At 35.7% G+C, this 288,358-nt stretch overlaps 1 protein-coding gene across 1 annotated transcript; it reads left to right on the forward strand.

Moving 5' to 3' along the window:
• Positions 1-54,897: 54,897 nt before the first annotated feature.
• On the forward strand, positions 54,898-241,927 carry Kctd8 (potassium channel tetramerization domain containing 8). The gene is made up of 2 exons (XM_090343654.1): positions 54,898-55,939; positions 240,545-241,927. Exons 1-2 carry the CDS (start codon positions 54,934-54,936, stop codon positions 241,003-241,005), a joined length of 1,467 nt encoding a protein of 488 aa, XP_090199780.1. The 5' UTR covers positions 54,898-54,933; the 3' UTR covers positions 241,006-241,927.
• The last annotated feature ends 46,431 nt before the right edge of the window (positions 241,928-288,358 follow it).

Consider the following 288,358-nt stretch of genomic DNA (forward strand, 5'->3'; position numbering starts at 1 on the left):
TGAAATGATGGAGTTGCAATTAAATAAGAAAGCTATCAGTAGAGAATGATTAGATTTTTACAACCTAAATAATCCCTAGTTTTGCCTTTCTCCAGCCTGCGAATTGGACAAAATTCTAAGTCAAATAAAATGTGTCTTTGCATCCATTCTTTCAGAAGGAAAACTGAAACTTTGCAAGATCTGATTTCATTCAGCCTATGTATATATCTTCATTTACTTTTGTCCTGTGTGCATCATCCCTATCATCACACAGACTATTAGCAAGACATACTGTCTATCTTTAAAATGTGTTCTTTCCATTTTTCACTCACTGTAGAGCATCAGTCTAGATGTTTGTTTGGGGGAAAGTATTATTGTTGAACACTATAATCTAGCCCTCTAAATATGACTGTAAATGACTATAGTTCTTTTATAGGAATACAGATTACATTATATCTGGCAACCTGACTTTAGTTATCATTTACCATAAACTTGAGAAGAAGATCAATTTGATTAACTTTTCAGCATTCTGATTAGGTAGGGTAAACATTCCAGCTAGCTAGTAACAAGCCATCTTCAAACAGAATCTTAATATACAACAATTATCTATTTTGGTCATGAATTTGCAAGAGAAGCTGTCTTACTTCTTATGGAGTCAGTTGAGAAGACTAGATTGGGGCTAAACTTAAAGATCTATAGCTGAACTCTTGCACAAGGAGTGCTAGCTGTGCTCTGCCTCTCACAAAGGTCTCTCCCAGGGATTACTCAATTCCCCTAACAAGTTATCTAAGAAACTCACACAGAATTTAGATTTCCTTTTAAACTGGAGCTTCTTCACTTGGGCATCTGGCTCAAGAGCACTCACCTAGACATTGTCAGCCTTTGAGCTCAAATCCCAGTATCACCAAAATGAAACAACAATAACAAAAAACCCCAGCCTATCAAGGAGCCTCACAAGTTACATAGCTTCACTGTTATCTTAAGCATCGCCTCAATTTGACGAGAGCCACATATATTAACAGCATATAGGATGGGATTTGTGGTTATTACTACTTTGGGAATATCCATGGACTGAGGCTGAATAATGATCTTTGGAGTAACTAAAAGATCTTTCTAAATAACATCTTTTTCCATCCGCTCTGAAAAACTCCCCTTCATGATGAAGTAATATAGAGTTATCAACACTCAGTGTGTTTGTCTTTGCCTTAGCTCTGAGCAGTACTCTAGGCACAGGGTGTGGTTTATATAACCAACTCTGTTTCTCTGGATACAACCTTTATTTCCTCCATGGCATTTAATCTATAAAATGTTTCTTTTTAGAGGACAAGGATATTACCACATTTCTTTGAAAAAATGTTACATAAATTACTGTGCTAGGCAGTAGAATTTTTCATTCGAAAACCAATTGACTAGGTTTTATATTTGGTCTTCTAATAAAACTCCAGACTAGACATTAATGTTTAGTTATTTCAGTAACAGAATTAATATATGTAATGATTTGTAAAGCATTTTCCTTCTACAAAGTCCATTTTCCTTTAAAAGATAAATCCTGAAGTATTAACTCAGGAAACTTCTTCCTGACTTATTTCTAGAATGGTAACTATTATACATAATAAGAGGTTTTATCTTACTATAACTCACCTGAAAATATACTTTCAAACATGAAATTAATTTCCCCGGCATTATCCTCTACATATATAACTAGATCATGAATATATTACAATGGTATAAAAACTAACCTTACAATTTTTTGAATGATTTGTAAGATGAGCTTTTTACTGAACCCAATGGCATCTTACACTGTGTGATATACAGCCCAAATCTTTTAGTCCTAGGATAAAACTTTTACAATGTTGTATGGTGCTATATTTCATGCTTTTTCCACTATGAATAAGTACTTTTTCTCAAGCAATACTTAATATTCCATAATGATTCTTCACGTAGTTTTACTAATTTGAGGACAGTATGTCTTATGTACTCTACTCAAAGTTTTCAGTGCAGCTTTAGTGTCAAAACTTCAGTATTTACCAGGAAGATTTTTCTGTTTCCCTAGACAAAGATGGAACCTTTCCTTCCCAATATTTCCATAAATCCCTGGAACTTAATTTTCACTGTATGAACTAGTTTGTATGAAAAATCTTTAATGTTTAAGTGCTATGTCTGATAAATCAAGCCAAATAACCTAAAAAGAAACTTCATCTTCTCAGTATTTCTTTTCTTATATTGGGAGGATGATGTTTTAATACATCAGCTAAAGCAGCTGGTTTATCTTCTTACCATGCCTTCATACCTTCATTCTCTATAACATAGCTCAAATCACCACCTGTTGATGTTTCTCTGATCTTTTTAAGTGGAGGTCTGCATTTGAATTCTGAGCTCTTGGGTTATATTCTTGTTCTCTAAGAACTTTTTTCAGGAGGAATTTTGGATACATACATGTTTATCATTCCTCCACCACTTTCTTCACCTTTGCTTTTGCTATCTGTACCTATTTCTGTATGTGGGCCCAATCTTCAGATCTACCTGTTTTTTTCTGTCTCTCTCCCAGATTTTGTTTTAAATTAATTTAATTATAAAGGTGATGTGCAGAGGAGTTATAGTTACACATTGTTATTCTTTTCTCACTTTTCTCCCACTTTCCCTCCTCCCCAACCCTTTGTCCTGCTCCACAAGTTGAAAAGTTAATTTCCAACATAGTGCCTTGTGAATATCACTGTTGCATTGGTTCACTCTTTATCTTTTGTCTCTTCATCTTGTTATTCCCCTTTCCTTCTCCAAATCAAATAAATGTATATACAAGGAACAGAACAAAAAATTTAACAAAAAAGACACCAATTGGACTAGAACAGGATCATAAGTAATAGAAAGGAAACAAAAGCCAAAACTAACATGCCTTTAGATTTTCTTATATAAAACAATGTTCTCACCAAGTAGGGAAAGAGGAAGTAAAACTATCCCTCTTTGCAGATGACACGATTCTGGATTCTGTATTTAAAGAATCCTATAGACTCTACTCCTAAGCTCCTCGAGCTGACTCAAAACATTGGAAGGGTAGCAGGCTATAAAATTAACCCTCAAAAATCAACTGCCTTCCTCTACGCCAACAGTGAGAGTAACGAGGCAATAATCAGGAAGGCAACTCCTTTCGCTATAGCCTCAAAGAAAATAAAGTACCTAGGAATTAGCTTAACTAAGAATGTAAAGGACCTTTTTGATGAAAACTTTAAAACCCTGAAAAAGGAAATTAAAGCAGAACTAAGGAAATGGAAAAACCTCCCATGCTCCTGGATTGGAAGAATCAACCTCGTGAAAATGACAATCTTGCCAAGGGCTATCTACAAATTCAACGCAATACCCATCAATATCCCAATGTCATTCTTTAAAGAAATATAAGAGGCAATTCAAAATTTCATATGGAATAATAAAAGACCCCGTATAGCAAAAACACTTCTTAGCAGAAAGAACAGCGCAGGAGGAATTTCAATACCAAACTTTAGACTCTATTACAGAGCAATAATTATCAAAACAGCTTGGTACTGGCACAAGAACAGACCTGAAGACCAATGGAATAGAACTGAGGACCCAGATATTAAACCACAGACCTATGGCCACCTAATCTTTGACAAGGGAGCCAGAAAAATAGAATGGAAGAAAGATAGCCTCTTCAACAAGTTGTGCTGGCAGAACTGGTTAAGCACCTGCAGAAAACTAAAGTTGGATCCTTCTTTGTCACCCTGCACTAGAATTAACTGCAAATGGATCAAAGACCTCGAGGTAAGAGCTGACACACTGAAAACTTTACAAGAAGGAATAGGAGATACACTAGGCCACCTTGGCACAGGTGGAAACTTTCTTAATAAGGACCAAGAATCACAACAAATCAGAGAAAGTCTGGATAAGTGGGACTGCATTAAACTGCAGAGCTTTTATATGGCAAAGGACATAGCTAGTAAATTAGTTAGGAAGCCTACAGAGTGGGAGAAGATCTTCACCAACCATACAAAGGACAAAGGCCTCATATCTAAAATATATCAACAGCTCAAAAAATTAAATCACTCCAAAACTAATCTCCAAAGTAACAACCATCCCATTAAAAGATGGGCCAAAGACTTAAAGAGAGTCTTCTCTGAAGAAGAAACAAAAATGGCCTATAGACACATGAAGAAATGCTCAACATCTCTGGTCATAAAAGAAATGCAAATCAAAACAACTCTAAGATTCCACCTCACTCCAGTTAGAATGGTCAGGATCAGGAAAACTAATAATAGATGCTGGAGGGGATGTGGCCAGGAGGGATCACTACTGCACTGTTGGTGGGAGTGCAAACTCGTTCAACCACTATGGAAAGCAGTATGGCAGTGCCTCAAAAGGCTAAATATTGAGCTTCCCTATGACCCAGCAATTCCACTACTTGGCATTTACCCAACCATCCAGAAATTAGGGCATACTCAATCCACTAGCACATCAGTGTTCATTGCAGCATTATTCACTATAGCAAAGATATGGAACCAACCTAGATGTCCCTCAGTTGATGAATGGATCCACAAGATGTGGTATTTGTACACAATGGAATTCTATGCTGCTTCAGAAAAAACGACATCTCCCCATTTGTTAGGAAATGGAAAGACTTAGAAAAAATCATATTAAGTGAAGTAAGCCAGACTCAAAGGAACTTAGGCTCAATGGTTTCCCTCATTCTTCATAACCTGTAGAAACCTTGGGCTCTACTAGCAGAGATTTGCAATAGACCAAAAACTTGATACATAAGGCCATATAGTATGATGCTAATTGAATGGACCTCTAGGATATTGAAACAAAAGCCATATAATGAATGATTGTTGTCCTTAATGTGCTATGTTATCTCATCTCTTTTGCTGTTCCTTTGTTATCTCATATTGACACAATATCTCACTTTGTTATCTGATATATTGGATACATTTGTATTTGGTTACTTGAAATTGCAGGGGGAAGGGGGGGAAACCAAGAGGGGGGTTGGGGGGAGGGTAATGGGGCCAAGACATGTGGAAGGGTATCAATGTATGTGAATTAATGCACCTTCTATCTGGCAAATATCATGTTACCCTTTTATTAAATACAATAAAAAATAAATAAATAAATTTTAAAAAAAACAAAACAGTGTTTTCATAGAGTTGCACAAATAAATATTGAGCTTTCCAAGTTCATAAAACTCTATTAATAGTCACTTAAAAAATCTGAACACATTTAAAAATCTGGGAAAAACAAGGCAAATAATGTAGAGTTGCAGTTGCCATATCTATCTCTATATATAGATATAGATGTATATATATATTTATATTTAAACCCATACTCCTTCTTTTTAGGCAAGTGGTGTTTGTTGCCCTATCTCTGTCTCAGAGGAAATGATTGGCATCAAATGTGTGCTCAGAAAAAGCTGCACATTTGTGATGACTTGTACTACAGGCTCATTTGATGTCATGCACAGTGTTGGGGACCGACTGTGGGGTCAATGACCTTGGACCTGACCTTGGACCTATGCAACTGCATACACAAGGAAGTAACTCTTATCATGATGACTTTAAGCAATGTCAATCAGTTCTTATCATGATGACTTTAAGCAATGTCAATCAGTTCTTATCATGATGACTTTAAGCAATGTTAATCCTTTCTCATTTATCCTATATGTGATTTGTTTACTATTTTGTATGAATGTAGCCTCTGGCAACTCCCAAGTTTTAAGAAGAGTATTTAAGGTCGGAACTTAAAATAAACGAGAGAGTCTCTTAGGCGGCAGTCTGGAGCTCACAGTCTTCTTGGACTGCTGACTTGGGCTGTAGTCCTCCCGAACTCCATCTGTTTGTCTCTCTTCTATTTTTTCCTAGTCCTTGCCCCTATTTCAGGAATCCCAATCCGCGAACCCTGGTTTGCTGCCGGCTGGCCCCGGCAGCACAGATCTTTTATCTCTAGAGCAAATGTGTACAGCCATCCCAAAACACTGCTTACAGCACACACACACACACACACACACACACACACACACACACACACACACAAACACAGAGTTAGATAATGGGAGCAATGCTAAAAGATGCTTTGGTTGATGTTTGTTTTTGTTTGTTTTGTCATTCAGAATGATAATGGAGAGATAAAGGAAAGCTGGTAGCCTTTTCCACCAGAAAAGCATGTATCAAAGCCCAGGTCAGTTCCTTCATGAAAGACTAGAGAGACAAGAGGAACAGGTACAATGATAAAGAGTAGAGACTGTGGCATTCAGGCACCATTACAGTTACCAAGAATCTTTAATAAGAGGTAATTCTAAGATTCACTCAACACACTCAACTGCAGACAATGGTTCATTATTTACCTTTTCTAAAATCTCTACTCCAGAAGATTGTATCCATCTTTGTGACTTCTCCTTTCCCTCGGACACTCCGCTCTGGCCTCCTAGTAATTTACTGGACAAGCCAAATATGTTCATATGCTTTTGTTTTAAGTTTGCATTCTTGTCTGTCTTCTCTGACTTTATCAGCTCAAATATTACCAGAGAAGTTATCTTCGACTATTTAAATAACCTTCTATGCCTTCTAATGCTTTGTCTTTGTACATGCCATTTCATATGATTGTTTAGAACCTCTCTTTGTCCCCCAATAAAAAATACATTTTATTGCAGCAAAGATTTTAGAAATCTCTTTGATTTTATAGCCCAGACTATAAGGGGATTGGTAGTTATTGGTGTTTAAAACTTTTTTGCCTGCTACACAATCCAGTCCAACTCATAATTTCAAACTTCCCATGTGGAGTCTGCCAACCTGGCAGATACATCCTGTGCAGGTTATTGATAAAGAGTTCATCTTTATCAATAAAAGTTATCTTTATCAAGATAAAGAATTGAGCTCTCTTTTAAAACTGTCAAAGAGCAGAGATCTGAAAGGCTCAAAACCTGAATTGGTGTCAACTGCTACTGAAAATATCACAGACATATCTGAGAAGTGATTAGGGAGATCAAGGAACTCAATCTAAATTTATTTAAACTTCCAATGATAAAGTGATCTCAATTGATATTTCCATGAAAAGTAATGATGCTGGTTGTACTATATTATTTATTTATTATTTGTTTTATGTTATGGGGCTGGGATTAGCCTGTGGGTGAGGGGGTAATAGAATATTCCCACCATCTGCTTCTTTTGAAGAGCTTGTGAAATTCATTGTATTACCATACTTAGGAATATCAACTATGAAGGAACTATTGCCTGCCAATGCAGTGAGTATTCCTTCCTGAAAGACATTAGTCATTTCTGTGAATAGTGTGCTGTTTTTGCCTCTCCAGCTGTGAGGTGACCTTCTTACAGATGCAGAGCTCTGAGAAGAGCTAAACCTCCTGCTGAAGGCACTGGGAGCTCTAATTTTTTTGTTTGCTTTGTTGACATATGTAGTATTCCTGACCCCAGGATCTTTAGGGATAAGATCTCATGATTAAGATATTCTGCCAAATCAATTCAGTATTTTGTTTTAAATTTCTGGTGTTCCTTGTAAGCAATTACCTAATTATCTGAGGCATTAAAACCAAATCACTTGAGCTTCATGTAGCTCTCTTTCCCAAAAGGAGGAATTATCATTACAGTATTTTCTAGGTTAATGTTCTTTGGTCACTTAGATTTTCCTCATGTCAGTGAAAATATCACCTCAAATTGATGACTAAGATGAGTTTGAGAAATTACCTTTCTCTGTAGGTCTCCTGTTAAGTCTTAAATTCTTTCACAGTGATACTCAGAATAATTTTGAGAAACTATTTGAACTATTTAAATTATGCATTTTATAAGTCCAAGGAGTTAGTTTAAATGGCAGGAGCTATTATAATCAGTAGTAAAGTATATGAACTTGAACTATCACAAGAAATAAGTTATACACTAAAAAAAGTTAAGTCTAGTCCTTTTGACTTAATCAAGAAGAGTTTTGTTACAAACCTTTACTTAAAAGTACTTAAAGCACAATTGGAAGACATTGATTCTTTAAGACGTTCAAATGACAATATTATCAAAGCAAAAGTGAATTACAGGTCCAGTGGTTCATAGCAAAATAACTGCAACTATTTATAGTTTATACAATTGTTACCTATAGTATTTTTTTATTAGTTTAGAGTTTAAAGTTGTTTAAAATGAATGATAATTTCTACTTTCTCAGAACCAGAATCCTTACTTGGAGATAAATGCTTCCTGTCTTTTTATTCCACAAAGATATAGAACTTCGGGGAAAATTTAAGCCACCAGGGTATACTGAAAAATAGAATGTCTCACTGGCTGTTTTCATGATTAAGTACTGTAATCATTACCAGGAACTCACAGTCTGCCCACTGAGCATACGTCATGTAGAAAACATGATTTCTTGATTTATTTGGCTAGTGGCTGGCTAACATCTTTGGAAGTCACAGGCCAGAACTGTGCTTCTTTAAAAGAAGAACAAAGTGAATCTCACCTTCCAATAAACATGTCAGTGTGGTTTGGTAAGTTAGCACTGAAGCATTTGAGAAAGGAGAAGCAGGCAGGTGAGGTAAGCAGCAAGGTGTCATCTCTCATTTCTATGGCAACTGATTAAGGCAATGGGGAACAACAATTCTGGATTCTCATTATGCTACCAGATGGAGTAAGTTCAACAATTACTTGCTAGTTTCCATGCCTTTTTTCTCTCCCTTTTCCTCTTGCTTTCTCTGTATCTCCTCCTTATTCAAGACTCTTCCAATTACCTACAACTGACTCTCACTTACAAAACTTTGAGAGTTTTTCCTTGCTAGAATGGATTAAGAAAACAATATCCATTTAAAACAATTATTAATATTCAGAACTGGTTCCTGATATGGCCCATCTGCAATAGAAGAAGAGAAAAATAGTTTTAAAAAAGTTAAATTATTTCATTCTAAATATTTCAGGGAATTGTTTTTCTATGTAATGCTATTGCTTTAGGAGTACAAAGGTTTTCCCATTTTCATTGGTTCTGGAAGAAAACTAGACAGAGAAAAGGGGAAAAAATAGAGCAGGTCTGAGGCTTGGTGAAAAAAAGTAGAACCAGAAAGAACATTTATAATGTAGAACATTCATATGAAACTGCCAATTTGTCAACATGGACACTAATGTTGGGGGTCACTACAGACCATGTTCATTTTTTCTTATTATCATTTATATACTATTATTTAATAAATCTGTTCTATAATCACCCTCTCTCTTTATCTCATAAAAGTGTCAATCCATTGACAAGCAGCCATTGCCTCTAGATCCAGCAACTGGTAATCAGCATTGCTAAAGAGCCCCTGCTTAATTGCATATGTCATTTTATGTTATCTTATGTTTATTTTTTATTATAAAGATGATGTACAGACTGGTTACTGTTACATAGGTCAGGTAATGAGTATATTTCTCTTTGAACAGTGCCACCTCTTCCCTTGTTTTCTCCTGATGTTTTCTCTCTTGAGCCCATCTCTCACAAGTTGTATAATTCCTGCTGAATTTGTTCACTCTTTGTTCCATCATTTCTGTACTCACTTAGCACTTCCTGAACCACATAAACTTACATACAAGACAAAACATATGGAAATCAAAAGCAACAAAGGGGGTGGAAAAAGAAAGACACACGTTGGGGCCGGGAGTTTGGCCTAGTGGTTAAAGTGCTTGCCTAGCATGCATGAAGACCCGGGTTCAATTCCTCGGTACCACATACATAGAGAAAAAAAAGCTGGAAGTGGTGCTGAGGCTCAAGTGGTAGAGCTCCAGCCTTGAGAAAACCCAAGGACAGTGCTCAGGCCCTGAGCTCAAGCCCAGGACTGGCAAAAAAAAAAAAAAAAAAAGGTGGGAGACCCCAACATGTGCAGATGTGTCTATTAAAAAAAAAAAAAAGAAAGACACACACACATCTCTTGTTTTCATTTCTTGGAGTTCATTTTGCTAAACATCATTTTATATGATTATATGCACATTGCTATTGAGTCTTTGTGATCCTCTCTTAAGAATATCCTTTGGTTTCATGTGTGAATATTTAGAGTTTTGTTTCATTTATCGTATCCATATGTATTTTTTATCATTCATTGTGCTTACTTCTAGATTTATACGCACATTCTAATTACTACCCATGATAGCAATCATACAACGTATTTTTCCCTGGGTCTAGCTTACCTTACTTAATATAATTTTTGTAAGTCTTTCCACTTCTTTATGAATAGGGCAGTATGATTCTTTCTGTTGGAAGCATAGAATTTCTTTGTGTATATATACTACAGTTTGTTTTTCATTTGTCCCCTGAGGGTCACGTGGGTTGATTCCATATCTTAGCTATGGCAAACAATGCTGCAATGACATGATTGTGCTGGAGTTTTAATGTGGCCTGGTTTGTGGTGAATTGGATAAATGTTCAGGAATGGAATTGCTGGGGCACAGCATTGTTTAGTCTTTTGAGGAGTCTCCATACTGCTTCTCAGAGTGGTTGAACAACTTTATATTCCTACCAACAATATAGGAGTGTCCCATTTTTCACCACATTCTATCCAGAATCTGTTACTGTTAGTTTTTGAAATAGGTAGGGCAAATTCAAGGGGAGGGAAATATAAACACAATACAACAGAGCACTGTACATTGAAGTCCCTTGAGTTCTTCATGTCAGAAAAATTTGTTACAGCAAAGTACACACTACTTCTGAAAGGAACAGAGAGATGTTTGTGGCTCTCTCTAAAGGCCTTCTTTGTGCAGTCTCTAACTATCTGGGAATGAAGGTCCATTTAGCAGAAACTGACTTGGAAATGCTATGATGCTGATTTATCACTTTGAGATTTTTGTGAATTTATTTATTTATTTGCTAGTCCTGGGCTTGAACTCAGGGCCTGAGCACTGTCCTTGGACTTTCTCAAGGCTAGAGATCTACCACTTGAGCCACAGCACCATTTCTGGCTTTTTTCCATGTACGTGTTACCAAGGAATTGAACTGGGGTCTTTGTGAATGCTAGGCAAGCACTCTACCACTAGGCTAAATTCCCGGCCATACTTACTTTATTTTTATCTCTTAATCCCACATGAGTTTAATAGGTAGTCCTCATATCTCTTCCAAGATACACTTAATAGAAGACTTTTAAGGCAGGCCTATTACTTAAAACTTTAAAGGTGTTGCTGCCCCACTAAATAACACCATATAAAACTCACAAGACATTAAAAACACAATGAGCCCTGATTCTATCCTCTTCTTTTTGAGACAGTGTGAGTCTATGCTCTTCTGAGAAAGAAAATTGTTTTTCTCATTATGACCTTTATTTCAGAGTGTTTCTTTTTTTCCTCCAAGCAAAAGTTATGAAATTCTTAGAAATAAAATGGTTATTGTATATTCATTCCTAATTGCTTCTAAGATTTTACTATAACACAATACAAATATCCTCTCATTACAGCCTTCAAAAATGGGAAACTTTGAACATTTTCACTACTTTTTTTTATTCTGAGACTTTGTCCATTTTCATTCACTATGCAAGAAACAGCCTAATAAAACACTGGAAAAAGCCAGAGACAGGTGGTTCAGGCCTGTAATCCTAGCTATTCAAAAGGCTGAGATTTGAGGACCACGGTTCCAAGCCAGCAAAGGAATAAAAGTCCCGTGATACTCTTATCTCCAGTTAATTACCAGAAAACTGGAAGTGTTGCTGTGCTCAAAGGGTAGAGCAGTACCCTTGAGAAAGCCCAAAGATAGTGTTCAGGCCCTGAGTTCAAGCTCTGAGACTGGTAAAAAAAAAAAAAAGAAAGAAGAATCCAATCTTGTGAGAAATATATATATCAGTTTTCCACTAGAGATGAATAATCTAGAGAGCACACAAAACATAATGAAGAATTATTGAACTGAGATAGGACCTTGATAACAACTCAGAATCTTCTGTACTACAATAGATCTATTGAATTCATTGTAGATTCTATTGAATCTACATTTTTACAAGACTCTGTGATAAGGCACATGAATAGTAAATTTGCTTATCAGACATAAAATAATAAGATAGGTGTTTTGGTATGATGAAAAGAAAATTATGTGCATTAAATAAGTTGAATGTCTGAATGAAATGCATTCAATGAATATGAAATAAGGATTGAACCCAAGTGTAAATAATTATGACTTGACAGTAGCTGAAAGAAAATGTAGAACCAGAAAAAAATTTCTTAATATAAAAAGCACATATGTTTGTGCATAAAAGCAACATCTGTAGAAAAAGAAGAGTGAAGATAATAACAAAATATTTAAGGTCTAGTGTCAATGAGAATATAGGATAACATGCATGATAGAAGATATGACACTCATTGAAACCAGAGAGTGGGTAGCAAGACTGTGTGTCCTGTAGATTTATTGAGGAAAATATAGACAGCTTCTGGTACATTAATTGTCTCCTCTCAGTGGATCATAAGGCATGAAGTTCCATGTAAGGGAGAATCTAGGATAATGATTCTGAGAGGAGAAAAGTTATTAAACTTCAGAAGACATAAAAGTGAGCCAAGCTGAAATTTATTATGTAAACCTTCCCAATGATGTGATCCAGTTATTCTTTTTTTCTAGTTTGTTCAAGTTGGTGGGTATAGGTACAGAAGGCAGATAGCTTATTTAATTTAACACTTGAGTTAGTAATTAGTAATCACAAGGCATCTTTGAATATTGCATGTCTAAATGAAGTTATAAACTTGGTTACTATCTATAGATATTAGCAGTAAGGTAGAGATAGTTAGCTCAATTTATATTCACAGGGAGCCAACCATTACATCTTTGATGTTCAAGTTTTCCATGTATTTACCAAAAGTCAAAACAATGTGATGGTTTTGGCACTACCATTTCTTTTTACTTAGAAAAACAAAACATAAAACGGCACTGTGAATTGTGAGTAAACTATAATTCACAGTCAAAATGAAGAACTGCTTAACTCTCACCACCAGTGACATATAATGAAATACTTCTTTTTAAGGTACGGATGGCCTTTTTCCTATTGTTGGTTGTTTTCTTTCTCATATGCTGTTTCTTTCATTGGTTCATTAAAAATAAAAACCCTCTTTTTATTTTTAGGTAGTCCCATTTATCGAGTCTCTCCCCAATCTGTTGTGATCCTGGGATTCTGTTCAGGAATCTTTTGCCTGTGCCTCTCCTACTCTATCATGTAGCAGTTTCATGGTTTCCGGTCTGACATTGAGGTCTTTGATCCATTTTGAGTTAATGCTTGTGCTTGGTGAAAGGCTAGGATCAATTTTTAGTTTTCTGCATGTGGCTGCTCAGTGTTGCTAGCACCAATAATTGAATAGACTGTGTTTGTTCCACTGTATATCTTTGGCTCCTTTGTCAAATACAAGTTGACTATAGGTATGTGGTTCTATTTCTGGATCTTCTATTCTATTCCATTGATTTTCTGGTCTATTTCTGTGCCAATACCATGCTGTTTTTGTTATTATGGCTCTATAGGAGAGTTTGAGGTGGTATTGTGATACCACCAGCATTGCTCTTTTTGCCTAGAATTGTTTTGCTATTCTAGGTCTTTTCTTGTTCCATACGAACCTTTGGGATTTTGATGGGGATTGCATTGAATTTGTATATCAATTTTGGCAGTATAGCCATTTTCACTATGTTGGTTCTCCCTAACCATGAGATTGGGATGTCTTTCCATTTCCTAGTGTCCTCTTTCATTTCTTTTATTAGGCTTTTATAGCTTTAATTAAATAATCCCTTTACATCTTTGGTTAAGTTAATTCCTAAGTATTTTATTCTTCTGGGGGCTATTGCGAATGGGATCATTTTCTTGATTTGGCCTTCTGTTTGTGTATTGTTGGTGTACAAGAAGAAAATGGAAAGGAAAAAAAAAGAAAAAAAAGAAAATGGACTCTCCTTTTACAAGCCCATAGGCTTTTCTTTAGCAAGTCGGTTACTGTTGCATATGCAAAAATGCATTGATAAGAAACTGGAAAATGTCATTGTTCAGCACTGGTTCTCATTCTCATTTATGTACCAAACAATTCATATTTAATCAATGAATCTACCAGGGGTAATCAACAAACCCATTAGGAACACAGCAGGTATGTGTTCTAGCAGCAATGATATTAAGTTTTCATAAGAATAAATTTTAGTACATTTATATTTTAGGTTACACACCAAAGCCACATGGATAAAAATAGTTAAGATTCACATATGATATAATTAAATTTCCTCTCAGGAACAATTAAAATATGAATGAGGTTCTTATCTAGGTAAATTTCTTGTTAACCTGTATTTCTTTCCCCATATCTGGTCAAGATTCTATCTGCTTGCCAAGCCATGTCTCAGAACAACTTTCTCTTTACTAACCCTAATATGCAAATCCCAAAGTAGCTAAGTAGCTATATGCTGCAGTTCAGGGGTGCTCGTGTACCCTGGGACAGATGAGTCAATGGAACTATACATTTTGTTGTTGGAGAAGGGAAGGGAGTGACAGGGGAGAAAGAACAGACCAAGCACATTGCTTTGATGGCTATGCCATAGAGGTAATATTGTCAAGCAATTTAGAACAAGGACAATCCTTTAATCTTGCATTCTGTGTTGATTGCAACAGACAGGGCAAAGGAAGACCAGCCATCCTAAACAGCTCAGGGGAGCCTGCAAATGTTAATCAGTGCCTTGATTGGGCTCATCTGGTTATACATACCAAATTCCTGTATGTAAAAAATAAAAAGAATAAAGTAACTAGAGGAGGCTCTATTTATATAGATCTATCTATCTATCTATCTATCTATCTATCTATCTATCTATCTATCTATTTATCTGTCTATCCATCCATCCATCCATCTATCTATCTATGAATTGGGCATTAAGAAGAATAATGCATTTAGGTGAAGATTGTGTCCTTCAAGCCGAGTTGTTCATTTCTTAGATACTTTTATGTAGCTTTATTAAATCAGTTGCTTCTCTTAAATTTGTAGTAAATTAAGAACCCCGTGGTCAGCAGAATTGAGACCCTCTCATGGATTCCCAGAACATGTGGCCTTTCCTTTAAAAGAGATTTTGCGGATATGGTTGAATTTAAGAAGTGATAACCTTGAGTTATGTCCTTGACCCCAATGTAATCAGAAGAGCCCTTATATTAAGAAAGAAGAGGATTGAAGAGTCCAGATAGGAAATGTGATGATATATATGAAAGCAACATATGAGGCAAGAAGATTTCTGCAGCCTTCTAGAAACATATAAAAAGAAGCAGAACCTCTACCTAAAAGGATTATAGCCCTGCGGTTCCATTTCAGACTCCTGACCTTTCTAATTACAAGAAATTTGTATTTTTTGGAGTTAATAAGTACTGTACTCAGACCTGTATTATTATTAGTAGACATTTGCATTATTTTAAGCAATTATAATTATAATCATTTTGGGGCAATGTGTTACAGTGCTAAAGCTCCATGGTTTTGTGATATTTCACGCCTTACCATCTCACCCAACTTTTTTTTTAACAAGAACACAATTTCAAAGGAGGGCTATTGAATTTTATTTTGTTTATGTTAATCTCTATACATTGTAACATTCCTTATTGTTTTTGTTTGATTTTTTGAGAAATAAAAGCTGAGATTAAAATAAAAAATTATACCACGCACAGTGGCTCATACCTGTAATCCTAGCTACACAGGAGGGTGAGATGTGAGGATTAAGGCTCAAAGCCAACCGCGGCACAAAAGGACTGGAGACTCTTTATCTCCAACTAACCTCTAGAAAACGGGAAGTGGGGCTGTGGCTCAAGGGGTAGGGTAGAAGTCTTGAGCTGAAGAGCTCAGAGACAGTGCCTAGGCCTAGCTCAAGCCCCACCGAAAGCCATCCAAAAAAAATCATATGTTAGTAATGTCTTTGGGGATGATGGATGGGAAACACAGGAAATAGAGAGAGAACAGAAAGATGATGGGGAGACATTGTTAGTAGCTTAATGGCACAAGTAGCTATCTCTTATATGCAAGGCCCTGTGTTTGATCACCACCACCACCAAAGCCCTTTCAACTGTGTTTTGTTCCTTTTTATACCTCTTAACTTCCCATACCTTCCTCTGTTATAAAGATACATTGTAGTTGACAACACAAATTACTTTCTTACCTGAAAAGTGTATGAATCTATTTTATTATAAGATGTAGGATTTTAAGGTTTGGATTTATACTGTCTGGTAAGTAATCATAACTTTTGTTTGTGGAGTCTATTTATTTTTACTTTACAATTTCTTTTTGTTTGTTTTTAAATTTCTCTTACTGACCCACTTTTATTCCTTTTGATGAGAACTAATTAATACTGGCCACAATCACATCAGCTAAGAAGGCTGTACCCAAAGGGAAGCAAGTCAGAAAGTCATCCCAGTCAACATCAAGAATAAGGACACAACCCAGGCACTGATGACTCAAGCCTAAAAAGAAGAGGTTTTGCTCATTTAATTTCTCTTTATTGACATTTAATTTCTTTGACTTTCTGACATTCTTAGACCTCTAGAAACAAGATCTAAAAAAGATTGATGGCAGCTTATTATCCTGAGATCTTTCTGTAAATTGTATAAAAACTATGGATGAAATTTTGAGAAAAGTCTATCTTCCACATGGTTTTCTGGATTCACTAACTCATTTGTGTCTTTCAACATTAAATGTCCTCCTGGAAATGTGTACAGGGATCTTACATGCACCTAATCAACTATTGGTAAGTGACCAAACCCTGAAAGTTTTAGCTTGATGAAAAGATTCATTACTTGATGAATTCATAATATGATACACATTGAAAAATGTTGAAAAGTAGGAAGTGAGCCTACGTTGAAACAGGTCACAAGGTCATCTGCTTGAGAACTATGACACAGCCTCACTCCTCCATTCCTTTTCTCACTGTCTGTCAGCCAATACTCAGTAGCCCTGACTCATGTTTTAACCACCATGATACTCTGCTTGACCATGAACCCAGAGTCAGTGATGATAAGGACTGTGTACTAAACACTCTGCTCCGATGAGTCAAAAAATAGATCCTTTCTCTCTCATTATTTTCTCAGGTATTTTGTCATGGTGATAAAAAATCTGACACATGTCTTTCTTCACTATACAATTCTGAAGTTAACAGATCCTGCTTTAGAGAATTCTCATCCTGAATAAATACCAAATTCAGCTAGAACAGATATCAAATACTCCAAGGACAAATTATTCCAGAGAGATAAGCAAATTGTAGTTTTAGGGAGTTAATTTTAAAGAATGGTCAATTATATTGCCCACCAATTGCCTTTTGGAATTACTGTGCTTCCTAGGATTGTTGCAAAGATTGTAAAGGGAGAGGATGTAATATAGTTTAGAATAGTGCTAAACATTTAATAAGCCCTTCAGAAATTCCAATTATTAGTCATATATATTGTTCCTTATTGAAACTCCTTTGAAGAGTACCATATAAGATCTTTGGGAAATTCACTTTATTATTAGAAGTCATAATTTGTATATTAATCACCACTACAAACCAGAGAGAATTACATAACTAGAGATATAATCTAATTGGGAGATGCCATGTTTAAACACAAACACAGAAGAATAAAAAAGAAAAATTATGAATGACGTTATGACAATGTACTGTCATACTGGAGAAAAAAAGTTTTTCACACTTGATTATTGAATTTTTTTTTTATTTTTGGCTTTAATTCCACAGACATTTGTTAGGTAAAACCCAGAATCAACTTTGTTATAGAACATTCTATCTCCATTAAAAAAAACCCTGAGAGTTTAGTAATGCCATGATATCTTTTTCTCCATTGCAAAGAACTTAAAGAATTCGTTAAGTAGAAAGAAAAATAACAAATTAATTAAAACCTCAAATTCAGCTTATGCACTTACACACTGTAGTTTCTAAAATTTGGCCACCATGATGCTGCAAGAGCTTAATTAGGAGTTAGACACATCTGCATGGATTAAATGGAATATAATAAATCAGAAAGTGAAGTGATTCCACAGTCAGATCTAATTAGTGTCCATGAAGCGACTTTTCTACAGTGTGATAACACTGAGTTCGGAGAACAAAATTGAAACCTTTAAGGAAGTGAAAAAGTATTTTAAATGCACATGTCTTTTATGAATACCGGGTGTACTTCAGAATGTTAATAAGACTACATTTCAAAGATAGAGGGCCAAGGGAATTAAACTACTATACAGCTTCCTACTTTGACCTTTCTACAGTCTGAGGGACTTCGAATGTCTTGGATGCACAATGGATAAATCTTAGGCAGGAAAGGCATTTAATCAACTCATGTAGATCAAAGATTTCTTTCTTATACAAGGTAAAGTTTATTTCTTTAAGAAGGACAATATGCCATCCTGAAATATGAAATACATCATAACTTGTTAAACATTCCTCCTGTTGCTTATTAACAGAATTTTCTTCACTATAATATGTAAATTTGGGATTTTTTTCCCATATATTATACTTGTCAACGTGTAATTGTTTCTTATTTGCTAGGAAATATTAGGATAGAGTGTAAAAGAGCTAAAATTTACATTTTTTTAGTCTAGGTTATTCTATACTTGTTTTCATGTTTGCATCAGGAAATGAGGAAGCTATTAAAATTAATAGCAATAAAAGGCAAAAGTTTATACCATATGAATTCATTGGTGAGGATTCATTGTACTCATAAATGGAGACGTTTAATTGAAATTTTTGTTTACAAATACTTAATAAAGAAAAAAGTGTTATCTAATAAGACATATAGGTTTCAGTGTGTTAGGAAACACTTTTATCTCCTCTGATCTAGCTAATTTTACCTTTTTCTCCCTCTTTGTAAGATAAACTCACGTTGATGGTGGGATAGTTGACTTATCAATTTTGAAAGCTGGTCTGGGTAGTTTTATAATTAGACCTTCCCAGGTAGCAGGAAATTTTGCTTTCCCTTCCCATTTAACAGCTGTGTTCCCAGCTGGGTCTGTTTGTTATAAATGAAAATGGCTCTTTAAATTTACATTCTCTGCATGACCAAGCTTGGCATCAGATTTGCCTTGTAGATGATGCCAGAGATAAACAACAAAGGGCGTCAGATTGAAACTCTGGATCATGGTGTGTTCGATGGCATTATCAGCCATAATTGTGTATTTCTATTAAAGCCAAGTGATGGACCAATGAGTCTTTGAAAATAAATCACTTTCAGTCTCCAAATGTTTTTGTAATGTGATTGAGATGAATCCCCATGATATGTCCATGGTGCATAATGAACTGTGAAATATGCAAGGCAAGAGGATATAGCAATCTACATGACTTGACCCGAATAATGACATTCCTTTGCTTCAGGCCACAGGCTTATAGAAGGAGTGAATCATGTTTCCAAATAGTACCCATCAACCAGAGCTTTTTTCCTGCCTGTAGTGTTGATTTGCCTTGAAGTTTACCCTCTTCTCACCCTCCTTATTGAAATCAATGGGTTCTGCAGACCTTCTCCTGGCAGTCTCTGCAGTCATACCACTTTGTTAAAAATTCAGAATTCTATCATTATGTAAGGTTAAGTCATGTTTTTTGTTGGTGTTTATTTGTTCGTTTTAACAGGTGTTCATTTGCTTTTTCTCTGATTTGGTAACTTTCCATCATTCAGTAATCAATCTTGCATTATTTGGCAGAATTGTGAATAAATCTAATTGAAATAAAGTAAGGTATAATTAAAGTATTTCTCATTCAATTACACAGCCCTGTTATTGGGTAGGAATGCTGGGCTTAATAACTAACATGTGATTGTCCTTTTCCTCATAGTAACACATATGCCCTACATTTGAATGGTGAAGCCTGAATATGTCTTATTAGTTTACCAAAAAAAAAGAAAAAGAAAAAGGAAAAGAAAATCTAAGGTTTATTTAAAATAGAAACAATTTGAAGTACAATAAGAGAAATGAAAGGCCAGGTGCTGGTGGCTCACATCTGTAATCCTAGCTACTCAGGAGGCTGAGATCTGAGGATTATGGTTGAAAGCCAGCCCAGGCACAAAAGGCTATGTGACTCTATCTCCAATTTAACCACCAGAAAACTGGAAGCGGAACTGTGGCTCAAACTGGTAGAGTGCTTGCCTCAAGCAAGAGCAAAATTGCTCAGGGATAGTGGCCAAGCCCAGAGTTCAAGCCCAATAAACAACAACAATGAAGGAAAAGAAAGAAATGAAGTTTTAGATCATGTGAATAAGTTTCTGTGCATTAATTTCTGAGCATTGAAATCAGATTCTGGCTTGATCTAAGGCAAATAAAATTAGCATTGTAATGATAGTTCCACTTTCTACATTCTACTTAGTAGGAGGATCTAAATCACCAGATCCTATCTGAAAAACAAACAAAAAACCTGAAAAATAAAAAAAATTCTCAGTGCTTAGTTGAAGTGGAATAAATGTAAATATCAAAGCCACTAGACAGTGAAAGAACAATATAATTATGTAAGAGTTTTCTTGGCATTATTGCTAACCATTTGACTTGTATCCAGTACACACTTTTACATACAGTTGTCCCAATGCCGATCAAATTCCAAGAAGTTAGAACTACTGCTACTTTGATTCCACGAGTGAGGAAAATGAGATTGAGAAAGGGACAAGTGATTTGTCTAAAATGACCAGGCTGTGAATAGTGAAGCCAGTCTGTGAGATGACAGACTCCAGGCTCTTAACGAGGACACAGACACAGTTCATCCTCATGATTCAGAATTCCATGTTCACAAAGTTACTTGCTTACCAAACCTCTAAATCACAATTGTTTCATGACTGAGGCAGACAAGTGCAGAGTTGCAAACAAAATTGAATTACTTGATGCTTGGCCAACCTCAAATCAACTCCTGCTATAAGCCAGTATGGCCTATGCAGTGTCATGAATTCTGCATTATTTATGATTTTATCATTTAAAATAGTTCACAATAAAAGGGACCTAGTATCCTCTGTGATGTAAATTAGACCCACAATATATAGGTCAGAAAAACTTTTGCAAGGTTATGGTGTTCTTTGCAATTAATTTAATGTTAGTGTATTGACAATTTATCTTAATTTAGCTGTTTAAATGGAAACATACATAAAAGAAAGTTATCTATGGTTGAGTTGACAAAATGTGATAAGAGGTTCATACAAACTTAACCCTGTACTTCTTTTAGTAAGAATGGATGGCTCAGTATCCACAAATTCGAATTTCTTTTTATGCTATTATGTTGGTCATTACAAAATGAAGCAACTTCCATGAATAGTAAAAATCCAAGGGAAAATAACAGTAACCATGCTTTATCGAACATTTAGTAACTTTTATTCCTTGTTTGGTTTCATTTTTCTTCCATGTCAAAACCTTTCCTCCTCAATAGATGAAAATACACAATGGAATTCTACTCATCCATGAGAAAGAATGATGTTGTACCATTTGCAAAGAAATAGAAAAAATCTGGGAGAAAATTAAGTGAAATAAGTCAGGGCCAGAGAGACAAAAGATATATGTCTTCCCTCATATGTCCAAGCTAGATTTATCTTATAAATGTATAATAAATAAGCTTAATGGTATGTGTGTATACAAATATATTAACTGAAATATGGTAGATTCAAGGGAGAACTCAAATAGTCCAATTCCTTAGAATAGTAAGGTCAAAGTTAGCAAAATAAAAAACTATGAAGGTGGGAACTGAAAGGAGGTGAGATGGGATCAAGAGGAAAGAGGCACATGAATGAAGAGAAGTGGGTAGCGGATGCAGTCGTGAGTCTAAGGTATATTCCACAAAATTAAGAGGCAGGAAGTGATAGGCAGGAGAGATGAGTGAGGACGTTGAAAGAGGTGACATATTGACATTGAGGTGACATTTATTGTATTCATAAACTGCTTTGTTAAATGACAACTCCTTCATACAATTACTTAATGATAACTAAAATATTTATTTTTAAAGAGTGTCTCTGCAGTGTCCTGAAGTACAGAAAGATCTACTACATGGGATTCATTTTGACCTGTTTTTACCTAGGATGGTGCCTGATTAGTTAATGCTCATCCTTTTCTGTTCTGTATCTACAGCTGTTTCTGAAATTATAGTTCTGAACCTCCTGCACCTATAGCACATGAGATATGAAGAATTCAGATGTGTATACCCATACCTACTGTGGATGGGCCCTTGCAGTTGGAGGCAAGAAACATGTAAAGGGAAGAAGGAACAAAGCAGTGCATAGTTAGTGAGAGCAAACTCATTCAGGGGGAAGTGCAGAGCCTGCTCATTAAATCACCTGGACCCTGCCCCTGAATCCCCCACAGAACCTCAGTGGTGCCATCTCTGAAGTAGAGATAAGCAAAATACAACAAGAGCTTTAAAGGCAAATCTGGCTATTGGAAGATGCTTTCTAAGAATAAACTTATTGATGAATAAAAGTAAAATGTTATTATCTTTTGGATTGTAGAGTGATAAGTTAAATGAATTCCTGATAAATGATAAATTAGAAAGACGTTGAATTCCAAGTTTGAACTACATAAAGAAATAGATATTCCTGTCTTCAGTTTGGTGTAGAAGAGAGGTGGCATAGAATTCCTCTTTTTCCCCAAGTCATTTCCTCTCTTGTATACCTAAATTTTTACCTTTACGGGATATTTTTATTCTAACATTGATTAGAATGCAAATGTTACTTGAGAAGGGGGGGTGCTTTGAAACTAATTATTAATAACACTTTAGGTCAGGAGGTACCAATGTCAAGAAAGGAACTGCAGAGGGTGAAACAGCTCTTCAAGGTGTCATATAAAAAAACAATTTTGCAGGGGAAGATGGCGCCAAGACAATAGGGACGCTGCCTAGCTCTCTCTCACAAAAAGAGAGAACCAGGGAGTCCCACGAATCAATTACCTTAAGAAATCCACAACAACAAACTCAAGAAGCAACAGAGAAGGACTCAAACCGGAAAAGAAATCCAGATAAAGCTCACATCCAACTTTCTCAAAGAATTCGGAAGGCGAGGACCCCTCCCCCACCGCGCCGGCTCTGAGCCAAGAAAAGTGGCGGTGGAGGGGGCAGAGGAGGGAGCCGGGCCAGGCAGCGCCGGGCTGGGCTATCCCGACCCACAGAAACCAGCATAGAACCGGGTCAGCGAACCACAGAAGCAGCGGAACCCAGACGCGGAACCAGAACAGCAAGCAGAGGAACCCAGACGCAGACCACAAGCGGCGGCGGAGATCCGAGGGGAGTGAAGGATTCCCCAACACTGTGCGGCACCCACAGACGAACGCAGAGGCCTGAGTACCACAGTGGGTCCCCAAACACAGAGAGGGTGCCAAGCCATAGAACTTAACTCAGACCCCTCCACCCCTCCTGAGAGGAGCAGGAGCAGGGGGGCAAGGAATTTAGAATACTGTCCCTTCCCTCAACAGCCCCCTCCCCCAGGCCAATGACTGGGGATTGACAGGGGGCGGTGCTAAGACCCAGCACCCCACCAGGGGAGGCGGGGGTGTCCCAGCTCCCACCCGCCCACCTGGTTCCTCTCCCAGGCCTCTGGGTCTGGAGAGTGGGGAGCACTGCATCCCTGCCTTACAACAGTGGGTGGGGTGTACGGGGCAATAGGAGCCAGCATCTGTCCCCCTCAAACCTTGAGCCGGGCATTCTCCAGCTGGGAATCCTGAGCGAGACAGCACCGAGGCGCCCCCCCCACAGTCACAGACTCTCTGACAAAGCAGCAGGGAACTAAAGGGCCGACCAGCAGCCAAGCTCGCCTTCTGAGAATCAGAAAGGTGCAGCTCCGCCCTTTGAGCCCACGTCCTCAGCTGGGCCCCGCCCCTGGGAACAGAGCGGACAGCTGCAGGCCCTGCTGAGAGCCCCTAGAAACTCCCAAACTCCAGACCCTTGGCCGGGGGCCGCCCCTAGAAGCAGCACAGGAAAACCAACCATCTGCCTAGCACGCTGAGACTGAAGCTCTCAGATCCATCCCATGGCCCACTGTGAGGCCACTGGCTGGGCTGAGAGCTAGTCATGCAGCAGCACACAGCCTCTGGGAATCGACCGAACACCTACAAAAACTGAAAACTCTGACATAGTCAACAGAGGAATCAGTTTGGCTGAGAACCACAGGTATTCACATATTCCCAGAACCACGGTCCCAATCCAAGCAAAGACCGCTACCTACTGACCACAGAGCTAACTACAACAACAGTTCTTGATGCTCAGGAGAGCTCAAAGAAGAATCACGACATACATAAATAATCAAAGTCCCACGCAAAGCCCAAAAGGCAACAAGAGCGAAGGGATGAGAGAGATGTCACCATCCCAAGAAATGACACCTGAAGAGACACGAAACATGACCCTATTCAAGGAGATGATTGTGAACATGACTAAAGAGATTAAAATAGAACTCCAAAAACAATTCCAGGAACATAAGCAGGAAATCTTCAAAGAGCACCTCGAATTCAAAAGAGAAATAGAAGAAAAGATTAATACCCTCAGAGCAGACATGATCAGCTCAGTGTCCACACTTCAAGCAAAAATGGAGGCATTAAGCAGCAGATTGACAGAGATGGAGAATAGAACATCAGAAACAGAAGACAAAACCCAAGAGCTGGAACAGAGAATCGCCACCTTGGAAAAATCAGTCAGAATCTACCAGAGAGAACTCCAGGAACTGGAAGATGCAGCAAAGAAATCTCATCTTCGTATAATAGGAATTGAGGAGGGGGCCGATTTCCAGGACAAAGGTATGCAACCTTTATTCACCAAAATCATAGCAGAGAACTTCCCCAACTTCAAAAGGGAAAATACTCACATTATTGAAGGTTTAAGGACCCCAAGCAGGCAAGATCCTAGAAGGAACTCACCTAGACCCGAATACCAAGGAATTGATCTTAAATGCTGCAAAAACAAAGAAGGAGCTATATTATAATGGGAAGAACATTCGAATTACAGCAGATCTTTCCACGCAAACACTAAATGCAAGAAAAGCTTGGAAAAACATCATTGATGTCCTGAAGACCAACAACTGCCAACCCAGACAGATATATCCAGCAAAACTAGCATTTACATTTGAGGAAGAAACAAGAATATTTCACTCCAAAGAGAAGCTTTATGAATACGTGCACACTAAACCAGTGTTACAAAGAATATTAATTAATCGAGAACAAATTATAGAACATCAAGAACCCCCATCAAGAAGCAAACATCTATGATTCACTAAACACAAAAGGGGAAAAAAGAGAAAGAAACTTAGAAGTAAAAATAAATAACAACAATGGACACTGACCACTTCTCCATAATCTCCTTAAGTGTGAACGGGCTGAACAATCCAATCAAAAGACACAGAGAAGCAGACTGGATTAAGAAATACCACCCATCCATATGTTGCCTCCAAGAGACACACCTCACTGCCAAAGACAGAAACAAATTCCAAGTGAAAGGATGGAAACGAATTTTCCACTCCAATGCACCATGCAAAAAAGCAGGAGTAGCAATTTTAATCTCTGATAAAATTAACTTCTCAGTAAAATTAGTACATAAAGATAGAGACGGCCATTATATATTAGTAAAGGGTACAATCCATGCCCATAATATTACAGTTATAAACATTTACTCCCCTAACACGGGAGCACCCAAACTCGTCAAACAAACTCTTTTAGAACGACAGAACAAGATAGACTCAAACACAATCATTGTCGGTGACCTCAACACTCCACTCTCAAGAAATGACAGGTCAACTCAACAAAAGTTAAGCAAAGACACCATCGACTTAAATGACACCATAGCCCAGCTGGGCTTAACAGATATACACAGAGTCTTCCACCCAATGGCGAAACTTTTTACATTTTTCTCAGCAGCACATGGAACACACTCCAAAATAGATCATATAATAGTTCATACAGAAAACTTAAGCAAATACAAGAGGTCTGATATAATCCCATGCATCCTATCAGACCACAGTGGAGTCAGACTAATTCTGAACAATGCAGTCAAACTCAAAAAACATTAAATCACTTGGAAACTGAACAACACACTTCTGAATAACCCCTGGGTAACAGATCAGATCAGAAATGAAATTAAAAACTTCCTTGAATGTAATGACAATCAAGAAACATCACAAAGGGACTTATGGGACACAGCAAAGGCAGTTCTAAGAGGCAAATTTATCACACTACGAGCGCACATTAAAAAGACAGAAGAAAAGCACGTAAATAACCTTAAAAAAACTGAAACACTTAGAGGAGCAAGAAAAAGTTAATTCTAAAACAGCTAGAAGGACAGAAATAACAAAAATAAAATCAGAAATTTCAGAGATTGAAATAAGATCTATTATACAAAAAATAGATAAATCAAAAAGTTGGTTCTTTGAAAGAGTCAACAAAATTGACAGACCCTTGGCAAGATTAATCAAAAAAGGAAAGGGGAGACTCAAATAAACAAGATTAGAGACCCCACGGGAACAATCACAAGTGATTCCCAAGAAATCCAGTCCATAATGAATAGGTACTATCAGGGCCTATATTCAAAGAAACAAGAAAATCTAGTAGAAATGGATGATTTCTTAAATAAATATAGGCTACCCACACTGAACAACGATGAGGTAAACAAATTGAACAGACCAATTTCTTACAATGAAATTGTGTAAGCAATCAGGGAAATGCCAACCCAAAAAAGCCCAGGTCCAGATGGTTTCACTGCGGAATTCTACAAGACATTTAAAGATGAAATAACACCTATACTCTTGAAACTCTTCCAAGAAATAGAAACAGAAGGAGCAGTACCAAACTCATTTTATGAAGCTAATATTACTCTCATCCCCAAACCAGGGAAAGACCCAACAAAAAAAGAAAACTACAGACCTATCTCTCTAATGAACACAGATGCAAAACTCCTCAATAAAATATTAGCCAACAGAATCCAGAAACAAATTAAAAAAATCATACACTATGATCAAATGGGCTTCATCTCACAAATGCAAGGCTGGTTTAACATTCGCAAATCAATCAATGTAATACATCATATCAATAGAGCTAAGGATAAGAATCATATGATAATTTCTCTGGACGTGGAGAAGGCATTTGACAAAATACAACATCCATTCATGTTGAAAGCACTAGAAAAAATAGGAATAAGAGGTACATTCCTCAAAATAGTGAAAGCCATATATGAAAAACCTACAGCCAGTATTATACTAAATGGGGAAAGACTGGAACCATTCACCTTAAAATCAGGAACTAGACAGGGATGCCCACTCTCTCCACTTCTCTTCAATATAGTGCTGGAACCCTTAGCCAGAGTAATAAGACAAAAAAAGGACATCAAAGGGATCCACATAGGGAAAGAAGAAATTAAACTCCACTCCCAAACTACCAGAATGAATAAACCACTTTAGCAGAGCGGCAGGATACAAAATCAACCTTCAGAAGTCAGTAGCCTTCTTGTACACCAACAATACACAAACAGAAGGCCAAATCAAGAAAATCATCCCATTCGCAATAGCCCCCAAAAGAATAAAATACTTAGGAATATACTTAACCAAAGAAGTAAAGGAATTATTCAATGAAAATTATAAAAGCCTAATGAAAGAAATTAAAGAGGACACTGGGAAATGGAAAGACATCCCATGCTCATGGCTAGGGAGAATCAACATAGTGAAAATGGCTATACTGCCAAAACTGATATACAAATTCAATGCAATCCCCATCAAAATCCCAAAGACATTCTTTATGGAAATTGAAGATATAATCCAAAGATTCATATGGAACAAGAAAAGACATAGAATAGCCAAAACAATTGTAGGCAAAAAGAGCAATGCTGGTGGTATTACAATACCAGACTTCAAACTCTACTATAGAGCCATAGTAACAAAAACTGCTTGGTACTGGCACAGAAACATACCAGAAGATCAGTGGAACAGAATAGAAGACCCAGAAATAGAACCATACACCTACAGGCAACTTGTATTTGACAAAGGTGCCAAAGATATACAATGGAACAAACACAGTCTATTCAATTATTGGTGCTGGCAAAACTGGGCAGCCACATGCAGAAAACTAAAAATTGACCCTAGCCTTTTTCCATGTGCAAGCATTAACTCAAAGTGGATCAAAGACCTCAATGTCAGACCGGAAACCGTGAAATTGCTACATGATAATGTAGGAGAGACACTGGAACTCATAGGTACAGGCAACAGATTCCTGAACACAATCCCAGGGTCACAACAGATTGGTGAGAGACTCAATAAATGGGACTACCTAAAAATTAAAAGTTTCTGTACAGATAAAAACATAGTCGCAAAAGTAGAGAGACAGCCAACCAACTGGGAAAAGATATTCACCAACAATATATCTGACAAATGCTTGATATCCAGTATCTACAGGGAACTCAAGAAACTAATTCCCCGAAAACCCAATAAACCATTTACTAAATGGGCAAGGGAACTAAAGAGAGACCTATCAGAAGAAGAGATTAAAATGGCAGAAAAACATATGAGAAAATGTTCATCATCTATGGTCATAAAGGAAATGCAAATAAAAACAACCCTAAGATACCACCTACCCCAACAAGAATGGCCAAGATTTTGAACTCAGACAATGACAGATGCTGGCGGGGTTGTGGAGAAAAAGGAACCCTACTGCACTGCTGGTGGGATTGTGAACTAGTTCAGCTACTCTGGAAAGCAGTGTGGAGGTTCCTTAAAGAACTGAAAATAGACCTTCCCTATGATCCTGCCATACCACTTCTGGGCATCTATCCTGAACATCATGACCCAGGATATTATAAAGACACCTGCTCAGCTATGTTCATCTCTGCACTATTCACAATAGCCAGGTGATGGAAACAATCCAGATGCCCTACTGCAGATGAATGGATACAGAAAATGTGGTATATATACACAATGGAATTCTACATAGCCAACAGACAAGATAAAATAATGGCATTTGCAGGGAAGTGGATGAATCCAGAGCGAATCATGCTGAGTGAGACAAGTCAAGACCTAAGGAACAAAAGGCACATGGTATCCTTAATATGCGGTTATTAAACCCAAAGTGTACAAGAGCGAGGACTCAATAACTGCATACCCAAAGCTATGGACATGGTAATGGAAATACAAACATAACTATACAGACAAAAAAAACCTATGACTCTATAATCATAATGTCTTATTTCATAAATTGATATGTTTCTATGACATACAAACCATTAGCCTAATTTCGATTAAATTCTAAATACTAAGTCCCTGAGAATGTAATTAGAGATTCCCTCCTTGAACAATTGTTTGTTAAACTTGTCATTTAAAATATGATGTAAACATAAGCCATATAATTAATGATTGTTGTTCTTAAGGTACTATGTTATCTCTCATCACTTCTACTGTCCCTTGGTTATCTCATATTGTTACACTATCTCACTTTGTTACCTGATATATCGGATATATTTGTATTTGGTTATCTGAAATTGGATAGGGAAGGGGGGAAAACAAGATGAGGGGCGGGGGAGGAGAGAAGGGAAATGGGACCAAGACATGTGAAAGGGTATCAATGTATGGGAATTAATGCACCATTTATCTGGCAAATATCATGTAACCCTTCTATTAATTATAATAAAAATATATTAAAAAACAATTTTGCCTTTTTGTGAATTCACTGATTAGAAAATGATCAATCAACGCATACACACCCACACACACCCACACACCCACACTGTGGTGGAAAATAGAAAGAGGTAAACAATGACACCTTTGGGAAAATAGAAGAGTCAACTTTGTAACTAAATCAGAATGGAAAAGGAAAATGATGTATTATTGTTAATACCTTTCTATTCCACAGGTATTTTAATAACCTTGGATGCTATGATAAAGAGAAAATGGAATATAATTACAGAGGAATCTATTACGTTGCTCTTTGTCCTTTCTTTTCACTTTGATTGCAATTGTAAAACTTACAAGAGTAAAAATCCTACTTAAATATTTATTTCTCCCTAAAAAAGTTGTGTTTTCAATTGTTAATATCACCTTTTATCATTTGTGACCTCCCTATATTTCTTTACAGTTGGTAAAGTGCCTATAGATCCTCCTCATTTCTACTAACTATCCAGCCTTACTTTGTGACAGTTTTGTCAACTGTTGAAGAATGAAATTTCATCCCTGAAGTTGTATAAATGCTTTATTCATGGCCTTGCAAAAACACTCATCAATTTGTTTTCTTCTCATATTCATTTTTCTTTAACTCAAGAGCATCAATTCCGACACATCTACAGAAACCCTTTTTCACGTTTGTACTCCTAGCTCCTAACGGAAGTCAGAGCACAGTAGCTTCTAAACAAATGATGTGCAGTGTGCTTATGTTATAGCTAAGATACTTCTTAGTGTGACAATTTTTATACACACTGAATAGTTGAACTTACAAAACTATATATCCTCCCATTATGGAGCTTAGATTTTATTTATTTATTTACTTATTTATTTATCTGTCTATTTATTTGTGGATTATGAGGCTTGAATTCTGGGCCTGGGCACTGTCCCTGAGCTCTTCAGCTCAAGGCTAGCACCCTACCCTTTGAGCCACAGTCCCAATTCCCATTTTTAAGTGATTAATTGGAGATAAGAGTCTCAAGTTCTTTAGTGCCTAGACTGGCTTTGAACCTTGATCCTCAGATTTCAGCCTCTTGAGTAGGATTACAGGCCTGAGCCACCACGCCTGGCTTTAGATTATTTTAATGTCAATACATTCCAATTTAATTTGCTTTTATAAGGAACTCTAATAGATTTCTGAGATAACCTTTACATTACCTAAATCTTTATTCCTCTAAAAAATTTAACTTTTATTTGAAATAGGGAAGGGAAGGGGGGAAAGCAAGATGATTGGGAGGGAGTAAGGAGAGGGAAATGGGGACAAAAATAGAAGGGGTATCAATGTGCAAGAAGTAATGCACCCATTACCTGAGGAATGTAATTGTAACCCCTCTGTACATTACCCCGACAATAAAATAATTTTTTTTTTTGCCAGTCCTGGGCTTGAGCTCAGGGCCTGAGCACTGTCCTTGGACTTTTTCAAGGCTAGAGCTCTACCACTTGAGCCTCAGCACCACTTCCAGATTTTTTCTATGTATGTGGTACCGAGGAATCGAACCTGGGTCTTCGTACATGCTAGGCAAGCACTCTACCACTAGGCCAAACTCCCGGCCCTAAAATAAAATTTTTAAAAAAGTTAATTTTGAAAATGCAAAGTAAGTTCTTTATCTTTAAAAACAGTGTTTCACCTTGTTATCTGATATATTATATATATGCATATTTGGTTGTTGGAAATCGGATAGGGAAGGGGGGAAAACAAGATAAGGGGTGGGGCTGGGGGTAGGAAGTGGGGACCAAGACATGAGAAAGGGTATCAATGTATGTGAAGTAATGCACCTTCTATCTGGTGAATATAATGTAACTCTTCTATTAATTACAATAAAAAATATATGGAAAAAACAACTATTTCCCTAAACAAATAAATGCCATTTTATCCTCATGCATTATCTTGTTCATAGTTAGAGGACATACTTTTCATATTCAAAAAGCCAGTGCAACTCTTTGTCCTCAGAGAGAAATTAAAAAAGATAAAAGAATTCTGACCAAATCAAGAGTAGACGTAGGACTTTTTGGGGGAGTGATCCGCTGAACTCTGTAATGGAACATAAAGATAATTGAAGGAATAAATACTCACAACTTACTTATTGCCAGAAGGTAATTGGCTAAATTCTACCTGAAGCCACAGGCACTAATGCAATCCATTAAATCACTTACCATGACTCAGAGCATGGAGAAGAGAAAAAAAGCATCCAGTACAGTATCAAAACTTGATGAAGACATTATGATAAAAGCAATGTATATGCCAATTTCTTTTTGAGCATTGCTTAAACATTTCTAAATAATTACAGACAACCAGGTTTGGCAATGCATTCTTAATCTCAGAATGCAAGGATAGTCAATAACAGAACCTGTAATAACAATTTATCACATTAACGGACTGTAGAGCAAGTGTCACATAGTCATCTCAATATACACGGAAAAAACTTTTGATAATATTCATTATTCATTTGAGAAACTTTAAAAAGCTCTTTACAAACTGAAGAAACCTGCTAATGTCACACAGCATCTCTTTCCTCACTGTTACTGATACCCATTTCCAAGTGTAAAAATAACACAAATAAAAATAATCAACAAACCAAAACCAAGTTACAACTACTGAAAAAAATTTTGTACTTGCCTTTTGATATTAAGAACTGTACAATTGTACAATTGTACTTCTGGTAGGTTTTTACTGCTTGAAGTAATACTGGATGTTCTGTTTATGAAACACAAGGCAAGTTTGAATAGGCTGGAGAAATGGTTCAAGTGGTAGAGCACTTGTTAGCTAATACCAGGCCCTGAATTTAATCCTCAGTAGTACAAACAAATGTATGAATAAAAAGAAGAGGTAAAGGTTCAACGTATATAATTAGCTGGTTATATTTAAAGAAAACAAAATTGATATTCAAATGTTAGATCTGCTAAGACATTGAGGGCTGGGGTAAAGCTTTTGCCTAATATGCAGGAGGGCCTGGGTTCAACCTAGAAAGAGCAGTCTCCAAAACTGAATAGTATATACGCATACTTATTTGGTTATTTGAAGTAGGAAAGGGAAGGGGGAAATCAAGATGATTTGGAGGGGCTGGGAGAAAGGAAATGGGAACAAAAACGTTAGAAGGGGTATCAATGTGTGAGAAGTAATATACCTACTATCTGGCGAATGTAACTGTATCCCTCTATACATTTCATTTTTAAAAACCTGAATAGTAGTTTTTGCAACAGCAGTTGATGTACACAATGGAATTCTATGCTTCTATCAGAAAGAATTACACTGTCCCATGTGTAAGGAAATGAAAAGACTTGGAAAAACATATTAGGGACATAAACCAGACACAAGGAAACATGGGTTGCATGATTTTCCTTATTTGTAATATCTAGTATATGTCTATATAAATGCAAGTTGATCCAATAAATAGTAAAAGACATTGTTATACTTGGACATGGCTAATTAAAGAACTCTGTAGGCATTCTCATAGTGAGAACAAAGGAGTATATACTTAGGGGAGGATCACAAGGGCTTGATGGCTTAAGAGCATATGACCATATAAAATGTTGCTTAACAAAATGATCTCCAAGAAATGGAAACAAGAGGGCTTTTTAATTGTAAAAAGAGATTACAATAGAAAATAAGACGTAATTTACAATAATAATAAATACTGTGAAGGATCCAAAAAATAACATAATCTTGAAAGAAAGAAATTTAGAACCCATTTCCAAGGTCTTGTTCCTCTATTCTAACATGTAACTTACTTTGTCACATTGACCATAGAGGTCCACTTTAAAACTTTAGTAATGCTATTTTTGTTGAAGCAGCCATCATTAGTATAGAAAAAATCATCATAGACAAAATTAATAGAAATAAGTAGGCTAGGAAAATACTAGGCACACTATATAATTAAAGTTTTAATTTTAGAATAATTTTGTATTTACAAGAGACTTGCAAAAGTAATACTTAGAGTTTTTGTATGTTTCAGCTAATTTCATATGCTGTTTTGCAGCTTCTATAAGTATGATCTGTCATCAAAATTATTGAATGTTTCATAATAAATGATCATTGGCTAGCATCAATTCTATTCAAATTTTCTTAGTTTATTTATTTTTTAAAAAATTTTTATCATTAAATAGTTGTACGAAAGGAGGTGCCATTTAATGAGGCGGTATCTAATACAATGTTCCGTGATCTATATCAACCTGTCAACCTTCCCACCCATCTGTCACTCCTTCTCTTAGTCTTTTTAGTTTTGAAAGATACACACTGAATTCTTGAACTGCTTCTTGTTACTTTTTATCTATAGTTCTGTTACTGTTCTAGGAATCCATCTCTGACAGCTTCTTAGTTTTAATCATAATATGCCATCTGGATCTCAGAAACTGTGACAGTTTCTTGGGCTATTCTTTCTTTTGATGACCTGAACAGTTTTGTGAAGAAGTGGTCAGTTATTTTGTAGAACCCCACTCTGTGATTACCTGGCAAAAACGTGACTTAGAGAGGAAGACTTCAGTGACAAAGTGCCATTCCCATGAAACATCAGGGACACAATTTAGTAACAATACTTATCACGATTGTTGTGGTTAACCTTGATTATGTACTTATATAGTATTTCATCAGGTTTTTCTACTATAAAGTCTTTTTCTGTATCTTTAGAGGGAAGTCATCTATGAGAAGCCCAAAACTAAGGAAGAGTAGATGCAATTCTCCTATATAGGAAATATCTAAATAAGTACTTTGGAATTCTGTACAAAATTCTACCCATTCATATTTGTCATTTACTCAAATCCGTGCAGGTTTGTGGTTATTTTTTTTAATTCTCCTCTTCAAAAGGAAATATCTAAATAAGTTCTTTGGAATTTACACAAAATTCTCCCCATTCATGTTTGTCCCTTACTCAAATCTGTGCAGGTTTGTGGTTATTTTATTTTATAATCTGGGCAATTAAAAGTACTTAAGGTTGTCTCCTATGCCCCTCTCATTTTGATTTTTGAGCAGTTCTTTCATTTGTGATATTATTTGAGATATGTTTAACTGATAAAATTATATCTAATCATTTAGAATTAGAAGGACCCTTATTTTAAACGTAAATGAAGACTTTAAATGAGATATTTGAAGAAAACTGCATAGTTAATAAATATTGACTATATTCTTGTATTAATTCATAACAAAGGATGTATATAAGATTGGCAATGGTGACTCACATCTGAATTCCTAGCTACTAAGCAGGGTGAGATCTGAAAATGTGACTCAAAGAGAGCCCATTAAGAAAATCCATGAGAGCCTTATTTCCACCAAAAAGCTGCAAATGGATCTATGGCTCAGTTGTATTTTGTCAACAAAGGTCAAGGCCAGTGCCCAGGGCCTAAATTCTAGCCTCCAAATCAGCATACTCACACTTATACATACAAACACACACACAGACACACACACACACCAAACTTATAGTAAAATATTTACATGATATTCTGCCCTTATAATTGGCAAAAATGTGAACACTTGCTAAAGCAGTGCTGTTAAAGATAGCACAAATGGGAATCTTCTGTTCTCATTTCCACTGTAAAAATTAGTGAAGGCATTTGAGAAAATTGAAGGGATCTTTTTTACCAGTCCTGGGGCTTGAACTCAGGCTCTGGGCATTGTCCTTGGCTTTCTCAAGGCTACAGCTCTACCACTTGAGTCACACCACCACTTCTGTTTTTTTTTCTAAGTATGTGGTACTGAGGATTCAAATTCAGGTCTTTGTGCATGCTAGGAAATCACTCTACCATTAGACCAAACTCCAGGCCCCCTGAAGAGATTTTAGTAACTGTGAGATATATCGACCCACATATATGTGTATACTTTCAGGTGATACAAGGGTGCACAAGTATTTATAATGATGTTTTAGAAGTTCATGAATAAGAATATAGAGAGCAACCCATGTGTTCAGCATATATAAATAGGTAAATAATACATACTCATAAATATTTGAAAATGTCAGTCAGACGTAAAAAGCAGATATATAAGTACATATGTGTAACATAAAATAAACATCAAAAACAATGTTTAATGAAGGAAATAAAAGATGATAACATCCTCTAAGTATGACAGCCCAAATCTGTTATCCAAGCTACTTGGGAGGTAGAGACAGAATTGAAGTTCAAGTCTAATTGAAGCAAAACATTGACAAATCTAATCTAACAAATAAGCCAAGCCACCACCACTTGGTTCATAATCTCAAGTGATGTAGCTATAGGTAAGAGGATTATGGTCTAAAGCCAGCCCTAGGTAAAACCCATAAAATCTGATTTAAAAAATAACAAACCAAAAATGATCAGGGTGGGGGGGTACAGCTCAAGTTGAAGAGCCCTTGCTGAAAAAGTACACATTCAAACCCATAAGTTCAAAACCAGTCAGACAGACAGACAGACAGAAAGATAGACAGACAGACAGACACACACACACACACACACACACACACAGAGAAAGACACAGAGAGAATGAGAGAGGGAGAGAAATAGAACATAAATTTTATAACTTGGTACTAATTAATAACAAAATACATGGGGAAAATAATACTAATTTTCACATCGATATGCAAAAATATATAAATGTCCAGAAATTACTCTAATAGTAAACCACTCTAATAGTGAGAGCTAAAGGATGAGGTAAACTGGGATGGCAAGCAAAGAAAAATACATGCAAATAGTAATAAGCTTAAATATGTGGAATATGAACTATTTCTATTTCATGAAGTGAGGAGCTCTTCTAAACCTGAAGATCTCAAGACCCTTAGTCATATCTCCACCAAATCCAGAAGCAGCCAACTAATAAAACAGCATGATTATTATTAGCAAGGTTATAAGATAAAAAAATTTGCTGCATGTAGTCAAACATAAAATGCCAATTGTGATCATAATTATCATTTTTCATGTAGAAATTGAACAAATATGTCTGACCTTGGAAGGACAATAGTGAGTCAATTGAGAAATATAAAAGTGTGCATTTTAATGAAAGTTCAGAGTATTTAAGATATTTTTATCATATCATCATGCAAGTTAATATTACCTATGATAATATTTCTGAAACTCACATGATCAGAATATTATTTTCATGGTGGTTATTCTTGTTTTGGTGGCTTTTTTTGTCTTTGTTTTATAATGTCTTTCTTCAATACTAAATCATCAATTTAAAGTCTATGGAGAAATTCCACTATTGAGGATGGGAGTTTGGCCTAGTGGTAGGAGTGTTTGCCTAGCATGCATGAAGACCCGGGTTCAATTTCTCCATATCACATTCATAATAAAAAGCTGGAAGTGGTGCTGTGGCTCAAATGGTAGAGTTGGCCTTGAGAAAGCCCAAGGACAGTGTTCAAGCCCTGAGTTCCATCACCACAACTGGCAAAAAAAAAAAGAGAAATTCCACTAGTGAGTACCACATTCAATTCATGAGTGCTTTTTAAAATATAACCTGTCATTGCTCTGCAACTTAGTGCTTCTCATTCCACAAGCTCCTATTGAACTTCAGGGGTCTTCTTATAGAATGTTTTTTTTACTGCACTTCAACAGCATAAGGCCTGAAAATACTTGAAGAAAATGTAGGGAAACTTCTGGAAGTGATAGGCATTGGTAAACATTTGCAAAACAGAACTTGAATTGCTCCAAACTTTAGACTCTATTATGTAGCTATAGTGACCAAAACAGCTTGGTACTGTCATAAGAACAGGACTGAACACCAATGGAATAGATCTGAGGGCCAAAATATTAACCCACACATATGGCCACTTAATCTTTGATAAGGAAGCCAAAATAATAGAATGGAAGAAAGATAGCCTCTTCAACAAGTGATGCTGGCAGAACTGGTTAAGCACTGGCAGACAACTAAAGTGGGATCCTTCTTTGTTACCCTGCACTAGAATTAACTCCAAATGGATCAAAGACCTCAAGGTAAAAGCAGACACATTGAAAACTTTAAAAGAAAGAATAGGAGATACACCAAGTCTCCTTGGCACAGGTCGAAAATTTCTTAATAAGGACCCAGAAACACAACAAATCAGAAAAAGTCTGCATAAGTAGAACTGCATTAAACTACAGAGCTTCTGTATGGCAAAGGACATAGCTAGCAAATTAACTAGAAAGCCTACAGAGTGGGAGAAGATCTTCACTAACCATACAACAGACAAAGGCCTCATATCTAATATATATCAACAGCTCAAAACATTGAATCACTCCAAAACTAATCTCTAAAGAAACAACCATCCCATTAAAAGATGGGCCAAAGGCTTAAAGACAGTCTTCTCTGAGGAAGAAATAAGAATGGCCTATAGACACATGAAGAAATGCTCAACATCTCTGGCCATAAAAGAAATGCAAATCAAAACAACTCTAAGATTCTACCTCACTCCAGTTAAAATGGCCATGATCAATAAATCTAATAACAACAGATGCTGGAGGGGATGTGGCCAGGAGGGATCACTACTACACTGTTGGTGGGAGTGCAAACTCGTTCAACCACTATGGAAAGCAGTATGGCAGTTCCTCAAAAGACTGAACATACAACTCCCCTATGACCCAGCAATTCCACTGCTAGGCATTTACCCAATCATCCAGAAACAAGGACATACTAAATTCATTAGCACAACGATATTCACTGCAGCACTATTTACCATACCACAGACATGAAACCAACCCAGATGTCCCTCAGTTGCTGAGTGGATCAACAAGATGTGGCATTTATACACAATGGAATTCTATGCTGCTGTCAGAAAGAATGACATAGCCCCATTTGTAAGGAAATGGAAAGACTTAGAAAAAATCATATTAAGTGAAGTAAGCCAGACTCAAAGGAACATAAGCTCAATGGTTTCTCTCATTTGTCCTAATCAGCAGAAGCCTTGGGCTCTCCTAGCAGGGATTTACAATAGAACAAAATCTAGGTACATAAGGCCACGTGGTATGATGTTAAATGAAAGGACCTCCAGAATATAGAAACAAAAGCCATATAATGAGTGATTGTTGTCCTTAATATACTATGTTATCTCTCATCTCTTTTGATGTCCCTTGATTATCTCATATTGTTACAGTATTTCACCTGGTTTATCTGATATATTGTATATATGCATATTTGGCTATTTGAAGTCAGATAGGGAATGGAAGAAAACAAGATGAGGGGTGGGAGTGAGGGGAGAGAAATGGGGACCAAGACATGAGAAAGGGTATCAATATATGTGAAGTAATATACCTTCTATCTGGTGAATATAATGTAACTCTTCTATTAATTACAGTAAAAATATATGAAAAAAAGTTGAATTGCCTAGAAAATTAAAACAAGAACTGACAAATAGTCCAAACTGCCCCAAAAGCTTCAGCCCAGTAAAAGAGACAATTATCAGTATCAACACACAATCCACAAAATGGAAGAAAAAATTTTCCAGCTATTCAACATTTCAATAATTAATATCCAGAATATACAAAGAGCCCCCAAAATTCAACTTCTACAGAACAAGTAATTCAATAAGAAAATTGTACAATCAGCTGTCGTGCCCCATATATGTATACATATATGTGTATATGTGTTATATTATATTACATAGCCATAAATAAAAATGAAATTGTATCATTTTCAAGAAAATATGTGGAATTGTATACCATCATGTTGAATGAGTTATATCAAGCTCAAAAAGTCAAATGTTGTATGCTCATATATTCCTGTTAATGATTGCAACTACTGCATTCTTCAGAGCAGAGGGAAGATGTGGAGGGCAGAAGGAGAAAATGTAAAGATAGGGAGGGGGTTGAATAATTTTGAAAAACAGTGCAAGAATGTATGTATTCAGATGCAAGAAAGCATTTCCGAGAAATCAACTGATCACTATAGGGCTGAGAAATTGTGTTTGAAGCTAATAGGGCAAAAATTACTAGCAACAACCAGAATTGGAAGTAGTAAAACATAAGCCTTGAAATGTTGGAAGGATTGGGTTCAAATCCAAGAACCACCATGAAAGAAACAGGGAGTGGAGGAGAACGTCACAATGAAACCCCACTTTGTACAACTAGTATTTGGTAAGAAAAGTATCATAAAACCTATTGATATTATGTAAGTACTATTGTAGGAAGAATGATTCTGACTTTGAGAAGACAAGATCTTTAGATAAAAATGGAAAATTAAAAAATTATCTTGATATCGTTCTGGGAAAAAAAGCAGAATTCAAACTATACAAAGTAAAACTAATTGTTCATAATGGGCCCAGGAAATAATATTTTCTTTCCATGAAAGGAAAAATACTTAAGGGTTGTGAAGAAGAAATTTATGTACTTTTAAAAGATAGGTCAATGGTAAAGGACAGGAAACAATCTTTTCAAAGGTCATGATACATTCTTGGGACACTGGTTCAAACACACACACACACACACACACACACACACACACACACGTGAGAAATAAAAGTATATACTTTTCCAGGTAAAAAAGACTAAGATTCTAGACTAACAGTACTCAGTTACAAAGCCATAAATTTAGGACAAATGTAACCCAGTACCAGAAAATGTGCAGAGAGCACTTCATATCAAATTATATCTGTGAGGGAGAGAAACCTGTCATTCAAGGTGGAAGATATTATAATTTTAGGATCTTTGAATGGGGAGAGAAAGGGACAGATATGAGACTATAATGTTATAAAATTTTAATGAAGAATGAATGAATCTAAATAATGGTCTTTCCCAAATAACCACCAGCTCACAATGTGCTCTGCTACCCCAGGAAGTACCAACACAGATGAAGAAAGATGCCCAAGGAGGAAAGTGAAGGCATTTATGAACAGACTTTGACCTTTTAAGCTTGACATTTCAATACTCACCTTAGAAAATGCTTTTAAAGGTGCTTGCAAGCATGAAGAAAATAATCCATGCTAAGTCACACACACACTATGTGTCAACTGTTTATGAATTCTGAAATATTTAACTATACCTAGAATAGAATGCTAGAAAAATATTTCTTTCTCTAATTATTGTATTTGATACAATTTAGGTAGACACCAGGTATTTTCAAAAGCTTTTGATACCTTCTTGTAATTCTCCAGACTAAGATAAAAATGAATTATATAAAATACCTTATTTAGGAAGGAGGTGTGTGTGTGTGTGTGTGTGTGTGTGTGTGTTGTGTGTGTGTGTGTATGTTGTTGTTGTATTTAGTAATATCTAAAGTCATGATCTTATTTCATTGGATTGTCAAACATGCCATTAGAAAATAAAATGTAATCAATACTACACAAAATTAAAAACATTGAAACTAGGAGATTGAATTAGAAGTGACAAGAGATAATTAGCCACCCACATTGTAACTATAAGAGCAAATTAAACAATAATCTGCAAATAAAATACACATACACCAGAAGAGAACATAGACAGGAAATTGCAACTTTGATTTTGGAAAAAAATGGTAGTTATTTGATACCACTTTTACTAAAAATAAAAGCATATTTTAAACATTAGTTTTAAATTTCATAGCATATTTGATCATGAGTTAATTTATAATAGAATTATTAGAAAAAAAACTGATAATTAAATCCAGAGTACACATATATAAACTTTTTTAGATTCACTAAGGATAGGAGAGTATAGAGCCATACTGACCAGGAGAGGCCATAAATCACTGGAAATGTCATGGGTTCAAGTGGAGATTTTCTACAGTTGTAAGGTACACACAGATTTTAAAGACTTATCCTGAAATATTTATAATAGCTCATTAGTGATTTATGTTGATTATATAATATAATGATAATGTATGTGAATACTGATGATATATTGTTAAAATTAATTGTAATATAGCACTTGATTTTGCCTAATGAAAAGTTGGTTCTTCATCCTAAACTCTTGGGGAATTCTCCTCTAAACTCTTTTAACTGGTAAAAGTCTGTGTAAGTTTTGGCCCATGACAAACTGTCATATGATATGACTTATCACAAGAGATTTGACTCCAAGGTGTCAACTCACAATTAAGAGCTCACAATCAGACACATGGGAAGCCAACCAGGCCTGTATAATAACTGAGTTTCGATGAAAAATATAGGTGTCAATCCATTTTACAGTATTTGTCTGAGGGCTAAATAGATTAACATGAATTAATTGCTTACAACACTGTCTGGCATAGCGGTGTGTAGGACTAAGTTTCAGTTATTACTGATATTGGATACAATGTAGACTTTTGTAAGTCTTCCTTTTATAGGAACTGCATCTGTACTGATTCAGTTGTTTTTCCCCATCTTTTTCCATACCACAGCAATGATCACATCACTTGTTTAACATACTCTAGTAGGAGTCAGTATTAGGTATATACCTAATGAATGCAAAACTAGTTATCGTGATGTTGTCATTGAAATTCTTATTTTTATTTTCTCTATTTTCTAATTGAGTTCACTAAGATTCCCTTAACAACACCAAGTATTTCTCTTAATAAGCCCCCAGAAGGAATATTATTTATTGATCCAAAGTATCCACTTGTCTTCTACCCTGGTCTTCTCTGCCATCAGCATCTGCCATTTCTCCTTGGATTGCTGCTCTATGGAGTTTTTTTGGTACACTTCCATGTTGGATTACTGGGCTACTCTCAATATGACTTCTTCTCACTCTTCAAAGTCTACCCTCCATCTTTTCTATATTTGTGCCCTATTTATACGGAATTGTCTTGAATTTTAAACAATCCCTCATAGCTTATTCTGCCTGGTTTTAGGGAAGAACACGTGTGTGTTTTAAGTTTCTCCTTGCTTATTTTTTCCTATGTTTCTTAGGTTGATGCTTTTTTACTAAAGTCTCTTAGCTTTCTAGATAATTCCCCACATATAGCTTTCCCTCTGAGCTTCCAGGAACTGTGGCTCCCCTTACACCAACAGGCCCTTTGCCATTAGACAGATTTAACAGAGAATTTCTGCTCTTAACCCATCCCAGCATCTCCTTGGCTGTATTTCCTCACCACTCTCTATACCAGCTCTCTTCTTGCACAGCCAGTTTTCCATTGTTTCAGCGTAGGTTCTGATGCAAAGCCCATTCATTGTGCTATTTTGAGAAAAATCAAATAGCAAAAATTCTCAGAAAGATTATATAGGATTTATTTCATATCATACACTACACATTTTACTATATTTCCTCTTATTGGTGAAAGACACAATTTATATTTTTCCCCTGTTTATATTCTTCTCTTTTGACACAGTTACCATTGATCCTGGCGAGGCTGTACTAGGTACCCCAAAAAATTATTAGCCAGAGATAAGAAATAGTATCTAGGAAAAACATATGAGACAAGAAGCAGAAACTAACACTAAAATTGAAAGGTAACATGATCCATACTAAGATACAAGATCTTCAATCTCAACACAAGAAAAATGACAAACCATCTGGAAAAACAATAGAAGCAGAAATGGAACCAACCCAGATATCCCTCAGTTGATGAGTGGATCAACAAAATGTTGCATTTATACACAATGGAATTCTATGCTGCTGTCAGAAAGAATGACATTGCCCCATTTGTAAGGAAATGGAAAGACTTAGAAAAAATCATATTAAGTGAAGTAAGCCAGACTCAAAGGAACATAGGCTCAAGGGTTTCCCTCATGTGTAGGTAGAAACCTTGGGCTCTCCTAGCAGAGATTTGCAATAGAACAAAATCTAGAGACATTAGGCCAAATACTATGACACTAAATGTAAGGACCTCCAGGATAAGGAAACAAAAGCCATATAATGAGTGACTGTTGTCCTTAATGTACTGTGTTATTGCTCATCTCTTTTGCCATCCCTTGGTTATCTCATATTGTTACAATATTTCACCTTGTTATCTGATATATTTTATATGTGCTTAATTGGTTAGTTGAAATTGGGTGGGGAAGGGGGGAAATCAAGATAAGCGGGGGAGGGTGGGAGGGAAATGGGGACCATGTCATGAGAAAGGGTATCAATGTTTGTGAAGTTATGCACTTTCTATCTGGTGAATATAATGTAACCCTTCTATTAATCACAATAAAAATTATTTAATAAAAAAAGAAAGCAGACTCAAAGTTCAAAACAACGTAATCAGGAGAATGCTACATAAATCTTAATTCTGCATCTGTTTTTCTTTTGGGAGGGGGGCGGGGGGCAGTTGTGGGTTTGGACTCTGGGCCTGGTAGCTGTACCTGAGCTCTTCAGCTCAAGGGTAGCGCTCTACCACTTAAGCCACAGCACCACTTCTGGCTTTTTCTGTTTAGGTGGTACTGAGGAATTGATTCTAGGGCTGTATGCATGCTATGCAAGCACTCTACCACTAAGCCACATTCCCAGCTCCTTTCTGCATCTTTTTAAGGTTAACTAGATTTGTGCTATAAAAATGCATTGCATAAATATTTATTGAAAAAAACTGGAAGTGAATGATGGATAAATGCCAGACTCACAGACATTTATTGTTATTCTATTAAGAATTCTTATCTAGCTGTCAGATCTTGATGTGTGTGAAGAGAAAGAATAGATCTTGACTGCTTATTTTCTTGTGTTTTGTCTAGATACAGTTAATTCAGAACAAAATTTCAGTATGTAACCATTAAAATTTAACTTTATTGGTAATATAAAATATTAATTAGTCTAAATCTCATAAAATCCAGTCAGAAGCTTGTCTGTCTCTTCCAAACATTTCAAATCTTAGGTCACTGGTTCTTTCATAGCTATTGAGAAAACCTAACTGTCCTGTTTTCTAGTCAAGGATACACAGTTCTGAAAGCACATTTCTAATTAGGAGGAAGAGCCAAATAAGGAGATAGGAGGAAGCATCAAATTAGAAAATAGGGCAACTTGTTTTTATATTACACCTTTGATCTCAAATGATGGCTCCTGGAGAAGCCAAAGGGCAATGAAAGTATTTCATTTTGAAAAATCTAGTCTAAAAACTGAATTGATTCCAAATCTGATGAAAGATGGGTTGGTGGTGGAAGGTAGATTGGAACTCTGCTATATCTCAGAAAATAACTCCTGCATCCATGCCAAGGAGAATCCCTTGATCATCATTCTCTTGAATCTCCTCACCTTTGTTCCACCGAACAGAAGAGATTTAACACTCTCCTGGCTTGATGGGCTACTTTGTCACAGCTTACAGGCATCTTTATTTTGCACCCCACCTCCAATCTATTCTCAATTATTGTCACAGTCAATCTGAGGGAATGTCTTTACCAATTTTATTTCCTTTATGGAAGATCTTTTGCTCTCACACAAAATAAAGAATATCTGGATTCATATCTAAATCAAAATCCAATGCATTAGTCATTAGCTATATGAAGTTCAGTGGCTTAGTTAATATCCATGAATCTCTATTAAATCTGTGGTATAAACAAGGATTATGTTGCCAACAGCACCCTTTACTAAGCCATAAATTAATTTGTAGTCTTTAGCTCCTGAGATAAATATATTTATTCTTACTAATACATTCCAAGTTCATGCACTTGAGAGATTGATCATTACTTCATATTCAAACATTTAGGAAAACATTTAGCATGTCAATTTTTGAATGTGGATTAGGATCTTCTTTTGTTTCCTAGGGAGTTTGATTCGTGTGACTGAAAAATCTATTATTCAGCTCAAAAACTCAATTTGTGTTAAAATTAAATTTATTAGCCTAGATGATATAAAATATGTAGTTTCTGGTGCTGGGGTCTGAAATAAGGGTCTGGGATCTGTGTTTGAGCTGTTTTTCTCAAGGGTAATACTCTACCACTTGAGTTACAACTCCACTTCTGGCTTTTCTGGTAGCAAATTGGACATAAGACCTTCATGGCTTTCCTGCCCAGGCTGACTTTGAAATATGTTCTTGCATTTTAGTCCCAAACTTATATGCTATATTTCCCTTGTTGTTATTTTTTGCTTAGTTATATTATTTAAAGTCTCTTTAAAACAAGTATTTTACACTGGTAGAAAAACAGTTGAACAGGTGGATGGGTGAACTAGTGGGTAAATCCATAGACCATAGAGACAGTGTAGTTAATAATATTTCAATTTGAAATACTATTCTATGTTAAGCACAATTATTGAAATAATGTTTGTCTTTTAGTCTATGATATGACTTCCTACTTTTAAAAGCATGTATCTGTCAACCAGAAATGCTTTCTAAGTCTTTCTGCCAAGCCTCATATCACTTTGTGTAGCCTTTTTTTTTTAACAACAATTGCTTTACTCCTTTCTCTAATTCGGTTTTGGGCTATTTGTGAGCTTGTGTAATTCTTCTTACTCACTCTGAAAGTGTGAGTGGCTAGTTATATGTCTTATTCACTGTAATAACCCAAAGTGCCCTTAGCAGAATACATAATTGATAGTCAATAAACACTTGAAATGTATCAAATGAACCTAGCATGAACTTAGATTGTGCAGCTACCTCAAAATGTATTCAAACTGTATGTATGACACAAACATAAGTACCATATTATTGGGTATTTTAGTAGGAATACTTGACAATTCTTTGCATTTAATTGATAGTCCAAAGTTTGGGAAGATAGATCCAAAACTTCTGGTTGTATAGATGGCCAATTTCTGAGCCATATTATATTTATTATCTTTCTAGTCTTTGGGTATATATATATATATGCATGTATATATACATATATGGAGAGAGAGAGAGAGAGAGAGAGAGAGAGAGAGAGAGACAGACAGACAGACAGACAGACAGACAGACAGAGAGAGAAGTAACAAGTAGCTAGAGAAAAGAAGAAGTGAGCATTATGATATACCTAAGCAAAAGACAACATTTCGGCAGGGAGAGGAGTGAACTTCAGATTTATACAGTGGAATTGTATTTATCATATAATCATTAGAGTAGAAAAAATTGTAGAAAAGGGGGTAACAAGTAAATGTTTAAGCGTTCACAGATGTATTTGTTTTTACTAGGTCAGCATTTAAAAGATGAAAAGAAATGATACAGTGAGGGAGAATGAAAGCTTGCAGATGTTATAAAAGATGTCTAGAGGAAAGAGACAGAGGCGAGCTCTGAATTAACTAGAGCAAAGGCAAATTGGCTGAAGCAATTTATTAGAGCAGAATAAATGATCAGGTTGGAAAAAATGGAGATTTTTATTAAAAATGAAGGAAACACCTGGTTATCCTTTCATGTCTTTAAATATTGGTTTAAAATTTCAGACAACTATATTATTGTTATTGAGTTAGCTACTTGTGCTTGAGTATGCCTTCTAATATAGGTTCGTCCCATTTATCTCTGTTAGGTATGCAAAGCCTATAAGTATGTATGCTGTAGCAGACTGCTACAGCTCTATGTACAGAACTTTCTCTACATAAATACAGCATAAAAGTATAATGATTCTTGATTGTCACAGCTTTTGTGGTGAAATACTTCAGAAAGTCACAAGAAAATGATGTTACGTGAAGTAAATTAGGCCTAGAGAGACAAAGTGTGCATTTTTCTTTTATATTTGGAATTTAGAATTAATTTATAAATATATAAGTAAACAGTTTGGGATGCTATGCAATGGCCCTGGCTATTCAAGAGGCTGACATGTGGGGATCATGGTTCAAACCATTCCTGGCAGGAAAGTCTGTGAGATTTTTATCTCCAATTAGCCACCAGAAAACTGGAAGTGGTGCTATGGCTGAAAGTGGTAGAGCTCTAGCCTAGAGTGTAAAAGCTCAGAGACCGCACTCAGGCCCTGAATTCAAGTCTCATGATCAACCAAAAAGGAAAAAATAAAAGAAATAAAAAAAACCAAAAGCACAAAATGAATTAACCAAAATACAGGAGAATATGGAGAACTCAAATGTGTAAAAGAAAGGATAACCCGTAGTCCAATGAAATAACACCAAGAAATGGGTATACAAGAAGTGTAGGATCTAGGAGAAAGGGTGAGACAAATGAAGAAAGGAAGGAATGGAGGAAAATGCAATCATAAATTCAGCGCATGTTCTGTAAAATTAAGAAATCTGAGGCAAGGACTAGCACAACGATGTTCATTGCAGCACTATTTACCATAGCAAAGATATGGAACCAACCCAGATGCCCCTCAGTTGATGAGTGGATCAACAAGATGTGGAATTTTACGCAATGGAATTCTATGCTGCTGTCAGAAAGAACAACGTTGCTCCATTTGTGAGGAAATGGAAAGACTTAGGAAACAATCATATTAAGTGAAGTAAGCAAGACTCAAAGAGACATAGACTCAATGGTTTCCTCCATTTGTCATAATCAGTAGAAACCTTGGGCTCTCCTAGCAGAGATTTACAGTAGAGCAAAACCTGGATACATAAGGCCACTAAATGAAAGGACCTCCAGGATATAGAAACAAAAGCCATATAATGAGTGATTGTTGTCCTTAATGTACTATGTTATCTCTCATCTCTTTTTGATGTCCCTTGGTTATCTCATATTGTTACAGTATTTCTTCACCCTGTTATCTGATATATTGGATATATGTGTATTTGGTTATTTGAAATTGGATAGGGAAGGGGGGAAAACAAGATGAGGGGTGGGGGTGGGAGGAGGGAAATGGAGACCAAGATATGAGAAAGGGTATCAATGTTTGTGAAGTAATGCACCTTCTATCTGGTGAATATAATATAATCCTTCTATTAATTACAATAAAAATATATGGGAAAAAAGAAAACTGAGGCAAGGGCTGGGATGGGGTGGATGGGTGAGAATGACCCAAAAGGTGAGTTAGATTAAGATGCACTGTATTCATAAACTGCTTTGTTGAATGGCAACTTGTTTGTACAACTACTTAAAGATAATAAAAAAGAAAAGTAAAATGAAACTTTGGTTTTCCCATGGGCTTGTGTATTCCGTCCCATCCTTTGAAGCAGTAAGATCTATGTTTTCTCTTATTAAAACTGAAAAAGCCCAAGCTGCCTTGACTAGTAGGAAATAATGTCAGTTATCTTTAGTGTGTTTTGTCAAAATCTGATAATTTCCAGCTTTTGCCTGTTCCTCAGCTGTGAACATTTGGAGTTTTGAGTCACTTTAATGGAAAGACCATGGGCACAGGAAATGTATAGTGAAGAACTGGAAAGGCCAGGAGGGTAAAATTGGAGAAGAGAGAGGAGGAAAGGAGAGGATATGGATTAAAAGGGAAGACAGAGCAGATGACCTTCTCAAGAACTTCAGTTCTTTCCATCCATAGATGTTTCTGTTTTTCCAGCTCAATCATCAGATGACGCCTGCTCCAGCCTCTGTGTGAGTATAACCTTGAGAGACAGTTGACCCTGAATAGATTTAAGTATATGATCAAGCCCATAACCAAAACTATGAAAACATTACTTTTGTTAAAGTAACTATGTTTTATGCAATAGATTATCAGAACAGTATTTCCCAGAAGGTATTCAGATGTATCTATTGGACAAGCTAGTAAACGGATCAGAAAAAAATTACATGGATCACAATACATCTGTATTATTGTTAGGAATGAAGATTCAGGGTTTCTGTCTTTTGTTCATACCTTAGAGCCACATTCATAGTGATTAGGAAAAAACAGCCCAGTGGAAGTCTCATTGGGCATGAGATGTTATAACAAAAAATTGACTCAAATTATAGATTTCTTAAAGCTATTTATTGAACCCAATAGCCTACTGTATCGAGTATTCATTAGCTAAATTTATACCTTATCTTAAAACCCTCTTTTGGATTAAAGCATAGTGCTTTAATTGCATTTTTCAAGGCGTATTTGAATAATATGACTTTAAAAGTAGAAAGTAGAGCTGTGCAAACATCAATATTTCTCTATTTAGTAGTACATAGAAGAATTAAATTGTATCATTAAGCTCAGGAAGAAGCTTTACTGCTAATTAGTCACACAGTAGACAGTTTACCCAACACTACGTAGGCTGTCTGTATGCAGAGCAGTGGACAGAAATTAAAACAACTAGAAAATAGTCTCTATTTTTAAAGTTCAGCATCTGTGGGCAGAGGGAAAAGAGGAATATCTGAATTATATTTCAGAAAACACACAAGCAAAACACAGACCAATTATTCTTTGCTTGAGTTGCATATCCCAGAGAAATGAAGACTAAAGTGACAGGCATTACTTCTTTTTTAAGGAAAAAGTATAAATTTTTGGTCCAATTAAACATATATGTGTAAAACACAAGCTCGGAGTTATATACTTATAAATATTTAAGAATTTCGTAACATAGTACCACATTGATTGTGTTGCTGTTGAATACAATTATTAGGTTGAGCCACAAGAAATTGCTGTTTGTTTATTATTTATTTACTGGAGACAAAGTCTCACTATGTAGCTGAGGCTGGCCTGTAACCTACTTTCTAGACAGACTGGCCTCAAATTTGCAATATTTTCATTTTTACCACGAAATGCTGGGAATATCAGTGGCAAGACTCCCAAACTGAATTTGTCAGTTGCTGTTATTGTTTTCAAACAGAACTAGTTACTTCATGAGACTGAGACACATATATCATTTAGGAATACATAAAATATGGTTAGTTTGAGCTGAGACTTGTAAGTGTGGAACATACATCATATTTTTAAGATCTATTATAGATAAATGTAAATTATTTTATTCTTTCATTTTTACACTGATTACAATATACATTTCTGTATCAGTTGTCAGCTGCACTGACAATATTTTGACTCTGAAAGGGTCTATAAACTATTACCAAAATAGTCTTTACCAATTTCATGTTTTCTTTCTTAATAAGGCTACTCCAAATAAAAATCAACATGTTCATAAGACAGCTCTGGTCTAAATATTGCTGACTCTAGAACTAATGATTACCTCAAGATTTTTGCTTAGAATGACACAAGATAGTAGGTAATTTTGTACTTATTTTGCAAACTTTCCAATTCCTTAAATAAGATAAACTGACAGAAGATGGCTTCTTGAAAATTAGAGACCACAGTCAAAAGACAAAAATAAAGGAAAGAACAAGTGCAAGGTAAATTCAATAAATGAAATCATGTAATTTTGTAGGAAAACTAGAAGCTATGTGAGAAAGGACAATGGCTACAAGAAAGGACATAGTGAGGTGTGCTGTTCATCACAGTAGAACTGTGTCACTCTGGACCCTTGATAAATGAGTGGAGATAATGGAATAAAAGTAACTTTTCTTAAAGTACAAAAGTAGTAAGAGAAGAAGTTAGATTTTAAACTGATTTGGTCAGACTGTAAATCCCATGGTTACTTTTTCCCCCCAGTACTGGAGCTTGAACTCAGGGCCCAAGCACAGTCCTTGGCCTTTCTCAAGGCTAGAGCTTTGCCACTTGAGCAGCAGCACCACTTCCAGCTTTTTCTGTGTATGTGGTACCCAGGAATTGAATCTGGGTTTTCATGCATGCTAGGCAAGCACTCTACCACTAGGCCAAACTCCTGGTCCCCCATTGTTACTGTTTAATATTCTTCCTTGCTGTCAGGGAGACACAACTCCTGCTGTTTCGTAACTTCCTGCTTAGTGAAGAACTTCCCAGTTTGTTATTTTATTTAATTTATCTTTTTCAATGTTATTTATTTAAAAAATTAGTATCAGGGTGATATGTAGAGAGGATAGTTTATTTTAAATTACTGTTTGCCCTAAACAATGGACCACTTCAGCCTTTAAGGTTTGTTCCCTATAGTTTTGGAGCTACACGAGTCTGCTGTTTTCTTTTTGGATGTACTGGGAATATTTTTGTGGAGCTTGTAGTCAGAGAAATTTGATGCCTTGGCTTTGCACAGCAACAAAAGCTCTTAAAGGACTCGTATTTGTGATCGAATTGGTCTAGAGAACATTAATGGTATCTGTGGTTTGGAGGAAAATGGTACTGATTATGGTTATTTGATGGTGATTGCTTAGTGTACCAAATGAACGACACAAATTCTTTCACCTGCTTTTGTTTTCTGTCTCTCTGTTTCTCTGTCTCTCTCTGTTTCTCTGTCTCTCTGTCTCCCTCTCTTTTACTTTGATGATTCAGTTCTCACTTTTCTTGATTTTAATTTTGAAGGATCAAATATTACTCATTTCTTCAGTGTCCAGCCCACAATTAGAGCATTGTTATCCATTCAAAATATGAAATCATTTCCATGCACTGAGAATTTGACAAATCGAAAGTGGCTCTGTTGAGGTAGGTTGTGCTGTGCATGCCACACCTGTAACATGGGAGACAATTTAGTCTGATAAACTTGTCTTATATGCAAGACCAGGAGCATGTAGGAACACTTTTAAGAAGGAACTCCAGAGTAAGAAATAGAAAGATTTTGAACTGCACATTTACCTGTGCATAGTCCTGGGTTTGATCTTCAGCTTCCCTCAGCACCACAGATAAATATTGAAACTGACAGTATTTTCAGAGGAAATGGGGCATAAACTGGAATCTGGAAGGAAGGTGTAAATGGATTTCCAAAGGATGAGGTTGCTGTTGAAGGGGAAAGGGATCTTCAGCTGGAAGAATGGCAGGGAAAGACATGATGTTCTTGAAGACCTGCTATTTGTTGAGCTTGGTGTTTTCCTGCAAGGTATGGATGGGAGATAGCATGTAAGCAAGAAGAGTATGGAAAGAAGACAGATTTAGAAGAAGCATTCCATTCCACATTGAAGGGACACCTTTAAAAAGCAATGCATCACACAGGCAATTCATTATGAATTTCTAAAATGATTTATTTACAGTACAAATTTTAGAACTTCTTATAGGTATATTTAAGGATGTTAAGATGAAAACAGTTCTCAAGTTGGTAATTTTGGAGACTTATATTCCTGGATAAATACTCACATTTATTATCTATCCACTTGATTATAATTCCATGATGTGTACCAAGCTTATCATCAGGGCTATTTACTTCATGATAAATGGGCTTCATTAGCAGTAGTTTGAGGCATTATTATTTATTCATCTATGAAGGTTATAAAGCTTCTGCTAATTCATTTTTCCAGAAACTGTTATTTGAAATCCCAAATCATACTTCTCAAATGTATTTTCTTTTGATTATTTTAATAAATGAGGTCAGCTTTTAAATGAAAATCATGCTTAAACCAGTTTTACTTTCTTAATTTGACCTGCCATTTCATATATTTGGAATGAGACAATGGATTTGAATTAAAATTTTGACCAAATAGGGATATACCATAAACTCAACTTCAGGACATAGTGTATTGTATGGCCTTTGGTCCATCAGGCTTTCTTTTTTTTAAAATTTTTTAATTTTTAAAATTGTATTAAGTGAAGTAAGCCAGACTCAAAGGAACTTAGGCTCAATGGTTTCCCTCATTTGTCATAACCAGTAGAAACCTTGGGCTCTACTAGCAGAGATCTGCAATAGAGCAAAACCTTGATATATAAGGCCATATAGTATGAAGCTAATTGAAAGGACCTCCAGGATACTGAAACAAAAGCCATATAATGAATGATTGTTGTCCTTAATGTACTATGTTATCTTTTATCTCCTTTGCTGTCTCTTGGGTATCTCATATTGTTACAGTATCTCACTTTGTTATCTGATATATTGAATTTATTTGTATTTGGTTATTTGAAATTTGATAGGGAAGGGGGGAAAACCAAGATGGGGGGTGGATGATGGGGGGGGAGGGTGATGGGTACCAAGACATGTGAAAGGGTATCAATGTATGTGAATTAATGCACCTTCTATCTGGCAAATATCATGTAACCCTTTTATTAATTACAATAAAAAATTATAAAAAAAATAAAATTTTTTTAATCATCAGAATTCCATCAGGCTTTCTGTCTGTCTCAGATAATCATACCTCAAAATCGATACGTTTTCTGTGGATATCGCTTATCAATGAATTAAATATAATTTGAAATGCTTGAAAAATTATGTGTTAAGCATTTATGAAAATTTAAGGTTGCAATTGAATATTTCAAGTCTATTATATTTTGTGAATTTGGAGATGAGAACTCTTTTGTAGACATGGAAGGATCATATATATATGTATATACATATGATTTTGACTTTTCATGGGTAAAGCCCACATAATGCTATGTTTTCTGATGCAAACTACTTTGTGACCTGGTCTGCTGTACTCATTTTTGTATTTTATAACTTTGTGTGTCACACTAGGTTGCCTGTGGACTTTTGGTAGTAGTGAGATACATTTCCATTCTCATTTTTGTACTCACACTTCACAAATAACACTTAATTTGAAGCTTTACAATGGAAATTAAGGCGAGGACTGACATTCACATAATTTTCATTTGCCACCAATCACTGCCTAGGGTTAGAAAGCTAATATAATAAATATAAGGAGTTCAGAATTAGTACCACTGTCCACAAACATTTATGTTCCATCTACCATGAATCAAATATTGTAACACTGATACAAAGTTGTGTTATGTTACATATAGTCCTTTACTTAAAAAAATTGGAATGAAATAGGGTTTTGATTGCTTAACCAGGCATAGAGTATGCAGTAAAGCATACAATTTCAAAATAAGGGAGGTCAGAGAGGTCATTTTAAAGCCACCAGGAATAGCACTAACCCTCCCCTTCACACACACACACACACACACACACACACACACACATGCACACACACACACACATATAAAAATTTTAAATGGTATTAGGAACCTGGCATCTGTGTGATAATCAAAACCTGTTCTCCACTGTGCATTCCTAACGCCAGTGTAAGAAGTGAACCAAAATAACAAAACAAAACAAAACAAAAACCCTGTTTTTGCTGGGCCAGTATGTAGGGGGAAGATAGGAAAGGTTGCATTTAAGAGAGAGAAGGAGAGAAGAGGAGGGGAGGAGAGGGGAGAGAGAGAGAGACAGAGAGGGAGGAGGGAAAAGAGGAAGAGAGAGAAAGACACAGGAGATGGAAGAGAGAAAAAGGGAAGGGAGGGACAAAAGACCCAGAGAAGTTGTCTGCCGGTCCCACCTCTGGCTTTGAGAGGCTCCAGGCTCCAGAGTCCAGCAGGCATCCCAGACACTCTTCCCCCACAGGCTCCGCCCTCGGCCACGCCCCCGCCCGATTGGCCACGCCCCCGCCGTTGCTATTTCTTTAAGTGACAGCCGAGCCCCAGTGCCGGTGCGGGGCTTGACGTCAGAGCCTCCTGCCGGGCTGTGAGGAGTTAGCGCCGGCGTCCGCGCTCGCGGCTCGCAGCTCTCGGCTCGCGGGGCGCTCTTCCAAGCTGCCAGGGCGGCGCGTCTTCTCGGCTCGGGCTCCTCCTCGTGCCCTCCCCGCCCGCCGAGAGCCGCACGGCTCGGGAAGCCTCTCCCCAGCTCGTCTCCCCTCACGTTTCCCGGGCGACGTCCCAGAGGAGCGGCGGCTCCGGCGGAGCTGCTCTCCGGCACCCACCGCTCCACACACCGCTCCCACCCATCCCCGCGATGGAGCCCGGCCGCCGACGCCGCGGACGCCCGGAGCCCTGAACCGCGCCGCCCCGCCTGGAGGAACGCTCCGTGTCCGCCCGAGGGCGCGCGGTGGTCCCGGGACACGGGCAGCGGACCGCGGGGGGCTGCCGAGGACCGCGGGAGACGCAGGGTGGGGAGGGTTGCTCCGGGGAGCTCCGAGGGCGGCGACCCCGGCCGGGAGGGGCGGGACGATGGCTCTGAAGGACACGGGCAGCGGCGGCGGCGGCGGCACCATCCTGCCGATCAGCGACATGGTGTCGGCGTCCACCTCGCCCTGCGCGCCCGCCGCCGCCGCGGCCCCGGGGCCCCGCGCGCCCTCGCCGTTCCCCGAGGTGGTGGAGCTGAACGTGGGCGGCCAGGTGTACGTGACCAAGCACTCGACGCTGCTGAGCGTCCCGGACAGCACCCTGGCCAGCATGTTCTCGCCTTCCAGTCCCCGGGGTGGCGCGCGACGACGGGGCGAGTTACCCCGGGATAGCCGCGCGCGCTTCTTCATCGACCGGGACGGCTTCCTCTTCAGGTACGTGCTGGACTACCTGCGGGACAAGCAGCTCGCGCTGCCCGAACACTTCCCGGAGAAGGAACGACTCCTGCGCGAAGCCGAGTACTTCCAGCTCACCGATCTGGTGAAGCTGCTGTCGCCCAAGGTCACCAAGCAGAACTCGCTCAACGACGAGGGCTGCCAGAGCGACCTGGAGGACAACGTGTCGCAGGGTAGCAGCGACGCGCTGCTGCTGCGCGGGGCGGCGGCGGCGGCGGCGGTGGCGGCGGCGCCCTCGGGTCCCGGAGCGCACGGCGGTGGCGGCAGCGGTGGTGGTGGCGGCGGCGGCGGCGGCGCGTCGGACAAGCGCTCCGGCTTCCTCACCCTGGGCTACCGCGGTTCCTACACTACCGTGCGCGACAACCAGGCGGACGCCAAGTTCCGGCGCGTGGCGCGCATCATGGTGTGCGGGCGCATCGCCTTAGCCAAAGAAGTTTTTGGGGATACGCTCAACGAGAGCCGCGACCCCGACAGGCAGCCCGAGAAGTACACGTCCCGCTTCTACCTCAAGTTCACCTACTTGGAGCAGGCGTTCGATCGCCTGTCGGAGGCCGGCTTCCACATGGTGGCGTGTAACTCCTCCGGCATGGCCGCTTTCGTCCACCAGTACCGCGATGACAAGATCTGGAGCAGCTACACCGAGTACATCTTCTTCCGTAAGTTCCCAGGCGCTCCCGGCCTCTCCGGTTGCTAACCCCAAGTCCCTTTCACGCCCTTCCCCCAACTTCAGGCTGCAGCGCTGGCAGAGTTGTCCCCCCTCCCTCTCCCTGCTGGAAGAGACGCTTGTGCCAAGACTAGTTGACTTGGGGGGGGGGAGGGGGCGGTGGGAAACTTCTTGCTGACCTTGCAAGAGCAGTAGACCCAATTTACACCTTTGCCTCCGCTGATCTGCACCCCACCTCTGTTTGTCTGGAACTCAGTTGCAGGAAGTTCTCTTTCTTAACTTCATGATCTTCTCCCCGTGTCCTCAGCCAAGGGAGATCCCGGGATTAGTTCTGGTAGGGTTCCTCCAAAGGTGGGATGGCACATATGACATAACCTTGCATCAGTTGATCCTCAAGGGGCAACCTCGTTTGCTCAAGAGCTGTGATTGGAGAGCCCCTTCGGGAAAGGGGTAAGAAAGATTGTAACTCTAGGGGCAACACAGACTGTACGTGCAGAGTCCCTCACAGAGCTGGTGAGACAGTCTCTATCCACAGATAATGGCCACATTACACAGAAACAGTTCCCTTGGTTGTATAAAGGGGGGTGAGGGGTGTGGCATGTCTATGTGTTTCCTTTCAGAGTTCTTGGAGCATGAAAGGGAGATCGAATCTGCTTTCTTAACATGGATAAATGCCAAGTATTTTCTGAAAGGAGAGAAAGAGTTAGTGGGTTAGTTGGCCAGATGATGATAATGATGATGATGATGATGATGATGATGATGATGATGATGATGATGATGATTTGTAGTGAGTTTCAGGAGAGGGCTCTGTAGAGTTCAAAACTTCACCAGATGTCACAATCATAATTTGCACGTGTGTGTGTGTGTGTGTGTGTGTGTGTTGTGGACATCATTCTCGGATACAAGTATAAAATGGGGAGGGAAGAGGTTAGAAGGTGTTTTGCACAAATGAAAAATCAGTTGGGATGGCAGTAGGAGCACTGGCAACCTTTTCGTTTATCCCCTCCAGGAGCACTGGAAGGGATAAACGATAAAGGGTACTGTTTGGGAGAGTAGCATTAGGGGCTTATGTTGCAAATGTTTTCATTGTGCTAATTTCTTTTGGTAGTTCACTATAAAGAAACTGAATGGCTGGAGAAGTGGAGGAGACCTTTTTTCTTACATAGGTGCAAAGATGATAAAGTGGTGCAGTGAGTGTCCTTATAGTTTAATAACTGTAGATGGAGGTAACAGCCTCTATCTACAGTTAGATTGTGATTTTAAATAAGGATGAGTTTCCTGAGGAAACTATTTCTGCAGAGAAGCAAGGGAAGTGGTAATGTGATAGATAAAACCTTAAGTGTCTGCACTTTGTAGCCCAGGCAGGCCTGAAACTCTTGATCTTCTTGCCTCAGCCTCCCTAATGTTGGCATTGCAGACATGGATCACTATGCCTGGGCTCCTTGTCTTCCTGGTGTCAAAATGTTATTTCTTACCCAGCAAAAGATCAATGGCCAGATTAACATATAAGGGGAAGTCATATGTTATTGTTCATGCAAGACTGACATTTCTTCAATATATATTGAACACTTCGTTTTTGTTTTTTTGCCCAGTACCAGGGCTTGAATTCAGAACCTCTCCAGGCTTGCTCACTGCTTGCCTGCTCATCGGACTGGTGTTCTATCATGGGAGAGCCCCATCTCCAGTCTTGCATTTTTGTGTTAACTAGAGACAGAATCTTGAACTGTTTTTCTGAACTGGCTTTGCACATCAGTCGTACAGGTCTCAGCCTCCAGAGTAGCTATCATGACAGCCATAAGTCACCAGCATCCTACCTAATTTAACTTCTTTATGCTTTATTCTGTATTCATGAGACCCTTGGGGACATTTTGAAAAAGATTTTAAGTATTTTAGTCATTTTCATTAAGGACAAATGATTTGACAATCTTTCAGAGGATGATGGGAACTGAATTTACATCTTCAGTATTATACTTGCTAGATAAGTTGTAAAATGATGGGTGATTTACAGTTATGTTCCTTGAATTTTGCATCTCTTATGTGCATGTTGTCTTTTCTTTTCACTGGAAACTTGTGGACTTGAGAATGTTTATTACTTTGACTTTAGAAAGTATAGCTTGCCTGTAGAGTAGAAACAAGAATAGCACATAGAAGTTGGAAAGTACCAATTTTTCTAATGAGACAATTTGAGCTACATTTGAAACACAGGATCTGTTCTACTTCTGGAAATACAGATTAAGTTAAATTAAATCATTCATATTATGAATAACTATATTTAAAGTGCTTGTTTCCGTAGTGAGCTCTGGAATTCATTTATACCACTTCCAGAAATCTGTGGAAGTGATCACAGCCTTCTTTGTTGGTAAAAGGAAAGTATACTTTCAGATTAAGAATTGCTCTCTGAATGAGTAATCCAGTCATTGACCCAGGATATGTAGTTGTCATTTTTAGTTATGATGTCAAATTTATCAAGTATTAGTTGTGTGTAGGCATGTATAATATACATAAATATATACATATATTTATATGCATATTTATACGCTTGTACTGTATATACATACAAATATACATGTGCACTTGTATGTGTATACACATAAATATACATACTGTATTAGCACTTATAGCACTTATTTAATAGATATAATGTATTATACAGCTTATATCATTTTCAGAATTACTTTAAATGTAATATCTTTTAATACTTGGTGGATTAAAATACTTGTAAAATGTTTCTGTATTCTTCCAGTTTAGGTATTGCCAGAATAAAATTATTTTGTTTGACATAACTATTAATAAAAGATTATTGACGATGTTGCTAGAAGCAAAATTATTTTAAGACCTTGTACTTCCACTGCTGTTGTAAATGGAGAAAAATTTTTGTGTTTTTAATTTCCTTTATGATCCAGTTCCTTCAACAAATACTTATCTGTTGTGTAACATGTATTTATTCAGTGCTAAATACATGCATCAGGCATTTTTAACTCTTTTTAAATTTAATTACATGAAAACTTAGTAGCTTTGATGCTGTTCTCGAGACAACAGAATTGTAGTTATACACACAAGCCTCAATTTTAGCATCCATTACTACTTTTGAGTTTCTGTAATAGAAAGGAAGACAGTAACAAGAGGTTTCAGCCATTGGTTCAGTAATCTCAGGCACTGCAATTTGCCAATGTGAGGTTTTGTTTTACTTATTTACATCTTCTGTGTTATATAGTTTCTTCACTGTACATTGATAGTATTCACATTACCCATTTTATAGGATTTTTCAATAAAAGTAAAATTCATGTACAGTAGTCTGATCCATAAAGCAAGGTAACCAAAATGTGTTGTGATTTCACAACACATTTATATAGAATTATATAGAGTTCATTATTTTTGTTAATATTCAACTTTTACTTCTTTTTATTGAAATTAATGCTAATGTAGCTTTAAAATTAATTAGAAAATTTATCTTTCCAATAAAATAATAGCATACTAAACTTTCAGAAGTTTGGAATAACTAATGAAATAGCTAACTTGTCTCTTGAAATTTGAAATTTCCAGGCAAATCATTACATTTTCCAAACAAACTACACCGTTACTTTTTTTCTGGTTCAACTCCAAAGCAACCTCTTTCTGATTCACAGCCAAATAGTATTTTAGCAAGCCTCATTAGGATTTGAAAATTTGGCAATTTTCTGATTTTCTGATAAATGCCAAGCTGTATTCATATCCCCTTAAGTACTTGTATCCAAGTCATTGCGTTTTTAGCTGTATTCATATCTCCTTAAGTGCTTGTATCCAAGCCATTGCGTTTTTAAGCTTAAGGCTATATGCAGACTATTAAACATTAAATACCAGTTGTATTTGGCTATATGAGTAATTTTATCTATTCAATTTCTGACCTCATTAGTTATCAAGCTTCTCAGTGTACCACAGAATATAGCAGTATTACTACATTTCAGATTATTCTTCTAGTACTGAAGATAGATTGTCCTTTCTTGGAGAAAATGGGATAATTTATTGTGCTTTCTGTTTGGGGAAATATCTAGTAAGCATAATTGTAGTGGTGTTTAACAGAAAGATAAATAAAGGAAATATTTTGGTATGACATTGCATAGACAATAGATAATTATATGCTTAGAATGTAATGTGTAGGTCACTCATGGTTAAAGGTATCATTAAGTATTGTTTTCTTTATGTCTCTTGTAAACTTAAACTGAATTATTCCTCTCTTCTTTCTGGTACTTCAAGTTTTGAACTTATTGATTGAGCAGTGTATTTACAGGTACTCAGTTCAGGTAATGGAATGAGAGGAAAATGCCAAAACTGCTCAACAAGTTTGAAACTGTGATGTAATGTTGGCTGATACATGAGTCATTGGACTTATATGTCTGGCAGGTGCACTCCTTAAATGTATCTTCTTCATACTGTTGTTACATTAACTCATCTCCCTCATTGCCGTAGCTTTATGTGGGTCAACATTTATGCAAATAGCTAGGCAGAAAGCATATGATTGAAAACTTTTTTTGGCAAGATTTACTCTCTTTCATAATTTAAAATACTGGAAAATCAACATTTAATATGTTATGAATTTAAGAATATTCTTAATATATGCTCTTTAAGAAAAAAGGACATTAGTATGTAGTTAATATCTCATCCTTTACCATTAATTATTGCCAGACATGAATTAAAATGTGAAATATATTTTATAGTGAAATTTAAAACATTAACTTATAGGTCATTTTTTGAAAATAATAATATCTTATATTTCAAAATGGCTGAGTGAACTTGAACGTTCAAAAAATGTAACTTTTTTAAAATTAAAAAACTTTTTGGATAAAAATATAGTATGGTCAATTTTAGGACTTTTACAAAAGAAGAGATGCTAAATTGTAAATTCATGCTTTTTCAACACATATAGCTTTTAATATACATGTAATGAACTTGTAAAAGTTGTGTACTGTTTTGCTTTGTTTTATATATTTAATAGATTAACAAATTAATGGCATGATCTAGGTAGCATATAATGTAGACCCTTCTCAATGTACAATATTATAAATATTGATATTTATTTTCCCTGAAACCTTAGGATAAAGTTAACTCTTTAAAAATATAGACTCTATAATAAATACAGTATTTGCTGCATACCCAATTTTGTGATGGGTATGTTATATATATATATATATATTTATTTCTCAAAGCATTCCTTGAGCTTGACATTAGTTATTTGATACTGTAGTTAGAATACTATGATTTGACGAGGTTAAATCGAATACTATGGTATAATACAGAACTGGGATTTCAGCAGTTCTATCTTCTTATGAATCCTCCACTCAAGACATTTAAAAATAATGCTTCTTTCATCCAACCCATTAAAAAATCTCTATTTCAATGTCTATTGAATTCTTAGTACTTACATCTGCAAGTGCAGAAGAATGGTGTGAATTGTTAATGAATAAAGCTACTTAAAAAATTTGCAGAATTTCCATATTTGCCAAAACAGTTCTTTTATTTATTAAATCTACCACGTACATCATAACGGTTCTTAAAATTGAATTGAATCAACTACACAACTCCCACTACATTTTATTTTCTGAGGGTGGGGAGTGAAAGAGAAGGAGGGAGAATCAGTAGTACCTATACACTTGATAAATCAGTAATGGTCATAGGTAAATTGAATTAGATTTAAACAGTGCTAGCACAGTAAATTTATTGTAAATTTTGTATAGATAACACATTTTGTATATTGCTTTCACAGAAGGTAGCAAAACATAGTCTTTTTCATATATTTTATTGTAATTAATAGAAGGGTTACATTATATTCACCAGATAGAAGGTGCATTACTTCACAAACATTGATACCCATTCTTATGTCTTGGTCCCCATTTCCCTTCCCCACCGCCACCCCTCAACTTGTTTTCCTCCCTTCCCTATCCTATTTCAAATAACAAAATACCCATGTATATATAGTATATGAGATAACAAGGTAAAATACTGTAACAATATGAGATAACCAAGGGACATCAAAAGAGATGAGAGATAACATAGTACATTAAGGACAGCAATCACTCATTATATGGCTTTTGTTTCTATATCCTGGAGGTCATTTCATTTAGCATCATAATATACAGCCTTATGTATCCAGGTTTTGCTCTATTGTAAATCTCTGCTAGGAGAGCCTAAGTTTTCTACTGATTATGACAAATGAGGGAAACCATTGAGCCTATATTCTTTGACTCTGGCTTACTTCACTTAATATGATTTTTTCTAAGTCTTTCCCTTTCCTTACAAATGGGGCAATGTCTTTCTTTCTGACAGCAGCATAGAATTCCATTGTGCATAAATACCACAACTTGTTGATCCACTCATCAACTGAGGGGCATCTGGGTTGGTTCCATATCTTTGTTATGATAAATAGTGCTGCAATGAACATTGTTGTGCTGGTGGATTTAGTATGTCCTTGTTTCTGGACAATTGGGTAAATGCCAAGTAGTGGAATTGCTGGGTCATAGGGGAGCTCTATGTTTAGTCTTTTGAGGAACTGCCATACTGCATTCCATAGTGGTTGAACAAGTTTGCACTTCCACCAACAGTGTAGTAGTGATCCCTCCTGGCCACATCCCCCCCAGCATCTGTTGTTATTAGATTTATTGATCATGGCCATTCTAACTGGAGTGAGGTAGAATCTTAGAGTTATTTTGATTTGCATTTCTTTTATGGCCAGAGATGGTGAGCATTTCTTCATATGTCTATAGGCCATTTTATTTCTACAGAGAATATTCTCTTTAAGTCTTTGGCCATCTTTTAATGGGATGGTTGTTTCCTTGGAGATTAGTTTTGGAGTGATTCGATTTTTTCAGTTGTTGATATATTTTAGATATGAGGCCTTTGTCCATTGTATGGTTAATGAAGATCTTCTCCCACTCTGTAGGCCTTCCAGTTAGTTTGCTAGCTATGTCCATTGCCATACAGGAACTGCAGCTTAATGCAATCCCACTTATCCAGACTTTCTTTGATGTGTTGTGTTTCTGGGTCCTTATTAAGAAATTTTCGACCTGTGCCAAGGAAACCCAGTGTATCTCCTATTCCTTTTTGTAAAGTTTTCATTGTATCTGCTTTTACCTCGAGGTCTTTGATCCATTTGGAGTTAATCCTGGTGGAAGGTGACAAAGAAGGATCCAATTTTAGTTGTCTGCAAGTGCTTAACCAGTTCTGCCAATCACACTTGTTGATGAGGCTATCTTTTTTCCATTCTATGTTTTTGGCTTCCTTGTCAAAGATTAGGTGGCCATAGGTGTGTGAGTTAATATCTGAATCCTCAGTTTTATTTCATTTGGTCTTCAGGCCTGTTCTTGTGCCAGTACCAAGCTGGTTTGGTCATGATAGCTCTGTAATAGAGTCTAAAGTTTGGTATTGAAATTCCTCCTGTGCTGTTCTTTCTGTAAGAATTATTTTTGCTATATGGGGTCTTTTATTATTCCATATGAAATTTTGGATTGCTTCTTCTATTTCTTTAAAGAATGACATTGGGATATTGATGGGTATTCCACTGAATTTGTAGATAGCCCTTGGCAAAATTGCCATTTTCATGATGTTAATTCTTCCAATCCAGGAGCATGGGAGGTTTTTCCATTTCCTCAGTTCTCCTTTAATTTCCTTTTTCAGGGTTTTAAAGTTTTTATCAAAAAAGATCCTTTACATTCTTAGTTAAGTTAATTCCTAGGTACTTTATTTTCTTTGAGGCTATTGCAAAAGGCGTTGCTTTCCTGATTGTTGCCTCATTCCTCTCGTTGGCATATAGGAAGGCAAGTATGTTTTATTTTTATTTAAGTTGTTGTACAAAGAGTTTGGGTTTAACAAAGCAGTTTATGAGTACAGTGTATCTTGGCCAAATACCTCTATGTTAGTTGAAATCAATTTTGTTAAGTGTACATATAGTCTACATGTAGTTTGTCTTTCTATTTTAAATATGGGTTCATTTAAAGTTAAATTATATCTTTGAAATTCTAAGGTTGAGGAAAAAAACAAAAAATCCTACTTGATATTTTGACTGACTTTCAATATAGTTTTAACGTTGTAAAACTTTGTGGATGTGTATGTGAAGAATTTTAGGTGCTTGGAAATCATGGTCTAGATTGCCTTTAACTCTGTATTTAATTGCATATATTATTGGTTTGTTTGTTTATTTCAGTAGTGGGGTTGGTAGTCAGAACCCTGAGATCCACAGGCCCACTTGATAGGTACATATTCTCCCACTTGAGCCATGCCTCCATATGTAATTACAGATATCATTCCAAGCGCTCATTTAAATGAACTGCAGGCTATTTTGTTACTTTTAGCATCTAGAAGTTCGCAATTATGTTGGTCATGTCATTAATCCTTCTTTCAGGATTGAGAGGGGTTGCAAGGACTTACTGAATGCCATTAAAAAAAGCTGTATATATCAGAGTAGTCACTATAGCAAGTAAGTTACCTACTTTGTAAGTTTAAATGCTGTCAGGAAGCTTCTGCTGCTGACCTAAATATAGTGGCCAGTGACTGTATGTCATGCACATCTTATTGTAGTTTTGTTTGCCTTTAAAACAAATAATTTTCATTTTTGTCCTTTTCCTTTCTTTCTCCTTTCCCTTTTCTTTTATTGTTGAGGTGATGTCCAGAGGGGTTGTAGTTATATTCATCGATAGTGGGTACATTAAATTTTTTGAACATTGTTACTCCTTCCCATCTTTTTCTCCCACTTTCCCTCCCCTGTCCCCTCACACTCATCTTGTTTTTTCCCCTTTACCTTCCCTTTTTCAAATGAACAAATAAATGTATATACAATATACCAGGTACCACATTCAGATACAGTAACAACATGAAATAAACCATAAGGGGAAAAGAAATAGCTTTACATAGTACATTAAGAAGAACAATCACTAAGATAAACCTCTTGTTTCTATATTCTGGAGTTCATTTCCCTTGTCTCATCCTACATGGCCATATGTACATAGTTTCTAAGCTATTGTGATCCTCTGCTAGGAGAATCTTAGATGTGTACTAGTTATTACAACATGGAGCCTGTGTTTCTTTGGGTCTGGCTTAATTCATTTAATATGATTTTTTCCAAGTCTTTCCATTTCCTACAAACTAGCCAAAGTCATTCCTTCTGATGGCAGCGTAGAACTCCATGGTGTATATATACCACATCCTTATGATCCAATCATCCACTGTGGGGCATCTGGGTTGATTCTATACCTTAGTTATGTGCAGATATTGGGACTTGAACTCAGGACTTCACATAGTTGCTTAGATTTTTTTTTTCAAGAGGCTGGTGCTCTCCCATGGCTCCACTTCAATGTATTTTATTTTATTTTATTTTACTTTGCCAGTTTTGGGGCTTGACCTGAGGGCCTGAGCACTGTCCTTGGACTTTTCTCTAGGCTAGTGTTCTGCCACTTGAGTCACAGCACCACCTCCAGCTTTTTTCTACCTACGTGGTACCGGGGAATCGAACCCAGGTCTTTGTGCATGCTAGACAAATACTCTACCACTAGGCCATACTCCCGGCCCCCAATCTTTTTTTTTCTGATTAATTGGAGATAAGATTTTTTTTCTTATCAGAAAAACCCACTTTGGCTGTTTTTGAACAACTGTCTTGAAATCTCAGTATCTCAATAGCTATGACTACTGTTATGTGCCAGTGTAGGCTTTATACTATATGGCTATTTCTCATCATTTTAAATTGAGCTAGTTTTATGACTTCTGATACAAGTAGAATAAAAATTTCAGTTTCTATTTTTTGAATAGAAATAGTGACAGAATCTATTGGTTCTTAAAGCAAATCCTTAAAGAAACATGACTGATTTACTATTCCTCCCTCCCCATACTTGTCATTTCGTTCTTTGTTCTTTGCTCTGGCTGAGCATACTTTTTTATATTGGTGCTCTTGTACTTGAGTCCTATCTACAGGTGGCTTTTTGCTCTTTATTTTTGGAGATAGAGCATTGTAGACTTTTGTTCTCAAATGATTTTTAGTTACAACCCACTATGTATAGCTTCCTGAATAGCTAGGATTACAGGAGTGAGCCATGGCAACTAGCAAGCACATTAATTAATTAATTAAAATTGACAGTAACAGAGCTTGAACCGTGTAGTTCAAGGACTTACTGTTTGCTTGGCATGCTTTACTAGGCTGATGCTCTGCCATTTGAGCCATGCTTGAAGCCCTGATTGCTTTAATCAGATTTCTTGATAACTTCTGTTTCTGGCTTTTTAATTTAATATACTTCTTGAAGGAATGTGAAGGAAACAGTGTATTTACCATATAGATTTATTAAAAAGACCTAATGAAATAATCCATTTAAAACTCTGAGTAATACTAGGCATAAATTAAATGCTCAATTAGTATTGCTGTTAAGAATGATTAATTAAGATTCTTAAACTACATAACCAATATCCTTTTCTAAACTGGTAATTGTTACTAACATTTCTTTTGCATTGCAAGGAAATACAAGGCAATGCCTGTTTAAAACATTCTAAAAAGGTGATGCTTATCATTAACAAACTCCATTACTGACCTGTTAAATATACTGTAGTTTGCAGCATATTAACAACTTTATCTTCAACATTCTTTACTGCTCAGAGAAAAAGCATTTTTTGCAGGTACAGTGATTGTTCTGGTCATATTGATATAATTAGCGAAAATACATGTATTCAGTGGCAATTATATTAGGCTGTGGGATATATTTGGGCAAATGACCTCTTAATCATTTTTATTCGTATTCCACAGAGAGCTTTTCTCTTGGATTTGAGTAGTTTAATCAAGAGAAGAAATCATCCTATAGCCACAAAGCTTCTAAATAAAATGTCTGAGAATTTGGGCATTTGGCCAAAATTTCTGGCTGTGTTTTAAGTTTAAATACATTTTTAGGGAAATAGTTGTCAATTAAATTGGTTCCTTTTATAAAACTATCTGGATACATTTTAAATGTAGTTTTCTGCTGAAAAGAAAGCAGGGGAATGCTGGCAGTCACTGAGAGGAAATACTCCAATATTCTATCTTCTTTCTTCTGTCTTGTGAAGGTTGTAGCCGGTACTTTTCTTTGCAGGTAGAGGATAGGGACTCAGACATATAATTCTAAAATGACTTCTATTTTGAATAGAAAAGTTTCTTCCATGGCAATCCTGTAATGAATGGTGGGAGGAGCAGGTTATGGTGGTTTTAAGGTAGTATCATCTGTGCTTTATGGAATAAGTCCTTCTAATGATGATCCTGATTTAGAAGAGCGAGTACTTGGTAATTCTAGTCTTTGGATTGTGGGCTTAGCCTTCCTTAGTATGTTGATATACTTTAATTTGTGTCACTTTACTTTTCTATGCTTTGCACTTGGAAAAATAGCAGAAATTGATCTTACCTCCATGGAATGCCATAATTTTTATGTATGTGTATACTCGATTATTCAATTAGTCAGTGTTGAATTAGAGTATTTCTTCTTCCTCAATGTAGCAGATTCTCATTTTTTAGAGGGAATGAATTGAGTATATTGTTAATCACAGAACGTTTCCTGAGGGTGAAACATTTCATGCTCTCTTTCATTTAATGATATCATAAGAGACATCAGAAGTCCAAGTTGGATTAATTTGAAACTGCTGTATAATATCCCTTATTTATCCTATCTATATTTACATTTATTTGTACATTCACTAACCAATGTATTTTTTACCTAAAAGTCTGTTGGATGCTGAAGTCATGGTAATACACAATAATGAACAGTTTTTCTACATTTCATGAGCAAGATTGTGACATATAGTTTGGCAGATTGTGTCCCTTGCTTGTCTTTAGACTGAACATTAGGTGAATATATGCAACTTACAAATTACAGGGTCTTCTGCAAAGTTTCTGTTCATGGCAAAGATTGATTATATCACTTAATCATTTCTGAGTACAGAGATTATATATTTTATTACCAGAGATTATATATTTTATTAATTAATGACTATAAGAGTATAGGCACTATTTGTGGTGAGGGATAGGACTAGGTATGTGTATATGTTTAGCATTTATCTAGATATTTATATATATACTATATCTAGATATATTTCTTTGTATATATTATATAGTGGCTATATCTATATGGAGATATATGGAATATATGAATACATGTTGATATTGATGTATTATCATATGTATAATATATATATGATAGTATATGTTATCATTTTGTGTAAATGATAGATATATATACACACATAATGATATAAAATGGGAGGAGTATTCCCTCTTCATTTTTGGATATTGGCATTTCAACTGTGTGATAATAGATAGCTGTTATTTAAAGCATTTAATTTGATGTACTTCGGTAGAGCAGCCTTAACACATTACAATGGGCATTTTGTATTCTTCATCTTAAAAATATCTGGAGAAACCTGTAAAGGTAATAGGATTCAAATTCCATGTGTGTTTCAACACACATGGACAACAGAATCTACCATAGTTAACAAGCTTCAAATAATTTATTAAGGGAAATAAATTCCTATGGGCTGGTTGGGAAGACTGAGCATCCAGGAATGAATCTGAAATGCATAATATGGTAAGGCTGCCAAGCATGATGCTACCCTGTAAGGATCTGGCAATTCAAAATAAGAAACTGCAGGGGTTGGCCACTCCACCTGTGCAGAGTCTCAGCCAGACAAAATACAAGCCACAGCACATTTTCTGCTCCCCACTTCCTCCTATTAAGAATCCAGTCACCTCACTAGCATATTGATAAAACTCTTTTATATAAATAACTATTTTCTAGCATTCTCCTAAAGGCAAAACCTGTAAGCCTGATCCGCTTACTCCTACCTTTGAGCCATGAACAGGGTTACAATTTTACAAGGTCTGAATTAGTCCTGTTGAATGATCATTGGTGAATTGTTTTAATATATGTCACTTGCTTAAAATGCATTTCAAAAGCAGCATCAAATAAGAACAGGATAACGAGAACTTTTGTTCTGAGAAGGAGAGAATGGAATTCTGCTATGTAGACAATAGAAATAAATACGTTTACTAGCAGTAAGAATGAATGCCTTGTTAGACCTGTGTCAACCTCTGATTCTTCCAGTGAGTAACCTCCGCCCCGTCTACTGTCCTTTGAAGTCTCTTACTTTACGAAAAGTCTTCCCCACCACATGTCCTCCACAGCCACCCACCTCTGGGGTACATTGGGTAGATGTCCCAGCTTGCATGAGCATGGATGTCACAGCTCATTACTGTTTTTGTAGGCCAGGGGCTGATGAGTTGCTTTAAGGGATAAACAGCCCAGGCTGTATAGGACTAGTGCTGTAATTTTTTCAGCTTGGAAATTAATTCCTGCAAAATGTCTGTATGCTTCTGGTCATTTTCATGAGTGAATTAACCAAGTCTTGTGTTAGTAATTTTTAGAGGCAAAGACTATTTTTATAGCTTCTGTGAATCACTTATTTCCTTCTCTCTTAATTTAATGGCCTAGGAGGAAGATGCCAGCTTTGTCAGCAGGGCAGTGGCCTTTGTGTGAAAGATTATCCGTCACAGATACTGCTAAGACTGCAGTTTTATAGTTGCTACTTAGATTTTGTTGTCGTGACTGCTTAAAAAAAATTATACATGCAGTGAGAAGTACTGTACCTATTACCTAGAGAATGTAACTGTAACCCCTTTATACATTACCCTGACAAAAAAAAAAACAGAAAAGAGACAGGATGTTTCAAAAATCTTCTACCTACTCACCTCCTAGACCTAACAATTTAAAAAAATATATTTATTTTTTGTTGATTTTTTTTTCCTGATGAACTTTAAGGAAATAGAAAATATTATGTTATCCCTCCTCTACATTTTTTAATATTTCAAACAAGGAAGATTTAAAAAATATGACTTCATTTTCAGCTCCAGCAAGATCAATTTTTTGACAGTTACATGTATAGCCTATAATATTTCCAAGATTATTTAAAATTATTTTATAGCTGGTTATTTTTAAAGCAGTATTAGAATGTTTGTGTCCTTTCCATCTCTCTTCTCTCTCTGTCTCTGTCTCTCTCTCTTTCATTCATTTTGCAGAACTATGTGTAGGTGATTGATGTATTGAGCTTTGCATAGTGAATAGTTCCATTTTGAATGATATGTAGATTAGTAGCAAAAGAAGAGTGATGTCAGTCTGATCTCTCCATTAAAAGTTTCATTGAGTACAATTGCCCAATTCAAGTTCAATTAAGGGGTTAACTGCAAAATTGTGATTTTTCTAATCTTTATCATGTTTGTACATTTGTTAGTTGTAGTTTTAAAATGAGGAGTTTTCTTGGAAGAGCTACATGACATACACTGCATAGAGGAAAGGCAGGCAGATGATAATTGTTTGTTATTTATTTTCATTTCTCATGGCAGAGGCCCACTGATCACATCCAGAATTCAATCTCAATGAAATCAGGAATCTAATTTTCAACCATCTAGCCTGTTCATGCTTCTATTCAGCCAGCCACCCTATTATTGCATACACCCTGCAACTTGTTTGAGTCTCATCAAATTTCTGCAAAGGCAACCTTGCATAAGTCCTCTCTGGTATTTCTTTATGTGGTAATGTGTGAATAGTGGGAATGAGACTGGTAATTTTATTTCATTATTATGAATATATTTTATTTGTATGTCATCAATGAGAAACAAGTGTATGAAGTAGTATTTCAATTTCTATTACCATAAATGCTTGAGGAATACTTATATGGGGTGCATATAATTTCAAAATAGGCATAAAGAGCCAAGAATAAACCAGTGTCTACTAAATTGCTAGCAATGACAATACAGAGGAAGAAGGAAGTAATTGTCTGAACTGGAGAGTTCAGAAAAGCGGCAAGAAAAATAAGTATTGACAAAACTGTGTCTGTGTGAGAGTTTTGCTAGTTCATATGGACATGGAATGTTGTAGGAATAGTCTAGATATCAGGGAATGTGTTCGAAAGTGGGAAAATCTGAAAATGCCAGCAGAGAGAATATGATTAGACAAACTAACCATTAGGCAAAATTTTAAATCAGAAGGTGATGCATTCACATTACACAGCTTAAACCAGCTGTGTAAACAGTGACACATGAAATCCGGAAATTAAATTTGGGTTGTTTAGTTGTTGAGTATTAGGAATGTTCAGGCTACAGATGTGACAGTGAGTACTAGTGACAGTCATGATAAAGGATGAATGCTTGTGCTAAGTAGTTTGGGTATGAAAAGAATCTTAGCAGGAAGAAATTAAAACCTTAGGTAGCTTGTCTGTGATTTATTGCTTTTAGAAAAAAGAGACAATTGACCTGATCTGTTCTCCTTGTCAATTGACTACTCAAGTAAATGATGACAATTTCCAGTAGAGAGAGACCTTCTTTTGAAAGCCTTCACCAGAGGATCCTGGCTACAAGATGACTGATAGTAAATTAGTGCCGAATCTATAAGGCATGGTTCCCCTGGCGATATATAAGCTATTCATTTTCTTGGTGTACAAAATGTCAATCTTTAAAAACTTACATGTTTCTACTTCTGTGGGGTGACACATGAAACCAAGCATTTTCATGAATTCCTCATCTGTCATTCTGTGTCAAAGAATGCCCCCTGTGGGACAAAGGAACTAAAAAGTTATGTGGGATATTCTAAATACCCTTGTTTTGTCTATGCCTCCATTTGTGAAATTTGATGCTTTGATTTCTGAAGTGTGAGAATTCAATTGAACATCCAATGTAGTGTTTTAGTTCAAACCTAATCTGTATGTAGAGGACATGGGAAAGAGGGCTAAAATTTCCCACAATGTGAAATAAGTTTGTGTGTTTGTGTTAGATGTGAATGTAATGGATAAATAAGGACGTGTCTCTATCCCTAAGAGATGAACATCAGTCAACTTTAGATTTGTTACGTTTGTGCTATTTTCACGTTGAAATGTCTCATATTCATATTCTACTTCGATAAGTCAACAGTTAATTTGGAGATGAAGGTGAAGAGGCTGTAGATAAGTAGGTAAAGAAGACTTTTAAAATAATATTGAGAAAAATAAATTCAGTACTAGGAGTGTTGAATAGAGCTCCCCTATGACCCAGCAATTCCACTACTAGGCATTTACCCAATCGCCCAGAAACAAGAATATACTAAATCCACTAGCACAATGATGTTCATTGCAGCACTATTTACCATAGCAAAGATATGGAACCAACCCAGATGTCCCTCAGTTGATGAATGGATCAACAAGATGTGGTATTTATTCACAATGGAATTCTATGCTGCTGTCAGAAAGAACAACATTGCCCCATTTGTAAGGAAAGACTTAGAAAAAAGAATCATATTAAGTGAAGTAAGTCAGACTCAAAGAAACATAGGCTCAATGGTTTCCTTCATTTGTCATAATCAGCAGAAACCTTGGGCTCTCCTAGCAGAGATTTACAGTAGAGCAAAAACCTGGATACATAAGGCCACACAGAATGACGCTAAATAAAAGGACCTCCAGGATATAGAATTAAAAGCCATATGATGAGTGATTGTTGTCCTTAATGTACTATGTTATCTCTCATCTCTTTTGCTGTCCCTTGGTTATCTCATATTGTTATAGTATTTCACCTGGTTTATTGTATATATGCATATTTGGTTATTTGAAGTCAGATCAGGAAGGGAGGATAACAAGATGAGGGGTGGGGGTAGGGGAAGGGAAATGGGGACCAAGACATGTTTGTGAAGTAATGCACCTTCTATCTGGTGAATATAATGTAACCCTTCTATTAATTACAATAAAATATATGAAAAAATACTAGGAGTGTTGAAGGAGAGGGATATTTGTGTAAACTGTGGGGGAAAATTAAGCCCAAAATGTACATTCAAAAGCTAATGATGTAAAGTGTTAGCTGTAGATTGAGATAGCACTAGTTACATTTAGCAATGAGGAGTGTGTTAACCACTTTGGAGATAATTAAAGAAAATTATAAATTGGTAGCAGTAACAAATCGCATAAGTAGGAGGTAGTCTGTAGTCTGAATATAGAAGTAGAAGTGTAGATAATTAGATTGATCCTCTTTGTGGATTCTTGCTGTGGATATTAGGAAGAATACATCAGATAGTTGAGATCATTTGATGTGGTCACTTAATTCTGCCAGAGTGAGTAAAGCAATCAGTCAAGCTGTGATATTCTTAGGTATCTTCAGCAGAATCACCTAAGATATTATTTAAAATTGACTGTTTGCTCCTTACTAAATTCAAGTCTCTAGAGGATGGTGGTTGGGATTATTGTTTCAAAGGCTTTCTGGATTAATGTTGAAGAATATGTCTATTATAAACAAAAAGGATTCTGAGAAAAATTATGACCTTAATAACATATTAAGGGAAAAGGCTGATATAAAATGCATTATAAAAATTGAATGGAAATATATTTCATTAAATTTGATTGCAAGATAATGAGCACTTAAATAACTTTATTAACTGAAGTTAATATTTATTTTATAATTACAAATCAGCTGCAACTGTCTAAGGATTGGGAGCTTATATTTGATATATATGCCTGTGTATTGGATTAAAGATAAATAAAATAAATGCTTTGAGAAAAGGTTTAATAAAGATAGGAGAGTAAAAACATAAGGAGCTTTAACTAGAATTAGATGTAGAGGGAAATCTATTTAGAGGTAATTAAAGAAAATTATAAAATGTTGATATAAAAAAACAGAAAAAAACATTGATATGTCAGTCAGGTATTTAACAACATACCTGAAGTAATTAAATTATAAAGATAAAAGATTTTTTGTGCGTCATAGTTCTGGAAGTTCCAGCCTAAGACTGAGCGGTCTGTTTGCTTTGAGTCTCTGGCCAGGTCTAGGTATCTTGGCAGGGGATGTGGTAGAGCAAACCCACTAACATGACAAACCCAGAAGCAAAGAGGAAGAGGACAATACTGGGTACCCCTTGAAGAGTACAAGCCTGGTGACTTAAGAAATTCTGAAAGTCTCCATTATCTCCAAGTAGTGTCACTTAGGACATATATAAATGTTTAGATTTATATTTGAACTATAGCGATGGACCTGAAGAAGAACTTCATGGAAAAAGAATTTCATTTTTTTTCCAATGAAGCCTGTGTCTTGACACTCCAGAGAACAAAAGAACTTCAACTTTTGCTCACTTTTTTTGGCATCTTGTAACAGTGTAACAGAATAAATGATAATGATAATGATACTAATAATAGCACAAATCATCTATCAAAACACTTGATGTGGAAGAACTATTAGCCTGAAAATATACCTGAAATTCAGAGCTTCATTTTGCTCAAGGCTAGTGCTCTATCACTTGAGCCACAACTCAAGCTTTTTTGTGTTTCGGTGGGGAGCAAAGGAGGAAGAGATACTTTATTTGTTATAGCTGTCAGTCTAGACTGACTTCAAATCATGATCCTCAGATTTCAGCTTCCTAAGTAGCTGGTGTGAGACACCAGCACCTCTCGCTCTTATTTATTTATTTATTTATTTATTTATTTATTTATTTATTTATTTTTGCTAGTCCTAGGGCTTAAAATCAGACCCTGTGTACTGTCCTTGGGCTTTTTTCAAGGATAAAACTCTACCTCTTGAGCCACAGCATCACTTCCCCCCTTTTCTATGTATGTAGTACCAAGGAATCAAATCTGAGTCCTCATGCATGCGAGGCAAGCACTCTACCACAAGGCCAAACTCATGGCCCACTCAATTATTTTTTAAAGTTCATATTCTCAAGTAGATTTACATGATGAGTTATCAGTGCAAACAACTCAACACATTAATATTTTTATTGTGATTGTGAAGTTGCTTACAGAGGGGTCACAATTATTATTCGTTATTAGTACAATTCTTTCTGAACCATAGTTCATAATTTTTTGCAGGGGTCATGATTTATTCTGCAACAATGAAACAGTGATGCAATTGTTAATGTTATTCTAACAAATGTTCCTGATAGATATTTTCTTTGCTAAAAGTAGAAAGACATGTGTTATTTCATTGTCAAACTTTTCTGCATTGTAAAAACCAGAATGTAACTTCACAAAGAAGATGTGTATGGGTCTGATGATTATGATACTTTTTGTGTTTCAAACTACCTGAATTTTTTTCATAGCTTGGTAGAATTTTGTTAAAGCTCATATTTTAAGTACTTAATAATATCATAGTACATTGATTGCTAAATCTCTCCTCTTCAAACATCACTGAGTTCTTTCCTCTCCACTCTTCTGTTTTTTTTTTTTTTTTGCCATTGAACTTGAATTTGGGGTCTGAGCTCTGTTCCTAGCTTTCTTTACTCAAAGCTGGCTGTCTGTCACGTTGAGCAACAGTGCTACTTCTGTTTTTCTGTGGTTAGTTGGAAATAAGAGTCTCCTGGACTTTCTTGCCTGGGCTGGCTTTTGGCTGCCATCCTCAGATCTCAGCCTCCTGAGTAGCTAGGATTATAGGTGTGTAAAACTGGTGCCTGACTTTCCATTCGTTTTTAGAATTTGGAGTCACCTGGAAAGGGCATATGATTTTCACTGTCTCTTGTGGGTCATTGTGAACAACATCTTCCAGCTTCAATAAACAGCAGAATTGGGTCACTTTCTGTTAAGCAGGTAGACTCGGGGATGTCTTCTGGAAGCACAACTGTGGTAGCTAATGAACTGCACATAAGCTCTTGTTTCACTGTCACCTTGTCAGTGCACAAAATAATTAACAATGTAACTGTTTCACTGGCTGTTTTATGTTCAGACTTTTGTCATTATGTCAAAAATTCCCAGAGAGGGGAAAGTGCCCACTCTCTTCTCTGTAATACATATTTTGGTCAGGGTTCCTAAGGCTTTGTTATTGACATTTTCAATGCAACTAGTCTTTGTTGTAGGTGGACCAATCCTGCAGGATGTTTAGTTTTAATTTTAAATGATTTACTCAAAAATGAGGGAAAACTTCTTTGAAATATGTGTGTTTCCAAGGAATTCTAATAAACTTCCTTCTTAACTATCAGAGTTGATACTATGTCCTTCAATCTTTCCACAAACTCAAATAAATTGCAGCATTATTTAACATAGCAAAGATATGGAACCAACCCAGATGCACCTCAGTAAATGATTGGATCAACAAAATACAGTATTTATACACAATGGAATTCTGTGCTGCCATCAGAGAGAACGACACTGCCCCATTTGTAAGGAAATGGAAAGACTTGGAAAAAAATCATATTAAGTGAAGTAAGTCAGACCCAAAGGACCATAGGTTGAGTGGTTTCCCTCATTTGTGATAATTAGTACACATCTACGACTCTCCTACCAGAGGATTACAATAGCTCAAAACCTAGATACATAAAGTCATATAGGATGAGACTAAATGAAAGGAACTCTAGGATATGGGAACAAGAGTTTTATCTTGTGTGGTTGTTGTTCTTAATGTACTATGTTATTTATCTTCTCTTTTGTTGTCCCTTGGTTGTTCTCATATTGTTACAGTATCTTACCTTGTTATCTGGTATATTTTATATAAATTTATTTATTTATTTAAAATAGGAAATGGAAGGGGGGAAACAAGATGAGGGGAGGGGGTGGGGGAAGGAAATGGGGACAAAAGCATGAGAAGGGGGTATCAGTGTATAAAATCCCATCACATAATTCTAGATATTTCAAAGACACCCCAAGAAAAGATAGAGAAAAAATCCATACACCTAAGTTTTTAAGTTCTAATATTATATGACCTTAATTACATCAAAACTTGATAGTGTATGTGTGTGTGTGTGTGTGTGTCTGTGTGTGTGTGTGTGTGTGTGTGTGTGTGTGTGCGCTGGTCCTGGGGCTTGAGGCTTGTGGCTTGAACTCAGGGCTTGGGCACTGTCCTTGAGCTTTTAGGTTTAAGACTACCATTCTACCGTTTGAGTTACTATTCTACCTTTTGAACCATCGTCTCACTTCTGAGTTTTGATAGTTAATTGGAGATAAGAGTTCCGTGGAATTTCCTGCCCAGGTTGGTATAAATTGCAGCCCTCAGATCTCAGCCTTCTGTAGCTAGGATTATAGATGCCATGTACCAGACCTGACTTTGATAGATTTTTGAATACTTTTTAAAAATATTTTTATTGTATTTAATAAAAGGGTTACATGATATTTGCCAGATAGAAGGTGCATTAATTCACATACATTGATACCCTTCCACATGTCTTGGTCCCCATTACCTTCCCCCCTACCCCCTCTCTTGGTTTTCCCCCCTTCCCTGTCCAATTTCAAGTAACCAAATACAAATGTTATAACTTACAGAGAAAGGATCTAGATCTATTTATCTTACCTATCTGTTTGTCTATCTGCCTATAATGTATATTTTATATATGTCTTTATAGAGCATATAATCATATATTTAAATATAGTTAAAATTAAACTCAACATTGGTTTTGAATAGGCTGTTGTGAATTTTTTCCCCTTTTTTGTGTCTATAAGAATGTTGGGTTAGAGATTAGCTAGTGATAAAACAGATCTTTATTTCATATACCGAGAATAAATTTTACTGTATCTGTGTATTATTGCACACTCATAACTTACATCAGCATGCTCCATTCCTTAAAAAGAAATACACACTCCGTGTTACACTCTGTAAATATAAAATTAGTGGACAAGAGTAAATGTAGGAATATCACATAGTAAGGGTCTCTCAAAGTTGAGCACTAAAGTATCTATCACTTTGTATCATCTACACACACACACACACACACACACACACACACACACACACACGAAAAATGGCTGATCTTCACCAGATACCCTGAGTTAGAATCCCTGTTTTTATACCTGCAAATGTATACCTTAACTATCATTGTCCTGGTGATCCTTCTGCAGGTTATTTAAATACACTTTAAGGCTCTGTAGTCAAAAAGTCAGATGCAAACACAGTATAGTATGTACCAGCTTACCCATTGGTGATTAGAAAGAAAAGAATAAAAGCAAACGTACTGTATGTAGTTCCCCCCTCCCCTCTTTGGCTTACCCTGTATTTTTTTATTGTTGGGATAATATATACAGGGGTTACAGTTACATTTGTCAGGTGCATTACTTCTAGCACATTGATACGCCTTCTCATGTTTTTGTCCCCGTTTCCCTTCCCAACACATCCTCCCAATACCCCCTATTGTCACTGTTTTTGATTTCCTTACCCTTTATCTTGTTTGTGAATTATATGATTTGGGGATGAGAAGGAATCATCAAAATGGTGAGACAACAGTGATACAAACACTATGCTGGAAATGACCCTTACATCCTGGGGAAGGCAGAGGAGTCGAGGGCAGGGGGAGGGACAGTGGAGAAAATGAGGGAGGGGGTAACAATGTATGGCAGGAATTGTACTCATTTTCTTACTTATCTAACCCCTCTGTACATCACATTTACAATAAAAGAAATCCTAATTCATGTGTACATTTTTTTCTTAGACCACTGATTCTCTTGCTCTCAGGAATGAAGTGATATAACTCCATCAATGTGTTTTTTAAGGATTGATAGTGTATCTTGATGCCTAGATTTGCTAAAGGTTTTCCACTGGCTTTGGTTTTACTACCTAGGGATTAGTTTATCTTTTTATTTGGAGATTTTTAATTTGTAGTGACAAATTTGTAATTTGGAAATTACATTTCCCTGTAACCAGCATTTTCTCAGAATTGTGATACAACTTTGTTGGATTACCTAAACGAATTAGACATATTATATTTAAATGTTTGATAAAATAATTGAATTTTTATTAAACAAAGCTACACTTCGGTTATATGAAAATTACTTGTCACATGAGCAATGCTAATGTGTAATAGCATTTGTACATTATAACATTGATAACTTCTTTTTTCATTTACATTTACTGCATATTGCATGCTGTGCACAAGTGTAAAGAAGATGTAAATTGTTCAAGATAAAACTACAATAATTGGAGAGCTGATTGGGACAGTGTGTTGTACTTCATTTTAAAATAAGATAAAGAAGTGTTTTTGCTATATGGGGTTTTTTATTATTCCATATGAAATTTTGGATTGCCTCTTCTATTTCTTTAAAGAATGACATTGGGATGTTGATGGGTATTGCATTGAATTTGTAGATAGCTCTTGGCAAGATTGTCATTTTCACAATGTTGATTCTTCCAATCCAGGAGCATGGGAGGTTTTTCCATTTCCTTAGTTCTGCTTTAATTTCCTTTTTTAGGGTTTTAAAGTTTTCGTCAAAAAGGTCCTTTACATTCTTAGTTAAGCTAATTCCTAGGTACTTTATTTTCTTTGAGGCTATTGTGAAAGGAGTTTCTTTCCTGATTATTGCCTCGTTCCTCTCACTGTTGGCGTAAAGGAAGGCAGTTGATTTTTGAGGGTTGATTTTATAGCCTGCTACTCTTCCAAAGCTTTGAATCAGCTCAAGGAGCTTGGGAGTAGAGTCTATAGGATTCTTTAAATACAGAATCATGTCATCTGCAAAGAGGGATAGTTTTATTTCCTCTTTCCCTACTTGGATCCCCTTTATGCTTGCTTCTTGCCTTATTGCACTGGCTAGGAATTCTAGTACTATGTTAAAGAGGAGTGGAGAGAGTGGGCATCCTTGTCTCGTTCCTGATTTTAGAGGGAATGGCTTTAGATTTTCACCATTAAGTGTAATACTAGCAGTAGGTTTCTCATACACAGCCTTTATCACATTGAGGAATGTTCCATGGATTCCTAGTTTCTTCAGAGCTTTTAACATAAAGGGGTGTTGGATCTTATCAAATGCCTTTTCCGCGTCTATTGAGACAATCATGTGATTTTTGTCCTTGCTCCTGTTGATGTGTTGAATTATATTAATTGATTTGTGTATGTTGAACCAGCTTTGCCTCCCTGTGATGAATCCAGTTTGATCATAGTGTATAATTTTTTTGATGAGTTGTTGTAGACGGTTGGCCAGTGTTTTGTTGAGAAGTTTTGCATCGATTTCATCAAAGAAATAGGTCTATAGTTCTCTTTCTTTGATGAATCTCTGTCTGGTTTGGGGATGAGGGTTATACTGTCTTCATAGAATGAGTTTGGTAAGGAACCTTCATTTTCAATTTCGTTGAAGAGCTTGAGGAGTATTGTTGTGAGCTCTGCTTTGAAGACCTTATAGAATTCGGCTGTGAATCCATCTGGCCCTGGGCTTTTCTTAGGTGGAAGTTCTCTAATTGCCATTTCTATTTCAGAGCTTGAACTAGGCCTGTTTAGTTGGCTTAGTTCTTCTTGGTTCAGTGTGGGTATGTTAATATTGGCTAGGAATTCATCCATTTCATCTAGATTCTCAAATTTGTTGGCATAAAGGTTTGAGAAGTATTCCCTCATGATATTCTGGATCTTGGTAATTTCTGTGGTGATATTACCATTTTCATCTGCGATTTTGTTTATTTCAATATGCTCTCTTTTTTTGGTAAGATTTGCTAAGGGCTTGTCAATTTTGTTAATTCTTTCAAAGAACCAACTCCTTGTTTTGTTGATTCTTTCTATAGTTTTTTTGGATTCCAAATCATTTAATGCTGCTTTGATTTTAATTATTTGCTTTCTTCTACTGGGATTAGGGTTGGTTTGTTGCTCTTTTTCCAGGAGCTTAAGGTGAGACATTAACTTGTTGGTTTGCAATTTTTCCAACTTGTTGTTGTAGGCACTCAGCGCTATAAATTTTCCTCTGAGTACTGCCTTTCTGTGTCCCAAAGGAGTTGGTATTTTGTGTGCTCCTTACTGTTAAATTTCATAAACTGTTGGATTTCTGTTCTGGTCTCTTCGATGACCCATTGGTGATTCAACAATGCGTTGTTCAGTCTCCATGAGTTACAGGGTTTTCGTTGGTGGAGATGTGTGTTCAGTTCCAGTTTGATGCCTTTGTGGTCTGAGAGTGTGCATGGAATAATTTCAGTGTTTCTGAATCTGTCCAGGTTTGTTTTATGGCCTCAGATGTGATCTATTTTGGAAAATGTTCCATGTGCTGCTGAGAAAAACGTATATTGTGTTGTTGCTGGGTGGAATATTCTGCAGATGTCTGTAAAGACCCCGTATAGCAAAAACACTTCTTAGCAGAAAGAACAGCGCTGGAGGAATTTCAATTCCAAACTTTAGACTCTATTACAGAGCTATAATTCTCAAAACAGCTTGGTACTGGCACTGGAACAGGCCTGAAGACCAATGGAATAGAACTGAGGACCCAGATATTAAACCACAGACTTATGGCCACCTAATCTTTGACAAGGGAGCCAAAAAAATAGAATGGAAGAAAGACAGCCTCTTCAACAAGTTGTGCTGGCAGAACTGGTTAAGCACCTGCAGAAAACTAAAGCTGGATCCTTCTTTGTCACCTTGCACTAGAATTAACTCCAAATGGATCAAAGACCTGGAGGTAAAAGCTGACACACTGAAAACTTTACAGGAAGGAATAGGAGATACACTAGGCCTCCTTGGCACAGGTCGAAACTTTCTTAATAAGGACCAAGAATCACAACAAATCAGAGAAAGACTGGATAAGTGGGACTGCATTAAACTGCAGAGCTTTTGTATGGCAAAGGACATAGCTAGGAAACTAATCAGGAAGCCTACAGAGTGGGCGAAGATCTTTACCAACCATACAACAGACAAAGGCCTCACATCTAAAATATATCAACAACTCAAAAAATTGAATCACTCCAAAACTAACCTCCAAAGTAACAACCATCCCATTAAAAAATGGGCCAAAGACTTAAAGAGAGTCTTCTCTGAAGAAGAAACAAAAATGGCCTATAGACACATGAAGAAATGCTCAACATCTCTGGTCATAAAAGAAATGCAAATCAAAACAACTCTAAGATTCCACCTCACTCCAGTTAGAATGGCTAGGATCAGGAAAACGAATGACAACAGATGCTGGAGGGGATGTGGCCAGGAGGGATCACTACTACACTGTTGGTGGGAGTGCAAACTCGTTCAACCACTATGGAAAGCAGTGTGGCAGTGCCTCAAAAGGCTAAACATAGAATTCCCCTATGACCCAGCAATTCCACTACTTGGCATTTACCCAACCATCCAGAAACAAGGACAGACTAAACCCACTAGCACAACAATGTTCATTGCAGCACTATTCACCATAGCAAAGATATGGAACCAACCTAGATGTCCCTCAGTTGATGAGTGGATCAACAAGTTGTGGTATTTGTACACAACGGAATTCTATGCTGCTGTCAGAAAGAATGACATTGCCCCATTTGTTAGGAAATGGAAAGACTTAGAAAATATCATATTAAGTGAAGTAAGCCAGACTCAAAGGAACTTAGGCTCAATGGTTTCCCTCATTCGTCATAATCAGTAGAAACCTTGGGCTCTACTAGCACAGATTTGCAATAGAGCAAAATCTTGATACATAAGGCCATATAATGTGAAGCTAATTGAAAGGACCTCCAGGATATTGAAACAAAAGCCATATAATGAGTAATTGTTGTCCATAATGTACTATGTTATCTCTCATCTCCTTTGCTGTCCCTTGGTTATCTCATATTGGTATAGTATCTCCCTTTGTTATCTGATATATTGAATTTATTTGTATTTGGATATTTGAAATTTGATAGGGAAGGGGGGAAAACCAAGACGGGTGGGGGGTATGGGGGGGGAGGGAAATGGGTACCAAGACATGTGAAAGGGTATCAATGTATGTGAATTAATGCACCTTCTATCTGGCAAATAAAGAAAATAAGATAAAATAACATTTCCACTCTTCTGATGTTTGTTCTTGCTTATCTTTCGTGTCATTTCCAAATAGTGACCATTACAAATGCTTGCTCTTACACATATCCATCTCCTCACCTTTTGGAGAGATGCCACAATGTTTCACCTTCTGTCAAGTATCCTAAACCATATTCAGAAATGAGAGCAAATATTCTGGACCCATGTGGAAATGTGACATATGTTAGTTATCCCAATATATTTGGGTGTTAATTTATAATTATTCTCTTAATGACTAACATGACAAGGGAAGATATTTTCCTTTTATGGAAGACATTATTGAACTTTAAATGGTAGAAGAATGTGTGGATAAACATTTAAATACCACATTTAGGCTACTACATAAAGGCTTCCAAAGTACTCTGTAAGCATTAATATGAGAGAAAACTTTTCCTTTATGTAAGTCATGTATCTATCTATCTAGCGATTGATTGATCTAGCTATATATACACAAAGCACATGAGTATTGTCAATATCAGTATAATATATAAATGCATATAATATATTACATATATAATTATGTAATTTAAAATTATAATATGTATATTACATATTGTATATTAAATATGAATATATCACTAAATATTCCCATATATGTATACATGTGTGTAAGTTATCTTATCCCTTGTATGTTAAATTTAGTAGCTTAGTAGTAGCCCACTCTTATAGCCACTGCTATGTTGTAGCTCATTAATCTTTTTTCTCACCGTGGGTAAGATGTAGGTCATGTATTTTAGAGATGTCTGTCTAGAGGAGTGGGAATTTCCTTTCCAAAGGTTTTCTTTTAACATTGCAAGTTTCAGTTACCTGGGGAATTTACTTCCATGGAGCAAATAATTTTCTAAGAATGCTGACTTGGCTATTTCTGTAGCATCAACAGAAATTTATCCTCTCCACTGTGCTCATGCTTTTCATGATCAATTTAGGTCAATTATTCAATGTCTGTTTCTTTCCAGGGCATTTCATATATTGATGAAATATAGGGGCATCAATGTAGTGCAATATGCGTTAATATAGGATTTTTCAAACTCTTATTAACAGCAAATGCAAGAGCAGAGTAAGCAACTTTTGGCTGTAGAGAACTTCCAGCAGCAATAAATTATGTCTTATTGTATTATCCATCAGTCTATCAAGGTCTTAATTAATAAATTTCTGTGGCAGTCATGCATGGTCATGACCAGATGAGGATGAAAAGGTCAGAGCCAAGAAAAGACGACCATGTTTTACTTTTGGCTATGGACCAGCCCTTCAATTAATTAGAAATTATCTGCATGAAATTCCAGGAAGATAGCTTAATCACATTAAAAACTTTAACTAATTGACATGATGTCTAGAAAAGGGATAGCATTAATTTTAAATTGCATTTGAAGTGTTATTGTAGGGCTTTATTTTATTCCCATTATTTTTTACAGGTTGTTATGTCTCCTTCAAAATTCTTAAAATTTGTAAACAAAACCCAAGCCTGTCTAATAAGTTTATTATAAACATGTAAGTCTTCTAGAAAGCCCTTTTATTTTTAAATTTTTTCTTAAATTTTATTTTATTGTCAGGATGATTTATAGAGGGTTACAGTTATATACATCAAGTATTGAGTACATTACTTCTTGAACATTGATACCCCTTCCTATGTTTTCTTCTCATTTTCCTTCCTCCCACTTTATAGATGGTCAACCTTTATAATTTATGCCTTGCATCAATTCTAGTGGTTCATCGATAATAATCCCATGTATTTGAGAAGTGGAAATAATAGGAGGATTGAAGTTCAAGGCAGCATGAACCAAAACAACAAAAGCAAGAAGGATGTACTGGTGGGACCACCATCACCAATGTATGTGTGTTTATCTTCTGGTTAAGGTTGTTTTATTTCTTATAGGACATTCTTAAGCCAAGTGAATCCAAACTACCCCATGATTATGAATATTTTCCCCCAGGGTGAGAAAATATATTCTTATGACTTTTCTTTCTACACTATAATAGTACTTCTGCACTGTCATTGGAGTTCTCTTTGCTAATTCAAAGTCTTAAGAAAAAGTTTTTGTTGAATGGACAGATTAAGCGATCCCTAAAATACAGCTTTACTGTTTACCACTTTTGTTTCAGAATGCCTTCCTTTTTGTATTAGGTCCTCAGAATTTCTGCTAACCTATCACTTTAGCTAGAAAACTCTTGTCAGAAGCTGATCTGTCTACCTGTTAAAGGTTCACACAGCCTGCTGTAGGTTTATGGTATAAGAAAAGTATGCCTTGAAAAGGCACCTTTTTCTGAGTTCCCTGTTTACTTTGAAATATTATGAAACTAAAAGGTGGTATGAATTTATTCATTTAAATCCTTCTCTACTCTAAAAGCTTCACATTCATTTCTCAGTTGTAACATACACTAAATTTCTGACCATTTGCTCGTATGACATTTGAAGATATTATAATTTGTTATTTTACTGATGAAGCATTATAGTTAAATGTAGCATATATATGTACACACACAGGTATAGATGATCAGTTTTGAATTCATAAAATGGAAGGTTAACAAAGAATTATACAGAGATTTTCTTTTTTTAATAAATACTCGGGTCATTTAAAGACAAGGCTATAATTTTTTAGCTATTTTATTTTCATACTTAGAAATATGGACTTACAATTTGATGGATCTCCAGTAAAATCATTCTCCAGGTTAATACTTTATATACACTATTGCACTTAATCTTTCACTGTCCATATTGTTATATTGATACCTATGTTGGAGAATTAAACAAAGGCTAAGGATTTAACTTTTCCTTTTGAGTGGAGCAATGACAGCATGGATTTTGTTTTCAGAGTAATTTGAAAGCTTAGGACATGTTTCCTGTCTTATGTCTCTTCTAAAGCCATGAAAGGTAAAGGGAAGTGCCAAAAAAGAGGCATTAAGTATCAAAGTATGAGAATTTAGTAGGAGGTAGTGAAGAAAAGTGCAAGAACACTCCTTGTTAGAGGCTGGGATATAATACAGGGAATACATGAAGATGTAAGAAATGAACAAATTAAAGATCCGAAGTTGCTTGTAAAAATTGAAGAGACTGCTCTGATTGTAATGTAAGAGCAGAATAGTAGATAAATTTAGTATGTAATGCTATCCTAGATAATAGAATAGAAAGTTTAAATTGTTTCTGCAGATGATGATGAGCTTCCAAATATTTGATCTAGGGTAGTAGAGTACCATGTTGAAAGGGTTGAAATAACAGTATAAGCAAAAGTGGAAAGAACTAGATAATAAAGCCTAAAATAATAATTGTAGTTTACCCTACACTAGATGTGGTGTAAATTTGTAATCTTAATACTCAGGAGGCTAAGGTAGTGAGTCAATGAATTCAAGGCCAGTGCAACCTAAATAACAACATCCTCTCTCTCTCTCTCTCTCTCTCTCTCTCTCTCTCTCTCTCTCTCTCTCTCTCTCTCTCTCTCTCTCTCTATGATTGAGATGAGAATAGTGAGTAAAATACATTAAAATAATAAATGATTTTGGAGAACATTGTTTTACAGTTTGTTTAGGAATGGAAGAGATGAATGGATGAATGAGAGGTTGCTGTTACTGAAATATGTGTTTTAAATAATTGAGATAGCTGGTGAAATGGTAGTTAAAATAGGGACAATGCAAGACTATATTTCTTTTTCTTTTTTTTCCCTTTTTTCTTTGTGTGTGTGTGTGGGGGGGGGGTGGTTATGAGGCTTGAACTCTGGCCTGGGTGTGCTGTCCCTGAGTTCTTAAGCTCAAGGCTATCACCCTATCTTTGAGCCACAGCCCCATTTCCCGTTTTCTAGTGATTAATTGAAGATAAGAGTATCTCTGCTTTGTAATGCCCGGGCTGGCTTTGAACCATGATCCTCAGATCTCAGCCTCCTAAGAAGCAAGGATTATAGGCATGAGCCACCATGCTCAGCTCAAATTTCTTTATAGAAAGAAAAAGTAACACATTTAGGAAAATCTGAGGTGATGTTTGGACTGGACATGAGGCTAGATCAGTCTGTATGAGGGCTTTTTTTTTGTCAGTCATGTGACTTGAACTCTTGGCCTGGGCGCTGTACCTGAGGTCTTCTGCTCAAGGCTACCGCCCTACCCCTTTACCTGGGCATTGTCCCTGAGCTCTTCAAGTCAAGGATGCCACTCTTACCCTTTGAGTCACAGGACCATTTCTGATTTTCTGGTGATTAATTGGAGATAAGTCTCACGGACCTGGCATTGAACCACAATCCTCAGATCTAAGCCTGCTGAGTAGCTAGGATTACAGGCATAGGCCACCACGCCCAGCTCTGTATATGGGCTTTTAAAACTTGAACCGAGCTCAAGTATTGAACTGCAATTGGAGAGAAAAATCAGTTATTTATATGCACTTGACATCCAAGTTTTGTGTTCTCATATTTATGTAGTTATGTTTTATTCAAACATTTAAATACCCAACTTGAGCTCTTAAATTTAACCTGAGAACAGAAACATTTGTAAATACAATATGTAAATCTGAAGACAAAAATAATGTGACAAGAAGCACAGATGGGCTCTTCTTCACTGCAATCATGAATAAGTCCTTTTTCAATTTTTATATTCCAGTGTTCTCTTTTCTGTAGTTAAGACTATCATTTGCATATGCTGTTTATGTTCTTTAAATCCTTTTTTTAAGACTTAGTGTTTCATAGATCATGTTTGAGTTAATAAGAGCTCTATTTTATAATATATAAAATAATAGATATTATATATTATATATTTGAGTTAATAAATGAGCTCTATTTTATATTATATAAAATATATATAATATATATAATAATATATAATATATTATGTATATATATCCTTTGGTTGCTACGTGATCCAGATAAAATTTGTCCCTCTTTTACTTTAAACTCAGAATTCACTCACTCTACATTCATTTGCAGTGTTTTTGGATATACCTGTGTGGATGAGGACAAAGGTATAAAAGCTAATATATCTAAATTTAAATGGAATATAACGTATGTTTAGTTTAGCTTCAATATTACAAAGAAATTTAAAATGTATTGATCTAAAAGGAATCTGGACCGATGAAATACTATGTTACTCTTCTAGCTTGCTCATCCATTTCTTCTGCTCTTGTCTAGTTTCTTTTCATGGAAACGTGTCCAAAAGGTGATTCAAAGTATAGACATGTTTCAGAATGGAAAAAAATGGTACTGTTGTTTGTTCTCTGAGAAAGATGGAAGGACAAGGACATGAAAACATCTGGCTCGAGTAATGATTGGACCCCAGATTAACAGGAAATACCTTTGAGACACTTCCTAGTTTTTATAGTAAAGTAAGATAGATGTGACCAACACTTTTGGAATAATTTGTATTTATATTTGAAACAGTTTTAAGGGATTTCCAAAAAATAAGATATAAGAGAAACAGAAGCTTAATACTTTGACCACATCTGTGGCCACATCTACTCTTCAGTTCTAAAGACCTAGGTGATCAAATGTTTAACCTTTAATTGAGAGCACATTTGTGTGTGTGTGTGTGTGTGTGTGTGTGTGTGTGTGTGTGTGTGTGTGTGTGTGTGTGTGTATGTGTGTGTGTGTAGGGGAGTGGACATATACATGTGCTGATGAACCTGAACTTAGGGCCTGTGTTCTGTTCCTGAGCTTTTCAGATGAAGGTTAGCACTCTACCACTTAAGCCACAGCTCCACTTCCATCAGTTTTGGTAGTTAATTAGAGATGACTCTCAAGGGCTTCCTGCAGTGCTGGCTTTGAACCATCCTTCTTAGTGCTCAGCCTCCTTAGTAGGTAAGATTACAGACATGAGTCACCAACAGCTCATTTTTAAGAGCGACTTAAAAAAACTTATGTAGTGAATGTTAAACACTTTTTCTGTTGTTTGACTGGAGCAGTCATGTATATTTGTTCACAAATACAGCATCTTAAGCAGTATATATTAATATTGCAACAAAAAATGTCAGTTCCATCCAGCAGATACTAGAGCAATCAATGAAGAAATACCCATGTAGTCAAATCTAATCACCATTATTTTACTTAAATAGTTAACATTCCAATAGTATCAGTAAGCAAGGAGTGAGCTTAACCAAGAGACATGATCAATCCCAGAATGTCTTTACCACTCTATATTTTTACAGAATGAGATGGTCCCTAAGCCATCCTAAGGGAACAGATTAAAAGGTCAGCTTACAAGAGGTGGATAAGGACAGCAGCAAAAGAAGCAGTCATCTTGTCTTTTGACAAGATTTCTGCAGGTCAACCTAAGAAATCACACCTCCAGGATTTTCCCCAGGAAAATCATTCATTTTCCATGCATTCATTTATGGTTTTTATAGGGCCTTATGGTTCCCACAAAATAATCTAAAATGAGATTTACCTTAGAAAAATAAAATTGCACTTACCTACTTTGAATGATTGATTTTTGAAGCTTTTCAAAAAGAAATTCAGAGTGTTTTATTTCAAACACTGTTGAGCAAAGTAGAACTATGGAAATACTAGAAACAAGAATTTAACACCTAGAATTCTTGCTTAAATTCTCCTATCTTCTTGCTTTGATGATGATGATGTTAGGGAAGCTCTAAATAGGATTTGCATAATGTCTCATGTAAAGAATTATGTAGAATACTTTAATGTAAAAGTATAGAACACCATATGTAGCTTGTCCTTAGCAAGGTCAGATTCATGAAGGAACTTTGTTGATAAAATTTCCATTCCCAATTTTACACTGAATATTTGATAGGTGAAAGAATTTTGCACAGGCTTGCTTCTGGTACCATTCATTCACAACCTCAATGACCAATGACTTCTGGGTTTCATGGGATACATTTAAATCATGGTGGAATCTTACTTTATCTTGGGTTCTATAAAGCTAAAACAGACATTGAATATGTTACACTGTGGTGTTTAAGATAATGAAAATTATTTGAGCTTATTGCAATATTCCCCATTATAGAATTTCTAATTGAACTTCTGTCATTCATGTTCCTAAAGTGCTCAACCCACTACAGTGCCAGTTGACTAGGCCAAAGGCATGACAAGTCAGTGGAATAAAGATTATGATTACAATCAATTTCACTTGAAGTCTAATAGATAATTCAAAGTACTTTTTCCTGAGTTATGCTAGTTCCTTTCTTAGCATTATAAATTAAATGGCAGCATCCTGTGTTCTTCTATTCTGTATAGATATTATTTATCTTGAGGCATTTTTTTCTGCAGTCACTTCTCAGCCATCTCATCATGGAACCCAGAAAAATATTTTGCAGGAACCTAACCCACCTGCCAAGCTTCGGGTGATGCTTATTATAACAAGGCTTCGTGTTACCTGTCTTCAGACACCTTTGATCACCTCTGAACACATCTGACAGGACTGTTTTAATTATGTATGGCTTTCTCATTATTTATCTAAAATTCTCCCTATTTTGGGCATAGAGATTCATATCTGAACCTTGAAGAGCTAGAAGGCAAATTTGAAACTTAAGCTTTGTTAACTTTAGGGTAAGTCAGCTTCTCAAGAATCAAGAGGTTTGCTTTAACTCATATAGTTAATAGGGATGTTATCCATCACTTCTCTATCTGTGTATCTCTATTTCTTTTCATCGTAAAATATTGAATTTGTGCTTTTGATACATTCTAGTGCCTTTAGCTGTCATAAGGCAATTAATTTCTATGAAATAGAAACTAGTGACCTATTAAAGGACTCTCATTCTAGCAGGCAATTTTCATTAGTAGATTATTGTTTACATTACTCTGTTGAACTGAAGTCTGTGCTAAAAAGAGAAAATAAATATTTGAGGTAAAAATGCTTAAATCAGAGATACTGAAATAAAATTCAAACTATGGTATAACTAGAGAATCTTAAGAGAGATCATTCTAACTCACCTATACCTCATTATATACTTCAGTATGTGGAATCTTATAGCCCTTTGTACAAAATTATTGCTCTTGCCAATGTAAAAAATAGAATTCATTTATTCAATAGATATCATAATGGTTCAGTCTTTGGATGTAGCTATAAGCACATTTCAAAGTTTAGGCATTAAAGGATGAGGACATGTTTAAATAAAAAATACTATTATTTGTTTAAGATTTAGCATGTTATCTTTTCTGTGTTAAACAGCCTACATACATCAGCTCCTTTAGCTTTAGTGGCAACTATTATGTAAATGGTATTTTAATTTCCATTTATAGATGAAATGGCCAAGGCTCAGGGAAGTAAAATGTCTTCCATAGAAGTTACTTAAACCCAGATCTGGTCCGGGAGTTTGGACTAGTGGTAGAGTGTTTGCCTAGCATGCACCATTCCTTGGTATCCCATACATAGAAAAAGCCAGAAATGATGCTGTAGCTCAAGTGCTAGAGCTCTAGCCTTGATAAAGCCCAAGAACAGTGCTCAGACTCTGAGTTCAAGCCCCAGTACTGGCAAAAAATAAAGTTACTTAAGCCCAGATCTTTCCAATTTCAAAACCCATGTACTTTATCATTGGCCTATCCAGTACTTTTGTCTTGTTATTGTTTTTTTTTGTTTTGTTTTTTTAGCAATGTATTAGTTCTAAGAACATGTGTCCTGGGGAAATATAGCTAAAACAAGGAATGATGAAACTTCTGTCATTCTAGTGAGTTCTAAGGAACTTGAGCTTTCTGATGTGGTGATCAGGATAGTACTGAATGTAGGAATTGCAAGGTCGTTTGGTACCAGAAACTGACAGGATCTATTCCTTACAACAAATGATATAATAAGGTATTCAAGGTTTATTAAAATAAGTTATTCATTGAACTAAACTAACCATATAATGAATTCCCATTAACCATGTAATGATTAAGTTTGCAAAATTATAGAACCACTTCTGATATATCCACTATTTTTTTTTCTCACCAGTCTGATCATGATGACTAAATATTAGAAGAGACAGTAACATGGGAATAAGATTGTGGTCTTCAGAGGATATTTAAATGTCATGTCTCATTCAGACACTAAACATTTGTTATGGAATGGGCATAACATTATTATTTTGGGTATTGTTTAGAATTTGAAAAGAATATACAGAAACTTGTTTTCAGAAATTAACTGAAGTTGAAAAAAGCCTGCTTTTTCTGGTAATAATAATATAAAATAAATAAATATCCTTAAGGAAATGAACACTTGCAGTGTTTGTTGCACTATTTGAAAGTGTATTGTGAGTGGGAAGATTTGACTTAAGGGTGGATTATGTGTTTTCCAATTAGAGTTGAAGCCTCTCTTTGGTACAGAAAAAAAAAAGTTAAATTCAATAAAAACTGATAGAACTCTGAAGTTTCAAAAATGTGAAAAACTTTGTTTGTTCTGGAAAATAATAGACTACATTTTGCTCGAGTACTTTTTATAGTGCTGTGCAGCAGATTTACCCTCTTTGTAGGTTAAGGAAGTAAATGTATTCTCGTTTAGTTTAAGCCGTTTTCTTCTCTTGTGGGATTCATGTTATTTAATATTATAGTTAGTTCTTTCCTACAGTTTTACTGTCTTTTTCACCATGTGAGGAAGACTAATATTTAACGGAAAATATTCTTCCAAACATACTATTTATATTTAGTCAAGTCCCTAAACCATAATCTCACTGCTTCTCTATGGGATTTTCTGTGCCCTGGTCCTGTAAGGGACAGCCATTTGTGATTTGTCCTAGCCTTCTCAAGTTCTTTACAAGGGATTGCCAATCCCATATTTCCTTGAATCTTTGACCAGGTAACTGCTCTACATTTGAATTTGATTCTTATCCCGTCCTCCTTCCTCTTTGACCAATGTTTAAAACCCTTAGTCTCTCCTTGTTCCACTGACTCCTTTGTCTTTACCTACTGACTATATTTACACTATTGTACTTGGTTTTCCAACTACCTTTCCTTCTCTTTCTCACTAAATGTATGAAAATATGCTTGAAGAGTTTGTCTAAAAGCTCTTCTCACTTTTTTTTCCCTTCCTTATTGACTTAAATCTTTAGCACGGAACCAAGGTCTGATGATTTTTTTTTTCTTCTACTTTCAAATCTTAGTTAATACTTAAAAGAATTCGTAAGCTTCTGTTACTGTAGGACCTCCTGTTTCAGGAGGTGCACAAATCCATTCATGTATAAATGGAGTGCTCAGTGAGTGACATTCCTTCTACATGGGGTTCATTGTCTGGTTCCTCCAATATTTGGCTTATCTATAGGAGTCAGTTTAGATGACTACCCTACAGCGAATGCTCTTTTGAGAAATGAGCTACTGTTAGATGAACTCTAGAGTCTGCTCTAGGCCTTAACTTTGTGAGAGATCCATATCCAGTTTAAAAAGATGGAGTTGAAAGTTTGCTATAATAGTACCCCAGCAAAATGCCTTTTGGTTTTCTCCTCATCAACTCTATGTCTCTATTAGTTTGGGTGGATGCACAATGGGTGATTACTGAATAAATTACTTGCCACTCCGTGACTTGGGATCAGTCACATTTTGAAAATACTTCAGCTTTGGTGTTATTTAATTTTTGCCTCTTCTCTTTATTTTAGGATATTCACACAGATTCTAATCTTTTCAGTTATCTGTTAGATGAGAACAGGTGGTAAGGATTAATGAAGATATGGTGACTATTTCAGACAGTTGGGTAACATTTTCTTGCCTTCCAGCTGTAGTGCACTAAAAGTTTACTTTTAAACTTATTCACAAGTAGTATTTAAACAATAAGGAAAACAGATAAAAATACATTTAACTCTTTAAGGAACAGGCTATATAAATTCCAGTTGTTTTCTTAACGTGTATCATTTAATGGTCATTTTATTCCTTTTTCTCTTTTTTAAATATGTTTTATTGTAATTAATAAAAGGGTTATATGATATTTGCCAGATAGAAGGTGCATGAATCCACATACATTGATACCCTTTCATATATCTTGGTACCTATTACCCTCCCCGGACCCCCCCATCTTGGTTTTCCCCCCTTCCCTATCCAATTTCAAATAACCAAATACAACTGTATCCAATATATCAGATAAAAAAGTAAGATACTGTAACAATATGATATAACCAAGGGACAGCAAAAGAGATGAGAGATAACATAGTACATTAAGGACAACAATCATTCATTATATGGCTTTTGTTTCAATATCTTGGAGGTCCTTTCAATTAGCTTCATACCATATGGCCTTATGTGTCAAGGTTTTGCTCTATTGCAAATATCTGCGAGTCAGGCTCAAGGTTTCTACTGATTATGACAAATGAGGGAAACCATTGAGCCTAAGTTCCTTTGAGTCTGGCTTACTTCACTTAATATGATATTTTCTAAGTCTTTCCATTTCCTAACAAATGGGGCGATGTTGTCTTTTCTGACAGCAGCATAGAATTCCATTGTGTACAAATACCACAACTTGTTGATCCACTCAGCAACTGAGAGACATCTAGGTTGGTTCCATATCTTTGCTATGGTATATAATGCTGCAATAAACATTGTTGTGCTAGTGGATTTAGAATGTCCTAGATTCTGGATGGTTGGGTAAATGCCAAGTAGTGGAATTGCTGGGTCATAGGGGAATTCTATGTTTAGCCTTTTGAGGCACTGCCATATTGCTTTCCATACTAGTTGAACGAGTTTGCACTCCCACCAACAGTGTAGTAGTGATCCCTCCTGGCCACATCCCCTCCAGCATGTGTTGTTATTAGTTTTCCTGATCCTGGCCATTCTAACTGGAGTGAGGTGGAATCTTAGAGTTGTTTTGATTTGCATTTCTTTTATGACCAGAGATGTTGAGCATTTCTTCATGTGTCTATAGGCCATTTTTGTTTCTTCTTCACAGAAGACTCTCTTTAAGTCTTTGGCCCATCTTTTAATGGGATGGTTGTTACTTTGGAGATTAGTTTTGGATTGATTCAATTTTTTGAGCTGTTGATATATTTTAGATATGAGGCCTTTGTCTGCTGTATGGCTGGTGAAGACCTTCTCCCACTCTGTAGGCTTCCTAATTAATTTACTAGCTATGTCCTTTGCCATACAAAAGCTCTGCAGTTTAATGCAGTCCCACTTATCCAGCCTTTCTCTGATTTGTTGTGATTCTTGGTCCTTATTAAGAAAGTTTCGACCTGTGCCAAGGAGGCCTAGTGTATCTCCTATTTTTTCTTGTAAAGTTTTCAGTGTGTCAGCTTTTACCTCCAGGTCTTTGATCCATTTGGAATTAATTCTAGTGCAGGGTGACAAAGAAGGATCCAGCTTTAGTTTTCTGCAGGTGCTTAACCAGTTCTGCCAGCACAACTTATTGCACAGGCTATCTTTCTTCCATTCTATTTTTTTGGCTCCCTTGTCAAAGATTAGGTGGCCATAAGTCTGTGGTTCAATATCTGGGTCCTCAGTTCTATTCCATTGGTCTTCAGGCCTGTTCTTGTGCCAGTACCAAGCTATTTTGAGAATTGTAGCTCCGTAATAGAGTCTAAAGTTTGGAATTGAAATTTCTCCAGCGCTGTTCTTTCTGCTAAGAAGTGTTTTTGCTATTCGGGGTCTTTTATTATTCCATATGAAATTTTGAATTACCTCTTCTATTTCTTTAAAGAATGCCATTGGGATACTGATGGGTATTGCGTTGAATTTGTAGATAGCCCTTGGCAAGATTGTCATTTTCACAATGTTGATTCTTCCAATCCAGGAGCATGGGAGGTTTTTCCATTTCCTTAGTTCTGCTTTAATTTCCTTTTTCAGGGTTTTAAAGTTTTCATCAAAAAAGTCCTTTACATTCTTAGTTAAGCTAATTCCTAGGTACTTTATTTTCTTTGAGGCTATTGTGAAAGGAGTTGCTTTCCTGATTGTTGCCTCTTTCCTCTCACTGTTGGTGTAGAGAAAGGCAGTTGAATTTTGAGGGTTAATTTTATAGCCTGCTACCCTTCCAAAGTTTTGAGTCAGCTCAAGGAGCTTGGGAGTAGAGTCTATAGGATTCTTTAAATACCGAATCATATCATCTGCAAAGAGGGATAGTTTTACTTCCTCTTTCTCTATTTGGATCCCCTTTATGCTTGCTTCTTGCCTTATTGCACTGGCTAGGAATTCTAATACTATGTTAAAGAGGAGTGGAGAGAGTGGGAATCCTTGTTTCATTCCTGATTTTAGAGGGAATGGCTTTAGCTTTTCGCCATTAAGTATAATACTAGCTGTGGGTTTGTCACAAACAGCCTTTATTATACTGAGGAATGTTTCATGGATTCCTAGTTTCTCCAGAGCTTTTAACATAAAGGGGTGTTCCATCTTATCAAATGCCTTTTCCTCATCTATTGAGACAATCATGTGATTTTTATCCTTGCTCCTGTTGATGTGTTGAATTTATTAATTGATTTGCGTATGTTGAAACAGCTTTTCTTCCCTGTGATGAATCCTGTTTGATCATAGTGTATAATTTTTTTGATAAGATGTTGTAGACGGTTGTCCAGTATTTTGTTGGAAAGTTTTTCATCGATGTTCATCAAAGAAATAGGTCTATAGTTCTCTTTCTTTGATGAATGTTTGTCTGGTTTGGGGATGAGGATTATACTGGCTTCATAGAATGAGTTTGGTAAAGAACCTTCATTTTCAGTTTCATTGAAGAGCTTGAGGAGTATTGGTGTGAGCTCTGCATTGAAGACCTTATAGAATTTAGCTGTGAATCCATCTGGCCCTGGGCTTTTCTATGTGGAAGGTCTTTTATTGCCATTTCTATTTCAGTGCTTGAAATAGGCCTGTTTTGGTGGGATAGTACTTCTTGGTTCAGTGTGGGTATGTTAATATTGGCTAGGAATTCATCTATTTCTTCTAGGTTCTCAAATTTGTTGGCATAAAGGTTTGAGAAGTATTCCCTCATGATACTCTGGATCTTGGTATTTTCTGTCGTGATATTACCATTTTCATCTGCGATTTTGTTTATTTTGATATGCTCTCTTCTTTTTTTGGTAAGATTTGCTAAGGGTTTGTCAATTTTGTTAACTCTTTCAAGGAACCAACTCCTTGTTTTGTTGATTCTTTCTATAGTTTTTTTGGATTCCAAATCATTTAATTCTGCTTTGATTTTAATAATTTGCTTCCTTCTACTGGGATTAAGGTTAGTTTGTTGCTCTTTTTCCAGGAGCTTAAGGCGACACATTAACTTGTTTGTTTGCGATTTTTTCTAACTTGTTATTATAGGCACTCAAAGCTATAAATTTTCCTCTGAGTACTGCCTTTGCCGTGTCCCAAAGGAGCTGGTATTTTTGTGCTACTTATTGTTAAATTTCATAAACTGTTGGATTTCTGTTCTGATCTCTTCGATGACTCATTGGTGATTCAACAATGTGTTGTTCAATCTCCATGAGTTACAGGGTTTTCGTTGGTGGAGATGTGTGTTCAGTTTCAATTTGATGCCTTTGTGGTCTGAGAGCATGCATGGAATAATTTCAGTGTTTCTGAATCTGTCCAGTTTTGTTTTATGGCGTAAGATGTGGTCTATTTTGGAAAATATTCCATGTGCTGCTGAAAAAAACGTATATTGTGTTGTTGCTGGGTGGAATATTCTGCAGATATCTGTTAGATCTAGTTGGTCTATATAGTTGTTCAATTATGAGTTTTCTCTGTTGAGTTTTTGCCTTGTTGATCTGTCCATAGGTGAGTGTGGTGTGTTAAAGTCACCAACAATCACTGTGTTTCATTCTATATATGGTTTCAGTGAAAGTAAAGTTTGCTTGATGAAGTTTGGAGCTCCGGGATTGGGTGTGTAGATATTTAGGATCATTATGTCTTCCTGGAGGAAAGATCCCTTTAGTAGTATGTAGTAACCTTCTTTGTCTTTTCTCACTAATTTTAGTTTGAAGTCTATTTTATCTGATATGAGGATGGCAACTCCAGCCTGTTTATGGGGGCTGTTAGCTTGATAGAGTTTATTCCAACCTCTCACTTTCAAAAGATGTTTGTTTTTTTGGATAGGATGTGTCTCTTGAAGACAGCAGAATGATGGATCTTGCTTTTTGATCCAACTAGGTAATCTATGCCATTTAATTGGAGAGTTAAGTCCATTGGTATTGAGAGTTAGGATCGAGAGATATTTATTAATTCCTACCATTTTAAAAGCTTTTATTAGGGCCTGTGTCTTGACAGTTCTTGTGGTACTTAGATGATATGATGTTTAGGTGCCATTTCTTTCTCTGTATTGCATTTATGTTGGTTTTCTATGTGTAGAACATCTTTGAGAATTTTTTGTAATGTTGGTTTGGTTGCTACATAATGTTGCAGCTTTTCCCTAGAATGGAGTGTTTTTATTTTTCCCTCACTTATGAATGAGAGCTTAGCTGGGTACAGTATTCTTGGTTGGTAGTTACTTGACTTAAGGGCATGACATATATGCTTCCAGTCACTTCTTGCTTGCATGGTCTCTGCTGAGAAATCTGGGATTATTCTGAGTGGTTTGCCTTTATAGGTGATTGATCCCTTCTACCTGACTGCCTTTAGGATCCTTTCTTTAGTCTCTATTGTTCCAGTTCGGATTATAATGTGGCGGTGGGATGTTCTTTTCTGGTCAGGTCTGTTTGGGGTTCTAAAAACTTCTTGTATCTGGATGGGCCTGCCCTTCTGGATATTTGGGAAATTCTCTGAAGTATATTTCCAATACCATTGACCTCTTTCTTCAGACCCTCCTCCATACCAATTAGCCTTAAATTAGGCTTCCTAATTTTATTTTGGACCTCCTGAAGCGCTCTCTCATATTTCCTAGATTTGAATTGTCTCATTTTCTGTTCTTCTCTATAACAACTAAATTATCTTCAGCCCCAGAAATTCTCTCTTCTGCATTGTCTAACCTGCTATCAAAGCTATCTACTTTATTCTTCATCCCCCTTGCTTCTAGTTGCTCATTTTTGATGCCTTGCATCTCTTCTTTTAGATCATGTGTGGATTTCTTTAGCTCCTTTATTTCCATTTGAGTGGTTAGCTCAGTAGCTTTATTTTCTTTGGACATTTGCTGGAGTTTGGTCACCTTTTTGTTTGTGGATTCTATAAATTCATCCATTTTTCTATGAAAAACCATTTTTATGGCCTCCTTTATGCCTCCTCCTTTTTCACTTATCACCTTGTTTATGGTTTCCTCTTGTTTAGCTATGGCTTCCTCCCTTATCTCTTTCTTTATATTTTCACATTTTTCATTAATGATGTTTATCATTTGAATTTGTATAGCACTTGGAAGACTCTCCTCTAGGTTTGCCAGTGACTTTTCCATTGTCTGTTTATATTGGGTGGGTGATGTTATTCCTTGATTTGACATTGTTCTTGATTTTCTTGTTCTGCCCATTTGAAAATGTGAGCAAGATTAATACTAAACATGCTTATAGTTTTTCAGATGTAACCAACCTAGACCTCTTTAGCTGGCAGACACTAGATGTTCACAATTTTTGATTGTTATTATCACTCTTTCTTTTTGTGCACTTACAGACCAGTCTAATACAACCACTGATAAGTGATTTATGACCAAAACAATAAGCCTCTCAATCCAATCTCTATTGTATTTAAGTCCCTCTGGACCTAGAGTATAATTGAACACCTAGTTATACAGTATTGCTCAACAGCCATCAAGTGCGGATCCATGCATTATAAGGGTTGAAAGAGGGCTGGGAGTTTGGCCTAGTGGTTAAAGTGCTTGCCTAGCATGCATGAAGACCCGGGTTCGATTCCTCGGTACCACATATAGAAAGAAGCCGGAAGTGGTGCTGAGGCTCAAGTGGTAGAGCTGTAGCCTTGAGAAAGTCCAAGGACAATGCTCAGGCCCTGAGCTCAAGCCCAGGACTGGCAAAAACAAAAAAAGGGTTGAAAGATGAACAGAGGACCAGAGATAGAAAAATAGTGTAAGAGAAAACAGGGGAGGTACAAGAGGAATAACGTAGGGGTGTAAGATTATTATAGTAATGAGGAAAGGGTATAGCGTAAGGATAACTGCCCTAAGTTGGTAAGCAGGTAGCGTATTTGAGTACAAAGTTTGGAAAGTATTAGATAAAATTTATGTGTTGCTGCATGACTAACTCTCAGCCCAACCAGTGGCCTCACAGTGGACCATGGGATGGATCTGCAAGCTTCAGTCTGGGCATGCTGGGCAGATGGTTTTCCTGTGCTGCTTCCAGGGGCGGGCCCCCAGCCAAGGGTCTGGGGTTTGGGAGTTTCCAGGGGCTCTCAGCAGGACCAGCAGGTGTCCACTCTGTTCCCAATGGTGGAGCCCAGCCGAGGATGTGGGCTCCAAGGGCGGAGCCTCGCCTTTCTGATTCTCAGAAGGCAAGCTTGGCTGTTGGTCAGCCATTCAGTTCCCTGCTGTATTTCTGCAGCTTTGACCAGGAGTATGTGACTGTGGGGGACCCCTAGGTGCTGTCTTGCTCAGGATTCCCAGCTGGAGGGTGCCCGGCTCAAGATTTGAGGGGGACAGATGCTGGTTCCTATTTTCCCGCACACCCCACTTGCTGTTGTGAGGCAGGTTCTCAGCGCCCCCCACTCTCCAGACCCAGTGGCCTGGGAGAGGAACCTGTTGGACGGGTGGGAGCTGGAACACCTCCGCCTCCCCTGGTGTGGTGCTGGGTCATTGTCCGCCGACCTGTCAGTCTCCAGTCAGAGGTCTGGGAGAGGAGCCTGTTGGGTTGGTGGGAACTGGGACAGCCCCTCCTCCCTTGGTGGGGTGCTGGGTCTTAGAGTAGCCGGCCTGTGGACTCCAGTCAGAGGCCTGGGAGAGGAGCCTGTTGGGCGGGTTGGGGCTGGGACACCTCCGCCTCCCTTGGTGGGGTGCTGGTTCATACCGCTGCCCGCCTGTCATTCTCCAGTGAATGGCCTTGGGGAGAGATGTTTAGGGAAGGGACAAGATTCTAAATTCCTTGTCCCCCTGCTCCTGCTGGTCTTTCTCGGGTGGGGTGGAGGGGTCTGAGTTAAGTTCTATTGCTTGGCACCAGCTCTGCTTTCCCGATGTGTTTGGGGACCTGCTGAGATACTCATGCCTCTGTGTTGGGCTGCGGGTGCTCCACGGTGTTGGGGAGTCTTTCACTCCCCTCGGATCTCTACCGCCACCTGTGTTCCGTGTCTGGGTTCTGCTGCTTGCTGTTCTGGTTCCGTGTCTGGGTTCTGATGATTCTGCAGGTCGCTGGCCCGGTCCTATGCTGGTTTCTGCGGGTCAGGACTGCCCGGCCTAGTGCCCTCCACCGGTGCTTTTCGCGGTTGGGAGCAGGCTGCAAGGGGTCCTCCCGATCTGAATTCTTTGAGAAAGTTGGATGTAAGCTTTATCTGGATTTCTTTTCTGGTTTGAGTCCTTCTCTGTTGCTTTTTGAGTTTATTGTTGTGGATTTCTTAAGGTAGTTGGCTCATGGGACTTCCTGGTTCTCTCCTTTTGTGGGAGAGAGCTAGGCAGCGTCCCTATTGTCTCGGCGCAATCTTCCGCCTCCCTTCCTTTTTCTCTTGACTTTCTTATAAACTGAAATACTTTTCTGGCTCTAATTGTTTGAATCCAAGAAAAAAGATTTAAATTCTGCCAATTATTTCTCATACAAAAATGCCTATGAAATGAGCCTTTTGCTTTAAAAAGGAATGGCTATAGCAAAAAAGAAATTGAACATGTTTGTTAAAAAATGCAATTTCATTCTAGTTCATTGTGCGGTAACTGCTTTGTGACCACAAACACATTAATTGCATTTGTTAGATACTATAAATTGTTTTATATTTTACCTGAAAAAACTGCTTTAAAATCACCTAATGTTTTCTCAAATATTAAAATCATTTGCCAGTGTATTTTACTTTCTACGCTTTTGCAAGAATAAATCCTACCTTTTTTTTCCCAAAAGAATGATTTTGTTCCTTTTATAACAAGGAGATACTAGCTCATTATGGAACAAGATCTGACTTTTTTTACCTGGTGAACTGGGTTTACGTTCATTTGTTTTTTAGGGAAGAGAAGGGGAGGATAACAAGATGATTGGGAGGGGTAGGGGGAGGGAAATGAGGACAAAAACATGAGAAGAGGTATCAATGTGCAATAACTAATGCACCTACTACCTGATTAATGTAACTTTAACTCCTCTATACATTATCCTGAAAATAAAATTAAAAAAATTAAAGAATATTTAAAATACCTCTCTGGAATAGTGCCTTGGACAAATCCAATAGTGGAATCACACACATGGTCTTAGCATCCTTTTCCCTCCTTACTGGGTTGTCTATTGTACTTGGCTGTGGAAGAACTCACTCTTCTGCCTCTTTTGCTGTTATGTTTGGAAAGACCACACAGCTTTGGCTATTATGCATAGAAGGTAGTCTTCCAGTAGGTGCCAGGAAAGGGGTTGCTTTCTTTTTAGAAGTAGAAAGCTAGGGGATGTTGCCACCCCTTTTTCCTTTCCTGAAGCATGTTTCTCATGCGAGAAGTCTATCTGAGCAGCCATTTGATAGATGTGAAGGACTACTGTAAAGAGAAAACCTACATTGCCACAAGTTAAGAGCCAATGCTCTTGTGTCCTTGTACCAAGGCCTATTTCAGGACCTAACTGTTACTTTGATTTGAGACTATGCTTGTTACTGTTAATGAGGTCTTCCATTGTTTTCATGTAAATTCATTACCAATTTATGTGGTTGTCTGCTTTTCTTAACAACAATAGGAGTGCTTTTTGTTGTTGTTGTTGCCACCTAGCCTCTGTAGTACTTTTTTAAAAAATACTTAATTTCAAGAAAGATCTGCCTTTTGCTTTTAACTTTATTTTCTTTTGCTTCTTTTAACTTTACTTTTGGAAAATAGAATGACCGTTGTTTTTCTCCTAAGTCCGTTTTACTGAAATGTGATTTTACTCATAAGAAGCCAGCAGAACTGTAGTTTTTCCTTGTAATGTACCTAAAAATAAAACACTTACCTAAGGCTACAGAACTGTACTCACTACTAGTAAGTGTGGAAGAAGTACAGGGCTCCTATATTGTCACACTGTCACCACTTTCTCATATTTGCTGGTGTAACTTTCCATAAGGAACTGAGATTTGACCGTCAGCATTTTTGCACATCTTTATGGTGATTGGTATTCTCACTTTGTAGGCTGAGAAGAAAGTGCCCCTTTTGTCCGTATCTCCTCTGACAATTTGATATATTTAGGTTTATCTCATGAATATCATTTAGTGGTATTTTTGGCATGTAGTAAAAATAGATGTTTTTCAGCTGTACAGAGCTATAGTTCATAATAAAATTTATATTGCAATGTTCAAGGCAGAAATTATGATGAAGCTAGACTTTTCTTTGCATGTAAACCAGTTTCAGTGAAATTCTCCTCAGTTAACCTGGAAGGCAAGTTATATACACTATTTACAAACATCTCCCTTGACTACTAGCTCTTGACGTTTTTTTGCCCTTAGTGTGGTCCAAAAAAACACTTACTATGCATCTTTTAAAAGTGGTACTTTATAAGAGTAAATCAGACTTAATAGGGCCTCTAACCTTTAGATGCTCATAAATACTGGCAGGGGAAACCAAGGTGATTTGGAGCAATTTAAAGCATTCTCCAAACACACTGAAACCATTTAACTGAGGTTTGATTTGGGTATTGTAGGTAAGTCTGAGTCAGCAGTAAGTTGAAACCATGTAGTGAGCCTTCCCAAGTTCAATTTGTGTTCTGTTAATACTCCAAATGATACAGTCAACAAATAGATCCTGTAACCACATTCAATGCTTTTCTTTAAAGAAGGCCATTGTACAGCAGTGTGTAAGATGTAAGAAGGAGACACTCAGCACCATCTTTGTGCTCTTCCAATTCTTTCTCAGGCACAAATTTAATATGCAAAATGGATTATTCAAAGGTTTGCAGGCAGCGAAATTCTCCATGTTCAATTCTACAAGTTAAGAAAACAAACAAAAGTGTTGATTTGTGTAGGTGGAAGAAATGCAAAAGGAACCACATGACCATACATTTGCTTGTCACCTGGCTTCACTATGTACAGTGTAAACGTGGAACAATGAAGTCTGTTGAGATTGGTTGGGGAAGGAAACAAAGAGGGAGAGGGATGAAGTGAATGGGTTTTCTCAAAGTATATTAGAAGCTTGTTTGGATATGTCAAAAGGAAACCTTGAGCAACTATCAGTGTTTTGCTCTCTCTTAAATTTCCTCTTATATTTTAGCTGTGTTATTTAAATGAAAGTGAACTTACAAAATAGTTTTGTTCCATGGAATTTCATATAAAGCATTAGGTTCTCATAGGTATACGTGAAGTTTTTAGACTTGCTTTACCAATCTTTACTTTCCCCACTTAATACTCATGACCTGCACAGAGCCTGCTTTATAGCTTGTCCTTCATATGCTATTTGTTGAAAGGAGTTTCATCATGTAGTTTTGACAAATACATATGTCAGATAGTCTTCCTTTAATAACATGCTCTTTCCCCATATCCCCTTGCCTCCTACTATTTGACAGAGTTCCATGACTTTTTCTTTGCCATCTCTGTACAAAGATACAACAATGTATTTCATATTAGTCCAGAATTTTTCCGAATCCTAATCACTGCAGTTAGTCCTACAATTAAAACACACTGTATACACGTGATGACCTCCAATTCCATCCATTTCCCTTCAAATGACATAAATTCATCCTTCTTCATAGCTGAATAAAATTTCATTTTGTGTCCATACTATATATTCTTGATCTGCTTCCTTGTCTTAGCTATTGTGAATTTTGCCACAAGAAACATGAGTGTATTAGTGTCCCTACTGTTATACATGATTTATAAATTGAACTTGAATTGTATATTAGTATAAAAATAAAATGCTACTGAGGTGAATAATTATGAATGATTTTATATTAATAATCATAACTCATTTCTAAATTAACAGGTATGTTGATATGGAAAGGGCCTGTTAGAATGATTGAATACAGCAAATCTCAGGAATACATTATATTCTTTTTATAACATTTTAATAGTAAAAGGCAGAATAATAGAAACTATGGGCATTCTTAATACTTTTTAAAAATAATTAAAGGAAAGTTTGAAAAGCTTTACTTTGAACGTCTTCCTTGTTTATTGTCAAAGATGAATGAGAATTCCCACTTTGTGTTCCAACAGTTCACAAGAAGACAACTTCCACAATCATGTAAGCCATGTGATGAATCATCCTGAATCCAGGCAGGCAAGAGTCTTAGTTTAGAAAAAAGAGTAGCACTGTGATAGAGCAGATAAAGCTGTTCCTTAAATGGCTTGTTTATTCCTTGCAAAATGATCATCTATTTAGGATTTCAGGTATGAAATTTGATGACCACAGAATCAGTGTGGAAACACTGTTGCTTCTTAAGTGTCCTTGACACATCTTTTTCTCTGACATCAGCAGAACTTTCAGGACAGCTGATTCTACTGCTTCTTTCCTTGCCTTCCAGCATACAACTCTGTGTTGCCCAGAAAGTTGCCTCTACTCATCTTTATTGATTACATTGTCCACTGTTTTTGTTGTCTATGTTCTTTGCTTACATGTAAGAAGCAGTTCACTGAAGTTTAGCTCTCCAGTGCTGAGGTCTCACAATGAAGATTATGACATGAGTTGGAAAATATAATTCGTGGTATATTTGTGTAACAAATACAAACATACATTATTGTAAGAATCTTATACACACATACACACAATATATATGTACACATATATATGTAATTGTGTTTGTCCTTTTCGCTTTAATTCTTCTTTACTCTGCCATCTATAGGTTTACCAGCTCACCTCTTCTCCTAGCTTACCTACTTTTTCTACTTTGTAAGCAATTTTATGTTTTTGCACTACCTTATATGTTGAGACTACTCACCAATGTATTGTGAGTCTGTGAAGTCTTCTAGAAAATGGTAGTTAGTCTAGAGTAATGAATATTGACCATTTTACCTGATACAATGGCCTTGAGCATCATCCAAATTCTGCTAAGCCTGTGATCTTTATTTACTTTTCTTATGTAGCTATCTAAACTATATTTTATTTATTTTTTATTGCTAGGGTAATGTATAGAGGGGTCACAGTTACATTTGACAGATAGTAGGTGCATTACTTCTCACATCTGGAATATTGTATATATGTTTATTTGTTTTTTTTAATAGGGAAGGGGGAAAACAAGATGATTGGGAGGGAGAAGAGAGAGGAAAGTGGGGACAAAAACATGAGAGGGGGTGTAAAATTGTGAGAAGTGATGGGTCCTCTGTCTGGCGATTGTAGCTGTGACACCTCTATACATTACAATTAAAAAATATACCAGGTTCAAAATAAGACTTCTCTTTCTGACTCCAGACTTGAACTGGGTTTCAGGGGAATGTGACTGAGGTCCACATGTGGTTTAGTGGAGGTCATTCAGAGAAGAAAAGGAGACTAAAGGAAGGGGGAGCATCATGAGTACAAATAAAAAGTTTGCATTTGTGTTTACTTCTTTAAGGGAAATTGTCTTTTTAACAGAAGAATTATTAAATTGTACCAAGCAGAAATTTTTGAAGGTATGTTACACAAAACTCACAACAAAGCCATTACCATAGCAGGGTTTTTATTGTAGTTTTACTTCAGTGAAAGATTCTACAGTTATTTCTTTTCATCTAGGATGCATTCTGTAATTGTGTCCTGGGTTTTTAAAAGAATTGAAGCAGTGCCATAGAAATCCAAGTTCTGTTGTAAAAGCCTAAGTCAACCTGGAAATGCATCCTTGTGATAGTTTTTAGATCTTCTTTGTCTGAGAGATTGCAGGTTATTTATGAATTAGAAATTCACTGGATTTTGAGGTAGGTGACTAAAGAAAATAAAGGAATATTACCCAAAGGCTCCTTTACTTCCGCATAAATAATGAAGATGCTCTCTTATCCTTGTAGAAATTTTACTCCTCCTCCACCCCATTTAAAATCCAACTGTTCTGTAATATGATTCTGCTCTTCTGTCACCTCTATATTTCTGCCTTCATCCTGCTCTGTGGTAGATCCTGTTACCTTCCTTTGTGTCCTCACCAAGACCCTAGAATAGCTTAAGCATCATTAGTGCATCTGCCTCATTAACCTATCATTTATAGTACATCTGTTTATCTTTTTTCTGGACTGTGAGCCCCTTGAGAGCAGGGACTATATTATCTTCAGTCTAATAGAGTACGTGACACACTGTGCTCATTAAAAGACTGAAACAATTATTTCACTAAAACATTTTCTAGTGAGCAAGGATGCTGTTTTAATTAGCAAAAGCAAATGCATCCCTTTCAAGGAGAACAAAGATGGTCAGCAATGATATTTATACATGTGTGTATTTATGTATGTGTATTTTTGTATATGTGTATATGTGTGCATATATATATAATGCTCTATGACTTAATTTCAAACATGTTTCTGCATTTTTAGGACTGGCATCACAGATATGCTTTCTTTATTTAATATTTTCTTGGGAGCAAGATCATATAGTCTTTCCACTGCAAATATATACTTGAAATGATTGCCTAGATTGTATTCCCTTGTTACTGTATTCACTCATCACTTACTGAATACCAAGCAATAGAGATATAAAAATATACAGATAAAGGCAGGTAGATTTCTTAAAAGATATAACTTGTGTGGTTATGATGGTTAATTAATTAAGTAATGTATTTGTTTTTTATTGTCGGGGTAATGTATAGAGGGGTTACAGTTACATTCGCCAGGTAGTAGGTACATGAGTTCTCACACATTGATACCCCTTCTCATGTTTTATCCCCATTTCCTTCCGCTCATCCCTCCCAATCATGTTGTTTTCCCCCTTCTCTATCCTATTTCAAATTATCCTATTTCAAATAAACAAATAAATATATATACAATATACCAGGTAACAAAGTCAGATACAGTAACAATATGAGATTAACCAAAGGGCAAGGAGAAATAACATCAATCAAGGAGAAAGAACAGCAATCACATAAGATAATCCTAGTGAGTGTTTCAATATGACTGGGCTAAGTATTGCTCAGATAGCTGTTCAGATGGTATCTTTAGATGTGCCTCTGGAGCTGTTTCTTAAGGAGATTAGTATTTTTGTGTAAGTAGATAAGCAAATCAGGAGGCTATCATCCATTCTGTTGAGGATTTGGGGTAGAACAAATAAAGAAAAGATAAATTCTCTCTGCTCTGAGATATTCGTTTTCTCCTGCCTTTCAACATTGATGCCAGTGGTTAGGGGGCTGCCAGACACATTATTTACACCATTGGTTTTCTGAGTTCTCAGTCATTCACAATGAATTTCACCAGTAGATTTTATGACTCTGCAGTTAGCAAATTCCAGATCCTCAGAATTAATCTCAATATGAGTGAGTCAATCCCCGATGATGACTCTTTATACTTATACATATCCTGTGGGGGCTATTTTCTGGAGCTCTCTGACTTCTATATTTAACTGGCAAAATCACCATCATTTCTACTTCCTTCTCTATTACTATACCTAGGAATTGAAACTGGAATAGAAACACTCAATTTTCACATTTTCTTTCCAGCTACAATTGGTGATGTAACTCAGATATTGCTAAGTGATTTCAGTAGAAGTCTAATCCTGGACTTCTTGGAAGTTTTTGCTTTTTTAATGAAAGATACTGATCTACTCAATTTTTGATCATTATTTCCTTCTTTCTGGCTTGAAAGAAAACATGATATTTGAACTGTGTCTGTCATCTTTGAACTATAATGCAAGCAGCCTTCTAAGGATGTTAGAACAGATATAAAGAAAAGTCTTGTGATCCTGGCAGCAGGCTAGCCTTCAATTATCAGTAGATTTCTTGTGTGAGTAAAATTAACTGTTGCTTTCTAATATCTCTCTTAGCCAGGGTTCTTATTATTTATGGTTATACGTCATCTCAATGTTACATATTTCCAGAACAGCTTACTTTGTTTTTGTGATTTGAGAGTGGGATTTTTTCTTCTTCTTTTTCTTCTTCTTCTCTTCTTCTTCTTCTTCTTCTTCTTCTTCTTCTTCTTCTTCTTCTTCTTCTTCTTCTTCTTTTGGTGTACAGGTTGCTTCAAGTTTTTTAATTTTAACAAATTTTTAATTTGGATGACTTAAATGCCATATTTGCTGAACTTAATGGGAAAACATTCAATGCACTTTTGTTAAATTATTATCTTGAGACTTCAAATATTCTATATCCTCAATATAGGATAATCCACCCATTTCAAATGTCTATTACTTCCAAATTGTATGATTGTAACTCCGGATATTGCTTTATTCATAAGAAATAAAGGTTTGAGTTAATAAAATAAATCCATCTTCACTCTATGAGAAACTGGAATTTAAAAAGTGAAAGTTTAAAGGGTAACAGTATGTTTTGTAAATGAATTTGTATAAACTCTACTGTTGAAAATTCAGTATTTTTGTTTTCTGATATTTAAGACCACAAATACAAACAAGCAAAGCCCATCAGTGTATGGATACTTATTATTCACAGCTGACATGCATTTTCTTCATTATTCTGAAATATCTGAACATTTTTAACCTGGAATGTACATGAGTCTTTTGTGTGAAGTTCAGTAAAATTATAACTAATTCATATTGGATTATTTATTTAATGAATAAAATGCAAAGTCTGTAGTAAAGAAGTGCCAGTAAAGCAACTTGAGTTCACATGTCATTATAACACTTTATTGCTAGCTTGAATCAAAGTTTTTTTTTTACTAAGTTCAGCAAATCTCTAAAAATCTAAGACGTGTAAATATTGAAGGATGTGTAAAACTCTTCCTCATAAAATGTGTGAATTCTGCTGGCAGGTTACAATGCTTCATTTATTTCCCTCTTGAACACATTCTCATCTTGTTTTGAACTATGAATCACATATTGAAGTAGCTGTTATGATACTCCAATAGCTGTTACACTGCTCAGCTATGGAAAAAGGCAAAATATTCTCTTAGTAAATTGCTTCATGGGGTGCTAAAAATGACCTAATCAGGAGTAACAAAATAAACTAAAAAGTTTAAATCATCTCTGTTCACTCAAATACAGAATATTATGGAAATTTTTCTATTTTCAATTTATTTTTTATTATAGTGCTTATAATTACTACTAATCCCTTCCTCAGAAATGTTCTTCCTTTCTACTCCATGGCTTCCACCCACTGGCGCATATCCAGTTCCAACTTGAATGTAGTCACTGGTGCAGCAAACCTGGATGACCAGCTTGCAAAAATAGCAAAAAAAAAAAAAGTGGGGAAAGATGTGACTGGTGTCTATACTGATGAATCACTGAAGTTCAGTCAAGTGCAAAATCAAGCTAGACACAGCCCTGTGCAGACAACAAAGTGTATCCCAAGCTAAGATTTCTGGAAAGTATGTTTTCTTATTGGTCATAGAAACTTTAATCCTTTTTCAAAATATCATCATCGACCTTCATATTTAATTATAACTTGGGCTGAAATTGCTTTTCTGAGGAAAGATGTTTTGAAAATACCTAGGGACAGAGATGAGTTTTACAGGGTTTACTGCTTATTGACCGTGGACTTAATTTTTTTTTTACCGTATAGTTTACATAACAGCTTTCTAAAACCTGTTCACATTCTAGGTGCCAAAATCCATATTTATCTTTTTACTGCTGACTAATTCCAAAAGGTGATCTACGGCACAGTTTTTTTTTCTCTTTCTGTATATTTATTTGGTGTTCTGCATACATTCAGATCTCAACTTCCACTTAGTCCCATGCAATAGTTTTACTGTTACTGAGTTTTAGTGATAAGTGGGTACACTGCACTGATTGGTAATCTGATTTTTATGATACAAAATAGACATTGTTCAGGGAGCTCTCTGTAATGTCTGAAATCCTGAGTTTTGTTCTGAATCTCACTGTTCGGGTATGACTGCCTAAATTGGAGGCTTCCTGTAACACCATCTTGATAGAGTAACAAATAGTGAGAAAGAAAAGTTCTCATTGTCTCTATTCTGGCAGCTCATTGTTATTTTATCTCTGTCATAGTTTAAGATAGCAGCAGCCAGTGATAGATTTAATGATGATACAAAGTTCTGAATATCTTCATGAGGGTGATGGTTCTTGTGGTGCCACCTTGTATGTTTTATAATTCCATAGGTGGAAAATTTGAAAAGAGCATCTGCCTAGATTGTCAAACTGATAGAGAAGAGACACCTTCATTAATTCTTTTCTGACCCTGTCTCAGAGGTTTTCGATAGTGACATATTCAGCTAATGGAAGATAGTAACATCGATTCTAGTTTCAAGTATGCTGGACCCAAAATAAATTACTCTCAAATCCAAGGTAAACTCGATAAACCAAATTTGAGGTAAATCCATCTAAACTTTCTTCTCTTTGGAATTTTCTAGTTTTATGGTTAGTCATCTGATTTATTTTTAGTTGACTTTAAAAAATGTAAGATCTGTGAACATTTTTACACATGATGTTTTTATTAACCAATCTCACAAATATTTCTTGCTTGGGATTTGAAGCCCTGAATCTCTCTTTTGTGTTTCTTGTGATTGTTGATACTAGGTATAACTGTGGCTATCAGTTTAAATATACATACTAATCTTTTTCAACTTCTGCTTTCTTGGAAGTCATTAAAGGGCTTGTATTTATACTATGAGACTTTAATTCAGAACAAGATCACAGGTAACAATACTTCTATCATGCTTAGATTTAGTAGAACCACTTTGTTGCTTTGTATACAAGTATTCACATGTGCAAAATTATTAAGTGCACCTTAAGGAGAAATTGTTTTCTAACATCTTCCCTCTGTTCCTTGATCCTTCCTGGAGTTCATTTCATTCATCTATGACTTTTGTCTTTGCTATCTTACAGTGAACTTCATTCACTGTTTGATGCTGTAGGCAGAACTTTTTTCAGGGAGATGTGTCAGCCCTGATCCTTACTTTTAGACACTAGCTTGAGTTTCAGAATATAATTTACAGGAATACTTCAAAGATACTCTTTGAATGTTCCCCTTTAACCTTATAGTAAAAAAATAACTTGCAAGTATTTCTCTTAGTTCCTAAGCTTTGATACAACTTACAATGGAATAAAAAAGGCATGAATTTCTACTCCTTTTAAGGCTTGTTCTCTAATAGTTCTGTGATTTGCATGGTGACAGGCATCAAGAAAATACTTAGAATCAATGATGCTTTCAGTTGGCTTGAAAAAGAAATATATTTTTAATTCCTCTAGATCTTTGGTTAAAATTGAAATGCTTAATATAAGATCTTTTCTTGCATAAATGAACTGAAAGTGAATTCTCATAACTTTTAATCAATATAATATTGATTCTTTTTTCCCCTCAATTTTACCAAATTATGTCACTCAAAGTCACAAAATTATAAAGTAGATATATTATAAGGACATCTTATCATTTATTATCATTATTATGAGTACATTTTATAATTTGCAACTCTTTTGGTTGGGATGCTCATGATCCTCATGATCTTTCCCTTAATTAGGTTGTCATGTGCTACACTGATTTATCACAATAACTATGTTGAGTACATTAGTGTAGCAGTAGTTTTTTTATATTGTTGAATAGGAGTTTGGAACAAATATTTACTACATGTGTGGCTTTGTAAGTTTCAATGCCTTTAAAAACTAAGATGAAGTATTATTTCAAACTCATAAAAGATGAGAGTCTGATTGAACATAGTATGTATTGGCTTAGTACTTTCTCAGTTGCCTAAAGAATAAGGTTTAGGTACCCATCACTGGCTAATGCCTATAATTCTAGCTACTCAGGAGTCTGTATCTGAGAAATGTGGTTCCAATTCAGCTCAAGTAGAAAGGTCTTTAAGATTCTTCTCTCCTGTAAGCAACAACAACAACAACAAAAGAAACAGAAATATAGATATAGCCCAAATGGTAGAGTGGTAGCCTTGAGCAAAGAAGCCAAGCGAGAGTGTGAGGCTTTGAGTTCCAGCTATACTATTGGCATTACCTATCTATCGATCAATCTATTGATCTATCTATCTATCTATCCATCCATCCATCCATGTATCTAAAGTTATTAAATTTGCATTCAAAATTTGGACTTTTTCTATATATGTGGTACTGAGGAATCAAACCTGGGTCTTTATGTATGCTAGACAGGCACTCTACTACTAGGCCAAATTCCCAGCCCTGAGTACATTTCTTTTTGTTTAATGTTCCCATTCCCTCAGTTTTTCCCAGTTTTTTACTCCTGGGCCCTCATCTCAAGTTGCATGGTTTATTTTCAACATAGTGTTTAATGGGTATCACTGCTGCATTTGTTCACCTTTTCTGTGCCCTCCCTTACCCTCTTCCGAACCCATAGACTTACATATAAGACAGAAGGTATAGAAAGCAAAAACAGTATTAAAGGAAAAAAATAAAAAAGAAAAATAACCAAAATTGATTCCATTTCTTTGAGTTCATAATAAAATATTTCACTGAAATGTAAAGAACAAATGAAGGCATGTTTCTCTATATATTCAACTATTGACAAAATTCACTGGCATATTTCTAGTCCCTTTCCTATATGAGAAGGGCAAGTGTTTTACACGTAAGGGATTACATGTTTTTGTATGCTTCATTTTGTGTGTGTATGTGTGTGTGTGTATTCTCTTCACCTCAAAGGTAGAATTATAATTTTGTTTTGTGCATAATTAATTTATTAACATTGATTTTTACATCATCTTTTAAATGTCATGTTTAAAAGTATTCAAGAAGGCCATCTCTATGTACAATCACTGGTACATAGATTTTAGAACATAATTGTAATTAAGCTGAGTGTTTGTATGTCTTAGATACATACTAATATATGTAATAAAACATTATGTCTATAGAGTATATATCCCATCATAGATATTTATGTCTGTGTAGCTATGTTTATACCTCCAAGACCATGGCCATAATTGTGGGTACCCAAATATTGAGTCATCGCTCTTGTACTGTTTGGATCTAATACCCACATATTAGGAATACCACATGCCTTTTTTTCCTTTGGTCTTGACATGTCACTCAACATTATTCGCTCTAATTTCATCCACTTCCCAGCAAATGCCATTATTTTATCTTGTCTGTTGGCTAAGTAGAATTCCATTTGTGTGTGTGTGTGTGTGTGTGTGTGTGTGTGTGTGTGTGTGTAATCACATTTTTTGGTATCCATTCATCTGCAGTAGGGCATCTGGGTTACTTCCATTGCTTGGCTATTGTGAATAGTGCAGAGATGAACATGGCTGAGCAGGTGCCTATTATATCCTGGGTTATGATGCTCAGGATAAATGTCCAGGAGTGGTATGGGGGGATTGTAGGGAAGGTCTATTTTTAGTTCTTTAAGAAATCTCCAAACTGCCTTCCAGAGTGGCTGAACTTGTTTACATTCCCACCAGCACTGCAGCAGATTTCTTCTTTCTCCACAATCTCTCCAGCATTTGTCATTGTCTGAGTTCAGAATATTGGCCATTCTGATTGGGGTAACGTGGTATCTTAGCATTATTTTTACTTGCATTTCCTTTATGACCATGGATGTTGAGTATTTTCTCATATGTTTTTCTCCATTTTAAGCAAGTTTATTATTCATCTCTTATCTGGATTCATGATTAATGCTATTTGGATGGTCTTTGGTGCTATAAATTTTGCCTAACCTGAAGGAAAGATTTTGTATGTTACTCTAACTTAATGTTTTATTTATAGTGTATTTTTTAAAAGAGGAAATGAATCTATATGTAAACAATTTACCTGACAATTGTGCAATTTGAGTTTATTCCTGAAATGTGGGACAGCATTGAATAGACTTAGTGTGCTGAAGTATGCTTTAGTCATCACAGAAATTCACATATCAATGACTGTCTAGAGAAAAAGGAAAAAATATATATAAGACATTTTTGCTTTGAACATTGGTTAAATAGAAATGAACATTGATTGTTGCAGTGTTCTGTGTCTCATATATAAAATGTTTCTAAATAATGGAACTGGAAATCATATTTTGATAAAAATAAAAGGAAAAGCATCACATTAGTTTGTACAAAATGATTTTTATTGACCTATCAAAACTCTTAAAATTAGAGTTTTCATATATGCAATTATATATTCCTTTATTATTTTGTTTCCTTTGTTTTAGTGATGTTTCCACAGAAGACCTTCTTATGTTTTGTATCATCTGTCTCTTGTATGTTATAATTTTTTGTTTTCTGCCCAGCATGAAGCCTCCATTAGACACTAGTTTTAATATTCTTTTTCAACTGGATTCCAAAGTGCCTTTCTGCATTTACTATATTGTTGAGTTTTATTTTTCTCTATTTTGGAATCCAGTTGAAAAAAATTGGTGAATATAATGTAACCCTTCTAATAATTACAATAAAAAATATAGTAAATGCTAATGTGCATTTGGAAGAGCTCACTCTGGGTTAGGTGACTGCCTCAGATCTGTAAGTGTACTTTCATGAAATAAAACTTTGATTGGGTCTCCAAATCTGTCTGTTGGGGGAAATCATCCCCAGCGTGGTGGAGCAGGACACTGAAGCACACAGAAAGTAAGGAAGTTGCTAGATGGCTCTCATCAAGTAGGCGACCACTTGGGAATTTAAACATCTGGAGTCTGCTTCATGAGCATGTTTCTTAAACTATGGTTCATTGCTCATTAAGACTAATAAACACACTTAAGAAATCCTGAGGAGTGACATTTGGATATCTCTTTATTTCTTGCATTCTATAGCATGCTGTAGGTAATATGGTAGATATTCAAGGGCCTCCTTCTCCTCCTCCTCCTTCTCCTCTTCCTTCTTCTTTGTAGAATGCAATATTTTTATATAGTAACTTGAGAAAGCAAAGCAAAGAAACATTTTAAATCACCAGAAAACAGCTTGTATGCTTCAGGAATAAATTGAGCTTGATAAAATTCACAGATTACATGGAGGGAAATGGTGTTCTCTTTTGTTAATGGTCTCTCTTAATTTTCTCCAAAACATCAAAAAACAATAGTTCTGTGCATATCAATAATTAGTCTATTGAAAACAGGAAAATGATCTCATCCACAACAGCCTAAAAAATACCTACGTATAAACTTGACTAAAGAGATAATGGGCTGTCAAAAGAAAATTATAATGCAATGAAAATGACATTGTAGGACACACTAGAAAATGGAAAGACTTCTTATATGTATGGATCTATATAAATAATATTTTTTAAACAACCTTATTTTTAAAAGCAATCTAAATTCTATTCAATCTCTATGACAATCTCTAAATTCAATTCAATCTCTATTTCTTTGCAGAAAAAAAGAATCACAATCCTAAAATCCATATGGAAACAAAAAGAATCCCCAATGCCTACGGCAGTCCTGACCAAGAAAGTGTAATAGTGGAGTTACCATAACACTTGATTTCAGAAGTTTAACAAATGACTACAGTATCAAAACTAGCATGATTATGACACAAAACACACTTCAGAATAAATGGAATTGATTCAGAAATAAGTCCATAAAAGTATAGCAATATGATTACTAATAAAAGTGTGAGAGAAAAGACAACTTGTTCAATAAGTGGCAATAGGGAACATTCACATGAAGTGAGTTCCCTGTGTCTTATTCTACACAAAAGAAATATTATTCAGCATCCTTAATGTAGGACTGCTGCTTTGAAGCTGCAAAAGAAAATTTAAGGAAAATATCTCAAGATGTAGGCAGAAATGAGTTTTTGAATAGGACTGTAATTGCTCAGGAAATCACAAAGCAAAATTAACAAATGGGATTACGTTATATTAAAAAGCTTTTCCCTAGCAAAGAAAACATTTCTAAGGATAAGATACAGCCTAAAAAAGAAAGAAAATCTTCAGTCGCCATTTAACTGCCATTTAACTGATGGGATTAATATTTATAATCAGGTACTTAAAAGAAAAATAATCAAATTAACAATTAGGCAAATGACAAAAAATACTAAAAGCAAAAACAGTGACAAAGGAAAAAAATAAACAAGAAGCAAACTAACATAAAACCTCTTGCTTCCATATCTTGTAGTTCTTTTCAATAATGGTAGGACAAAGTTTGAACAAAATCCACAGTGATACTCACTAGACACTGTGTTGAAATGAACTATACAACTTGTGAGAGAGGGATTTTAGAAGAGAAAAACTGGGAGAAAACAAGGGAAGAGGTGACACTTAAATATCATTACCTGACTTCTACTACTGTAAACCCTCTGTACATCACCTTTACAATAAAAAATTAAAAAATAGCTGCATAGAAAGGATAGATACTCAGGCCGGGAGTTTGGTAAAGTGGGAGAGTGCTTGCACGAAGTTCATGCACGAAGACCCGAGTTCAATTCCTCAGTATCACATACATGGAAAAAAAGCCAGAAGTGGTGCTAAGGCTTAGGTGGTAAAGTTCTAGCCTTGAGTAAGTCCAAGGATAGTGCTTAGGCCCTGAGCTCAAGCCCTGGACTGGCAAAAAAAAAATGTCAAAAAAAATGGATGGATACTTTTTGACTGAAGAATTATAGTCAATAAATCTATAAAAGTATCCATTATCTTTAACAATCAAAGCAATGAAAATAAAAATTGCTGTGGCTTAGTGATAGAGTGCTCTCTTAGCATTCATGAAGTCCTGTGTTCAACTCTTCAATACCACATAAACAGAAAAAGCTAGAAGTGTCACTGTGGCTCTAGTGCTACCCTTGAGCAAAACAAATTCAAGGACAGTGTCCAACCCCTGACTGAACTCAAGCCCCATGCTAGCTTAAAATAAATCAAATTGAGGTTCCGCTTTGTCTCTGTAAGAATGACTACCATCAAGAACATAATAAAACAAGTATTCTGGAGGCTGTAGGGACAGGAGAACAGTTACACACTTGTAGCAGGAATATAAATTAGTGCGGTGTATACTAAAATAAGTATGGTGGCTCTTCAAAAGAAACTAAAAGTACCATGTGATTCCTGCCATATTCTTGCTACATGATTCTTAGCATATAACCTCAAAAAATGAAAGAGACTAAATGAACGGATCTCTAGAATATGGAAACAAGGGCTTTATCTTGTGTGATTGTTGTTTTTAATGTACTGTGTTATTTTTCTTCTCTTTCTTTTTGCCCTTTGGTTAATCTCATATTGTTATTGTATCTGACTTTGTTACATTTATTTGTTTATTTGAAATAGGAAAGGGAAGGGGGGAACAGAATGAATAGGAGGGGGAGAGGGAAGGGAAATGGGGATGAAACATGAAAAGGGGTATCAAGGTGTGAGAAGTAATGCACCTACTATTTGACAAATGTAACTGCAACTCCTGTATACAATAGCCCAACAATAAAAAAAGAAAAAAATAAAATTAAACTTACTACAGAGATAGTTGCATACTCATAAGTGTATGGTGGCCAAGTTATAGAATCAGTGCAAGTGCTGATCAATACATGAGTAGGAAAAAATAGGGACAGTGTATATGTACAGTGCAGGTTTATTTGATTAGAAAGAAGAATAAAATTTTGTAGTTTGGAAAAAGGATGAAATTAATGATCATTAAATTAAGAAAATCCAAAGTGATAAGACAAATATTCCATATTTTTTCTTTTATCCTATTTTTTATTGTAATTAACAAACGGGTTACATTATATTTGCCAGATAGAAAGTGCGTGACTTCACAAACATTGATAGCCTTTGTCATGTTTTTGTCCCCATTTTCCTCTCCCACCCCCCTCCCCTCATCTTGTTTCTCCCCTTCCCTTTCCGATTTCAAATAAACAAATAAACATATATACAATATACCAGATAACAAGGTAAGATGCAGTAACACTATGAGATAACCAAAGAAAAACACCAGAGATGAGAAATAACATAGTTCATTAAGAATGACAATCACATATTATATGGCTTTTGTTTCTATATCCTGGTCCATAATTTTTCTTTTCTATAGAATCTAGGGAAAAGAGTACATAACAAAAAAGAGAAAGAGAGAAGGAGAAAAGTGAATATGATCAAATTTTAATATATGGAAATGTCATAATGAACCACCATAGTTTGTACAATTAAAGATACTAATATCTAAAGGTGTAAAGAAAATAAAAGGGGAGATTTGGAGAACATATCACCATCTTGATGATTTAAATAAAAGACTTTTTAAACAATGAAAAATAAAGTAGTATATAATTAGCCTTGACACTTAGAGATCCTTCAAAACAAAGTATTATACTTTTTAAAAATGAGATTTGTAGAGGAAACTAGTGTGTAAATATCCTTTTATAGTGGCTCAGACTAGAATTCCAATAAACTTTCCAGGAGTCTGCATTTCTACTGTATAGTGTTCATATTATGAGCTTGAATAAAATAATTAACCTGCTAATTTGGCAGTGACCCTACTTGACATTTGAAGAAGCATGTTTATACTCATCTTAAATTACAAGAAGTGTACCTCTTCAACAGGGAAGAAATATCCTAACCTTGTTAAGTCCTTCCTCTAGATTCAGTAGAAATTTCCAACTCAGTTTCACTGTCTATATTTAGATCCTTAATAGCATTCAAGGTTACCATAAGAAATATTGCTGTCGGTATTTCTTTCTCTCAGAGGTTGTTTTCCAGTATGCTGCAAGTAGAAACAAACCTGTAGAATAGAGAACAATTTAGAACTTCTAATTAATCCAAGATTTTATGTTCAGTCAGGATAATTATCATGCCATATATAATTTTCTTTAACTTTAGTGATTTCTTTTATTTTGATGATCCCAGAAAAGAGCATTTATTCATTTATATAAAGTATAATCTCTACTTTGAATGTAGATAGCAGTGGAACCTTTTTTTTTGCTTTAAGTTTTAGGAGAATTTGTGATTGGTGCCTGAGAAATTTAGTTCTTATGTCTTATGTCTTAAAGCTTGTGACCAATTCTGATACTCTTTTAAAGAGTTTCTTGAGCAATTTAGCTGGTCTACTTTTGTTTCTCCTTATAAGAGAATAGAAGTGTAGTCCTGAAGCTGATGGTTCCAGCCATTTGCAGTCCAGATCATACCACAGGTTCAGAAACAGTCTGAACAGCCTGAAACTTCTTGTAATAGATTTCTAAAATAGTCCTATAGTGTAACAGTTCAACTACTTAGTCTTTTATACAGAGAGCCACTGTAGTCATTTCATGGAATTGTCTGTTCCATGGAATTTACAAATGAAGAGAAGAAAGGCCATTCATTCTATATTCCACTGAAGTGAAAGTGGAGGTTAGAACAACGAAATTGTAGTACACTGTTGTTTTTTTTTCTTTTTGAGGCTTCCTATAGACTTTGTATAACATGTAGAGCAGGTGGAGATGTAAGAAAATGTTAATAGATTTCCAGATAGAATCATTTACTTTTTAACTAATGATGAATCATTTTGATAGCAAACTTCTTGAATTTTTATGATGTTTTTGGAGAAGCAGTTAAGAGACTACAGTTATATTTGAAGTAAGAAGACTTTTGATGAAAAGTTGAACACTCAAGCTGTAAACACTGAAAAGTAAGGAAAGATCAGAGTTGATTGGGAAGTAAATTGGATTGATATATATTACATATCTATATAGTATATAGATATTTAGTACTGAGTGTGTGTGCATGTGTATTAGTGCAATCATTCTGTAGTTAAATAGCGATCCTTTTTAAAATAGTTTTTCTGGAAAACACAGGGATATTGTGTTTCTTAACTTTGTTACAAGATATTTTGATCATTTATTTTTGATGATTTTTCAAATGACAGTATTTAAATCTTTAAATAGCTTTATGCATTTGGTTAACAGTTTAAATATGCTCTCTACCATATGGAATAAAAGATGAATAAATTAATTCTTAGCTTGAGACTGATATCATCAAATAAGTAAATGTGCCAATATAGCTTTCTAAATTGTTTATGAATATGCCCTCAATATGAAGGCCAAATAATTTTTACCAAGACATTGTACACTAATTTATTCTATTTATCTAACTACTCTATGCAGAAGTCTTATTTTCAGAATCCTATCAAAACAGATATTAACTCAGAAGTAAATGAGAGCAATTTCTCAATGGAAAATATATTGCAAAACCTATACAGGATTGCAATGGAATTAGAACTACCCAGAACAGCAGGGAATATATTTTAAATTATGTGTAAAAGTATGTTGACTTGACTAGTAAGCGGCAACTCCTTTGTGCAACCATTTAAAGATAGTAATAATAAAAAAAAGAATAGCATTTTATGGATGCTTCCAGAGAAGGGACACATATTTACTGTATTGTACCTATTGTTTGCAAGGATTTCAATAAATGTTTTATGAAGTCTATTCCTTCTGGCATTTTAAATATCTTTATGAAACCCTCAAAATGCAAAGGAAAAAAAGAATAAAATTGAAATATGTATACAAGAAAATACTCATAGTTAACAAGATGAGGGTTGGGGGTGGGGGGAGGGAAATGGGGACCAAGACATGTGAAAGGGTATCAATGTATGTGAAGTAATGCACCTTTTATCTAGCAAATATCATGTAACCCTTCTATTAATTACAATAAAAATATACGAAAAAAAAGAAAATATAGTAAGAAAATTGCAGTTGTTTCACTATGAAATAATGTTAAAATTTTATCAAGAAATACTGAAGATAGTGAACTCAAGAATATGATGATATGTATAATTATCATAACTATTTAATCATTTTAATTTTATTTTTATTATTTTTGTATGTAATGTATAGAGGAGTTAGTTACATTTGTCAGATAGTAGGTACATTACTTCTCACACATTTATTTTTAAATTATTTTTGTCTTGATACCCATTTCTTTGTTGACAGCCAGAATAAAAATGGAACCTTACAGTATTTACTTTGAACCCTTCTTCTTTTGTATCAACACAGACACACACACACACACACACACACACACACACACACACACACACACACATACACTGAATCTATCATGGAGTTTGAGTTTTTGAGTCTGAGTTTTGGGTTAGTTCAGTAATTTTTTTCTTTTTCTTTTTTTGTTGTATTTTATTGTTGGGGTAATGTATAGAGGGGTTAGGTAGTGGGTGCATGACTTCTCCATCACTGATTTCCCTTCTCATGTTTTTGGCACCCTTTCCCTCCCCCCCTCAATATTTTTGTTGATCATCTTCATTCTTTATCCTGGTTAAAACTAATGGAACTGACATGATATAATCTTTTTTAAATTTTTTAATTGTTGGGATAATGTATAGAGGGATTACAGCTACATTCATCAGGTAGTAGGTGCATTACTTCTCACACTTGATACCCCTCTCATGTTTTCATCCCCATTTCCTTTTCCCCAGCCCCTCCAATTCATCTTGTTTTTCCCCCTTCCCTTTTCTATTTCAAATAAACAAATAAATGTATATACAATATACCAGGTAACAAAGTCAGATACAGTAACAATCTGAGATTAATCCTAAGGGCAAAAAAAAAAAAGAGAAGAGAAATGACATAGTACATTAAGAACAACAATAACCTAAAATAAAACTTGTGTTCCCATATCCTAGAGTTCATTTCACTTAGTCTTATCCTATATGACCTTATGTACCTAGGTTTTGAACTATTATAATCATCTGCTAGGAGAGTCCTAAATGTGTACCAATTATTACAAATGAGGGAAACCACTGAGCCTATGTTCCTTTAGGTCTGGCTTACTTCACTTAATATGATTTTTTCCAAGTCTTTCCATTTACTTATGAATGGGATGATGTCATTCTTTGTGATGGCAACATAGAATTCTATTGTGTATAAGTACCACATCATTTTTTTTTGTGGGTCATGGGGGTTTGAACTCTGCCTGGGTACTGGCCCTGAGCTCTTCTTCTCTAGGCTACCAACCCTATACTTGAACCAAGCTCCACTTCCTGTTTTTTTCTACAAGTTAAATGGAGATAAGAGTCTCAGGTCCTTTTGTGCCAAAGCTGGCTGGATCCACAGATCTCAGCCTCCTGAGTAGCTAGTGTTACAGGCTTGAGCCACCACACCCGCCTAAGTAAGACATCTTCTTGGTCCAATCATCTACTGAGGGGCATCTGGGTTGATTCCACATCTTCACTATGGTAAATAGTGCTACAATGAACATCATTGTACTAGTGGATTTAGTATGTCCTTGTTTCTGGACATTTGGGTAAATGCCAAGGAGTGGAATTGCTGAGTCATAAGAGAGCTCTATTTTAGTCTTTTGAGGAATCCTCATACCACTTTCCAGAGTGGTTGAAGGCGTTTACACTCCCACCAACAGTGTAGTAGTGATCCCTCTTGACCACATCCCCACCAGTATCTGTGGTTATTAGATTGTTTGATAATGGCCATTCTATTGGAGTAAGGTGGATTCTCAAAGTTGTTTTGATTAGCATTTCTTTTATGGCCAAAGTTATAGAGCATTTCTTCATGTGTCTACAGGCCATTCTTATTTGCTTTTCAGAAAAATCTCTCTAATCCTTTTTTAATGGCATGATTTAAGATCAAAAATGCTAAAGAAGAGAAGAACCACCTATGTAACCTCCATAATGTGATTGGTTTTTCTAGTTTCACTTTTTTAATTGTCAGGGTTATGCAAAGAAGGGTTACAGTTATATTCATCAGGTAGTGGTTACATTACTTCTTTCTTTTAATTATGTTTTTGTCCCTGTTTCCCTTCAATACTTCACACAATCATCTTTTTCCCCCTTCCCTTCCCTATTTCAAATAAAAAAATAAAGGTATATACAAGAGTTTTATCTTTGTGATTGTTAATGTCTTAGTAATGTAATGTCATAGTACATTAAAAAATTAATGTACTATGTTCTTTTCTATTTTTCCCCTAATGATTAATCTCATGTGGTTATTGTATCTGATTTTGTTACCTGGTATATTGTATATACATTTGTTTATTTGACATAGTATAATCTTAATTTGGTTTATGTTTGCATTATATGGAGTCAGGTAAGAATTTAGGAATGATGTTCTATTTGACATCTGAGTTATTATAGTTAAATGAGGAGTAAAAAACAGCCTTGTGAAAGTTTCGACCTGTGCCAAGGAGGTCTAGTGTATCTCCTATTCCTTCTTGTAAAGTTTTCAGAGTGTCGGCTTTTACCTCCAGGTCTTTAATCCATTTGGAGTTAATTCTAGTACAGGATGACAAAGAAGGATCCAACTTTAGTTTTCTGCATGTGCTTAACCAGTTCTGCCAGCACCACTTGTTGAAGAGGCTATATTTCTTCCATTCTATTTTTTGGCTCCCTTGTCAAAGATTAGGTGGCCATAGGTCTGTGGTTTAATATCTGGGTTTTCAATTCTATTCCATTGGTCTTCAGGCCTGTTCTTGTGCCAGTACCAAGTTGTTTTGATAATTATAGCTCTGTAATAGAGTCTAAAGTTTGGTATTGAAATCCTCCTGCGCTGTTCTTTCTGCTAAGAAGTGTTTTTGCTATTCGGGGTCTTTCATTATTCCATATGAAATTTTGGATTGCCTCTTTTATTTCTTTAAAGAATGCCATTGGGATATTGATGGGTATTGCGTTGAATTTGTAGATAGCCCTTGGCAAGATTGTCATTTTCATGATATTGATTCTTCCAATCCAGGAGCATGGGAGCATGGGAGGTTTTTCCATTTCCTCAGTTCTGCCTTAATTTTCTTTTTCAAGGTTTTAAAGTTTTCATCAAAAAGGTCCTTTACATTCTTAGTTAAGGGAATTCCAAGGTACTTTATTTTTTTTGAGGCTGTTGCAAAAGGAGTTGCTTTCCTGATTTCTTTCCTCTTTGGATCCCCTTTATGCTTGCTTCTTGCCTTATTGCTCTGGCTAGGAATTCTAATACTGTGTTAAAAAGATGAGTGGAGAGAGTGGGCATCCTTCTCTCATTCCTGATTTTAGAGGGAATGGCTTTAGTCTAGGTCTCCTTGGCACAGGTCGAAACTTTCTTAATAAGGACCAAGAATCACAAATCAGAGAAAGGCTGGATAAGTGGGACTGCATTAAACTGCAGAGCTTTTGTATGGCAAAGGATATAGCTAGTAAACTAATTAGGAAGCCAACAGAGTGGGAGAAAATCTTCACCAACCATACAACAGACAAAGGCCTCATATCTAAAATATATCAACAGCTCCAAAAAATTGAATCCCTCCAAAACTAATCTCCAAAGTCACAACCATCCCATTAAAAAATGGGCCAAAGACTTAAAGAGAGTCTTCTCTGAAGAAGAAACAAAAATGGCCTATAGACACATGAAGAAATGCTCAACAACTCTGGTCATAAAAGAAATGCAAATCAAAACAACTCTAAGATTCCACCTCACTCCAGTTAGAATGGCCAGGATCAGGAAAACGAATAATAACAGATTCTGGAGGGGTTGTGGCCAGGAGGGATCACGACTACACTGTTGGTGTGAGTGCAAACTCGTTCAACCACTATGGAAAGCAATATAGCAGTTCCTCAAAAGACTAAACATAGAGCTCCTCTGTGACCCAGCAATTCCACTACTTGGCATTTACCCAAATGTCCAGAAACAAAGACATACTAAATCCACCAGCACAACAATGTTCATTGCAGCACTATTTACCATAGCAAAGATATGGAACCAACCTAGATGTACCTCAGTTGATGAGTGGATCAACAAGATGTATTTGTACACAATGGAATTTTGTGCTGCTGTCAGAAAGAATGACATTGCCCCATTTGTTAGGAAATGGAAAGACTTAGAAAAGATCATATTAAGTGAAGTAAGCCAGACTCAAAGGAACTTAGGCTCAATGGTTTCCCTCATTTGTCATAATCAGTAGAAACGTTGGGCTCTCCTTACAGAGATTTGCAATAGAGCAAAACCTTGATACTAAAGGCCATATAGTAGGATGCTAAATGAAAGGATCTTTATGATATAGAAACATAAGCCATATAATGAATGATTGTTGTTCTTAAGGTACCATGTTGTCTCTCATCTCTTTTGCTGTCCCTTGGTTATCTCATATTGTTACAGTATCTCACTTTGTTACCTGATATATCGAATATATTTGTATTTGGTTATTTGAAATTGGATAGGGAAGGGGGGAAAACAAGATGAGGGTGGGGGGGGAGGGAAATGGCGACCAAGACATGAGAAAGGGTATCAATGTATGTGAATTAATGCATCTTCTATCTGGTGAATATAATGTAACCCTTCTATTAATTACAATGAAAATATATGAAAAAAGGAAATCAGCCTTGTGAATAATACTTTACTTATCTACATAGCCCAATTAACTTTGCAATTTTTTAAATGATTTTCACAGATGACCTACAGTCTTTACTATATAAAATTGCCTGCCCTTTTATATAGTACAATCATTTTAATTATGGTCTTGACTCTGTCTTGTGATATTTGAATCTGGACATACTCATTAGGATGGAATAGTACATCTCTAAGCAAAATTGGACTATAATTTCTGTACCTCCTCTGTATGTTCAGAGAATAGTTTCTCCAATCATGATATTAACATTACATTATTTGTCATGAAGGTAACTTGCTGGTTTATTTTAAGTGAAAAGCCAAGATTATACCCTCCAGGGATAATAATGCCTTTTTGTATAAATGTATTGATCTAATTATTTCCTTAATGGTATTAGAAGAAACGTGATTGCATTCTCATTAGCTCAGTTCCACTTTATGCACATAATATGAAGTCATATATGAAAACAATTTTTAAATCTTATAGTTTAAAATTGTATGTGAAGTATTGATCATAAATTTCAGTGCTGATAATGGTGACATTTTTGTCTAATTTAATTCTCTCAAATCCACTAAAGATGTATACAAAAAATTATGGCTCTTAATATCTTACTAGTGGATTGTTAATTGGGTTTTAGTGTTAAGAATGTTGTAAGTTTAGTGGAAAAAGCTCAGGAATGCTGAATTAAGCAATATGGAACTAACTGAGAAAGCAGAGTGATTTTTTTCATGGTTTACATGCTAAAGCACCGAGAAGAGAGGATCCTCAGTGAGCCATTTGTTCTTGGTATCTTCTGCATTCCAGTCCTTGTGTTTTAGTTGCCTTTGTTAGGTAAATCACTTACCAGCATCTTGGTTTTGATTAGTCATTGTTGATATTAAAAAATTACCTTGAACCATCTGCGCTTCAGAGCCTGTGTTCCACATCTGACTCTAGGGTTTTGACCAGAGGATCTTAAACAGTATTTCGATTCAGTAGATGTAGCTAACATAGCTGTTTAGTAAGGTCTGATTGAAACCTGAAAAATATCATGAACAATTGCTGATTTCCACAAGTGGTGAGACATTCACTTTAAAAAGTGTTGTAATTATGCTCTTTTAAAGTTAAAGCATACAGTTTGTAAACACCTCAGCACAATTAAAATCTGCTACCTTAACTTATACTCATCTTTTTTTCTTATCTTTGAAATTTTCTTACACTTGTTTTATGGCCTTTCCTCATCTTCAAAATGTGACTTCTGTTAATTCCTGTTTCAAAGTTTCCTTTATGACACCTACTTGCTAAAAAGATCTATTTTGTCACTTCTGTGGGTAAGAGGCAAGTCATCAATTATGTACCACATAATAAGTTCTCACCATTGTTCATCTATGTGGAGGAAATCCTGCATTTAAGATTACAGTTTAATTTAGATGATAAAAAGCAAAGCAATGTGAATACTTCTTGACTAGAGGAAAATATACTGATGATCAGGGCAGGGAGGAAAGATATATTTGATCAGTATGTCAAACTGACTATAAAAATATACCTATGGTCAGGGCAGGGAGAAAAGATATAAGTTTGACCAGTATGTGTTCTAAATATATGAATATACTTATTTTTATACTTATTATTTGCTGTAAATCATTGCTGATCAATATGCTATCTCTTTATAGCCCTTAATGCTTACTAACTATGATGTGACATATTAGGACTATGATAATAGTCATTTAGATGCTGGGCCTACATGTATTTTTTATTATTGACTTTATTCATAGTTCACATTCATATGTATATATAATTTGTATTTACTTCCAGAACATTTTATTTATTTTACCACTTTCCTGTTTTAACATGAATAAGTATAATTAGAGAGCACTTTTAAAACCACTTCCTTATAGCATTTTAGTCTAATCTCCAAAAAACATGTTTGAGAAAATTTTCAATTTCTTTCAGTATGTTTAATCTAAAAGTTATTCATTCTTCTACATTTACTATTCATGAAAATAGTTCCACTCAAAATGTGGGATTAAATATAATTACAACCCTGTATTAAATCAGAAAGGCTAACCTTCTATACTTAACACTAAAAAAATATTCTCAAGCTAAATCTTAGATTATGAGAAAGGAATAAAATAGTCATCATCAAAACTCTAAAGTGTCTATAGTACCTAAGTTTGAGAAATATATTGAAGGAAATCAGTTTTAGTATGTTTTAGATGTCGGGAAAACAGTGGAATGATTTTTAGGATTTGATGGGAAAGCATAGAGACCAGGAGAAGAACATTTAAGCTGTTTAAGAACATCCCAGTTAGAATGGCCAATATCAAGAAAACACATCATAACAGATGCTGGCAAGAATGCAGCCAAAGGGAACTCTATTATAGTGTTGTATTGTAAAGTTCTTTAAGTAGAAAGCAGTGTGGAAGTTCCTCCCAAAAAATTAGCCATAGAACTACCCTATGATCTAGCAATTCCACTCCTGGGCATTTACCCCATTTATTACAAATCGTGATATAGTACAACCACCAACACAATAATGTTGAATGCTTCACTATTCAATATAGCCAAGATATGAATCAGCCCACATGCCCCTCAATGGATGAATGGTATAAGAAAATGCAGCATCCACATGTGATGCAAAAAAATTTTTTTAATGAAATGGGAACACTTGGAAGAAATTATGTTAAGTGAAGTAATTCAGGCCCAGAGAGACAAAGGAGATAAGTAGATGGTAGATTTAGCTTATACACTTAGAAATGGATATATTTGGTGGTATGCAAGTACATACAATTGTTTTAATGAAAATATGGTAGATTCAAGTGAGGATTCAAATTGTTTAATTCCTTAGAAAGGCAGAACCAGTGGTGAGCAAGACATGAGAAAGGGTATCAATGTATGTGAAGTAATGCACCTTCTGTCTGGTGACTATAATGTAACCCTTCTATTAATTACAATAAAAATATGTGAAAAAAAAGAAAGGCAGAACCAAAGTTCAACAAAATAAATCACCAGGAAGAGGTACTTGAAAGGGTTGGGGATAAGGTCAGAGGGAAATATAAACAAATGAAGAGAAGAAGGGGAAAATACAGTTAAGAATCTAAAATATATCTCATAAAATTAAGAAGAATAAGAGAAGAGGTGTCTAGAGGAGAAATGAGTGAGAATGTTGAGAGGAGTGGCATTAATCAAGATATAATGTGTTCAAAAAGTACTTTGTTAAATGGCGATTCCTTTGTACAATTTAATATAATAATAATAATAAATTACTATTATTATAAATTGAACAAGTAGAAGCGGAGGTTTTTTTTTTTACTTCTGCCCATTATATAAAGAAATGGATCTTGCCAATGAGAATGGGAAATTTACACCACTGTTTCTCAAACTGTAACCTCAACAGCTCTATGATTTTACATGTTTATAGAATTCCTTAGTATTAAATTCTGGCCCAATGCCTAGCTCCTTAGGAGGCTGAGATCTGAGGATCAGAGATTTGAAGCCAGTCCATCCAGAAAAGTCTGTGAAACTTATCTCCAATAAACTACTCAGAAAAGACTGGAAGTGGCATTGTATTTCAAGTGGTAGAGCACTAACTACCCTTGAGCACAAAGAAGCACCCAGACCCAGAATTCAAGCCCTAGGACTGGCAAAAAATAAAATAAAATAAGTAAAGTAAAATAAAATTCTGTGCCTGATTGGATGTCAATCTTTGAAAAATTAGCATAAACATACTCTGAATAAAATGCTTGGCCAGCATGTCAAGATGTCAGATTGCATGCCCTTATTTGCACCATGTTTTATTCCATATTGGAGAAATGCTTTGACTCAGTAGCTAATAGCAAAGGAGAGAGGGAGACAATCTACAAAGGATGCATCTGAGCTGAACGCTCTGCTGACAATACTGAAATCTGCATATCTGAATGTTTGTAGTTTGAATGGAGAAAAATACATAATGTTTGGTTCAGTAGTTGTAACATTTGTGTACTAAATAAAAAATAAACTTGTGGCCAGGAATTGGAGGATCACACCTGAAATCCTAGCTGCTCAGGAAGCTGAAATCTGACAATCATGATGGGAAGCCAGTCTAGGTAGGAAAGTCTGTGAGTGTTATCTCCAATAAATGCCCCCCCCAAAAAAAAAGAAAAAGAAAAAGAAAGAAAGAAAGAAAAGAAAATCATACTGTTAATCACATGGTAGAGCACTAGTCCTGAGCAAAAGAGCTGATATAGCTCCAGAACTGTCATAAAAATTAACTTGTAGTAACTCATTAATTTTCAATAGTAAGTCCTGATTTTGGTCAGCATATAACTATGTATTGCATTATGTTATTGTGAATATTATCACATTTAATTAGTTCACAATAAAACCATGCTTTAGGTTTATAACTTCATTTTATAGTTCCTAAGATCCTAAAACTTTAATGACTTTATACCTACTTTATGTTGTAGACTTTAAATTGTATTTTTTCTAGAATATAATAGTTGCAGATTTTGTGTGTGTGTGTGTGTGTGTGTGTGTGTGTGTGTGTGTGTGTATGTAGTGAGAAACTTTAGTGTTATCTTTCAGCTTTTGTAGTCAGTGTTAGTTCTCTACCATATATTCCCACAGCTCCACTTCTAAAATGTTCCATTTATGTTAAGTAAGCCTACCAGTAGAATTATATCATCAAGAGATGTCTATTTGATTTCATAGCAGTGGAAAGCAGCTTTCCAGACTAGCTGTAACATTTACACTCCCATGAGCAACATATGGCAGTTCTCAGTTTTCTTTCACTACTGGATGCTGTCAGTCTTTTTAAAATTTGGCTGGGTGAGTATGAATTTGTAGTACAAATTGAACATCCCTAGTTTGAAATTTTAAAATCAAAATATTTCTAATTCTAAATGTGAGTGTTAGTATGACTCAACAAGTAGAAAAATGTCATGCTTAATTCTTCTTTTGAGAATACTATACCTCTTTATATGTAATGTCAAAACCTTATAATAAAATATTATCAGTTACTCTTGAGCCTCACATTTATATGGGATATAAACACATATCCTATAATTATAATTACATGATTGAAATAACATGTTACATTTCAGAGAAGATAGTGTATGATTAAATGCTCCATTTACTTACATTTTTTTCTAGACATGCTCATTTCTTTCCATATATTAAAAGGGTGTTTTCTCAGTATCATGAACTTCATCTTATTCTTTGATTAGCTCTATAATACTAGATCTTCTCAATATTTCTTTATTTTGAAATATACAGTTGGTTTTATCTTTTCTAGACCACTTTGTCATTTATAATGTCTGCTTATTTTTTAATGCCTGCTTATTTTAAATAACAGTCTCTAACAAAGAGTTACCTTGTCTGATATTAACACTGTCATTTTCTTTTTTTTTCTTTTTTTCTTTTTTTTATTGTAATTAGTAAAAGGGTTACATGATATTTGCCAGATAGAAGGTGCATTAATTCACATACATTGATACCCTTTCACATGTCTTGGTACCCATTTCCCTCCCCCCCCATACCCCCCACCCGTCTTGGTTTTCCCCCCTTCCCTATCAAATTTCAAATACCAAATACAAATAAATTCAATATATCAGTGAGATACTATAACAATATGAGATAGCCAAGGGACAGCAAAGGAGATGAGAGACAACATAGTACATTAAGGACAACAATCATTCATTATATGGCTTTTGTTTCAATATCTTGGAGGTCCTTTCAATTAGCTTCACATTATATGGCCTTATGTATCAAGATTTTGCTCTATTGCAGATCTCTGCTAGTAGAGCCTAAGGTTTCTACTGATTATGACGAATGAGGGAAACCATTCAGCCTAAGTTCCCTTGAGTCTGGCTTACTTTACTTAATACGATTTTTTCTAAGTCTTTCCATTTCCTAACAAATGGGACGATGTCATTCTTTCTGACAGCAGCATAGAATTCCATTGTGTACAAATACCACAACTTGTTGATCCACTCATCAACTGAGGGACATCTAGGTTGGTTCCATATCTTTGCTATGGTGAATAGTGCTGCAATGAACATTGTTGTGCTAGTGGGTTTAGTATGTCCTTGTTTCTGGATGGTTGGGTAAATGCCAAGTAGTGGAATTGCTGGGTCATAGGGGAGTTCTATGTTTAGCCTTTTGAGGCACTGCCACACTACTTTCCATAGTGGTTGAACGAGTTTGCACTCCCACCAACAGTGTAGTAGTGATCCCTCCTGGCCACATCCCCTCCAGCATCTGTTATTATTCGTTTTCCTGATCCTGGCCATTCTAACTGGAGTGAGGTGGAATCTTAGAGTTGTTTTGATTTGCATTTCTTTTATGACCAGAGATGTTGAGCATTTCTTCATGTGTCTATAGGCCATTTTTGTTTCTTCTTCAGAGAAGACTCTCTTTAAGTCTTTGGCCCATTTTTTAATGGGATGGTTGTTACTTTGGAGGTTAGTTTTGGAGTGATTCAATTTTTTGAGTTGTTGATATATTTTAGATATGAGGCCTTTGTCTGTTGTATGGTTGGTGAAGATTTTCTCCCACTCTGTTGGCTTCCTAATTAGTTTACTAGCTATGTCCTTTGCCATACAAAAGCTCTGCAGTTTAATGCAGTCCCACTTATCCAGCCTTTCTCTGATTTGTTGTGATTCTTGGTCCTTATTAAGAAAATTTCGACCTGTGCCAAGGAGGCCTAGTGTATCTCCTATTCCTTCCTGTAAAGTTTTCAGTGTGTCAGCTTTTACCTCCAGGTCTTTGATCCATTTGGAGTTAATTCTAGTGCAAGGTGACAAAGAAGGATCCAACTCTAGTTTTCTGCAGGTGCTTAACCAGTTCTGCCAGCACAACTTTATCCAGTGTATTTTACACTACCTAATTTAAAATCTGTGTCTTTATATTTAGTGTGTGACTCTGCCTTTTCACAATATATCCAATTCTTGCTTTTTATCTACTTTAATACTTGAATATTTTCCATAATTATACTTCATGTAATCTTTCATGTGGTTGTTTACAGGGTGATTTTGCAATTCCTTCTATTTATATAATTTGATTGTGTTTCATTCAATGAATTCTAGTCTTTAATGGCATTTATTGTTCCAGATTATTACTATATTAGATATATGCTTTTATTTTTAATTTACATTGCAAAGTTTACTTTTTTGGGTAGAGTTATGTAAGTTTTTGTTTATAATTGTATCTCTACTATAATCAAGATAAATAATTTTCTATAAAATATTCCCCTATTTAATCACAGGAAAACCAGGGATCTGATTTTTGTGCACACAGTTTTATATTTTAGTTGTATGTGATGTATTTGGTAAAATGCCCAAATTGTTCAGCCTTTAGAGTCTGATATTTTTGGTTTATGGATTGCATCTTAGAGTAATTGATAACTTTTCACATTGTATTTACATTTCTATGACTATTGAATGCTCTTTCATCCTGTGCTTGCATTAGATATTGATAATACATTCTTCAGGTTACATACATTAGAGTTATTTTCAGTTTGGAGCACTTATGAATTATGTGAACATAAATTTATCTTGGATAATAACATGATACATATACAGTGTATAGAAGAAAGAAGAGATAGCATATAAAATATATTCATAAAAATATATTCATAAGAAATATCAAGATACTTACCTTACATTTTTATGATGTATTTATACTTTTTTATTCCTAATTGTAATTTTTCATGATTGAAGTGTTCAGATATGAAATTTTATTTGTTTAAATACTTTATATGCTATTATATTTTACAAGCTTTACAGGATATTAATTTTTCTATAAAAATTCTGGTTCCAATAGAGTAACTGAGACATGGAGTCTCCATACTATGGAGATAAATGACACAAAAGTACATTTGCAAACCCCATCGATGGCCAGTGCATAAAATTTATCATGATGTTTAATTCACGAGGTTTATTGCCCAAGATTACAGTTTGAGTTTTTACCTGTACCTGTTACTATTTGGACCTTGTATAATTGACTTCATCTCTTTTATATTTGGTTTGCTTATCTGTAAGCTATGAAAAAATACCTAAAAAAGTTTTTGTGAAAGTTAGTTAAGTGTGTAGTAACATCTACCATTCCATGTGTTTACATATTATTCATACTAGTATTAATTATACTTTTAAGATTATGTAAATAATTCATATGAAATGTTTTCCAGCAGTATTTGACAGAACATGGGGATTTAAGATATTTATACTACTGAATGAGTTTTGACATTTTCTCTTAAGTGAAAATTAGTACTAACTTAATGGCTTAAAAATAAGCATTCCAATTCCATGAATCAGAAATCAGGTAATGTGAAAAATCAAAAAGTATATGGTAGAGCTACATTTCTTTCTGCTTCTAGGACAGAATATTTTTTTCCTGCTTCTTTGTTTTGTTAGCAGAATTAAGTTCCTTTTGTTGTTAGACCAAGACCTATATTTTCCTATTGAAATTTGGTCTACATTTCAGTTGAGAATTTCTATTAGTTTCTGTAGAATTAACTACATTATCATTTACTATTGTTTACACCTTATATTATACTCTTGAAAAATAAATTTCAGAAAGACATGATCATTTGCATGAGCTCATAGACATACTCTCTCACGCCCTATGTCAAAATTCAGACTAAGAATATGTGCACATTCACATGATATTAATCAGCTTACCCACATTTTATGAACTGCTGTCATCTTCAAAAGAAACAAGGAAGATTATCAGTGAATTTTCAGCTCAACAGCATAATTTATTTATAGATTTAATTTTAATTCTGTTGTATTACAATCATCGTATCAACCATATACTATTTTATTTCTAAATTTTATTTTATTTATTTATTTTTGCCAGTCCTGGGCTTGAGCTCAGGGCCTGAGCACTGTCCTTGGACTTTTCTCAAGGCTAGAGCTCTACCACTTGAGCCTCAGCACCACTTCTGGCTTTTTTCTATGTATGTGGTACCGAGGAATCGAACCTGGGTCTTCATGCATGCTAGGCAAGGACTTTAACCACTAGGCCAAACTCCCGGTCCCTTTATTTTATTTTTTATTACCACAGTAATGTATAGAGGGATTACAGTTATATTCACCAGGTAGTAGGTACATTCTTCTCACCTATTGATACCCCTGTCATGCTTTTGTCCCCATTTCCCTTCCCTATCCCTCCCAATCATCTTGTTTCACCTCCTTCCCTTTCCTATTTCAAATAAACAAATATACAATATACCAGGTAACAAAGTCAGATACAGTAACAATAGGAGATTAACCAAAGGGCAACAAAATAGAAGAGAAATAACATAGTACATTAAGAACAACAATCACATATGATAAAGCTCTTGTTTCCATGTCCAAGAAATACTTTCATTTAGTCTCATCCTGTATGACCTTGTGTACCTAAGTTTTGAGCTATTGTAATCCTCTGCTAGGAGAGTCCTAGATTTGTACTAATTATTACAAGTGAGGAAAACCATAGAACCATATACTCTTGTTAAGAGCTGATTTATGGTTTGTCTTGTCCTCAATTCTCTGTGCTGTGAGGCAAATGTATTTTTCTAAATGAATGAAGTTTTACAATATGAAAATCAGTAGAGTACACAAGAACTGATTTTAATTCTATTAGCATTGAATTAAGATATTTTCAATGCTAGAGGTTTAATACATAATTAGTATTCTAGTCTTACCTTTTCCTATTAATTTCAGAGGCTAGAAAGTAAAAAATATATGCTTAGGGCCTGACAATTACAGTTAATCTGCTCATCAAAGAACTGTTGACTGAGAAAGTGCAGATGCCTTGAAAACAAATTCATTTTCATATTTTAGGTTTCTGTGATCTTTGGAAATCAAATGAAGCCATCATGCCTTATCAGGTTATCATGGGCCAAAGATTGTAAACCCATTTCTTCACTAATGAAAAATGTTTGACACATTTCCTCCACAAAGATCAAAGTTTTCTGATTAGCAGAAAGATGAGTCCTAACCCTTAATGCCTGTAATGAAGATGAAAGAATGAGGAACGCCATAATGTGACATGGCTCCTACCTAGCGTAGGAGGATGTACTCATAACAAAACATAAGAGAGCCTCCTCTTCTCTGGATCAAAAGGTAAATGATTGAAGCCTTCACTCCTCATTATCTGAGGTTGATTTCATCATCAGTATCATAGTCATAATCGTGACCATCAAACCAAGCCTGAAGATAAGCACCTGCCTGTGCCATGTACCTATGCCTGTACAGCATTTTAATTTTTACAGTAATTTTGATAGCCATTTTCTCATATGGAGGTAATGCATGTATTAATGGAGGATTGATTGGGTTAAATGATTTTACTCGAATTTTTACTTCTGGTCATTATCAGGCTCTGAATTTCTACCCAGGCCTCTTTGATTTTAGATACTACTTGGTTTGCTTTAAGGGGGATTACTTTCTATTATAGCAGCTATGGAAAGGATGGCTTCAAGCCTCTAATAAAATAAAGAACACCCCTAAAACTGAGAATAACAGGAATAACAAAGCTGTCATGGGCACAGCAATAGAAACTAAACCAAGAGATAGGAGCCTTTTACAATGCCATATCCCTAAGGGGGGGAAAATGGATGCACTTGAATTCAGTAGAACTAAATAAAACAGTAGAATTATTTCATTTCAGTGTTATGGAAATAAAAGCACAGCCCATGCCTGAGGTTTCAAGCTAGTCAGTATGGACAAAATTTTATGCATTTTTGTTGTTGTTCAGTTGTGGGGCTTGAACTGTGGATCTTGGTGCTGTCCCTGAGCTCTTCAGCTCAAGACTAGTGAACTTGAGCCAATTTTCTGGTGGTTAATAATTGGATATGAGTTTCATAGACTTTGATACCCCAGCTGGTTTTGAACCACAATCCTTAGATCTCAGCCTCCTTAGTAGCTAGTTTTATAGGCCTGAGCTACCAGCGCCTGGCTGGGTCCAATTTTTATATCATTACTCCATCTGAGTTATGTACCACATTTCACCTTAAAGAAAATTCTAGTAGTGAATTCACTGGTGAACTGGAAGACTAACCAAAGGGACCTACCTGACTGCTCTGATTCAGACACATAGAACTGGGACTGCAAGGCTTTTAATTATCCTGAAAAATATTATGATAATAGAAAAAGCTGTGAAGCTGCTTGCATATTTGGTTTGAATTAATGGAAGCATTTTTCTCTATTTAGAGGCTACTGTGTCAGATTTGAAGACTAGGGACCTGATACCTCCTAATATATTTCTCATAATATTCCTAGGCAAATCTAGTATGTAGAAAAATCTATGATCTTAAATGAAAAGTCAGTTCTATTTACTGTTGCTTTCTGTAAGATAAAATTATATGAGGTATCCAAACACGTATGGCTCACACCTGTAATTTTAACTACTCAGGAGGCTGCTATCTGAGAATCACAGTTTGAAGCCAGCCAGGACAGGAAAGGCCCCTTGACACTCTTATCTCCAGCTAACCATTCAAAAAACCAGAAGGGATGCTGTGACTGATGTGGTAGTACAGAGAGGCTCTGGGACAGCACCCAAGCCCTGAGTTAAAGCCTCCCAATGACAAAACAAACACAAAACTATGAGTTCCATTTTAGAAGAGCTAATTAAACTATTTGAAAAAGCTATCTCTGTATGATATTTTTTGTGTGTTCAGTTGTGTGTATGTGTGTATAGAGCTAGTGATTTTCATTATTGCTATTTAATTCCAGGTTTTGTACTTTCTGCTTTATTAATGTTTTCCTGTATGACCTGTCTAAAATGTACTACTCATTAGAATCAAAATTTTAAATGAACCTTTCATCTTCTTTCATTGCCACATTTCCATAGAGGCCTGAAATCTAGTAATATAACTTCTTTGTATCATAAAAAAGTGATTCACAGAGTGCATATGACACATAGCCATATTCTCAACTCAATTTTTCATTTAATATTTTTGTATTAATTGCTTAAAATCTAGTGTAAGAGCTTGTGTTAGTTGGTCATGGCTTTAATCTCACTATGCAATGTAAGTTGAAGATTAATTGTATCTTTTAAAATGACTAAGTATATTAGAATAGTAGATATTCTATTTATAATTAGAATTGCTTTCAAATTCATAAATCTTTGCTCTTTGAAATTTTAACTCATCTGATTTCATTGAAGTTTGTTTGTTTGTTTTTCTTTTTGCGGATCATGGGGCTTGAATTCTGGGCGCTGTACCTGAGCTCTTCAGCTCAAGGCTACCACCCTACACCTTGAGCCACATCCCCACTTCCTGTTTTCTAGTGATTAATTGGAGATAAGAACCTCATGTTCTTTAGTGCCAAGTTGGGTTTGAACTGTGATCCTTAGATCTGAGCCTCCTGATTACCTAAGATTACAGACATGAGCCACCACATCCGTCATCATTGAATTTATTTAAAATATTTTATTGTAATTAATAGAAGGATTACATTATATTTGCCAGGTAGAAGGTGCATTCCTTAACAATCATTGCTATCCCTTCTCTTTTGTCCCCATTTTCCTCCCCCACTCCTTCCCCTCATCTTGTTTTCCCCCTTCCCTATCCTGCTTCAAATAAACAAATAAACATATATGAAATATATCATAACAAGGTAAGCTACTGTAACAATATGAGAGAGCCAAGGGACAACTAAAGAGATGAGAAATAACATAGTACATTAAAACAATAGTCACAGCTTATAGGGCTGTTGAATGTTTTATAGAAGAAAAATCTAAAAAAATGGAGAAAATGTACTAAAATATTTTAAAATATGTAAAATGAAAAGGAAGAATTTTTGTATTATTGCCTAAGAAACTTAATATTTGCCAGAAATGCAATTGATTTATGAGAAATCCTTTCTTGATAGTTCAAATTGTTTGAGACAAAAAGGATTTTTAGAAGACTTAAAAGCCTCTAAGTTAATTTTATCTTAAAATATCAGAGAATGTATCCTTGAAATATTAGTATTGTTGAGATCCTAAAGTTATAATTAACAGCTGTAGTATTTCTAAAGGAACACTGGGCCATTCAGCTTGGTTTGGTTTGATTTGGTTTGTGAAAAGGACATATTATACAGCTAAGGTTGACCTTGAAACTGAAATTTTCCTTCCGCAACTTCCTGAGTCCTGTTACAATTGTAAGCTACCATGCTCAACAATGTGTTTTTTTTTATAGTGTTATTTACTTTAGAACTTAGCAAGATCTGAAGAGAGAAGTTTTCATCTGTTAATACATAGAAGAAAAAAAAGGTAAAGTCCTGAGAAAATAAGTGAAATAGGAATTGGAATTCAATTCTCTTTCCTTTTTTCTTTCTCAGCTGCCTTGGAATGACAGGCACTTTCCCTAGCAATAGTCAGTACTGAAGTGAGACACAGAACCCAGAGATTTTAATGGATGAAAAGATTTTATAAAGTAATTTGTGAATAGAGTGAGCGCAGTCAAAGCTGCAAGTCTCCTCTCATTCATCTACATTTATTATTTGTGAATTTTATATTTTTAAATAGAGTACCAACCTTGTGTACTCCTGGAAAAGCATGCAAAACTATTCTTTTATTGAGTTTTACTATGTAAATTATTATCTGGACATTTTGTGGATGTCCCATATAAGAAAATTGCTTGAAATCAGGAAATGACACATGTAATTGAATGAGCATGATGGGTGAAGGGTATATGTTAATTGTGTAGTCGTCTGCTTTTCAAGTATTCTCTTTAGTATTTGTCACAGAAGGGAAACTGTAGATGATAGGAAAGGCTTTTTAACAATTAATCAGCAAGAATACATTTAATATTGTCCACAACAAATTTGGTAACTAGTTGGTTTACATTTTGATTATTTTGCATTTAAATTATTGAAGCCTAGTTAAAATTAACAAAAAATAATCCAATGTATGTTGATGTTTGAAGCAAAGATTGCTTTGTGTGGCTAAATGATAATGATGTCTTATTATTTTGGAAAATGAATGTGAAGTGTTGGATCTATGTGTAGACCATGTGAATGTGAAAACTTTCAAATTAGTACTTGATTTGAAATAAAGGAGTTACTTTATTTTATATGTAAAATTACTTTATTTTATATGTTAAATAACAATCCTAAGGAAGTCTATACAATTTCACTATGCTATGGAAATTGATATTTAAACATTTTGTTAAATTTACTAATATTTATATTATAAATTGCTTAAAACAATATTTTACACAAAAGCAAACCATAATATTATTAAACTATTTATTAATTTATTTTTTGTGCCTAACCTGGGCTTGAACTCAGGGTCTGGGTACTGTCTCTGAGCTTTTATGCTAGGACTTTCTCACTTTATGCGATTATCCTGAGTTTTAGTGGTAATTGAATGTAAGAGTTTCATAGACTTTCGTGCACTGGCTGGCTTTAATCTGAATCCTCAGATCTCAGCCTCCTAGTTTCCGGTAATGAACGGTTCTCTGTAAGGGTTTGTTAAATTTTTACAAGAATGATAGGAGTTAGGGCTATCATATTTTAGCCCTTTTCCGTTCTGTAGTCCAGAATGTCTTCACTAACATTGCCACAGACAATGTAGCAAGTTCATGGAAAACCTGAGATATAAATACACAAAGTTTAGTTTCTCAGGCAGGATAGTCTTAACTCCTGCCTTCTGTCAACATTTACATCAAATAATATTATTATGACTAATATGATAAATAACTTGACATGTTCTGTTCAAGATTTTCATATTGAAATTGTATGTGCTCTTTACAAGCTTTCATTATTTCTCTTGATTTTCTCTTGATTCCAGTATTTAGTCTCACTACTGAAAGGAACATAGTAAACATCCATATTTTCTTTCTTCATTGCATCATGTATCATATTAGAAATACTTTTTCTACGAAGTGTAGAATAGAACTAAAATTATAAGAAATAGAGATGGGAAGGCTTGGGGGGAATGTATTTTGAGCTAAATATGCATGAAAACCTGACATTTCAAAATGAGTTAATTTTAAATTGTTTTCAGATGAATTGCTCAAATGGTTAGAGGCACATCACAACAAAATTCTATGCTCTGCTTCATTTCTATGTAGAGCTTGCACTTTCTTGCTATAAAAATAAGAAAATCTTTTGACCCCTGACTTTATGTGCTTCACTTGAACTGCATTTTTATTTTCTCACAAATTAAAAACCATATCTTTCCATTAAAGGAACAAATCTTCCTTGAAAGTGTTCTGAAATGAGCTTAGCTTTTATCCTTGTGTAATTTTATTTCCAAACTGAGAGCCAACTGGAGCATGTCAGAAACAGCTGATGAATAGATGAAGTAATGGCTTCTTACATAACAAGATTAGCAATCTCGTTTGGAAGGATAAAGAGACGCAGCATACAAGCTGGTTAATTTCACCATCAAAATGCCTCCTTACTTTTGCATGGCTATCTTTCTGGAAAACAGCTTGCCATCAAGTGTTTGTATATTGGAAAGACAGAAATATAGGCATGCACAGTAAATAATGAGAAGAGAAATAGAACTAACCAGACAACTAGGGAATAAGACAGAAAAAGGAAGACACAAGTTTGTTTATGTAAGAAAGGACTGGTAATATGAAATAAAATGCTTCTTGATCTTTAAATTGTTTAGGCAAATGATACAGAGAAGGAAGACTTTAATCCTGGTAATTCAGATTTAAGCCCTACAAGGAAGTAAAATACATTCATGTAAAATAAATTGGAGTGTGTCTGAGACTTTTTCACTAAATCACATGGATTTACTCATTTCTAAATTTTAAGGGTTAAAAACAAATGGCCACCTTAAGAGTCTAGAAAATGTAGCCATCTAACAAAATACACACACTCATACACAAAAACAAAAGGAAAATTGACCACAGAATCAATCGTACTATGATATATTATATAAGATGGTAAAAAATTGCCTAAAAAGTAAGTGATACAAACTACGACTATATTAGAGGCTCATTCTACATAGTAGGCTTTTTGGCTCATTATGGCAAGATACAAGCAGTAACAAAAGATTTTCATTATTCCCAAAATACAATTTCCTAGCCAAAGGGTAAGTGAAAGAGAAAAGTAAGCATTAAAAAAAGTTGTATGATTAAATATGTCTTAATCAAATTTTAGAATGTGAAGTAAGCACCAGAATGGTAATATATGACTGTAATTAGCTACTTAGGAAAGAGAAGAATAAAAAAGTCAGCCCAGGCAGTTAGGGAGACCCAATTTCAGAAACCAAACACAGGAACAAAAGGGCTGAGACAAAAATCCAGAGAGACAACTTGCCTGCAAGAATGAAGAACACAGTCCAGTTGCTAGCACTGAATAAAATAATAATTTAAGCCGGGCCCAGTGGCTCATACCTGTAATCCTAGCTGCTCAGTAGCCTGAGATCCGAGGATCAAGGTTCAAAGCCAGCCCCAGCACAAAAGAACCTGAGACTTTTATCTCCAGGTAACCTCTAGAAAGTGGGAAGTGGGGCTTGGATCAGGGGTAGGGTGGTAGCCGCTGAAGAGGTTAGGGACAGCGACCAGGCCGAGATCAAGCACCATGACCCACAAAAAAAAAAAATTGAAGAGAAAAGCAAAAACAAAAATCAGTGGCCATCCTTCCAGTTGCAGGTACTTATCAGACTGCCATATCCTGATATTAGACACTCCATTACTTTTCTGTCTCTCAGTACTCTTATGGGCCTTCTGATAAAGATTCCTTTCCTTAGGATTACTTGTAATATGTGATTACACTTGCAGGAATAATACAAACCGTGTAATGATGATTTCGTTTTATATCCACTGAGAAATTTTCCAAACCAGGTTTCTTTCTTATTAACAGATCCCTGAAATTTGTTTTCATGTTTCCAGCTACATCAGATTTCAAATCAAAGTCTACATTATCCAAAAATTTAAAAATTAACCAAAAATTTAAAAATTCCAGGAATCCTAAGCTGTGTCTCATACACATTGCCTACTTAATAAAGCCATCCACTCACTCACTCCAGTCTTTGTACTTCAGAAATTTTCCTAAAAATGATTTCCAGCAACATCCTCTATGTTTGTGATTATGCTTCCAAAATAAAATACTTCCTGGAGTGAGGTATGATTTTTCATAGATTCTTTCTGGACCACCAAATGCATGATGGCTTAATTCTCAATATTTTGTAGGGAAAATGTCCCTATAATGAGACATATCCGTATATCTCAAACATTACTTGTGTTCTGTTGATTTAGGTGAAGAACAGCATCTATGGGGAATATTTCTGAAAAGTCTGACATTTCTTCTTTCAGTGCTCTTGAGAAGCATATACCTGAAAATTTAAAATGTTTCCTTCAGATTTATCTTTTCTAAAAATTTTCTTTGAATGGGTCATTTTAAATGGTAAACCAGCTGAAAGGAGGACTTGACAACGTACGTGGGGCTGGAAGAGACTTAATCAAAGATTTGAAGCTTAACAGGATCCACCTTTTCTGGTGGTCCAGCATTCATTAGAAATATCTGTAAAAATTAGGAGAGTAGGGAAAATAGAAGATTGGCTGTAAAAATTACTTAGATACAAGTCAGATTCTAGACAGTCCTTTTAGGTTTATGTAATCTTTTGCTTCTTAACTTTCTGATATAGGATACTATCTTTTTGAGGGGATTCCCAATAGCTCTTCAACTTGCTACAAGTATTTAATCAGGTAATCCTTTTGCATAGATATACAAGACACAGATTATTCCATAAAATGTTTATAATTATTTAGTCTCTGATCATAGCTTCTTTTCCTGAGGTTCCCTGGATGCTTGTTTCTGCACTGTCTTATGTTTTTAGCTACAAAGTAGCTACCCCTTTTATTTTTTAATAATATATATTTTTATTGTAATTAAAAGAAGGGTTACATTATATTCACCAGACAGAAGGTGCATTACTTAATTATTGCTACCCTTTCTCATGTCTTTGTCCCGATTTCCCTCGCCCCACTCCCCTCCCCTCATTTTCCCCTCCTTTTCAAATAAACAAGTAAACATCTATATAATAAATATACCAGGTAACAAAAAGTGGGATACAGTACCCATATAGATTAACCAAAGGGCAACACAAGAGAAGAGAGAAAAACATAATACATAAAGAATAACGGTCACTTATAGTTAAGCTCTTGTTTCCATGTCCTGGAGGTCCATTAATTTGGTCTCATTCTATATTGGCCAGAGAAAATTTTGAAAGGTAGTAGTAAGTCATGGGCGATATCAAGGCATTGTTTATTGCCTTCAGCCTCCTCCTAACTGTGCTGTTTGACGCCACCTCCCTCTGATCTATCAGTGGCCATTCAGCCTACAAAATCCTCATTTCCTAACCAAATAATCCTCCCTTATCTTCAAGACTTTCCAGAGCTGGCCCTTCTCCAGCCCTTCTCCCTGTGCTTCAGCCCTGATGAATGCCAGCGATCCTTCCCTGGTTTTCCCTCCTGTGCCTCTCACACTCACACACACTTCCAGTTTATTTCAGGGCTCATTCTAGACCCTTTTTTTTTTTTTTATCAGTAGTAAGGTTTGAACTCTGGGCCTAGGCACTGTCCCTGAGCTCTTCAGCTCAAGGCTAGTGCTCTACATCTTGAACCACAGCACCACTTCCGGCCTTTTCTGTACATGTGGTACCAAGGAATCAAACCCAGGGATTTGTGCATGCGAGGGAAGCATTCTATCAATAAGCCAAATTTCCAGCCCAGACCAATTTTTTTTATCCCTTTTCTTTCTACTCTACCTCTTTACCTATCTAGTCTCAAAATCCTGGTAGAATGCTTACAGAGCAAGAGAGACAGAGACACCCTAGAAGCCTCTACAGCAACTTGCTCACACCTCTGTGTGTGTGTGTGGGGGGGGGTAATATATGTTGCCCTGATTTTCTGTACATTTTCCTAGTCCCCATAGGTCTAGAGAGTGGTGACATCGTGATATTGAGGAAATAGAAATGGCAAGCCAAGAAAATCATAGGGAAGGTAAATGACAAAGTAAGAGAATTAAAAGAGGTAAGAAACCTAAAAGAGGAATAAATGAGAGAAAAGAGTTTTTGTTTGTTTGTTTTTGAAGGCTAGGGTGAGGGTTGGTGAAAAACAAACAAATCCTAGAGGAAATGGAAGTTACATGGAAGTCATTTTTTTTTAAGATTCTGATCAGTTCAATCAATATTCTGGTTGTAACACAATGAATTTAAACTGGGAGAAAAACATGAGAACAAGGAACTGGCTTCTCTAAAGCAACTAGACACATACCAAATGAAAGGACATGGCTTAGCAGCATTTTGTCTAAAAGAAGCTACCCCTTAATTTTTTTTTCTTTTTTTGCCAGTCCTGGGCTTGAGCTCAGGGCCTGAGCATTGTCCTTGGGCTTTCTCAAGGCTAGAGCTCTACCACTTGAGCCTCAGCACCACTTCTAGCTTTTTTCTATATATATGCTACTGAGGAATCGAACCCGGGTCTTTTGCATGCTAGGTAAGCACTCTACCACTAGGCCAAACTCCTGGCCCCAATACCCTTAATTTTTAAAATTATTTTTCCCTTATCACTCACTCACTGTTTTTACTTCTTTGTAGGTTAATATTAAACATCCTGGGCAAATTCCCTTTTGTTTTTGGTAATCTCTTCGCCTCTTCCTGGGTAAACCTCTAATAGTATTTCCTTTTGATCTCATTCAGGGTGGATAATGCTACTGTGAAAACTAGACAGGAAATCTGTCCAGATACCATATCTCATCTGAACTCTTATTCTATCCTCAATAATCCACTATTATCTGTTATCTTTTTCTTCTGTCTTCTGTGACATCTTTTCCTATCCTTCTTGAATTTCCTAGGTTTTCTAACATTAGCCATACATTCTCAGCTAACCTATACATAGAAAATAAAATGAGACAAAATGAGAGCCTTTGTGACTTAGAGTTACCAGTTTCTATATTATATCCAGACCCATCTGTTCCTCCCAGCAATTTTGCTAAAGCGATTTTTTCATTCATAGTAGGATTTGATTCCTTGCTTCTTCTTTAGAAACACAGTTCCTAATTTTTCTTTTCTCTTTCATTCAGTTTTGCATAAAACTTCTGTCTAAAAATGTCTTCTACTTTTAAACTTGATATATATTCTCCTATGTTAAACAAAATAACACCACGAAGCAAGAAAACAGAAGTACACATTTCATTCCACATTTCTATACACTGACCAGCCCCTTTTCTTCTGTTTCATGAACATTACTATATTTTATATGTTCAGAACATCCTTTCTTCTTGTCTGTAATTTCTTCTTCTCTGTCCCATGAGTCCTTTTCTATTGCAATCTCCAAGGTAACCGCCGTCACTGTAGCTTCTGTATCTAGAGACATTTTGCTACTTAGTCTGGCTTGAAGTTTCTGCAGTATTTAACAGTATTGATTTCTGCTTGTTATATATTTTTAAATTTCATGCTCTAGAAAACAAATGGAGCATCAAAACTTAACTCATACACGTGTACTTTTAAAGATTTTTTTAAAATACAAGATGAAAATATCATTAAAACGTTAATAAGCATGGCTGGGCACTGGTGGCTCACAACTATAACCCTGTCTATGTTGGAGGTTGAGATTTGAAGATCATGGTTTGAAGCCAGGATGAACAGGAAAATCCATGAGATTACTATCTCTAACATCAACAAACAAACCCAGAAGTGTAGTTCTAACCTTGAGCAAAACCAAATCTCAGGGACAATACCCAGGCTAACCTGAGTCTAAGCCCAAAGATCCAACATACAGAACAAAACAAAAGAGTTATTTAGATGAAATAATCAGTAGTATTTGAGAAATTTTATATGTTAATTGGAATATAGATATTATGTATAGGATTAATATAAATAATGGTAGAAACTAAAACACAGACAATTTTTATACACATATGGGTTTCTCACAGAAGCCTATATTATGGGGTCTTGTCAGTAAGAAAGGCATTGTTAACCACTATGTGAAACATGACATAAAGAGAAAGAATTTATGAACTGAAGCATGATTAAGGATTTCTCTCCGCTTGTACTCAGAGCTATTCGCTGACATTCCTTTCCATGATGGATGGCTTGACTAAATTTACTAGTATGTCTGTTCAGATCACTGAGCTCTGAATAATCACTAACTGCCTCATGAATGGCTTTGCAAGACAGGAGTTTATTGACCTTAGTGTTGCATTAAGTGGGAAACTAATTCTTAAATTCAAACTTTTTAATTCCCGTTAATCAATTTTAACTCTCTTTCTCCATAGATATTTAACTTCATTTCATCAACATGTGTTTATTGAACATATTGTTTGTTCTGATGCATTATGACGTGTGTCAAATTGAGTGATGTGTGCACCATTTGTTGGGCTTAGTAAAAACAGAAAGACATTTGAAACGGAAAATAGACTCTAATGAAATGAGAAAACATACTGTAAATGGTTACTTTACATTGATTGAGATAAAACTCAAGATAAGCAACTGCTCCTCAGTATATAGGATATTGTTAGAGAATCGAAGTCACTTACAGCTTCCAGGCTACACATTAATGCTGAAGTTTTATCAAGGTAACTTCATCTGTATTATTTTTATTGATTTATCTTTATTTAGAAGTTGATATATTGGAGCATATCATTCTTTTTTCTAATCATTTGCTAATTTGAAAAATTTGCTTTTTGGAATATTATAGAAAAAATAAAACATGTAAGCATCTGCATCCCTACTTAATAATCTCACTAGCCTAGGATAAGATTCATTAAAATTATCACAAATCATTTATTATTTTTCCAGTTATTGCATAAAGTAATATGTCTGTCATTGCAATGAGATTAAAAAGTTGATTATTTCTGTAACTCTTAATGAAGGATCTCACATACTTTCACATACAAGAGGTGACAACACAGAGAATAATTTCCTCATAATATGTATGAACATAATCTTTAGTCTAATAGCATGATGAAATTAGACCTAGTATGGAAGGTATTTACATTTGCTATTATCTTTTACCAGAAACAGAGATCATGATAAGGAAATTGAAACAAAATCTATGTCTCTTATAAATAAATATCAGATCATGGGATGGTTAAAATCTAATTTATTAACAAATTATAATGCATAGCAGTTCATTATACTACATTCTTGTAGATAATTTTAGACAACTCTAATTTCCATTAAATATGAAAAACAGAAAATAGCCAGCTATTTCTATAAATCATGTATAGCACTGAGTTTTTATACAAAATAAAAGAAACACACAGCCGTTTGCTGTATCACTTTAAATTTTTTACTATGAACTGTCTTGCAATTATATTAAAATATTTGTACATAAGAGAGGACTTGGTAGGCAAGAAAACATGAAAGTCAATTTTGATAGAGAATAGTGAAGAATGTCCTTTAGCAAAAGAAAGCAGAGAAAATCTTTAAAAGTATCAGTTTCATTTTTTGATAAATATATAGTTGAGCAAAACTTATCTTTGGATAGTGATTATCTATTAAATTCTATTTTCTATTTTCATATGTTTCATAAAGTTAATAAGCATGTATCAACTTCTATACTCAGGAGAAATGATACTCAACATGATGTATTAAAGAAATGATAAGTGTTTAAGGATTCAGCTATGCTTCGTTACCCTAATACGAACATCATACAATTTATGCATGTATCAAAATATAAATAGCACCTCATAAATACTTACGAGTTTTTTGTAGCAATCCAAAAAATAGATAAAATCATTGGATAAATTTTAGAACTGTTTATATTTCTAAATTGGCTGAAATGAATTAGAATTTTGTAACTGAAAACTAGAAATGTACTCTATTTTTTTTACAATTATAATCATCCTTTGGTAAATATGGGGAATAGGGTTATTCTCAAACCCACTGTGTATTCCAAGCCCTGTGGATGTTAAAGGCCTTTATGTAAAATAATATGGAGTAGTGTTTATGTCTGTTCTAGAAATCCTATATAAATTAAATCTCTAAATCAAGTACACTACACAATTAATCTAAATAATGTATGGATTGTTACATTAAGTACTAAGGACAAGATCAAGGTGTGTATATACTAAGTGCAGCTATAATTTTTTATAAATATTTAAATCTATATTTGCTTGACTATGCAGATGTGGAATCCATGAATATATAATTGACTGTTTTTGCCACATTGAACTTTGGTAGGTTTTTCAAAAGCTCTGTTAATTTGTTACCATATTTACTATCATTTTATAAACATTTTGTTTATAAATTGTGTGCTATGCGAAACTTTTCTGGATTCAATGGAGTTTAATCTGAGCCTAACTTTAAGATTGCATATATTTGACATTTGAATTCAGAGCTAGTGGGTGTGACCTGTCAACTCAGAGCTCTTCTCACTGTGTTGAGAATGACAGGATGACTACAAAGAGGCAAAATTTAGGTGTGCTCCTCAGGAAGTTGTTTCCCATTATTCTGGAGAGCTGTCAACTCTTTGCTGAGGTAATTTTAATACATATTTATACTGACTGTGGTTTAAACAAAAATGTAGGCAAAGTAGCAGTGGTGATAATGATTTCTCTCTACTTTACCTCCAATCTATCTTAATTTTATTTTACAGAACTATTAAAAGATAGGGAGAAATCACTAGTCTAAAGCTCTCTGAGGAAAAGCCAAAGGCGTTGACATGTCTACAGGGCCAGGAGTTTGGCGTAGTGGTGGAATGCTTTCCTAGCATACATGAAGACCTGGGTTCGATTCCTCGGTACCACATACATAGAAAAAAGCTGGAAATAGTGTTGTGGCTCAAGTGGTAGAGCTCTAGCCTTGAGAAAGGTCCAAGTACAGTGCTCAGGCCCTGAGTTCAAGCCCCAAGACTGGCAAAAAAAAAAGAAATAGGGATTCATTCTGGTACTATATATAATGGAAGTAGGTCTTCTAATCCAGAATAGAAGCCCATTAGAGCATTTACGGGAAAGGTAATGTCTTTTCAGCCATAGTAGGCCTGGAAAGGGAACTATTAATGCTTCTCTGAGCATAGGCAGGAAAAGAGGAACTTTCTATTCTTCTTATATCATCTTTCTGTGGGTCATGTCTTCCCTATAACTCTCATTTTACACATGCTTTCTAGAGAAATGAGAATCTCTGCATCTAGGCCTATGATAATTGGGAAGAATAAAGAGATAATGAGGGAGGATCTTCACTGTAGTTAAGTTCATGTGCTAGTGGCAAGTTTTGAATTGAACACAACAAACATAAAAAATGCTTATTCTATTGTGTGCATTGACATTAAGGACTGGCCTCTATTTACAAGAGGAAAAAAATGTTCATATGTGTCTCACAGAAGTCTCCAAATTTGAAAAATTCTACATATATTTTCATGTATATATAATATATATACACATGCCCTTGGACTAAAAAGCTTTTACATTAACAGAAGTAGAAATACAGAGTCTTTCTGTACATCATTAATAATTATAAGTTTTTTCATGATGTCTCTCTGCTGACCATTCAAAACTGAATCTATCTGGCAAATATCATGTAACCCTTCTATTAATTACAATAAAATATATGAAAAAAAGTACAAGGTACAGTATCATACTATGAAAGAAAAAAAACCTCAGTGTATTTATAAACCACATGTTCTTGATCCATTCATTCACTGTGGGACTTCTGGGCTGGATGTATATCTTGGCTATGGTAAACAGTGCTGCAATCACAATTATGCTGGTAGCTTTAGTGTGGCCTTTTTTACTGTCTAGGGGTGGAATTTCTGGGTCATAAGGAAACTCTGGGCTTAGTCTTTTGAGGAACCTTTATACTGCATTCCAGAATGGTTGAATGCATTTACATTCCCACTAATAGTGTAGTAGTGCTCCCCTTTTGTCACATCCCTGCCAGCATCTGTTATTGTTAGTTTTCTTGATAATGGCCATTCTAACCTGGGTGAGATGGAATCTCAATGTTGTTTTGTTTTGCATTTCTTTTATGCCCAAAGATGTTGAACATTTCTTCATGTGATAAATGACCATGCTTACTTTTTCTTCTGAGAAGTCTTTCATTAAGTCTCTGGTCCATTTCTTAATTGGATACTATTCATAAAGAATTGCATTATATTAACCAAAGTAAACCAGAACCAAAGAGATATAGATTCCATGGTTTCCTTCATTTGTTGAAACTATAATGTGCCTATAAATCTACAAGAAAACACTGAATGGTAAAAGACAAAAATACACTTGGCATGATAAATTATGCAGGACTCAAGACATTCACATATTGAGACCAAAGAGGAGATGCTTAGGAGAGGACCACAAAGGCCCATAGCTATGTGCAGATGTTGAACTCCAAGAAATGGAAACAAAATGTTTTTCTGTTATTTTGTTTTTTTTTCACTCCATTGTTGCTGTTTTTGTTTTCTGTAGTTTTTGTCTTGTATATAAGTTTATCTATTTTGGGAGGGCAAATGGAAACACAGAAATTGTGTGACAAAGTGTGAACTCATGTAGCAGTGATACTAGCACTATGTTGAAAATGAACTGTACAACTAGTGCAAGGGAGATCAGGAAAGAGCTGGGACAAACTGGGACACTACTCAAAAAGAAATGTACTCATTACCTGACTCATGTCCCTGTAATTCCTCTATACATCTCTTTTACAATAACAGTTTTAAAAGGTAAAAGGTAATCGTAATTTGGTGTTTGCCTTAAAAAGAGAAAATGTGTCTATAATATGTTTGATTGCAAAATGCTGTTTAATAGTTTAGCAAAATAAATACGTTTTAATAAAGCCAATTAAAAGTAACTATATATGTTAGTGTGAAAAACGCTTGTTAAATGTAAAGAACTATTATCGTGAAAGTATGTGAATTGTTGTACATGAAAATTGTCCAAAATGTAATTTAGTTTATAAAGTTAATAAAATATCTATAATGATAACGTTTATGTTACTTTTAAATTATTAGAAATATTACTGTTATAGTCCATTTTTACTTCATCTGTTCTATTTACCATGGTACCAATTTATACAATGGTTTTCTTTTATGTTATTTTAAATATTTTTCCAGCTTAGCAGTTTAGACTGGTAGCATGCTTTATATATGTTAATGAGTATGTAATTTTATCTTTTAATGACATGATTGTGCCTGGAACTCACTACAACATGTGGTATTGAGATAAAAGAAAATGCAAAAGGCCTATTCTGATTTTCTAATGAAGTATTCACCCTTATGCTTTCTGTAACCTAGACTCTGACAGTGACCTCAAAAATAGAATAATTTCTAGATTTCTATTCTATTTTTTTCAGTGACTTTTTTAATCCATTGATTTCAAGTATTCACTTGGAAAATCTTCAAATGAAAAGTTCATTTGAAAATTTTCAGAAAACCTTTGAAACTAACATTAAAAGGGGAAACCATTCGTACCTAGCTCTTTGGTGCTTACTGATATTCAGAGAAAAATGTGACATATTGGAACCTATATGCCACTGAAATCGCAGTGGTTTTAGAATAGTGTAATAATCTAGTGATTAATGGTCAATAAAATAGTTTACAGATTGGACTACTGAGATATTCTTATTAAATTCACAGAATTTCCTGTAAAGATATAATGTTGACACAGCCACTACAATATGTCTGTTCTAAGAATATTAGAATAGAATTGTAAAGGTTATTAGATTGCAAATGTTGCAATACTGTTCTTGAAACTGATACCCATTATCCCTTAATTCTGTGGGAAAATCATTTTCAAGGTCAAGCACAGTTAAAACTGGATTACTAGCATCTTAGTTCTTTTTTTTTTTTTTTTTGTGGTCATGGGGCTTGAACTGTGAGCATGGGTGCTGTCCCTGAGCTCTTCGGCTCAAAGCTTTACCATTTGAGCCCCAGTGCCACTTCAGTTTTTCTGGTGGTTATGTGGAGATAAGAGTCTCACGAACTTTCATGCTGGGGCTGGCTTTGAACTGTCATCCTCAGATCTCAGCCCCTAAAATAGATTAGATCACAGGTGTGAGCCACCAGCACCTATTGCATCTTAGTTCTTAGTGGATCCAAGTATACAACATATATCTAACCCCATCTTGTTTCTCTTGCTTTGATAACTTTTTATCTCTTCATAGAACACTTTATATTAACCTTTTTCTCATCATGTGAAGCTTGATCTGATTTCTTCTTGTCCTAAGTTTCCTATATCTTTGCGTTGGGTTGGCTATTATGGCTAGAAGGGAATTTCAGGTAGCTAAGATTGAAAAACACCCAGAAAGATTAGATTTAATCTGAAGAGCAGAAAAAGGAGGAAACATTTATCTCTTATTTGCCCAACACAGGAAAAATAAATCCTTCCATATGGTTTGCAACTAGAATTTAAAAAAATACGTACATGACCTCTATTTTAACTATGCAGTCATTTCTTAAGTCAAAGACTATTATTAGCATTCTTTGTTGTGCTGCAAAATTGTTTTCCAATGTAGTATTTTTCAGCTATAAGAAAGAATAAAATGATGACAATTGCAGGAAAATTCATAAAACTAAAGATCATTAAGCTAAGTGATATAAGCCAGTGTCAGAAAGACAAGTATGGCATGTGGCCATCATGTGAAGAATTGAACCTAGAAAAATAATAATATAACTGTAAAAGGGGGAGGAATCAACAGGTAGGAAGAGAACAGGAGAGAGTGATTGGAGTGAGTAATATAAAAGCAATTTATGTGTGTGCTCACACTTGAGCATGCATATGCACATGTGTGCTTGGCCAGCATGCAAGTGTGTGTGTTTGTGTAAGCATAACAAACACACTAAAAACTGTTAAAAAAGAAGATGGGAAGAACGACCATGGTTAAGAAAGGAAGATTCACCTGATGCTGGTGTCTCATACATGCAATCCTTAACTACACAAGGAGCTGAGATCTGAGGATCAAGGTTAGAAGCCAGGCTGGCAAAAAAGTCCATGAAACTATTATTTCCAATAAACTATTCTGAAAGAGCCAGAAGTGGCTCTGTGTCTGGCTTGAGTGATAAAATGCTAGCCTTGAACACAAAGAGGCTTTAGGACATCCAAGGCCCTGAGTTAAAGCCCCAGGACAAGCAAATTAAAAAGTAGATGAGGTGAATTTGATCATATTATACAATGTGCATGTTTTGAATATCACAATGAAACGCCTTTGGAAAATAATTTATATTAATAAAATTTTCAAAATAAGGTGAGACACTTTTACCTTATTTTGAAAATTTTATTAGTATAAATTATTTGAAAATGGATAGGGAAGGGGAGAAACCTAGGCGAGGGGCGGGGTGGGGGGAGAGAAATAGGACCAAAACATGAGAAAGGGTATCAATGTTTGTGAGGTAATACACCTTCTATCTGGTGAATATAATGTAACTGTTCTATAAATTACAATAAAATATATGGGAAAAATTTCAAAATAAATATCTTCAATATTTATATATAATATTTTTAATATTTAATATTTAGGAACATTTCAGAGTAACTGAGACTAGGTAATACCACAACTTGCTGTGAAGCTACGAGGTAATAAGTCAATGCTTTCCTAAGAAAATATTTTCCTAATTTTATAATCCTGTTTTACTTTATCAAAGTGTTGGGCAGAGTATGCTCCTTTGTACTAATCTTGAAGGTGTTTGATGGCTTCCAAGTTTCAATGACAAGTCAAACTTAGAAAGTCTCCTGTTTCTAAATGTTAGACTGGCTTCTGTTTTTGCTATATTACTGTAGGTCTCTGGAGATACACACCAGGGTTACCCTTCAGGGAATAATGCCATAGTTCATTTTTCTCATATATATATATACATATACATATATGGGAATATATATAACTTTTAGTGAATAAATCATAAATCCAATAACATAATTTTATAGTGATCAATTTTATTGTAATTAATAGAGGGGTTACAGTTATATTCGCCAGGCAGAAGGTGCAGTACTTCTCACACACTGATACCACTTCTCGTGTTTTTGTCCCCAATTCCCCCTGCACTTCCTCTCCTCATCTTGTTTTCCCCTCTTCCTTTTCCTCTTTCAAATAAATAAACACATATATAATATACGAGATAACAAGGTTAGATACTGTAACAATATGAGATTAATGAACGGGCAACAGAAGAGGTGAGAAATAACATAGTACACTAAGAACAACAATCACACATTTTATAAAGCTCTTGTTTCCATAGCCTGGTGGTCTTCAATTTCTTTAAATTTAACAACAATGAACATTTTAAACAAATAAACATGTCATTGCATTAATTTCAATTTTTTGTTATGAACGAAATTTTTGTGCAAATTTAAAATGCAATGTTCCAGAGGATTGTTTAACAACTAAAAGGGAATTTTCTTGCTGTCAATGCATAATTCCTTTTACATTTATGATTAAGAATTGACCTTTCTCTGTGTCTTTTCGCAGGTTTTCTTTCCAGTTCTCCTTCCTTAACTCTAAGATTCTAACAGAATTTTTACCTATGATCAAATATATTTAATAACTTATTCCATTTTTAGCTAATGTTCAAAAGATTCTTGGGCTATTTTTTTCTTTCATGTCATCAAATACTTGATTAAAACTCTATTAAATGTACTATCTTACCTAACTCCTGAAAAAAAATCAAAGGCTAGAAACATAGCACAGAAAGTAATAAATGTCATTTGCTTTTCCTGTCCATTTTCTTACACAAATGTAATTTTGTCATATTCACTGTGGGCTGCTTCTATCAATTAAATAACTTTGGGGCTTGAACATGTAAGCTATTTTTCTCATCTAGATGAAGTTAAGTCAATATTCTCCAGTAAGCATAGAAGGAAAATTAATTTCATTTTGAGCTTAGTTAAGTTGTATATTCTTTCAAATAACTGAGAGCTCAGCAGTTTGTTAGATTATATCTGAAATAGACAACTGAAAGGAAAATGGCCATTAAATAGAAATTTAATTTTAAATTTAAGGGAAATCTAGTTTAGATTTTACTTGGAGTAGTTTATTAATGACTTCTAATGATATGATATATAATTACTTACAATTCCTTAATCATTGGAGATTTGTTCTCAAGAGACTTGAAAAGAATTTTTAAATCACAATAGATACAGAAAAGTGTTTTCCTCTTGTCTTTTGTAAACAAATAAAAGTAAATTAATGACCTCAGAATTAACTCTAATAAAGAAATTTTTGTAAAAAAAGAAATTTTTGTAAGAATGCTGGGTATGCCTAAAATAAAACCTATCCTACAGGAAACTCACTAATATCTAGAAAAATATATTAACCTGTATATATTTATATACACATATATATTAGATGAAATATATTGTATGAAAATACATGAACCTTGAATGTATATTTATGTCATTTGAAATATACAGTCTAAAGGTATTTATAATTATAAATTAGAATCATCAAGATTAAAATTACTTAAAATGTAATTTAGTACCTTTTAGAAAAACACACATGGGAGAGATTGAACAAGAGATATTCTGATTTTTCGTCTCAGATCAATACCTATCTTCTGTGATTATACTTTATATATGAACATATTATTGAGAACAACATATATGCGTAGGGGAGAAACAAAAGTTAAGCAGAAAGAAATATATTTTGAAGATAGGACATTTTTCATAAAAAATAGAAAACACTTATTAACTTTTAGCTTAATGTAACTGGAATTTTAAAAGAGAAGAAAGCTTAAGACATATTGAACTTTGACTGGTTGTTATTTATTTACCAAAAATAATTTTCTCTCAAGGTGCCAGTGGCTTTTGCCTGTAATCCTAGCTACTCAGGAGCCTGAGTTCTGAGGATTTTGGTTCAAAGCCTGCCTGGGCAGGAAAAGTCTATGGGACTCTTATCTCCCAATTAACCTGCAAAAGGCCAGAAGTGGAGCTATGGCTCAAATGGTAGAGTAGAAACTTGAAATGATACACGTGCATGTGTGTATGCACACACACACACACAAATATATGTACGTACATATGTATGTATGTATGTATGTATGTATGTATGTATGCTTCAATGTTCTAACCTTGTGAATGATTCCATATTTGTTAAATGTTGGTTTGTTTGCTTTGTGGGTTTGAACTTTACGTTTGTTAAAAAAGCTCTCTACAGCTTGAGTAACATCTCTATACCTACCTCTGTAAATTATGAGCAGTGAACAGCTGTTAAAATGGCATATAATTATTGATTTATACTTTAATAGAAGAACTGCATATCTACTTCTCAAATGTCTTCTAGTATTGTGTTCATATTGTACATGTCCATTATGTGGAAAGAGATTAGAAATGATATCCTAAAAGTTATTGTTTCCCTTTAACACAGGGACTTCAAGATACTTAGGACTTTTATTCTTGAGAAAAGAAAACTGGACACATAAAGTATCTATATAAATAGTTGACTATTGGCAAGCATGCAAATCCTATCTTATCTAAGACACATACCAATTCTGTACTTTTATGGCATTCTGTACTTCCTCTTAAAATATTTAAGAAGTTGTTGCTTTATACTCTTTTGTAAGATTTAGACTGAATTTCTTGAATATGTGAACACCAGTAAATGCCTTTTTAAGGTTATTAATTTTATCTTCCATTGTATTAGGGTAGCAACTAACTAAGCACACTATATTGAGTATAGTTCTAAAGTCTCTGTATCAGCTAGAAAAGGTCCATTAATCAATTAGTCATGTCTGCCTGAACCTAAGTATTAAATGCGGAGCAAGAATTTAGAAATACTGTTCATCATAGATGGTATTCCCTTATAGCAGATGGCAGAGTGAAAACTGCTAGATAAATAACCCAAGTGATAGATTTTGGCTCAATATGTGGAAAATGTATTTGTTATTGGATAGGTTTGAAATTTCAATTTGATATGAGAGTTTCTGGATCCAATGAGTTTCTTGAAATTTTTACCACAGAAACACTTGGGCGGGTGGTTGAGAAACACTATAGACACAAACTCAATGGCTTTAATGTTGAAAATGCTTTGATAGAATGACCAAGATTTGACTATGACCTCCAGGATATAGCAACAAGATATTTATTTTAAAGCGTATGACATATGAGGATCTGGTTTAAGCTGTTCATTTTAATGAACTTGTTCAAGTTGATCTGGCTTAAATCTATGAAATATTTTAAATAATAATAGTTTTATACTTAAGGACACATATAGTTAAAGATGCTATGAAATTTAGAAAATGAATCTCCTCACTTACTAAATAACAATTCTACTGATAACTAATAAACTGCCATGCGATTTCTCTCTCTTATTTTTCTTTACTACATGAATAAGTTCTGTTGGTTTCTACTCCCCTCTTGAATCTGCCCTCTAAATCTTTCCTGTCTCTCATCTGATCCTGCTCTCTGATCCTCCTCCATCCTATGCTCTTGTGATAGTTACCATTTATTCTTCTTGTCAGAGAATATTTCCTTGAAAAACAGCTCATATCAGGCCACTTCCCTGCTGAATACCTCAATAATTCCTTGCACAGTGGTATAAAACCCAGTTTCGTATTTTCACTGAAAATCTTTTACAAGATTTAAAAACGGTGTATCAGTATCTCACACCGGTAATCCTAGCTACTCAGGAAGCTGAAATCTGAGTTTTGGTAGGAAAACAGAGGCATAGTTTAAGAACTAATATCAAGAGAGGATTTAGAAATAAATATTTTTAAGGATTTTTTTGCCAGTCTTGGGCTTGAACTCAGGGTCTGAGCACTTTGCTTGGACTTTCTCAAGGCTAGAGTTCTACCCCTTGAGCCTCAGCACCATTTCCAGCTTTTTTCTATGTATGTGGTACCAAGGGAATCGAACCCGGGTCTTCGTGCATTCTAGGCAAACACTCTACCACTAGGCCAAGCTCCATACCTGATCAAGGAATTTTTTTGTAGAAGAAATTTTATAAGCTGCAGCTGGAGCAGAAATCAAAGCTTTAGTATAAATGATTAATTTTCTTGAATTAGTTTTTGTGTACTGTAATACCAAAATACATTCTTGTAAACTTTTAAAATATTGGAATGATTTACTAGTGAAAAACTGCTTTCCATAACATATTATAGGAAAAATCCCAACTAAAAACATGTCTCATTTGTAAATTGAGTTCAATACATACATACTGGATCACTTTTTTCTAATCATCTTTCATTAGGACTTTAGTAAATATGAGTGGTAATCACTTGTATAATAAATATTTTGCCTCTTTGCATATTAGTAAAAGAGTTTAGTTTAGCAAGAAATATTTTATTCAGTATTAGGTCTCTATTTTTCTGGGTTTAGGTAGGTTAAAAACCAGGAATCAATTTGTATTTGGTTACTTGAAATTGGACAGGGAAGGGGGGAAAACCAAGAGGGCGGATGGGGGGAGGGTAATGGGGACCAAGACATGTGGAAGGGTATCAATGTATGTGAATTAATGCACCTTCTATCTGGCAAATATCATGTAACCCTTTTATTAAATACAATAAAAATATTAAAAAAACAGGAATCGTTATTAATTGCCTTAAATTCTTTTCTTAAATTTTATTGTCAGGGTAATGTACAGATGGGTTACAGTTACATTTGCCAGGTAGCAGGTGCATTACTTCTCACAGCTTAATACCCTTTCTTATTGTTTTGGACAGTCCAGGGCCTTGAACTCAGGGCCTGGACACTGTCCTTGGGCTTTCTCAAGGCTAGTGCTCTACCACTAGAGCCACAGCACCACCTCCAGCTTTTTTCTATGTATGTGGTACTGAGGAATCAAACCTGAGTCTTTGTGCATGTTAGGCAAGCACTCTACCACTAGGCTAAACTCCTGGCCCCCTTATGATTTTGTCCCCATCTCCCTCCCCCACACCTTCCATATAGGCCACCCTTTGGGGGCTTGAAATGGAGCCATAAAGTGAAAAATCATATTTCAAGCGAAGAGCCTCCTTTTCATTATGTGTCTCTAAGGTAACCCAAACTCCCAAAGACTAAGGACCTCTTGTTTGAATCCCTTTATTGTAATGAATTATTCCTATTATTGATTGTGTTAACATCAGTGCTGTGCTGTTAAAATTGTCCAGTCTTGGAGCATGGTTCTTTATAGCTGCTCTCAATCTTGTCTCCGCTGGTACATTTTTAAGACTAATTTCTAACAGCATTGCTGGGCTAATTAAATGATAGTGAAAAAGCATTTTCCATCATTATGGTTGGGACAGGACCATTAAATCACTACAAGTACAAATAGAGAGCTCTGTTTTACCATCATTAGACAGAAGGCCCAAGGAAAGCTCTTATCAGTCAAACCCTGATCTTTAATGAGTGTACACATTAGTTTGTTCATAATGTTCAGTATACATTCTGAAAGCAAGAAGAGCCCCTGTCACTGGAGATGTTTATAATCTAACCTGTGCATGTGAGAAAATAAGACATATAGCCTTCTACATTTGACAGCATGTATATTGTCTATGAAAAATGAATCCATAGATTGAACACAGTTATTCCATGAGTGAATGCAGTTCATTGTGTAGCAATATGGATGTGGACAGCAGTACTTGATTCGGATTGAGAGCACTAGGGACAGTTTGATGAGGTCACTGAGTTGAGCAGCATAATCACTTAACTTCTCTTGACCTCACTTTATTCATTCTTAAAGTCAGTGATCTTTTTTAGGTAATTTAGAATATCAGAGTTCTGAAATTCTATCATTTTTACAAATGGGCTTTCTCAGTGCTATGCATGGATTAGACAACTTTGAATCTAAAAGCTGAAACTTTATGATCCTTACTTATAAAGGTAACCATTTTTCTTTTTCTTTTTTTTTTTACTTATGTTTGAACCACTTTAATTTTAATTGTGTGTTCCTTTTTTTTTTGCCAGTCCTGGGCTTGAGCTCAGGGCCTGAGCACTGTCCTTGGACTTTCTCAAGGCTAGAGCTCTAGCACTTGAGCCTCAGCACCACTTCTGGCTTTTTTCTATGTATGTGGTACCGAGGAATCGAACCCGGGTCTTCATGCATGCTAGGCAAGCACTTTAACCACTGGCCAAACTCCCAGCCCCATGGTGAACATTTTTCTAAAGAGGGCAAAACCCTATTCATCTACATTCCATGTTAGCACTGTAAAATAAATGATATATCCTGTCACTTTTGTGTTATTTCTAATGAAACATTATTTTCATACTTCCTATTTATACCTTGATTTAAACTCAGTTGAAACATTGTGCACATACTGTAGGAATCCATTCAAAATGAACTACCTTAGAAGGTAATGACATTTGGATTTGGCAGGCGCTATGGGGCCATAACAGAGAAAGTATGATTTAATTTCCAGTGGGAGTATTAATCCTTTTTCATTCTGTACCAAGTTCTCCTTTGTTTACTTGATCTTGAGTAGTGACATAGGTAATTGACATTAATGAAGTTCATGTGAGGACTATATATATATATATATATATATATATATATATTTTTTTTTTTTTTTTACATTTCTTTTTTTTTTTGCCAGTCCTGGTCTTGGGCTCAGGGTCTAAGCACTGTCCTTGGACTTTCTCAAGGCTCAGCACTCTACCACTTGAGCCTCAGAACCACTTCCAGCTTTTTTCTATGTATGTGGTACTGAGGAATCGAACCCAGGTCTTCATGCATGCTAGGCAAGCACTTTACCACTAGGCCAAACTCCTGGCCCCTAGAGATACTTTTAACAGTGATGGAATATCTGATTGGGGAGAGAGGAAGACAACCCATTTCTTCAATCTACAAATGAAAAGATGCCAACAGCTAGAAGTGTAAGCTGTTTACTGTCGGGCAGCTCTTATTTGTACAAGAAATTTCTAGAACTGCATAACATTGACCAGAGAAAAGCAGTAAGAGGATTGTCTTTGGTTAGTTCAGTCCTAATGTAGATATCTTTGGCCATGACACACTCCCCCTGGAAATTCTCTACTTGAGAAATTATATAAGCTTCTTCACATCTTTTCTAGGCAGCTAAAAATCCCCCAGGCCTTTGTCAATTTGAGTTTAAAGTAGCAAAGAATTAGGATGCAAGTTTCATGGGAAAAATAAACATTTCTGTTTGTTTTTAATTCACTGAAATCCTTTATGAATAAGACTGAGACAAAAATGCATTGTATATTATTGGATATACATGGTCTTTAAAGATGCAAAGCAATCCAACATAGAAAATCAAAGAGAAGTGTGTGTGTATATTTGTGTGTTCTGAGAGCCAACTACATTGATTTTTGTTTAGAATGTGCTATATATCTTGCACCATGATGATTCTGTACCCTCTACATTTTATTGTTTATAAGGTCATAGTAATCTTTTGTTGTTGGCAGACTTTTGGACCTTATGTCCTTTGCTTCATGTTGTTTTTCTCGACTATATTACAAAGAAAAACACTTAAAAAAGACATGTTTATTTATATACCCAACTAAAAATAGAAAAAGTTAAATCAAACTATTATAAACAAATGATCACCTTTTAATTTCCCTTATTGCTTAATTGATTCTGGTTGCATTTTTTACATTTTTTTTATCTCTAAGTTCTTTTGTTTTTAATTGTAAAGGGATATATGGAGGGTTGCAGATATGTAAGTAAGGTGCTGGCTTAATGAAGTCATGTGAGCCCTAACAGCAGATCTTTCACTTGACTGAGGCCCAAGGGAAATCAGAATGATCTGGATGAAGAAACGAACTCCAAGCACCATTTCCAACTTGAAGATTCAAAGGACCACATGAAAACATGGAAAGGAACTGAATTATGTCAACATCCGGGATGAACTTGAAAGCAAGATGGAATCTGGTACCCATGTCACCAGTCCTGGACATATAGCTGGGCTGTGAGTTCAGGTGATGTTACTCCTATAACCCATTGAACCACACTGGGCCTGAACTTCTGAGTCATGAAAACGGTAAAGCAGCAAGTAAATGTCAGCTTTTTAAATTTTATTTTTCTCTTTCTGGTGATTTGTTATGACAGCTATGAATAAAGAATACAGATTGATGTAGATACTATTATCTCTATCTTGCAAATAAGACTGAACTGTAAGGGCACATACTATAAAAATCCGAAGTCATTAATCCTAAAGCCTGTTTAATTTTTTCAATGGCCATTGTCCTTATCCCTTACAAATCATAAGACAATATGTTCTCCCAAACAAAGAATACTAGGATCAAAAAGAGATAGCAGAAGATCTTTCAGTAAACCACAGAATGTCAAGAACAAAGATGCTGATGATATCCCCGCTAAAGTGCTTTGCATCCGGTAGAACCTGTCCCTGCATGGTGGGATATGAGTGGACACACAGTGGTCAGTGTTGTTGAGAAGTTAGCAAGGAGAAGAGAGATGAGACCTGGGGCTGACTGTGGAACAGGTCACTGGCATTCTCGTTATTTTTGATTTCAGACATCTTTTTATTTCAACTTGAATACTATCGATCGATGTGGGTGTGATACGTTTTCCAAATCCAACAGAATTTTAAAGTATGCTTGGATGACTTCCCAGAATGAGGCCAGACAGACAGAAGCTATTGACTGTTTCTTCCAGTTTCAAAATGATTTCCTCATCACCTCTAAAAATAAGATCCCCTTCATTTTTCACCATTGCCCTATTAATCAATATCCTGACTATTAATAAACCTTTTCCTCCTACTAAAAGCAGCTACATTTAATAGCCTGCCACAGGGATGGTAGGAAAGGGGATTGGGAAAGGATAAATGGAAGAAAACTTAACATATATTGGGACATTATTGAAGGCAGAATATTTTTTGTATTTAATGCACATCGGTAGTGAATGATTCATGTTGATACACACAGAGTGCATTTTATATAATTCCCACCTATTACCTCTTTGGTGGACTTTGCCTAGTTTATTTGTCTCTAATAGAGGTATTGGAATACATCATCATTCAGGCTGGGACACAAGTGGAATGAAGCTCATGGAAAAGTAATGAGAATTGAGAAGATATAGTATTGTGACGCCATGAGTTAAGATAAATGATTAAAACTGATTGTGTTCCTTAATTTTGGCATTCTGGGGAGGGACTGTGGTATTAAGTGGTATCACTGTGATTTTTCCATAGATACGTTTAATGTCATTTGACCAAATTCACCCCACTATATTATTCTTTGTTATCTCCCTCCTTTCCCTATGATATGTCTTTAACAGGTTTCATTATTCTATTTTCATATATGCATATAAAGAACTTAGATCATTTCAGCCCCTCATGTGATCCTCTCATTTTTCTTTATTCTCACCACTTTACCTAGCTCCCACTACCAGTGCCCCTACTCTCCTTTATATCCTAGTTGTTTTAATTGGTACTGATAGAATTTGAATTCAGAGCCCCATGCTTTCTAGACAAACACTCTTGTACTTGATAGAGCCACCAGACTTTCTTATTTTCAGGTAGGGTGTTTCACTTTTGCCCAGGTCTTTTCCTTGAACTATGATGCTACTACTTAAGGTCTCACAAATAGTAAAGATCACAAAACACAATCACCATGTCTGGCTTGTCTACTGAATTGGTAGTCTTTTTGCTATTAATACAAGCTTGCCATAAACGTTTTTTTATCCTCTGGATATCTACTTTGTGAGCAACGTAAGATTATAGACATGTGCCACCATGCTCAGAATTATAATGTTGGATTTTTTTCTGTCACATGTCTTTTAACATTTAAAAAACATATATTCTGAGCTGGAAGTGTTGCCTAGTTGGTAGAGTGTTTGCCAAACATGTATGAAGCCCTGGGTTTGATTTCTTGGTACCACATATACAGAAAAAGATGCAAGTGGTGTTGTGGCTCAGATGGCTGTGCGCCAGCCTTGAGAAAACTCTAGGACAGTGCCCAGACTCTGAGTTTAAGCCCCAGGTCTGGATATATATATGTGTGTGTGTGTGTGTGTGTGTGTGTGTGTGTGTGTGTGTGTGTGTGTGTGTGTGTGTGTGTGTACATCTATATATAAGCATTATTGTTAGTAATTTAAGAAATGATCAACTAGAAATTATACTAGGAATTCAACCAATGAATTTTTCCTTTCTAAATTTGGAACATGAGATTCCTTTTCCTCAAATCTCCATTGTTTCCCTCTTCATTTCTTCCTCTAAAAGTTACTATTTCCTTATATTTATTTTTCTGATAGGCTTGAACCAATAGACTTGAACTGATAGGCTTGAACTCAGGGTGCTATGTGTCCTCTCTCTCTCTCTCTCTCTCTCTCTCTCTCTCTCTCTCTCTCTCTCTCTCTCTCTCTCTCTCTCTCTCTCTCTCTCTCTCTTTCTGCTTGCTAGGTCAATGTTGTCACTCTATCAGTTGAGCCATAATCTCCAGCCTAGCTTTTGCCACATGGTTGGGGATAGAATCTCCTGAAATTTTCTGCCAGGTTGGCTTGGAATTAAGATCCTCTAATCCAGCCTAAAATTCCAGTTCCAGTAACAAAAATCTGTGCCTTTTGTTTCTGGACCTGAAATTGCAGGGATGAATATGAGAAATTTTTCTGGTTCCCTAGTTCTTTTCTTCATGATTACATTGAGAGATAGTCTTAACCTTTTTAAGAATTCTAATGTTTACTAAAAATTTCCAAATTTTAGTCATGAAAAATTTGTTAAGATTTAACAATGTGGACATCAAGAATGTCATAGTTGTTTTCTCAGTGAAAATATTTATGTAGAGGTCTGTTAATATACATTTGACAAATGGAACTGTGGGCTTTATTTGGCTATAAATTTGCTATTGTGAGAAACTTTAAAATTCACGTGAATAGCCAGCCTCATTTCATTTTCCTCTGGTATTATGTAAGCACGTCTCATTGAAAAGAGTTACCTTCTAAATATTTATAAATGTTTGACTGTTTCTAAAATCAAGAAATATTATTTAGGGAATTAACCACTAAAGCAACTGTCATATAATGTTCAAAATGCTTTACATTTATGAATTATCTATTCTTAGAATGTCAAATGGCAATTTTTACTTTTCTTAAAAATGTGTTGACTCGTAAATGTGGATACCTAAGAATCCTTTAGACTCTCTTTTGGTAACATCAACTACTCTAGCCGTACTAAATGCTCAGGAAGGTGAGAAAAAATTGTGCCTTATGTTTGAAGAATGTGCAATTTTATGTGTTGATCCATGTTAACCAAGTTTCTACCTCTGTAGGACAATATCTGAGGACAATCTAGAAGAGAAAAGACTACTCTCGGCTCATGATTTGTGAGATTTTAGTCCTTACTTAGGAGGCTTTGTTATTTCTGGATCTGCTGTGAAGCTCAACATCATGATGGGCAGAATTATGGCCAAACAAAATGGTTCATTTCTTAGGGGCCAGAAAGACAGAGAGAAGCAGAGAGAGAGGAATGGGGTGAGGTGAATACAGAGGGGAGGCAGAGACAGGGTGAGAGGCAAAAAGAAGGAAGGGAAGGAGGAGGAAAAAAGATATCCAGAAAAAAGTCTTCCCTAGGGCCTTCATGGACCTTCCATTCAACTAGGTATTACCTGCTACATTACATTTTCAGCTCTTCCACCTAGTTCATCAAATTATGGGCTCAACAGTAGAGAAATCCACTGATGATGTTGGAGTCTTCAGAGTCCAATAATTTCCTCAAAGCTCTACATTTAAGCATTTCTGCCCTTGGGCACCATAAGAACCTTTAAGGAGATATTTTAAACCCAAATTGTAAAAATGGCATTGCAGAAATCAGTAGATTTCTGTAGTTGCTAGGCCTTTGTGTATTTGAGGCCCTACCTGTCTTGCTCATCATTGTATCCTTAAGACAATACAGTTATCATGCTTGAGGCATGGGTCACATAAAACTGATTTGTAAGATTAATCTGTAAATCAATGCACACTGCTTTAATCTCTTACCAGTATCGCAAACTTTATATTCATGTTCTATATCTGTATACTGTTTTAGGGAAGCCATATGGCTTACTGCTTATCTATAATATTATTCTAAATAGATGATATTTTTCAGAGATATTAAATATATGGAAAAGTATTCCATTGTATACATATTTAACATATCTGATGATTCAAATGCCTGATGCAGTTCACCAAATGCCATAGAATGAATTGCCATTTAGAATTAAGAATGGAGAATTAGACAAATCAATTTATTCTAGTGCTACCTTATTTAGTTTTTCATTTATTTTAAATTGGCTTATTTACTCATTTAATTCCTTAAAAATGTTTACTGAAACAAGTCTTCCCATTGCTATTTTTTGACATTCCTGATGATATATTTTGTGTGTGTTTTTGTCAATTCAAACCATATGAAACTAATATATTAGACAAAAACTGTCAAAAAGCAATTAGGAGATGCAGATGTAACTCACTGATGTAGTACCAAGCCTGAAGTTTAATGTCTGCCACTGAGAAATAAACATATCAGCTATAGCAGTTACTTGTGGCTCAATTTCCATGTGTGTGTATGTATATATGTATATATAATCATTTTAATAATACTATGGTTATTTATTAAAGGACAACTGCCATGCCTTACACTTAACATTTGCCTTTTCATTTTGAATGCTACTCTCTGGGATATAGAAGCTCTTGTATTCTTCATCCAATAGAAGAATTAACCTATTCCACACTCAGTAAACTATGGCATTGACATTCTAATATCAAAAGGTTGAGTCTGGAGCTTATAAACTCCTAATCATTATGGTATTCTCTTTCTCCCACAATAAAACAATTGTTATCAAATAAATTATGTGGTATGCTCAATAAATCATTGTCATTATTGATTACTACTGAGATTGATTATTAATTCTAGAAGACTAACAATCCATGTACGTATTTATTGTGGAAGAATCTCAACTGGAAGATTTTCAAGTGCATATTCTTCTAACAGGCAATAATAATTATAGCAAATTAAGATCTTGATTAACTATATTTTTATAAGCCTGATATTGACTTGGTTATAGTGATTCTCTCTTTATTAATTTTTACCTCAGCTTGGCTTCTAAGTTCATGCTTTTAAGTGAGATGTAGAGAGAATATGCCTGAGTGCACTTTGAACTGTTTTGCTGACGTATTTTATTTTTTATAATTCCAGTGCCCATTATGTATGATAGCAATTTCATGCTCTAAAAGTGTGAAAGTAGGAGTAGAATAAGAAAATTTAAAGGAGGGGTAATATTGGACAGAAGGAAAGGATTTATATTCTGAGAATTAAAAAGTCTTAAAAAATTCTCTTTGCTTTATTTAAAATATAATTAAAGGGAAAGTCCTACTCTTGACCTAAAGTTCATGTGAAATTAATAAGCATCCATAATAGCTAAGCACATTTCTTACTAAGTAAAGTTATTGAGAAAACTACAATAATTAATAACTAGTTTGTGATATCACGTTTCTCCTTATGTGGAACATACAACTTACATGTTTGGAATAGCAATACCAAAAATATTTGTCAGTTTTAATTACCTGGATATAATAAACATAGAATAGAAAATTTTAAGATAAAGCATAGTATTTTCTTCTAGGACTTGTAATTTAATGTATATCCTCTGATGAGGATTGATACAGGCCCTAAAGTAGAGCAAGAAAAAGCTATAATTAATAAGCTGGATGGGATGTATCATGTCTGTAAATCCCAGCAGCTCAGGAGTCTGAGATCTGAGGAATATGGTTCGAAGCCACTTTGACCAGGAAAACCTATAACACTTGTAGTTAGTCACCAAATAAAGACAGAAGTGTAGCTGTGGCTCAAGTGGTAGAGCATGAGCTTTGAGAGAAAAAAAAAAGCCCAGTGACAGCACCCATGCCCTGAATTTAAGCCCCAGGACTGACATACATACACACAGGTACACACACACACACACACACACACACACACACACACACACACACTAAATTCTCTGTAACTCTGGCAACCTTGTAGAGTGATTTGGAATTTCCAGTGTTTATATAATAAAGGGAAAAGATACTAGACTTTGACCCAATTAGTACAAGCTAATATTTCAAACTTCTATTAGAGAAAGCTAGTCTTTAAAGTTAAATTTCAATCTTGAACTTACAGAATAAAGGATAAGTGATGGCTTTTCTTTATTTAAGATGAAAAGTAGCATTGTTAATATTCAATATTTGTTCTCTTAAGCTATGCTAGATATAAATTTTAGTACCTTAATCTGGTTGATTAATTTCATCTGTATAATAACCATTTAAGATACAAGATAGCAAATGATTTTTTTCAATGACAAAATTCAAACAAAAATCTTGAGTACCTCATAGTAATTATTTGGGCTGTCCTATCTAAGTCAATTGAAAATAGTAGAAGAGTCAGTTTACTACAAAGATAAGAAATTCCAGTTGATGTCCTACTCTCTGGATTCTCTGAAAGCCCTGGTTTCTGCTAAGGAATTAAGTACAGTTACATTTGAATGTTGGCAGCAACTGTATATTAAAATCAACATACTAATGACTGTCTACTATATTTTGATTTTAGATTTACTCATTTGCCATTTGTTATTTTCTAACTAGGGATTCCTTTTAAGACCTGAAAATACTTAATTATATGTAATATATATTATATGTATATATATGCACACACACATTGGTTATAGAGTTTGAACTCTGGAACTAGGCTATTCCATGGCTCTTTTTGTTCTAGGCTAGTGCTCTAACACTTTGAGCCACAGCACCATATCCAGTTCTGTGCTAGTGAATTGGAAATAAGAGTCTCAGGGACTTTCCTGCTTGGACTGGCTTGAAAGTGTGATCCCCAGTTTCCTGAGTAGCTAGGATTACAGGCATGAGTCACCAGCACCTGGCCTACATTTTTATATTTTTAAAATTTAATTTTGTTGTAAAGGTGATATACAGAGGGGTTACAGTTATATAAGTAAAGTAATGGGTACATTTCTTGCCAAACTTTGTCACCTCCTTCCTCTTTTTTCTCCCACTATCCCTCCTTCCCCACTCCAGTTCCCTCCTCCCCACAGTGTTGTACAATTTGTTTCTTATTGTCTTGTATCACTGTTGTATCATTTGTTCACCCTTTGTCCTTGTTTCACCATTTTCTTATTCCCCTTCCCTCCCCTCAAATCAGATAAAAAGATATGGAAAACATAGGCTTCCAGAATTGAAAACAGTGACTACAGGGGATAAAACAAAAAAAAAAAGAGAGAGGGAGGAATGGAGGGAGGGAAGATGGGGGTAGAGAGGGAGAGACAGATAAAGAAGGGAGAGACAGAGAGAGATTGAGAGGGGGGGGACAGAAAGATAGAGAGGGACAGAGAGAGAGAGGGACAGAGAGAGAGAGAGGGACAGAGAGAGAGCAAGAGAAAGAAAAAAGAGAGAAAGAGGTAGAAAGAGAGAGAGGGGGGGGGGAGGGAGGGAGGGAAGAAAGGAGGGAGGGAAAGAAATGCATAGGGTTGGGGCTGGGAGTTTGGCCTAGTGATAGAGTGCTTGCCTAGCATGCACGAAGACCCAAGTTTGATTCTTCAGTACCACATACATAGAGAAAAGCCGGAAGTGGTACTGAGGCTCAAGTGGTAGAGCTGTAGCCCTGAGAAAGTCCAAGGACAGTGCTCAGGCCAAGCCCAGGACTGGCAAAAAAAAAAAAAAAAAGAAAAGAAAAGCATAGGGTACATTATAAACAACAGTGCCTGGAGTGTGGCCTAGTGGTACAGTGCCTGCCTAGAATGCACAAAGTCCTAAGTTGATTCCTAGCTACCATATATACAGTGAAAGCTGGAAGTGTTTCTGTGGCTCAAGTGATAGAACACTAACTAGCCTTCAGAAAGCTCAAGGACAGTACCCAGCCCAAGCCGATTTCGAGCCCCAGGACTGGCAAAAAGAAAAAAAAAAGTTAAAAAAGGCTGGGAGGACGGCCTAGTGGTAGAGTGATTGCCTAGCACTCCTCCAACACTGGAGCACCCAAATTCGCCAAACAAACTCTCTTAGAATTACAGAACAAGATAGACTCAAACAAAATCATAGTGGGAGACCTCAGTACACCACTCTCAACAAATGACAGGTCAACTCAACAAAAATTAAGCGGAGACACCATCGACTTAAATGACACCATAGCCCAGCTGGGCTTAGCATATGCACAGACTCTTCCACCCAACTGTGAAACTTTTTACATTTTTCTCAGCAGCACATGGAACACACTCCAAAATAGATCATATAATAGTTCATACAGAAAACTTAAGCAGATACAAGAGAACTGACATAATCCCATGCATTCTATCAGACCACAGTGGAGTCAGGACTAATTCTGAACAACACAGTCAAAGTCAAAAAACATTCAATCACTTGGAAACTGAACAACACACTTCTGAATAACTCCTGGGTAACAGATCAGATCAGAAATGAAATTAAAAACTTCCTTGAATGTAATGACAATCAAGAAACATCACAAAGGAACTTATGGGACACAGCAAAGGCAGTTCTAAGAGGCAAATTTATCACACTAGGAGCGCATATTACAAAAAAAAAGAAGAGCATGTAAATAACCTAAAAAAAAAACCTGAAACACCTAGAGAAGCAAGAAAAAGTTAATTCTCAAACAACTAGAAGGACAGAAATAACAAAAATAAAATCAGAAATATCAGAGATTGAAATAAGATCTACTATACACACAATTGTGTATAGTAACATAGTGAAAATGGCTATGCTGCCAAAATTGATATACAAATTCAATGTAAGCCCCATCAAAATCTCAAAGACATTCTTCACAAAAATAGAAAATATAATACAAAGATTCATATGGAACAAGAAAAGACCTAGAATAGCCAAAACAATTCTAGGCAAAAAGAGCAATGCTGGTGGTATTACAATACCAGACTTCAAACTCTACTATAGAGCCATAGTAACAAAAACTGCTTGGTATTGGCACAAAAACAGACCAGAAGATCAGTGGAACAGAATAGAAGACCCAGAAATAGAACCATATACTTATAGTCAACTTGTATTTGACAAAGTAGCCAAAGATATACAGTGGAACAAACATAGCCTATTCAATTATTGGTGCTGGAAAAACTGGGCAGCCACATGCAGAAAACTAAAAATTGACCCTAGCCTTTCGCCATGCACAAGCATTAACTCAAAAGGGATCAAAGACCTTAACATCAGACCAGAAACCGTGAAACTGCTACATGATAAAGTAGGAGAGACACTGGAACTCATAGGCATAGGCAAAAGATTCAGGAGAACAGAATCCCAGGGTCACAACAGATTGTAGAGAGTCTCGATAAATGGGACTACCTAAAAATAAAAAGTTTCTGTACAGATAAAAACATAGTCGCAAAAGTAGAGAGACAGCCAACCAACTGGGAAAAGATATTCACCAACAATACATCTGACAAATGCTTAATATCTAGTATCTACCGGGAACTCAAGAAACTAATCCCCCCAAAACCCAATAAACCATTCACTAAATGGGCAAGGGAACTAAAGAGAGACTTATCAGAAGAAGAGATTAAAATGGCAGAAAAGCAAATGAGAAAATGTTCATCATCTATGGTCATAAAGGAAATGCAAATAAAAACAACCCTAAGATACCACCTTATCCCAACAAGAATGGCCAAGCTTTTGAACTCAGACAATGACAGTTGCTGGCAGGGTTGTGGAGAAAAAGGAACCCTACTGCACTGCTGGTGGGAATGTAGACTACTTCAGCCACTCTGGAAAGCAGTGTGGAGGTTCCTTAAAGAACTGAAAATAGACCTTCCCTATGATCCCGCCATACCACTTCTGGGCATCTGTCCTGAACATCATGACCCAAGATATTATAAGGACACCTGCTCAGCTATGTTCATCTCTGCACTATTCACAATAGCCAGGCGATGGAAACAATGCAGATGCCCTACTGCAGATGAATGGATACAGAAAATGTGGTATGTATACACAATGGAATTCTACATAGCCAACAGACAAGATAAAATAATGGCATTCACAGGGAAGTGGATGAATCTAGAGCGAATCATGTTGAGTGAGACAAGTCAAGACCTAAAGATCAAAAGGCACATGGTATGCTTAATATGTGGCTATTAAATCCAAAGAGTACAAGAGCAAGGACTCAATAACTGCATACCCAAAACTATGGACATAGTAATGGAAATATAAACATAACTATATAGACATAAAAACCTATGACTCTATAGACATAATGTTTTATTTCATAAATTAATAAGTTTCTATGACATACAAACCCTTAGCCTATTGTGATTAAGTTCTAAATACTAAGTCCCAGTGATTGTAAATAGAGATTCTCTCCTTGAACACTTGTATGTTAAACTTGTCATTTAAAATATGATGTAAAAATCAACGTTAATAAATTCTTTATAAAAAAAAAGGCTGGGACGATGGCCTAGTGGTAGAGTGCTTGCCTAGCATGTACCAAGCCCTGTGTTCAATTCCTTGGTACCACATATGGGAAAAGGCCCATAATGGTGGTTTTGTTTAAGTGATAGAGTGCTACCCTTAAAAATGCCCAAGGATTTAGTATGCCATAGTTTCTGGATGGTTCGGTAAATGCCAAGTAGTGGAATTGCTGGGTCATAGGGAAGCTTTATGTTTAGCCTTTTGAGGCACTGCCATACTGCTTTCCATAGTGGTTGAATGAGTTTGCACTCCCACCAACAGTGCAGTAGGGATCCCTCCTGGCCACATCCCCTCCAGCATCTGTTATTATTTGTTTTCCTGATCCTGGCCATTCTAACTGGAGTGAGGTGGAATCTTAGAGTTGTTTTGATTTGCATTTCTTTTATGACCAGTGATGTTGAGCATTTCTTTGTTTGTCTATAGGCCATTTTTGTTTCTTCTTCAGAGAAGACTCTCTTTAAGTCTTTGGCCCATTTTTTAATGGGATGGTTGTTACTTTGGAGATTAGTTTTGGAGGGATTTAATTTTTTGAGCTGTTGATATATTTTAGATATGAGGCCGTTGTATGGTTGGTGAAGATCTTCTCCCACTCTGTAGGCTTCCTAACTAATTTATTAGCTAAATCCTTTTCCATACAAAAGCTCAGCAGTTTAATGCAGTCCAGCCTTTCTCTGATTTGTTGTGATTCTTGGTCTTTATTAAGAAAGTTTCGACCTGTGCCAAGGAGGCTTAGTGTATCTCCTATTCCTTCTTGTAAAGTTTTCAGTGTGTCAGCTTTTACCTCCAGGTCTTTGATCCATTTGGAGTTAATTCTAGTGCAGGGTGACAAAGAAGGATCCAACTTTAGTTTTCTGCAGGTGCTTAACCAGTTCTGCCAGCATCACTTGTTGAAGAGGCTATCTTTCTTCCATTCTATTTTTTTGGCTCCTTTGTCAAAGATTAGGTGGCCATAGGTCTGTGGTTTAATATCTGGGTCCTCAGTTCTATTCCATTGGTCTTCAGGCCTGTTCTTGTGCCAGTACCAAGCTGTTTTGATAATTATTGCTCTGTATTAGAGTCTAAAATCTGGTATTGAAATTCCTCCTGCGCTGTTCTTTCTGCTAAGAAGTGTTTTTGTTATGCGGGGTCTTTTATTATTTCATATGAAATTTTGGATTGCCTCTTTTATTTCTTAAAGAATGACATTGGGATATTGATGGGTATTGCATTGAATTTGTAGATAGTCCTTGGCAAAATTGTCATTTTCACGATGTTGATTCTTCCAATCCAGGAGCATGGGAGGTTTTTCCATTTCCTTAGTTCTGCTTTAATTTCCTTTTTCAGGGTTTTAAAGTTTTCATCAAAAAGGTCCTTTACATTCTTAGTTAAGCTAATTCCTAGGTACTTTATTGCAGCATTATTCACCATAGCAAAGATATGGAACCAACCTAGATGTCCCTCAGTTGATGAATGGATCCACAAGATGTGGTATTTGTACACAATGGAAATCTATGATGCTGTCAGAAAAAATGACATCGCCCCATTTGTTAGGAAATGGAAAGAGTTAGAAAAAATCATATTAAGCGAAGTAAGCCAGACTCAAAGGAACTTAGGCTCAATGGTTTCCCTCATTCATCATAACCAGTAGAAACCTTGAGCTCTAATAGCAAAGATTTGCAGTAGAGCAAAAACTTGATACATAAGGCCATATGATATGAAGCTAATTGAATGGACCTCTAGGATATTGAAACAAAAGCCATATAACGAATGATTGCTGTCCTTAAGGTGCTATGTTATCTCTCATCTCTTTTGCTGTTCCTTTGTTATCTCATATTGTCACAATATCTCACTTTGTTATCTGATATATTGGATACATTTGTATTTGGTTACTTGAAATTGGACAGAAGGGGGGAAAACCAAGAGGGGGTTGGGGAGGAGGGTAATGGAGACCAAGACATATGGAAGGGTATCAATGTATGTGAATTAATGAACCTTCAATATGGCAAATATCATGTAACCCTTTTATTAAATACAATAAAAAATATTTTAAAAAATGCCCAAGGATAGTGCTCAGTCCCTGAGTTCAAGCCTCAGGACTGGCACAAAATAAAAAAAAAACCTCTTCCTGTCTTTCCTTTCTCTTCCTGCTCCTTTTGCCTTTCTTTCTTTACATTCTATGTTTGTTGTTCAATCCAGGTGTAGACAATTAATATGCAGTATTTATATCTAAACTTAAAAATTAATAGCAAGAGACTAAGAAGGAAACATTTTGGGGTTCCAATATCAGTTCTTTTAAGGAAAGACATCCTTTTTAAATATTAAATATTGATTTAGTGTCATAACATTAGTATTCAATTTACTTTCTTTGAAAAATGTAGAGATTATGCCATATTTTGTATAGTCTTTGTACAGTAAAACTGTTTCATTCCCCAAGTATATAAATTCATTTTAATACAGAACCAGTAGTAGAAAAGAAATGGATTTTTTTTAACTTACTGTCATTCCCAAACTGTGACAAATTCAGATTTTTAAAATACAGAAGTTAAAAGAAAACAAATACCATATGTTTTCTGATGCTATGCTGGCAGAAGGAAGAACACATCAGTGTAAAATTCAGAATTGTCAGGGGCAGAGAGAAAACTATTACAAGAAAATTTCAAATAGACAGAAGCCCCCAACCCTGAGCTGATGCATTTATTGTGGCAATTCAACATCTGTGTAATTTCACAACACTCATATTCCCCTCTGCTCAAGTTTTCATACAAATTACCTCAGAAAGCCTCACTTTGAATTTTAAAAGACACCCTAGAGAATACTGTATAATAATGTTTGAAACAAGCTGTGATATTTTCAACAAGTGAGTTTCCAGGCCAAATTTCATCATTCTACCAATGTGTAATTATCTTCAGTGTCAACTTATTCTGCTTATTATTTTTAAAGCCCAAAGGGGAGCTATAACCACTTAAAAACACAATTTTAAAACTGTTAAATTTTTAATCTACCATATGACATTGACAAATAGGTCAGTGAAACAAAATTTAAGGCACACTTTCTAGAAATTTTTCATGGAAATTAGAACAGTAGGTTCTGTCCTTTTCATAAATGTAAGATTAAAGGACTAAAGTTCTCTTTTGACCCCAAGGTAATTTACTATATTTTTTCTTATGTAAACAATGCATTCATGTAAGACAATGCTTTTACAGAAATTCTGCTCATCATTTATTTATTGTCAATTTTTCCTATTCTCCTAGATTATTAATATTGATAAGAGACAGTGAAAGAAGAAAAAAGAGAGAGCACACTTGTATCTCACAGCAATGACTCAATCGTTTTTCTTATAGATGTAGATGTCTGCATGAATTGGCTCATTTTTTTCATATATTTGCTAAACTAATAAGATCTCAAAGAACATTTCCTGACTCCTTATTTCTTCTTTTTATGTTGTTGTTTTTCCTTTCAGTCCCAGGACCTGGCCTGGATATTTCCCTGAGTATTTGTGGTCAAGGGTAGTGCTCTACAACTTGAACCACAGCTCCACTTTTGGCTTAAAAAAAAATCTCACAAACTTTTCTTTCTGGGCTGGCTACAAATCATGATCCTTAAACCTGAGCCTCATGAGTAGCTAATGAGCCACCAACACCTGGTCCAGATCCCTGTATCTTAAGTTTCCATTCTGTGCATTATTCTGCTTTATTTCTTTTTATTCCTTTTAAGATAGAAACTTTATTTTACAATTTTTTAAAGCAGCTTTACATTAAGCACTATACATTTACTTTGTATAGAAACAAAATACCTTTCCATCTGCAAAAAAATCAAGTTTTGCCGCATATAAAACTAACATGTGCACATTATGCTTCAACCGCAAAGTCTGTACAGTGTTACACAGGACTACCCTTGGAGAAGGGTGTCATGTAAACCTTTATTGCATTTTTCACACATGGTGTACAGCCCACATGTATAGTGGAGGAGAAAGACAAATGACAGGATGCTGGAACCACAACTCCCATGAAAAGTGCACGCTGCCAAGAGGATGCCTGCTGCACAGGGGCTGTGCTGTCACCTCTGCACCCCTGGCATACCCTAGCGCTTCTTGGCTGAAGCCTTATATACAGGAACTCCAAAAGGGTCAAGCTTGACCTTGATCTGGAAACTTTTGGCTGGTTGAGCAACTCAAGTGGCAACCAATTTAACAGTAAAGGTAAGCGAACAAAACCAACACCTATAAAGACAATTTGAAACTAAACTTTCAAGTACCCTCCCCAGTCTTCCTAAACTCAAAATAAGTAAACATTTTCCATGGTTTAAAACCCTAGACAGTGCTATAGTTGTCAAGGGGAAAGTGCAGATGGTCCCAGGTGGCATCTCTCCTTGGAGGCCTTGCTCACCTATAGGTAACTGCCTTGCACAGGCGGACTTAGGGACATCTGTGGGATCTCAGCGTTTCAGTTGGCTCCATGATTCTAAATGTCCTCAAGTGCCCACAATGCCCCCTGGGGATGGAAGACAAACCAAGCTGCTACTGAGATGTGGAGGGCAGTGTTAGACCAGCAGCAGCCCTTCCCCTCCTCCTCCCCTCCCCTCCCTTCTTCAGCTCAGGACTGTGGGATTAAGGCACTGCCAAAGTCCCAAAGTAGGACCACAGTGTTCTCACCAGCTCTCCTCCTATGAAGACCAGCATGCAAACACAAACAAGTCTGGACCCGCTAAGTAACAGCAAACATGGAGAAGTCAAGGAGGGCATTCATCTGAATTGTCGGCACTAAAAAATAGGGGAGGCCCTTGCCTTATTACTGAGACAAGATATATTTGATACTTAGATGTTGGGATGTTGAAAGAATGAGAACTGCAGAGGTGAACAGACAGGGAGATATAACACCCACAGCTGTCGTAGGCAAAATGAAGAGTTGGGGTCATAGAAATTGGGAACCAAAGATATTTTTTTTACTGCCAGCTTAAAAATCATCTCTGATGCTGAGTGAATTTTCATAATCCTTCCCCCTTTGAGGCACATGTATTCTGTGTCCGTATTGCAGACTTGTATGTTCTGTTGTACAACAGCATGGAGGCAGGAAAGGCACTGGTTCTTCTGAGGTCACAGGCAAATGGCAGTGAGTCTGGTCAGGCCCACATGTTTGGGCTCATGTGTTTCCCTGCTGTATGTTATTATGGGGTTTGTGTTTCCAGGCTGAACATTACACATTACTAGGTGCCTGAAATTTTGCTTTATTTCTTTATCCAAACCCTTATACACTGTATAAAATTATATTAAATGCACATTTGTTTGAATTCAGATAAGTCCCATGAAGACTTTGTCCTATTTTGCTCATTATAGAACCTATGTGCTTACAACATAGTTTGCCCTCAGCTTATATGTGCTTTCATACACCAAGATATTTCCTGAAAACATTCAAGAAACTGCCTTTAAACTACCTACCTTTATATTCACTATAACTCTTACTTGCTTTGTAATTGTTTCTATGCTTGACCATGAAATATTTCTTTTTTTGCATTGTGAATTGTTTTTAAATTTCATTTTATAGTCAAGATAATGTAAAGAGGGGTTACAGTTACATTTGTCAAGTAATGGGTACATTAATCTCAGACCTTGATACCCCTTCTCAGGTTTTTGTCCTCCTTTCCCTCCCCCCAACCCTTCCCATTTTTCCCCCCTTCATTTTCCCATGTCAAAGAAACAAATGCACATATATACAATAAACCAGGCAGCAAAGTCAGATACAGTAACCACATGAGATAAGCCATAAATGGAAAAAAGAGAAAAGAACTAACTTCACATAATGCATTAAGAACAATAATCACAAATATAAACCTCTTGTTTCCATAACCTAGAGTTCATTTCATTTAGTCTCATCCTGTATGACCATATGTATATAGCTTTTGAGATATCATGATCCTCTGTTAGGAGAATCCTAGATGTGTACTAATTATTGTAAATGAGAGAAGCCATGGAGCCTATGTTCCTTTGGGTCTGACTTACGTGATTTAATATGATTTTTTCCAAGTCTTTCAATTTCCTTACGAATGAGGTGATGTCATTCTTTCTGATGGCAGCATAAAATTCCATATTATGTAAGTACCACATTTTCTTGAGCCATTTATCTACTGAGGGCCATCTGGGTTGGTTCTATATCTTAGCTACTGATCAAGAAACATTTCTTTAATTTGATGTTCTTACTTTGTTGTGACTAATTGAACCCTTTTAAAATTTCTAAGTAGAAATTCATTGCTTTCATTTTCTGATTACCTGTCTAACACCAAATAACTTGTGAAAAACTGAAGAATGGGTAAAAATGAAATTTCCCTAAGTCAAGCAAAGATATAGAATTTATTATATAATTGTATATTCAAAATGTTCATTTTAAACCAGTTTGAATATTTAAGCATATTATGTGGTTGCAAGATGTCATGAAATATCTAATGCTCCTCAAAGCACAGTTTCATAAAGTACAGTATGTCTTTAGAATTTTTATTAACATTGAAATTTCCTTGCATTTATGGCTTAAAATATTTTACAAAGATGATGACAAAATAAGGTAGTTTCTGTAAAAGAGAAACATTGTACAGAAAGAACTAGTAATGAAGAGTAGATAATACTACATGACTGTATAATTTATAAAAAGCTAGAATAGGTTGCTAAGGTAAAATACATTCCTCTCTCAAGGTGTTTTGAAGAATTAGAAAGGCTTATTTGGGGGGATGGCTTAAGGCCTTGGATGTAGGAGGATGAGCCATATAAATCTTATAATTTCTTCCTGTTTTCTTGATCTCTGTTTCTATAATACTAGAGCCATTTCTACTTGAAAAGGGATGTAGAAGCTTTAGCTGCCTGACTCAGAATATTAATACGGCAAGTTTATACTTGGTTTATAGAAAGAATGTGTTGATGATATTTGAGGATTTGTTTTTCATGGTGCAGGAAAAAAAAACATGGATATGCCTTATCTCCCTGACTTATATGAGGAAGATTAAACATTATCACTCTGGAAAAAGAAGATTCAAAAACGCACTAATGAAGAGAACAGAGAAAAAAATCAGCTTTTAGAAACAAATTCTAGCAGCACTTCTTCTCCAGAAACAATGTGTAATCTGTAGATAGAAGTTTAAAAGCCATTGTCATTTAAGAATTTGGAGAAGGCTACTTTCCTCCTCAAAAGACTCTCAAATTGGGTTCATCACTTATTTAAATCCTTGTAAATTATTCACTGCATATGACACATAAAAACTGATATTCCTCAGGCCTTGCTGCGTTTTGGCCATTTAGCATCAGTTGACAAATGAAAGTATTAAAATTCCTATTTCTCAGGTGGAAAAAATGAAGGTAAAGGAGCTGAGGAGCTTACTACTCAAAAGCACACAGGGTTTTTTCATATATTTTTCATATATTTTATTGTAGTAAATAGAAGGGTTATATTATATTCAACAGATAGATATTAATTCACATACATTGATACCCTTTCTCATGTCTTGGTCCCCATTTCCCTCCCCACACCACAGCCCCTCATCTTATTTTCCTCCTTTCTCTATCCGACTTCAAATAACCAAATACTCATATATACAATGTCAGATAACTAGGTGAAATACTGTAACAATATGAGATAACTAAGGGACAGCAAAAGAGATGAGAGATAACATAGTACATTAAGGACAACAATCACTCATTATATGGCTTTTGTTTCTATATCCTGGACGTGCTTTCATTTAGCATCATTCTATTTGGCCTTATGAATCTAGGTTTTGTTCTACTGTAAATCTCTGAGTGGAGAGCCCAAGGTTTCTACTGATTATGATAAATGAGGGAAACCACTGAGCCTATGTTCCTTTGAGTCTGACTTAACTTCACTTAATATGATTTTTTTAAGTCTTTCCATTTCCTAACAAATGGGGCGATGTCATTCTTTCTGACAGCAGAATAGAATTCCATTGTGTACAAATACCACATCTTGTTGATCCACTCATCAACTAAGGGACATCTAGGTTAGTTCCATATCTTTGCTATGGTAAATAGTGCTGCAATGAACATCATTGTGCTAGTGGATTTAGTATGCCCTTGTTTCTGTAGGATTGGGTAAATGCCAAGTAGTGGAATTGCTGGGTCATAGGGAAGCTTTATGTTTAGCCTTTTGAGGCACTGCCATACTGCTTTCCATAGTGGTTGAACGAGTTGGCACTCCCACCAACAGTGCAGTAGTGAGACCTCCTGGCCACAACCCCTCCAGAATCTGTTGTTATTAGTTTTCTTGATCCTGGCCATTCTAACTGGAGTAAGGTGGAATCTTAGAGTTGTTTTGATTTGCATTTCTTTTATGGCCAGAGTTGTTGAGCATTTCTTCATGTGTCTATATCCCATTTTTGTTTCTTCTTCATAGAAGACTCTAAGTCTTTGGCCCATTTTTTAATGGGATGGTTGTTACTTTGGAAATTAGTTTTGGAGGAATTTAATTTTTTGAGCTGTTGATATATTTTAGATATGAGGCCCTTGTCTGTTGTATGGTTGGTGAAGATCTTCTCCCACTCTGTAGGCTTTCTAGTTAATTTGCTAGCTATGTCCTTTGCCATACAGAAGCTCTGCAGTTTAATGCAGTCCCACTTATACAGACTTTCTCTGATTTTTTGTGTTTCTTGGTCCTTATCAAGAAAGTTTCAACCTGTGCCAAGGAGACCTAGACTAAAGCCATTCCCTCTAAAATCAGGAACGAGACAAGGATGCCCACTCTCTCCACTCCTCTTTAACATAGTATTAGAATTCCTAGCCAGAGCAATAAGGCAAGAAGCAAGCATAAAGTGGATCCAAATAGGAAAGAGGAAGTGAAACTCTCCCTCTGTGCAGATGACATGATTCTGTATTTAAAGAACCCTATAGACTCCACTCGCAAGCTGCTTGAGCTGATTCAAAACTTTGGCAGGGTAGCATGGTATAAAATTAATCTACAAAAATCCACCACCTTCCTATATGCCAACGATGAGAAGAACAAGTCAAGAATCAGGAAAGCAACTCCTTTTGCAATAGCCTCAAAGAAAATAAAGTACCTAGGAATTAACTAAGAATGTAAAGGATCTTTTTGATGAAAACTTTAAAACCCTGAAAAAGGAAATTAAAACAGAATGAAGAAATGGAGAAACCTCCCATGCTCCTAGATTAGAAGAATTAACATCATGAAAATGGCAATCTTTCCAAGGGCTATCTAAAAATTCAACGCATTACCCATCAATATCCCAATGTTATTCTGTGAAGAAATTGAAGAGGCATTCCATAATTTCATGTGGAATAATAAAAGACCCCGTATAGCAAAAACAGTTCTTAGCAGAAAGAACGGCATAGGAGGAATTTCAATACCAAACTTTAGACTCTATTACAGAACTATAGTGACCAAAACAGCTGGGTATGGGCACAAGAACAGGCCTGAAGACTAATGGAATAGAACTGAGGACCCAGATATTAAACCACAGACCTATGGCCACCTAATCTTTGATAAGGTAGCCAAAAAAATAAAAAGGAAGAAAGATCGCCTCTTCAACAAGTGATGCTGGCAGAACTGGTTAAGCACCTGCAGAAAACTAAAGTTGGATCCTTCTTTGTCATCTTGCACCAGGATTAACTCATAATGGATCAAAGTCCTGGAGGAAAAGAAAGTACATTGAATACTTTACATGCACACAGGTTTTTAAAAGTGAGATCAGTCTGTAATCCAAGCACTCCAGATTAATGGCCCATGTTTTAATCTAGTAGATCTATGGCAATACTGAAGTCATATTCTTCCCGTATTCTCAACAGGGATCATAGGAAACAGCAATAGTAATCAATAGTTGGAGAGATTACTATACAAAGAAATGTATTAAATATGCTATATGAATTTTAAAGGAAGTATTTTTATTCATGTTAAAGCTTTGCATGTATAATGATAAACAAATATATGTGCAGTCACATTAACTCACTTTTGTTTGCAAATATACAAGCAAACACACATCTAGAAATTAAGCACACATATAAATTAGCGGAATGACATAAAGATGGAACAGAGTAATTCCCGTCTAGCTAGACCTAAACATTCATTATTCTCCTCTCTAGTGCCCTTGAAAGAAATCTTTATGGACATATACTTGCATTTAAAAATTTGCTCATTTAAAGGACATTTTTCAATTTAAGAGCAAAGTTCTGCAACCACTGTTATAATCTAAGTTTTGAATATTTCCATTGGAAGTCACTTCAATCTGCTCCTTTCTCAGTCCTGAATGACTTAATTTTTTTCATGTCTTTATAGATTAGCTATTCCATATGAAAATTATACAGTGTTGGTCTTTGGTGACAGGCTGTTTCAATGTCCATCCAATTCTAGCATATATTATTATTTTATTTTTTAATACTGAGAAATAATTCATTATATTTCTATATGTACACATGTGTGTACTAGAAAACATATATTGCATTATAATGTAACTTTTTGCTGTCATTTCTGTAAAATTTTATTTATTTATTTATTTATTTATTTTTTGCCAGTCTTGGGCTTGAGCTCAGTGCCTGAGCAATGTCCTTGGACTTTCTCAAGGGTAGAGCTCTACCACTTGAGCCTCAGCACCACTTCTGGCTTTTTTCTATGTATGTGGTACCGAGGAATCGAACCTGGGTCTTCATGCATGCTAGGCAAGCGCTATACCACTAGGCTAAACTCCCGGTCCTTATTTTTATTTTTAATTGTACATCAAAGTTGTCATTTAAAAAGCAGTTTATAAATACAGTAAACTGTTGAAAGGAATGATCAAAGTCACCCCTTTCAACATTCTCACTTAGCTTTCTTTGAGCTACCCCTCCCTCACCCCATCAGGATACCTGCTTCCCATCATTTTATTTTGCTTGTTAGATAATGTGGAGATTTTTCCAATAACCACATAGATGTCCAGGTACAGGGAACAAAGGAAGAAGTCTAATGCCTGGAAAGGGATCAGCAGACCCCTTCTCACACATGCATATGTGCGAAGAAGCACAAACACATGGGGTGACCTATATAACCTGTAGGTTTAGGTTTGGGCAGGGCCTTACTACCTTATATGGTCATGGCCTGATCACCTCAGATAACCTATAGAAACTGTAAGGTGAAGCTGAACCTTGCTGGCTTGTGTGGTGATAGCTCAGCCCTAGGGGGCTGTCACAGGCTAAGGGGGTTGATAGCTAATTATCTACTGCCTCTACTGAATAGGCCTGAAGTTGCTTAGAACAAGCATGCTGAGCTATGAGAGCTGAGGCCAGCAAGCCTGCACCATCACCACCATTGCTGAACTTTGATTCTGCCTCTCTAAGAAATTACACTATTTGAGATCTCCCTTGAACCATTGTGTTTCAATTAATTATTTTATGTTACACTGGAATATCCTAAACTGTAATATATAGGTACCACAAAATATTATATTTTGTTTAAACATTTATCTGCTGATAGTTAAGGGAGTTGCATTTGTTGGCAAATATGAATAATGCTATTATGGATATTACAGGAGGAATTAAATTTCTTTTTTGTTCTTTAAATTTCTTTTCTGTTCTTTGAAAAGAATACCAGACTGTATATCAAAGTGGTGGAAACATTTTACATTCCCACTAATGATGGATGAGCATTCATTCTATCACTTTGCATTCTTGTCAACACTTAGTACTATCTTTTTGACAAAACTGCAAGCATGAATGGTATTTATTATCATTTGATTTGCATTTCCTTAATGTCTAGCAATTTGGACAGCTCATATGCTTAATCCTTAGAAGAATATTTGTTCAGATTGTTTGTTTAAAAGTATTATTGTCTGTTTATTATTGAATTATAAATGTTATATATTCTAGCTATAAGTCCAGATTTGCAAATATTTTGTCAGTCTAAGCATAGAACTCTGCTATCAATATACTATAACCTTCCTTATTTTACATCTAGCTCTCCAGCTGCTTTCTTCTAAAATGACTCTACTTTTCATACATATTACCTTTTGGTTAATCATTATGAAGATCTTCTACTTATTCCTATTTTCATAGAATTTTATCTGGATCCAGTTTCTAAGTTCTTTGTATTTTGAACATTTTTGTATAGGGACGGGGGAGGATTGAACTGGGGATTTAATTCATAACTCTTTCTTGGTAGTCAGATGCTCTACTATTTGAACCATGCCTCCAACCCCTTTTTGCATCAGTTATTTTTCAGTGTAGGATCTTATGTTATGGCCTGTCTGACATGTGTTTGGCATTTGCTTACTTGCACATCTTGTGTTACTGTAGATGACATGCATGTGTCACTGCACTCTCAGACATTGTGCCTCCCATAACTGGGTTAACAAATTCTTTCTACTGTTCCCAGACTTTGGCGGAGATGGAGTCTTGAAAACTTGTTTTATGCAATAACTTGATTTCCAACATCACTCTCTTGATTTTATCTTTCCAAGTAGCTGGGATGCATTAGCCACCTCATCCAGCAACTAAGCTTTTGATTTTAAACGAGCCCTTGAATTTTGTTGTTCTCATATTTGAATATCCTTAATTGGGCTTGGATAATTCAATACCACTCCTCTTTTTTGCCTCTTTCTGGTCCAGTCAACTGGACCAAATGACTTTGCTTTTATGTGAATGACCTAGCCTAGAGGAGTCATTCATTGTGCAAAGTAATAGGATGGGCGTTTTTTTTGTTTGTTTGTTTGTTTGTTTGAAAAGAGGAATGCTGAATAAGACAGACTGGTAGAGCTTAATAGAATAAGATATGAGAAAAACAGAACTGAATAAATGTCCAGAACAATCACTTTCTGTATTGTATTAGACAGGCATAAGGACATTAGAAGAGTTTGCATATATCTTGTTGGAGAACACAAATCGGTGAATCTATCTTAAGCTAAATTATGGTGAGTAATGATTGTTACTTGATTCCGTTGTGGTACAGCAAAATACTGGCAGTTTAAAATATAGTACATTTCAGTGAAAATTTGAAAGCAATTAGTGAATTAGAAGGAATTCAAGGTGCTACAATTTAGCTAAGTATCTATCTTCCTACTGAAGACAAGATTTATCATATATTCCATAAATTGTCTAGTTACTTGGCTTTTATAAAATGGCCACATATTTCAACGGATCAGGATATTGCTATCTTGGCAGTATGATGCTTTTCTCTTTCTCTAGAAGTAGAAGGAAACAAAGACCTTGCCCATTACTGATCAATCATTTTAAAACCTAGATTGTGTCATGTCTCTTGTCTTCTGCACATTATGCATAAGCAGCTGAGACTAAGAGGATCATTGTACCTTTAAGTGAAAGTGCAAAACCTTACCAGAAATGAACGGTTCCTAGCTAGAAATGAAATACTGCTAAAAATGAAACCTCTACTAGGGCAGTAATCTCTTTAGGGACCTGACAAAAATAATTAGGAAGGAAAACATTGTCATTATGTCAGTTTGAAGGATATTTTTTCCTGTGTATTTCAATTAACTGTTCAATTAAATATTCATGATGTGAACACAGTTCCCCAGGGACATTTCTAGCATCAGGTAAAGCCCTCAGGCCTGGAAGAAAATGCTTCAGTTTTTTAAATAAGACCCAAGAAAGACCTTGGTTAATTTTTCTTTTGATGAATTACCCAAAGTGACTTTTTGAATCATTTTGATTTTTTAAATGCTTTAAATTATCTGCACCAGATTTAATCTTCACTGTTGTCAATCAAATGAAATTTCTAGGTCATGCTTTTTAAATTTATTTTTAAACTTGTAATCAAAGTACACAGTAAATACATAAAACTGATGGATTTCACAATCTGAACACCTGTGAGTAACTGTGACAAAGATTAAGAAATAGACATTAACACACTTGAATATCTTTCTGTTATTCCTTTCTAGGCTCATATTTGACCCCACAATAATCTACAAAATGGCTTTCATATTATTATATAAATTATTAATCATGGTATATTCCATACAACATTAACTTTTTATATAGAATCCCTTTATCTCAACATTATATTGATGAGACCTATTATTGCATGTGTTTGTATATGGCTTACTTACATTACTGAATAGTATTCTGTGGTGTTGATGTATCACAATTTACATATCCATTATATTACTGATAAGCAGTTGGTTTCAAGAAACCCTGGATACATAAATAAGCATGTTTTATCTCGCATGGCCATTTGAAGATGAAAAAATTAACAAACTAAGAGCAAGTTGTATTGATATATAAATACTCTACAACCTCTTTCAGTATATGCATTGTTTGTTGGAGCATGCTGAAGGAAAAAAAATGTATTAGATCATGGAGTACATTCGCTTGCTATTGCTTGTCTAACAAATGATCACAAAACTAGCAGCATAAAAGACTATAGATTGAATATTAGCAGTCTAGAAGTTAGATATACACAATAGATGGCTGCTTCTCCAGAGGCTTTTGTCTCTGCCAGCTCCCAGGGGCCCCTGCATTTATTGACTCACTGGTTTTCTCACATAGCAGATACCTGTGCTTCTATCTGGCTGCCTCTCCTAACTCTGTTGTTTGTTTGTCTTAGTTTGTTTGCTCATTTAATCACTTCTGCTAAATCCCTTCATCAGCTAAAGAGTAGATTTACTGGATCTGAGGATTAGAGTATGGATGTACTTGAAGATCACTATGCAGTGCCACCGTTCAGGTTTAGTGTATACTCTGTGAACAATTTTCCAAAGACATGGCTCTAGCTTACATTCCTACTACAACCACGGGGAAATTCCTTTCTCCACATTGTCATCAGTTGCTCAAAGGTACCCTAATGAATAATATAGGCTTAATATATTATACATTATATAATTAATGTATAATATATAATACATTAATATATTAATATTATATATATATATAGCTGGGCAACGATGGTTCATGCCTGTAATCCTAGCTATTCAAGAAGCTGAGATCTGAAGATCATGGTTCAAAGCCAATCTGGCATGGAAGTCCTTGAGACTCTTATCTCCAATTAACCACCAGAAAACTGTGCCATGGTTCAAAGTGGAAAAGCAATTGCTTTGAGCTGAAGACCTTAGGGACACAACCCAGCCCTGAGTTTAAGTCCTATGACCGACAAAAAAAATACCTTTTATTTCTTGATAGATTTATTCAAATCATATTGGCATATTCAGTAAACTTTTGCAATGTTTTAAATTTCATGATATTCAGACTTCTACCTTATGTAAAGAATGATGTGGTAGAGACCGAAGTACATATGAGTTTGAATGGGTCTTAGCAGCTACAGCAGAAACTAAAGGAAATTTCTATTTGAATTGTGGTCCTGGAAGGGTATCAATATATGTGAATTAATGCATCTTCTATCTGGCACATATCATGTAACCCTTCTATTAATTACAATAAAAATATATGAAAAAAAGAATCAGAGAAAAGATGATCTAGGAAAACATTAGAAATTTTTACTATACATGAAAGTTCCATACTTTTCCTTTTATGATATTCAATGGCAGTCAATGAAAACAATGTCTGCAGGTAGAAAAACTGAGGGATCCATCGATAGGGTTGGCACAAGGCACAAGGTTAATTGCATATTCATACAAGCTGTTTGGATGGTATGACTTTCTCAGCAGCAATGCAGAGAGCTCCCAAGTTGAAAAGTGATCTTATGTGGCTGAGGCTGATTCAGAGTTTAGAGCTACTAAAGTAGGTGGAATTTTCACAAAAGAACAAGAGGAAAGAAATCTCTGCATCAGAAATCTGTTCCTATGTCTACCAAAAGCTGGCCCTAGGGTTGGGCTGAGCACTTGTAGGGGCGACATATAAGGATTAAGGAGTGATGGCTGTAATCCTGCAAGCAACCACTGGCCTCAACCTCATCTTTGTCCTTAAAAAGTTGCTTATCCTTTGCTGGGGACACTGGAAAATGAGATGTCATTTATATTTGAATTTAGCAATTTCTGGCTTAAAAATGACTTTACAAAATTCATGTAAGCACTCAACTCTTTACTGTTCCATCCCTCATTGTCCATACTTAGTCATATACCCCTAAAGGAAACTCATGTTTTTGACATTCTGCACGGAAATCTCATCGGATTCATGAGGTCTGTTTTCTATTTCTGATATTACTGCAGATGAAAATGTGGCCTCATGATCTACCTCTATCTCATATTCATGTTTTCTGTGTTATCTCTCTGTGCACCAACAGCTTCCATGGGACATCTAGTTTCTGCCCACTATAAATACACCGTTCTAAGGCTTGATTTTATTAATGTCCCAGTCAGATTAATTCCTGTTTGGTTTCCTTCTTATAACAGTGAAAATGTTGAAGTTCATTAGCAAAAAAAAAACAAAACAAATTAATGAAAATCCTAAAATTCAGTAACAAATGGTAAAATTCAGTAGCAAAATATTTGGACAGACCCATCACCCCAGTGTTAAACCTTTAGGCTCCACTGTCTTCTGAGGCCCAATTATGAGAACAAGGCACAGATAGTGCCTTCCTATCATTTTCTAGAGAACTAGAAAGGCTGTGTGTGAGTGTGTGTGTGTGTGTGTGTGTGTGTGTTGGGGTGGGGGGAAGATGTTCTTTAGAAAAGAAGAGAACAAACATCTTCCCTAATGGAGAAATGTCACTAAATGAAAGAGAATATAATTCTATATCTGTCAAAAAACAACAACAGATAATTACAAAATATAATCTTAAAATACTATTTTAATACTAATCAAAATCTAATAATAAATTTAATGATGTCATGTAGAGCAAAGAAATACATAAAAAGAGACAAAAATAGGAGAGATTTTCTTACTATTTCGGGGTGATGTATAGAGGGGCTACAGTAACATTCTTCTTGAACATTAGTACCCCTCCCTTGCTTTTCTCCCACTTTCCTTCCCCCTACTTCCTCACAATCATCTTGTTTTTCCCCTTCTCTTCTCTATTTCTAATACAAAAATAAACATATATACAGTATATCAGTTACCACATTACAATATGGTAACAACATGAGATAAACCCAAAGTGGGAAAACAGAAAAGAAATAGCTTCACATAGTACCTTAAGAACAACAATCACAAAGATAAACCTCTTGTTTCTATATCCTGGAGTTCATTTTGCTTAGCCTCATCCTATATAGCTATATGTGCATAGCTTTTGAGCTGTTGTTATCCTCTGCTAGAAGAATCCTAGACATATATAAATCATTAGAAATGAGGGAAACCATGGAGCTTATGTTTCTTTGGGTCTGGCATGTATTCATAAATATCTTTGGTGACTAGCAACTCCTTTATATAAAAGATATAGATAATAAAAATACTTTAAAAGATATCAACTATTCATAAACTAGTCTACATAATCAAAGTATGACAATCTATACCATTCTATTATCCACAAATTTACAAGTAAAGCTCCAAGGATGAAAGTAGTTCTAGTACTTTTTATATTAGGTAATTATTTCAATTAATGAATACAATTTTAATGAGAACTAAATTTGAAAAAATTTTATGTATGTGAGAAGAGAAATATCCCAGTGGAAGTAATATTTCCTAATATAACTTCATATATAAGAAGGACTCAAAGTGTTGCAGATAGCATTATTATTCAGAGTGAAGGATATATTTTTCCATACATGAAGCTGATAAAATTTGGTATCCATATGAAGAAATATGTAAGGAATTAGTGTTATATTGAAATAAGAGGATATTTATATGAAAATTTAAAAGCATAACCAGCCATAAAAGAAAGGAATAAGGAATGTCTTATTTGCGTACATGAAATTTAAAAAAAAATCAAAACTATACCAGATATCCTTAGAAAGTAAAATTCCAGGCCATTAACTGCAGAAAACCATATAAATCAAATATTGCTCCAAATATATAAAGATGACTGGAGGCATCACTTGCAGAGCTTTTCTTGGCTTGAGAAAATTCTAGGGTTTCAGCCTCAGCATCATGCAAAAAGAGTATAGAAATCAACTCCTGAAAGTGAATAAGAAGCACATACACCCACGAGTGTGTATACACATGTGGATGCATATGCAGAAACACATTCAAAATGAGTCAATGAATCAAAAAGTTAAGAAATATCCAACAAATCAACAAGAAATTCTGAGTGTTTAATGTATACAAAAACTTTTATATACACATATTTATGTATGAACATATCTATGATAGTATACATTTATATTTATTTATATTATATATTAAGTATATTGTTTATGCACATTTATATTGTACACATATATATGATAGTATACATTTATACCATAGTATATATTAATTTTTGGATATAATTGGGGAAACGAATTTAAACTGAGAGAGGATTATCAGTTTGTGGATAAAGAACATGGACTTTGGAACAGATAGCCTGGTTTCAGGTTCTGACTCTACTGACACACTGGAGAAGTTATATGTTAAGTCTGTTCTTAAAATGCTAACTTCCTCATGTGATTGTCTTAAGAGAAAGTTAACGTTTAGGATCATACTCTATATTCTAGCATGCGATAGGCTAAGTATTTAATAGTAAAACAACAGTTAATATTTCATTGTATTCTTGTTGAATAGGCAAAAAGTATTAAGACAGATAACAACATGTGTGTCAATACCTTCAAGAATGAAAACTAATATCTTCCTGGTAATAGCACAGCGTCTAATTTGAAAAGCAGTTTGGCAATTAAAAAGAATGAAAACAGACAGACTAACAGAAAATGACTTTCACATTTGTACATTTTATGCACATGTACAAAGATTCCTATAACACTATTGGCTACTGTAGATCTTTGGGAAGTACAGATATTGTTTTCAAAAATATATTCAGGGAAAGATTGAGACACGATTTGTATAATTTATTAAACAATTTGTAACAGAAATTGCCTGTAATTTGCCTGTAATTCCAGAACTTGAGAGGTTGAAGCAGGTAAACCTTCACTTTGAGGCCAGTATGGGTTACAGTGAGACTGTACTACAAATGTTCAAAATACTAATTCATAGCATTTATGGATACATATAATATATGGAGATATTTATATAAGTAAAATCATAGACACTAGTTTAAATAGTAATTATGTACTGCAAGAATAAAGACGGGAAAGCTCTAACAATAGGATAGGAAATGTGACTTTATATATTTGAATGTATGTATATATTTGCCTATGAGTAAATGAAAAGCAGAGAAAGAAGAAAGGAGACAGAAAGAAAGAAAGAAGGAGAACAAGAGATATAGACAATGAAAGAGAAAGAAACTGATAAAAAGTGAATATAATTTGTTTTCAGAATAATGTATAGAGGGGTCAGAGTTACATTTGTCAGGTAATAGGTGCATTACTTCTCACACATTGATAACCCTTCTCATATTTTAGACCCCATTTCCCTCCCCCCACTCCCTCCCAATCATCTTGTTTTCCTCCCTTTCCTTTTCTATTTCAAATAAATAAATAAATAACTATTGCTCAAAGGTACTGCATATTTACTAATTTATCATTTCTTTCAAAGATGAATGTTCACAAAATCCATTTAGTCTTGAGGAAAAAAATCATTAAGACAAATTTCATTGTTTATAAGAAGTAATGTGTTTGTGGTGCAACCTGTGGAATATTTTAGGTATAGGAACATACCATCTACAAACTCTGGTCATATTTGGTTCTCTGATAATTCTTCTTTTCTCTCTTATTTCTCTGATTAGGAATTCCATATTGAATAGGAATGAGAGAGTAAAGCCAAAGCTCTTTATTTTGTTCCTAACCTTAGATTAAATGCTTCCCAGTTTTCTCTGTTTACTACTTTGTTGACCATAGTTTTGAATAAATATCCTATTATGTTGAGATACATTCTTTTTATTTCCAGTTCCTTAATAGTTATTATATTTTAAAAAGGAATGTAAGTCAGGGCACACCCATGTTTTTGGAGCAATATTCACAACACGGTTATGGAAACAGCATTGATGCCTTAAAACTCATGATGAGATCAAGAAAATGTGGCATATATGAGTATTGTTCAGCTTTAAAGAAGAAAAAAGCTATATTGTTTTAGGGGAAATGTACTGAACTAGAGATTATCATGTTAAATAAGGAACATTCAAGGCAAAGGTCACATGTTTTCTCAAATGTGAATTCTAGAAAAATGAAGGTCTTATACCTATGCATATGTATGGAGAGGGGACTCTACTAAAATATCTTGTATGTATGAATGAGCATGCTAAAATGAAACCCTTTTGTTCATGGATTTGATGCTGATTTTTTAATATGTGTGTTGACATAAAGATAAAAGGAAAGCTGTCAGTGGTTTAAAAACCACACATGAAAGGACAAATTTGAAAGAAGAGAAGAGAGTCACCAACATCTTGTAAGATGAAGATATTTAGAAGTAAAGTAGATGATTTTGATTCTTTGGTAAGTTGAAATTTGAAGTCAGTCATTTTAAATTCCTCTACTTTTCATGAAGGAAAGAAGAAAAAGAATTTGATGGGAGATTATTTTCAGGATTTCTGTAAAGGTCTAGGTTAGATTTCAAAATAGTTTGCATCAATGGGATGTTAGGATAGATTTGAAGACTTTTCCATGGAATAGAAATAAATCCATGGTAAAATCTAGTGGTCCAGATGTTCTCATGTATTGAAATGTTATAACTTGAAATCTGTAATTTTGCGTCAAGTCATTATATTCTTTCTAATTATCCCTCTACTTTATAGGAGATTATATCTTTTGTTTATTTTACTGCTTATCACTGTTTAAAGAACTTACAAAAATCTAAAATCTTAGAAGCATATGCCAAAGCATTGAGAGAATGCAACAATATTGTGTTCTGAATCCTTAATTTATTCAAGGTATTTCAAGTCTTTTCTGAACTATCTGGACACATTTGAGTTTTAGAAAAACAATTTCAGAATGTTTCATAAGAGCCAGCTGATTTTTCTGCAATCAGTCTTCTATTTGATTTATTGCTTGATAAGAATAAAATACCAATTAAGTTGAATTTACTGCCAGCATATGGTTATTGGAATATTGACATTTAACACTGATTAGACTATATTCTGTCAGATTTTCTTGATAGCTTGCCTCCTTTATCATATTTCATTATAAGACTCTTACCTTCTGTGCTTATTTTAGCCAAATGAAATTAAAGGAAAAGTTCACATACTATTAATACTTACTGTAACACTAATAACCCATAAAGTCCTATCTGCTTGCTAACCACACATGAGGCATATTGTTTTTCATGCTTTTAACATTTTCTGCAAGTTCCAATCAATACATCCATTTTAGTAACCTCCGGTCTTAATCTTTTTTGCTCAAGACTAGCACTTTACCACTTGAGACACAACTCTACTTCTGGTTTTGTTGTCGTTGTTATTGTTAGTTTATTGGAGATTAGTGTCTGCTGGCACTTTCTTACTCATGATAGCTGGCAACCTCCATCTTCATGCTGAGTCTCTTGAGTAGGTAAGATTAAAGGCATGGGACACTGGTGCCTGATGCCAATCTACCATTTTTCTTTTCTTTTCTTTTTCCAGTCATGGTAAGTGAACTCTGGGCCTGGAGGTTGTCCCTGAGCTCTTCAGCTCTTTGCTACTGACCTACCCTTGAACCACAGCACCACTTCTGGTATTCTGATGATTAACTGGAGATAAGAGTCTCACAGATTTTAGTGCCCCATCTGGCTTCAGCTCAGTCTCCTGAGTAGCTAGGATTACAGGCATGAGACAATGAGCCGAGCTGCCAGTTTGCTTTTACCCCCCCCCCCGCTCTTTTTTTTTCTTTTTCTTTTTCTTTTTTCCTATTTAGGATTGAAACCTAGGCTTAGGATTGACAGGTAGGTATTCTATCTTGGAGCGTTGCCTCTAGATCTTTCTATTTCTTCTGGGGATGGTTTCTTTTTTCTCTTACAGTGTACTAGTGCTAATATTTTAATTATTTTACAACATGCTAAAGGACTGGTAGATTCACTTCAAGCCTCCTAGTCTATTTTTTGCCTTAGGGAGGATAAAAAGCTGGCTGGAATATCTTTACAATTTCAACAATTGATTATTGACATAGACACTGTAGAGTCCTAAAATTCACATATGAAAAGGTTTAGTTCCTGAGTTTTCTGTTATGGAATTGCTAGAAAAAGTAGAGGAAGGTTAATATGGTCATTATGAAAAACTGAAAATAAAAATTATGCTTTTCTTTCTTAAATATATAAAATTCCAGATTTGTAAAGGGAGTGACAAAAGTCAGGCTGCATAGATCCAAAGAAACAAAGGTTGCATGGTCATATAAAATAATACTGTATAGAATGGACTCCAAGCAAAGGAAATGAGACACTTTTTTAGTGGCTGTTGTTGTTTTGTTCTATTTTCCTTTTATCTTGTTTTTTTTCCTTAGGAGGAGAAGGGGGGCACACGAAAGGTGAACAAAAAAGGTGAACAAATACAACAGTGGTACTCACTAGATATTCTGTGGTAAATGAACTCTACCTCTGAGTGGGGATAGGAGAGAAAAATTAGTAGAAAGTAAGGGAAGGGGAGACATGGTTTCAAAAGAATTGGATTCATTACCTGACTCATGTAACTGTAAGCCTTCCCTTCTATGAATTAACTCTACAATAAGAATAAAATATTCTATAAAATCAGGCTACATAAATTTTTTTGTGCTTGCATATGGAGATTAAGAATAGAAATTAGAACAAATTAAGGTGTTTAGAGTACATGAAGAGTGAGAGGGTTAAGAGTAGAATATAATGCTCTTGGATATGTTACTATCTCTTGGTAATAGAGTTGTTAGACTTTTATCATATTTGATTCTTCATCTCCCAGTTATCCTTTGTCTTCATGATCCAACTAATTCCAGACATCTTATTCCTCTAAAAATGACTTTAAGGGGCCAGGAGTTTGGCCTAATGGTAAAGTGGTTGCCTATCATGCACGAAGACCCAGGTTCAATTCCTAGGAACCACACACATAGGAAAAGCTAGAAGTGGTGCTGAGACGACTCAAGTGGTAGAGATCTAGCCTTGAGAAAGTCCAAGGACAGTGTTTAGGCTCTGATCCTAAGCCCAGGACTGGCATAAAAATGACTTTAAAAAACACTGTGGGTAGCTGTGAGGAAATTATTTAACTTCTTTTTGCTTTGGTATTCTCATGTAAAAGAAACAAGGTGGAGAAATAAAGTTTACCTTTCAAGTAGGATTGCTGTGAAAAATATGACATGTTTTAAAATACTTCCTTGTAATTTCTAAGTTTTTGTTGTTATGAAAGCATCTTATTTTCTTTGTAAATCTTTTATGATATAATTTCTATACCCCAAGTATTTAGTGATCTAGATATTGGTGGTGCAAGTAAAGGAAAGCAGTCTGGAAATCAGTCTAGGTACTGAATGACATAGATCAGTAGACGCCAACTTATACAATAATTAAAAGGCTTCAATTATAGACTGAAAGAGCAAGTGGGCATTGTGTGTTCACTGCTTTGTATAATTCTGAAACAATGATCATCACCAGGTTAAGTTATGTTTGCTGGAAAATATGGGCCTCTCTCTTCAGAAGCATGCTTATTACATTTTTCTCAGAATCTGGGAATAACTTTAGTAACAGTCACTACAATTCTAGTCTCTTTACTAAACTCAGATTTCATCCACATCACATAATATTTTACTTGCTTAAAAAAATCTGTTTTATATTGGCTTTTGCTCAGCTTGGTTGCTTAACTATATAATCATTAGCTAAAATTTATCCACCCAAACCTGTTTTTGACAGGCCTGGAATCTTGATTGGGATTGGGATTCAGTGTAGAATTGGTCCAAGGTGGAACAGTCATTCCAAGGTTGTTCCAAGGTCAAAGCAAAAGACAAAATAACAAAAATGATAACCTAATGAACTGGACTGGAATTTAAAGACAAAAATAGGTACTGCCAGCAGTAGTTACAACTGGAGTAGGTTTGGACAAAGCTAAATTTACATATGAGTCACAAGCACTGGGTCTTTGGCCTGAGTTCCTGGAAAAAGGTACTCTTGTTGGAATCTTTCTGAATACCTTCTCACAAGTTGAGATGAGATAAATGAGATTCCTGTCTATTTTCTGCTGTTGAACAATTGTCATGGAGGCTCTGTAGACACAGAACATTTTCTGTATACATTGTTATGATCATGACCAGCTACTCTTAAGAACTGGACCAAGTTCAGATATAGAAGCATTTTAAAACCTGATGTAGGGCTGGACGCCTGTGGTTCACATCTTTAATCCTAGCTACTCAGGAGGCTGAGATCTGAAGATTGTGGTTCAAAGCCAGCCTTGGCACTAAAATCCGTGAAACTTATATCCAATTAACTACTAGAAAACCTGAAGTGGCGCTGTGGCTCAAGGGGTAGGGCAGTAGCCTTGAGCTGAAGAGCTCAGAGACAATGCCCAGACCCAGAGTTCAAGCCCCACAACAGACCAAAGAAAAAAAAATAAAAACTAATGTAGGGATTATTATGGCTCTGGGATCCTGACCATACCTGATTCTAGACACAGACCTTGAAATGATGATGAAATCGTTGATGAATGTAGACAAAAGTGAAATCCTGTTGACAATATTCATGCCTGGAGCTAACAGCGCAGATCATGGTGGTGACTGTATGTATGGCACTGTACATTAGCAGGTGGCAATCTCAGAACTCCTTTACATCCACACAGAGGATGCCAGTAGGAAAGGGCACTGACAATATCTAAAATGAAGCAAATGAGAATGATGAACTCCACAGGTCTCCTAAAACAAATTATGCGAAACTCACTGGATTAATGGTTCGTAGAGGAACACCATTTGTGAATGCCAAAAAGGCAATAGTTATGTTTCAATTCCAGGAAATTATCTGTTAGTGTCTCAAACAGTCTCACAAATTGACTCAAATAATTTTCCCCTAATAGAGATTGGCAGCAGGACCTAACCAATGGCAGCATGAAATGCTCTTCTGATTTCTGCAGGAGTTGGCAGTAGGTAGGGTCTACAATTTCTTTATTACTAAGTGCATGTAGGAAGTAATTCACACAAAATTGAAAAAAAATACCAGCATCCTATATCCCAAAGTAAGGTATCCCTAAGACTAACACAAAGGAAGTATTGAGAAACTGAAACATTTTGAAAATTTAGAAATCTAGTCTGAGAGATGGAAGTGGAAGCTAGTCAAAGGAACACATACCTATCTCCCTGAGAGAGAAGAGCCCACAGTAAATGAAAGACAGAGGATGTAGAGGCAACTGTCAATGAAACAGGGCAAATACCTTTCAAATGCTAGTTGGTAAAACCACATCCCCTTTAATAAACTATTCTTAAAATCTCAAGTACACGGGCTCTTTCTTTCTTTTCTGTCAAACATCTATGAAATCACTAGTGAACAGCATAATTAATCACCAGCATTCATACTGTCCAGTGTAGTAGAGAGTGAATTCTTTCCTGCCCCTATTTTGGTGATGTTAATTTGTAAGTCATTCCTATTCTGTTCTTTGGAGTTTCAGTATGTTATCTCAATTTATTTGTCTGATAAGGCTGTAAGATCTTTTGCCATCATTGTTTCCAAGTTACTTCTGAGGAAATACAGACTCAGAGAGTTTTTTGTCTGGCCTGAAGTCTCTTACTTGGTATGCCAGCTCCAATAGGATATGAAGCAGTCAGCTTCTATAGATGATTTTTAGGTCCTACATATCCCGGCTTTGGAAGAGTGTGATGTAGCTTTAAAGGTAACATCATAATCATCCTCTCTGAATTTGTACTGTCTAGGGATATATTATGGTTTTCTTAGATTTGACTGCCCTTGGATTTTGCTGAGAGTTAAAAACTATATTTTATTTTATGAAATCTTTCCCTGGTGAAAAGACAGAGCAGGCTTCATTACCTTTATTCTTAGGGTATGTTCAGGGTGTTTAAATTTATTGCTGTATAGGCTTAGACATTTAAGCAATGCATTAGAACTCTGAAACTTTGTGGATCCTACCTATCAGAGAAATCAGCTTCTGTTTTTTCTACTTTCTAGCATCTCATTATTTTCTTTTAGAATTTGAAAGTTAGTATAAAATTATTTTATATTTATTTATTTATTTTGAAAATAACTTGTAATTTTAGAAAATTCATTGGATAGTATTTAATGGCACTGTATATATGTGCTATGTAGATTCAGACGTAGGATTGTTGTGTTACTCGTAAAGACCTTTTTTTCCTTGTATTAAAACGGAAATTACTTTTTTTAATGGGAGATTCAGTGAAAACTTTATTCTGCTGCACTGACCAATAAAATATAAGTATGAAATATCCAAATATAAATATAACTCATTTTTATGGATTAATATAAATATCATCAGAGTGTAGCATAACTTTTGTGTGATTATACTCTTCACATGGGTATCAGATAAGGAGATGCTTAAAAACTAATGTATATTTAATGACTAAATCAAGAATTCAGCTTAAGGGAGCTGAAACTATGAAAGGTACCTCTCAGAGTTTTCCTGCCCTTTTTTTGTTTAAATATTTTTTATTGTAATTAATAAAAGCGTTACATGATATTTGCCAGATAGAGGGTGCATTAATTCACATATATTGATACCCTTTCACATGTCTTGGTCCCCATTACCCTTCCCCCCCATCTTGGTTTTCCCCGTTCCCTATCCAATTTCAAGTAACCAAATACAAATGTATCCAATATATCAGATAACAAAGTGAGATACTGTAACAATATGATATAACCAAGGGACAGCAAAAGAGATGAGAGATAACATAGTACATTAAGGACAAAACTTTACAAGAAGGAATAGGAGATACACTAGGCCTCCTTGGCACAGGTCGAAACTTTCTTAATAAGGACCAAGAATCACAACAAATCAGAGGAAGGCTGGATAAGTGGGACTGCATTAAACTGCAGAGCTTTTGTATGGCAAAAGACATAGCTAGTAAATTAAGCCTACAGAGTGGGAGAAGATCTTCACTAACCACACAGCGGACAAAGGCCTCATATCTAAAATATATCAACAGCTCAAAAAATTGAATCACTCCAAAACTAATCTCCAAAGTAACAACCATCCCATTAAAAAATGGGCCAAAGTCTTAAAGAGAGTCTTCTCTGAAGAAGAAACAAAAATGGGCTATAGACACATGAAGAAATGCTCAACATCTCTGGCCATAAAAGAAATGCAAATCAAAACAACACTAAGATTCCACCTCACTCCAGTTAGAATGGCCAGGATCAGGAAAACTAATAACAACAGATTCTGGAGGGGATGTGGCCAGGAGGGATCACTACTACACTGTTGGTGGGAGTGCAAACTCGTTTAACCACTATGGAAAGCAGTATGGCAGTGCCTCAAAAGGCTAAACATAGAGCTCCCCTATGACCCAGCAATTCCACTACTTGGCATTTATCCAACCATCCAGAAACTAGGGCATACTAAATCCACTAGCACAACAATGTTCATTGCAGCATTATTCACCATAGCAAAGATATGGAACCAACCTAGATGTCCCTCAGTTAATGAGTGGATCAACAAGATGTGGTATTTATACACAATGGAATTCTATGCTGCTGTCAGAAAAAACGACATTGCCCCATTTGTTAGGAAATGGAAAGACTTAGAAAAAAATCATAGTAAGTGAAGTAAGCCAGACTCAAAGGAACTTAGGCTCAATGGTTTCCCTCATTTGTCATAATCAGTAGAAACCTTGGGCTCTACTAGCAGAGATTTGCAATAGAGCAAAACCTTGATACATAAGGCCATATAGTATGAAGCTAATTGAAAGGACCTCCAGGATATTGAAACAAAAGCCATATAATGAATAATTGGAAATTACTTTTAAAGCCATTAAAATGAAGTTTTCTTTTCTTCTGTCATGGAAAATAAACTACTAAAATCTAAAGTAGACATTAATTATTAATAAAAAAGTTTTTTTGATAAAATTAAAAATAGTGTCCTAAAACCCATGAAATCTCATGTTGTGAATATTTTTGAATATCCATCTATCATGTACACACATGTTAACTAATATTCTTGTTAGTTGGCTGTATTTTTCATTCATTTGCATTCAGGCTTACATTGATTAACTCAAATATTTGTTAAGATCATATAAATTCTGTTACAAAGGGTAGATAATTCAAATTACACATGATCTCTATAAAGCTACAATCGTGAATGAAATAATTATTATCCAGAAATGAAATGGGAAGAATGGAGAGAGAGAGATAGAAAAAAGAGAATGAGAGTAAAGGAGGAAAAGGAGAAAGACAAAGAGAGCTGTGAAACAGATAAAAGTATTCATATAAGCTGGAGGGAATCTCATGTTGAAATAGAAATTATAAACAGCAACCAACTAAGACAAGATTGAGGAAGGGATCATTTCAAGCAGAGAAAGCCATATATGCCAAGGACCTGTGGTACGAGCACAAATATCAATTTTGAAAAATACAGTAAGGAAGATGGAGGGAGACCATGATAGAAAATTAATTCAAAGTGGGAGAAAAAACCAGAGATTTTGTCAGAGGTTGCAAACTTTATTGTGACAGTGATGGAAGTCACTGGTTTGATTCTGTTTGTTGTTTTCTTATTGTTTTTAGGAGGTTATTTGGAGAGTGAGTAATGACAGGAGCATATTTGGATGTTTCATATATATGAACAAAAAGTCTGGACCTCAGCTGTTTCATTCGTTTCTGCCTAATCTCCCAGCAGTACTACTGTTCTCCAACACCTGAGATCCATTTAATGAGTCCTCTCCCTGGTCCTATGACAGTATGTTCAAACCAAATGGGCTGGGAAAGCTCATACGAAATGTGCCCATGTCATGGTTTAGATACAATCAGGAGAGCAAGAGATTTTATGGGTTTTCTGAACAGTTGCTGCTGGGCTTCATTACAGAGTAGAGTAGCTCTTCACTCTTGAGTTGCTGCCAAGGAGAAATGTGAAAGTGAGTAGATGTGGATCCAAATATGAGATTCATTAGTGGCATTTCCAAGTTTGGGAACCTAGCTAACTTTTAGGTCACAATTGATCTCCCCAATACAGTTCTTTCAATTTAAGCATTTTGTGCACTGGAACCATATGCTCCTTTGCCCCATCCCATACACACACACACACACACACACACACACACACACACACACACCTGTCTTCAGGATAGCAACCTGTAGACTTGGGTTCTCTGCCTAGTTCTACCTACAGAAGAGAAAGGACTGTTTAATATCATGTAAAGGAAAAGAGAACACAGAGAAAGAAAGACTATGTAAATTCACTTAGCAACAATATGCCGTTCGTTCTTCCTGAGAAGATAGGAAGGCAGTGATAGTAAGACTAGAGTCTAGGATACTTATATTTTGGAAACAATAAATTTATCGTTCTCTGGGTAAACACAGAGGTGTGCCATACATATGAGGCATGCATGATACTACACATGGTACTTTGTGTGTACTATTTAAAGGAATGGAGCTTTAAATTCAATATTATTGATAGGCTGAAAACTATTTTGTGCATTCTTTGCTTCGTCCAAACTATTCTCATTCTTCACAGATAAGGAGGTATGCTGTAATAGAAAGATGAGCACTATAAAATTATGTCAGGCAGTGTGCTAACATATTCATACATGATATATCACTTAACCTGCACAGCTTCTGCCCATGAAAAAAACATCAGAATGAGAGAGAGATGACAGGTAGGTAGGTAGGTAGGTAGATAGATAAATAGATAGATAGACAGATAGATACATAGATAGATAGATAGATAGATAGATAGATAGATAGATAGATAGAAAATACATATAGATACATAGATGATAGACATATAAAGATAAATACCTAGATAATAGATGCTAAGAGATGGACTGATCAATCTTTAATAATACTCAGAAAGTAGCACAAAAAGTAGTCTATGAATATCAGTGCTGCCACCTTTTCTGGATAGTATTGGACTGATTATTTAATCCATCTGTGTCAAGTTTCTCATGTGCAAAAGATGTGAACATATTGTGTGCAAGTAAATTGGCATATTTCCTGACATATCTTTAGTGCTCAGTCTTCAATTGCAGTAATAACCACATATCTTTAATGCATATCTTCAGTTTCTGTTACCTGAAGTGGAACAGAGAGCCAAAAGTATTAGATAGAAAAATTCAGAATAAACAGTTGACATGTTTTAAAATGTGTTCTGCTCTGAGTAGTTTGATGAAACCATGCCTCACCTTTGAAATTAATCATCCCTTTGCTGAATGTATCCATAGCGTATTTGCTATCTGTCCATTAGTTAGTAAATTTCAGTTGTCAACTTCTTTTCATGGCATGTCAGTGCTTGAGTTCTAGTAACCCAATGTAATGTTAACCCATTACTTAATAATGGTCCCACATTGCATCAGTAGCAATGTGAGCATTCGTGCATGTCACTGAGGAATCATACAACATTTCCTTTATGGGAAAAGGAGAAAATCCTTTAAGAAAAACATATACTATGATGATTAAGATATATGTCAGATTTTTAGTATAAATGACCACATCTAAGTGAAACTTTATAGGAGATATGCACTTATTAGAAAAGTGGTAAATATCTGAATAAAAGATACTAGATATAGTTTCAGGCATTCACTGGCAATGTTGAATCTTTGTTTTCATTTAACAATTTAAAAACCAGGGTATATATAGCTCAAGAAGCAGAGCTCTTGCCTAGCATTAGTGAAGCCCAGAGTTAGAGCTCCAATATAAAAAAAATGATTTAGTAATATTACTTGTTATGTTGGAAACAGTTATTCTTATGCCTACTGATTTTTCATATATTGCGTTTATTCTTTAGAGAATGATGCTGTAGTACGTTCACCTGCCCTTCCTGTTATTAAAGAAAATATCAGGCAGGCACTTTTGGCTCATGTCTGTAATCTTAGCTACCCAGGAGGCTGAAATCTGAGAATTGAAGTTTGAATCCAGCTCAGACAGAAAAGCCTGAATGAGGCCCTTATCTTCAATTATAAAACAAAAGAAAACAAAAACAAAAACTAGAAGTGGAGCTGTAACTCAAAGTGGTAAAGTGCTAGCCTTGATTAAAAAGAGCTCTTGAATAGAGCCTAGGCCTTGAATTCAAGCCCCACAAGCCACAAAAAAGAGAGAGGGTGGAAGGGAAGAAGAGAGGAAGGCAGGAAGAAAGGCAGGCAGGCAGGCAGGGAGGGAGGGGGGGAGTGAGGAAGAGAGAAAATATCAATTGCAACTTAGTTCAAATTTTCACTTTTTAGAAGATTACTTGAAGAAAAGAAATTTTCTCCTGCTACAAGGCTGATCATTTCAATACTCAGTTCTCTTTCAATAGGGCCATGTAAGCATGTTAAGGCTTCAGATTAGAAACATTACCTATCAAGTCACCGCTGTTTCTCAGCAAGTGTGGCTTAAAGTGGTCTACTCCATATTCATTGATTAAATGGAATATGGAGGGTGGGTGAAGGGGTGACCTGCTTTGCTCTCTATCTTAAAGTCTAAGGAGGTTCCCTACAAACAACTGTCCTACTGCCTGCACCTGCCAGGTGATTATTTGCTGAGTCAAATGACTATTACTAATACTAGCAGACAAAAGCCAGCTTCAGTTTCCTCTATTCACTTTAAATAGTCTTTTCTTCCACACTTATCTTTTGATCCTTATCTGCCAAAGATACCTACAGGGTCTATTCTCCCTATCTTTTTTAGGACTGTCATTTTCAAAACATCTGGAGCCCTGGATTTCCATTTTCTTCTGCACTGAAGTGTTTCCCTTTACCTTGAAGAGTATACTGGAGCTTCCCAATGCTTGTATGTGTCTTTCTAAGGTCCCATATCCAAGCACTGAAGAAATGTGTTTGTAATACTTTGTATTTTGTATCTTATAATCTCCCTTAGTTATACACCATACATGTCACAAACAACACCAGGTTTCCATGAGCCAACATCAGTATCCCAAAATATAAAATTCAAACTTTGACAAGAGTAGCTGTGTCTTTTTGTTGTTATTTTGATCTCTGCTGGTCCTGGGTTTTGAACTCAGGGACTCTGTGCAGTCACTGAGCTTTTTTGCTCAAGGCTAGAACTCTACCACTTGAGCCACAGCTCTACTTCTAACATTTTGTTTGAGAAAAGATATGTCTTCCTGGATGGGATTGACTTCCAACCTTGTTCTTCCCACTGTAGCCTCCTGAGTAACTTGGGAGATTAGGCACAAGTCACTAATGCCGAGATGTTTTTGGTTATTCTGAGTGTTGAATAAGCATTCTAACCAAGAAACTTAGATAGAACCTATGAAAGGGTAATTTCTGGGCATAATATTAGCTCTTTTCACTTATTTATGCAATGTCAATACTACTATAAACCTCATTTTTAGAGAGAAAACAGACCCAGAGTAAATTCATCTTTGCAAAGTCATGTAATCACTATATGAATGAAAAGGAAAGTATTTAAAATCACCATATGAGTGAACTATTCTATTATCGAAATGCCCTGTGTTGTGTATAGGTCAACAAATTCAGGATTTTCAAGGGAAAAAAATATGTTTCTTAGAAAGATGGTTTAAAGTTCCAAGCACTGTATAAAGTATGCTTTACATTTTTCAGAGAATAATTGTCCTGTGGTGAATTGTTTTCTTAATCCAAGTCATGATGCTTTTGATATCCTCTCAAAATACAGAATTTGAGTACAAAATGAAACAAAGACAAGCTTTGTGATACTCCCCCTGACAGCTCCTTATGTGAACAACCTGATTTCTCTCTTTTAGTTCATTGTCTAAACTTGGGGGCCACTTTACTTGGTACATTGAAGCAGGTTTAATCTTAATGAAATCAGGGATTGAGGGATTCACGTGCTGTACAGATTGCTGAAGTGGTAAACAAGTCCAGTGGAATGCAAACATCGTTGGCACTGAATTAAGAAGCTACTTGAAGAAGAACAAATCAAATTGGTGATTACTAGATTCACAGGAATACTTCAAATTGAAATGAAAGATAAAAATGTTTCCTAAAAAGTTTGGATTTTTAATGAAAATCAAAGCTTTAGAAGACATTGAAAATGCTGGAAATGTTGAGGCAAATAAAAAAAGCTCATAAAATGAAGAATTTAGATTGGAACCCTGTAAAGATAAACACTCAAGTGAATAGCAAGGAAAGCACAAATTCCTCTTAATTCTCCCTGGAAAGAATACTAGAAGATTAGCATTGAAACCAAGTAGTTCTCGTGTAGGAAATAAAGAAACAAAAGAATAAATAAACCAAAAACCAAATAAAAGCATCAGCTCAGTCAAAATTTTAAAAGTTTTGTTTATGTGGATTTATTGAATCACAAATTACATTATTTGAAAGGTAACTTAGGCCTTAAGTTTCCTAATGAAAGGAAATATAGTTTTCTATATCATCTTCCTTGTTCTTGTTCTTAACTTTACCTTAAGAGGCACCCATATTCTGTATGCTCTGTTGATATTTCAGTATGTAGTTTTATGTTTCTAGATAGTAAGTATCAAGTACTATTTCATTTAAACAGTTAATGAAAAATAGGCACTGACAAGAAAATAATTAACATATATCGCAGCTTTAGAACTCAAACAAATTCAAGTTAAGGCTGTAGCTCAGTGAGTGCTTGGCTAGCATGCTTGAAGTGCTTCATTCCAATCTCAGAACTGCAAAAAATATAAAATTAGATTAAAGTTATGAGATAAACTATACCAGCTACAGGTCAATTGTGCTAGCTATAGTTAACTTTTTTCCCCCAAAGGAAAACTCTGTACTAAATTGGTTGTTCATTCTTTTTATTAAGCTAGAATTATAATAGCTCAATGTGTGTGTCATGAAACTTTAGAAGGTAAAACTGATGCAGTGCTGATTCTGCCATTATGGAAATGGAAAAGAGCTAAATTCCTTTGAAAGGAGTTTCACAATGGGAACTCATTCTCTAGCTATGTGGGTACCTTTGACATTGCTACAGTCCTACTGACAGCCTTCTACTTTTTAATATTTTTATTGTTATTATAAAGGTGATGCACAGAGGGGTTAAGTTATGTAGATAAAGAGCACATTTATTTTTTGGACAATGTTACCTCTTTATTCTTTCTGTCTCCTGGGTTTTGCCTCCTGTCCCTACCTACAAGTTGTATAGTTCTTTTCAACATAGAGCTTAGTAAACAGTACTGCTGCATTTGTTCACCCTTTTTACCTCCATTCGGGTGCTCCTTTCCCCCTACTTCCCCTTATGCTCTCAAAATAACATCTTCTTACACTGTTCCCAATAGGCATGGAAGATTTCCAAGAGGTAGGTTGAATGTTGGAAAGAATGGGACAGAAACGGTTTGAGGCTCTACTACACTGTTAAAGTTGCTTTTTTTTTTTTTTCTTTCTTTTTGGCAATTCCTTCAACTGCTCAGTGAGATTATTAGCTCTGAGAATACTGACACAATCTTGAGAAATTAATCATAAGGAGATGTAGTATTATTTGAGCAACATGACAAAAACTCTCTTCTTTGGCCCTGTAAATTATCATTTCAAAACATGCTATTTCTGAATCACTTAACTTGGCTTATTTCACTCATAGGTAAAGTGATTCATAGCTATCATTTTCCAAAATGCAATAAAACTGGAATTGTGGCTGAGAGTTTGTGGTGAGAAAGCTTGCCTAGCATGCATTAAGACCTGGGTTCCATTCCTCTGTACCACATACATAGAAAAGTAAAGTCAGAAGTGGTGTTGTGGCTCAAATGGTAGAGCTCTAGCCCAGAGAAAAAAGCCCTGAATTCAAGCCCCAGTACTGGCAAAACATACAAACAAACAAAAAAGCTGGAATTATAGGGGCCTAGAAATCTGTATAAAACAAGCACTCCTTTTGTAAAAATGAGTGTGATATGAACATAATGGTCTGAGAACCGATGGGACTGAAAACTCTATTCAAAAAAATTTTTTTTGGTCAGTTGTGGGGCTTGAACTCTGGGCCTGGGTGCTGTCCCTGAGCTCTTCAGCTCAAGGCTACTGCTCTGCCCCATGAGCCACAGCCCCACTTCCAGTTTGCTAATGGTTAATTGGAGATAAGAGTCTCATGAACTTTAGTTCTCAGGCTGGCTTTGAACCATGATCCTCAGATCTCAGTCCCCTGAGTAGCTAGGATTAGAGGTATGACCCACCAAACCCGGCAACTCTATCCAATTTCATGGAGTTCGTTCCATTATGAAATCACTGAGATACTATAGAGGTCTCTATCTTGGTCCTTAATTTTTAGAGCTATCAGCCTTTTATTTCTGGAATCATGTCTAAAATCAGCCTATGTTGGCAATCATTTTTTCTTCCATGGGAAAGTTTTTGGGGGTGGGGACAGAGAGAAAGAAAGAGGGAAGGAGGGAGGGAGGAAAGGAAGGAAGAAAGCAGGGAGAAAGGGGATAGAGAGTAAGAGAGATAAGGAAATTTTCTTCATAAGAACTTCAAGTTAAAAAGATAATGAAGTTCATTCTTCGTTATGCTTCACTGATCCTTGGGAAACATTAATATTACTTTACAAATAGAATGAGAAATTTGATTTCCCAGTGTTCATAACATAATGTTGAAAATGTTTGGACTTCCTATTCAGAGGTAACATTCCATTTTGATCAAATGTAATTTTAGAATGCTACTCATCACCATTGTTGGAGAAAATGAGATAAAGGCCATGGTAGGTACTATTTCAAATAAACAAATTAAATCCCAAATTGAGCATCAACCAAGTCCGTATTGGTAAATGTCATAGGTAATTTTACTCAAGCTTTATTATAGATAAATCTCTGCATGCAGTTCAGTGCTCTGCATTAACATCTCTAGGCTTACAGATCTAAACTAATTATAGTGTTCAGAATTGATTTTCCATAAATATCCATTTAATGTGTTATAACATTCATTAGAGCAATTATTGGAGGACCTGAGGATCAGAGAAAGGCCAGTGTGGGGGGATGAAGTGAGATATATGATTTAGCTCTAGCCTATGTGGAAAATAAGTCACATGACAGCTGTAGAATAACTGTTGTTGAATAACAGCCCACTTGGTGCAGGTGTTTGGGGTCCAGAATAATCACCTAAATGTGCATATCTGAATTTGTCATTACCATTTAGCTTTTCTGCTGCCCAGTGGAATAACACTAAACAAACATGGAGAATTTAGGACCAAATTTATAAATTTGCAAGCAAAATCAGTTTTTTCGTGTGTTTGTTTGGAGCTGCAGAGAAAAGATGACCAGATGGGCTCAGAAATCATATTTTTTTTCCATCCATTATGCTCAGTGTCTGGAAAGTCCCAATTTGTAGCTCTTGAAAGGATACAGTCTAGTAAGATTTCTGAACCCTGTAATCAAGCTTTGAATATTAAGAGATTCTAGTAGCAGAGCTGAACTAAAAGTTTGACTCAAGAATTCTTCCACGAGAAGGATCAAAGTTGATCTTAAAATTTCTGGTGGCCCTAAGGCATCTTATATTCTCTAACTTTGTCTCTTCATAGCATAAAGAATATTTTCAAGAAATAATTCAGAGAAATTTAACTTGCAATCCTAAGAGAAGTACCTTGTAGCTATTATTTCTTGGAATGCAGCCTTATAAACCAGATGATGAGAGTAAAATGAATGTTAGGCAATATCACTCAAGTGAGTATATCTATATGATGCATATGCATATTAATTACCTTCATTTTCTTCATAATTATTCCAAATATTTCATCCTTGTGTCATCTTATTTCCTTTAACTTAGCAAATTGAATTTTATATGACTAATTTAATTTAGTCTCTTTAGCTATGAATAAAGCCCTTTGGGGCAGAAATAAAACAGCCCTTCATCAATTATCAACTATAGCAACATTGAGATCTCATTGAATAATCATATTTAAGATTTGCATAGAATTTGGCATGTGCAATTAATACTGTATATACACCTCAGTTACTCAATGTAACAGTCTGGTGACATAGGTATAGTTAGTAGCCCCATTTTGAAATAACAATACAAGTGGTTTAATTTTTCCCTAGGTCAAAAATGGAAAAGGAAAGTTTTAAATCCAGAAAATCTGGCTTTAGAGATCATGTTGAATTAAAAAATAATCACTTAAGTGGGGTGAAGTGGCTCACGCCTGTAATCCTAACTACTCAGGAGGCTGAAAACTAAGGATCAAGGTTCAAAGTCAGCCCAGGCACAAAAGGACCTGAGACGCTTATCTTCAATTAACCTCTAGAAAATGGGAAGTGGGCCTTGACTCAAGAGTAGGGTGGTAGCCTTGAGCTGAAGAGCTCAGGGACAGCACCCAGGCTGAGTTCAGGCCCCAGGACCCACAAAAAAACATAAATAATCACTTAAGAAAATTATGATAAAATTTTTTAAACAACTTATCTTCTTTATAGAAACCAAAAGGAACACTTGTTTGTTTATAAGGTCCTTTGGTCTCTATGCTATACATAATAGACCAAGGCAACAGAAGAATGTAACAGTGGTTCCTTTAAAAATAGGAAAACAATAAGACCATGATAAACTAAGCTAAACAGGGAAGAAAAAAGGGTGAGTGCTCATTATACTATTGATTAGTTGTCCAGAAATGAACCCCCTTGGAGATGGTGATGAGGACAAAAATGAAGGAAGAAAAGACAAATATCTACAGAGCAGAAAAACACAGTAAAGATTAGGAAGCCTTGGAAAATCCTAGAAGCAATAAAAGAAAGTAGTATGTTTGAGAAATAAAGTGGTAATCATAAGAGTGAGAAAGAGTATTATGAGATAATTATGTCTCTTCTCCAAGTCAGCTTTTGAAGTCCTTAGCCTCTGTATCTCAGACTGATAAATTTTAGAAAATGATCCTTAAAAAGGTAACTAGAGTTTTACTAATGGGCCCTAAGCCTTACTGAGCTGTATTTTTTATCATGCTACATAGGCTTAACATAGTGTAATTACAAAATTGTGTGTTACTTTGTACTTGTTAAATCATTGACTAAATGACTGGATAAGTTATGGATGGAAGAAGACATGAGGTATTCCTTGGCAATTACTTTAACACATGGTAAGTAAAAGCCACAGAAAATAGTTCCCAGTATTTTCAGGTAAAATAAGGATTAGTAAACTATTGCTAACCATGATTTTTTTAATCAATAAAGTTTCTTTGGTACACAGCCATGCTCATTTATTCACATACTGTCTATAGAGCCTTATAATGGCAGAATTGATTAATTAATACAGAGACCAGATGGCACACAGTCAAAAACATGCAATATCTGCTTCTTTAAAGAAAAAAATGTGTAAACCCCTGGACTCTATAGTTACTAGATTCATGGTTATGGATTCAAAGATAATTCAAGGAAAGACTCCTTCTGGCCCTATATTCATTGATAACCTGGGTCTGAATCAGCAGTGCCCATGTAAAGATGGATGTTCAAAAAGTTCTGAGGGTACCAGAGAAAGTTCTCAATAGAAAAGCAAGTCAATTATACGTAGTAGATTTGGGTGCTTACTTGCATTATTAGATCTAAGTACATCACTCAGCACTGGCTTATATGACTATCATGTGTTCATTCTGATATACAACTAATTATTGATTCTTTGGTCTAGATTCCATCACATGTCTCCCCAAACAGAAGAATCAGAAACCCATGTTCTATGATGAGTATAATATATGATCAGAGGAAAACAAAGTCTTTAATCAAAATGAATTTCTCAGAAGTTGTGGAATGAGCTCTGAAATTGATTTTACTTGTACCTGGCTGATCTTTAGTTCATTTTATTCACATGCTAGATTGCTGAATCTTTCATCCTAAAAACCTTTAAACTTCCCATTTTAACCCTCATATTCCCATAACTATTTTCTCTATAGGTCGCACTTATTGCTATTCATTATTAAGAAGTTGACTTGATAATATATATCTCTTTTTAGAAAGATCAATATAGGGAGGTTAAAAGCAAAACATTCCTTAGTGTTAACAATAGTAAAATACCCAGTAATGTACTACATCATTATGTTCTTATTTTTTTGCCAGGGGAATGGTGTTTAGACCAGAGTAAGGGTAGAATATGGTGTTTGTTCCAACACATTCCTCCTACTCAACCTTAGTAGACCTTTCAAGGATGTTTCTTATGTGTCTTCTTATCCTTTTCTGAGGACTTATCAATGTTGGATTGATGTTGCTGAATACTACTCCATCTTAGTTGATTAACATTAAATATATCGATCTCAGACTTTCTAACCTATTACAGGAGAAGCAAATTCATTTTTATTGTGACTCCAATTATTTGCACTCTATTAAGCAATACCTTTAAGTCTTCATCTACAAGGAAACTTCTGATTACTCCTTATGTGTACAGGCCCCCACATGATAGTGCAATATTTGAAATATTAACTCATTGGGATTCAGCTATGTAAAGTAAGGACCTGGCATCCTCCTTTAAATTTCCTTTAACCTCTCTGGCTTTTCTATCCAGATCACCTCTGTCATTCCCAGAAGGAAGATACACATTGCATTTAAAAAATTAATCTTGTCATGGGAACTATTGACTGAATTTATGAGAACACTCAGTCTCTTAAAATTTCCGTAGGAAGGCACATTGTTTAGTTTCATTGCTTTGATGGCTCTGTCTCTTTCTCTACCTGATTCTTTAATTGGCATTCATCTAACCAGTGCAATACTACATGTAATCCCTATTCTTGTTATTATACCTCACTGAGAATATTTGGTCCCTAAAAAAAGAGTTGTTGTTTAACTTAGAGCATCAGGTATGATGGACTGGGGTGTTTTCCTTCTGACATTCTGTATGATCTCAAACAGCTATAGCAACTTGGATGAATTTTCAACCTCAGATTAAGGGTTAGGGTACAACATGAGAAATGGGTAATAAAGTTAAGGAAAATTACTCATGGTAAAGTTTTACATCCCAGACACACACATACAAAATCTTCCTGCACAGCTTCAACATGAATGCTGAAACAAGATATGATTCATTTTATGCCTCTCAGGTCATTTTGTACTAATACATTTTGGCTGTATAAACACATAGGCAATAATTTTCACATGTAACTTTACATTTTTATTTTCTTAAATACAGATTGATATGGTCTGAAAGTTGCTATAGATCAACTGAAGTTGGTATAGATCAGATATTGACATTTTGTTTTCTATAGATATTCTGACAAAAATGATGTTAACATTCACCATGAAAACAAGTATTTATTTATGAAATTAGTTTCTTTGAATTACTATAACGGATTACCAAAATTTTTTACGCAATTCTAGAGCACACATTTCTCTGAGAGACTCTTGAGTAGAATCCTTCCTTGCCTCTTCTTAGATTTGAGCAGTAGCCATTAGTCACTTTTGTGTAAAATCATGAATTGTTCATAAAATCAGAAATAAAACTGAAATTTACTCCAATAGAGAATTATTTATCAAGAGTAAATCAAGATGTTTCCTTTGAAATATTTGCGAACTAAGGTAACTTTTTACATCCATTGTGGACAATGACAGAGGATGAGACCAGAAAGATTTGAATCCTACTATAAAATATATGAAAACTTGAAACCCAGTGCTTAAAATGGAAAGGAATGAAGCTACTTAGGAAATCTCAAGTCTAATTCTGAATAATCAATAGACATGGGAATCTGGTTAGGGAAAGATTTCAAAATAATTATTTAGCTCATAATGTCACTTAATGATGTGTCCCATTTAAGAAGAGGATGAGGAATGAAAAAGGGGAGTGTGAAAGCTTTTGACAAAACAACAGAAGTCACATGTAGATTTTGACACTACACATTTCTTTTTCCTTGTTATTTGTAACATCTATGTTGTGTTCAAATATTCCTTTCTTCCAAAGTTTCCTTTTTCTAACTAATGAAACTTTCCATAGAACAAGTTAACAATCCCCACTGTAGCTTGAGATTTGGTCAAGAATCATAACTTTGACCCAACATGTAGTGCTATATGCCTGTAATCACAGTTACTTGAAACACAGAGATAGGAGGATCATAGACCAAAATATGGCAAAGTTAGTGCAAGACACTATAAGAAACATAAACAGAAAGCAAACGAGGACTTAGTGGCCCCAGTGGCCTAGTGAAGGAGTGCTTGCTACCATGCCCAAACCCCTGGGTTCAATTTCTCGGTACCAAATGCATAGAAAAAAGCCAGAAGTGGGACTGTGGCTCAAGTGGCAGAGCCTTGAGAAAAACCCCAAGGACAGTGCCCAGGTCCTGAGTTCAAGCCAGGACTGGCAAAAAAAGCAAAAAGACTGACACATAACTTAAGTTGTGTTATACCTGCCTAGCAAATGGAAGATACTGAATATAACTTTTCAGGTTTTGTCACTCCGGTGGGCTTTATTTTTCTCCCAGAAATACTTGAGATTTTGAAACTAATGTTTTTTTATGACTGGATCTCAATTTGAAGTACATATGAACTGGATATCCCAATTCATTTTTTTCTTCATTTCTGCCATAGACATAAATAAGACAACCCATAGTATATCCTTAATTTATGGATGCTTTGGTAAGAACTATTTACTTTATTCTGCATATTAGGAATATAGTTACCTTTTCTTAAATCCTTTGAGACGTTCAGAAGGTGTGTGTGTGTGTCTGTGTGTGTGTGTGTGTGTGAATTTTTTTATTAAAACATAATAATTGGACATATTTATGAAGCATATTATGACATATCTGCCTATCTCTTTATGTATGTATATACAGGTATATATATATATGTATATATATAGAGAGAGAGAATCTTAGATGTTTATGACTTCTTACGTTTGAAACATTAAAAATTCCTCTCTATAATTATTGGGAAATACCCTAATTGTTTTTCATGAATTCTAATTATCCTACTGAGGTATTAAATACAAGAGATTATTTCTCCTACCCAGCTGTTTTCCCACTCTTTTGTTCAACCACTTCTCCCTTCCCATTTTTTTAACTTGTTACCTGCTGAGAAAGAGTTGAGAAATAGGTATATTTTTACATACTTAAGGAAACTGAAAAGAACAAGGAGTCATCTCTGGATGACTGGAAATAGTATTTGGTCTTTGAATCTCTTGGTAAACATGAATTAATGACTTCCTAAATTTTGTCAAGCCACCATCACACATTGTTATGTTTTTTCGTGCTTTCACTATCACATGCACAAATGCACTCATATATGCCATGTTTTTAATGAAACAGCCAGAACAAGATTAAGTTGCTTTTGTGTTTTAAACCAGCAGTAGCTTCAATATCTATTCATTATTATGTCCTATTTGGGAATTGTATGAAATCTTTCTATAGAAACTTTTAGTTCTGTGTTTAAAAAACACAGGTTTTGTTTTATGATTGAAATATCTTTTAACCTGTCTCATCTTTAAGTGGAAAACTACAAAAAAGTGTGTATAGTTTTCCTATGGCCTTACAAAGCAACATTACCCACCTCCTAGTCATTTAGAAATATCAAGGTAAGTCCAATAATTGAGGGAACAAGACGGTGACAGTGATATTGTCAACTTGGCTAGATTATGAAACACTTAGATTAGTAAAGCACGTCTCTGGTTTGTCTTGAAGGTCTTTATCAAAGACAGGTGGTGAGGGTTCTTATAGAACCATGATTAAACCCTTTGTGAGTCATATAATATTGGTATTATTGGAATGGGATGAATTGATGGAAGTATGGTGGGGTAGGTTTCTTTAAAAACTTTATCTAACTCTGATCTCTTCTTATAATCTTTTGTTCTGCTTCCAGCTGCTATGATGTGAGTTGCTATGCATCTCCATGTTCCTGCTGGTTCATGATCTCTGTGAAAGCATGAGCCAAACACATTCTTCATCCTTCAGTTGTATCTGGCAGGTATTTAGTCACAGGAACACAAAAGTAACTAATACAATGACTTTCCTAACAGTAGGTGTGGGGATTTGACTTATAATACTTTCTGCTTTATTGAGTCAGGAAATGGGATCATACATTCCCTGGTTTCTGACACTATGGGTTTTTTTTTTGTTTTAATTCCAATAAAGAGTAGTAAAAACATCAAGATGAAATTTAAATTGTGTACTTCCTGTGTGAAACGGTAAGAAGCAGAAAACCAGGATTCGAACATTTCTACTCTGAATTAAAATGCCCCTATAGCTAACAGGAAAATGATAATTAACTGGTAAAGCAAAAGAAATGTATGTACCGATTTTTATCTCTAAAACATCATGAACTCTCTTTATTGCTCTGAATTCTGTTTTAGAATTGCCACACAGAAGATTCGGCAGCACAGATAAATAAATTCTAATTTCTAGTTCCACAATATTTTCTTTCATTTGGTCTCATTGTGTGAAAATTGAATGTCTTTTGCTTCAGCGAGTGTTCCCAGTTGTCTCTTTCACATTTCTAATAATAAATGACACTGTGTAGGAGAGCTGTTTCTGGTTTGATGTCTAAGATACATGTGCTTGAGCCAACACCTGTTCTTTCCACGTGGATGGGTTCTTTTCTTCCTGAGGTACCAAACTTGTTAGTACTGGTCCACTAGTTTCCAAAAGCTCTTTTTGTATTGTATGACTCAGGGCTCATTAAACTTCTATATAAAGCTAATGAGGTATCATAAATAGGTAGATAATCAGATTTCAAAACAGACCTAGGCTATGTCTTAGGATCAATGCCATGCTGATTTTTCCGTTAATTCTCAGGGGAATTTTGAATGAAGGATTTATCTGCCTACATATAATATATTACAGTTAGAATATAGACAAGTGAATTTTGTTTACATCTTCAGAAATGTCACAATGAAAACCCCTTGTAAAAATATAGGATAAGAAAAAGTATAGAAATGTGCCTTTCACTTTCAATGAAAATCAGCCGTGTTTCCCCACAAAAATGATTAAAAATTTAATAAAATGATATTAGCAAAAGTCAAGAATGTGTCCTTTTATACAAATGTCACTGTTAAAATAAGCTCAGTTGAACAACTTAAAAGATTTATTTTGGCTTGCAGCCTTGATGTATGGTCCATTGTTTCCGGGCCTCCGATGAGGCAGTAGAGGTAAAGCTGTTCAACTCATGGCTTCCAGGAAACAAAGAGAAATAGCAAGATCCAGGGCCAGGAAGAAAAGGTATCCTACTAGTCACCTACTGTTACAACTAGGCTCCACGTGCAGGAGTTACATCTACCTCTCATCTACTCGTTCTTCAGGTAGTGATTAACCTAACTACATCCGTTGGAGGACATTTGAGAGCCCAACCATAACAAAGACCCAGTCTCTGGATATCATCTGAACAATAATTTGATCCCCTTTCCTTTCACTCAGTGGGAAGTGTTACTGTCTACTGTCTCTACATTATTACAGTACATTGATTTTTATTCCCTCCTTACATTCCTGCTCAGGAAGCTCAGGTTTTATTTTTATTTATTTTGCCTGTCTTGGGCTTAAGCTCGGGGCCTGAGCACTGTCCTTGGGCTTTCTCAAGGCTAGAACTCTACTTTAGCTAAAGCACCACTTCCGGATTTTTCTATGTATGTGGCACTGAGGAATCAAACCTCAGTCTTCTCTGCCACTAAGCCAAACTCCCAGCCCTCAGGTTTTATTTTTTATATTAGTTAAAACAAGATTATACAATTATTTGTTTATTATTTTGTTGTTGCTGTTGTTGATCTCGGGTCTTGAACTCTGAGCCAGGGTGTTGTTCCTGAGCTCTTCAGCTCAAAGCTACTGCCCTACCCATGGAGCCATAGCTCCATTTCTGGCTTTCAGGTGGTTAATTGGAGATAAGAGTCTCTTTGACTTTAGTGCCCAGGCTGTCTGGCTTTGAACTGCGATCCTCAGATCTCAGCCTCCTGTGTAGCTAGGATTAGAGGTGTGAGCCACCAAGCCCAGCTTACTATTTATTTTTTGAGGTAGATAAAAATAATGAAATAACCATACAACAACTCCTCAGTTATCAGTACTAAGGCTCAGACTCTTACATTCTTGCTTGTCTTTTTAGCTCTTAGCTTACACTGGAGTACTTAAACCATACATCCAATCTAGTACCCCTTAAAAATTGCTTTTTATTTTTCTAATAAAATACAGGAATGGGAGGGTGGCCCATGGTAGAGTGCTTGCCTAACATGAATGAAGCCCAGGGTTTGAGCTCTACCACTTGAGCCTAAAAGGGAAATTTCAAGCTGAGTTCAACAAGGTTTATTTGCCCCTGGTGTCTCTTCTTTTTATATAGCATTTCTCCACTTAAGAACTTACATCAGCATTCATCAAGTTGTTTATTTAGAACTCCATAATTTCCATCAGTCTTTCTTAATATGGAACTCCACTCCAGCCATCCAACACTCAACTATTAACATTTTAACACAGAATGAAAGGAATATTTACAAAGTAAAAACCCAAAGCATTGCCTAGCAAATAAAAGCAATTCAACAAATGCAGGTTTGTTACTATCTCTGTCTCTCTACACCTATATTCTGTCTTCATCTATAGTCATGGAAAGAGTAAAAGAGTAAATTGTGAATGTGATAAAATGGAGAAAAAGATAATTTCCCCCAAAGTCTGTGAAAGAAAAATTGTTAACTTTGCTTAAAAGTGAACTAAAAAAATAGAAATCATACTTGAACTTGATGTTCCCTAAGTGTGTAGTTTGCATTTGAACAGAAATTTTGAGTCTAATATTCTTTATTAAGTGCATCAGTCATCACATCTTTTCTCCCTATTTCTCCTTGCAAGAAAAGGCTCTTCTAAAGCAAGTCCTGCTGTGTATGCATAATAAACACCTTTCATAAAAATACCATTTTACCAGCTCATTAAATATTATTGCTCATGAGCAGGTAAAAAACAAAAATCTAGATCAGATATACTTGTATCTTTTCTGTCTTTATTTTTCTATTGGACACTTAAACAGAAGTACATGACTCCTCTATAGTAAAACTTTCTAATCAAATTTGCATGCAAGGAAATTAAATGCTTCTTAATAAACAGACAAATAAAATCCTCACATTGCCCTACAGATTTAGGCTTCAGTACTAATACTGTTATCAAATCCGAACTAACAATTCCTGTAGAAAGAAATGCCTTCTCCCTACCTATTTCCTCTCCTTTTATCTCTATATAGATTTAGATGTATACATATAGATATGTTTGTCTACTCACTTCTTGCCTTGGCCTACCCTTTTCAAGTACCCATGTCTTGATGTTTACTTTGTTGAACTATGTTGTTGGCTTTCTAGGGACTGCACTGCTTCAGTTCTCCCCTGAACCTATCATATTTCATATAATACAATTTGTGGACACTTGCATATCACTAAAGTACTTATGAGGATGTAGCCTTTGCATTATGCAATGTAAGGGGAGATTACAAATGAGTTTTATGAGGACAAATGAACTGAAGGGAAGGGTTAATATATCAGTAAGACATGGTGAGACACAGAACTTCAATAATTGTACCCCAATTACTTCATGCTTGGACAAGATCATCTGCTTTCAGGATGAAAATGTGCATGCATTGCATTTTTGGAGCATTCCAAAGTTCTTCTCGTTGGTGCTATTTGGTCAGTGTGTGTGTGTGTGTGTGTGTGTGTGTGTGTGTGTGTGTGTGTGTGTGTGTAAAACTTGTATTCTCTCTTGTGGCCTGTGATGGTGATGTTGATTAGGGAAGCCTTCTTTTCATAGATGTAGTGACAAGAGGTGAAGATGAAGCCTCAAATGCCACTTAATAGGATGCATTCTGATGGTTCTGGGATTCTCTGAAGGTCCCTGTGGTGATGCTGCCAGGTAATTACTTCCTCTCCTGGTTGGACCTTCAGGGAACTAGGATATGCAGGGGCAAAAGTGAAAGATGACACCAATGGCTATTGACTCAGTAAAACTAATGTAAAAATAATTAGTAATGGTGCCTTTGGCTAACCATTGATTATAATAACTGTGTTGCAATTAATATAGTCATCCAAGATGATATTCTGGGAAGAAAAGTAGAGAGATAATTGCTGGGAAATTTTAGACATTTTCTTCTTAAAGTTAAAATACCTAATTCACCTTTTTTTTTATATTCCAGTAAGGAACTCTGTGATAGATTCGGGGTTCCTTTTCCCTGTTGCAATCTCCTGGAATTTCTTCCAGATTTGCCTCCCGAGCACCAGAGAAAGCTCTTATGTCACCAATTCCGTCCCGTGTTTCTTCCTCAACTAGGCTTTATGCTTCTGATTCTCAGCCTGGCTTACTCTGCCTAAGTTTATACTGCCAACAACTCAGCAGTAACCCATCTACATCGTTGTAAAACCCAATAAAACTTCTCAGGCAAAGCAATTCCATCTTTCAGCATTATCTTAGACTTCCTGTAGATAAAACCGTGGGCCTTTCTAATACAAAGAACTTTTTGTTATATTTTGTTCAGTGCTGTGTAGCAATTAACAAAGATGGTCAAGCTGAGGTCTCCCCCTGTAAAGTTAAAGAGATTCATGTTTATATAAACCCATTAACTTTCTATGTGACAAGCACCTTTAGTAAAACAAAAGACCAAACCAAAACAACTTTGAATTAAAAAGATATAGGAAAAAGAAGATATTTTTTCAATTATTCATTCTGCTTAGATTAATTTTATCTAATTATCATGATATGTCAGGTACATGTGCTAAAGTTCATAACATGGTGAAGTAAAAGAAAAAATAAGAAATAAAAATGCAAATTTTGAAGAAACTGGGACAAGAACCATGAAAAAGAAAGTAATTTAAAATAAATTAAGCAAGATTCATTGTGTTCATATACTACATTCCTGAATGGCAACTGCTTTGTACAACTACATACACATAAAATAAAATTAAACAAAAAGAATCCAAATTTTTCACCATGTCTTTTTCTGTCTTACAGATGAAAAAGAAATATTTTGAGATGAATCTGAAATAACAGATCATTTGTCCCAAACAATTGTCATGAGTTCCCATGCTCAAGAACCAAAGAAAGCAAAGTGGACAGAAGGGATTTCTATTGAAATTTAGAATTTCTTGATACTGTTAAAAATAAAATGAAATAAAACCAGCCAGAATAAAATTACAGAGAAGAGGATATTGTTAAGTTATATGCAAGCAGTGATGTAATGTTCGTATCACTCTTTTATTTGCAATGCATTTGAGAATTTACTTATTTATTATTTTAATATTTATTGAGTACTATGTGAAAGACTCAGTGCCTTGAGAAACATATTTTAATCTCTTTTTACTACATAGGCATCCAACATCTAGACAGTTCAAGTATTTTGTACAAGGTTCCTCAGCTAGGAAACCACAACACGTGAATTCACTTTCACCAGGGTCCAGTGAGTTCCACTTCCTCTAACCCTCCTGAAGAATCCTCCTTGAATCCACCAAACATAAAGAAAAGAAGACAGAATCATCAAGAAAATAAAAATATAAAAAATTTAAAAATTAAAAGAAAAAAGAAGAGAGGTCTCTTATCTCTATATGCAGTTCAAATATATATATATATTTAATGTTAATATGAAGAGGAACGTAGATATTGTCCCTTTGTGTTTCTCTTTTAAGAGTATCCTGTTTTGGTCTCATTGTATAATCATATACAATGGAATCTTGTGTAATTTACCAGATCCCAGTGTATTTTAGATTTAATTTCCATTTGTATTTTTAATCCCCATATTAAATGAACATTTATTATAATTTTCAAAACTACAATAAGACAAGAAAGCCCTCTTGATATCCCCATACAGCTTGATCTGTGTTCTTTTGGCTCTTATCACCTTCAGAATGTGCTGGCGTCAGACCAAGGTGCACTTTGCTTTGCCTTTCTAGGACATGAGCTGTAAAGAAGGCAGATACCCAAGGGGGAGAAGTCAATAATTGTGCAATTCTCCCTATGACAGGGTATATTTAATTTTAGGAACTTGATGTGAGAGAAAAATGCTTTACTCTTTCAGAGAAAGTCCCAGAACTCTCAATGTGTTCATCACTAATTAATGTGACATTTTGGTCTCCACTAAACACAATGCCTTGTTTACCTTTCAGTTAGGTCAGAATATATTATTTTGGTTGATTTGGTTCCTAATTGTTGCTTGTCTTTAAGTTACAGTGATACCTTTACATAGAAATTTTATACTTTTATGTATTTGTCATATTTTACCTTCATAATATGTGCATTTTGTGACTTGAGTAAAGCAACCCAAAACCATGTAAAAATCTTTATATTTTCTTATTATACACTAATATTTGGGGTTATTTCATTCAGACTGGCTCTTTAATTAAAACAGAATGTATTTTTATATTTGGCATGGAATTTCTAGTAGATAGACATTTGTCCTAATGTACCTCATTAAAATTTCTCCAGGTATGAGGCTTAGTTTTCACTTTCCCTTCCATTCGATTGACCTATTTTTACACATGGCCACAATCGTGTTGTAACATATGACTTTATATTTAGGAAGAAATATCACCCACATTTTTCTATTTCAAAATAATGTAGTTTATTTTATATATTTTATTTCCTAACTCCATCTAGTTTGTCAAGTTACATATAAATATTTTGTTGAAATGTGTATTGACCTGACATTGCAGTTACATATTTATTTTGAGGACAATTGCATTATTACCATATTATTCTAGCATGGATTTTATTATTTCTCTTTATTTGATCTCTCCACATAGGTCAATAAAGTCCAGAAGCCCAAAACGTAAAAAGTTTTCTCCATAGTTCTTTTATTCTGTTTATCTAAATTCAGTATAACATTTGTTTTGCATGCTGAATATGACAAGTTTTTGTATTTTAAAACAGTTAATATTACTCATGTATAGGAAAGTAGTCACTTTTTGTACTAATCATAATATGTCTAGCCTCCTTATAAGGGAAAAATTTTCATTTGTTATGGGTAACTCATTATTTCAAGATAGTAATGTCTTCTTTTTCTCTTTCCAAATACTTAAATTCACTTATTTCCAATAAATTTTCATGAAAGGTTTTCCTTATATGTTGTTTACTTTATTTATTGTCAAAAATAAGTGCAGATGTTCTTCATCTTTTACATTTCATAATGAGCCAAATTTGGTAATATGTATATTTTGTAAGTTACAAAATTGAAATAATTTGTGTCAAATTGCTAATGGCATGTGTCTATTGTTTTAAGTACTCTATCTTAATTATTTCATCCTTCTCCATCTTAAGGATATCTTCTCTTATCAGATGTACCACAATTTGCCCATTTTTTTCATTTTATTTTTTTTATTTTTTCATATATTTTTATTGTAATTAATAGAAGGGTTACATTATATTTGCCAGATAGAAGGTACATTAATTCACGTACATTGATACCCTTTCTCATGTCTTGGTCCCCATTTCCCTCCCCCCACCCCCACCCCTCATTTTTCCCCCCTCCTCTATCCAATTTCAAATAACCAAATACAAATATATCCAATATATCAGATAACAAAGTAAGATACTGTAACAATATGAGATAATCAAGGGATAGCAAAAGAGATGAGAGATAACATAGTACGTTAAGGGCAACAATCACTCATTATATGGCTTTTGTTTCTATATCCTAGAGGTCCTTTCATTTAGTGTCATACTATATGGCCTTATGTATCTACGTTTTGCTCTATTGCAAATATTTGCTAGGAGAGATCAAGGTTTCTACTGATTATGACAAATGAGGGAAACCATTGAGCCTATCTTCCTTTGAGTCTGGCTTACTTCACTTAATATGATTTTTTTTCTAAGTCTTTCCATTTCCTAACAAATGGGGCGATGTCATTCTTTCTGACAGCAGCATAGAATTCTGTTGTGTACAAATACAACATCTTGTTGATCCACTCATCAACTGAGGGACATCTGGGTTGGTTCCATATATTTGCTATGGTAAATAGTGCTGCAATGAACATCATTGTGCTAGTGGAAGCCTACAGAATGGGAGAAGATCTTCACCAACTACACAACGGTTAAAGGCCTCATATCTAAAATATATCAACAACTCAAAAAATTGAATCACTTCAAAACTAATCTCTAAAGAAACAACCATCCCATTAAAAGATGGGCCAAAGACTTAAAGAGAGTCTTCTCTGAAGAAGAAATAAAAATGGCCTATAGATACATGAAGAAATGCTCAACATCTCTGGTCATAAAAGAAATGCAAATCAAAACAACTTTAAGATTCCACCTCATTCCAGTTAGAATGGCCAGGATCAAGAAAACTAATAACAACAGATGCTGGAGGGGATGTGGCCAGGAGGGATTACTACTACACTGTTGGTGGGAGTGCAAACTCGTTCAACCACTATGGAAAGCAGTGTGGCAGTTTCTCAAAAGACTAAACATAGAGCTCCCCTATGACCCAGCAATTCCACTACTAGGCATTTACCCAATTGTCCATTTTTTTCATTTTATTTTCTATTTATCTTCCTACTCTTTTATTTCTTTCTTCTACATTGAGCTTGTGTTATTTTGTGTAATTTTGCTCTTCTCCAGTTCTTTGAGTTGAAGGCTTAGATGAATGTTTTACATTTACTCTTTTCTTATTGCGATTAACAACATTTAATACTACAATATTCTAGATTTAAGGCTATAATTTATTCCACTTCATATGGGTTCTACATATGGGTCCTACAGAATTTGGTACATAGTAGTCTCATTATTCCCCATTTTAAAATACATTGGTTACAGTCTTTTGTTGATACACTTTGCATGACCCAAAGCCAAATAGTAATGTGGAACATCTTATTTAAAATGCATCATGAAAAAGCTGATTCTAGTATGAAGTATAAAACCTTTCCTTTTCTCCTTTGGTTTTCTGTCATAATGAATGTGTTTGTATATGTGTCTGGATACAATAGTTTTATTTTTCTTTGCTTTTATTTTTGCCAGTTTGAACTCAGAGGTGTTTTAACTCAGAGTCTTGTGCTTGCTAGGCAATCACACTACTACTTCAGCCATGCTCCATGTATCAACTGCCCCCACCTTTTTTCTGGTTTTATTTCAGGTTATTTTCCCAGCATTTTCTATGGGGATTACCTCAGGTCTGGGCTTTCTCATTTATGCCTCCCAGGTGTAAACCATCATGTTTAGCGTATTTGTTGGGATGGATGCTTTATAACTTTTCACTGGGACTGGACTAAAATTGTGATCCGCCTGAATTCCACCTCCTAAGTCTCTGTCATATCCATGAGCCACAGTGCTAGCTGTGTCACAGTATGATCTTCTTTCATTTGATATTGATCTAAAGAAAAATTAAAAATTTAGAAGATGACTATGAATTTTACTTTTATTGTTAGGTTGTGTGTGTTTGGTATTTCCTTAGTGGGACAAACACAAGCAGGAACAACAGAGGAAAGCTTTATTTTGCTCCACATTTTAAGAAATTTTAAGCTATGATCAATTGACTTCTTTGGGACATGGTGACACAAACTTCATGGTGGGAAGAATGCAGGATAACAAAGTTTCTCACTTCATGCAGAAGGGGGTGCCAAGAAGAGACAGGCAAAGAGGACCTACACAAAATATCATGTCTCATAGCCCTCCGAATTGACTGCATTTCCTCCAAAGAATCTTCTCCTTTGTAGTTTACATTGATAAGGGCAGAGAAACAATACTGGAATTGCTTCCCATCCACCATCTGAGGACCAGGCCTTGCATGCATAGCTTGGGAGGGACATTTTATATCTAAACTGTAATAATGTGCAATGCCAATTTCTCATGCAAACAGGAAAGTGTTTACCTGGTATGTAGAATTTCCAACATTATACAGTTGCTATTTCCTTGCATACTAGGGTGAAATGCAGCACAAAAGCCAACAGCATTTTTTTATTCTACTTCTTAATATATGTATATTCTGCCAACACATTTTTTCCTTTGGTCTACTTATGAGTAAAAGATTGGTAGAGAAAAGAATTATGCATATTATTTGCCATATTCTCATTCTTAGCATAATAATGAGTAGGAAAAATATTATAGTAATTTTAAGACATTTGTGCTTCTTAGCATGTTAGTTTTTTTTTATGTTCTAGAAATGTCTAGTTGTTATATTGAATGCAGCCTCTAGGGGCACATAGCATTTATTCTTTCATATTCAGTTAATGTATAACAAATATATTATAAACACTTCGTGTATAGATGGTTTACTGTTGACTAACTTTGTTCTGTGTTACATTTTTTGGTTCTAACCAACATCTATATTCTCTCAGTGAGACAAGACAGGACTTTTAGTATATTATTGTTTCTTCTAAGAGCTCTTATTCCATGTATTATATTTTTCTGGATCTTGAATACAGTTTGGGAATTATGCCTTCATGATTTACCTTTTTGCATTTCCAATATATTCGTGTGTGTGTGTGTGTGTGTGTGTGTGTGTGTGTGTGTGTGTGTATGTGTAGCTTCATGGATCAACCTCCCTTCTGAGATCTAGACAACTAACTGAGATTTTAAAGCTTATAAGTTTTTATAAGAGAGTAAGAACTGCACAAGAAATGGTATGACATCTGTTTCATTTTCCTCCATGTTTTGTTTCTATCTCTTCTAGATCAAATCACACCAGGGTAACATAAATTGTGAAATCTCTAAAAATCCAAAGTACAATGCTATACTCCCTGGTAATACTTGAAATATATACACTACAAATAGAAGGGCTGGGGTTTAATTTGGTTTTTCCATACGATTAACTTGAGTTCTCTGGAATGTACTGTGCCAAAAGGCAATGTATTAGTAAAACTCATAATTGCCAAAATTGAGTTATAAAATAATTTTTTATTTTTAAAAGTGAGGCAATTTGAATACATGTTACTAATGTTTTAATTATACATTTACAGCTAAATCTATTTTTTGCTCTTATAATCAAATGGCTAAACTGACAGAAGAAAACCAATAAAAAGCAAATAGAAGGCTAGTAGCTCATGCCTATGATCCTGGCTATCTGGAAACCTGCAATCTGGAATATTACAATTTGAGGTCCATGTGAGTAGGAAACTCACATTCCATCTCAAAAATAATAGCTAAGCTCATCTCAGGAATAGTAGTGAGAATTAAATAGGTGGATCACAGTCCAGATGCAGGCTGGAAAAAAGAAGTGTGACCTCATCTCAAATTTAACTAGTATAAAAAGAAGCTGGAGGTATGATTCTTAAATGCCTACCTAGCAGGCTTAAGGTTCTGAGTTCAAACCTCAGTGCCACCAGAATCATAACCAACACAAATAATGAAAACCAAACAGGGACAAGTTTTATTTGTTCTTTAATCTGTAAAATCAGAATTTTCTGTCTTCTACTTAAGCTTTGACCTTGGCCTAGAAGTTTTATATACAACAGCTGCTAATTTAAGTAAAAGAAGATAAACTCATAATTAATAATTGACTAATTGTTCTTCTGTAATGCCAATGTATAGTCACAGTTGCACTAAAATCAATTATATCATAGCCCATAATGTCTAATTAATTAGTAACTGTATTGTGTTTTCTAGATAATGAATTATTATGACTCCAGCTCTTTATGGTGGATAGTTTCATCCTGATAGATACCTCTTGCTGGATTCTTTACTCAAATGGCACACTCTGCTATTAGAGAGTGTTTGTAAATTGTACAGAATGAGCATCTTTCAAGACTTGCATTAAACTACAGTAAGTCAAAACAGAATGTGCTTTTTTGAGTTCTTGAGTCCTGTTTCTTAAGTATTTCATGAAATATTATTCAATATTTATCACAGCAAAAGCATAATCTCCTATTTATGCTGATATTCTCACTGAGCACAAATCTGTCCCTTGATGAAACTACTGTCAGTGAACTTACATAGACAATTTTACCAGTATACTCTTTAAATTTTGTAATGGTTTCATTAGCAGCATTTCACAATCGCTTGCTTTTAATTTATAAGGCTTTAATACAGAAAAGAAGATGAATATATCTGCCTCTATTGAAATGCTAGGTTTAGACTGAAGTGCATTATGAAGTGACATAAAAAGTTCAAAGCAGCTCAAAGCTGACAGAATCTGATGATTATTTAATTAAGCTCTGGAAACTCTTAGCAGAAATTTCGATCCTGTGTCAGTTTTTCTGAACAAGAAGGGCACTGAAAGAGTAAGCCTTCGAGGGATCTTACTGTACAATGTAGCTCTGAGATTTTGGAACTGGAGACCTGACAAACAGCAAGTTAAAATATAATTAATTTCCTGATGTTTTGTGTAGTCTCTTTCACAGTATATGTGTTTTCCCAATTTTTCTATAAGTTCTAGGGTTCACATTGTAAAGATATTATTTTCCTTTAAACATAGTCGCATATTAAAGCCGAGCCATTGAATTAACATAAAGTACCTTTTATTATTCATCTGAATACATAAAATTATGTATGTCAGAAAATAGTGCAACCAATTAACTAGAAAGCCTACAGAGTGGGAGAAGATCATCACTAACCATACAACAGACAAAGGCCTCATATCAAATATATATCAACAGCTCAAAAAATAGAATCACTTCAAAACTAATCTCCAAAGAAACAACCATTCCATTAAAAGATGGGCCAAAGACTTAAAGAGAGTCTTCTCTGAAGAAGAAATAAAAATGGCCTATAGACACATGAAGAAATGCTTGAGATCTCTGGTCATAAAAGAAATGCAAATCAAAACAACTTTAAGAAACAACTTCCAGAAACAAGGACATACTAAATCCACTAGCACAATGATGTTCATTGCAGCACTATTTACCATAACAAAGATATGGAACCAACCTAAATGCCCCTCAGTTGATGATTGGATCAACAAGATATGGTGTTTATACACAATGGAATTCTAGCTGCTGTCAGAAAGTACAACATCAACCCATTTGTAAGGAAATGGAAAGACTTAGAAAAATCATATTATGTGAACTTAAGCCAGACTCAAAGGAACATAGGCTCCTTGGTTTCCCTCATTTGTCAAAATCAGTAGAAACCTTGGGCTCTCCATGCAGAGATTTACAATAGAACAAAACCTAGATACATAAGGCCATATAGGATGATGCTAAAGAAAAGGACCTTCAGGATATAGAAACAAAAGCCATATAATTAGTGATTGTTTTCCTTAATGTACCATGTTATCTCTCATCTCTTTTGCTGTCCCTGGGTTTTCTCATATTGTTACAGTATTTCTCTTTGTTATCTGCTATATTGTATATATGCTTATTTGGTTATTTGAAATAGGATAGGGAAGGGGTGAAAACAAGATGAGGGCAGTGGTGGGGGGAGGGAAATGGGGACCAAGACATGAGAATGGGTATCAATATTTATGAAGTAATGTGTTTTCTATCTAGTGAATAAAATGTAACCCTTCTATTAATTACAATAAAAATATATGGAAAAAAGACCTGCATAGGAAAGAATGACATCGCCACATTTGTAAGGAAATGGAACGACCTGGAAAAAAATTATGTTAAGAGAAGTAAGCCAGACCCAAAGAAACATGGTTTCCCTAATTTGTAATCATCATTATATGTTTAGGATTCTTCTGGCAGAGGATCACAATAGCTCTAGTGCTGTGTGTGTATGACCCTACAGAATGAAGCTAAGAGAAATGAACTTCAGGATATGGAAACAAGAGGTTTACATTATCTGTTTTCTTAATGTAGTATGTGAAATTATTTCTTTTTTTCCCTTATGGTTTATCTCATGTTGTTACTGTATCTGACTTTGGTACTTGGTATATTATATGTACATTTATTTGCTTATTTGAAATAGGGAAGGGAAGGAGAAAGGGTAGAGGGAGGGAAAGTGGGAGAAAAGCACGGGGAGGGATGTCAATATCAAAGAAGTAATGTACCTAATATTTGATGAATATAACTACAACCTCTACATACATTATCCTGACAATAAAATAAAATTCAAAAAGAAAATAGTGCAACCAAACATTTGCAGAGATGACTGGGTTAAGTTGTCTAGGGTCCAGTGCCTGAACAAAGAACTGATTTAGAAGGTCACTTTTCATTTTCTTATGTGTTACCTTTCAAATTTATTTTTTATCAAAAGAGCTAGATATGGTATTAAGTAGTACTGTGTCACAGATGACTTAAATAAAGGCTAATAGTCAGGTAAAGCTAAGCTATTTGCTCTCCAAATTTTCAGCCATACCTCTTAGTTTAATCTTACCAGGGTGTGAAATTTATGAGTAATGCTACCTTTGGTTTAGGATTGTAGGACTTTGAGGGTAGTTTATGAGAGTTTCACTTTAAAGACTAATCAAAATGTGTTTACTCTATCAGTGACCAAATGTGACCTGTCAAGTTTCAAAACTTCTAAGCCACAGTTTTCTCATGCAGAAAATAGGCTCTGTTGGATTATGGTGAGTTATGAAAGATGCTGCGTAACTCATGAAGTGTAGTGTCTACTCCACAATAAGCATCCTCTGATATTCAATAAAGTTGCCTATCACTACTAGTAATATATGGACTAAGCAAAGTAGGCCTAGACAAACGTGTAGTTCAGTAATAGAACACTTATCTAGCATTTTGATCTCCAGCAATGAGAAAAAGATACTGTCCATATTTTATTAGTGTGTTTGTACCGCTCAGATCATTGTCTCTCATACGTATTGGAAAGATGGCATAAAGTAACATGTTTCAATTTGATGGTGTAAGGCATTACTTTTAAAACTGTGCAATGTGGTGAGTTCTATATCAGCCTTACTAATATGATAAAGTGCATATCAGGTGTGTATATGTACCCACATCTCTGTGTTTGCTTTGTTGTTCTATTTATTCTTTTTAAAAATTTTATTGTTAAGTAGTTGTGCAATTCCATAACTTGGGTTATGGCTACAATGTAGTTTGACCATCGTCACACCTCCTATCGGTCTGTCTCATTTTCTCCCTCCCATCTCTACCCTCCAGTAATGGAATTCAACTTTATGCAGTGTACACTGAATGTAAGGACTGCATTTGCTCACCAACAATCCTATGTCTTGAAGCAGGTAGTTCTCCCGCCCCCAAAACATAGGACTTGAAATTAAGATATAATAATAATAATAATAATAATAGTTATTCTCACTCAAACATTGAAAACCTGGGCAATTAAAAACATGAGGATTTCTTTTTAAAAGTAGGAATCCCAGAATGACAAAATGGGATAGAGGAAAAGAATAGTGAGGGTACTTTTGACACATGGATTTAGAAGTATAAGAGAAGACATAAAGCTATGGAACTGGAACCTGAAGGAACCATAAGGTATTAGAAATGTGTGTGGTAACTGCTATCAATAGGAGATGGGTAAATGAGTGTGCATATATCGTATATGTGTATTGGGTAGAGCATGTGCCTATGTGCGAATATGTGTTGGAACTGTGTGCAGAACAGAATGTGGCCTTTGTAGAAAGAAAAAGACAGTAATGTGTTATGGAACCAGAGATGAGGTAAGGAGACAATCAACTTCACTTAAATTGGGATAATGTAGAGTAGGTATAATAACCTGTGTTCCAAAATATTTAGGGCAAATAGTTAAAAGAGTGAAATACAGTCATTGTTCTAAAAGCTATAAATAGTACTAATGAGTGGCATTATTTGAAAAGACAAATTGAAATGCAGGTAAGAGGTTTCTAACATTATGAATTGCCCTAAATAGAGCATATTCCAATACAACATTCTGGGCTTCTAACTATTATAATTGTTTACATAGAAACAGGATGATAATCCGACAGAAATTGTAAGAGATCGTATTTTAATAGAGAGACCAACATCCTCTAATGAGAGCCCATATAATTTTGTTATTAAGGATTATATCATGTTCATTTATAGAAGACTGAATAACTCAACCAAGTATCCTCCATTAGACTAAGTGGATTTGTTTTGAATTCAATGGCTTCTGTAAGTACTATAAACTTGATAGCTTAAGAAAAACAAGCATCTATTAAAGTCATGAAATTTGAAATGAGTTTCATTGGACTGATATCAGGAAGTCTTTGGTATGGGAAAATGGTGTTTGCTTATTCTAGCTTCTTCAGTCTTCCTTGAATTCCCAGGTTTGTAGCAGCATTGTTCATTTTTCTGTTTCCTTTCCTTTCTTTCTTTTTTCCTTTCTATTCGTATTTCCTCCTCCTTTGTAGCAAATCTACCCTCCTTGTTCTTCCTGTGAAACACTGAATTTAGGACCCAACAAGACATCCCAGAATAATTTCACCCTCAAAGTCCTTAATTCCATCTGCAAAGTCTTTTATCATAAATTCCAAATTTGTACTATTCTTTTCTGAGGCCACATTAAAGCCTACTCTTCTGACAAAAAGTCAGATTCCACATTTTTACTCATTCATAAGCAGAGTAGGGAAATGACTTTTAAACATCTACCTAGTGGTTATCAGATCGTAACCACTCAAAGGTGGTGTGCTTTTCATTCTATCACAGAATGAAATTGAATTCTACAGTGCACATCTAAGCTTCCATTTCCCATTCATTGTGGTGAATCAGCACCAAGCTACCTCCACAAGAGGCACATTTATAAATCTTAAAGTGAAGAGAGGCAACACTCCTATTAAACGGTATGGGCCCAAAAGGTTGCATCTCACTGAACATTATTGGAAATACCTGAAAACATTTATTGGCATGCAGGCACTCAAGATCTGAAGCAATTCAGTGAATAAAAATCTCCAGAAGTCTGGCTTTCTGCCAACAGTTGATACTGTTCTTGGAACCTTAGTGTCTGTCAGGGTTTTTATTGTGGCTGCTGCTCTTGTTGGTTTTGTTTTCGTGCCTCCTTACAAACTCTCCTTCCACCTTCGTGACCAGGAATGTTCTCAGGCCTAGGGATTAGGCCTAGGCCTAATCCACAATCATAATTTGCAACCAGCATAGTTTTATGTTCATATAGATTTGTTCTATCCAGTATATCATAAAGGTACTTCCAAGCTGTATTTACAGAGCAGCTTTTCCCCCTCCCACAGCTGTCAGATAAACTGTAGAAACAGCATCTCATTAATCCAAGTCTTATAGATGTTGAACAAGAAAACATGGAGTATTGTTCAGAGATTTGGAAAACAGATAAATCATTTGCCTCATATACTATGTACTTGTGAAAAAGGAAGTCATCAGAAAGTGGCTACTTGGCATGTGAAAAAACTGACACCATCAATGAAAACGAATGAAGATACAGGTGCAGAAAATTAGGATAAGTAGGTTTTTCTTCACAAGTCTTAATTCCAAAAGAACCTGTATACCTTAGTGACTCATTTTTGTTTAAGCATAATAAAGGTAAATATAGTATTGAATCCTAGACACTACAGATAAAATGAGATTTTTTTCCCCCACGGTGAGGTATGAATCCCATGGTTTATAACCAGTCTCTCACCTTCAGACTTGTTCTCTAGCACTTGAGTCATGTTTCCACAACTGCTTGTTTTTCCCCTTTGCCAGTCCTGGGGATGTACTAAGGACCTGGGCACTGTCCTTGAACTTTCTCAAGGTTAGTGTGCTACCACTTCAGCCACAATACCACATCCAGCTTTTTCTGTGTATGTGATACAGAGGAAGGAATTCAACGCTACATGGATTCTAGGCAAGCACTCTATCACTAGTCTATACTCCTGGCCTGCTTCGAACTGTTTTTGTTGTTGTTTTGTTTTGTTTTGCTTTGTTTTTGTTTTTATTTTGTGGGTCATAGGTCTTGAACTCAGTCTGCCTCAGAGCTGTCCCTGAGCTCTTCAGGTCAAGGCAACCACTTTACCCTTGAGCCACCGACTCCACTTGGAGATAAGAGTCTTAGGTGCTTTTGTGCCTGGGCTGGCTTTGAATCTTGATCCTCAGATCAAGACTGATCTGATGGTTGTTTTGGAGATGGAGTCTCTAGGATACCAATGTAAGATTTTCCCCGCAATCCCAAAGTTTGTGAAGTCCTTCTTATAGATCATTATTAAAGTTTTATCCGATTCCATTGTTTCTTTGTTTTGCTTTATTTGTTCAACTCAATTTTACTTGGGTTTATCATTTTTAATTAAAAATAAAATAAAACAGAAAAGTAATTATTTTTGAGTCAATCAATCTCTATGTGCTTAGTTATTTCATTAAAGCAATTTAATGAAATTATTAAATTTCTATGAGCACAGCCATGGGATGGTGCTTCAGAAAATACAAAAATGATCTCTCTCCTTTTCAATATGTGTGAGTGTGTCCTGTGTATTATATAAGGCAAAGTCTAGTAACAAAAGTTCAAAATGACTAGAGAAATAGCAATTATTTTAAAGAAAATGGCTTCCACATATTCAGATAGATTCAAACAAACTACCATTATTAGAAGAGTAACAAGGACAAAATAAGAAATCACATTTCACATTTTCCAAATGTGAAAATGAAAGTCTTCAAGCTGGCAGCAACGTTTCTAACAAGCTTTGAGTCTTTGGAGAATGGCAAGATTACCTTTGAAAACCTCCTCTACTATAGATTTCCGGAAGCACACGTATTTTTTCACATGTTTTTCCTGTCACAGCATAACTCTTACTTTTCCATTTTATTACTATGACTTGGTCCATGACAAAACAAATCATTCTCTTGAACCACATAATTGTAACAAAAGCATTCTCCTCAAGGAAATCCTATTTTGGAGGGAGATATGACAACAGACCTGTGACCCAACTTAGTGTGGGGATAGGAGGTACATTTTTAAAAATATTTCTTATGAAGAGTGTTTATAATTACATATGTCATCTACAAAGTGCATTTCTTTTTGAAGAAAGTCAGCTGGCAGGTGCATTCTTACCAATTTCTTATGATTTCAATCTTAAATTTCTACCAAAATTCTACGCTAAAGAGTGGGTCACCAGCCTGTTTCACTTTGACAAGGTGGTGGAATCTTGAAGAGGTGGTTTTATGGAAAATGGGGACATGTGAATGTAAGCCATATTGGATGCTGGACCTCCCTGACTCTGTCTTTGCTTCCTGGGCAACACTGAGTGAAAGGACTTCTTTGATCATGCTTTTCCTGCCATGATGCTCTTTCTCACCACAGGCCCTAACGCAATAGAGTCAGATGATCATGGATGGAAACCTCCGACTCTGTGAACTAAAAAATTATTTCCTCCCCACAGTTGTTTACCTCAGGTATTTGGTTACATTGTTATAAATCTGGCTAATGAGTCACTGTACTTATGGTCAGAAAAAAAAACAATACCTTACATACAAAGTGATGACTATGAAATATCAAATCTATAGTAAAGTCTGTCTATATGTTACAAAAACTCAGAGAAGTGAAGATCAGTTTGTTAAATTGGTTAAGCATTCAGTCTGTTCAAGATACCATGGTTGGATATAAAGGCAATGTTTCTACCTTCAAAGAATTTACAATTTAGGACTAGGAGACACTATAAACAAATGAAGATCGGTCATTTATTAGACTAGGAGGCCAGTAAGATGTACAATAGGATGAAAACAGGAATTCTACATGTTTCCCTCTGACTCATTTTTTTTAATTCCCCTCTACCAAAAATGTGGTCAAGTAATGCTAGCCCAAAATTGTAGAAAACATGAAGTAATGCAATGCTTTTCCAGGATATATAGATTTTATTCATCCAAGAAGCCTTTCATGCTAAATGAATATACTTTTATGTGATCTCCGTATGTCAAATTAGCCCAGGAATTTTACTGATGAGTTTGGAATGAACAGTTGGCCCATAACTTGCTTCTGTCACATTTTTATTCCTTTCTTTCCACTGTGTGTTCTGTTTAAACCTGCGTTACATCCAGGTTATATACTTGGCCACCTGACAAATCTAGACTAATTTTTATCAGGGACTGTGGCTCCATGTAGACATGTACATGTGTGTAACATGTGAGATCTGAGTTGACACATACCTAAAACTATACCTTTCTATATTAGTTGCATTGAACAAATGCTTATGGAACCTATTGGAAGTTTCTTTCTCTTTTCTATGACTTAGTTGCTTAATACTTAGAAGCATAGGGCGCTAATACCTAAGATGGATTTGTTCATTCTGCTCAAGTACCACGTAACTATTCACACACCATTAAATTTAGTACCATTAAAGGGTAATTGCCCTTCTGGGAATCATGCCTATTACAGACAAATTTTACATATCTAATCTTTTTATCATCACAAGGCAGATAAAGAGATGAAAATAAAATATTTTCCAGTGTGCAGGTGTATGCAGACTTTATGTGGAAATGTTTCAGTATTAAATGAACAAAATAGTTGCACTCTTATCACACACATCTACTTTCAGAGCTACTCGACAATGAAGTGACCTTTGTAAAGGAAAATGTATTGACATTTAAGTTTCTATCTCACACCATCTGACCACATGACTGGAAAATGCTTTTTTCCCCCTTTTATTTCAGTGTAATAAAGCCCAATGGAATTCACCTAACGCCTTATTTTGCTGAGTTTCACAAATTGAGCCTGCCCACAGTAGCATCCTCCTTCTTTCTTTTTTTTGTTACTGGATATAAAATTTCTTACTATTGCTATAATTTTTAGTGTAGAAGTAGGAGAAGCAGGAAAAGGAGGAGAAGGCAGAGGAGGAAGAGGAGAAAGAGAAGGAGAAATGTTAGACTCTACCACTTGAATTACATCTCTAGCCACATTTTCCTTCACAAACAAACTGTGTTTAATGTTATTGCTCACAGGGTGAAAAAATTTTTGAAAAGATAATTCAGGTCCATGTTTTTATTAGTTGAGGAATCACAAAACTTATAATAGTCATACTATTACATATATCTAAGATGTAGTGATATTTAAATTATTATATCCTTGGTGACGAAGGCATTTCAGTTGATTTTAGGCCACTGAATGGAATGATGCCTGAATGCCTATAGTGAGCAAGCATCTAGAAAAAAAATCAAGGTGACTTAAGTAAATCATTATTTCCTTTAAATTTACTTTTCTCTGTGCTATGTCATAAAAACATACACATTGGTTAAATGTCTTAGTCCCAGTACAAATTTACTATGTTAATAGTAATGATTTTAAGTAGAATTTTTAAAGTGCTGGTATAATTTGCAGATTAAAAAATGAAAACATTTTAAAATGCTGGCATATATTGAAAGGAGACAACTATTTATCTCTAACAATACATGCAGAGAACTACCCATTATTCTGCACATTCAAAAGTTTTGCAAAAGAAAATTAAAGGTTTTCTTTGAATAATGATATGAACACTTGTTCACTTTGATGAGGGGTTTCCTCTTGGCCCACAGATAATGTATTTAATACTCTCAGTAAAACATATATATATATATATGCATACATATGAAAGAGATAGGTATCTTATATATAGTTAAGTAGCATTAATGTGTAATTTATAAGAGTTATTAAAGTCATTATAAATTTCAATCTGTAACATCTTTTTTCATTGATCTTAATCTCTGGAGAAATGCTATAATCAAAAGTATCTTACACAGTTTTAATACCACAAAGAAGACCGTATTTCTGACCATGCCCTGATCCATCTTATTTCCCATTGGGAGTGAGATGAGACTGTAGCTGATAAAAATAAGTAATAAAGAACATGGAGATAGAATCAAAAGGAAAAGAAAACAGTATGAGGAATTCAATTAGGACTTATTTGACATGAAATGCATCTTGGCTTATCTTTTCTGAAAAGTGCAGAGATCCTTGAATACATTGCCAATGTTTTCCTCTGGTTTTATTTTTTAATCATTACCCATGTAGTGTTTGAGTATACTTCTGAACTTTATTCTAACACATAGCTCATCTTCCTTCTGTCGGTGACTCTCCAGATCATAGTTCTATGTTTGGAACAAGTCAGGTGCCCAGTGAAACGTATTTGAGTAATCTCAACAATCCCTTCTTCAAAGAGATCTTCCTTGAGCTCCCATCCCATTAAGAAAAGTTATAGCTTTCCCTTTCCCATATGTACTATTCTGTTTTATTGTCTAGTATGTACATCTGTTGAGAAATGTTTTACAATGTCATTGGTCATAATATCAATTTATTTAGCTAACACAAACTTTATGGAACTTTATACCTCCTTGGTATATGTCATTAGGACATTTCTTTTTCTCTTGTCAGACATGCTACCTTGTAATTCTCACAGATGGGTAGCACAGTGTTTAAAAACAGCTAGTTTCTTAGATATCACCACAAGAAACAAAGACAGTGTAACACACAAGCTGGCTAACTTAGTGTGTGATTGTGATCCCAGAACTATAGGAATAACACGTATGTAGAAGTATTAGAGTCTAACACCAAGCCACAGCTAAAAGTGTTAAACACTATTTAAAAAACGACTAAAGCAAAAAGAGATAGGGGAATGATTAATTAGTAGACTATCTAGATGATACAAGGCCATAAGATCAAATCTAGTACCAGTAATAAATTTTCTCTCAGTGAACAGACTAGGAATGAAGCATTTGCTTTTCTGGCATCTCTTTACATAGTGTCCTCCTGACACTATTACTTCTCTGCCTGGGTCTTTCTATCTGATATGCAGTCCCCTGCCTATTCTGAAGAAATCATTTTTCCTCATGACTCATTTATCTCCAATTCAAATTCGTTTGCTCAGGTATTTGTGGTTTAATCCTTTTGTCACTATTGGGAGTGAAAAATCCTGCACTCCTCTGATAGAGACTTTTGGCTAAGGCAATGTGGAAGATTGACAGAAAGAGGGAAAACATTTATTAGCCTTCTATGTTGCATTAGAAAGGTGAGTTTCATGCTTGCTCAGAATCACATTTACCCATTAAAAACAAGTTAGATAAGCAGATGCTCTGTCTCTACTAGTCTCCCCTCTGTATAAACACACACACACACCTAGAAAGAACCCTTTTAACAGTGCAAAAAGTCTGTAGTAATAAACAAGAATAAACTTACATTTTAAAAATTCCACCGATGTACCTTGGTAGAATTTCATTATAGAGAATAAGCATGCAGTGTCCTTTCATAAGTAACTTATATAGGCTCAAAATAGCCCTATTGGCCTGGGGGAGTATTGATATTTGGGGGATGAGCAAACAAAGACATAAAGGAACTCTGTATCTTTCTTGATAATATGAGATTTTTAGTTTCTAGAGAGAAAGGATTTGAATTCTGGTCACTATGACTTTTGTTCAGCATTATTGCCATTGTGAATAGATCCTTCTAGACAATAGAGACTGTGGCTGACTGCCAATATCTAGTGTGTTAGTCAAGAAATCGAGGGGAGAGAGAAGGCACACACAATTAGGTAATTTGAGAGAGTTTAATGGAGCAGGAATAATTACCTTGCAACCTAAAGAGGAGCACCTACATAGAGAGAGAGATATGAAGGAGTAGGAAAAGAGAGGAGGGGAAGAAGACTGAGTGAGTTGCCTGAGGGTTATGCCTTTGGTTTAGGACTAGAGCAGGAAGGGATTGAAGGCTTTGCCTAAATCTTTGACCAAATCTAACTAGAAACCAGAAGGCAAAGATACCTAAAGGTTTTAAAAAAATTACTATAGTTACAAATACTTCTGAGATTTATGAATACAGATTCATCCTAAGTATCCACACGCATCAGCATTTCTTTCTATTTTTACTATATTGCTGACAGAGGAAATTTGAAGTATTGCTTTAGGACTTTTGCTCTAACTGGTATATTTAAGTCTCTGAGAGGCAATGTGGTTCTCTCCGTAGATACAGGATACGAACAGATACATATGATGAAGAGCAATTAAGATGAGATTACAAAAGTTTTTTTTTTCACAACTTTTGAAATCTTCCTTTTGCACCACTGAATATTTATGCCAGAGAGTGACCTCAAACTCCTGGCCACAAGAGATCCTTCTAACTCAGCCTTCTCAGGAGCTGGAACAATGTTTATGTTCCCTGTGCCCAGCTGTGCTTCTTCTGCATAATAGGAGTTCATAGTGTCATGTATGCAGGAATGCAGTAGTTGTTTGTTTTGAAAGTCTTCCTGTGGGTTGGTCTTTTCACTTTTCTGTGAAAGCTAGCCATGCTGTTTGCTAAATGCATCAATACCAGACCTGGGCTACTTCATAGGCTTGGTGTGCACTGACAGCATCGTATCCACTAAATGGCCCAATGTCAATATGTCGCTTCATTAAATTGGGTGGTCTGGGTGGACTCAAGTGATTAGAATTCCGGAGTTTTCCAAGTGTTTGCAGTATTCAACCAAGGTCTCTGAATTAAAGCAAAGATTACCTAGCCTACAGAGTGGAATCTCCTGGGCAGGTGTTTAAATAAAATTGCTAATGCCTGCCTCCTACTATGATGTATGTAACTTCTTTATAAATAATCACTGTGGTGAAATAAAATAATTTATCAGGCTCTGAAATCTCTGAATGTTTAGGGTCCACTCAATAAAAGCTTTATTATGAATTTGGGTAGGTGATAGTGCTCCAGACATATTCAGTGGAGATCTGAATCCCAACAGTAGTGTCAAGAAAATAAAATGTGTTCCCTCCAAGAAAGATTATGATCATTTATTTGAAGGAACTATCTTTGCAAAGTAACATTTCTCTGAAAACAGTCCTCCTGGGTAGTTTACCTCAAATGGTAAGCCTCAAATTTTAGAAGATACTGTATTTTAGCTATATTATAACACCATATTAGACCTGTATATACCCTATATCACTTTTAAAAAATAATTCTAAGAAGAGAGTCAGGAAACAAGTTTAACAGATGATAAGATTTATCATTTCCAACTTTGGGTCATAAATGATGCTATTGCACTTCTGTGTCCAGGGACTGTCCCTTTGTAAAACACACCTGTGGTACTTTTCTCTTTTATGATGGCAACGTGTATGCACAAAAGAAACTACCTGTTCCAGTGAAACAAAAATCAGCTGTCTGATGAAGCAAGTATAAGACTGCCCAAATATTTGTGTGCATCTTTTTCAAATTTCAGGGAGTACTAAATCACAAAAATCTACTTTTCCGTGGAAAGCTTTTCATGATCTACTATGACAGGCATGTTCATGGAGATACCTCTTGAATTTTGTTGTCATAAATGATTGTATTTCAATCCCAATAGAGTATTAATTGCATTACATCTGGGCTAGTATAACAGATATTTTCTTATAATAAATATTATTAGAATGACAAATCTGTTATTTAATTTGGCCTCCTAAGTTATTCTCTTCTTTTTTTTTCTTTGTAGGACCACCTCAGAAAATAGTGTCACCTAAACAAGAACATGAGGACAGGAAGCAGGATAAAGTCACAGACAAAGGAAGTGAAAGTGGGACTTCCTGTAATGAGCTCTCCACCTCGAGCTGTGACAGCCACTCAGAAGCCAGCACTCCTCAAGAAAATCCATCCAATGCTCAGCAGGCCACAGCTCACCAACCTAACACCTTGACCTTGGATCGTCCTTCCAAAAAGGCACCTGTGCAGTGGATGCCCCCACCAGACAAACGCAGAAACAGTGAACTCTTTCAGACCCTCATCAGTAAGTCCCGAGAAACAAATCTTTCCAAAAAGAAAGTCTGTGAGAAGCTAAGTGTGGAAGAAGAAATGAAAAAGTGTATTCAGGATTTCAAAAAAATCCACATTCCGGATTATTTTCCAGAGCGCAAACGGCAATGGCAATCTGAACTGCTGCAGAAATACGGGTTATAGTAACTGTCACCTTTCTCCAGTGTCTCAATGACATTCAGTGTTTACGACTGTATCACTGCCTGACTCAAGCAAGGGTCAGTGTGAATCTTGCTGCTCTTCCTTTTTGTGAACAGTGAATGTGGAACGGTATTTTCTTTTCATTCTTATTTTTTGTTTGCTGTTTTGTAGAAACCTCATCTAAAAAAAAGTGAAACCAATAAATATAGAGTCAAAATGGTATATCTATCTGATTCAAACAACTTACTTTGAAAGAACAAAAGGAAACTGCATGATCAAGAAACACAGAAGCTTGATTCGTGGACTATGATCAAGTGGACACATTTGTCATTTTGTAACTCACCAAAAAAGAAAATAAAGAAAGAAAAGAAAAAAAGACAGAAAGAACTCCATCGTATTAGCTTCAATTAAAATGACAATATGAATGAAGCAACATCAAGTAAAATTTTACATGAAGTGTATAGTATACTAAATCTAAAACTGTTTAACTTTAATGCAATAACAATATTATTTTTGCATGAGCACAATGTTACAAATAAGTCATGAGAAATATAGGAAGATTTGTTTGTTGCTTGGAAAGAAAATTTTCAAAAAATAAAGAAAAAAATTTCAGGCAAAGCCTATAAATGTAGAGTGTCTAAGAGATTGAACTTGAACTTCCTTTGTTCAAAGCTGTGAGTTTTTTGTATGTGTAGGTATTCCTATTTGTCCAGATGGTGTAAATATACCTTATCATGTTGTGTTATGGCATCCACGTTCATCCATCAATGCTAGTCATGATTATTTCTGTGAAATGAGTCTTTTACATCAGGCTGTGAAAATTTGTCAAATGATGCTCTGGAAGATCCTATTATGTTAATCAAAATAATTAGGAGAAATGATAAAGAAATTTATGTATTTATTAAAAAAGGAAACTGTGTGAGAATTCTTTGGCTTTCTATTGACTCTTCTTTTAAAAATGTTCAAGTTTTTAAATTTTTCTTCAGTTTTCCTTTGTGAGTCAATACTGAGGAATGGTCTGTTCAGTTATTTTTGCAAGTTTAAGCCCAAATCAAATGGCCATAGAATCAGAGCCTGGTGTTGATTAACATGCCATTAATCCACAGGAGTATAAAACCTTCATCTGAAAACACATTACAATTTGAATTTTAGGTGACAGCTCAATTTAGACCCTATTCTAAAACAATTGGCATGCTACTGCTTACACACTGAGAAAAATTATCAATAGAACATTATAAGGTCAGCCTTTACAAAAAGCGAATTTTTTCATTTGACGCCATACATCTTTGCTTTACCATTTCCACAGAGAGAAATACATAATATCATGAAGTTTTGCTAAAGGAAATGCTGAGAGATGTAAAATGCCTTCAGAAATTACAGAACTCAATTTCCCCTGTGTGAGCTGAAGTTGAAATTGAATAGCACTTGTGGTATCACTTCTTGCACTTCTTGCATTACTTGAGTTCAAGGTCCAGATAAATCTCTGTTCATTTGCATAAATTTCTTTAGTTTTCCCATAGTGCCATTTTATAAGGTATTATCTACAATGGACTATTAAAAACAATTTAAGGTGTATGATTTACTCCTAATCTTCTACTGGATTTGGGGAAATAGCTACTCTCTAGTTCCGCATCTGATCATAGAAAGCCTGTACTTCCAACTTAGCTTGATTTAGGTACAACATTGGTGGATGGATGGAATTTGGTGGCAAGGTTACTAAGTTTCAAATTTCTCATCTATCACTTACTATATAATCTTAACATAATAAAAGGGTAATGATATTATGAAGAATTAAATGATATAGTTGAAGTAAAGAATGGTTATTATTTGTGGAGTGTGAGAGGGAGAGGAAGATGGTGGACTTACATAGTCTAGCAGCTAACATTAATACAGGATTCAAGATCTTAGTGAGAAAGGCCTCAAAGTCACATATATTACTTCTTGAGGGTAAAGCCAGCCATCTCAGTTTCAAAGAGTACGTAAAGATGCTCTTTCTCCTTATGGAAAATGCAGCAAGAAGTTTGGAACATTTGGAATCTGTATTAGGTCCCACCCATTCTTTCTAAATCTCCATCTAGATGCAAATTCTCTGCACACCAGTTATTGTTTATTTGCTGTGATTTTTCCCAGACTCTAAAACATTACCTACCCACACCATCAAATCACATTTTTTTGTCTCTTTGGATTTTTTTTTTGTTGTTGTTGTTCCATTTTGAGATAAGATCTTACTATGCAACCCATGGTGAGCCTGAAATTGAGTTCTGTAATTCCTGAAGGCATTCTGCATCTCTCAGCCTCCTGTTTCAGCCTCCTAAATGCCAGGGCTACAGGTGTATGACCATACACAACACAGACTTCATTAATCTTTTAGAACTTTATTCATATTCTCCTAAGTATCTCTTAGTCTTCAGGTTAAAATTATTAATGTTCCATTCACGGATCTCTCATTACTTATCCTTGATAGTAAGTTTATTTGTCTTTTACACTAAGATTAAAAAATGTCCAACAGATGTTATGGCTTTTACTTTTAATTAGGAGAAACAATCAATAAAGAGTATTGAACATGTGATATTAAAAAGCTAGCTAATAGATGTCTTTTTAAAATCATCTTCTAGTATTTGACCAAGGAGGTTTTTACTCAATACATCAAATTATGAATACAGTGCATCTTAATCCATGACAACACTTGAATCATTCTGTCTCCTGTTCAATCTATTCCATCCCTATTCTAGTCCATTCCTACATTGCCACATAAGATTCCTTGTTCCATTTTCACATATGTACCTTGGATATTATGACTAAATTTGTCCAACCACTCTCCTAAACTCCCATTCCCCACAGTAGAAAAAAAATATGCATCAGCTTCCTATCATTCCTTTTTGCTAAGCTATTACATGTTCAAAGGAGCTGTAGCATGGAAATCCATCCCCATCTACTCTTTACTTCAGTTTGATTGTGTAAAAGCAACACTTACTAGGCCAAGTGTCCTTGTCTCTCTGACTCCGACCTTACAAACTATATTTCCAGGTTCATCATTTCTCTGCAAATAATATATTATTCTTCCTGACAAATAAGTAAAACTTTCCATTACGTACAATAAATTTTATGTTATATGTTTTATGAAATACACTAACATATGCATTACATTATCACATTTTTGATCCGTTTATTAGTCATAGGACATCTAGGCTGTTCTCACAATTTGGCTGTTATGAATAGTGGTCCATCAGACATTAGTGTCAAAGTATCTTTATTGTATCATGATTTTCAGTCTTTTACATAAGTGCCTGAAAGTGGCATCATTGGATAGTAGACTAATTCTATTTTACTTTTTCAAGGAATCTTATACTGACATCCATGGTGTTTGCATTCATTTCCATCCCTAAGAGTATATTATGTTTCCTTTTGCCATGCATCCTCTCCAAAATTTGCTGTTACTCATATTCTTGATCATGATCTGACTACTACAGTGAGATGGTATGCTTCAATGTCATTTTGATTTGTATTTCCTTTCTGACAAGGGGTGTGTACCATTTCTCCCTGTGTTAATGTAGATTCTACACAGAGAAGGATACAGTCAGTAAAACAATATACGGCATATATAGGATAGGAAAATGTCATTGGTGAATCTAATAAGCAGAATATACAAGGAATTAAAAAAAAGAATTCTCCAATTTTCAATAACCTGATTATGAATGAAAAAAAAGAACTAAACAGACACTTCTCAGGAGAAGAGGTATAAATTATAAAAAAAAAGTGCTTTTCTTAAAGTCACAATCTCATCAACAGAATTTGTAAGTATACATTCTCACTAATCATTCTAAAATTCATTTCATATGTTTTTTGTTGATATTGGTATTTTAACTAGATATTCCACCAGTTGTGAAACACGTCCAGCTCTTGTTTTGTAAATTTATTTTTATTGTCAGGTTGACAGAGGGGTTCCAGTTACATAGGTAGAGTAGTGAGTACATTTCTTGTTGGACATTGTTACCCCTCTCATGTTTTTCTCTCACTTTTCTATCCCCTACATTCCCAAATCATAGAGTTCTTTTCCAACATATTGTCTTGTGTCTATCACTATTACATTGGTTCATCCTTTGTCCTGAAAACAGTGTTTTGAAGGTTTTTTTTTTTTTTTTTTTTGCTGAGAACCGTTTATAGATTGCAATCTTTTATCCTATGCCGTTAGCGTAGTATGTCTAGGATCATAGATATGTATCACCATGTTTGGCAATCCCATACTGTTTGTGGCCAAATACCACTTATTGATATCACATTCCTAATCTCTAATTACCCAAAAGAGTATTTTTGAAATATCTCACAGCTTGTTCCAGTTTGGTTGGCAGTCATTTTGACATGTCATTCAGGACAGAGAATGACCAAGCCTGAAATTTATTTCTTCTCTCTTTCAGTGTTTAAACTTTTAAATTGGAACTTTTAATTTGGAATGTCAAAGCTTCAGACTGATTTTGTGGTTTAATTTAGATTTAAAAATACCCCCACAGAAAAAGTTCTGTTCAGTTTTTAAAAGGATACAATATGGAAGAATTTCTGGAAGAATTTCCAGTAAAACAATCATTGAATATTAACCTTTTTCAAAAAAATAATTATGCTATTCTTTTTTGTAATTGTCAGGATAATGTATAGAGGGGCTAAAGCTGCATTCATCAGATAGTAAGTGCATTACTTCTCACACATTGATACCCCTTCTCATGTTTTTATCCCCATTTATCTTCCCCCACCCCCTCCCAATAATCTTGTTTTGCCCCCTTCCCTTTCCTATTTCAACTAAACAAATAAACGTATATACAATATACCAGGTAACAAGGTCAGATACAGTAACAATATGAGATTCATCATAAGGGCAACAAAAGAGAAGAGAAATAATGTACTACATTAAGAACAACAATCACACAAGGTCATGTTTTCAAGACCTTGTATTGAGCTATTGTAATCCTCTGCTAGGAGAGTCCTACATGTGTACTAATTACTACAAATGAGGGAAACCACTGAGCCTTGTACTCCATCACTCTAAATGTAATCATTTTGAAACAAAGCATACAGAGGTTAAAGGAATCCCTCAAGTACAAGATTAAATTAGTCTTTAAAATCAGGTATATTTTTGATGAAAATAATGTTTTCTGATCACTAACATGGATAAGATTTAGCAACTATGTCAAAGACATTACAACAGTAAAAATGCTTAAAGCTTATATGCTTCATTTTAACCGGAAGATCTATAGAGTCAGTAGGATCTACTGCTGACAGTGAGGTTGGCTATCAAAAGGCATGAACTTAGTTACACGGATATGGAGGAAAAAGCAGTTTAACATGGAAGTTGAGATATGCTCTAAGACTTAAAGCCAAAATGATCTGTATTTAGATACAATGATATATGTAGAGAACTATATAAAGGCAGACAAAATCTTTATGTTAAAACAGATGAGAAAACTCAAAAATATTTATGAGTGTGCCAAGTTTTGTGATGATGCCATCTGACATTAAGAATGGTATATGCGAAGCCAGGTGAGGCGGCTCACCCTGTAATCCTAGCTACTCAGGTGGCTGAGATCTGAGGATCGTGGATCAAAGCCAGGCTAGGCATAAAATCCATGACTCTTATCTCCATACCACCAGAAAACTGGAAATGGCACTGTGATTCAAGTAGTAGGGTTACCACCTTGAGCTGAAGAGCTTAGGGACAACACCCAGGCCCAGAGTTCAAGAGTTCAAGCCCCAAGAACAACCAAAAAAAAATGGAATGGCATATATGGAGGCTGGGAGCATGGCCTAGTGATAGAGTGCTTGCCTGGCATTCACCAAGCTCTGGGTTCAATTCCTCAGTACCACATACACAGAAAAAGCTGGAAGTAGTGCTGTGGCTCAAGTGGTAGAGTGCTAACTTTGAGGAAATCCCAAGGACAGTGTTCCAGCTCTTAGTGCAAGCCCCAGGACTGGCAAAAATATGAAAAAAAGAATGGCATGTATGGTTGGGCACTGGTGGCTTATGCCTGTAATCTTAATTATTCTGGAGGCTACAATCTGAGCATCCCAGTTCAAAGCCAGCCCTGGCACAAAAGTCCATGAGACTCTTAACTCCAATTATCCACCAGAAAACCAGAAGTGGCACTGTGGCTAAGTGGTAGAGAAGTAGCTTTGAGTTGAAGAGCTCAGGCCCAGAGATCAAGCCCCATGAATGATAACAACAAGAACAACTACAAAAGAATGGCAATATTACTTGGCATTTACCCAATCATCCAGAAACAAAGACATACTAAATCCACCAGCACAACAATGTTCATTGCAGCACTATTTACCATAGCAAAGATACGGAACCAACCTAGATGTTCCTCAGTTGATGAGTGGATCAACAAGAGGTGGTATTTGTACACAATGGAATTCTATGCTGCTGTCAGAAAGAATGACATTGCCCCATTTGTTAGGAAATGGAAAGACTTAGAAAAGATCATATTAAGTGAAGTAAGCCAGACTCAAAGGAACTTAGGCTCAATGGTTTCCCTCATTTGTCATAATCAGTAGAAACCTTGGGCTCTCCTAGCAGAGATTTGCAATAGAGCAAAACCTTGATACAAAAGACCATATAGTAGGACGCTAAATGAAAGGATCTCTATGATATAGAAACATAAGCCATATAATGAATGATTGTTGTTCTTAAGGTACCATGTTATCTCTCATCTCTTTTGCTGTCCCTTGGTTATCTCATATTGTTATAGTATTTCACTTTGTTACCTGATATATCGGATATATTTGTATTTGGTTATTTGAAATTGGATAGGAAAGGGGGGAAAACAAGATGAGGGTTGGGGGTGGGGGGGAGGGAAATGGGGACCAAGACATGTGAAAGGGTATCAATGTATGGGAATTAATGCACCATCTATCTGGCAAATATCATGTATCCCTTCTATTAATTACAATAAAAAATATATGAAAAAAATATTTTAATAGTAATTTTCACGTTTAAGAGAATATTCTAGGTAGAGCATTGATGGCTCATACCTATAATCCTAACTACTCAGAAATCTTTCTTTATAGTTTGAAGCCATGCAGGGCAGAAAGTCTGTATTGCTCCATGCCCAATTACTCAGATTATAGGTGTAACTCAAGTGGTAGAGAACCAGCTATAACCCAACAAGGTAAGATATTGCACTTAGACTCTGAGGTCAAGCCTTGGTACTGGAATGCATATATGAAGTTTTACTCTCAATCTCTCTCTCTCTCTCTCTCTCTCTCTCTCTCTCTCTCTCTCTCTCTCTCTCTCTCTCTCTGTGTGTGTGTGTGTGTGTGTGTGTCTCCACTATTCTAGGAAATAAATGCTTTGTGTATCTACCCAATCACTTTTTCCCCTGATTCTAGAAGAAAAAAAAACGTATTTCCAAGGTAGAGATAAATTCAGTTTTCTTTAAAAATCCTTTCCAGAAGCCTAACAGGAAACTGATCAATTTGAAGAAATGAAATGAAACGAGTGAATTAGAGCTTAACACAGCCCAATATTCTGCAAGGAACATTTTAAAACGGATAGTGCTTTGAATTGCCAACACATGTTGAAAATAAAACCAAGATTAGGCAATAGTTGGATGTATTGCCATTTTAAAAGTATCTATCTTTATTGCCAACATTTAGGGCAGTCTGGTCTCATGACCTACATGATGCTCATGGCAGTTTAATGCAGAACAGACTATAAAACTATTAAGGTAAAATTGGGGAAGTGCCATGCTAGCAGCACATAAAGCAACTATTCCAGCTGCAATTGCAAGTTCACATGCTTCTCACTTTCCACTTCAGCTACAATAAGAACATTGGTCTCTTCATTCAATCTTTTTCCTTCTACTATATCCCTCTTGCTGCCAAAGATGTGATTTTCTTAGAAATCCATTTTTCCATATGATTTTCTTGTTTCAAACTCTATCTTTTTCCCAGTGAAGGGGGAAAATATAAATACCCTAATACGCCCTGACAAAGCCTTTTTGTTTTCTGTCTTCTTCTCCAGTCTTATCATGTATTATACATGCTGATACACTAACATGTACACTTCACCTTTTGTCCTTTTTCCTAGCTACCCTTTGTTACTTGCTGTTTTCAAATAGAATTTGATATTTTCCTTTTGCTTTTAATGTAATATTATGTGAAGGACAGAATTTGTTAGTACGTGGATATATTTTCTATCTTCCTTCCCTTAATTAAAAAATGAGGATTTGCAAAAACTGTCCTTACCTGTTAAGTGACTTCAAATATAGGGAATGGGCATGAGAAACAGTTCACAATATTCCTCCACATTTATCCTCATTCTCTGTGGTGTTTTCAAATTAAAATATATAATTGAAATGGAATATCACCATTTTGCAAGGTCGATGGATTTATTTATCCCCTTCATTATTATGTGAAGGAAAATGGAAAATATATCAGTGTTAGTTTCCATAGATTCCTGAGAAGTTATCTCACTTTTTATTCATGGTTTCCATGAGATGATTCTTCCCTTGCCAGGTTCATCCTCATTATTATATAAAATGTCTTCATGGGGGAAGTAACTTATCCTGGAAGACTCTCCTGTTGTTTAAGGGTAATTTTGTTTCCCTTTTCATAAAGATTTTTCTGATCAAACCTGTCTTTCCCAGATTTTAAGGTGATTGCAAAGTGACTCTAAGAGATTATTAGTGAGAGTAGATTCACAAAACGCAAGTGGACAGGACTTGCTTCTTCCCCCTCCTGATTTAGTGAACCCAAATATGCGATCCATCCTTTGTTGCAAAAAGCAGTTTCAAAGCATCTCTTCCCTGATTTCAGAGAGAATTTAAATTGCTCTTAATTTAGTTAGGGATTAATAGGGCTGAAGGGCCCAAATCACTTAAATCTGCTTATACCAAATTTCTTCTTTAGGAGTTTGACTAATACAGCCCAGACTCAATTACAAGACAGATCAGTCTCCTGGCTGTCAGCAAACATTTCCTAAATTCTCTCAAGCAACTTAGTATATACCGGGAAGTATGGCTCTACATAAACCCTGCTTTCATAGTTTCTCTCTCATTGTAGGTGCTCTGGCATACTCTTTGCTACTTCCTGGTCATATCCAAATTCCCCATCAATCACGCCAAGTCTCTCAACTGACCAATCCTTCATTTCACCATCCTAGTTGTTCATTCTTATCAGCCTTAGTTCCATTCAGATATATATATTCTTCACATTTTTTTATTTTTTTTTATTTAGTAAAAGGGTTACATGATATTTGCCAGATAGAAGGTGCATTAATTCACATACATTGATACCCTTTCACATGTCTTGGTACCCGTTTCCCTCATTCTTCACATTTTTACATTTCCATTTCCCAAATTTAGAATTCTCTTTCCCAGACAGTTTTTCATATTAAAGAAATGGAAACCTTCATAAATGTTGTGTAGTCCATTTTGCAGGTGGCAGGTGGTTACCTATGGCTTTTAAAGAGACCCTAACAGTGTGTACTTGTGTGAGTATTTGTTTATTTGAATCAGGGAAGGGAAGGTGTAAAACAAGATGATGAGACAAGGGGCAAAGGATGAGCCAGTGTAACAGTGATATTCACAGAACAATATGTGGGGAATGAATTTTACAACTTGAGAGGGGCTGAAGGGAGGGAAAGTGGAAAAAAAACATGGGAAGGGGTAAAAATGTTCAAGAAGTAATGTACCCACTACCTTTTGAATGTGACTGTAACCTCTCTATACATCACCTGATGATGATGATGATGATGATGATGATGATGATGATGATGAAAATGATGATAATAAACATGAGGGGCTGGGAGTTTGGACTAGTGATAGAGAGCTTGCCTAGCATGCACAAAGAGTAGGGTTTGATTCCTCGGTACCATATACATAGAAAAAGCCAGAAGTGGTGCTGTGGCTCAAGTGGTAGTGTTCTACCCTTGAGAAAACTAAAGAACAGCCCTCAGGCCCTGAACTCAAGCCCACGACTGACAAAACAAACAAAAACAAAAAACCCTGAAATAACACTGAAATGAAAAAGAAACTTAATTTTATCTATGTGAAGAATCTAGAGAAATAACAACCAAATATTGTAAACATACAAAATCCCTCTGCTTTTAATCATGTTTTTAACTGGAAATACACTGATGCAAATTTATCAGTTTCATATATTTAAATTTTCTGTCTTTCTGTCCTTGCTGTCAATGAAACTAAATTCTATTTCCTGATTCTAGATCGGAAAATTAAACCAATTAAAATATTTTCCTAGATTTTTTGTTTTCAGTATTTCAACAGACACTTAAAAGCAGTGCTCTTCATATCTCATTATCTTTTTTTAAAAACAGAAACCCTTGTCATGGCATTCCTTACTCAGAGACTTAGAATTACAAGATCTCGAGGTACTTTACATACTTTATGATTTCCTGCAAAAGCATATATGGGGCCAGGAGTGTAGCCTAGTGGTAGAGTGCTCGCCTAACATGCATAAAGCCTTGGGTTCGATTCCTCAGTTACCACATAGACAGAAAAAGCCATAAGTGGCACCATGGCTCAAGCAGTAAAGTGCTATCCATGAGTGAAAAATGTCTAAGGACAGTGACCAGGCCCTGAGTTCAAGCCCAAGGACTGGCAAAATACCTAAAAAGAAAAGCAAAAAAAAATACATGACCTCTAGTACTCTAACATTTATTATGTGTAATGTTACTTACCATTACTTACTTAAATACTAATGATCACTCAAATACCAAATGCTTAAGTGAAACAAATGGAACACATAAATATATGACAAGTTAGTAGATACAAGGATGAATGAATGAAAGATTAAGCATTGAAACATAAATTCATAGAAATTCCAGCAGAAATGCATTATTTCAAATTCTCTACCCAGTTCATTGTAAAATGTTGATTTTCTTCAACCTTCAGACTTCTGAGTTATGACTCCTATTAACAATTCATAATTTTTTGCTTCAGAAAATCAAAGTATGTATATTTTCCCTTATTGTCCCTGCTCCTTGTTTGTTAGCTAAGTTAATTCGCTTCTTGAAGTTATAAGAAAATATGCCTTCTTAGAGAGGCTTCAAACAATAGCTAAGAGATGGTCTGTGTACCAAGGAAGATTAAAAAAGTACACTAACAAGCCTGGCCTGGTGGCTCCTGTAATCCTAGCTACTTAGGAGGCTGAGATCTGAGGATGGTGAGTCAAAGCCAGCCCAAGACTAAACTTTGTGAGACTCTTATCTTCATTTAACCACCTAGAAGTGGTGCTGTGGTTCAAGTGGTAGAGTAGCTGAAGAGCTCAGGGACAATGTCCAGCACAAATCACACAAATCAATATGGAAAATATTGACAACCTCAATTTCTAACCCATCCTTATCAATATGGTAAAATGCTTTAACATTCTGCTGCTTATTTTGAGAAACTACTGTCACCAGATGATATTTGCCTTAACTGCTTAAATATTACATGTCCTTAGATATTGACAGTTTTCAACATTTATAAAAATTGACATACACGATGTTTCATCTGTCTTCCTCACTAAACAAATGTTATCAATGTTTTGGCTAGTGACATATAATTCACCATTTTCAAGTACATAATTTAGTCCATTATTTATAATTAGTATATTCAAAAAACACTATGAGTATAAAAGTATTTTTATTACCTTGTGAAGTGGTCGGTATCCTTAGCAATCATTTGTTAGTGACTTAACAATCAATTATCTACTTTTATCTCTATGGATTTACTCATTTGCAAATGTCATTTATCTAGAATCATATGATGCAAGACACTGTGTGGAATTTCTTTCATTGAGCATGTTTTCAACTTTTATTTATGTTATATGATACCTCAGTACTTTATTTATTTATTTATTTATTTGCCAGTCCTGGGCTTGAGCTCAGGGCCTGAGCACTGTCTGTGGACTTTCTCAAGGCTAGAGCTCTACCACTTTAGCCTCAACACCATTTCCAGCTTTTTTCTATGTATATGGTACCGAGGAATTGAACCTGGGTCTTCGTACATGCTAGGCAAGCACTCTACCACTAGGCTAAACTCCTGGCCTAGTACTTTATATTTTTATTTTTGGCATCGGTAAGATGTGGAGCTCTTAAAATCCAAAAGCTGGGGTTTCTTTCCAGGAAATCTTAGCCGGTTTATTTTTAATTATTATAACATTGAACAGTTAAACATTTGACTCTAAATTTTCATATGTCTGTTTATACCAGAATGAAACCTAAATTCACACCTAAAGAAAAATAGAAAAACTGCCAAGATATCCCTAAATTATATTTAGTATTTTCCCATGGTTAACCATATATTCAAGTATCTTTCAATGCCAAAGCAGGAAAACATTATAACATTTACATCTACCAGTGCTAGGAAGAAGATAGCTTTAAATTTTAATATCAATTATTATTAGTACTATTATATACCCAGATTGCAAACTCTGGCAACTTTGAATGTCTAGGGCATCTTTACATCCTTGCAGAAGCATGCAGCCATACAGACAGATTCGCAGAGGTATTTAGGAGTCCCTCAAAGTCCTATACATACACCTCGTCACAATTTTTGCAAGTAGGGCTGATGCTCAGAGGCATAGGCTGTGACAGTCTAAGTCCTCAAAGTTTCTATCAAAGTTTGGGTATTATATAATAATCCTTTCTTATCTGCAGTTTCCTCTGAATCATTATTAGGTACCTTCCATCAAATTCATTCCTAAAATCTTAAGTGGAATATATTTAATAAATTATATATATATATGTGATTTATAAGTTGCATGCCATTCTGAGTAGTGTGATGAATGTTTCCAAAAAGAATCCCAACCAGAATGTGAATTCTCCCTTTTCAAATGACCAGGCTGAACATATTATCTGCCCATTAGTCACTATTTGTCTTGATTACCAGATTCACAGTGACAGTATTAAAATGCTAATGTTAAGTATCCCTTGTTTTACAGAATATATTCTTTTTTTTTTTGGTTTGGTCTATAAGGATTGGTTCCAGAATTCTCTTATCTCCAAATCTGTAGCTCTTCAAGGTTTTGAATAAAATTCAATTTGCTTACCACCTGCACTTACATATTTTAAATCACTCCAAGATTACATTGTCTACCATCATGTAAATCCTGCATCAACAGTTGCCACACAGTATTTTTAAAGGAAATAATGACAATAAAATAAAGCCCATACATATGCCCATGAAGACATAACCATCAAGGCCTACCACTCTTATAAAGCATGGACTACACTCATCCCAATAGCACTACCACTGATTTGAGGAAATGAAAAGGGAAAAGAAACCTGGGCTAGGTTTGCTGTTGGACTTTAAATTGGGAAAGTTACATATAGAAGACGTCATCAAGTACTTAGTGCGTAGGGTAAAAAACACAAACAAAAAATAAGCTCAGACTGATGGCAATGAATTGCAAAAACTGTCTATGGAGTCCTGCATCTACTGGGGAGGTCTTGGAATGTATCCTCTGCTGATAAGAGAGCTCTACAGCCTGTGCTTTACAGCCTCATAGTCAAGGCCAATAACTCACACACATGGTTTGATAAGGTGTGGCATAACATTCTCCAGAGAAGTGGGATTACACTCCTCATTCTTATCTCAGCCAAACATATGTCACTCAAACAGCAAATCTTGTCCATGCTTGGAATCATTGCAAAAGCTATGTAACAGGAGGAGAAAGATTTTGGAGGTCCTAATCCATTTCTGCTCTGTGTACTTGAAATTGATATAATCTTAATGTTTTCCTTTTAGGAAGAATTTTTTTCTCATTTGGAGGAAAAAAAATTATTTTCTGTACCTAGAAAGCCTGTGCTCACCCAAGGTTATCATGTGAAATCTTACAGGCTCAACACATCACCTCCATTGTGTCAGAGTCCCCAACGCAAACTCAGTATGGCTTCCTTTCTGGGAAACAGACCTCAGTTAACTGTCCTCATCTTCTTTAAAGACATGTTTTTGCTTCTTGATTTAATCATTCTTGAATTGTAGTAAACTCTTATAATAAATTATGCACAAGGTAATATTGCAGTGGGTTAACATAAACCCAAGAAATTGAGATGTGTTGGATGTTGCCATTTGGATTTAATGAAAGTAATAACATGTGCGACTATATGCCAGTTTTCTTTGCTGGACACAGAATGAAAGTGATTGTAAAAAATAACTATTTTTGAACTTTACAACTTGTGGTGGAGGGCAGTCAGAGGTAGGGAAAGCAGGAGAAAACAAAGGAAGAGGCAGCACTGTTTGAAAAGGAATACACTCAATATTTATGCAACTGTAACCCCTCTGTACATTACCTTTATAGTAAAATTTAAAAATGACAGTTTTTTCACAACTGCCCTCATTGTTCCAGAACACTTTGTTCTACATATAATAATCACCCCCTTGGTACCTGAAATTCAGGTGCCTGCTTGCTGGAGAGTGACCAAGCCCAAGCCTGCTCGAATAAAATCAATCACTTCAAAAGGTTTCAAATCTGAGTTTTGATTAAGACAGTCTATAGGAAACCCTTTGATGTTTAGATCTATCCTCTTCAAAAAACAACATATTTGTCATTAGAGGAATTAGTTAGCTTAAAGGCTGTACAAAGAGAAAGACTTGAGGCCAGTACACATACCCTGATGTGTAAGAAGTACACCAGTACCCCTGAAGACCTGGTTAATTTGAACAGATAAGCAAACTTGTACAAAGCTGACTTGAAATGTGGGAAGGTAATATCCCTTGTGATTCTTTCTTGAAGTCCTTCAGTTTAAATCCCACACAGAATGTTTCTGATATTATAGCAATAAACCTTACATCCAAATAAATTAACATATCTGAAATGCTACATTTTCATCATGCTCTCTTTACATTGTTTTAACAACCTCAGACATTTTCCTGTTTGAGCTGGAAAAAAATACAAATGCAAGGATAAAGCATTCTTAGTCACAGAAAAATCTTTATAAAATGTTGAAATCCACCTATCTTTAAATATAGTTAATTAAATGGGCCTAATATCAAATCAGATTTTTCCAAGTTAATGATTAACTCTCCCATGAAAATAGCATTTTATATCACGTTGGACATGAAGGAAATTCTGCCCTGAGTACAACTTTATGTTCAGAAACTTGCTTTTAAGCAATCACCAGTGCAATCCTACACAGTGTCCTATCACAAGAGTATGTAAAAATCAGAATTGCTATAATTTCAGGGGCAAAACTAAAGTATTATTAAATCATGTACTTTCTATTTGAAAGAAAAGCCTTAAGTTATTTGCTTAGTGCTTTCTTTTTTAATTAAAGATTTTATTAACATTGATTTTATATCATATTTCAAATGTCATGTTTAACAAACAAATATTCAAGAAGGGAATCTCTATATACAATCACTGGGTGGGTTTGTATGTTAATACATGTTAATATTAGTGCTTTGTTTATAAAGTACAACTTCTGAAATGCCTCCACTTAAGTCTGGAAACATGCAAGTGGAAAGGAGACAGGATCTGTCTTAAAATTCATTTCACATGAATTGTCAACATCTAGACACTGGGACAGAGTCATGTAAGGAATTGTAAGGCCAAGTGGGACTCGGATTCTGAGTGATTGGTTTCCAATTCTACTATAGTGTCATCTTTCACTAATATCTGTCCTCTTCTTATTTGCAGATGGAATGGCTAATACTAACAGAAAAAGCCTAAAAAGCACCATGAAGTTCATTTTGCTTAGATTCATCCTGTATAGCCATATGTACATAGCTTTTGAGCTTTTGTGATCCTCTGCCAGGAGAATCCTAGAGGTATACTAATTATTACAAATGAGGGAAACCATAGAGACTATGTTTCTTTGGATCTAGTTTACTTAATATGATTTTTTCCAAGTCTTTCCATTTCCTTACAAATGGGGACATGTTATTCTTTCTGGTGGCAGCATAGAATTCCACCGTGTATAAATACCATATCTTTTTGATCCAATCATCTACAGAGATTGGGTTGGTTCCATATCTTGGTTATGCTAGTAGCTTTAGTATGTTCTTGTTTATTACCCGGACAATCAAATACAATTTAAATGAAAGTACCCCCAAAAGAAGGTCTGGAATGAAGCTTGTATAAAAGATTTAAAAAAGCACGATGAAGAACAGAAAATACCCTTCAGCTTGGTAAAATACACGTCCTGTTTGTATTTGAATTATTTTGAAGTATCTGCTTCCTAAATTGGTCATTCACAAAGAAGATTAAAACAAAGAAACTGAAACCCCTGTTAGAGAATTTTTAGTTTTTCAATAATATTTATATCTTGTAATTCTATCTTCTTTCTATTTTATTTTAAATTTGATCTCATTTCTATCAAGTAATTATATGCTCATACATTTACTGGAGGGGGTTGTTCAATTGCTTCATTTCTTGTCATTTTTCTGCTTTCTTTACAAAATTAGACATTGGTGTTACTATCAAGAATAAGAAACAAATAGTGGCATCACATAATTTTAGTAACAGTCAGTGATTTGGGGCATAAAGCTAAACAAATGGAGGTTATATTCCTATGGACCCATATGGACTTGAAAAATCTGTGAAAGTTTAGAAATTCAAGAATACTAAGACAGTTGGGCAGAAAGCTGAGGTTGAGAGGTTGGGAAAAAATTATGAAAGGGATGACATCGACCAAGATATGCTGTACTCATAAACAGACATGTTGAATCAAACCCTCCCACTTGTACAAGTTTCTCACTTTTTCACATACATACATTAAGGATCAAGACTGCATATGGTAACCTGCAAATAAAGAAGCAGATGTGATATATGCTATTTCTTACAAAGGGAAATGTCACAATTGTTAGTAGAAAGTAAATTCAAGTTGATTATCAGCAGTAATAATACACTTGTGAATGGATAGGCATGTGGAAAAGGGGCTAACTGTACTTAAACAGATCTTTGTTAAGGTGAAGTCTAATGTATCTTCTAAGTCTGCTAACTATTTCTTCTGTTCTTCACTGCAAATACTTCAGAAATCAATTTGGAGCCCAGTTTTGCACTTATAATACTTTCTCTGTGTTATTGTGTATTGTATGAATATATCACATTTCTTTTCCCTCCGGGGATGATCACCAGAAAGCTGACCTGACATTGTTCAGCTGCAGAATCTGCAATCTGTGTGTGTGTATGTGTGTGTATGTGTGTGTATATGTGTATATACAGAGAGAGAGAGAGACTCTGCAACATATACATGTGTTTTTATAGTATGTGTGATTAGCATTTGAAAGATGCATGTCCAGTAGCTTAAGTTTCCCAAAGAGAGTGGGCATATTTTTCTTGTTTGTGTTAATTGGCATCCATAGCAAAAAAAAATGCAATTTCGTCTGACTTAAATGACTGTAATTTCCTGTCATAATCCCATGTATTCTGTTCTCCATTAGAAAATGACCTAAATAATTAATGATTGATTTTTGAGACTTTTTATTTAAATCCCAAATTACTCTTGAGAGTAATTCTAAATAGCCACACACAAATATCATCCTATTATTTGGAGTTGAAAGCTACTGGAGTGTTTCACCCAATTCCACTAACTCATCTACTAGATGAATTTTAAAAATAGTAATGTTTCATACTGGAATGTTAGCTGGTTCTTGCATTGACTTTTTCTTCTGTTTTTATTGACTAAGTTTTTCTGACTTGAATGAGCCTGTCCATGTGTTTTGGACACTATTCTATAAGTCCCAGGCTAAAAGCAGATACCTTTTTAGTGTTAAAAATGTACAGTCACTCTCACCACACATGATTATTACAGGAGTTTCTCTGGGTTTGAATTTCCTTCCCCACTTAATTTCACTAAATTATTTAGGATAACTTTTAGTCTACATGATAACATTGTTTTCTTCTTAAAAAATTAGTAGCTGGGTAGTGGTGGCTTATGCCACCTCAGGAAGCTGAGGTCTGAGGATCGAAGCTTGCTGCCAGCTCAGACATTTATTCAGTGAATAAACCACCTAAAGTAGCCAGAAGTAGAGCTGTGGCTCAAGAGGTAGGTAGCTAGTTTTGAGTAAAACAGCTCACAGAGCATTCAGGATTAACACACACACACACACACACACACACACACACACACACACACACACACACACTGTAAAACTTAATTGTATGAAGAGGTTTGTTGGGATAGACTCAACACATATTCTCTGATAATTTCTGTTAACTCTACCATCTTTTCTCCCTATTCCTTTTAAAGTGTTTTTTCTTCATTTCTCTTCATTTTTTCACATGTGATCTCACTGTTATGCCCAGCCAAGTTTGGATATTTTTTTTTAAATCTCTCTTCTAGAGAGTCTATTTGCTTGAATAGCATTGAATATTGGAGGAAAGGGTGGTCCCCTCACAGTTGCTTTGACTTATATTTCAGTGTGATTTCTGCTTCCATTCCCAGAACATGTAATGATTAAATTCTCATAAGACTTCAAAGAAAGACAACTGTTTATGTATTTTAAGGAAGCTGAATATCCCTATGAAATGGTAATAAGTATATCTGCAGAGCATTGTGGGATATGTATTATGTGGCACTGTTGTAGAGTACCTTGTGAAATTTGAAGTGGTGATTAAGTGAGCTAACTTAAGTGCCTCTTCAACTGATGTTGTTGCTAATCCTTCTAACAAAATCATAATATTCTAACTTTTCTAACTTCATAAGTACAATTGACTCACTAGTAAGGACCTTGTTTCACCTTTGACTGATTTACAAGTTAATATATATGTCTCAATCCACACCCTAAATTGGACATTTATATATCTCCCAACATATCAAAATGTAAGATTAATTTGCTATAATTAGCCTAATAGTTACCAAAATGTCTGTATATAGTTACCACTTTGTCTATTTGCATAAACATACAACAAAGTCTAAAACCTTAAACTGAGAACAGAAGTGTCTTGGTTTTTATCTTTATTTTTATTTTTTATTTTTATTTATTTTTATTTTTTTTTTTAGTTTTTTTTCTTTTGATTTTTTTTATTGTAATTAGTAAAAGGGTTACATGATATTTGCCAGATAGAAGGTGCATTAATTCACATACATTGATACCCTTTCACATGTCTTGGTACCCGTTTCCCTCCCCCCCCACACCCCCCACCCATCTTGGTTTTCCCCCCTTCCCTATCAAATTTCAAATATCCAAATACAAATAAATTCAATATATCAGATAACAAAGTGAGATACTATACCAATATGAGATAACCAAGGGACAGCAAAGGAGATGAGAGACAACATAGTACATTAAGGACAACAATCATTCATTATATGGCTTTTGTTTCACTATCCTGGAGGTCCTTTCAATTAGCTTCACATTATATGTCCTTATGTATCAAGATTTTGCTCTATTGCAAATCTCTGCTAGTAGAGCCCAAGGTTTCTACTGATTATGACGAATGAGGGAAACCATTGAGTCTAAGTTCCTTTGAGTCTGGCTTACTTCACTTAATATGATTTTTTCCAAGTCTTTCCATTTCCTAACAAATGGGGCGATGTCATTCTTTCTGACAGCACCATAGAATTCCATTGTGTACAAATACCACAACTTGTTGATCCACTCATCAACTGAGGGACATCTAGGTTGGTTCCATATCTTTGCTATGGTGAATAGTGCTGCAATGAACATTGTTGTGCTAGTGGGTTTAGTATGTCCTTGTTTCTGGGTGGTTGGGTAAATGCCAAGTAGTAGAATTGCTGGGTCATAGGGGAGTTCTATGTTTAGCCTTTTGAGGAACTGCCACACTGCTTTCCATAGTGGTTGAACGAGTTTGCACTCCCACCAACAATGTAGTAGTGATCCCTCCTGGCCACATCCCCTCCAGCATCTGTTGTCATTCATTTTCCTGATCTTGGCCATTCTAGCTGGAGTGAGGTGGAATCTTAGAGTTGTTTTGATTTGCATTTCTTTTATGACCAGAGATGTTGAGCATTTCTTCATGTGTCTAAAGGCCATTTTTGTTTCTTCTTCAGAGAAGACTCTCTTTAAGTCTTTGGCCCATCTTTTAATGGGATGGTTGTTACTTTGGAGGTTACTTTTGGAGTGATTCAATTTTTTGAGTTGTTGATATATTTTAGATATGAGGCCTTTGTCCGTTGTTTGGTTGGTGAAGATCTTCTCCCACTCTGTAGGCTTCCTGATTAGTTTACTAGCTATGTCCTTTGCCATACAAAAGCTCTGCAGTTTAATGCAGTCCCACTTATCCAGCCTTTCTCTGATTTGTTGTGATTCTTGGTCTTTATTAAGAAAGTTTCGACCTGTGCCAAGGAGGCCTAGTATATCTCCTATTCCTTCCTGTAGAGTTTTCAGTGTGTCAGCTTTTACCTCCAGGTCTTTGATCCATTTGGAGTTAATTCTAGTGCAAGGTGACAAAGAAGGATCCAGCTTTAGTTTTCTGCAGGTGTTTAACCAGTTCTACCAGCACAACTTGTTGAAGATGCTGTCTTTCTTCCATTCTATTTTTTTGGCTCCCTTGTCAAAGATTAGGTGGCCATAGGTCTGTGGTTTAATATCTGGGTCCTCAGTTCTATTCCATTGGTCTTCAGGCCTGTTCCTGTGCCAGTACCAAGCTGAGAATTATAGCTCTGTAATAGAGTCTAAAGTTTGGAATTGAAATTCCTCCAGCGCTGTTCTTTCTGCTAAGAAGTGTTTTTGCTATACGGGGTCTTTTATTATTCCATATGAAATTTTGGATTGCCTCTTCTATTTCTTTAAAGAATGACATTGGGATGTTGATGGGTATTGCATTGAATTTGTAGATAGCTCTTGGCAAGATTGTCATTTTCACAATGTTGATTCTTCCAATCCAGGAGCATGGGAGGTTTTTCCATTTCCTTAGTTCTGCTTTAATTTCCTTTTCAGGGTTTTAAAGTTTTCATCAAAAAGGTCCTTTACATTCTTAGTTAAGCTAATTCCTAGGTACTTTATTTTCTTTGAGGCTATTGTGAAAGGAGTTTCTTTCCTGATTATTGATTCGTTCCTCTCACTGTTGGCATAGAGAAAGGCAGTTGATTTTTGAGGGTTGATTTTATAGCCTGCTACTCTTCCAAAGTTTTGAATCAGCTCAAGGAGCTTGGGAGTAGAGTCTATAGGATTCTTTAAATACAGAATCATGTCATCTGCAAAGAGGGATAGTTTTATTTCCTCTTTCCCTACATGGATCCCCTTTATGCTTCCTTCTTGCCTTATTGCACTGGCTAGGAATTCTAGTACTATGTTAAAGAGTAGTGGAGAGAGTGGGCATCCTTGTCTCGTTCCTGATTTTAGAGGGAATGGCTTTAGATTTTCACCATTAAGTGTAATACTAGCAGTAGGTTTCTCATACACAGCCTTTATTACATTGAGGAATGTTCCATGGATTCCTAGTTTCTCCAGAGCTTTTAACATAAAGGAGTGTTGGATCTTGTCAAATGCCTTTTCCGCATCTATTGAGACAATCATGTGATTTTTGTCCTTGCTCCTGTTGATGTGTTGAATTATATTAATTGATTTGCGTATGTTGAACCAGCTTTGCCTCCCTGTGATGAATCCAGTTTGATCATAGTGTATAATTTTTTTGATGAGTTGTTGTAGACGGTTGGCCAGTATTTTGTTGAGAAGTTTTGCATCGATATTCATCAAAGATATAGGTCTATAGTTCTCTTTCTTTGATGAATCTCTCTCTGGTTTGGGGATGAGGGTTATACTGGCTTCATAGAATGAGTTTGGTAAGGAACCTTCATTTTCAATTTCGTTGAAGAGCTTGAGGAGTATTGTTGTGAGCTCTGCTTTGAAGACCTTATAGAATTCAGCTGTGAATCCATCTGGCCCTGGGCTTTTCTTAGGTGGAAGTTCTCTAATTGCCATTTCTATTTCAGAGCTTGAAATAGGCCTGTTGAGTTGGCTTAGTTCTTCTTGGTTCAGTGTGGGTATGTTAACATTGGCTAGGAATTCATCCATTTCATCTAGATTCTCAAATTTGTTGGCATAAAGGTTTGAGAAGTATTCCCTCATGATATTCTGGATCTTGGTAATTTCTGTCGTGATATTACCATTTTCATCTGCGATTTTGTTCATTTCGATATGCTCTCTTCTTTTTTTGCTAAGATTTGCTAAGGGCTTGTCAATTTTGTTAATTCTTTCAAAGAACCAACTCCTTGTTTTGTTGATTCTTTCTATAGTTTTTCTGGATTCCAAATCATTTAATTCTGCTTTGATTTTAATTATTTGCTTTCTTCTACTGGGATTAGGGTTGGTTTGTTGCTCTTTTTCCAGGAGCTTAAGGTGAGACATTAACTTGTTGGTTTGCAATTTTTCTAACTTGTTGTTGTAGGCACTCAGCGCTATAAATTTTCCTCTGAGTACTGCCTTTGCTGTGTCCCAAAGGAGTTGGTAGTTTGTGTGCTCCTTACTGTTAAATTTCATAAACTGTTGGATTTCTGTTCTGATCTCTTCGATGACCCATTGGTGATTCAACAATGTGTTGTTCAGTCTCCATGAGTTACAGGGTTTTCGTTGGTGGAGATGTGTGTTTAGTTCCAGTTTGATGCCTTTGTGGTCTGAGAGTGTGCATGGAATAATTTCTGTGTTTCTGAATCTGTCCAGGTTTGTTTTATGGCCTAAGATGTGATCTATTTTGGAAAATGTTCCATGTGCTGCTGAGAAAAACGTATATTGTGTCGTTGCTGGGTGGAATATTCTGCAGATGTCTGTTAGATCTAGTTCGTCTATATAGTTGTTCAGTTCTAAGGTTTCTCTGTTGAGTTTTTGCCTTGTTGATCTGTCCATAGGTGAAAGTGGTGTGTTAAAATCACCGACAATCACTGTATTTCGATCTATGTATGGTTTCAGTGTAAGTAAAGTTTGTTTGATGAAGTTTGGAGCTCCGGGATTGGGTGTGTAAATATTTAGGATCGTTATGTCTTCCTGGAGGAAAGATCCCTTTAGTAGTATGTAGTAACCTTCTTTGTCTTTTCTTACTAATTTTGGTTTGAAGTCTATTTTATCTGATATGAGGATGGCAACTCCAGCCTGTTTATGGGGGCCGTTAGCTTGATAGAGTTTATTCCAACCTCTCACTTTCAAAAGATGCTTGTCTTTTTGGGTAAGATGTGTCTCTTGAAGGCAGCAGAACGATGGCTTTTGCTTTTTGATCCAACTAGACAGCCTATGCCGTTTAATTGGAGAGTTGAGTCCATTGATATTGAGAGTTAGGATTGAGAGATATTTATTAGGTCCTACCATTTTTAAAAGCTTTTATTTGGGCCTGTGTCTTGACAGTTCTTGTGGTCCTTAGGTGGTATGCTGTTTAGGTGCCATTTCTTTCCCTATATTGCATTTATTTTTGTTTTCTATGTATAGAAGATCTTTCAGAATTCTCTGTAGTGTTGGTTTTGTTGCAACGTATTGTTGCAGCTTTTCCCTGGACTGGAATGTTTTTTATTGTTCCCTCAGTTATGAATGAGAGCTTGGCTGGGTACAGGATTCTTGGTTGGTAGTTATTTGACTTAAGGGCATGACATATATGCTTCCAGTCACTTCTTGCTTGCATGGTCTCTGCTGAGTAATCTGGGGTTATTCTGATTGGTTTTCCTTTATAGGTTACTGAACCCTTTTCCCTGGCTGCCTTTAGGATCCTTTTTTTGGTTTCCACTGATCCAGTTCGGATTACGATGTGGCGGTGGGATGTTCTTTTCTGGTCAGGTCTGTTTGCGGTTCTAAAAGCTTCTTGTATCTGGATGGGTCTGCCCTTCTGGATATTTGGGAAATTCTCTGAGATGATTCTCTGAAGTATATTTCCAATACCATTGACCTCTTTCTCCAGACCCTCCTCAATACCAATTAGCCTTAAATTAGGCTTCCTAATTGTATCTTGGACCTCCTGAAGCACTCTCTCATTTTTCCTAGATTTGGATTGACTCATTTTCTGTTCTTTCTCTATAATAACTAAATTATCTTCAGCCCCGCAAATTCTCTCCTCTGCATTGTCTAACCTGCTATCAAAGCTATCTACTTTATTTTTCATCTCCCTTGCTACTAATTGCTCATTTTTGATGCCTTGCATCTCTTCTTTTAGATCATGTATGGATTTCTTTAGCTCCTTGATTTCCATTTGAGTGGTTAGCTCAGTAGCTTTATTTTCTTTGAACATTTGCTGGAGTTCGGTCATCTTTTTATTTGTGGATTCTATGAATTCATCCATCTTTCTTTGAACAGCCTTTATTATGGCTTCCTTTATGGGTTCTTCTTTTTTACTTATCACCTTGTTTATGGTTTCCTCTTGTTCAGCTATGGCTTCCTCCCTTATCTCTTTCTTTATATTTTCACATTTTTCATTAATGATGTTTATCAATTGCATTTGTACAGCACTTGGAAGACTCTCCTCTAGGTTTGCCAGTGATTGTTCCATTGGCTGTTTACATTGGGTGGGGGAGGTGGGAGGTGTTTCTTGATTTGACATTTTTCTTGAGTTTCTTGTTCTGCCCATTTGAAAATGGGAGCAAGATTAGTACTAAACACTATTATAGTTTTTCAGATATGTCCAACCTAGACCTCTGTAGCTGGCAGACTCTAGATGTTCACAAGTTTTGATTGGTGTTATCACTCTTTCTTTTTGTGCACTTACGGACTAGTCTAATTATTCACTGATAAGCGATTTATATCCCAAACAATAAGCCTCTCAATCCAATCTCTATTGTCTTTAAGTCCCTCTGAGCCTAGAGAATGATTAAACACCTAGATATACAATGTTGCTCAACAGCCATCAAGTGTAGATCCATGTAGTATAAGGGTTGAAAGAGGAGCAGAGGTCCAGAGATAGAGAAATAGAATGAGAGAGGTCAGGGGGTAAGTAGGTAGAGTATTTTAGTACAATGTTTGGAAAGTATTAGAATAAAACTTATGTGTTGCTGCACGACTAGCTCTTAGCCCAACCAGTGGCCTCACAGGGGACCATGGGATGGATCTGCGAGCTTCCGTCTGAGCGTGGTTGGTGGACGTTTTCCTGTGCTGCTTCCAGGGGCGGCCCCAAGCCAAGGGTGTGGGGATTGAGAGTTTCAGGAGCCCTCAGCAGGACCAGCAGGAGGCCCGTCTGTTCCCAGGGGCGGGGCCCAGCTGGGGATGTGGGCTCCAAGGGCGGAGCTGCGCCTTTTTGGTTCTCAGATGGGGAGCTTGGCTGCTGGTCGGCCCTTCAGATCCCTGCTATGTTTCCACTGCTTTGTCAGAGTCTGTGACTGTGGGGGGGGCCCTCGGTGGTGTCTTGCTCAGGATTCCCAGCTGGAGGATGCCCCGCTCGAGAATTGAGGGGGGGCAGATGCTGGCTCCTATTTACCCGCACCCCCTACCCACTGTTGTAAGGCAGGGTCCCAAAGCGCTCCACTCTCCAGATCCAGTGGCCTGGGTGAGGAGCCTGGTGGGCGGGTGGGAGCTGGAACAGCTCCGCCTCCCCTGGTGGGGTGTTGAGTCTTAGGGTCCGCCCGCTTGTCAGTCTCCAGTCAGAGGGCTGGGGGTTGAGCCCGTTGGGAGGGTGGGAGTTGGGACAGCCCGCCTCCCTTGGTGGGGTGCTGGGTCTTATGGGTAGCCCGCCTGTCAGTCTCCAGTCAATGGCCTGAGGGAGGGGGCTGTTGGAGGGGAGGGACAGGATTCTAAATTCCTTGCCCCCCTGCTCCCGCCAGTCTTTCTCGGGCAGGGTGTTGGGGTCTGAGTTAAGTTCTATTGCTTGGCACCCGCTCCGCTTTCCCGATGTGTTTGGGGATGCGCTGTATTACTCACGCCTCTGCGTCCGTCTGCGGGTGCTCCATGGTGGTGGGGAGTCTTTCACTCCCCTCGGGTCTCCGCAGCCGCCTGTGTTCTGCGTCTGGGTTCCGCTGCTTGCTGTTCTGGTTCCGCGTCTGGGTTGCGCTGCTTCCGCCGTTCGCTGGCCTGGTTCTGTGCTGGTTTCTGCAGCCGTTGGGCTCCCAGCCTGGTGCCCTCCACTGCCGCCACTTTTCGTGGGTTAGAGCCGGTGCCCGCTCAAGCTGCTTTTCGTGGCTTGGTCAGGCGCGGCTTTCTGCGGCTTTGGGCGAGAGGTGGGGGAGGGGTCCTCGCGTTCCGAATTCTTTGAGAAAGTTGGATGTGAGCTTTATCTGGATTTCTTTTCAGGTTTGAGTCCTTCTCCGTTGCTTTTTGAGTTTGTTGTTGTGGATTTCTTTAGATAGTTGGCTCGTGGGACTCCCTGGTTCTCTCTTTTTGTCAGAGAAAGCTAGGTAGCGTCCCTATTGTCTCGGCGCCATCTTCCTTCCCCCAAGTGTCTTGGTTTTTTACACAGCATAATTTGAGTGGAATATGTGTCAATGTGTCAATATTTATCCATTCCGCTATCAGTGTCTACACAAGGAAATCATCCCTATTACTTTTAACTGTATTGACTCTTTCTTGTTCTTAAAATATGTGAACTGCTCTTGATTACAGGAGGGAAATTAAATGGTTTTACTGGAAATTATGAGTGAATTTGGATCCACCTTTCCTCTTCCAGAGAAGTAGACAGATTGTTAGAAACTTGTGCTTTCAAACTTGAAGGCTAAAATGGAGAAAGAGGAATTGAGGTGCCCCCCAAACATATTTGATTTATTCTGTAGTGTTTCTTAGTTCAAATCTAATTTCAACTTCTGGTCACCCTTCCAAAGAATAAGTGACTATCTCTTGGACCCAATGACAGTTGCTTAGTTCTGCACTCATGTATTATCAAAGTCCCAATGAGGAGACAGCCCTTAGGCATTTTCCAGTTTTTCGGGCTTCCTTATGTATCTCCAGTCCCCAGTGAAGATTTAATATCCTCTTCAGCTAGCCTATCAACTCAAAATTGAGTGCAATCATGTTCTGAATTGCCCTTGCTTCATTTCAGGGCATATTTATAGGTTGGACATTGTGCCAGAGGGTCCTCAGATAATTTGTCTGGGCAGGCAAAGAAAGCTCTTTGGACATTTGTCATGAGACAAAGCTTTCTTCAGCTAGAAACACTTAGACTCAGCAAACAGTTCCTACAAGTCTAAGTGACTATAAAGCTTTGACTATTCCACTTCAAGAAAATAATTTATATCACTTGCAGCAGAGGGGAAAGGAACAGATGAAAACATAACATTTCTTCAATGTTTCCATCTTTCACTGTCAATAGCAAATATTTCCACCTTTCAGCTTGGAGGTATTTGTTAGTGAACAGGAGATTCCCATTTTTTCAGTGCAACAAATTAAACAGGAAAAGATGTTGATAGTTTCATATTGTTAATGTTGGAACTAACATAAAGGAAAAATCAACTAAGAGGGGAAGAATGGAGACTCAGAGTATATCCTTTGACCACGTGTGACTTTGCATTCCTTTCTGAGCTATCGGGACTACTTAAAAGTAAAAGCCAAGGGAGCCAAAAAAATAGAGTGGAAGAAAGACAGCCTCTTCAACAAGTGGTGCTGGCAGAACTGGTTAAGCGTCTGCAGAAAACTAAAGGTGGGTTCTTCTATGTCATCCTGCACCAGGATTAACTCCAAATGGATCAAAGACCTGGAGGTAAAAGCAGATACACTGAAAACTCTACAAGCAGGAATAGGAGATATACTAAGTCTCCCTGGCACAGGTCGAAATTTTCCTAATAAAGACCCAGAAACACAACAAATTAAAGAAAGTTTGTGTGGGGAATGGGGACAAAAACATGAGAAGGGGTAGTAAGGTTTGTTAAGTAATGCACCTTATATCTGGTGAATATAATGTAACCCTTCTATTAATTACAATAAAAATATGTTAAAAAAGTAAACGCCCTAGTAATATTCTGACAATTCTATAGGTTAAAATTTACACCAACTTAACAGGTAATCATAACATAAATTTATTAAAAAGGAAATCAAGTTGCTTAGATAAATTTCTATTCAATTACTCAGTGCCTAATTAAAAATGATGCAGGACCAGAAGTGTGGCCTAGTGGTAGAGTGCTTGTCTAGCATACATAAAGCCCTGGGTTCAATTCCTCAGTACTACTTGCACAGAAAAAGCCAGAAGAGGTGTTGAGGCTCCAGTGGTAGAGCTCTAGCCTCAAGAAAGCTCAAGGAAAATGCCCAGCCCCTGAGTTCAAACCCTAGGACTGGCAAAAAAATGATGCAGTCAGGAAACCATGATACACACTATAAAACTAAGGAAAATAAGAGAAGATGTAGGTGAAAGGGAGTGAAAATGTTGAAAATGTGACACTGTTCAAGATGAACTGTATTCATACTACTTTATTACATAGCAACTCCTTTGGACAACTATTCAATGATGATGATTATGATGCTGACGATGGTGATAAAATTTCAGCTAAAAGAAGAGACTAGAGAGATCTTGCCTAGTGTTAGTAAGGATAGAAGACAATGATTATGTGCTGAGTATATCTCTTACATATTTCTTTCAAAGTCTCTATTGCTTTTCCTTCAGTGTTTTTACTGTTAACAAATTATTTCAGAATTTCATATATATCTACAGTATGGACAGATTCATTTCTAGGGAATTATGTATTAGTAGTTTCATAACAAATATCTATGAGGACATTTGTTATCCTCAAAATTAAGGAGATTTATCCTTCCAGTTTTATATACTTCGTAGGAATTTAATTCTACACTGTCACAGATATAGTATGAATCTTCACAATAATGGCTTTATGCACAAATTTTTTGCATGTGCATATAATTTCCTCATAAGGAGAACAGCACAGCTGACATGTTACTGGCTTTGAGATTACCAATTAATCAATGGTAAAAGATTAGATAGAGGCAGCATAAAGCCAATACATACACTACTAAAACAAATCCTTTAGTAGTTTCCTTCTTTTCTCATGGCAAGGCATGAGTTCTCTATTATAGTATGGCATTTTGTTCTTTTGCAGTTTCAACCTTGATACCTTCAGTAACTCTCTTGTATAGGTGAAATGGTGTGTTATTATTTCACATGTGAATCTTCTGTCCATATCCTTGCCTTACACTATTTTATTTAGAATTTCTTTCTTCACCAAAAAGTGATAACTGTTCCTTCAAAATTGTGCAAAATATCACCAATTGATAGAACTGTTACTAATGTGAAGACTCCCATAAGTTGCTTTACAGATGCTTATTAGTTTACATTTTTTGATATTGCTACATTCATCTCATTCCTTCCTTAGTACATAATGTTTCTTTAGGCCCAGTGCCTGCTACAGATAACTGAAATGAATGGTTCAGTGCAGTACACACTTGTTGTGTACAAATATGCCTGTCGACTTTCACATACTTAATAAATCTATTTAAATATTAATTATTTATGATATGTGAACCTATGCTCACATATTTTAGTTAAATTGAAAATATGCACAGGGGTTTTCTTTCAACAATTTAAAAGAAATTGTTTCATATCAATGAATAAGAGTCTAGGTGGTTTTAATGACATCATACTCATTGATTCCATCCAGTCTTTGCTATTATATATAATACGGAGAGGATTAGCCTCGAGTGTATATAAGGATATTTCCAAATTTTATTTTTCTGTGATGGTTCCTTAAAGGTGGGATTTCTAGCCAATGAGTAGTTGTACTTTCAGTTTTAAAATTTAGTGGTAACTTAGTTTCTACAGAAGCTATTCTTGTGCACAAAGTGCCTGCTTTTCTGATTCAGAAGTTTCTTGGTATACCCTTCTCTGAGCAGAGTTTAATTCATTAATTCATAGACATTACTTACTCTTTCAGTTTTCTTTTCTCTCTCCCTCCATACCCCTCTATTTGTTTGTTCTTTATTTCCTATAAAAGCAAGTTCCATGATTTTCAGAAAACTGGCTTCAGAGTTGAAGGGAGCTCTTCTGTAGTTTTCATTGTATTATTACATGGTTCATGGAGCATAGAAAGGAGAAATTTAAAAGTAAGAGAACTTCAGGAGATCTTCTCTCAAGGTGGTTACCTGAGGATGAATTCTAAATTAAAGCTTAGAAAACACATTTCCAGTAAAGTTATCTCTTATTCTTAGTTGTCATGGGAAATTCCCTTAGTAAATTGTATTCTCGCAATAGGACCTTTGAACTTTACAGAGACTTTACTAATGACACAATCCTGCTTGTCAGACTGAAGATAATCTCATAATTCAGCATAAAAGTTATTATTAAAAACTGGTGGTATGGATTTTACTCATGTGTTTGAGGCCAGGGCTTTAGTTTATAGCTCCAAAAGAAAATAAAATAGAAGAAAAGATGAAATAAAGATAAAACAATCTTATAAATGAGACTAGAGCAAATAAATCCATGATATCATTTCACAGAACGATATTCAGAAACAAGAGAGCGGAAAGGGAAGTCAAAAACACACAGGTTATTAAAAAGATAACAAATATTGGTAAGGATGTGCAGGAAATCACTGCTGGTGAGAATGTTAATTAGAACAATAATGACAGAGATAAATAGAATGGAAAAAATACAGAAGTAATCTTGTCATAAGTACAGTCCTAGTCCTGACCATGTAGCCAAAGGAAATAAAATCAGTAGTGGAGACCTCCTTGCTCCCAACTGTATTGTAGAAATGAACAAGGAAACAATTCAATGTCCAGTTGATGAGTGAGTAAGGTAACTGTGGGATGCATGCACAATAGGGTATGTTTTGGCATCCTAACAGGACAAAATCCTGTCATTTGCAATAACACGTACAAAATGAGACAATTATGTTAAGTGAAATACTGTGACCACAGAAAAATCAGAAACATATGGTTTTACTCGTTTGTGAAATATAGAAGTTGACTTCGCTGCAGTTGAGAATGGAATGCTGGTTACTGACAGGGCTGTGGGAAGGTTGGTCAGTGGGCTCTAAGTTACAAATTGATAAAAAAAAATGAAGTTCTAGTGCCCAGCAGGATGTCTCTAGATAATAATAACGTCCTGCATATTTCAAAAAGAGAGCAGGAAGCACTTTGAATGTATTTTTCATAAGGAAATGACAAATGCTTGAAAAGATAAGTGTTACCTAATTTAGCGTTATATAACTTTTTATGCCTTGAAATATTACACAGTACTTTGCAAATATGAACTTTGAAAAAGATGTTTTTATGTATCAGATCAAACAGAAGTTTTAAATTAAGAAAAGTTTAAAGAGGATGTAAGAAGAAAATGAGTAAAAAAAATAGAAATAAATAATTGGTGCAATATATAAAAGAAAGAAACATACATGACAAACAACTTATTCAATCCAAGGTCAGTTTTAAAATGATATAAATGGACTGATGAAATAATGTCTAATCTTTCCATTGGGATTAATATCAAACAAATAATTGAACAGTGTTAAAGGTATTCCACATGGGAAAAAATAACAAAATGTCCCAAAATTAAATTATATCAAGATTTGCTCTTTAAGTTTCTACTTTAATTCCATTTCTTTCTGGGATGTACCTCTACATGTTCAAACTTACCTCAATCTCTAGAATCTCTTAGTTCAGCTGCAGCACTTTTTTGTCTTCTATGTAAGTTTATCTGTTAGCAAAGCAGAACATGAAATGGTGTGACAAAGAGTGACCAAATGCAGCAGCGATACTCCCTGGACATTATATGATTTGTGGGAGAAGAAAATCAGTGGCAAAAACAGAAAGTGAGGGAAGAAGTGACACTGTTCAAAAAGAAATGTATCCATTACCTGACTTATCTAAATGTAACTTCTTTGTGTATCACCTATACAATAAAAAACTAATAATAAATGAAAGCAAAAGCTATTTTTGTGTGAATGTCTGTGCACAGAAATTTATAAATTCAAGGCTACCACCACTCATGATATTTTGTTGTACTCTCATCTTGACAAACATGATTCTTTACTTGGCATCTTCTCAGGAAGTTAGCATAACAGGCAAACAATTACTATTTCTTTCAATACCTCAATTTCAAGTGTTGAACAGACGTCCCTGGTTATAAATGATTAATCAAATTTTCCAATAGAGAGAAATCTCTGCTATGAAAATTAAAAATTGCTTAGGAAAGAATAGCTGTTCATAACTTTGATAGCAGCAGATAAATATAAAAATCAGCTCTATTGACAGGAAAAAAGCAAATTTCAAAGGAACAGTTGCAAAGGTTTTGTGGGATGCATTTAAGGATTTTGTTGTTATGTATTTAATAGTTGCTAATGATAGGATCAATGTGATTAATGGGCCATTCGCTCTGCAAATTTTCTTTCTGTGCAGCAGGAAGGAATACTAAGCCCAATTAGTTAAAATCATCATCATCATCATCATCATCATCATCATCAAGATGAGAACCATGACTGTATGAGTAATGAAAGCAAAAATCTATTAAAATAGCTCTAATGCAAGTCTAGAAGCAGCCCAGTTCTTTTTCTCAATGCTGCCTCTGACAACAACCAGGAGAGAAGTGCTTCACTCTCCCTCACTGGAGATTTCAATTTATTCTAACAAAAACAGTTCCAAGATCACTGATTCACAAAATGTGCCCAGAGCTGAGCTCTTAGGAACAATTCCAAAAAACAACATACAATTTTTCTCTGCTAAATCTGTTTATTGTTATTATTATTACTATTATATTTACACATAGGATCCATTCCATATGGCTTTGGGACAAGCATGGGAAGGCAGGGAAGACCACTATAAAGGAAACCTAACACTTTTTATGTAATCATTGGCAATTGTGCACAAAGTAAATACACATACATATGCCTGTATTCCCCAGCAAATAAAAAAGCACTCCTAAAATGCAAATCAAAACAACTCTAAGATTCTACCTCACTCCAGTTAGAATGGCCAGGATCAAGAAATCTAATAACAACAGATGCTGGAGGGGATGTGGTCAGGAGGGATCACTACTACACTGTTGGTGGGAGTGCAAACTCCTTCAACCACTATGGAAAGCAGTGTGGCAGTGCCTCAAAAGACTAAACATAGAGCTCCCCTATGACCCAGCAATTCTACTACTTGGCATTTACCCAATTGTCCAGAAACAAGGACATGCTAAATCCACTAGCACTATTTACCACAGCAAAGATATGGAACCAACCCAGATGTCCTTCAGTTGATGATCGGATCAACAAGATGCGGTATTTATACACAATGCAATTCTATGCAGCTGTCAGAAAGAATGACATCGCCCCATTTGTAAGGAAAAAATGGAAAGACTTGCACTTTTAAAGCAAACTCCTCCCAATGTTAGTGTGGGACACTATAACATGGAACCATAGAATGGTCTTACGTACATTTGTATTTGCTCCCAAACACCTGAGTCCTCTATGAGTTGAAGGAATTAATGACTGCCCAAATCTCTTCCTGTCACTAGAACTGGCTGGAACCCTGAAGGTCAGTCTATTCCCTCCCCCTTGGGCTAGTTGGGATGGCTGACAGGTAGAAAAATGCATCATGAAAGCAGACACGTATTTTTATGTTCTTCTTCCTTGTCAATCCTTCAAAGGTTTGCAGCAAAGAATACATGTTGATTCTAAATAAATCATTTCCCTGAGACCCATTCTAACTCTTACCAGTTTTCTCTGGCCTCTAAATATCACTGTGTCACTAAGGACTTTGGAAATGCTAATTGTGCAAAAGAAACTAATAATACACAAACTAATTGTGCAAAAGAAACTAATAACACACTAGATACTTACAAAATGAGGTTCTCTCAAGCTACAGAATGTCTCCAATACCATTGTGCTGGTCTCCTCAAAAATCTGAATTACAATCAGTATCTCAGAGGGTGGGAAAGGGGACAGGAAGGAAATCTACCACATTTGCATGTCTGCAAACATGATCAGCTGCAACATACTAATGCTTTGTTTTGTTCTACCCTAGTCCATTATCTCCTATAACAGGCAAAAATTCAGTGCATATCCTGCCAGAGTAAGAAAAATAAGAGAAGGGGTGGGTTTGGAGGGATGGGTGAGAATGCTGAAAATGATGACATTGATCATGACACATTATATTCACAAATTGTTTGCTGAATAGTAACTCTGTACAATTACTTGACTACATTAAAAAAGTATTTTTTAAAAGATACTAGGACATGGACCGGGGAATGGGAAGAACATGTCACCACATAGTTTGAGGATGACAAGACAAAGATGATCCAGAAAAAACAAACCCTGTTACTCTTCATCTTGTCCACTGACCCTGAGAAAGATGAGAAAGTAAATTTCTGTGGCACGTGGTTGCAGCTGTTCTAGAAAGTTGATACTCCATGTAGTACCTAAAATTCATGTGAAAAACTGTACACAGTCCTGTTTTCAGTTAATATCCTTGAAACTCTATGGACAGACGCTATGGTTTCCATAAAGTCAGAAAAGAACTCCATCCATCAGGATGAATCTTCATTCAGTCAAGATCCTCGTCAGGAAAAATGTGGAAAGGGGCTCAAGTGTCATAGAGTGAGCAAAAGCAGCAGCAAAATTGCCAGAAAGAGAGCGTTTTGAGGGGCCGGGAGTTTGGCCTAGTGGTTAAAGTGCTTGCCTAGCATGCACGAAAACCCGGGTTAGATTCCTCGGTACCACATACATAGGAAAAAGCCAGAAGTGGTGCTGAGGCTCAAGTGGTAGAGCTCTAACCTTGAGAAAGTCCAAGGACAGTGCTCAGGCCCTGAGCTGAAGCCCAGGACTGGCAAAAAAAAAAAAAGAGAGAGCGTTTTGATTTGGGATGCTACAGCATATGAACTCAGCTTTCTCACTTGAGCCAACACTTGACTCTGCTTGGGTCTACTAATGAGGCAGAGCAAGACAGGTTGTAACAGAGGGGAAATGAAGCAATGGCTAGCTGAGTGGAGGGAACAGAAAAGTTACAAATGGGAAACTGTGTTATTTAGAGCAAATTCACTGTGAGTCCAACCTTTCTGGTTATTCTATTTAATTCTAAGGGAAGTAGAGTAAACTTACAGTTAAGAAGTTTCCAACTCCTCGCTCACCCCATCCTCCCTTTTTTATCCTTTACTGTTACCTGTCTCTGCCAGGATAATGTTTAATTTTACTAAGTTCATTTTCTTGTCTCCCTCCCCCCACACTCGTTGTTTGTTTTGTGTGCTGGCTATCTTGAAACAATCTGAGAGTGATTCATGGGTTGAACCATTCATGAAGATCCAGCAGAACTCTTTAGATATGCTTCTTCCTGCCCCTTTCATAATCATATCATCCCATCTGAGTTTAAGAACTTGCTCTGGGCACATATAACATTGTATTTACTTTATGAACTTGATTATGCCTTAATAGTTAATATGTACTTTAATCTTATGGCAAGGAATGTAGGTATATATTTTTTTTAATTCAGGTACATCTAGTTTCCTATTTAGGGTTTGCATTTTTCTGTGTGACTTTAAAAGCACATGATATGAACATTCTTGTCTTAATCTCCCCATTAACAAAAGCATAATTAATTCATTGCTTTAAGAGATTAAATAAAATAATGTGTAAAAACACTTAGTATACACATTGGCATAGAGTATGGCAGACAAAGTTTGAAGGATATACTGTTACAATTCTTTTAATAAAGAAAATACGATTGCATCATTGCCTCTACTTTGCAAAAATGAACACTAAAGCTTACAAGAATGATATAATTTGTCCAAGGTCACACAACTGGCAGATTGCATTACTGAAATCTTCATCCAGGCTAGAAGGCTAAATAGTGTTGTTCCATTGCTTTTTCATTTATGGAATACGGGAGCAGCACTCTATAATGGATCCAATGCTTGTTCTGGATTTATAAACAAATAATGACATGTAACTATAAAGTAAAGGAATATGTAGTTCATAAATATTTTCGCTAGTGTAGTTGAATTATATATTATATGCTTTCATTGCTACTGAAATGAGAATAGCTATTTGTAATATGGACTCATATTTATATTGTACATTATTTCTTTTTCATTTATTTATTTTTGCTTAGTCTATGCCTCAGTATCATATGAATTGTTTCTATGTTAAATGCTACATTAAAGAGTACTAGAATTCCAAAGCAGTGTGAATTTATATACTGTTTTCTGCTTAAAATAAAATTTCTAGTAATAGTGTAGCTGGTGAATTCAATGAAGAGAACTGGTGTGAAATCTGCAAGCCTACTCTTAACTCATCTTAAAAGAAATGATGAGGTCTCTACACAACAGACAATAAAACAGGATGAAATTACTTCATCTTCAAAGCGCAGGCTAGGTATGAGAAGCTCAGACCCAAAATTACAAAACTACCTATTTTATTATTTTTTCTTCTTTAAGAAAATGTATAAAATAACATACCTTTTTAGAGCATTCTATTACTTTCAAAGCTGAAGTTTATAGACAATTATTTTAGGGAAGACATGTATATCAGGCACTATTCTGAAAATATGTTATAGATAGTTTTCAACTGAGTAGCAAAATTGGAGCCTTATGCATACCACAATGTGAAGTTCAGGACTGCCTATGCACTTAACAAATTATAAAGAACTGGGCTATCATTCAAGCATCTTAATGACAATACGAATGCATTAAACCAGTATTCATTATAAACAACCTAGACATTTTGGGTCTTTAAAAATATAGTAATCCTAGACAGGGTGCCAATAGTTCTTGCTGTAATCCTTGCTACTCAGGAGGCTGAGTTCTGGGGATCATGGTTCAAAGCCAGTCCTAGCACGAATACAGAATGTATTTCATCAGCAGAAGAATACTGTACTGTACACGTGGAAATGTAGCATGCCAATACCATTTGCACATATTTGCGAAGGTGAGATTGTACACAGCACGCTATTAGATGATTTAATGGAAGACAACCATCCATAGCACTGTGTTCTGTATCCCGGGCCCTGATTGGCTCAGTGATCTTTGCATTGATCTGATTATTTTCCCCATTGTGCTCATGCATTCAGTATCTCTGCTGGTGGTTACTTCTTCAAAGATTTTCATCTACTGTGGTAGTCCCTGGGACATAACTCCCACCACAGGTTACTGTACCTCCTCCAGAATAAATAGGTAAAGGTCATAGAAGGTAAGTTAAACTGGTTTATTGCTGTTGGGAAGAGTCTTCCTTGGTCCTTTTGAAATTGTGCATAGTTTGTGAATACTTTATTGCAGATAATCATTTCAGTGATACTATCAGCAAGATTTGAAGCAGAAATAAAATTTGTTTCTTATTCAGTATAATGAAGATAATATCTTCCACCACCACAAACATCCAGTAGATTTGCTTGCACTGCCTTATAAAATACTGAATATTTCTATTCTTGAAGTTTCCACAAACTCACTGAATGTGCAGTTATTGCTGGGACTTCACCTCAGCATTGATTTCATAGATCTTGGGGACCAAAGTAAAACATTCAGTGAAACTCATTCAGCTCACTGTGTCAGACCTAGTAAACTCCTGTCTCTGATCCAAATGTCTCATGTCTTCTTCAATATCCATGAAACCATAACTAACAGGCAGGAGAAAAGATCAAATCCTTTGTATTTCTGTGTAATTATATGATCCTGAATATATGTGTAATACAATAAATATTTAATGCCTTTCGTTGGATGTATAGGTCAAGTTATATAATATATATGTATATATGTGTGTGTGAACATATATATATACTCAGTGTATATATATGGATATATATTTAATCAATTATCATCAAATTGCCATTTGCAGAAAAATGAATGAATTTAGAAAATTATGCTACATGAATTATGCTAAGTCAGATAAGACAGACAAAGGACACATGTTTTCTTTCATACGTGGAGTTTGATCTTGGCTATAAATATATATACAAGCATATATGAGTCATGCATATTATGTATATATACACACATACACATTAACTTAAGTTGGATATATACATGAGAGGATTCCAGTGGTATAATTCAACTGAAAATATGTCTTACAGTTTAATAAAATGAATTTTAGAAATCTAGAACATATATCATCAGGAAGGGATAAGGTGAAGGGCCAGGGAGGGTCAGGCAAATGGAGAGACCTAATAGGCAAATTCAGTAATAATATTCAATGTACATTTGTGAAAATGAAACTAGGTAAATTGAGGGGATGGTTGGGTTTGGGAGAAATGGGAAAGAATGATGAAACTGATGACATTGATTGAGGTGCATTGAAACCATTTTGTGCAACACCTTAATATATGTGTGTATGTATATTTACAAAGAGATAAGAACTGTAATTTACATGCTTAGCACGGATAGGTCTGGATATTGGGAGTGTCTTCTACACGACTAATAAATTTGAGTTGCTCTTGGTCTTGGGGGAACTGAATTCATATAATGTATGCTCTGTGTCGCCTTCAACTGTGTTTCCTGTCTTTTTTGACATGAATATACTTTTGCCTTTATAATACCTTACTGATATTTTAATGATTGAATTGTCTGCTTTGATTCTGAAGTTGATGTTCTAGGTCTCTATCTACTCTCTGCATTCTCTATTCTACCATGAAATTATAGTTAATAGTTTTCTTTATGATTTATCTCTCTTCCCACCACCATTCCCTGCCTCTTACTGTCTATCACTCTCTTTGCATCTCCTTGTTTCTTTCCCCCTTCTATCCTTCCCATACTGAGTATATTACATGTCTGAAATGGTGCTATTTGAGCAATAAAATACGCATAATTCACTCCTTGGTCAACTTGGAGTTGCAATTAGCAAGTCCAATGGCTTTTTTTTCAGTGCTGACATTTAACCACAGATCCTAACATTTGCTATAAAGTGCCTTGCAATAGAGGCATTTGATCAGTCTTTCTGGGCTGGCCATTTTTGAGTTATTAACTATAAATTGACAGATCTACTATGGTCAGAATGGCCTGGTTTATAATTCTATTTGTTCTTCTTCAAGAACATGGGATGAGAAATGTGCACTACTGAATAAAACCATTGGTTGAGATGGAATCTCATGAATTTTTGCTTGAGTTTACCTAGAATGTCCCTCTCAATTGTCAAGGAGGTCAAGCTTAAGGCACTGTGCCAGGCCCTTCAATTCCTTCCTTATCAACAAGGGAAGAGGCCTTTCCTTCCTTGAAGATGCGAAGGGACTTCCATTCCACCTTATGAAAGAAAGACTTTTAGAAAAGTACTTGGAGCTCCCACTAAACTCCTACAACTATTTCTTTTAACAGGAAAAGAAATCTTTCACCCATCTGGTGAACAACATTAAGATGATAAAAGCAGCCAGGCTACTGGTAGGTCTTGTCTGTAATCCCAGCTACTCAAGAGACGGAAATCTGAGGATCAATATTCAAAGCCACCCAGCCAGGAAAATCTATGAGACTCTTACCTGTAACTTATCAGAAAACTGCTAAGTGGTAGAGTGCTGGTCTTGAGCAGAAAACCTTAAACATAGGGTACAAGCCAGGAGTTCAAGCCCCACCACAGGGGAAAAAAAAACAAAAATGATAAAAGTAGAGTTGGTCTGTTACTTTTTTACCTTGTGTTTTTCAATTTCCATTTGCGATATGGAACAGGCTTGACCCTGTGTTCAGCTGCCTGCACAGGGATCCAGTTTGTCTTACAAACTCATCATCAGGAACAACGGAAAAAGAAAACAGAAAAGTAATAATAAAAATACAGCCCTTAGTCTTCTTAATCTTCTTATTTCTGCCCTTTAGGTTGCTGGACTTCTAAGCAATAAAAGATAAGCAGAAAATTAAGATACAGAGATGTCAAGAATAACCCTACATATAAAATTAAGTCTGATCCCCAAATGGCACAGATCGTGCCTGTAATTTATAGAAGGATATTTGTATGAAAAACATTTTAAACTGCTATTATTTTTCCCCACTTTTGCTCTAGCTTGACAGTGAAGTAATTTTGCTAAGTTGACCAAGCTGACAGACACAGCTGTGTGAAGATAGGGAAAAGAAGGGGGCATAACATATTTAGATTTATATTTACCATTGGTTACGGTCTTTCTTCTTAAATTGAGTTTTGTCTTCCTGGTGTTTTCATGGGTTCTTAAAGTTCAACTCCCAGGGGCTGGCATTCATGATTCTCCCATAAGCTCTATTTTCCTGAAGCAGAGGACAGAGGATTCAGTGTGACATTAGCATCTGAATAGGTCAAGAATCCTGATATTTAGTGTGCTAAGGATTTGTGATATTTATTCATTTAATTATAAATCAAAGTGTCTAGACTCTTATCAGCACTTGAGGTTCACACATCATCAAAAGTGGAAAATAAATAATGAATAGTAGCAAACGTATGTCATATTCAAGCAGTAAAAATTGTGTATGTATGTGTGTGTGTGTGTGTGTGTGTGTGTGAGAGAGAGAGAGAGAGAGAGAGAGAGAGAGAGAGAGAGAGAGAGAGAGAGAGAGAGAGGATATCAAATGTAAAGGAAAAAAGAAGAAAGGAAGAAAATAAGGAAAGAAAAAGAAAAGAAGGGAAAGAAACTACTAAATTTTCTTGGTAGCCATCAAAGCCATGGTCTTACCAACTGCCTCTTTATGTAACATTCTTTTTCTTGTCACCTATTTATGTTAGAAGTATGTAATGCCTGAATCTATGGCCTATCATTCTTTCTATATGCCTTTACTAGTCTATCTCTCCTTTTGCACACTGTCACTTTTTAAGGTGCTTATCATCATTCTCTAGATACTGAATCAAATCATGAAGGAGTTGCCAAAAGGGGAGATTAATTTATGGTCTAGGCCTTGTTACTTTATTGTCACCACTCTCAAAGGCCAATTTTATCCAATTTTTGTCATATGGAATCTAGAAACACACACAAGAAACATGAATATTCTAATTTGCAAAGGAAGATGATAAATGACACTGAGGTTGAATGATGTGTTTCTAAGGATTTATTTGTGACATTTATTGAACATTTGCTCCATACAGATACTGCAAAGATATATATATATATATATATATATATAAAACGTGGCCCCTGTATACAAAAGGGATGTGTGTTACACTATTTATTTGTGTAAAACCTTAGTATTTGTTTTTTACTTGAAAGTGGAAATTCTTAGGAAACTGTCATGAGGACACTAGAACAAAGAAGGAGCAGAAAAGGATCTCAACAGACCACATCAACTTTAATAGAAAGTTGAAGAGGATTGGCATGGTGACTTGAGGATAGTCAGGAAACACGAGGTGCAATGCGGGGCCAGGATGGAGGTGCCCAAGTAGGGTCCTAGGAGGGTTCAGGGGGGAAGGTAGCTAGACAGTTGCAAGGAGCTTCTGAGTTTATTTAAATTAGGATTCTGGCCTGGAGGCTGACTGGGCTGGAGAATTTCAGGAAGTTCCCCCAGTGGGAGAGGAGTCAGTGGGCCAACCCTAGGAGGCAATACTGAGTTGTGGGAACAAAGCAGATTCCCATCAGAAATGATAGCTCATTCATTGTAATATGTGGGAGCCTATAGCTATTAACCTTCTCTACAAAACAGGTCTTCCCAACCTGGTGGCTACTTTAGTGAAGTGACACCTACAACGTCACCTCTGCTGCAGTTTGCATCCAAGCATATCATAAAGACTAATCAGACTGAAAGGTTCAGAGAAATACACTTGAGAAATATGGCAAATTCATATTACCAAGAAGTATGCAAGCACAGTTGGAAGAGTTCTGGCTATGTTTTGCACAAGAGTTAGATCATATTTACAGTGTGCTTCCCATAGAGCTCAAGACAGTGTGCACACACATATTATGAAATACATCATTAATACCATCTTTGTGGAGATTATGAAACATTTACTTTTTCTTTTAGGAAGTAAGGGTATATGAAAATTGTCATGTCTGTCAATGATGACTTAGAACAGGGAAATGTTTTGACAGAGAAAATGGCACTTAGGTATGACCTTGCAGGAAAGGTAAAGAAATGAATTGGCATACCAAAGTAGGTACAGAGACCTTCATGTTGCCATCTAACAGCCTTTAAATTAGGTTACTACTTCAGCACTGTGACCAAATAACTCTTCATGTATACTTTTTTTTTTCTGGAGGAAAGTAAGGTTGCTTTGAAATAAAGACACTGGTCCTAAATAATATCACATTTCCCTTATCATCATTCTGGCACTTGAATGGGTGGGGAGGGTTTTCTACCCAGCTCTTAAAAGCCTAGAGGTGGGATAGGCCATTATTTGAATTGCAGCTGCATCTTGTTGTGTAGCTGTAGGAGAGAGAGCCCTGCTCCAGAGAATATGCAGATGTGTCACGTTTTTTAGCCCCAAGGACGTTTTGCTCCAGAGTAAACCTCACCCTTAATTGTCCCCCTAGATGGTCTTCTTTGCTTTTATGTAACATTTCTGTAGGGCGTGATCCCCACTTCAAACATGTGGGGGGGGGATTGCCTTTAAAAGATGTATGCAATCTGCTTTCTGGGTTGCAGGTCTTTAGGACAGGTGTCCACCTGCATTGCTGGCTTTCTAATAAAGATTCCCAATTTGATCTCTCAAAATGTGGCTTCTCTGTATCTTGTGATTAAATTCCTGTTTAACAGCTTAAACAGAAATGTTAAATATTCCGCCTTTTCCTTTTCTAGCAGGATTAATCGCTTCAGTCTCCTTGAATTTGGTCTGTGGAAGGAAATGATGAAACCAACTGTCTTTTTTTTATCTCTTTATTGGGATGGGGGGGAGAACCCCATCCCTGGATAGAACCCAGGGTGGTGCACTTGCTAGGTACGTGCTTTGCAACTGAGCTACATCCCAACCCGAGATAATGGAAGTCTTAACAGCTAATATTTAATGAAAATATGCTAGATACTCTTCCAAAGTGCTCTATTGTGTTAATTAACTTAATCTCCACTTCAACTGTGAGTGCAGCATTTGCTATGAAAAAGGTCAGGCACAGGAGGTTAAGCATCTTGCTCCAAATCACACTTCTAAATAGTGCCATGATGTTTTGTTATCCCAGCTAACCCCAACTAACTAAAACTACTCAGACTTCACCTTACTGTTTGAGCATTGAATCTCATCCATGAGAGCTTACTGTCCTATTATTTACAGTAAATTCTAAATAATTATATACTTCAGGATAATTGGTCCACAAAATTCAACCCTCGGCTCTTTGTTGCAGTGGCTGCAGTGAGTGTGTCCAGTCAGTGCTGTGCTGAACTGGCTGTGCTTTTATTCTAGCTCCTCTTCAGTATCAGAGATTCTACAGCTGTGTGTTTTGAGTTTGTATGTTTTGACCAAACTGAATTTATAGCCATGTCAAAAAAAATCTGAAACTCTATAATAACTCTATATTAGTAAATCACTGAAAATGAATTATCACGTATTATGGTGGGAAGAGACTATAAGGCACGTATGATTTGGCTTCAACTTTTTATAGCTAAGAAGACTGAGCGATGTCTCATTTATGATACCTTGTGAAATAGAGTGCCCCAAATTGTTTCTGCCTCTGCTTTTGTCCCTGTGTGAACTTAAAATCAGGGCATCATAAATATATAAAAATAAACACATAAATGTAAAACACACATAAACAATTAGTATGACAGATGATGCCACTTTCCATTGATAATAGCTGTTAACCCATTGCTTGATTATTTTTTTCCTCTTCCGTCTGAATTTTCTCCTTTGGCAAAAGTCCTTAGACTAAGATCCTGATTTTTCCATGTTACCTACCAGTAATGTTTCCTGAAGTTATTAACATTGTTTTGAAGAAATTGAAAAGAACACATTGCATGTCTTGTTTTGGAGGTAAAGCAATGAAGTGATGTCCTCATTTAACAAATCTCTGGCTTGAATGTGGAACTCTGTTTTCTGTTACTATTCCCTATGAATGCAGATGTCACAAGGCTCTATTGAATCACATTTGGTGCTGCTTAAAGTCATTTCGCTGAGTTTTCAGTAATCAGAAAATGAAACCTTGTGAGGTGTCACAAATGTACAAAAGAGCACAAAGGCTCTTTTATTTCTTCACTGAAGCTTTGAGGTGAAATACCCTTTTACGATGCAAAATGTTGGTGATAGTGAGGTGTTATTATCTAACTGAAAGCCTTACAAATATCTGTGTGTTTCTCATGTTAAGTAAAGACAACAAATGTTTGAAAATAGATAATTAGTTTTGTTGTGATTGCAAACCAACTTTCCTTCTGTGCTCACTATAAACTTTTGAGGCATCCTAGAGGAATATTTTAGGTCTACTTATAATTTTCTTACTGGCTAATTAAACTTCCCTTTTCATTTTATGTTTTTGCATTTCTGTTTTGAAATTTTAGCATTTAGACATGTCATTTGTTATGTAATCTTTTCCACATGCTAATTTGCAGGTTGCCATAGATTTACCACATTTCAACCAATCCAGTATCAATTTCTGAATTTTAGCAAATCTTTCTGAAGGATTAGAAAAGCACAATTTATGTTTTGCTTTCTTGTAAGCTGTATGCTAGGAAGCACTCTCAGGCCTTGATGGGAAACTGTCAGGGGCCAGGTGGCCCCTCTGCAATCATCTCTCTCACAGCCTGGGAATGAATCTTCTTCCTGGCCTGCTGAAGAGTGGCTCTGTTCCCACAGCTGCTCAACTTATTTTTTAAGCATTTTTTTGTATTTTATTGTTGGGATGATCTATAGAAAGGTTACAGTTACATTCATCAGGTAGTGGATACATTACTTCTTGAACACTGACATGCCTTCCCATGTTTTTCTCCCACTTTCTCTTCCCCAGCCCTCTGATCATCTTATTTTTCCCTTCCCTACTTCAAATAAACAAATAAACATCTATATACTATACCAGGTACCAAAGTCAGATACAGTAACTACATGAGATAAACCAAAAGGGGACAAAAAGAGAAAAAAGTAACTTTACACAGTACGTTAAGAATGACAATAACAAAGATAAACCTCTTGTTTCCATAACCTAGAGTTCATTTCACATTGCCTCATCCTATATGGCGATATGTACATAGCATTTGAACTATTGTGATCCTCTGTTAGGAGAATCCTAGATGATAAGGTTTTACATATAAGAAATAAACTTTAATATAAGTTGTAGTTATGTATATGGTTAGAGCTGGGCTTTTTATTGTAATGTATAGAGGGGTTACAGTTATATTCTACACATAGTAGGTACGTTACTTCTTACACATTGATATCCCTTTCAAATTAATGTTTTGACCAAAATTTATTCCATTTCCTTCCTTTTAGCTCTTTTCTCTATAAGTCTTGGCCTTGAATCCACTGTCCATCCTTCTGGATCAAGTTTTAATCAAATGTCCTGCAATCTATTTAGATGGCCTCTCTTACCTTTGATACCTGACTAAGTTGTTGATCTACAATATTAGATGATGGAGAATTTGGTTTATCTTTACAAAAATACTGGCAGGTATTAAATAAGTCTTCCTTTCCTAGCTGTCTCCTCTTTGTAATTGGCTGACACGCATTAGTTCTTTCTTTATGCTCCCTGGCATTATTTCTGTACTGTCTAGCCAAGTTTCACTCCCATAGCTGCCTTAATAAGTTCGTATTAACCTTCTCAGGCTTCTTGGATCTTTAATCTATTCCCAAATATAGGTCAAATCTTTTTTTTTAATTTTCTTATCTGGGATATTGCCTTCCTTGCTTTCCCAAATTATTGGAATAGATATAAGATATCATTTATCAGGAAAGATTCACCACTAGATTGGAAACTAAAAGTCATTGTTTACACATCTGCCCAAAGGAGTCTTGCTCTAGACCATTGTCAATTCTTTAGATCCACTTGATGTCCTATAGAAAGGACTAAAATTGTCCCCTATACTTCCTATAAGGACGGTATTTAATTCTCAGTCATTGAGCTGTTTTTTTGAGTTATATTCTTATGGGCTGATATACATGTACACATGAATAACTTTGAGTTTCTTTTTATCTTATTTGTCTATGGGCAGTTTATTTCAATAAACACAGAAACTTGAAATTTCAGTGGAGCCTGGAAAACATTTCCTAGAAGAGAGATTAGATGAGCAAATGTTCTGTTTGTGAAGTTCTTTTGCTTCAAATTAATGAGGATTTACTCTGTATAGTCTTAGAGCTCAAGACTCACCAAAGGCTAAATGTCTCAATAGGGAAAAACAGTTAGTGAATTCATTCATTATTGGTTTGGATTTTAATAAGGCTTTCTACTTTTTATCACGAGAGTAACTTAAGGAAAAATTGTTCGTATAGGCTAAGTTTGGCTTCCTAGTGTGACATTCCAGAACAGTTTTCTGTATTATTAAACCAATGAGCCAAGGAATGTCTATTCCCTAAACAATTAGCTTTCTTAAATGAACTGTAGAAAGAAAGGCAATCCATGAATTTATTATTTGTTCTTCCTGGTGAAGTCATTAGCTGGCATTAAGGCTCTTTGAGTGGTGACATATGAGGTGTAATTCAAAAGGAGGAGACTGATTGCTACCGGTCACCCAGGAAACAAATCACATCCCTTTTTAGTTACACCCTCACACTCAATTCTCTTTATGGCAAAATGTACTTAAACCCTGAAAGTGGAAACCTGTGGACTCAGTGCCTTTGATATTTTCCCCCTGCCATTCTTGTAAATTTATAGCATTCCATTTGGAGGTCTCAGTTATCAATATCTTTTATTAGCCATTATTTGACTTAGATACCCTATGGAAATTTCTAGATGCCAAATAAACAAAAGCCAGCAATCTCTCAAATAGTGCAGTTCTATTTCAGTGACCACAAATCAGAGCCTACAACTACAGTCATGGTTCATTCTGTTATTTGTACATTGCTTCAGGTGTTATACCTGAGTTGCTTTCAGGTTATATTTAACTGTCTCAGCCAAGCAAATTAACTTGAGTCAAGAAAATGGAATTCTTGGAGCCAGGAGTTTAGCCTAGTGGTTAAAGTGCTTGCCTACCATGCATGAAGACCCGAGTTCAATTCCTCGGTACCACATACACAGAAAAAAAGCCGGAAGTGGTGCTGAGGCTCAAGAAGTAGAGCTCTAGCCTTGAGAAAGTCCAAGGACAGTGCTCAGGCCCTGAGCTCAAGCCCAGGACTGGCAAAAAAAAAGAAAAAAGAAAATGGAATTCTTTCACAAGTTTAATTAAAGAGTGGCAGTTATTTTTTAATATTTAAAAACTTCAGTGTAAGCCTGGAAACTGTTGCAAAGAGCACAGCATTGGCATCTTAAATGAAATTACTGAATCTGTCATGTCTTAGGGAACTGCATTTACATCACTAAATATCTGTGGTAGGGTACCCACGCACAAAGTTGCAATATAGATTCTACCCAAGAACTAATATTACAAGTGGAAGCATTTGTCAAATTTCACAGGGGAGTGCAAATACTTCAGGGGGAGAGTAGTGATGATATCAGATACATGGATTGGAATTTGCTTGAAATCTGACCCAACTCTAAGACTTCCTGGGGGCATGGTCCTGACAATAATGCCTTAACTTTTTTCTCTCTCAATTCCCTCATTGAGAGGGTGGAAACTTGTGTTGGATCTAAAATAGATAGAACACATGGAGATCATTTAAAACATTGCCTGGGCCATTGTAATAACTACCTATGTAATAATGTCATAATGATGTTAC

Source organism: Megascapheus bottae, chromosome 13 (assembly GCF_031878675.1).
Source record: "Megascapheus bottae isolate mThoBot1 chromosome 13, mThoBot2.hap1, whole genome shotgun sequence".
NCBI lineage: Eukaryota > Metazoa > Chordata > Mammalia > Rodentia > Geomyidae > Megascapheus > Megascapheus bottae.

Bases quoted from the DNA above. Each gene is read 5' to 3' on its own strand.
- Kctd8 (XM_090343654.1), top strand. From the start codon at position 54,934: ATGGCTCTGAAGGACACGGGCAGCGGCGGCGGCGGCGGCACCATCCTG. The intron at 55,940-240,544 runs GTAAGTTCCCAG...TTTTCTTTGTAG, and splicing joins CACCGAGTACATCTTCTTCC to GACCACCTCAGAAAATAGTG.